The sequence below is a fragment of the Leopardus geoffroyi genome, chromosome B2, assembly GCF_018350155.1.
Source record: "Leopardus geoffroyi isolate Oge1 chromosome B2, O.geoffroyi_Oge1_pat1.0, whole genome shotgun sequence".
NCBI classification, from domain to species: domain Eukaryota; kingdom Metazoa; phylum Chordata; class Mammalia; order Carnivora; family Felidae; genus Leopardus; species Leopardus geoffroyi.
This window is the reverse complement of record NC_059332.1, coordinates 101072955-101319518: the sequence shown is the minus strand read 5'-3', so window position 1 is coordinate 101319518 and position 246564 is coordinate 101072955. Positions and strand designations below refer to the sequence as shown.

The following is a 246564-nucleotide window of genomic DNA, read 5'->3' as shown; positions in this document are numbered from 1 at the left end:
GGAAACAGGGACCTCAGTCTTAACAACCACCGAATTCTGAATTCTGAATTCTGCCAACAATCGCATGAGCTTGGAAGAGGACCCCAAGCTTCAGGTCAGCCCACCTGACACCTTATCTGGAAACTTATGCGACCCTGAGCAGAGGACCCAGACCCCTGACCCAGGAGTCTGAGATAATGAAGGTGTGTTGTTTTAAGCCACCAAGTTTCTGGTGATTTTTAATGCAGCAATAGAAAACTAATATAATATCAGCAAGGATCCCGCCCAGGGTGCAAAGGGACCCCCGACAACAGGAGTCTGTGGGGTGAGCCTCTAAAACCAGAAGCTGATTGATGGTCGGCAGTGGTCTGCCAAAGTACAAGGTCACCGTAGAGGTATCCGATGATGATGGGAGTCTCTGAGGAACTCGCAGATCGTGAGAGGAGAGGTGAACCAATCTGACAAGTCTAGAGAGCTCAAAGTCCCTGAGAGCCAGGGAGAACTCCCCATTCCCTAACCCAGTAGGGTGTTAGCAAAACAGCTACCCAGAGAGGGAAAGGCCTGATTTATAGCATTTGCCAATTTCTGTGGTGTAGAAACTCTCACCATGACCGAATTCAAGCTACCAACAGTTTAACAGCTTACTCACAATTTTCCTGATCTCTAATAATCAGCTGTTGGGAGCCAGTGTCTAACACAGCAGGTCTCCTGTATTTCCTCCACCCTGGAGGGAGAATCAGCCAGCCTGGGGGGAAGTGGGGAGAGCGGAAGCCTGACCTTCAACAATAGTCGGGAGGGGGTGAAGAGACTTAACCCTGAATGGCGAAGGAAGTGTTGATTCATACCAGTTAGACTGGCTCCAGAAGTTGAGACCCAACCTAAGGTAACGTTGAATTGCGCATTATACGAGGGTGAGTAAAGGTCATGGTCTGCCCAGATTGTCAAACACACATTCACACAGGTGCATGCACACACACGCACACACACATACACACATATTACTAACAAGATAAATTAATCTTCTCTGTAGGTTTAACTATCCAAGACAGAAATAAAAGTTGCAGAGTTACCATTTTCTTTCTTCTTCTTCTTCTTTTTAAAACAATTTCTTAACATTCCCCTCTTTTCTCGAAATGCCTTTATAAGTGAGGGGACTCTTAAATCCCGACATTAGACACATGAATGACTAAATGACTGAGGTCAATCTCCTTATGTGTTTCTCTGTTTAGAAGTGCTAGGCCATCTCAGGAAGCCCCCTGCTAAAAGGCAGCTTGTCCGGCTAAGGTGTGCACACAGGTGTACCGCTGTGAGGCATCTCAGGAGACAGAAGCCAGGGGAAAGAACCCTCAGATTTTAAAGGCAGTGAGAATTAAGCAGCTTTGCCTACCTAAATGGAACTGACAGCCAAATGGGAAGAGACAATGGGGCTAAACACGAATGCTTGCTTCAGGGTAGAAAGAGGAAAGACACTTTAACCTTGAGTGGAACCAGACCTCCGGGGTCAAGGTGAATCTGTCTGCACTGTTTCCGTGGGATTTCCACTCGTAAGTTCTCTGGTGAGTCATCTGAGAGCAGGTTGAGCAGTTGCCATGGGATACCTTCCTTTTAGATCATGTTCTAAGGGAGCGAAGCCTTGGAATTTTCATCCATGTATATCAAGTTCTGGAAGGATATCACTTTGAGTTCTACATCACACATCGAGACGTGGGCTGTCCGTGGCGACTGTTCTTTGTACACATCATTAGAGCACGTACCAAACCGAATTCTTGCCTCTGTTCATTCCATTCAGGTGAGACTCTGGCAAATCAACACGGCCTAATAGAAGGAGCTCAAAAGTAATGGGTCTCTTTGACATGTTTATATCTTCATAGAACTTTTGGACTATCCTTGCTTTCATCTCCTGACCTTAATTCTCACCTGACCGAGAGAAAAAAAAAAAAGAAGCAATTAGAAGAAAATTTCCACGGGCTTCTACCAAAATATCTACCCACTTTCTCTGCACTCCCAACTCTTCCGTGGATGACATTTCCATTCTAAGTGTCAGCCCCTGTCTACTAGATCCCATCCCTCTTGCCTAACCAAAGTTAGGTGTCAGCCCACCAATTCTGCAATTTCCTACACCATTAATTTTTCGCTGCCTGTTGAATCATGTTTTTCAGGATTCAAACTCTGCCATGATTTGTCCCATCTTAAGAAGAAAAAAAAAAGCACCTGTTTTGACCCCACTTTCCCTATCAACGCTCTTCTCTTCACTCCCCCGGCAGCAAAGTGCTTGGTTGGCTCTCTCGTTTCTTTCCTCCATTCTGTCTTGAATCCACTCAATTGGGTTTTTGCCCTCACTCCGCCACTGAGATGGTTCTTGACAAAGGTATCAGCCATTTCCATGTTATTAGACCCAATGGCCAGTTCTCACTGATCACCCCACTTGCCTGTCAGCTCAGCATGTGACAAGGTAGGTCACTCACTCCTTAACACAGTTTCTTTATCCTGGTTTCCAAGATGGTACACTCCCAGTGTACCACTGGTCACTCCTTCCTAGTCTCCTTGGTTACTTCTGCCACTTCTCCCTGAAGACTTAGTGTTGGAGAGTCCCAAGCTCAGTCCTTGGCCTCTTTCCTTCTTCATCTGTCCCTACTCCCTTAGGACCTCCCCACGTCCTGTGACTATCTTACCACTTGTACGCTGATGGTTCCCAAATGTAGATCCCCAAGGCAGACCACTCTTCCAAATTCTAGACTCCCACAGTCAACTGCCTCCTGCATATCTTCACTAGGATGTCTGACCTCTCAAATGTAACAGATCCCAAACTGAAGTCCTGCCTGACCTTCTCCCCAAACCTTCTCCACCTACAGCCTCCTCCCTATTTGGAGGTAGAAACTCCATGCTTCTATTTGTTCAGGCCAAAAACCCTGGAGTCATCCTTGACTCTACTTGCCCTGACATCCCCCATGCAACCAGTCAGAAGATCATGCTGGCTTTACCCTCAGAATATGTCAAGACTCTGATCACTTCTCTCTACCTGCACAGCTTCCAGAATAGCCCAGTCCCTGTTCTCGCTCATCTGAATCACAATAATGGCTTCCTAAACAGTCTCCTGGCTTCCATTATTGCCAATTAGAGTCCTTAGCCACATAACGGCCAGAGTAATTAGTCTGAAACATAAGCTCTGCTATTCCTCTGCTTATAGCCGTGTGGTTCTTAGCATTTTCCTGCAAGACAGTTGCTTCAGGGGAGGCCACAGGGCTGGTTCTTCAGCCTAAGGGAGACTAGCTTTCTCAATTAGAGAGGAAAAGCTCCTTTTACTGGCAAAGTAAGCAGAATTTAGAGCCCCAATTTCTTGGGGCGCCTGGGTGGCTCAGTCGGTTAAGCGTCCGACTTCAGCTCAGGTCATGATCTCACACTCCATGAGTTCAAGCCCCTCATCGGGCTCTGTGCTGACAGCTCAGAGCCTGGAGCCTGCTTCAGATTCTGTGTCTCCCCCTCTCTCTGCCGCTCCCCTGCTCATGCTCTGTCTCTCTGTGTCTCAAAAATAAATAAAAACGTTAAAAAAAATTTAGAGCCCCAATTTCTTTGGTTAGATTAGATCCACCTGCGTGCTCCCATCCCTGATTTGTCAGGGATTTTCCTCTAACTTCCCGGTCAATGCCAGAACCTCAATATAAGAGGTTGCAAGAGCATTTGAGTTCTGTTTACTATTTCTAGATAGCATATGGACTATGTCACACATGTTTCAATATACAGTGTTTTTCTTGTCATTAATTCTTCCCTAGTTTGTAATTGGGGTTGATATACTTGTTAGAGTTTTTTGAAAGGGTGCTTTTAAATTTCTAAATGCATATATACATTTTGAAAAACAGTCTTCTTGTTAATGCCTGCTTTTTTTTTTTTTGCACTGTTGTGAGATAATACGTTATGTATGGGTTTCTTCTTTCTTGAATGTATTAAGATTTAATTTGTGATCTAATGCATGAACATTGTTTATAACTGTTTCCTGTGTGTTTAAAAAGCAAATGCTTTTAAGAACTGGTAATACAGTAATTCGGCTTCGCAAATACCCTCTAGCCTTCCATATTCTGTGTTGACTTGATCTATCAACTTCTGATGAAGGTATACATGTTAAGGTTTATACTTATAAACCTGTAAAAACAAAACAAAGCAAAAGGGAGAGAAAACCCTGTAGTGGCTCCCATCTCCCACAGAGAGAAACTATGTCCTTACGTGGCTGCAAAGCCCCCACTGCCCCTTTCCCTGTCCTTCCCTTGTGTCTGGCTGTTCATGTTATTTGTGCCAGAAGCCTCCTTGTGGCTCCCCAAACATGGCCTTTGCTCTATTTTCTCTACTTTGAAAGTTCTTTTTCAGGATCCACTTGGCTAATTCCCTCACTTCCTTCGAATCTTTGCTCAGATCTCACCTCTTTGATGAGAGCTTCCCTGTCACCCTATTTTTTCTATTTTTTCTTTTTTTTTATTTTTGAGAGAGAGAAAGTCCAAGCAAGGGAGGGGCAGAGAGAGAGAGAGAGAGACAGAGACAGAGACAGAGACAGAGTATCTGAAGCCGGCTCCGTGCTGATGGTAGCCAGCCCTATGTGGGCTCGAACTCACAAACCATGAGAATGGTCAGAACCTGAGCCGAAGTCTGAACCTTACCGACTGAGCCACCCAGGCACTGCCCCCCTCCACCACCATCACCCTATTTAATGGACAATTGTGCCCCACCCCCAGTTACCAGTTTCAACTCCCCTCATCCTGCTCAATTTTTTTCCCCATCACATTTATATCACTCTCTAACATACTATGTGACTTCTTATTTTGTTTATTCTTTGATGTCTATCTTCCCTACTTGAAAATAAACCCTGGGACACCTGGGTGGCTCAGTCAGTTAAGCGTCTGACTCTTAATTTTGGCCCAGGTCATGATCTCACAGTTCATGAGATTAAGCCCTGCATCGGGCATATTCCTACAACCGTGCCTGGCACATAGTAAAGCCTTGCCAACATTTGACGAACGAACGACCTATCCTTAGACTGAGGCTTCCATTTTGATCATCCTTTCGGGGAATGTTCATTGCATTCTAAGACTTTTCTCAACTCTCTGTTGGGAAAAAGAAATATCTACATTAACAATAGCTCTTGTTATGAGATAAGATCACAGTGCATCTATTTTTTCACTATTTGATTTACAAGGGTAATTTAGTTAATATAAACGTATGCCATTATTTCTCAAAAGAATACCCCCATGGCCAGTGTCTCTTCATTATTTTTCGCTCGCTGTCCTCATTTCCTCATTGAGAATCCCCAGGAAAATGTATGTACATATATTTTCCTTCAATTTCAAAGAGTCCAAGGAACCCCCAACACTTCTTCATGAATCTCTGGGTATTCATGGACTTCAGTGAGAGGCTTCATGCGCACATACTCTCACAAAGGCACGTACATACACTTGAAATTGAATTTACATGGCCTTTCTGGATTTAATCTTGTTTCAAACCTTTTTTTTTTTTTAACGAGTATTTTGTTTTTAACTTTCCCCTACATCTTACCAAGTCAGTTTGGTTTTGTCGTTCTTGTTGTTGTTTGGTTACGATTGTTTCTGTTTATTGAAATAACTTTATTTTTTAAATTTTTTTAATGTTTATTTATTCTTGAGAGAGAGAGAGAGAGAGACCGACAGAGTGCAAGTAAGTGGGGAGAGACGGAGAGAGTGGGAGACACAGGATCCGAAGCAGGCTCCAGGCTCTGAGCTGTTAGCACAGAGCCCAACACGGGGCTCGAACTCACAAACTGCAAGATCATGACCTGAGCCGAAGTCAGAGGCTTAATCGACTGAGCCACCCAGGCGCCCCTACTGAAATAACTTTAAAGTGTTTCAGTTTCACAAAAAGCTTGTAAGTATAGGACAGCCATATGAAAATCCTGCTGGAAATCTATCATGTGTAAATTTTCACTTCAAAGTAAATGGAATGCAAAATGAAGATGTGAAAATAATTCCTGGGTCCATAAATATGTTTTAAGCTTATTTATTTATTTTGAGAGAAAGAGAGCATGGGGAAGGGGCAAAGAGAGAGAATCCTAAGCAGACCCCACACTACCAGCTGGAGGCCTGATGTGGGGCTTGAACCTATGAACCATGAGATCATGACTTAAGCTGAAGTCAGATGCTTAACCAACTGAGCCACCCAGGCACCCCCTGGGTCTGTAAATATTTAATAGGCTTTTGGGCCTATGGTTGTCAAGTGGCAAATTTATAATACACTGTATTTAAAAATAAAATACACAGATTTCATGGACTTCTCTGAGTGAAAAGTTATTCAGTTTACTAATTGTATTCCTTATACTCGTAATCGTGTATATCTTATTAATTAGTATATTCTTTTTTAGCTTTTTAAATGTTTATTCGTTTTTGAGAGAGAGATGGGGGAAGCGTGTGCGTGCAAGCAGGGAAGGGCAGAGAGAAAGGGAGAGAGAGAATCCCAAGCAGGATCCATTCTGTCATCACAGAGCCCAACACGAGGCTTGATGTCACAAACTATGAGATCCTGACCTGAGCCGAAATCCAGAGTCGGGTGCTCAACCAAGTGAAGCACCCAGGTGTCCCAGTATATTCTTAATTTTAATTATAAAAAGCAATTCTGGCTATAGCCTCTGAGCAATTGTTTACTACAAAAAATTTTAAAGTCTTCGTAGGGGCCATGTCATTGGCCACTCTGTTTGTCCTGCAAAGTGGTTTTGCAACCCCTGGAGTGTATGAGAATCTCCTGTGCCACTTTACAATTATGGAGCTTTCCTGGTTCAAGGACAGTCCTACTGAATCAGAATCCCCCAGGTGGAGCCCAAGCATGTAAGTTTCAAAAACTTCCAAGGAGAGTTTTTTAAGACAAGCCCTGCATAAGCAGTGGGAAGCCATGTTTTTTCTTTTCCTTTTTTTTTTTTTTAGGTTTTATTTTGGATTAATATTTGATCTATACAAAAGTTATTAAGTTAGTATAGAGTTCCCATATACCTCTCACCCAAGTTCCCCTAATCTTAACAGTTTCCATATCCATGGAACATTTGTCCAAACTAGGAAATTAACATCGATACATTACCATTCATTAAACTACAGACTTCGTTCCAATTTCACGCGCTTTTTTCCACTCGTGTCCTTTTTCTCTCCCAAGGCCCAATCCAGGGTGCCACGCCATGTTTAATTATTGTGTCCCCTAGTCTCCTCTAATCTGTGAAAGTTTCTTAGTCTTTCTTGTTTTTTATGACTTTGACACTTTCAAGGAGCACTGGTCAGGTATTTTGCGGAATGTACCCTCCCTCAATTTCGGCTTGCCTGATATTTTCTCACGATTTGGGGAAGAATTCTTCAGAGGTGACATTGCCCATTCATCACATCATATCAGGGGACATGATGTCAAAATTGCTTATCACTAGTGATGTGTCAAGCCTACTCACATGGTTAAGGGGCTGTCTGTCAGGGTTCTCCATGAAGCAGGGACAATTTTTCCCCTTTTCTAATAAACTGTCATGTTCCTGAAATAACTTTAGAGTGTTCCGGTTTCACAAGAAGCTGGCAAGTCATGACAATTCATTAGAAGAGAGTTGCTAAGTCTAGCCTGCACGGAAGGAGAGGTGGATTACGCTCCAGCCCCCGAGACGGAAGCAGCATCTACATATATTATCTGGAATCCTTCTTTAAGAAAGATCTGCCTCTTCTCCCTTATTTATTTACTCAATCAGTTATTTATATTAGGATGGAGCCAAGTTTTGTTTTGTTTTGTTTTTCAGGTCATATGCAATTCTAATGTTTTTTATTTCTCAAATTGTTTCACCTCTGGCCATTTCAAGCTCTTTCAAGTTGGCTCCTATGTCCTTTGGACATGCTTCATCTTTTTTTAACAAATGCATTTCCTTTCATTGTGGCACCACAAGTGCCCCAGGCTCACCTTGGATTTTCCCTGACCCAGGACTGAAATCAGACATTTCTCCGAGGAGACTTGGCTCTTTTTGTTGGAAAATGACATCTGGAATCCAAACGCTAGGTGCTGGGTATGCTTGCTGTTATATGACAGTTTTACTGCTTCAGGTCCTAAGGACAGAGCAGGGAGATATATACATGTATACACACATGCCTGTAATTATTTCTTTATCTATCGATCTGTCTAAATAGTAAATTAAATGTGAGTTTGAAACCATGTTTCCAATTCCAATCCTGCACCACAGGGCTTATTCCTGCCTTCCCCACTTGCTTATGTGTCACTTCTATCCCTGACAGTGGGAAGCCTGGATCCCATTGTCTACAATTTATTTACATGTCCACTCAGCCCTTGTGTGTTTGTGGAGTTGCAGAATCGCTAACCCATAATCCTGTGAGAAATGAATTTACCAGCCAGAGTACAGTGTTTATGTATAGTCCTTTTGTTTTTAGCCTTATAATATCTAGTAAAAATGTTATTTTCCAAAGTTACTTAAGTCAGCTCCTTTTTTACCCCATCAGTTTATTTTTCAATAATATTCTTGCCTCATGACTTAAGTCACATATGGTCAGTACAGAAAATAAGAGCAAGCAAAAAAAGAAGAAAATACAACTCATCCCGGTACCATGACTCAGCAATAACAGAGAAGCACTACTGACAATTTGATATAGTGTGTGTGCATTTGTGTGCCTTTGTGTTATTTTTACTGATATTGGGATTATTGCTCATGTTCTGCTGTATGATTTTTTTTTTCACCTAACGCTATGGATCCTTAAGGAACTATAGGTTTGTAAACAGAGGCATCTCCTGATGAGATGCATATTTGGAAAGACCATCCTGGAGCCCTAAAGAGAATGCAATGGAGGTGAAGGGAAGGAGGGAGATACCGAAATCAGAAATACTCCTGGGCAGATAGAATTATCTAGACTGACAGGGGTGCCTGGGTAGCTCAGTCGGTTAAGCGACTGACTTCATGATCTCACTGTTTGCGAGTTCAAGCCCCGCGCCAGGCTCTGTGCTGAAAGCTCAGAGCCTGGAGCCTGCTTCACATTCTGTGTCTCCCTCTCTCTCTCTCCGCCCCTTCCTTGCTTGTGTGCTCTCTCTCTCTCTCTTTCTCTCACTCAAAAATGAATAAACATTTAAAAATTAAAAAAAAGAATTACCTAGACTGAGAGGTTAATATTATTATGTGACATATTTAAAAGAATAACAAGTGGAATAGATGAGGGTAAATGAATTTGAGAGGCATTTCAAGATAGAATCGACAAGATTTTGGTGGATGCTTGGCTACTGGAGTGAGCTAGAGGAGGAGGTGAAGAACTCTGACATTTTAAGACAAGTGGATCCATCAACAGTGATGACATTAACCCACATCCATATAGAACACAAAGCAAAGGTTGGGTTTTACGGAGAAGATGATTGTCTGATTTTTGTACATGTTGAGTTTCAGGTGCCTCGTTCTTTCAGCTGGAGCAGTTCAAGGTCAATTGCATGTTTGTGTCTGGTTGTCAGATAAGAGGATCACCCAAGAGGCAGAACTTGTAGAAAAAATTGATAGACTCCCTGCCAAGAGATTGGGTAAAATCACTCCAGGAGATCTGTAAAGCTAAAGAAAGGCGCAAAAAATACAATTGGAAATTTACATACCACTTAAGATTCAGGCAGGGGAGGAACAATCAGTAAAAGGGGACAAAGAAGGGGGAAATGGGCCAAGAGCTAAGAAGAGAAGCAAAAGCATGTAGTGTCTAAAAAGTAAAAAATGGAGAAAGTTCAGAAAATGACCAAGCACATCAGTGCTCCCGTCACAGAGATGAGGAGGCTTCCGAGGACTGAAAGAGGTGAGGACATTGAGGTAACACATGTCAACTCTCTTTCCAAGAATGTGAAAGTGAAAAAAACCAGAAACAGTGTAGTCTCTTAAGGAGAAGTTAGAGTCTGTGAGAGGCATTGTTTCCTCTCTTTCTCTCCTTATTTAGAATTGGAGAGACTGACAGGCCCAGAGGTTGGAGGTGAGAGGTCTCAGATGTCTGACTGGGCAAGTTGGGTCTCCTGCCATTTCAGTTACCTTTCTAGCCCAGAGGCTTCGTGAGGAATTATTGCAAAATATGAAGAGTGGAAATTCGTAGTATGGGTTAGGTGAGGGCAGAGGATATTGTGAGCCTTCGCGTGTTACACACAGACACACAGATCATTTAAATAATCATTATCTGAAATGATGTTTGAGAGAGCTGTTTAAACATTGAAAGCAAAGTTAAAAATTCTGGCATTACATGAAGTAGACCATAATAACACAACTTTGTGCTTTTTATCCAGTATATGGTTTTTTAACTCAGTCAATCTATAATGCTCAAGTGGTTCAAGAACAATAATACAATGTGTTTCCTGAGAGTTCCAGATATCTAGTGACCTTGAGTGTGCATGAAACTCCAGTTAACTACATAATACTGTGAGAAACATCTAAGCTTCAAAAGAAAATTCTCCATTTCATTCTTCATGTAAAAGTAAATGTTTGGGGCTCTTCTAAACAAACAAGTTCAACATATATTTATGCTAGATTTTATAGAAGAATGTATTGAAAACATAAACAACACTGAACTGAAATAGGAATTGTTTATTTATCGAATGGCTCTTTTTGAAAAGTAATGATAGTGTGTGTCACAGAAGTTAACTGCTTCCTTTTGTAATATGACCTGGAATTTCTTTTGATGTGAGCAAAGATACAATTATTTACAAGTAAAATAAAAAGAATTTTTTTAATTTTTGTTAATGTTTATTTCCTTTTTAGAGAGATTACATGAGCAGGGGAGGGACGGAGAGAGAGGGAGATGGAGAATCCCAAGCAGGCTTTGACCTGTCAGCGCAGAACTCAACCTGACGTGGGGCTCAAACTCATGAACCGTGAGACCACGACCTCTCAGCCCTGGGACGCTCAATCGACTGAGCATCCAGGAGCCCCAAAAACATTTTTTTTAATTTTTGAAATTAAGATCATGGCACTGATTTAAGTCAAACTTTGAATACAGGTAGAATTCTATTCTATACTCTGTACTTACAATATGTCTACACTATATTATGCTCTATACTTATTACAATGTAAGTATATTCTGCAGAAGAGCCTTTACGATGAGGAGTGAGAAATAGACAGTGACCGACAGCACAGGCTCTGGATGCGAACTTCCCAGGCTCAAGTACAATCTTTGTTACTAACCAGCTGGAACTCTGGGGTGAGTAACTTAATATCCCCATCCTAAAAAAAAATGGGCGAATAACAGACCTTACTGCTTAGGCTTTTTGCAAGGATTGAAGAACTTAATATAAGAAAAATATTTGAAAGAGTGCCTAATACACGTAAAGACTCAAGAAATGTTAGTTGTTCATATTATTTGCACCAGCCTCTCCATATTTGACCTTCAAGGGTTTACATTTCTTAGTCAAACATGATATGGATTGAACCGCTGCTCAAGAAGTTGCCCAGCTGGGGGCAGATCTAGGTTTTAAGCGGCCTGCAAATTGTATAATTTGGGAGGCCCTCTAAGAAACAGAGCAGAGAACTATGAGGAAGGCGTGTGGAATCCAGGCATTTGAGGAGCCCGATGCTCCCCTCCTTCCCCCTCCGCCCTCCACTGTTATGTAGGTATAGGGTGCTGCTGTCGCTTGGAAACTCTCTTGGTACCCTTGCTGTAAAATACCACAAATGAAAGGAGGCTTCCACAAACCAGCCACAGCGTAGTCCTGACTCCGCTGAGAGGTTCTCGGATCCCCTAGGACCCAAGGCTGAGAGACTCACCGAATGTTTGAAGTTGGACGAGCCCAACTCGATGTTTTTATTATTAAAGCATGCTTTACGTGCAGGCGCAGAGGCCGGCCTTGTAACCACTGGGTCCTGTGATCTAACAGGAGCTGAGAGCGGTGAGGCTGCCAGAAAGCAGGGCCCCAAGCGGCTGCCTGCAGTGTGTGTGTGTGTGTGTGTGTGTGTGTGTTTAGAGCCAGAGTTCTCAGACTGTGCCCTGGGAGGTCTCACGTTACCCAACGCCTGGGTGAAGTTAGCCATTACTTATTTCAAAAGAACAGAGCTGAGGAAGGAAAAGGGAGAGGATAAGAGTAAAAGAAAGAAAGCGAAAGATGTTTCCTGTCTGTCCTCTTGAAAGGCAGTGAGGCATTTTCTCTAATGGCTTCATTCTGACAGCAATGTGGAGTCTCTTATGGACTCCAGCAGCAGGCAGTGAATGGAGAGCCAGCACGCTGGAGAGCAGGAGCATACGAAGGCATACAACCAGGGAGAGAGTTTTCTTTTTCTTTCTTCAGTTCTTCTTGCAAACCGTCCAAAACTCCTGCAGTTGTCATTATTTATTTACGCTAAGTAATCACTAATATGCTAACAGAATTTTCTTTCCCTTTGTTGGGTGGGGAGGGGCAGGAAGGGGCGGTATGGAAGAAGAAAAAGAGGAAGGTTGGAATTATCTTTATAGCTCAACTGTAAAACTCCCTGTCACGTGAAGGAGGCAGTATAGCTTAGTGGTCAACGTGGCCTGACTCCGTCACCTTTTCGCCGCATTCTGGATGATGGGTTCACCTTTCTTAAGCTTAGTTTCCCTATACGTGAAATGGGGAGGAAGATGATGTCTACCCGTGGGAATGCTGGGAAGACTAGAAGAGACAGCCAGACAAGCTCCTAGTAAGGCACCAACACCTACTAAGTACTCTAAAAGGCAGCTATTATTGGGGTTCCTGGGTGGCTCAGTCAGGTAAGCACCTGACTTCAGCTCAGGTCATGATCTCACAGTTAGTGAGTTCAAGCCTCACGTCAGGCTCTGTGTTGACAGCTCAGAACCTGGAGCCTGCGTCAGATTCTGTGTCTCCATTTGTCTCTGCCCCTCCCCTGCTCATGCTCTGTCTCTGTCTCCCTCTCTCTCTCAAAAATAAATAAATATTTAAAAAAAATTTTTTAAAGGTAGCTCTTATTATTATGATGACCACTATGCATGCCTCGACATTTTCGTAATCCAATGTGTCAGTCGCTTCACTGATCAATGGAAATATGGAAAGTAACAAGTGCTAAACTCTTTTTTTCCATTTGTCAATGATGACTTATCTCTCAAATTGTAGACTTGTTCTTTTAATTTTTCAAGTCAAAAGTCACCAACCGAAGGCCCCCAGTTTGAACATTTTGATAGAATGCTGGCTAATGCTGACATTCCTTTAAGAAATACTGCCTTAGATAAAAACACAATGTTTGGAAACTTGCCACTAACATCTCATTAAAGCAGTACTATATGTTTTAGTTTCAGCCTTCCTGAGAACTCTTCTTGGAAGGACACCCGGACCTGTTGCAAGAGCAGAAAATGTGGTCCTTGGCCCTGGGGAATTTATAATTTAACAGAGAAACTGGCTGTACACAGAATCACATAAATAAATATAACAGAAGCACATAAGCAAACATTTATACAGAGCTGAGCACAGCTGCATAGGTTTACACAGGTGCTAAAAAATATATCAGGGAAAGAAAAATTAAGAAACCAGTGGTTATTATAGTGCTTGGCAGCTAGAATACAGAGCAATGTAAGTTTTGAAATTGCACAGATCTACACAGGCATGGTCTTCATGTTTGCTAAATGGTACATTGAGCCTAAGGAAGCTCAGAGATTAGTGAAGAAAGAAATAATTCCAAATTATGGGAAGAGCAGGTAAAACAGATGAGAAACGAGTGGGGTTGAATTGTTCTTGTTGTTGGCAATTGTTTGTGACTAACATTTGAACACTTCCATTGTGCCAGGAAGGGGACTTTACGTGAATCATCTCATGTAATTCTCGCAGCCACCCCAAAATACTGTGCCACTGCTCACATTTTACAGACAAGAAAATTGAAGCTCAGAGACATTAAGGGACCTGACCAAACTGTGTGTCTAAGCATCAGCAAGTGCCTACCGTGGAATTTGAACCTGGGTCTGTAGGATTCCAAACCTGCCCTCTTCAGCTACTACTCTACTTCCTTGCTGGCACAAACTGAAAAGATAAGAGAGGTAGAGGGAATCATTTTAAAAACAGACAGTGGAATGACTGTTTAGTAAACACCTTAATGCTTCAGATGCAGATCATGATGGGACCAAACTGTGCAGAAGAGGTCAAAGAGATGTGCACAGGCTAAAGGAGCCTTGGATGAGGGGAAGCCGGTCAGCAAGGGAGGTCACCAATCGCACACATCCATCTGCCTCTGAAGCATTACTGACAAACTCTTCCTTTATGACTAAGCAAGTTGCTCTTACCTGCAAACTTCCACTCCCTGACAAACACTGCTTTATCACAATACCACACAGTAGAAAGCTGACCACCCCAAATATGCATGTAGATAGCCAGACAGAGTATTGGCTATCCACTTGGTGACTTGGCCTGTTGGTAACTAAACTGGAAAGGTGTCTACTGTCCTAATAACTTCTCTACTGGGCAACTTTCTCTCACTGAGTTCCCTGGATAGCAGAGGGAATCTTGAGGAAGGATGGACCTGGACTTAAGTCCAGGCCCAAACAACTCCTGGCTTTGTAGCCTTGGAGAAGCTTTGCGGGTACTCTGGGCATCATCTCTAACATACACATAATAATTCTATCCTAGGGTTATGGAGAATATTAGCTGAGGTGATACCTATGAAATACTTCGTACAATGCTCAAACACATTAGCTCAAACATAAAAATGCTCAAACACATTAGCTGTTGTTTTTAAAGATATTATGAGACAGGTAATGTACTCGATAAGCTCTTCAAAGCAGTCAGAGGCATCCTTTCTCTTTGGTCCTGAAATCAACAATGTTACTCTCATGTTGGAGCTAGAAAACTCTGCCATTTAGCGTCAGGGTAACATCAAGCACATTTTTGCGTGGGTGGCCCCCCTGCTTCATGCAGGATAAAGATCGAGTTAAGCACAGTACTTTGGGACCCCAGAAGTCAAGGCCTATAGCTGCAGTGGTCCGGGAGTGGGGAGGGGGCCACCACTGCTAAACGGAGCATTTCCTCTCATGCTATCTGTTTCCCTCTGGCTTCCTGTGCTGCTCACGCAGATACAACCACAAGCCGGGTTTGCAGTGCAGTTTAATGATGTTCCCATTGCATAAGGTTTTGTTTGGGTGCAGTTCGGTCAAAATGAGGTGGGGGCAGGGGGAGTGCAATCTGTTGCAGCTGTTCATCATTACCCAGATAAGCTTCAGAAGCCTCCCAATTAACCTTCGTGTGTAATAAAGCCAATCAGCACATAAAAACAAGAATTTCTCATTTACTGAAATGATATTTGGCTTGTAATTGCTGTCTGAGAATGTTGAACCAAGTAGAAAACATTAAGAAAGTTGCACTCCTCCCCACAAATTTAAGCTTAGTGATTATTAAAGAAAAAAAAAAAAGACTAAGAATGTCATTTGGTAGCATAAGCTGTTTTGTCCTGATTTCAAGGTAAGAATAGAAATCTATAGTATGCCTTTGGATGTGAGACTAAGACATACTTGCAACTTAAAACCTAAAATAAAGGATCATATAAATACTGTAATCAGTCCTTGTGGCTTAAAAATCTAAATAACAGAAATTAATATTAAGGGTGAGAAGACTAAAACATTATTTTTGTGTCCAGTAGGCCCTCAAATGTTTATTAGAATGATTTGAGTTTAACTGCATTGAATTATTATATTGACTTGAATTAGGACAATTATGACACACTGTCACTATACTTAAGTCTCCAATCTATCTAAAGAATTAAAATATAAATGCATTAAATTTTAAATAACACCACTAATGAATAACAATACGTAGCTACAATTTTTTTTTAAATAGTAGTAGACACACAGGAAGTTGCAAACATGTACATAGAGTCCCATGGACCCTTTTCCCAACTTCCATGATACCATCTTATATGCGTGTAGTACAAATATCATAACCAAGGAATTGACATTGGTACCATACTAATACCTAGACTACAGACTTTGTTCAGTTTTCATCAGTTTTTACCGGTCACCCAACTGTGTGTTTGTGTGTGCGTGTAGTTCTATGCAATTTAATCCCCTGTATAGCTTTTTGTAACCACCACCACAATCAAGATACAGAACCATCCCGCCATCACAAAGGGACCCCTTAAAGATATCCCTTTGTAATGACATCCAGTCCTATCCCTGGCCTCTGGCCCAACTCACCTGTTCTCAATTTCTCTTGTTTTCTCATTTCAAGAAAATGTTATAGAAGTAGAATCGTATAGTATGTCATCTTTTGAGATTGGCTTTTTTCACTAAGCATAACGCCCTTGCGATCCATCCAAGTCGCTGCATGTGTAAATAGTTTATTCTTTTCTATTGCTGAGTAGTAGTCCATAGTATGGACATACCAGAATGTATTTAACTATTTAATCTATTTAATTCTCCCATCAAAGGGCATTTGGATTGTTTCCAATGTGGGGCTTTTATCATTAAAATCACTATTTACATTTATATACAGGTTTTTTGTTTTTGGTTTTTTGGGGGTTTTTTTTGCTTAACCTATGTGTCCACTTCTCTGGGGTAAATGCCCAGGAGGACAAGTACTGGGCTGTATGGTAGTTGTATCATTAGCTTTGTAAGAATCATCATAAAGCCCAGCACCTGTATCATATTCCCACCAGCTCTGTATGAGACATCCAAATGCTCCCCAGAATTTAGTCTTACTACTGTTTTTTATTGCAGCCATTCTGGTAAGTGTATAGTGGTATCTCACTGTGTTTTTTTTTTTTTAATTTGCTTTTCCTCAATACACAGCTACAATTTAAGAGATGTTACAAGACAGTTGATTGCCAAATTGTATGGACAAATTTTCTCTTCCATTTTGGTAGTTCTCAGTTTTAACTTTATATTAGAATCAGTGGGGAAGCTTTAAAACCACCCAAAGCCCAGGCCACACCTCAGGCCAATTAAATTCAAATCTCTCAGGATAGACCCAGGCATTATTGCTAATTTGTTAACATTACCCAGATAATTCTAATACACAGCCAAGGTCAAGAACCAGTGTGGAATCTAATTTCTACAGATGACAAGAATCTAATCATACTAAAAGCCCTTCTCTGACTCCCTATAACCTGTACCGTAGATAGGACTCAAGTCCATTGACACATCCTCCAAATCTTGCTCCCTGCCCATTCTTCCAATCTCATCAACCTCAACTTCAGCCTCACATTTTATGCTCTAGCAGTAACGAATTCTTTGTAGCCTACCACATGTATTACATTTCATGCAAAATCCCTGAGAATGTGCTTTTTTATCAAATACTCCAAGCGATCCCGATGCACAATCACGTTGAAAAGACACTACGCTGAGGCACCCGGGTGGCTCAGTCAGTTAAGCGACATACTCTTGATTTCGGCACAGGTCATGATCTCACGGTGAGTGGGATCAAGCCCTGCATGGGGCTCCACGCTGACAGCAAGGAGCCTGCTTGAGATTCTCTCCCTCCCTCCCTCACTCAAAATAAATAAATTTTTAGAAAATAACCAAATAAAAGACACTATACTTCCACTAATTGCAAGGCACTTTATTTGTTTGTCCATTCCTCTAGCCTTCATTTATTCATTCAGCCAACCAATATTAATTGAGAACTTAGTATGTGCCAGGCACTAGAGAGAATAGCTTTTGGTGCAGAGGTGGAAGGTGCGAGCAGACGAGCTAAAGTGTGACATGTGGGTGGGTGAGCACGGGGCACCCACCCAGCTATAGAGATGCTGATAAATGCAGCTCAGGACTTGCAGGATGAGGAGGAATTAGCCAGGCAGAGAGGCAAAGGAAACGATAAGAGTTTCACTAAAAGAGAAAACAGCATGTTTAAAGACCGACATCAAATGATATGGCTTGTTCAGAAAATTTAAAAACCTTTGGTATGGCTAGCGCGGGAAGAGAAAGGAAGAAAGGTAAACATCGGATACGGTCGAATGTTTTGAGTATCTTATCTTAATGTTACAAATAAAGTAGTATCAATAAATAAGAATCAATGACTCTGAATGGGTCGAGTCATTTCTCTTAAGCAAACAGTAAATTCTAATTGCAGCCTGAAGGGCTTTTGAAGATTCGGTTGGAAAGAGCCCTCACCCCATTAAACTCTATTAACAACCTTTCTGTTCCGCTTCTGACCCTGCCCAGGAGTGGTTGACCTCAACTTCAGGGTCAAGAGATTTGCTTCTGAGACTTATTGCAGATGCTAACTTTCATGAGAACGAAGTACTCTCTCTTAATCCAAGTGTTCATCTTGGAGGGAGGAAATGCTCCCTACATGACAGTAACACTTCACTTTTCAACTACGTGTCAGCTGTGTTGCTGAGTGTCCACAGCAGATGTCATCGTGCTCCTGGAGTCAGCGGCTCCCAGAAGTTGTTCTCCCAGCAGTGTGTACGTGTGTTTGGGGGGCGGGGGGGGGGGCGTCAGGGGAAGGTGGGGATTAAAACAGGGGATCCAAACTGAAGGACGTCCTAACCTGCCATGGCACTCCACCAGAGCCAAAAGGAGGTGGATTCTGCACTTGAGCTGCTGAAAAAGTTACCAAGCGAAAGTGGAGGGGGAGAAAAATTCAGTAAAATTTCATTTTCACAGATTTAAAAAAAAAGAAAAAAAGAATAAGAAGAAGAAAGAAAAAGGCAGGTCTCATTTCACAGGGGAGCTTTTCTGTTCCAGAAGAGGTTTTAAGTTCACTTAGGGATATTTTAGTTTTATTCATGTTTTGGCAAAATGCATGAGCCACAGATCATTTCCTGAAAATAGAACAGTCACACAGTCACTGCCAACACTGGAGTCAATTTCACTTTATCAAGCAAAACGGTTTAGGCTCACAATTTTAAATACAAATTCTCCCAGATGCCATGGAGAGACTTTTCTCCTTCCTCTGGATCTCCGAGCACAATAAAACTACGGGGTCCTCTCTTGGAAGCAGCTCTTGCGAGAGGAGACCCTGGCCCGGATGTCACCGCACTCCAACCGTATGAATCAGGACTTGTCACCGCCTTCACCGCAAAGCTTTAACTAACAACTTTTCTGAACATGAGGCCATGCAGATGGGGCAGACCTTCTGAAATATTTAAGGGTATTTCAGGGGACCACACAACAGAACATCTGAAATCGGGGTTATCTTAGAAAATCTAGGGCATATATGTTCACTGTCCCTACCCTCAACCGACTTACAACCTAAACTGTGTCGATATGGATGGAGAAGAGGCCAAAGGAATAATAATCCTTAGACACATAGGAAACATGGATGAAAATTTATATCCTCAGCCTTTTTTTTTTTTTGTATTTTTTTTCTTTTTTCTTTTTTTTTTTTTATAAATTTTTTTTTTTCAACGTTTATTTATTTTTGGGACAGAGAGAGACAGAGCATGAACGGGGGAGGGGCAGAGAGAGAGGGAGACACAGAATCGGAAACAGGCTCCAGGCTCCGAGCCATCAGCCCAGAGCCCGACGCGGGGCTCGAACTCACGGACCGCGAGATCATGACCTGGCTGAAGTCGGACGCTTAACCGACTGCGCCACCCAGGCGCCCCCCCCCCTTTTTTTTTTTTTTTACCAGCAATTTGTAAATCCTTTGAAGGCTCAGAAGTCTGTAGTGAGTGGAAGGGGTTATGAAAAAGGCCCCACTGGCCAGCTTCTCAAGCTGCTCGTCTTTGCCACTTTATATAACAAAACAAAAAACAATACTCTCTTAACCAGAAGTAAGGCTAGGGAGGGTGTTTTCATGCACACACACAAATTGAGAAAGGCCAGAGCTTGACTACAACACTACAGAGCTCATATCATGCCCTTATTAAATAGCTTAAGCCAATAATCATTGCATTCATGATTGCCTTCTTTGGAGGCTAACTCTGGGAGCAGCCAGCCTTTAGAATAACAACAACTCTGGCTATTCCCTGAGGACAACTAGGGAGGAGCAGGACCTTTCCCTCCTGCCATCAGCCCATGTTCACCCAACTTTGGCCGTTTGGTTAACTGAGCATTCAATATAAAAATAAACGAAAAGGGGAGCCTGGGTGGCTCAGTCAGTTAAGCGTCCGACTCTTGGTTTCTGCTCAGGTCACGATCTCACAGGTCATGAGATCGGACCCCATGTCGGGCTCTGAGCTGACAGTGCAGAGCCTGCTTGGGGTTCTCTCTCTTCCTCTCTCTCTTTGCCCCTCCCGTACTCTCTCTCTCAAAAATAAATATATAAACTTTTTAAAATTAACAAAATAGATAAAAATATCCTTCAAACTACTGCCAGCCTTGAGGCAACTGGTCTTCCCCAAACTCTTATGTGTCTCTTCTCCACCCATCTCAACAATTAAATAGGACAGACAGAGGAGACACAAGTTTCAAACTACCTTATTCCTCCCATCCTCACTCCCCTTCCCCCAGTCCTTGAGTCTTTGTTCTTTGCCTTAAAAGCGTCTTGGTTTTTTTTCCCCTTGTTGTCTGGCAGCCAAGAATATTGAATGTGGCTTGAAGAAATAACATCATAGTATGGAAACATCCTTTTATTGAGACAGCTGACAACATATGTCACTACATGTACTCATTCCGTAGATTGCTATGCCATTTTTAGGGCAGAGAGGGTTTGGATACAGCCTTTGTGCTATTTTTCAAATTTCATGTGCTGCAGAGAAAAGACAAAGCAGGCCATTTTCCATTTTTGAAAGTTTATGAGGATCAGGGAGTATTTTCTCTATCCCATGATTTCATACGACTTCAAAAATTGGCTGTTAACTCCCAACAAGATTCTGATGTGGTAAAGCCCTAATAATCGCTAAAAAGAAACAACAAAACATAGCTAATTAACAAGGATCCCCTTCGGGAAATGACATGGTAGATTTCCAGGGTCTGGCTCAGCAGAGATGGGAACAGTGATCCTCAGGAAAGGCAGCCAGGTCAGACATTTAAGCACCATTGTCTCTCTGCGAGTGTGAGCTGTCTTTCAAGCTCACATATGAAAGCCTGGCAAGATTATAAGCTGCCTCTTCCTTCCTTGCCCTTTCCTCCCCATCTCTTTTATCACCCTAACCCTTCTCTTCCACAAGAACTAAGTGGCAGGATGGTGAGAGGAAATGATTTCATCTGGGTGGAGAAGAGAAAAGATAGAACTTTGGTCCCAAATCCTGTAAATCGAATGTGCCATACAGGAAAGGACAGCTGCCAAGCCACAGGCTGAGTCTGCTTAAGTGACAGCATCTTGCTCCAGCAGCCTCCCCAAGGGATGGAGCAGGACAGGGCGGGGACATGGAAGGACTTAACCAAGAGCTGCATCTTGGTTACATGGTCATAATTCTCTTTATCCTGTAGTCCTTTCTTTTTATTTTAGCAGGAACATTTCTCTCCCGAGGTCTAGAGGACTGCTCTGACTGTCATAACTTCCAAACATAACTCTCAAAAACTGTAGAAAGAGGTAAAAAGACAACTAATGGTCTCTACTTTGGCTTGTGCAAAATGTCTATTCCTTAGATCTTTGCATAACGTGCTCTCAACACATATCCAGAAGTATATTCAGAAAGTAAAATGCTTTTCAAACTTGGATTTAAGAGTCTGTTCCAAACCAGAAAAGCACAGATAATCCCCGGGGGGGGGGGGGCGAGGGGGGTGGATATGGTTAGGCGTGTGTTAATTAATTTTGCTGTTGCTTATCATGTCGTTCTCTATCTCTGGCATGCTTCACAGAAGAGGTTAATGTAGAATGCATTGAAATGGAATGGGTTTCAGGGTTATAATCACACCCAGAATGGACGTTGGTAGGCTTCCAATGTGCAGTAGAGAAAATGGAGTCCACCTCTGGGCCCATTGAGCCAGTCTTCTGGGGAGCACAGCTGTGGGAATAGTTGTGAACTTACTACTTTAAATACCACTTTTGTTTGTGTGTGCCTGTCAGTCTTTTTTGGATGGAGCTCTTTGAATATGTACATATATCTATGTCTTCATAAAAAGAGGACGTTTGAATTACTTTAATTTTTGATGACCTGGGTCTTTATTAAAAAATTCACCATCTGACCCACTTCCTTCCCTATGTTAGCTCATTTCCTTTCTAACTCTTTCTCAAGAATGAAGGCCCTTGTTAAACTGACACATCCAATCATAGACATTGAGTCGGTTGCCATGCACTAGGAGGCAGTCATTGTATGTTAACAGGCCACCGCTCACTTGTACCTCTTATGACCTTTCTAGAGACCTGACCAAATGTATTTGCTCTCTTTGATATCTTTTGTTCATGCACCTATTAAGAGGGTGCATTAAAATCTACTCGCTGGGCTCTCCATATTCTACCCTACTGGATTTTATCATTAAACCTTCGTGGTAAGTTACAGGTATGTGCTATTATTATTTTCATTTTACTGATGGGAAAATTTAGTCTCAAAGAATGTCAGTAGCATGCACAAGGTAAGTAGAGGGCCAGCATGTAAAAGAATGCACTCTTCCTCTAGCCCTTGCTCTTGACCTCTGAATTATACAGCATTTTATCTTAGCCCTGACTGTTTGACACTCCGCAAGACCTCTGATAATCTTGCCAAGAGTCTCATGCCCAGTGCTCCCAAAGTGAAGAGTCCTTCTACAGGCCATGGACAGATGTATTCTGAGCAGGTGCAGGAAGAAGGCCATTATCACCCACTCAGCTTTGTACTTTGTCAGGGGTGCTGAAGCAGTCATGCTCAAGTACTTGTTTTTTAAATTTCCTCATGACAATGATCATTCAGTTCTGCAATAACCATTCTCCCTAAGGTCAAGGTGCACATCTGTGAAGCCAACACAGGGACCAGTGTCTGAGAAAGGCTCCCTACCCTTCCCTTCCCACTGTCTCCATCAAGGCACACTGATCAACTCCTGGAGACCTCACCTGCGAGTTTACCAATGTCTTCCCTGACCCTCCATTGACCCTCAAGTACAAAGAATTAGATTCATTGTAGTCCTGTTTCATGACATAGTCTCATCATTCATAAATGCATGTCCTGGCTTTATTTACTGAATTATCTATTTGATTATCTTAAATAATTTAATAAGCACCTATGAAACTGCCCCCCCAAAAGCTAGAACTTTGAAAATAACCTACATGGATCCATACGGTTCCTCCTCATCCCCTTAGCCATCCCCCTTAAAGTAGCATCATCTAGAACCCAGTGTTGACCATTCCCTTGCTTTCCTTTTTAAATAGTTTTATTACATCTATACACATTCTAAAATGTATATTTTACTTTTGCTTGTTACTAACTTCAGAAAAAAGGTATCATACTATAGGTAATCTTTGAGCCTTAATGTTTTTAACTTAATATTATGTTGCTGAAATCAATCCATTCATTGACACCGTAATCTCCCTTTGTATAAACAGACCACAGATCATGCTCCCAGGCTCCCATTGGTAGGCATCTGGACTGTTTCATGTTTTCCTTGTTGTGAACAGAGCTGCTATGAACATTCTTAAGCACATGACCTGTTGCATATATGTGGGAATTTCCCCTGTGAAGAGGAGAGGAATACTTGGGAAGAAAATTCTGTAATTATGTATGGTGATGGGTGTTGACTGGACTTAATGTGGTGATCAAATCATTATGTCATACAACTGAAACTACTATAAGGTTATGTCAGTTATACCTCAATAAAAAAAAATTAAACCTTGCTGCTGACACACATACACACAAAAGAAAAAAATAAATACCTATTTTCCAGAATTCCACATATTAGATTCTGGAAATATTCTTTGATGTGAAAAAAAAAACCAATGCTATAAAAGCAGTGAATATAGGTTCTGGCCCATGTTTTCAGAGCTATACACAGGTGAGAGTAGAAATAACCAAAGTCAATTTCAGGATCTAAAGGAAAGTGTAATGTATTTGTTCATCCGAATCAGTTAGCATTTTATAAAGGCTGAATTCATCAGTTTACTTGACTAGTCTTGGAACATAGTTTTTCCACCTGGTGATACATAGAAATAATAGCTTTCAATGGAAATTAATAGATAGCATTTAAAAGATAACTCTTTGGTAAACCTAAGCAGGACCAAATGAGAGACAGAGTGAGATGACTGATGACCACTGAAAGGAATTTTTAGCCAAGGTAATACTGAGTAAGTATGGAACTGTTTTTACCTGGTTTTAAAATGCCTGTGCATATGTGATTACTTTCACATTGATTATGGAACTTGCCAGCAATAAACTGCACAAATGTTTAGTTTTGGGATCAGGGACAATGTCAGGCAAGAAGCCCATCACTCGTGCTGCATAGATCTCACCAAACTTGGCCTTTTCACATCGCTCACTTCTGAACGAATTCAGTGAAATAATATATCAAAACACTTTTATTAGAGAATGACATTTTTTTCTATGCATGCATTTAGTAAAATGTATTCCTTTACCTCTAGAGAGACTTCAAGAGGTTTCTCCTGAAAAGAAGTGTACTTTGGTCTCATAAGTGGAGAAATGCATGGGACCTGGGATTCACAATATAAGACTCAGAGACGTGTTATGTTTGTTTGTTTTTAAACCTTTGTTTAATTCCGCAACATTCTGGCTTGTGAAATGCTGCTTTAGTAGACTCTACTTACTCGGCAGTGGATGGGAAATGAGATTCAAGAAAAAAAAAACAGTAATAAAAAGTATGCTATCATTTGAGCCTGAATGACTCAAAGAATGGCAATTCTGTAAGATTTTATTTATTTATTTTTGAGAGAGAGATAGAGAGAGAGAACACATGCACATACACAGACGAGGGGGAGAGGGAGAGGGAGGGACAGAGAAGCCCAAGCTGAGAGAATCCCATGCTGAACATGGAGCCTGACATGGGGCTCGATCTCACAAACCATGAGATCATGACCTGAGCTGAAATGAGTCAGATGCTTAACTGACTGAACCACTCAGGCGCCCCAAGAATGGCAATTCTTATAGCAAGAAAGAAAGCATGCAGAAAGTTTTGTGTGGGGATGATAAATTCCATTCTGAGCATACTGAGTTTGGTACCAAGATACGTTTTGGGATATCACTGTCCATTAGTTAGAATTTCAGGACTAGAGCTTACTAGAATGGTCCTGACCAGAGATGAAGATTTCACAGGCATATGCAGAAGCAAAAATTAGGGGTGCCTGGGTGGTTCAGTCAGTTAAGTGTCTGATTCTTGGTTTCAGCTCAGGTCATGATCTCAGGGTCATGAAATCTGACAGCACAGAGACTGCTTAGGACTTTCCCTCTCTCCCTCCCCTTCCCCTGCTTGTGTGTACTCTCTCTCTCTCTCTCTCTCTCTCTCTCTCTCTCTCTTTCAAAATAAATAAATAAACTTTAAAAATATAAAAAAAAAGAAGGGGCCAGTCTGTTAAGCACCCTGCTCTTGATTTCAGCTCAAGTCATGATCTCACAGTTCTTAAGTTCAAGCCCCGCCTCATGGAGCCTGCTTGAGATTCTCTCTCTCTGCCTCTCCCCTGTGTTCTCGTGCTCTCTAAATAAATAAATAAATAAATAAATAAACGCTAAAATTTTTAAAAAAGTGAAAAAAAAAATACAAGAAGAAGAAGCAATAATTAAAGCCAGGGCAGTAGATTAGATTGGGAAGAAACTGATAAAGAAAGAAGAAAGAATGTGAAAAGTAGAATGTCTCCCTGCATTTAAGGAGCCATCAGAAAATTGAGAGAACAGGAGACAGATGTTCCTATTGAAGCCAGAAGAGGAGAGCGTCTCCACAAGGAAGAAGTGCTAGCCAAAGGTTATAAAGACAAAGACCTGAAATAAGGTCATTGAGTGTAGTGATTTGAGGTGACTGGGATCTTCCAGAGAAGACTGTCAGCATTGTGATGGGACCTAAGCCTTACGGAAAGTGTTAAGAATTGAAGGCATGCAGAGAGTGACGGCCAGGAGGACTGACTTAGTATGTCAGCGATGAAGGAGATGAGAAAGATAGGTTGATAAACTTAAGAAGCAGCAGAATAGAGGGAATCCTCACACATCTAGGACGTAGGATTGCCTGAGCTTTCTTGTAGGCAAAGGAAGTGATTACAGTTACAAATAAGAGGGGGATAGTTGATAAAGCAAATTTTCAAAGAGCCTGGTAGGACTCTGATTGCTATTGGTAGAAGGTAAGTTGATACCGCCTTTTTAGAGAGCAACGTGACAATACATCACAATATTAAATGTGTATACCTTTTGGCCCAGCAATTTCATAGTACAGTTCCATCCCAAAGACAAGCTAATGAAAGTGTACAAGGATATTCATTATAATATTTGTCGTAATAGCAAAAAAAAAAAAAAAAAAAAAAAAAAGACGAGAAAACTTACAGGCACCTGGATGGCTCAGTTGGTTAAGCGTCTGACTTTGGCTCAGGTCATGATCTCACAGTTCGTGGGATCGAGCCCCACATTGGGCTTTGTGCTGACAACTCAGAGTCTGGAGCCTGCTTTGGATTCTGTGTCTCCCTTGCTCTCTGCTCCTCCCCCCCGCCAAAAAAAAATACATTAATTTTTTAATAATAATAATGGAAAACTTAAATATTTTTCAATGAAGGAATGTTTCAATAAATCATAATAGACCTCTTCTAGAGAAAACCTTATACCTGTTAGAAATAATGAGAAAAATATGTATATACCGAAATGAAATGAAACTTAGAGTATCTTTCCACTGAACTGTAAGTTTTACTGGAGCAAGAACTATGTCTGTTTTCTCACTCTTGTATATCCACACCCTAGCATAGAGCTTGACCCACAGTAGGTGCTCAATAAATATGTGTTGAATGATATGTTAATTTTTAAAAATATATTCCAGCATAACATGCAAATTGCTTGTGAAAAGATTCACATTTGTTTTATATATACATGTGTTTATATTTATATGTACATAGAAAAAATTCTGGACAAATACTCAGCAAATTAAAGTAGTTATCTTTGGAGAATAGGATTGGATGGGAAGTAGAGGAAGAGAAGTAAGTATATTTGTATTGTAGTTAATTCTTTTTTTATTTTTTTTGACGATATTTATTTTTGAGAGAGAGAGAGAGACAGAGCATGAGCAGGGGAGGGGCAGCGAGAGAGAGGGAGACACAGAATTACACAAGAGTTCGAAGCGGGGCTCAAACTCACGGACCGTGAGACCATGACCTGAGCCAAAGTCGGACACTTAACCGACTGAGCCACCCAGGTGCCCAGTATTGTAATTAATTCTATCTTCTTAAATTTTTACTCTGATGGATTTGTTTTATAATGCCAATAATCTTTTATATATCAATAAAAGATCTAAAATCACTGGAGAAAAGGAAAGAAGAGTGCAATAACATGGTTCAGTCTTGGCATGGGTCAAGCCCCATCTTCCTGAAAGACAGTAGTGGATGATAGTGAAGTTACAGAAAGGAAGAGAAACTAGGGGACCTGTCATGTGTGTCTCAGTAAAGTAGAATCCAGTGGCATCCATGAGAGGGAAGGCCATGGTGACAGACTGACATCTGAGGGAGGTTGAGAAGGTTCAAACATGAAATCAGTTTAGAGCTGGGGAGACCTTGGAGACCATTCAATACAACCACCCAGTTTACACAAGGCCTTGCCAAAGAACGCAGAGTTTGGTGCCAGTTCACTACAAAAGCCTCTAAAAATATGCAAAAAGAATTCAAAACATATGAATAAATGGCTCGTGAGGCATTTGTGAAGGACCCTGATAGGGTAAAGAGAAAGAACTTGTGGTATAGAGCCTGCGCTATACTATGACGTTCTGTGTCACTGGCAGTCATCCTGTGCCCTGGAGCAGAGGCAGGAAGTGGGTGGAGTATGGGAGTAAGTGAGGCAGCGATGAATCCCAGGAGACCATTGCATTGACGACTGATAGATTGGCCTTTAGAACTGACTGATTGACTCAAATGAGCAATAGTCCACTCAATTGCTCCATTTTCATCCAGGGAGTCCTAGCTATGCTGGTGTGACGATTAGGTAAGTGGGTAAAGGTGTTGCCTCAATTGTAAAGGTAGCACCCACTGACTTAATAAAAAATGAAGTCACATCAGTGAATCAGAGTGTCTAGAGGTTCCCAGAAGATCTGCAGTGAATTCTGACCTACCACTTTGAGCAGGTTTAGCTAGCAGCTCAACCTTTCATTAAGGCAGTGGCTGATTAAGGCTAAGCATCCTGGCAGTTGTTTCTGGAATAGAGGATCAGCCATTTAGTCAGCCTGTTGGACATGCTATTGATATTATAACTTCTTCCTAGATGCACTGACTTCTACCAGACTGATGTCCTGCCATGATGCACAACCATGGTGCAGTAATGGAATTGCCAAGATGGAGGGTAGACCATGAGCATATGGTATGGTGTTGTCTACCATTCCAAGGAGGGGTCAGAGGCAATTGTGTAAGTTATTAAAAGGGATGGGTATGAGGAGATGGAAAGGCACAATGTTCTTCTGATCTCTCTGTGATTGCTTTGTATTTTAATGCTCCTGGCTTTTTGTTGTTTATTTTTAAATTTCTTCTCTTTTTAATGGTTTATCTTTTTATCTATGTCACACATGGACCAGAAGTGTTGAGTTTGTCTGTGTCTTACTTTGGCCATATGTGCTACTACAAGCTACTTAATGGTCTCAAATTTACTGCTGCTTTGTTGGGTTAAATAAGAACATTTTCCATGAAAGATTGAGTTCTCTTTAGTCTAAGTAGTAGACTGCTTAAAATCTGTGGTAAATAACAAATCTACACATCAAATTGCATTATACCCCATAATTCCCCATGTTCCTCAGCATCCTGCACACCAGCAGATACTCCTTTCTCTTCTATACAGTCCAACCAAGCTTGTGTCTACACTTGGCCTTGGGTGTGTGTGTGGGGGGGGGGTGCTTATGAATTTCATATATACTGTGTTCGTAGTTTACCCTTTTGCTTTTCACCAATTCTGATTACACATTTAACATCTTCACAAAGGGCAAGGATGAAATAATTCACAGCTAAGAAAAGACATGGATTAAAGGAAGGGAATGGAATTCAACTTCATTGAAACTATAACTCAATCAATGATTTTGGATCGCACTACAGGTGACCTAATGGCTGGAAGCAACCACCCTTTTCTGCCGGTAGTCACAATTTCCTGTTGCAGTATCCTGTGTGGTTTGCCTTGTCTTTTTCCATCTCCAGCACTACACGATTTGATGGCCTATTGTTCTAGAAAGTACATACCATAGGGCCAGTGAAGGGCTGTATAACAGAGGGGTGAATTGAGGACAGCAGACATATTTCTAAATTATTTTCCTTTTGTAGTCTCCAGCGGCATTATTTCTTTTCTAGCCTGTAGCTCTGAATCTGGCAGAGTTTAAGATAATAACTCATATTTCTCTTCCCTATGTTGCATTTGAGTTGTTACATTAACTGTCCACAGGCTTTCCTGAGGCACTTAAAATATAGCTTCAGGCATAGATTACCAGACCCTGGTCTTAATTATTCCAGCAGAAAAGGCCATGGGACAGTCCTCTTAGTGTTACTTTCTAAACCATCAATCTGCTCCTGCCCATGACCAGAATAGTCAATGTCTAGGTATAGGTCCCTTCCTAGAACATAAGAGCCTTGAAGCTGAGTGGGATCCCAGGTGCATCTTATCTCACTTTTCATCTTATAGAGAGAAAAAGTGGAGGCCAGGGAGCTTAGAAGTCTAGCTCAAGGCTGTGACTAGTGAGGTGCAGCCCTGGGATGGGAATACCCATAGTGTAGAGCCTTTTCTCTTCCCTGTGGTTTTTCTTTGGCCCTTCAGGAAGCTGCTGGTCATCACTCATTATAACACCAGGTTAAAAACACACTAGACTTTTCCTAAAGGCTATCCAGCTGAAATTAGCACAGAAATGTGATGGGCCCATCTTCAATAGCTAGCTGGAAGAAATAGCTATTTCAAGGTCTTTAGTACATAATCATATTCACCCAGAAGAAGAATACAAGTGTGAGCCATGGCAAACCCAGTCCTTAGGTAGTCTGTACTCACATAAAGAAAGGGAGACTTAGCCTTCAGTTTCATTCAGTCATTTAAATTTTTTTTTTCAACGTTTATTTATTTTTGGGACAGAGAGAGACAGAGCATGAACGGGGGAGGGGCAGAGAGAGAGGGAGACACAGAATCGGAAACAGGCTCCAGGCTCTGAGCCATCAGCCCAGAGCCTGACGCGGGGCTCGAACTCACGGACCGCGAGATCGTGACCTGGCTGAAGTCAGACGCTTAACCGACTGCGCCACCCAGGCGCCCCTCATTCACTCATTTAATGACGAAATGTGTCTCCTTCCAAAGATGTGCTCCCTCTCTCCTCCTACCGCATAATCCATTATTTTGTCATTGGTATTTTCATTTTTAATAAGTTTTAATTTAAAAATGATAATAAGTGATTTTCTTTTTCAAAATCTGATGGGCATAATCTTGAATGCTGCTCTTTTTATGTGCTTGCTGCTCAGCTATGACTTAATTTGGGTTGTACAAGTCAAAAATGTCAAAGACAGATGACTTGGGGAGCCAGATGGGATGGGAAGAAATTACACCCGGCTGAGGAGCTTGCAGGTCAAGCTTCTCACTGATATTTCCATCTCTGTCAGTTTCAAGTTGGATGGATGATGGTGCTTACCCCACAGGGTTGTCAGAATTGCTTCAGATGCTGTAGGTGACAGCATTCTGCATGCTCTAAATGATGGAAAGTGAAAACCAGTGTAAAAATTCCATAATTCTAAAAACCTTCAGTAATTACAGAGTCTGAATTTAAATGCCTGAGAATACCAGACAGGAAATTGTCCCCTAAATTATGGTCTAATTCTCTAGAAAAGCCTGTTCACTTCTAGTCACCTAATCCTAGGGAGTTTAACCATGTCTGAGTCTACAAATGAAAATTCAAATAGAGAACTAAGTCCACTAAGGACATGATTTATATTGAAATCACTTTGGATTAAAAGAGTCAAGTAATTGAGGATGGAGTAGTTGGAGCCATGAATTATCTGGATGGGGCTAAGGATTAAGATGGGACTAGTAATGAAGGGCTAGATGTTGTCTTAGCTCAGTAATGAGACCAGAACCATTGTTACCCTGAGTAGCAGCCTCCATGAGAAGGGTTAACAAATGTTAAGTACGACACTGATAACGAAGCATCTGTAATTAAGTTATAGCTTCCAGATATTAAAATTACTGAAAGTCAAAAATATTTATTGCATTATTCTGTAGATAACAAAGAATTCTATTCACTTTGTAATCATTAGCCTATTTCTGTCTTCTAGTTTTCTCCAGAACACATTAGTTCTATAATAACAGTAGTAATATTAGTACTATTAGTAACAATAATAGCAGCTAAAGTTTATTGAGTGCTCACTATGCGCCAAGCGCTTTTCTGGGAAATTTATGTACATTGTGTTATTTGACCCTCACAAAGACCTCATGAGACAGTTACACTTCGCACTTTACAGATGTGGCAGCTGAGGCTTTGAGAATGAAATCGTTGGCCAAGATCACACAGCGGGTTAAGTAGGAAAATAGAGGGACACAAACAGACAATCTGAATCTATAGAGAGGCTTCTTAACAACTGCATCTAATTTCTCTTTTAATAAATATCTACATACTAGAAAATTTATGGAAAAACAATATATCCATATATAAATTTTGCTTTTATGATGACTTCTTCCAGAAGACTAACATCCTTACTCTGCAAAACAGCATGTTTTACTTCTCACTGATATGGTCATCACAGTCTTTCAAAATCATATGCTTCTCGGGGCGCCTGGGTGGCTCAGTTGGTTAAGCGTCCGACTTCAGCTCAGGTCATGATCTCGCGGTCCGTGAGTTCAAGCCCCGCGACGGGCTCTGTGCTGACAGCTCAGGGCCTGGAGCCTGTTTCAGATTCTGTGTCTCCCTCTTTCTCTCTCCTCCCCTGCTCATGCTCTGTCTCTCTCTTCTCAAAAATAAATAAACATTTAAAAATTTTTTTTAAAAAATCCTATGTTTCTCAAATTCCTACTGTTCTCATATCAGAATCCTTTTGGGAGTCAGTAAGAGAAACTCTAACTCAAATTGGCAATAAAAGTATTTCTTGGCCCATGAAATTGAAAGTTCAGAGGTCAATTTGATTTCACACCTAAACAACACCTTCTAAGACCCATTTTATTCCACTTTTCAATCTGCTTTCTGTGGCTTCTTTTGTTACAAGTGGCTTCCTTTGGGACTGCCAATGACTCCAGGGGAACAAAGTCTATCTGCCACATGCAAGAGAAAAAAGCTGCCCACCTCTAGAAGCTGTCTCCAAAAGAAGCGAGAAAACCTCTTTCCAGAAGACCCTAGCAAACCTCTCCTTCCATGCGATTGGCCTGTTGGTCATATGACCATCTCTGACCCTATAATTATGCTCCACTATGGGATAGGATCCCACTGTTAATTTTAATCTGATCCAAATACGCCACACCTAGAACAATGAGACACTAACACAAGTACTGTGTGGAAGAGATGTGAATTCTCCATGGAAAACAAGAGTTGTTACCAAGAGTCTCTTAATGTCCGCTAGAGTTCCCATCATCATTTCTAGGGTCCCAGTGATGTCAGGGTAAGAACTAGTCTAAAATCCTGATAGAGAAATTTGGCTATATTTAAAGGTGATAACCTATGTTCATGGGTTATTTTATTAGTAAAGAACTACATGGACTACAGTCCCAAATATCATAACTGTTTGTTTTTATATATGTATTATATATATTTCTTTTTAATTATTAAAAAGGAAAAAAGGCCTTGAGAGCTGATTTAATAGAAAAGATTAGGGGCGCCTGGGTGGCGCAGTTGGTTAAGCCTCCGACTTCAGCCAGGTCACGATCTCGCGGTCCGTGAGTTCGAGCCCCACGTCGGGCTCTGGGCTGATGGCTCAGAGCCTGGAGCCTGTTTCCGATTCTGTGTCTCCCTCGCTCTCTGCCCCTCCCCCGTTCATGCTCTGTCTCTCTCTGTCCCAAAAATAAATAAACGTTGAAAAAAAAATTAAAAAAAAAAAGAAAAGATTATCTTTTTTTTTCTAGTTTATTTATTTATTTTAGTAAGCTCTACACCCAATGTGGGTCTCCAACTCACTACCCCGCGATCAAGAGTCCCAAGTTCTTTCAACTGAGCCAGCCAGATACCCTGGAAATACTATCTTTTTATTATTTTTAAACATATTTTCTTTTTTTAAATAATGTCTACACCCAGTGTGGGGCTCGAACTTACAATCCCAAGATCAAGAGCCGCATGCTTTACTGACTGAGCCAGCCAGGCACCTCTATCTTTTTATTAAATAAAATAAGTTACGCACCTAGCCTGAGATAAATGTAATTAAAGTCAGTGTGGAACTTTTGAGAAAAGAAGTGAGGACAAAGAAGAAGAAGGGGGGAAAAAAAGGAAAGAAAGCAAGACTGAGAGAGAAAAGAAAGGAGAAAACCATTCATGAGTTATTTGGAAGTAGTCAAAATAGTCCAAGTAGACCCGGGCCAGTAATTAATGAACTTTACTAAAGGACGAAGTATATGATGGGTAGTTCTCATAGGAATTACTGTCACTTGACATCTTCCACTGGCACAAAAGCCGATGTACTGTGGCTTCAGTGACAGTGTTGTGTTGGCTTGCAAACACGATGTCAAACATTGCTCTCTTTCCTGGCCTATCCTCTCCCTCCAGTAGGAGGGGCTGACTCCATTCAAGCTAAAATTCATCTCAGCTTCAAGGAAATATTGATTTTACAAATTGAGATGTCTGGGTTGCATGTGGATTGTCCCAGGAGTGAGGAGTTGTGTTCAGGGAACACAGTGACGGTTCGTAAGATTTATTCTGGGCATCACCTGAGGCCTATACTGTTATTGCAACAGTCTTCAGCTTGTCCCCTGGGCTCCTGTCTCTCCACTCCAGTGCACCCTCCTCATGGCTATCAAATTAACCCTTCTTAGCTCCCCTGTGATCCTATCTCTCTCTTGTAGTAGTAAGCTAGTAATCAGATCCATACCTATCTATTCTATAGTATCTCTCATTATCCACCCAAACAAACTTTGCACAGTTCTTTAGCTAATCTGCCCTCTCTCTTACCTAAATTTGCATGTGATTCCCCATTCCTATCCCTGCGTCTCTGCTGTTCCATTTGCCTGGAAGTCCCTTCTCCACACCCTTCCCCCACTCATCTTCCCATACCTAATTCTTATACTTGTGTGGAGATCCGGGTCCAATCTATAATGTTTTCTCTTCTCACTGAGCTCAGAGTATCCCTTCCTGCTTTGTTTGATCCCCAAGAGCAATAGATTTGTACCCATCTTGAACACCTACTGACTCGAATTATAGGCGCTGCTGATACCTGCATGCTGTAACCCTCCCTCGTTAGACTATTAGGTTACTATATAGTGTTATCCACAGTGCCTTGTCCTAGTAGATCCCAAAAAGAAGATAGTGTGTGCTTTGTGTAGCATGTATTATGCACTGAGTGTATGTTTTAAAAACAGTTCTTTAAGAAAAAGAATAGAGTGCTAAGAATCTGATCTAAGAGGCATCTAAAAAAAAATTTTATCCCACACCAATCTCTTCATCATCTCCATTCTTCCAAATGGTTCTTCCTTCCCATTTAATAATGACAAATCAATCATTCAAGTCTGCTCAGGCCAAAAAGATGGAGTCCTTTCTTACTTTCATTCCCCATGTCCAGAAAATTTCACTGGTTCTACATTCAAAATAAATCCAGAATTTGATGACCTCTCACCTCTCATGCTAACATTATGGACCAAGTCCCCGTTGTCCCTCACCTGAATTGTTGCAACAGCCTCTAAATGGTCTCCCTGGCTCTTCCTTCATCGTTTCCTTCTAACCTCATTCCCGTATGGCAGGCAAAATGTGTCCCGTCATGCTGTTTCAATACACAGAACCCTCCCAATACTTTCCAAAGCACTCAGGGTAGAAGCCAATGTCTTTACAACTATTTTGATGGTCCTACATAATCCATCCCACACAGCCCCTTAAATTTCTGACTTTATTTCCAGCCACTCTGCCTATACCACTTTATTCTAGCCTCTTTCTCAACAAGGCAAGCACCTTCCACCTGCTGCCACCTGCACTCTCTACCCCCCTTACCCTGCTTATTTTTCCCCATAGCACTTTCGATTTGACACACTGTATCCCATGCATCCGTGTTTCTCTTGCTTCATTGTTGATTCTCTCTCTCCTACTCTTGCCTCCATTAGAATGTAACCTTCCTGAAGGCAGAAATTTTTGCCTGATTTCTACTTTGCCCTATCCTCAGAGCCAAGAAAAGGGCCAATTGCAAAGCAGACTTTTTCAAAATATTTGTTGAATGAATGAATGATGCATAAATCTCATTTAGAGTGTTAAATCTTATTTAGAGTGTTAAATATGCAGGCCACCTAACATATGTGGTAGACAATAATTTGAGAATCTTTCTCCTAAAGGTCTAAATCTGTACATTTGAAGTTTTAGAACCGGGTCAGTTTCTCACTTGTTAGAGAAGCAACGACTGTATTTCAATCCCAAACTGTAAAGCACAGTGCAAATTTGAGACATTATTATAGTTACGCTCCAGTTCTGACATTTTTTTCCAACAACGGTTAAATTCCCAAAGTGAGCATGCCCAGCATGCATTTTCTAGAGGATAATGCAAGGGATACAGAGCTAGATTATATAGAGCTTTCAGGTTAGACTCTTACAGACCGGTTTCTGCCACCACTGAAAGCAGGTTAGAACACGTTTTAACTACCCCCACCCTGCTTATACACTCACCATGGTGACAGCCATCCTTCTCTTAAGGAAAGTTCTCTTCCCTTTGTGGTGCTTGGGTTGGGATGGGTGCAGGGACACAAAAACCCAGTTTCTTGGGTATCCTCTTTTGAATGGTGCTCAATTCTCCTTAACTGTCTCATTTCATTATCAAGTCCCAGGAGCTCCTATTTTATATTGATCTCATCACTGACCAAATGGATGTTGACACCTCTGTTCTCAGTTGATTGCGTTACCGCTGAGCAGCAATCGTTTCCCTTTCACCTAATGAAGCAATTATCCCAGTGGACCTAAGTGATGACCACAGCCACGGTGGTCGATAATCCTTGTGAGGACCGTTCTCCCTCATCCGTTGGTTTCACCTGTTTCTCCATCAGGCCGAACCACTCAGATCAGGATGTCCTCATCACTGTTATCATTCCCCAGTGTAACCTGGTCCCTCCTCTCCCCTACAGGGTCTAGGCACTTGGAACATACAGAGCCAGTGCCAGTGGTCCTACTGGTCTCTCAGTGATGCCCTCTACTCATGATCCCATGCATACCTGAGAATCTTCTCCCAGTGCAAATCTGAACACAAGAAGTTCCTCATAGTAGCATATTAAGGTTACACTGACATGGAGGAAAAGCTTAAAGACACTATGTACAGGGGCGCCTGGGCGGCTCAGTCGGTTAAGCACCCAACTTCAGCTCAGATCATGATCTTACAGTCCATGAGTTCGAGCCCTACATCGGGCTCTGTGCTGACAGCTCAGAGCCTGGAGCCTGCTTCGGATTCTGTGTCTCCCTCTCTGTCTCTGCCCCTCCCCTGCTCATGCTCTCTCTCTCTCTCTCTCTCTCTCTCTCTCTCTCAAAAATAAATAAAAGCATTAAAAAATTTTTAAAAAAATACTATGTACATTTTGATTCATTTTTGTTCTTTTAAAATAATTTTTTTAACATTTCTTCATTTTTGAGGGACAGAGACAGAGCATGAGTGGAGGAGGGGCAGAGAGTGAGGGGGACACAGAATCCAAAGTAGGCTCCAGGCTCTGAGCTGTCAGCACAGAGCCCGACACAGGGCTCAAACCCACGAACCATGAGATCATGCCCTGAGCCAAAGCCGGATGTTCAACCACGTGCCCCTTGATTCATTTTTGTATGAAAAAATGGGATATATAAAGTGGATATATAAAGTATATGTTATACACATGCAAAACATATAAAATGGAATATGTAAATATTTAAAGGCACGGAATGTATCGGTATAGATGCAACAGAAGTCGGAAGGTATTTGCATCCAAACATTTCCAGTGTTTTAAGTCATTACCCCAGAGAGGTAGGATTCCTGGTGACCACCTCTTCCTCTTTTTTTTTTTTTTCCATACCTGTAATTTCCAATTTGACTATAATTATATCCGCTACATTTTAAATTCTTTAAATGCAGCTGTGATTATGTCATTCCTGGGCTAAAGTTTCTTCACTTAAAACTTTAAAAGTGACAACAATTTTGTGATGAGGTCGGTCAGAGAAGCACATGCCAGCTATCACCTGCCATGAGGTCTCTGAGAGTGAGGTGGCAGGAAGGAAAGGTGGAGGATGAGGTCTCTTTTCTGCCAGCACCCCTCTCCTCTTGGGCTGGGCTTCCCTGTGGATGACTCAGGTGGGAGTCCAGCCACAGGAGGAGAAGCAAGGGCAAGGGAGCTGGGTGGGGGAGGGCGGGGCTTTCTAAGAGTCGTTCTTCCCTCTGTGACATTGTACCATACGGTTATTGTACGTTGAAAACCAGTTAAGAGGGTACTTCTCCTATTAAGTTCTTACCACAATGAAATGCAAACCTTTTATTACCTTATAAGAAGTTGTTCTTCCTCCCATTGGTTTCCTCAGGCTTTTGTTCAGGACACGTCCCCGCAAAGGGCTTGTTCTACTTGGTTTCTTAGCAGTTTGTCTGGACTTTCCCTTTGAATTCCTGTTAACCACTTTGCATTCCCCGTGGGGTCTACTTAAGAATGCCTCAGCAGGCTCTTAATTCCTTCAGAGTCAGGACATGTTTTTATCATTTTACCCTCAGCATCTAACCTGCCATATTGAAGTGTTTGGCAAATGCTAAATAAATGACTACAAGAATTAATGAATAACTAAATAAAGGATGGATGGATGGATGGATGGATGGATGAATAGATGGAAGGAAGGACAGATGGAAAGAATGCAGGAAGCACATGCTAAAAGTCAAGTGAGGCTGTGACAAGTGTCATAGCCCAGAGAGGAAGCATAGATAACACAGGCTGTCCACACCCTGAACAAAAGTCTAAGAAAGTGAATGGGAGGGAGAATGGCTTTTGGAAGTCCCCACCCTCACCCAGCCCTCTTGCTCTTGGTCTTCTTCACATGGCTGGACTCCCCCAGGTGACCAGGTCATCCACAGAGGACAAGTGCAGCCCCAGAGGAGAGGGGTGTCAGCAGAAAGGAGACACCACTCTTCACCTTTCCTTCCTGCCACTTGACTGTCAGAGACCTCATGGCAGGTGATAGCTCGCGCCTGCTTCTCTGACCAACCTCGTCGTAAAATCGTTGTCACTAGGACACAGTCCCACAACAATCCTGTGTAATTATGTCCAAGATTAGCGCCTAAAAATCCAAAATAGCATCTGACGTGAATTTCTATTTACAGAAGGGCATATGGGATGCATTAACAACACCCTCGCTAGATCCTTGGATGCTGTGGACAGGCCCAACAAGCAAGTGCTGAAGGGAGTGGGCAGCCCTGATATTTCTCTGCTGATAATTGCACCCACCAGGGGACTCAGAAGGGAATTCCAAAACCTTCTTTTGATAAAGCCTCCAGGCCTCCAGATCTGCTGCTGCCAGAACTAAAAATAGTTAGGTCTAGTTGGGGAAGCATTGATCTGGAAGTCGGAAGGTGTGGGGCCCTAGTTCTGCATTAACTGTGCAGTGTCCTTCCCATTTAACCTCTTCGCCTCCCTCTGTGCTCCCTTCTGTGCATCAGGGATTATAGAGCAGCAGTCCTTTGACCATTGGGCAGGTGGGAGTCCCAAGGGAGATAATGAACATGAAAGCATTTGGCAAATACCCAGCCTCAGTCTCAGGAGACAAGGAGGGAAGGTCATGGTAAGAAAGCAGCCACACTGAAGAAGTTCCCCAGTTGTCTGTCTGTCGTTGTAGCAGGAGTAAAACCCTCCCACACTTAGGCCTTTGATGGTCTGAGGGTGGCCCTTTGGTAAGGAGATGATTCCGTTTGTTCTACTGGCTCCTAACTTGCTGTGAAACAGTCAGCCATGCTCCCTTCTTGCCTGCTCTGCCCTATTACTCTGTCATCCATGACTGTCTTGTTCATGGTTAATATGGGGAAGACCCACGGAACAGCCAGAAATGCGAACAGCTATTCTCAGCAAATGGGAGGTTACCCGAGCCACAGGATAAATAAATGTGGTTATTTTTCCTCTTTAAAAATAGTTACTCTGTTCTTTTTTTAAGATTTTTTTTTTTCAACGTTTATTTATTTTTGGGACAGAGAGAGACAGAGCATGAATGGGGGAGGGGCAGAGTGAGAGGGAGACACAGAATCGGACACAGGCTCCAGGCTCTGAGCCATCAGCCCAGAGCCCGACACGGGGCTCGAACTCACGGACCGCGAGATCGTGACCTGGCTGAAGTCGGACGCTTAACCGACTGCGCCACCCAGGCGCCCCTTTTTAAGATTTTTAAATATGGTAGAGCTAAATAGTATATATTGGACACTGACTATATGCCAGGCTGTGTTAATGCTTTATTTGCATTATTTCATTTACTATTCATTCATAACTCAGTAGAAGAAGCACCCATTTTACGGGTGAAGAAACTGACATTCAGAGTCCACTATGTGTGTACCGAGCTCCCAGAATTGTAAACAGACCTACGGTTTGAACTTTATTTTGTTTCATACAGAGCCCAGGATCTTGTGTATTATGCAGTTTTGCCTCAAAAATAATATTATCTGCAAAAAATAAGATGAGGAGGAAGATTGGGAAGCACATATTTAACCAACAATAAAAATTCATGGGTCTTGAACAAATACACTCCCACCCCCACCATTCAGGCCTTTCATAGAACCTGAACATGGCCTATGTCGTATAAAAGTGTGTGATTGATTGACAGTGAAGAACAGGACATAAAACAAACAAAGGTGAACAGTTTTTGTGTACTGAAGAGGTCTGTATTTGAAGTCAGAACATGATGCATATGTTATTACTGTTATTATTTTATTATCCCTTAAGGTTTTTTAAAGGGAGATTGGGACGGGATAATTAAGCATCATCTTTTCCTCTTGGACTCTAGCCATCTTGCCTCCCAACATAAGTTTCCAAGAACCAACCAAACATATTTTTAAGTTCTTTCACTTAATTTAGCGAGTTATCCAGTTTATGTGGAAGATGATTATAGTTTAGCTTACTGGTTTGGGACAATACTACTTTTGTATCTTAAAATGAAAACATTACAAACACTTGGGGATATGTGAGAACTGTTTGCTTCTACCAGCTTTGTCCCCTGTTGTCTCTTATCACTTTATGGTCCAAAATCAATGACCTTAGCATCAGATAGTAGCACTTGTACCTCTCACCCATTACTAAATATATATAACAATTCCTGTCTCATGGGATTACAGTAGAGATGAAATTGAAGGAGATAATTTATGCAAACTTTTCAGCACAGAGGAAGTACTCAAAAAATGGGAATGCCATATCTCCTATTCTGAATGTATATCCTCTATTTTTTGAGTTTCAGGGCGGTATAGCTGTGAAAGATCATTTTGAAATCAGTGATGCCCCAGTGCAAACCTTAGCTTAGCTTTCTACCAGCTGCGTGATATTGGGCAAACGTCTTAGTCCCTCAGAACCTCCCTTTCCTTTCTTTTCTCTTTTCTTTTTTTTCTTTCTTTTTCTTTTCTTTTCTTCCCCCCCCCCCTTTTTTTTTTCTGTAAAAGGAAATAAAGTCCTATTTTCCAGGAATGCTGTGAGGCTTACTAATGCCATAATACGTAATTACTGATTACACAATATGTTATATGTAAGATATTACATATAGTTGGTGCAAAATAAATGGGTGTTTTGCTTTTGCTTAGATAAAATAGCTTTTGTCCTATAAAACAGAGCTAAGGATTAGGTTTTATGAAAATGCTTCACTCCACGATTGTGGATGATTTCAAGCATCTAGAGACCTACTTGGGTGTCGTTTTATGGTTGCTTCATCTAATCCTTTTAAAGCCATGGACATGTCTTGTGGGAATGCTTAGAGTTCCTTTCTGAAGCCAGTGTAAGCAAAGGTACCTAGCAGCTGCAGTGACCACTGACCCATCCGCAGGGCGCCTGGCACAATTTTGGCCCACTTCGCCCAAAGTCCTAGAAAGGTTACATGACTCACAGGGATGTAGCAGGCATGAGATTACAGGCCTAGAGGAAGAGGCCAGGGCTGTGGGCAGTATATTTGACAGGCTCATACACTGTAAGCCTTGTTCCAGACCCCTTACAAAGCACCTCTTGAGGATGAAAACAAGATGTTCTTTGTAAATAAAAGTTCATGCATTTGCGTAATAAAGTCATTTTCCAGCCCCGCAGTAAAAGATATTCTTCTCCCAAGCCCTCTGGGTGAGGACTGTCAGGAGGAGGATGGGTGGCCAGCAAGTCTCAATGAAGATAGCTCAAAGACTGCAGCCTTCCATCTTTAGAAAATGAGAAACCTTGCTCCAGAAAGTGGGTGCCCTCCCCCTCTGCCGTCTGACAAGCGGCACCTCTCTGGCTCCTGCCCCTACCCCTGGAATCCCTTTCCCCCCTCACTTGCCTGCAAACTCGGGGGTCACATAAAAGATCTGCATAAATACAGATAAGACACCGAGCACCTTGGCTAAATAAATAAAAGATGTGAGGAAGCGATCACAAAGGCTGAATATTCATGGGGGTCCCTTGGAGGGGCTCCAAACTGAGAGCGCGTGGGGAGGGCAGGCCAGGGAAAGGCCCGAGCTCCCTGTGTGAAATGCCGTTTGGAGTGGGAGGGCCTGGAAGTGGAAGGTAAAAAGGGAGTGGTGAGAATGGATGTGGGGAGGAAGGCAGGGCAGCGCAGCCCGCAGACCCCACCCGCCCGGGACAGGAGGTGGCCGGCGGGGCTCGCCCTAACCCCGTCCGCCTTTTGGTGCTCAGCCTTAAGCTGCCTCCATCTGGACGCCCCTCAGCCAGAGCCTCTGGGGAGAGAGAAAGCGGGAGAGAAAGTGCGAGAGCCAACCGAGAGGGAAGAAGGAAAGAGGAGAGACACTGGGGGAAGGAGGGCTCCCGCTCACCCTCTCGCTGTGCCTTTTTCACTAAGTTGCGCGTCGGGCCGCCTTGACTTCCCACATCCGGAGAAGGCGGGGGCCGAGAAGGTAATGCACGCGAGGCACCGCCGCCCCACGGGGGCACCGACGAGGACGCACAGCCGCCGAGCCCCACGCAGCGCCCTGCTGGATGGCAGCGGAGAGATGGCCGTGAGCTCAGCCTGGCGCCCCGTCCTGAGGCTCTGGCTCCTCTGGGGCGCTGCCTGCGCGGCCGCCGCGGCCGGGGACGACAGCGCTTTTCCTTTTGACATTGAAGGGAGCTCAGCGGTCGGCAGACTGGACCCGCCCGAGGCAAGCGAGCCCCGCGTGGCTCCCGGAAGGCTGCCGCCCGCTGCCGAGGTACGGTGTCCCTGCCCTTGTCACCCCGGTCCCGGGGCACCTGAGCCCCACGGACTGTGGGTGCCACGCTCCCGTCCGTCTCTCTCCCCACCGCCCCCCACCTCCTCCCCTCCCCCATCCCTCAGAGTTTCACCTGCACCGGTTGAAGAGTTTTACTTTGTCGGTGGGATTTGGGCGTCGCGAGTTGTGAGTTGAGGCTTTGGAACCCGGCACTGTTCCAACTAGCAAAAGTGCCATGTGCTCCGTGTACTGGGAGCCGGTCTGCTTGGATTCTCACCTGGAGCTGCCGTGGCGCTTCTGCGACTTTCTGCCACTCGTGTGTCCCAGGAGAGTTACTTAAAGTGTGTGCCCTGTCCCCGGCTTCCTGCTCTTCTGAGATGTTGGGACAGTGGGAACAATACTGCGGGGCCAATCTTTTTGTCACAAATCAAGCACAAGGTTCTCTCCAACAGGGGAGAGGGACTGAGCGGCTGAGGGTGATGGGATACTAAAGAATCTGTTGGGAAACTGCCGAGCAGATGCCTTAAATATAGGAGCCATTATGTTCCAGAAGCAAAAAGTTGTGATGGAAATCAAGCCCCATCCCCAAAGTTAAAATGATTGGGATGTGCTACTGGTGATATGTTTATGCAGAGAGCTGCTGTTTGAGTATCTTGCAATAGCTTTTATGTTGAAAGCATAACCAGAAAGTAGAAATTGGGTAAAGGAGGATGAATCCAGAGTAAGTGATTTAAGAGTCCCTTGAGTCAAGACGACAAGGGCATGTCCAGTGCGTGGGAGATGTTAAGTAGGAGGAAAATGAAGTCACCTAAGTTCATGGGAAAGGAAGGAGCAATTGACCTAACACCGCGCGTGCACACGCGCACACACACAGATACACACACACGTGCTACAGCTATGGTTACAGCAACTATAGAACCAAAGCATTTATATAGATTGACATCATTTCTAACAGCACCAAAGTCTGGATTATTGCAACTAATTCTACTAATTGTTAGTATAACTATAGTTATTATTACTACTAAAATAAGGTGCATGGAGATGGTCCGTCTCCAGGAGTGAGCCCCACTCACACCCCCCAAAAAAGGAGGGGGGGTGTGTGTAGGGCCAGAGCATACCAACCTCCCATTGTGGTTCAAAAAATAACCTCTATAGGAAAGAGTGGGGCACAGCTGGCTTCTGCTCAGCTTTGTGCTCCCCAGACCTGGGGAGAAGCCAGGCCAAGAGAGACACCGTGCAACAGGAAGGCATTGAGTCTCCACAGGCTTGGGATTAACCCCTGGGAAGCATTTCCACCTGTTGCTTTGAGTGTGGAAAGTCTCAGAACAAAATGCTTAGGGGCAGAGTTGCCAGATAAAATACAAGACATCGAATTAAATTTGAGTTTCAGATAGCAACAAATAAATGTTTTTGTTTATGTCTCAAATGTTGCATGGGATGTATTTACAGTAAAAATTATTTATTGTTTACCTGAAACTCAAATTTACCTAAACCTTCTGTATTTCTGTCCGCTAATTTTAAAGAGATGGGCACACATACCTTTTTGTAACTCTTACCCCACAAAAAGTAAGCAAATAATTATTTGATTTTTAGGGAACCTTAAATCTATTGCTGAGACTCTGAGCAATTTCTTGTATACTCATGTGCTCAGTGAAATAATAGGAAGACAGCACAGCAGAGTGTTTTGGGATTGCAGGCTCTGCAGTCTGATGGTCCCAAGTTCAAATTTCAACTTACCTCCTCCTTACCTTAGGCAAATTCCAGATGCCCAATTACACAGAAAGAGACTAAGGCTTAAAGAAGTTATTGATGCCTACTTCATACTTCCTAGAGTTACTGTGATGGAATTAGATAAAATATGCAGACAGCATGCTTAACACAGTACCTGATATGGTATTAATGCTGTATACATGCTAAGTCTTGTTATTAATAGTATAAAATATGCAGACGATTGAATTAAAAGAAACCCTTGTTTGGGAATATTTCTCAGAACATTATTTTTATGGCACTATTTTACTTAATATTGCTGTATCTCTGTTTGTCTGTATCTTTCCTACCAGAAAGAATATCCTATAGTGAGTTAAATGTGTAATATTGTCAGAGTCCAATAGGTTCAGAATGCCAATTCAGGCTTTTGGTTTAGGGAAACAGAAAGAAGCTATTAGTCATTCCAGAAGTGTCAAAGTATATGATGTAGAAAGTGTGGGATTGGAGTAATTACATTCCCACTGCCTAGTTTCACATAATACCTCTAGTTCATTTCTGGTCCCGTGGCAATCCCAATGCCCCACCATTCAGATTTCCCATGCTCTTTATAGCCAGTAAACCAAATACATTCTGGAAATTTAATAACATGGTGCAACCATTGTACTGACTGGTTCAGGAGATTGTATTTACATCTATAGACGGAGAGAGAAAGAGACCGTGGACATATGTGATACGTTATTTGTAGGAGGTTTGAGATGTAGATGGAGGGATATTCTAAAAATACATTCATTTTACTTCACTTGGATTTATATGAATGGTTATTCCTCAATTTTCCTTCAAGGGGCAGAAGGAAAATATACTAAGGCAAGCATACAGCAGTGGGAGGGCTTGGCTGATGGCCCTCCAAAGGCTCTCCCAAACTCTTCGATAGACAGCAAGGCTTGTGCCCTCTCCACCCCTGGGTCCTTGGCACTCAACAGAGGACTCCAGACTCTGGCACATTGGTGCCCAGTGTGAGTTAGGGGTTCAATGACATTAAATACACACTGAATAAAAGGATGAGGAGCACGGGCTGACCAAGAAAGAAAGTCCCTCCTTTCCTTCTCAAACAAGCCCAAGCTTCCCCCAGGATACAGGGTTTGAAAAGAGGAGCAACCATGGGTGCTAATTTGGTAGGATTTCCCCACCTTCTGCTTTTTCACAGGCAATTTCCCACGTTCACCACTGCTGAGTTTGTGGCAAGAGCAGTGTTTCTCGGTAGGATGGGCAAAAGGGTGATGGGCTGGTTTCAAAAAAGCATATTCAATGTTCTAATAGTTTACATTTAAGAAGAGAAAGTCTTGATTCTATCATATACACTCTAGCAAGTAAAACCAGGCAGAAGCCTTCTTAACCAATATGGATCTGCAAAAGCACTGGAAGGGGTGCAGGGATGGGGATAGGAATGGTCCCCAAGAAGAGGGTGTCACAGTGTCCTCGGCAGGAATGACAGTGTTGTCTGTCAAAAAGGAGCAGGAATTAAATAAGATCGAGAACACTAGGTTAGAGGTTGACACTGTGGGAAGAAGCCGCCGCACAGAGACTCTAAAGAGTGAAGTCTCCACTGGAAAGGCAAAATGAGAGGTTTGGAGGGCAATGGTGCTGTTACTGCCCTTGGTAGATAATTGAGAAATTAAGGGAAATAAATGACAGTGTTGAGCAAACTTCTCTCAGCAAAGAAAACAGGAATTTATCTCCTGGTAACTTGACTGGGCTTTGTTGTTGTTGTTGTTGTTGTTGTTGTTGTTGTTGTTAGCTTCCCTCCAAGAAAATCAGTGGCCCGTGAACCACATGTGCACGTGTACCCCACACTGGACAAACTTACTTGCTTTTAAAAAAGCACTATGAACTAGACTAATTCTGAGCAACTTTTCCTCTAGACTCTTTTTATCGTGGATACATGATCCTATGCTCCAACATAACTGGTGCCCTGCCACTAAAGGATCGCAGTATGTTTATTAAAAGGCAGCTTAGATCTCTTTCGCTGTCTACTTTCCTTCTCCTTATCTTGGGCCCTTACTTTGAAAGAGGCCCTGTTGAGTCACGTGAAGACCTCTAGTCACTGGCCTGGACCATCATTCTATATTGCTGTCCAACAGTGCGTGAAGGTAATGTGAACTCCCACATGCAGTCATTATTTCATTCACTTTATATCATCCAGCAAGTATGTTGGAAGCCTGACTGTATACAGAGCAATGAAGTAGGTGCCAGGAAGGACAGAAGAAGGCAGAGTCACATCCCTCCCCTCAAGGAGTAAGCAATCTAAGAAAGAAAAATGTACATAGCCACCATATAAAGCTGAATGAATTAATGTTCTGTAAAAGTGGCTGGAAGCTAAGGGCCATGGGGGTAATGTGGAAAAAGTTTTACTCCAGAGCCAGACCAGTAGGACACAATCAACCTACTCACCAAATACCAAAGAAGGTTCCTGGGAGACATTATTTTAGAAGGACTAAATATAGCGGCAGTAGTAATAATAATAGCATGGCTTATGGCTAATGCTCATTGAGTATTTACTGTGTGTCACACACTAATCTAAGCACTCTCCAAGAGCTATTTTTTTTCACCTTCAACAGCTCAATGGAACTTGTATAGTTATTCTCTTACTTTGAAAACAGGGAAACTGAGACAGAGCATTTGCCCAGGCACCTTACCTGGTAAGTGGCACAGCTAGGAAGGAATTTATGAAAGTAATTCAACTGTGCAAGAGTACCTAGGAAAAAGTTATCAGGTAAATAGAACTATCTGTAGGCATAAGTTTTAGTCAAAGTTTTAGAAATTTCTTAAAGATCTATAAAATGCCATTCAAAGACTATTTGTGCAATGCTTGCTGGATGAGTAGCATAAGTTGCATACAATGTTAGGATTATCAAAGAATCGAGATAACTTCCCTTTCCTGGCGAGTCTAATAACTACTTTTTAAACTACTCATCTAGGAAAGACAGAAATTAATACTTACTGACTTCTACTATGTCCCGTGGAACTACATGTATTATCTTTTGTAGTAGTCAATAGTGAACATTATACCCATTTTATAGATAAGCAAATTGAGGTTTGGAGATGGTAAGTATTTTGCCCAAGGTTACCAAATCCCATTCTTTTTTCCCCAGCATATCACTGGGTCCCCCGATAGATTTTTTTTTTAACTCTAGGGTCTTCTTTGCATCCCATTTTCCTTTTTTAAACATATTCTAGTATGTTTCCTCTACATGATGCTACAGTTTACATTAGAACCTCCATATTTAGGTTAATAGGTAAAGAATTCAGAACAGCACCACCTATAGGAATACATGGCCTATCTTATAGAATGTATTATAAAATTGCTAGAAAATAAAGAATTCCATTTGCTATGGTTCCAGAGTTCTCTGATTTAACCATAAATATGCATAACATAAAATTTTCCATTTGAATCATTTTTAAGTGGCATTGGGTACATTCACATTGTTCCACAACCGTTACCACCATCCATCTCCAAAATATTTTCATCTTCCCAAACTGAAACTCAATACCCATTAAACAACAACTCCCCAATACCCCCTTCCCCGGGCCCTGGCAACTGTCAGTCCACTTTCTGTTTCCATGAATATTACTCTGATAGATACTTCATATCAGTGGAAACTACAATATTTGTTCTTTTGTGTCTGGCTTATTTCATTTACCATAATGTCTTCAAGGTTCATCCATGTCGTAGTATCTGTTTAAATTTCATTCCTTTTTGAGGCTGAATAATATCCTAATGTATGTATATATCACATTTTGCTTACCCCTTTATCTATCGATGGACGTTTGAGTTGTTTCTACCTCTTAGCTTCTGTGAATAGTGTTACTGTGTCCATTGGCTTACACATATCTGTTTTGAGTCTGCTTTCAGCAATTTGGGGTAGATATCCAAAAGTGGAATTGCGGATGGTATGGTACAGAAAAAGTTTTAAAACTTGGATTCCTAGAGAGGCCAAGCAAAAACAAAAACAAAACAAACAAACAAACAAAAAAACTGGGCAGTGAAAGGAATACATCCTGTGAGTGACAGATCCAAAGTGACAGGAGAAGGGTTGCTTCTTCCAGAGGGACACCCACCTCTGTGTTGCCAGGTCTTTTGTTTTTTCAGGAGAAAACAGAGTCCGGATTCTTAATTTGCTGATTCATTTTTTTTAATACCCTGTGGGAAGTGCGTCTGATGGCCCAATTTAGCCCAAGCGCGGTTTATTTCAGTCTCTGCTCAACAACATTTGAAATTCACCTTTCACCAAAGGTACAACATGGGCGTCTAGCCAGACAGATGTGCTGTGAATTCAGCCCCACTACTTTCTAGCTGTTTGACTTTGAACAAATTAGCTCATCCTTCAGAGGCTCAGTTTGTTTGATTGTAGAATGAACAGAAAAGTATTTGCCTTGCAAGATTATTGTGAAATAATGTCTAGGAGCTGCCTAACAAAGTCTGCCTTTAGTTCCCTCTCTTCTGTACCTCCCTTCTCTCCCTTTCTCTTCCACTGTTTTTATCTACTGCAAGTTAAGACTTGTTTTACCAGTTTATTTTTTTCTAAATTTTTATTTATTCTGTAAATTTGGTCATTTCCAACTTTTCCATACAAATGTACTGACCAGGCAACATTGGAGGAGACGGAGACTGGACTTTAATATTTATAATCACTGTATCCCTAATGGTTCTTTAAACACAGCCTTTCCCCAGTTGGATGATCTGATCAGTGAAGAGAAATGAATGAATTTTTCTAAATTCCGGAAAAGTTAAACAAAAATACCAACATCTTTGATATGAAAAGGACCATAACTTTTTTTTTTCTTTCACAATTAAATTCTCAAATCTGACTTTTCATAATTTTTTGAAATATGTAACGTCAAAAACACTTCTCTCCTTTTGGGCTTTTCCTCACTCAGAGTAACCATATAACTATAATGATGGCCAGACATAATTTTGAGACATTGGATTGATTAGAAACCATTAAAACCAGATTACCAGTACATCTTTGAGTTCCATACGTTGGTATTTCCAAACAGTTATTTATTTATTTTCTAAAACCAGGAAGCCTGCTGGTTCACTGAGATGTGGTGACCACATAGAAGAATATTTAAATATCTACTCCAGTATTTGCCAAAGAGCAGCATTCTTTTTCCAACTGTTTTCTTTTTTGCTCCTAGTGTGGTAAAGTTAAATTCTGGGAAATGGTTTACTGAAGGGAAGCTTAGCCACAGATGTTTGTAATTCCAACTTAAGTTTCCCATCAAAGTCTTAATGAAATTCAGCTGCCAGCAGTTAGGGTCTGAATCTGAGTCTTTTTATCATGAGAAACTTGGGGAAAACAGCATTCCGAGGCTGAATGGTAGTGGGAAAATGGCCATATTCAAGCTCAAATCCCCTGCATAAAGAAAAAAAATACAGAAACAAGTACTGTTTAAAAAAAAAAAAAAAGAGGAGAGAGGGGTGGTCTGACATACTTTGAGCAATATGCAATATGACCTTCTTTTCACTTCCAGCACTTTCTTGGTTTGTAGTTGTGTTTTGGAAGAAGCGAGACATCTAGTGTTTACCTAAATGGAGTGAAATATCTACATTTATGACTCCATGAGAACTGATGAGTTGGAGAAATCCCATACCACCAACAGCTGCGTGCACGCACGTCTCTTGCAGACTAGACCAGTAATGCATGCTGTGCGTACTACCGCTAAAGGGACCCTTGAGCACAGTGCAGACTTTGTGCATTCATATTTATTTTGAAATCATGCCCTCCATTAGATGAAGTGGCATGATTACTTCAAAGGAAATGAGGGAGTCTGAAGATCAGAGATGTCTTCACTAAAACTCGCCTCAGAGGTGACTGTTCCGTGCAATCATGTTGTCTGTTTACAGAGTAAATTGCAACATAGGACACTGCACTACACAGCTCTATAAAGCCAAGTGTCAGCCCAAAGGAATGTATTATAATATAGACACCAGCAGAAGGCAAGAAAATGTTTAGTGGGCCTCATATGTTGGGATGCTAGGGCTGTAGAACCATCTAGTATTACAGCAAGAACCAGAGCACAAATTCGGGATCTGGGGCTTAAAATTGGGGCTGGCCTCTCCTTCCACAGGAGAGTTATTTTACAATGCCTTTCAAGTTTCACTGGCCAGGCAACGTGTGTTTCCCCCTTGAGGAACAGTGATACAATTTAACAAGCGAAGAGTGACCTAAAAGTAACCTCTCTACCTGCTGATACGCCTGTGAGTCCTGAGAGCAGGAGAGTGATTCTGTCGTCTGTGATTCTGTCAATCCCCAGGTCACAGGTGAGGTGCTAAATGCGTGTTATTTGGAGACCGAACAGTGTCTGAATGCCTGGCGATGAGCCAGTGTTTGTGGTGCATGAATAAATTGCCTCATTCTGTATTGTTCCCTTGGAATTGTTGTGTGTCATACTCACTGAAATTCCATCTATAAGGAACCAGCCCTGAAGCCCCTATTGCAGCACAGAATTCGGCGTAAAGGAGACGTGTTTGAATGCAGAGGCGGTGGGTGGTTATTATTGGATGTATGACTCTATTATATCTTGCGGTGTGAACCGTAAAATCAAAGGGATCACAGAATGTTAGATCTAGAAAGAGAGTTTAGAGATTCAGCCTTCTCATTTTGTAGATAAGGAAACTGAGCCTCGGGGTGGGAGATGGTTAAGGTGCTTCACTCAAAGACACAAAGCTCATTCATTACCAGCAGTGCCAAAAACTGTGTCTTCTGACTTCCAGCCTTATACTCTTTCAAGCTATTTCTATGGGCTATCTATCTATATAATTTTTCTCTTAAAGATATATATCTTTAAGGGAAAAGTTGCTTGCTTCTAACATACTGTTACTCACTTTGCTCTTTATTGCTTCTGTTTATTCTTGAGTTGAACAATCAGTAAGAGAGGCTCACGGAATTCAGCAGAGTGGGACAAGCGCTGGAATGTGACTTTGGAACCAACGCTTCAGGTTCTTGGCCACGCCCCTAACAACCCGATCAGCTTTACCAGTTAAAGGAACCTGGGCACGTCCCTTCACCTCCTGGGCCCTCGATTTCTACAGTTTAAAAAGAAGAAAACAAAATGAGCAAACAAAAACAAGGTTACTTCTAGCAACGGAGTTCTGTGATTGTCTAATAAATAGATAACAGTTTAAGCTACTTGAAGGGAAGCTGGCTTAAGGAAGAGAATCACTCAGCATCACAGCGGCCACCCCGGTTAGAACCCCAAGACTGAGGAGCCTAGAGCCCAAAGGAAACACACGGACTGATCTGGTGGGGTGGGGGTGGGAGGTGGGGGCGTTAATGGGCCCTTCTCCCTGCTTCTTGGTGAGGGTGGTTGCAGGACAGAGCACTGGCCCAGCCTTAGACATGAGCCTTTCCAAGGTGACCACCAAGGAGGCTTCCCACACAGCTTCAGTTGCAGACACCTAAGTGTGTCCATGAAAGTCACTCTCCCACACCTGGGCTCCAGAGTGCTGCCACCTGCCCTATCCAGACCCTTCACAGTGACTGTAAATGTGAAGCTCCACACAGAGACACGGGAGGGATGACGTTAGAGGAAGTGAGGGACACAGAGAACTACTGAGGGGAGGCTCATGTCCTTGCATCTCTTAATAGTGAAAGGCACATAACAGGCTCTAGAAAGGAGAATGTATTTACACTCAGTGCAAAAGGAAGGGAAAGCCAGTGACAGATTATTGATTCATCACAAACGTCACCTGAGGGGTGCCTAGGTGGCTCAGGTGGTTGAGCGTCCAGCTCTTGGTTTTGGCTCAGGTCATGATCTCATGATTCATGAGTTCAAGCCCCGCATTGGGTTCCCACACTAACAGTGCTGAGCATGCTTGCGATCCTCTCCTTCTCTCTCTGCCCCTCTCCCATTCAAATGCATGCGGGCTCTCTCTCTCTCTCTCTCTCTCTCTCTCTCTCTCTCTCAAAAATAAATAAATCAACCTAAAAAAAAATCAACTGAAATCACAGCATTACAGTATGTACAGTCTAGCCATCAACTGAGACTTCATGTTAAGGTAAAGAGGAAGCCTAATTTGATAACCTGCCCTAGATTGGGCAGGACACAGCACCCCCAGCCTAGAAATGGTACCCCTGGAGACTCTGTGTCCTTGAGAGTAAGGGAGGTGAGGCAGGGGAAGAATTTACTTGTGGCACTGCTTGAAAATAGGGTGTTGCTCACGCCTTTCAGGAAATAGTGGAATCGTAATGTTTCTCTTGTGAATAAGGGATGCTTTCTAATTCAGGATCATGTGTCTCCCGGGACTGAGAAGTGTGGTCTTTGTGCTAGGCTAGAATGATAACGTGAAGAGATAGGGAAGAGCTACGTCCACAAGATGAGAATTGCCGTGGCTCCTTCTCAAGCTGGTATTTCTCTAGACGGATTGAGATCTGTAGGAAAGTGCTCATGAGTCAGGGTCTGTGCCTCTCGTGCATCAGAGGGGGCATCTGCATCTTGCTGTCAGACTCTAAATCTCCTCGATGCAGCCCCAGCCCTGAGAGGGGCTATTTTAGAACAGCCTTGAACGTCAGCTATCCTCGAACCCCTTTGAGACACCTAGTTGACTGATTTCAAAGATCCTTTTAGCTTTAACTCCTAAGCATTTGATTAGCACTTGCTGTGTCCCAGGCATTGTTTTAGGCACTTTGCGTTATTAATCCATTTATTCCTCATAACATAGTGAGGAAGGCACTACCATGAATACCATTGTACAGATGGGGAAACTGAGTCACATAAAAAAGCTAAGTAACTTATCCAAGATCACAGCTTAGAATCTGGCTCCAAGCTTGTAATCTTTATCCTATAAGGATCCTTTAACATCTGTGTTTCTGAATCTCGCAGTGCCTTACGGTAGCTCAACTAACAGGGATCCCCGGTATCCTCCAGGAATGCCAGAAAGGTCATAGTAGTTGACAAGTCTATAAAGAATATTCTAATTACTGGTATGTTTATATTTTTGCTTTTTTTTTTTTAAATTTAGAGCATAAACTGACTTTATCATCTCAGTAACAATGAAAGGTTCTTCTTTGGACATAATAGGAATAAAAATTGACGTAATTTCTGAAAGTGTATATTTTCGCGTGTCTCCAGCTATGCTAAGCATTAATCATCTCAGTAGGCTCCTGAGTTTACTTTGTAGATCTATGACTTAAAAGAACTTGAAAGAAGGATAAAGAGAGAAACCAAAATGTGGTAAAAGTGGGTCCATAGGGAAAATGGTTAGAAAAGGGCTAGAAGTCCAAGATCAGGGAGACTTCAGGCTTAGTTTATGGTGCGTGCTCTCTTCCTGGCTTGTAAATAGTCATCATTTCTCTGGGTCCTCACCTGTCCTTTATTCCATGCATGTGCAGAGAGAGAAAGGACTCTCTAGTGTCTCTTCCTCTTGTATAAAGACACCGGTTCTATCAAGCTTTACCCTTATGACGTTGCTTAACTGTTATTACCTCCTTATAGGCCCTGTCTCCAAATACAGTCAGTCACATTGGGTATTAGAGCTTCAACGTAGGAATTTGTGAGACACATAGGAACCATAACACCTACCCAGTGAAGTATGTTAAGCAATAATTCATTTTTATTTTTTAATGTTTATTTATGTATTTATTTTTTCAGAGAGAGAGAGAGAGAGCATGCACAAGTGGGGAAGGGGCAGAGAGAGAGAGGGAGAGAGGGAGAAATCCCAACCAGGCTCCTCACTGTCAGCACGGAGCCCAACGCAGGGCTCAAACTCACGAACCGTGAGATCGTGACCTGAGCCGAAGTCAGATGCTTAACCAACTGAGCCACCCAGGCGCCCCTGAGTTAAATCTTTAAGACTGAGGGAAATTCAAGGTGAAGGGACAGGATAAGGAAAGACAAAAGACAGAGGGTTTCTTCTAGAAAGAGATACAGTCTCAGCTGGTGAGACTAGACAACCAGGAGTCACTGAAGATTTCAGAGAAGAGAAGAAACTCAATGAGAGTTGTACTTCCAGATCAACATTAATCTGGAAACAGGCCACTAGATGCATTGGGCAGGAAGCAGCAGAGAGCCTGGAATCAGAATCACCGATGTTGGGGCACCTGGGTGGCTCAGTCAGTTGAGTGTCCAACTCTTGATTTCACCTCAGGTCATGATCTCACAGTTTATGAGTTCGAGCCCTGCATTGAGCTCTCTTTGCTGTCAACACAGAGCCTGCTTTAGATCCTCTGTCCCCCCCGCCCTCTGCTCCTTCCCCCTTCTCTCTCTCTCTCTTTCAAAAATAAACACTGAAAAAAAAAAAAAGAATCACCTATGTCATGCATTGGTAATTATCCAGGAGAGAGTAAGAAGGGCCTGGCAGCGAATGGTGGCTCCTTTCCCTCTGGAAAGGAGGGAAAAAGATGCTGTGGTCATTGCAGAGATTCTATTAAGACAACTTGTTGTATGTTTGGAGAGCAAGGGTGAGGGGTAGATTTGTCAAAGGCGCTGCTGATGTTGATGTTTGTAGAAACATATTACATCATGGGGAAAAATCTCTTTGGAGACTTTTTAACACAAGACCTACTAAATCAGTGACTTCCAAGCTGAAGCCTTACAGAAATGCCTTGGCTATAATTTGGGGTGAGGGAGGCTGAGCAGCAGGAAGTTGGGGCTTTGCTTCCTTCAACCAGAACATCTTCTTGCTTTTTTTTTTTTTTAATCTGTTTTGTAGATGAATTCCACATGCTATTTCACTGGGGGGCGGGGGGCAGGGGCGGGGGGAAGGAGATCTCTACTCTAAAATGTTTGAGTAACATTTGAGTAAACCGTTATGCTGGGAGCTCCCAAGTTGATATTCTAAATCATGACCGGTCTCCAAAATGGTACCCCAATTGTCATCCAAATCAGTGTCTCCTAGGCGGTTTCCCAGCAGTGCACACACCTGCTGATTTGCACAGAGCCTCTGACGTTCCGAGCACCTCTGCAGCTGTGCCAAACATGAGCTAGAAACCTCTAAACAATTGGTACTCTCCTGAGAGATATTTTTATGCTTCCTCTTCCTTGTTTGATGATATTTTTGGCCCTTTCCTAGGAAATAAGGAAATTCCAGTTTTGTCTCAGTTATTACCTGGGGCTACTCAGGACACCTAACAAAGGAGTTTTGGAAAGAGGATAGGGTGGTAGCAAGCAGACCAGATAACTGGTGTCTTTGATCCTCAGAGGAACGGTCAGATGTTTGCTTGGTTTTTATTTTTTAACCCAATTATTCCGTCGCCATAAACATCATCTTATTCCAACACTTATCCAAAGCCTCATCTTGTTCTAAACTACAGCTTCTCACCCGCACTCTGAGCTAAAAAGATGGTTCTTGATCTTATTCTTCCCTCCCTCAAGGCAGCATTGTACTGGTCTGTGGTCCTTTACCCCCAAAGGCCAAAATGCTTCCACATAAATGTTACGTCTATGAAAAGGGAGAAAATAAATATTACAAACTGTAACTTATCTTTACTTTTTCACTTGAATAAGAACAGTGACACCTTAAGCATTTCACAGTGTCATCAAGGCAATTTTCACTTTGCTTTATTTTGCTTTGTGGTGTATATGCAGAACACCGAGGGAGAACCGATCTTCCAACGAATTAGGAAAACTTTCTACATCTTGAAAGATAAGCGATTGATATTAGGGGCACCTGGCTGGCCCAAAGAAGCACGTGACTCTTCATCTCGCAGTCGTGAGTTTGAGCCTCACACTGGGCATAGAAATTACTAAGAAAAATAAACATCAAAAAAAAAAAAAAAGCTATTGACATTGGACAAGCGTTATTCATAGCTGCCAGATATTGGAATCTCCAATGGCTACTAACTCAGTTGGAAAATAATGTGAATACTTACAAAGCTTCCGTGGTCTTCTAGATGTATTCCTGCCTCTTTCCACCTTTATTCCTGGCAACCACCTTATAAAACAGGCAGGCCACGGGTTATTAATCTAATGGATGGGAACATGGAGATGTCAGACGATTTTGCCACAGTCTCGTAGTATGTGGCCTTATTGCGACCGCAAGAAATTTTACAGAATTATAGACTGTTGAGATGGGAAGAGGAATCACTCTGCCACTAATGTCATTGAAAGAGAAGGAAATGAGCCAAAAGTTTAGCCACTTCCTCAAGGTTCCGCAGCAGGTTTCTAGAGCTGGGGCCAGAAACCAGGTTTCCTGGCTTTTGGAGCAGTCCCCTCGCCCCGCATCACAGCATGAATACCATCACCGGAACAAGTAAGAGGGGTGAAGAACAGCTGAAGCCCTGTGTGTCGAGACATTAAACAAGCTGCATCAGACAAAAGCACATCCATGGGACTTTCGTGTTATGTCTTATGCCACCACCTATGCCTTAGTCCTGGGTAATTTAGGTACAGAAATACTGGAAATTCTCTTAGCCTTTGCATCATTATATTTATCCCAGTTTTGAATTTAATTTATAACCACATCACTCATAACCTTTCTTTTATTTCAGAGATCTTTGCCTTGGCCCTCTATGGCTATTGACCCCTTAAATTATGCTTTCAGCACCAATACTTAGAAAGAAGACTTCCGAGTGCAATAAGATTCCAGAATTTCCGGCTACAGTTTTCTGATGGTCCTAAAAAATAAACAACACATCCTGGATCTTAAAAAGAAGACAGAAAAAAAAAAATCGATTTCAAAAGTGAACAATAATGCTTTTGTTTTAAAGCAATTTTAGAGCTAATTTGAAAAATTCCCAGGCCACATCGCGTCTGCCACTCCCCCTGCACACGAGCATCATTCAGGTTTCCACGTGACTTTAACAAATTCCCCTACCATGCAGCAAAACAACTGTAACGTGAGAAATTAATGAGGAAAATGAAATGTCGGAGAGCACCAAAGCTGTCTACTCTGGCAGACACATCCCACCGTGACCTTCCCACCCTGCTTTGTGACAGTTCCGAGTTTCAGCTCCTTTACTTTCATTAGTACCCGTGTCGCGAATAAAATCTGCCCGGTCCCAGCAGAACTACAGTTGGTGAAATCCAGGGACTGTGCCATGAGCAGCATCTGCTCAGACGTGTCCTGAATCCGATAACGACAATCTCAGGGGGTTGCTGACCTTTGTGGTCCGCAAGGTAGGAAGGTCTGTGGGAGGCAGAATAGCTCTTAACTGCTGCCCAGTCAGTGGTTTGTTTTCTAAATGGCAGGTACCGTCCTCCCTTGTCCTCCCCCCTGGTCCTCCCCCCTGGATGTGAGGAGGATCCTCAGCATGGTGACAGTAATACTGTATTTAAGGTGATACAAGTATCTTCGTAAGGTCAGAGTAATAATCTTTATGAGGGAAGTATAATGTTCTTTGTTTGGTGCTTAAAATCTCTTGGTTTTGTTAAAGGACTGGATTCTTCCTACTCTCAGAGAGGATTTGTGATTATTTTGGCAGATGCACCACATTTTTCCTGTGACCCGTGTTTCTGGACCTGCAATATATCAAAATGTTCAGTGAAAATAAGCATGGAGTTGTTTTTTGTTTCTTTCCTGTAGACCATCTCTGTCTGCTCTTCCATTTTAATTATTTTGAAAGCTAACAAGTGTGGGACCCTTTTTTAGTCTTAAGACGTATCTTCATCTCAGATTATCTAAACTGTCTTGATTTTCCTTTGATTACAATCTCTCTCCTTTTTTAATCTGCTAACATAAGCTCATATTCAACTAGAAAATGTGCTTTCTCCTCAAAGTCATGAGTCAGCATGGATTTCCTTCAAGCTTAGTTCAAATCATCTGAACTAAGAAATTTACAAACTTCAAAAAGGAAAAAAAAAACTGAAATAGTAGTTGAAGTTTTAAATGAGGACAGTTTTCTGCTCTATTTCAGCTGCTCAGAGACCAGGCTGTTGACAATAGAGTATTGGAAACCAAGTGTACCAGGTTTTTGCTATAATTCTTGGTGGGTTCTAAGTAAATTAAGTCAATCTAATAGCTACTCAGAGGGCCAGAAAACCAAGCATTTCTACCACCATTCTTTTGTTCCCCTCACTTTGGGAAAATTTCACTAGACAGCAAAATGAAAAAAAGGATAAAATAAAAAGATTCTCTTTTTATAATTGAATGACATTCTCCCCATGCATCAATTATAACTTGGAAGTTATTGCCACTCCCAAAATTCCTACATTCCTCTCCATATGAAAGTCACTCGTGGAGTTCTGAGGACCACAAAGAATTATTGAGGCTTCTAGGCATACTTAACACTTACTTCAGGGTTTAGGGGATGCCTCTAATATTATCTACAATGTTTGAACAGAGAGAGTCGTATCTCTGTGTGAGTATAGTATAAGCAAGAAGGTTACGGAAGATGTCACATGAGTTTAATGGTGATATTAAACCAATCTTTCCAAAGAAGATCCCAGAAAGTAGAAAAATAGTAGGTCCAACTTATAGATTGAAGTGGATTATTGAAGTATATTGAAGTAGATTACCAGGAATGAAGAATGCCTGCTTTGAGAAAACAAAACGAAGCAAGCAAACAAACAAAACCAGAAGGAATAAAAGTTTGAGCCTTTGTACCTTATGGGGAGTGACTAAAAATTGACCTATGCTTTCCAGCATTTCAGCTCCAGCTTTCCTCAAAAAAAAAACACAAAGAAAAAAACAAACAAAAAACAAACAAAAACCAAAAAACAAAAACAAAAACAAAAAAAAAAACCTTGACACAATAGTCACCTCCTCTGATGTCCCGCACCACCCCCCCCCCCCGCCCACTCCCAAGGTAAAAGTCATCTTTCCTGCGACGCCTGGGTGGCTCAGTCGGTTAAGAGTCCAATTATTGGTTTCAGCTCAAGTCGTGATCTCAGAGTTCCTGGGATCAAGCCCTATGTTGGGCTACTTGGGATTCTCTCTCTCTCTCTTTCTCTCTCTCTCTGTCTCAAAATAAATAAATAAACTTTTAAAAAAGTAATCTTTCCTTCTTCAGTCTCTCAGCATTTCTCTGTACCTCTCCTGTTACACTATGATCTTAGTACGTTCTACCCTACCTTTATGGCAAGTTACACATGCCCCCATTAAACACCTGGAGACCAGCAGTGTCCGTGATTCATCTTCTGATTCCCTAAATTGCCTTGCCAAGTGCCTTCAATATGAAGTGCTCAAAAAAGGTAATAATTTATGCATCTCTCACGTATCGTCAAATGCCTGCTTTGTGCTACACTCTAAACTAGGTCTCAGGTGAACGGTGGTACATAAAACAAAAAGAAAGACTAAATGCCCAAGTAAATACCAAGTACTGAAAGCCAAAGCAGTGCTGGGTTTTTTGTTTGCGGCATATGTACATTCTGACATAACTCTGTAATTCTGGTGGCCCTATCAGCATTCAACTTGACATCAATGGTGAGCCATGGCGTCCCTACACTATGCATTCCAGGCGCTCTGCACTGCGGGTGAAAATGCCTTTTAAGCTAAAAGCTTTGTCTTTCCCACTGTATATGGAAAAATTGACGATGCAGTTTCATAGAGAAGGTCTAGCTAAGAAATGTTTATATTGGAACAAGCCCCATCTCCAAATCTGGGTTTGTTGCTGAATGGTATTTTGTTTCCTTGGATCAGGGAAGGGGTCTGGAAACATCTGTAACTCAAGTATTGTTTTAAAATCAGCACAACTTTCCCCCCTCAAATGACAGATAACAGAGTTACTTTAAATCAAACACCCTCAGCCTTCCCCATCCATTTCCTTTCACAAATGTGTATTATTTTGTTGTCAGTAAAGTAGCTGTGCACAGAATAGATTTGTAGCATTCTGCACGCTGGCAGCTACTTTGTCCTCATTTTCCTTCCACGCTAGTTTATATCTTTTCACTGGTGTGAGTATGCTCTACCCCAGTAACTATCATGATTACGGTAGTTATTTGGGGGCAAATTTTAAAAGCTACAGATACCATCAGATGGTAAAGTGATTCTGAAACTATCCTCAGAATCTTTACTAAAAAGAAAGGTACAGGTTATTTGTGCCATTTATAAATGTAAACCGGAACGAAGTAAAGTTTGAAATTAAGCAGCATTTTACCAAAATGACACAATTAAATTTTTAGGGGAGGGAAGCTGGGGACAAAAAAAATCGTAGGAAATAACCCCAAATGATATGAAAAGGATGGCAATTCTGCACCAATTTTGAATATCATTCATGTTCTAAAAAGAACTGAAGTAGCTTATGGACAGTTCATGATATAGTTAAAATTTTGTTCGCATAGATTTACCATTTATTGGAAAAGTTTCTTTCTTTCTTTCTTTCTTTCTTTCTTTCTTTCTTTCTTTCTTCTTTCTTTCTTTTTCTTTCTTTCTTTCTTTTCTTAATTAGCTTCCCACATTGTAGAGCTAAATGTGCAGGATGGTAACTCTTTCCCCATAGTTTCTGAAAGCACTTGGTGTTTGATATATTTGTTTATTTACGAACTGTTTGAAAATGGCCCTGTCATCAGAGTCCCTAAACAGACTCCGATCTTGCCCTGAAAATTCATTTTTCTGAGACTTTTGGGCACTTGACACAGAGCAGAGACGTAAAATGTTTGCTTAATAAGTTCTACTGCTCACATTTTACAAATAAGAACACTTGGGGGTTGAGTCTCATTGTCGTTTGTCTCATAAAATTTGCCTCATAAGACATATCAATGGCAGGGTGCAGGGTTCAACAAACAACTCTAAATTTTGAGCCAATCACAAGCCCCTCTGTGGGATCTAGCCTCCTTCCATGTTGCTGGTTTCATGGCTCGGTCAAAATTATAGTGATGGTATTTTATTAGTACAATTTATGGGTCATAGTCTTCCTGTTAGTTGGGGCCGGACATGTCAAGCTGCCATACATTCTGCCTAACCAGACATCTGCTTCTGATTCATAAGGGGAAACACCTGCTGATGTATACGACACAGAGGGGCATCCTTTCCCAAGGCCCGTTGTCAGATCCCTCACATGGAACAAGGGAGGTGTCAGGGACACAGCCGGATGTCATACAACCAGCTTCTAGCAAGGGTTGACTTCCCTAATGAGTAATCTACGTTATTTGCTTTGCAGTCCATTTCTATCTGCACTACCCAGAAAGTGTTACACATTGAAACGCCAGCTGTAACTTATTATATTTAAATTAATAATGATTGGCATATGCCAAACCAAGTAATTACAGAGGGCTGACAGGCAATGTTTCCTCTCTTGAGTGCACGCCACACTCAAAGGCAACCTGAAAAAGGCTTAAAAGTGTTCTCTCTCATCACCTTCCCCCACTGTCCATCCCACCCCCACCCTCACGCCTTCACCCGTCCTGCCTGGGGAGTGGTGTTAAGACCTTTTGATGATGTTGGCAATTACCTGTGAAATAAGAAGATGTACTAGCAGTATAACTTTAGTAAAATTCTCGTCAAATCTGATAACCATGAGCAGAGTTGATTTTTTTCTAAATGCTTATTTATTTATTTGGGAGGGGGGGAGAAAAGGAAAGACAGAGAGAGAGAATGAGCAGGGGAGGGACAGAGAGAGGGAGAGAGAGAATCCTAAGCAGGCTCAGCACTGTTAGCATAGAGCCCAATGTGGGGCTCCATATCACGAACCATGAGATCATGACCTGAGCCGAAATCAAGAGTCTGACACTCAACTGACCTGGCCACCCAGGTGCCCAGAGCAGAGTTGATTTTTATCCCAGATATATACCTGTGGAAGGCAGAGGAGGACAGTGTGGGCCTGTCTGCAGCCCCAGAAGAAATGTGAGTTTCCACAATACCCTTGCAATTCTCAACGTCATTTTCTGCATCATCACCAAGAAGCGTGGCTTAGTGGAAAGAGTAGAAAGGGCTGCATTAACACACTCTATGTAAATGACTTCTGATAAGTCCCTTATTTCTCCAAGTCTCGGTTTTCCCACATTTAAAATGAGGGGCTGGACAAGGTAATCACTAAGATCCTCACCAGCTCTCAAGTCCTGTGATTCTGTAACACCAAGCTACATTCAGTACATATTTATTAAACGTCTGCTATGCAAGGCTCCCAGGATACAGTGATAAATCAGGCAAATCCAGTTTCCGTTCTTGGGGAGTTAAGCCTTCTGGGGAGGAAAGACGATGAACCGGTAACTTCAGGTGTCATTGCTGAGCTGTGTGCCATAAAGAAAGAGTTACACCGCCCTGCAGGGCCACCAGTTAAAACAGATGACTGTGCACAGACAGGTTGAAAAGGAAACGAGGAAACTAATAGCTATTGAACCCCTTCCATGTCCTTCTGTTGGACTTTGAAGGCACGATATTAGTTAATCCTCAGAGCCACCCTAGGAAGCAATATGGTAACCACTCCAATTTTTTTTTTTTTTCCAGAAAGGGAAACTGAGAGGCTAGCATTAAATAGCCTGGGTTGTAGAACTGGAACTGGAATCCAGGTGACCCCATGCCTTCCGCTGCTCCAAGTTGTCTCCAAAGGATGGGACTGTAGGGAATTACGGCTGCTGTAAGGAAAGGTGGTATAGTGTATCACATCAATGCACATGGGAGATATATCAATGAGGTCTAAAGCTGGGGGTGTCCTAAATGCAAGCATATTTGGAGGAGAAATTGATGCACTCACTCAACAAATACTTCCTAAATGACTGCCAGATGCAGAGTTAACAAATGGAAACTTGAACATGGATACACATGTGTGCATTTCTTAAAATACCCAAGGGTAGATTTTCATCATATTCTGACAATTTGGGGGGGGGGCAAAATCTAAAGGAAAATGACCTAAAGTTACGTATTTGTATGTAGAGAGGGAAAGAGAATGTGTAAGCTGTTAGAAGAAGAAGAAAGAAAAGGGAACACGTTGGAAGGAAACTTTCCCCCTCCCTATGAAATGCTCTTTATTTCCTGATTTCACAGTTGATTCACTGCAGTTATATTGAGAACCCCCAAACTTGATTACTTGAAAGGCATCCTATCTTTGAAAACAAATTCTTATCTATTTGGATTTCCTAGATATGTGTTCCATCAACTGAACAGGGGGGAAATGTCGCCTTTTTCAGATTGTTATAAATTATTATAGAAGGGGTCCAAATCTATGAAGTGCAATCTGTCTTTAGATAGTGCAATTTCGATCCCCAGATGGATAGAATTCAATTTGTTATCTCTTTTCAGTCTGTTACCTGCTCCTCCAAAATGCCTTGTAAGAGGTAGTTGTACCCATGCTTTTTCCTGACTACGGCCCCCTAGTGGGACCACTTAAACATCTGTTGTCACTGCCACACTAATGTTCAGAATAATTAGAGCTAAAAAGACCGTTCCCCTTCAACAACAAACAGCTCTCTCCTAAATGCTGAGCAAATTTGTATCAAATGTAAGGTTGAGCTTGGGATGTTGGAGGAGATAGTGGGGGTCATCCTCGTTTTGCCTGTTTACAGAGGCTGTGCCTGAGGAAAACTGAGGAACAGGGCCATCTGGGAAGGAGACAAACTGCCCCCCACCAACAAAGACAGTGAGGAGGGGGCCGTGAAGCAGGTGTGATTAAAAGGCACCTGGAGGGGCGCCTGGGTGGCGCAGTCGGTTAAGCGTCGGACTTCAGCCAGGTCACGATCTCGCGGTCCGTGAGTTCGAGCCCCGCGTCAGGCTCTGGGCTGATGGCTCGGAACCTGGAGCCTGTTTCCGATTCTGTGTCTCCCTCTCTCTCTGCCCCTCCCCCGTTCATGCTCTGTCTCTCTCTGTCCCAAAAATAAATAAACGTTGAAAAAAAAAATTAAAAAAAAATAAAAGGCACCTGGAAATAAATAATCCTAAACTTTCGGACTAATTTTAGCTCAGTGCACACAGCCGCAGCGATTTCTGGTATCACATTTACTAATTTTCTCACAAAAGCCAAGTTTGCTTCTGTTGCAGGGTTTTAAAACCACCCTCATTGGTGAATTAACATTATTTAATCAGCCTTCAAAGATTTGATTTAAAAAAAACAACTTGGTTATTTGAAAGAGGCGTTGGCCTAGGACCGTCTGAAAAAGAAAGTCAATCAGATGTCATTTCACACATCTGCTGGACCATTAAGCAGTCCCCAGATAAAGAGCTGGCATGACAATTATTTCCTACTGCTGCTTGAGTGTCTTCTCCTGCCACACTCTTGGGGGCGATGACGTGCTGTTTACTCTTCTGCACCTGCTCTCCTCCGCTCCCCCCAGACCCTAGCTTGGCCCTCCTGCCTTGCTCTGCCTGCAGAGGCCCACCCTTGCAGACCGAAATACTCATATTGCCTTGCTGAACCAGAAAACAGGAGGGGGTGGGGGGGGAGCTGGTGTTCTGCCTGTTCCCTCTCTGCCTTAAGCACTGCCTCCTGGGCAGAAACTGTGGCCTCGGCAAGACTGCAGAGCCCATGGTGGCCTCTGCACAGCTCTGCCCCGACCTGGGTTAGTGGAACAATGTTTCTTCACTCCTTGGGACCTAGGTGTGGTAGATTTTTGTTCCCGTTGCCTCTACATGCCTTGCTGCCTTAACTTCCCCACGCTTCATTTGAACCCTGTGAAGTGAATTCTGTTTTGTGCTGGGCCCCTGATGACCGACTGTGTCAATGGACAGGCTCTCTTGGAAATTCATGGCTTTTACCATTTCCTCTCAGGTGGGGGAACACTTTCCCAAGGCATCTGCTGCAATTAGCTGTCTTAATTCGCAAACTATTTACTTTCAGGTGAGGGAACAATGAGGAAGAGATCATACCAAAACAAATGAAGCAAAGACCATAATCTTGATTTCCACGTAACGTAAGAACATAACCTTAAAGTCCACAATTCAACTCCATTTTGGCCTGAATCATTGCTCGATCTTTCCCTAGTCCCCTTTTCATTTCCATGCCAGCTGGAGAGGCCAAACTTTAGCCCAGCTTCTGGGTCACTCTGCCATGTTCTGCCAATCTAAAGCCAGAAGTGGGTGGGACTCCCACTTATCAGATGTCTTTGTCCCTCAGGAAACAGGGCTGTCCGAATTCGGACCCCAACTCCCCTTTTAGAACAGAAAACTAGCCTGTGATTTCTCCTCCTTGAATTTTAAAATTTAGTTTCTCAGGCATTGGAAAATTGTGCACCATTTTGAGTATCTTTTACCTCTGCCTTAAATTAGTACATCCCAACTAGAATAAATGAGCCCCCTAAAAGTACTCCAGATTGCACAGATAGCCCAGGACATGTAGCTTTACTGCTGGAATGAGTTAGTTAGTGGAACTCAAGTTAAATAGTCTTTTAAACATTTGAGAAAAAACCTAAGAGCTGATGCATGCTTTAAGTAAGACAGACATACAGACACATGCCAGGCTTTCCCATGGGCTGTTGTAGCTGCTAGCTGTAAGATGAAAAACAAAGGAAGGACAAATTAAGAAAGGAATGTTCCTACGCTTATTTTTTTAACTCTGTATAACGATCATGGTACATAAAGTGAATAACAAGGAAGTTAGGGAAATTATACACAAGCATCTAAATCTATTGTTAAGACCACATTAGTCACTTCCCAGAGATGATGTTTTAGAGACCTCACCAGGTCTAGACAAGGAAATCCAAAATCCAGCCAACCTAAGTGTCATCTTTTGTTTCTTTTTCATGTTTTCGTGCTTTTACTCTTTCATGAGCATTTGTGTGCCCTGTATGGAGCTTAAAAAATAAAACATTGCCGACATATATCCTTCCTCAATCCCCTTCCCCTCCTCTACCCTTAAATGGCCTGATTTCTTAGATTCCCATTCATATCTCATACTTTTCTTTATATGTGTGTGTCCCTACACACTGTATAGTATAATATTATTTCACGTGTTTCCAAATGCAGGATAAATGTAGTGTTTCTGTTCTGCAGCTGTTTTTTTTTTTCTTCAGTATTATATTTTAAAAATTCAATCACAACTGAAGATCTTTACTTGTGAGATTTGCCAAAAGCTCTCCAAAGTTTCTACACAGTTTGCCCACACTTGGTTCCTTCGTTACAGATTCAAGCCCACTTTTTTCAACTAATGTATTTTCAAAACCTACTTGTTATTCGCTAACGACTCTGATAGTTGCTGAGGATACAAAGATGAGCATGATACTATTCCTGTTCTCCAAGGGCTCACAGTGATTCCAAAGAGGCAGAAGTGCAAATTTAAAATTGTAATAACATGTTCCATGTGTTCCGATGAGATGTGTGCAGAGAACCGTGAGAACACAGAAGAAAAGGGACCGAGTCTGAGACTAAGGAAAAGGTTCACAAGTGATGAAGGGGAGAAAGACACCACCAGCCTCTGGTGCAAAGTCACCATGGTCAAGAGAATGGTATATTTGGGGGATGGGGAAGAGTGGAAATACGTAGTTTAAGTATAGGGAGCACAGGTTGACCCTAAAGGACAAGTTAAGGTTGAATTGTGAAAGAGGAGCCTCATACATCACGCTAAAGAAGGTTATTTACTCGTTTAAGCAGTGAATAAAGAGCCACTGGGAGTTTTGAAACAGAAAAGTAGTATTGTAAGATTTCTTAAAATTAATTCTGGTAATGAAGAATGAGCTGCAAGGGAGAAAGTCTGGTGACCAAGAAAGTAGGGTGGAGACTATCATAATAATCTAGGAAAGAAACACCAAGATCCTGAACTAAACAGTGGTTTGGGGAATAAGGGGAAAACTCATGTTGGTAAACATTTCAGAGCTAAAGTATAAACTCTACGAGGTAGCAGCATCCGAAGGGTGGCAGGATGTGGGAACTGTCTAACCCAGGTGGAGGCAATGAGGGGCACACTGTGTATAGAGAATTTTAAAACAATAATAAAACTTGCTGAACCGCAGTCTGCTTTTCATTATCCCCATGTGCCAGCATTTCTAAACAATGTCAATGACAAAATTCTCCTCCCTCAAAAAAAAAAAAAAATCTTTTGTTGTCTAAGTTCTACACAGTTACTGTGGTTACCGTTGAGTTTTAATATTATAACAAATATGTAAGCTTCAAATTAGCACATTCCAGTTAGTTAATCTTTAATAAGCATTGCATTCTACACAGAAATTAATTCGGGGAACTTCCAGTCCTACAGTCCCCCTGAGACAGATGGAGGTGTTAGTTTAGAGAATAAGTTTACAACAGTTCAGAATTGTGTAAGGCCCTTTCTGACTTGGGATTCTAACCTCTGTGGCACTCCATCTGTCTCCAGTTAAGCCATGGATTTGAGATAAACAATGATAGCACAGTGGTTGTGAAGAGGAAGAGACAGAACTTGGGTACTTAACTGTTCTCATTCTGTGTGCAAACCATTTTCTGATCCTTGCCAAGTCCATTCTTTTGGAAGCATTTCCAAAAACTACATTATTGCAAAATATATTGATAAAATTTAAAACTATCAGCCCATTACTTTTTCCTTTTATGTTCTATAATCTTTATCTGAGATATAAGAAGAGACGTAGATTGGGGAGAGGATATAATAATGTTACTATGGGACACGTTCAAGTCCATGTGCCTATAGAACTACAGATGCACTTGGAAACAAGAGTGTGACATATAAGAGTGAGATCAGGGATATGTAGAGGGACCTGGGAGTCACCAGAATATAGATGGAGGATGAAACTGTGGGACAGGTTGACATCACAAGGTGTGTAGATGGAAAAGAGGGATCCGGAGGCTATTCCTGGAGAACATCAACAGTGTGGAGGCAGCAGAGGAAGCGGGACAGCACTCCCTTCCTACCGCTCCACCCCCACCCCCCTCCAAAATACTAAGATAAGCAGCAGAAAAAACCAAAGACAGGATTGTCCTGGAAACCAAGAGAAGGGATTACTTCATGGTGGGAATTTCAGCCAGGTCAAGTACTAGAAGGAGAACAAGTAAGACTGGAAAAGCAAAGCCACCAAGACATCAACCAACAGCTTTGACAGCTCTGCCCTGGCTCCTCTGACAGCTCTTTAGTGGCACAATGCAGACAGAAGTCAGACAAATAGAGGCACGGGTGGGCACAAAGAAAGCAGAGCCAGTGTGATTGAATTCTCTCTCACACATGAAGTTTGGCTGAGCGAACGCGGAGGAAAATGAAAGGGAGGTAGGGCTGAGGGAATGTGTTCTTAGAATATGAGCCACTGCTAGGAATTTACCCAAGGGATACAGGAGTAATGATGCATAGGGGCACTTGTACCCCAATGTTTATAGCAGCACTCTCAGCAATAGCCAAATTATGGGAAGAGTCTAAATGTCCATCAACTGACAAATGGATAAAGAAATTGTGGTTTATATACACAATGGAGTACTATGTGGCAATGAGAAAGAATGAAAAATGGCCCTTTGTAGCAACATGGATGGAACTGGAGAGTGTTATGCTAAGTGAAATAAGCCATACAGAGAAAGACAGATACCATATGTTTTCACTTTTATGTGGATCCTGAGAAACTTAACAGAAGACCATGGGGGAGGGGAAGAAAAAAAAAAAAAGAGGTTAGAGAGGGAGAGAGCCAAAGCATAAGAGACTCTTAAAAACTGAGAACAAACTGAGGGTTGATGGGGGGTGGGAGGGAGGGGAGGGTGGGTGATGGGTATTGAGGAGGGCACCTTTTGGGATGAGCACTGGGTGTTGTATGGAAACCAATTTGACAATAAATTTCATATTAAAAAAAAAGGCATACGAGCCACAAGGAAGAAACTCCTCATCCAACACAGAACCCAGCACCTAATGGTGCTCTGCCTCTCCTTGCCCCTGTAGGTGCAAATTGATGGATGGTGTGCGAGAGAAGGAGGCCAGATGATAGCACAGGGTCAGGTGGATGGGTCCCAGAGCACAGGGAGAGGGCTAATCTATTCTACTATGAGGAGTGCTATCTCCACTGAGATGAGCAGAGGAAATTAGAATGAGTCAAGATAAAGATGAATTTCGAGAAGAAAAATAGATAGTATGAGATTTTCTGCCCAATGACCTCTATTTTGTCATTGAAAGAGGAGGTAAGATTATCTCCTGAGAATTAATGAATACAGTAGAGGTTTGGGATATATTTCTCCTTTCCTACTAATCTGCAATAGCATTTTTTTCAGTGATGCATAAACCCATGAGGAGAAGCATAAGGAAAGAAAAACAGGACTCTATTCCCCTTCGGCTTTGCGTCTTGAGTGATCCAGGGTGAGGGTAGCACTGAAATACTAGGGGGTACCTCATGACAGAAGGGGTACATTTACTAGCAAAGGAAACTGATGGAACACCCCAACCAGTCAACTGCCCAAGGAAGCACGACTGCCTTCCCTGGGTGCACTGAGAGGAAGCCACTGCAAGTTTACAGACAATTAAGCCTCCCAACTCCTTGTGAAAAGAAAAGGCAATTTAGTCAGACATTTGCAGATGTCTGTGGGCCATTAAATGGTGATGACCAAATTGGAATGTCTATACAGAGCACTTAACTCAGTGCCTGGTGTCGGTCAATAAATATTAGCTGTTATTATTCAAAAAACCCAGTTGAGGATGACCGAAATGCCTGTCATCTCACAACATTGATTCCTGCCAAGTGGCAAAAGACTCACATAAAAATCCCCTAAATGCCTGTAACTCTGAAGTCATTTCTCTCTACTTGTTCTTATAGCCCTTGTACGCCACATCTCTTCCTTTCTTGGAAATGTGTCCACGGCATTTGCTCCAGTAAATTAAATAAAACTGAGTCAGTTTTCAGATATAAAAAAAAGTCTGGCAAAGGTTATGTTGTGTAACTGTAGCTTGGAAGGCGAGGAGTGAAAAGAACAAGCCAGTTACATGAGATGATGTGAGGAGAACCCAGAGCAGAAAGCCAGATGTTTAGCAGATTTTTTTTCAAGAAAATCAAAGGAAAAAAGGCAACACTAATGCCCCATTATGTTATATAAGTGCAATCTCTACTATAAATGAGCAACTTAAAAAGCATTTAAAGTAACTTTTCAAGGAGACAATTAAAGAAATTTTCATCAGTATTAATGAACATAATCATCCCCAAATCCAACACTTCAAAAAGAAAATCTTTAGGGCTTTAGGGCTCTAAACTTTCTTGTTTGATCCTTTTTAGTTATACAACTAAAGAGAGCCAAGTGTGATAAGTACTTCATCACAGCCTGAGTCTGTTGGTATCTACAGTCCTAACAACATTTGATCAAGTGTACAGTTTGGGAAAGTTATTTGAAATCTTTGGGTGGAGCACTGGTTTCCCTGCCCAAGAGAATGCTCACAAGGTCCATAAAAAGTGCTGAGAAATAGCCACACTAATGCGATGTAAATGCCATGCTAAATACCTCTCCACTTCACAGAATTAAAGGACCTGGCTTATCCGTGGTCAAGATGGCTCTGTGCTTTTCAGAATTCCTCAGACCCTAAATCCTTGTCTATTTCACTGGTGATTAAATGGAGAGCTGGAGTGTTTTGCAAGCCAGCCAATGCAAGGCTGATACGGGTCCTGAGCAACAGGCATGAAGGTAGCTCTAAGAGCCAACTAGGAGACGCTAGCACCATAGTTTGTGTTTAGCGATGCCCTCGCTGTATTATGCCAATCATAAGAAGAAATGCCTTTCAACTGGATAAACCTCTGAAGAATGTTGAAACCGCTTTCCCAATCAAGCTATGGTGAAATCACTGTCAAAATCTAAAAATTAACTTCACCTATTAAAATGTGGGGAATTTCAATTACGCAAACAAGAGCTTAAAGAGGCCCAAGGGAGGATACGTGGGTAATTCTGTCCACATTCGAGTAAAATCAATCAAGAAGTCAACTTCTTGCTAGCTGTAGCACATTGCATGATGCCTTTAACATATTTTGGCACTTTGATATAGTTTGGTGTATGAACAACCGGGACGTGTTAAGCCCTACCTGAAAAATCATAGAGCTAAAAGTTACCAATAGCTTACCCCAGGACTGCCTTCCATCCCAGATACTTTACCTTTTATTTTTATAGACACAGAAAAAAGGTACTGTGAGATGCCTCCCTATGTAATAAATTCACGTGTTTTCAGAAGTGGCTCCTCCCCAGCAAAGGCTAAGTCGATGTTTTTGAATAGGTGTTCCCCATTTATTTTAATCATCCCCGTTAGAAGAGCTCTAAATACAGATTCTTAAACCTGCCCAAGCTTTAAGCAGATGGAAGTCAGCATTTTGCAACATGCGTAGACTCAGAGTAAAGGCACAAAGTTTTAGCTCCTAAGTGAGCATCATATTCAATGTTAAGGTGACTTTTAATAATCGCTTTAAAAAAATGGAACTCACCAAAACTAAAACTAGAGCTAAAATTGTTGTTGCCTAGAAACAAGGAGAAAAGTGGATTCATTATATACATACAAAAACCCAAGCAGAAAGATAATTGAATGTGGGCTCTTAAATTTGAAGAATACTAATTTGGAAGGTAGCAATGACTCTGGACACAAGTGAATGAATTCAGAGAGGTTTTTGGTTTGGGGTGTTTTTTTTAAATGCTTTCTACATTGAGCCTCAGTAAATTAAAGCAAAAGCTGATGAATCAAAATTCTAAAAGTCTAATTCAGAAGACAAGATGAATCGATATTTGTAAAATGTTTGTAAATCCTTGATTGAAGACACAAAGACAATTTCTACAGTGCCCCCCTCTACCCCTGTCCATGGTTTAGCTTTCTGTGGTTTCAGTTACTTGAAGTTAACCTCCGTCCAGAGGCAGATGATCCTCCTTCTGATGTATTGTCAGGTTAATCGTAGCCTAACGCTAGGTCACAATGCTTACGTCATTCTCCTCACTTCATCTCATCATGTACGCATGTTTTCATGTCACATCATCACAAAAGAAGACAGGTGAATACAGTACAATAAAATATTTTGAGAGAGAGAGAGATCACATTCACATAACTATTATTACAGTATGTTGTTATAATTGTTTTTTATTGTTATTGTGAAATCTTACTGTACTTAATTTATAAATTAGATTTTATCACAGGTATGTATGTATCAGAAAAAACATAATGTGTACAGGGTTCATTCAGGACTATCTGTGATTTCAGGCATCCACTGAGGGTCTTGGAGTGTATCCCCCACAGATAAGGTGGAGACTACCGTATTACAGGTCAGATCTTACTAGAACAGGCACAGGGCTGTAGAGTATGCTCTTTGTAATGGAATTCTATTATAATTAATCCACGGTCATTTGTTAGAGCTGATTTCTCTCCAAGGGTGATCTCAAGATGTGTCTCACAGCAGATGACAACTTCAGACTCCTAAATTTGATCAATTTTTGTCGTTTTAATGGGTGGTTGGGGACCTCAGATTGCTAGAGAACGCTATTTGAGCATTTAAATTATTTAGTCAATCAGGGTTTTCAACAGAAATTCTGAAGGTTCTAGAGATTCAATATCTATGCGTATGTGGTGACTTTGGGCCAATTAGCTCCTCTGTGACAACATTTGGAAAACACAGTGAGATTTTTGTGAACGTTTTTAACCTAAAATGGTATTACTTAGCTTGAGTTTGCTACACCCAAGGGATACAGACTGGACAATACCTCAAAAAAGCCTGATTTCAGAATCTTAAGAAAATTCAAAAAATGTCCTGTATGATGACAATATTGTCAGTTTAAGTCATTGCTCTCAAGGGACTTGTTCATAGGAGAATAAAAATTATCAAGCAGCTATATAAGTGTTATCCTCTTTGTTAAGAAATAGTCTTACTTTGCTATAATATTAACTTATGAAATGATTAATATTATGATTGTACGATGGACCTGTGGAAATAATGCTTTCTGCAATGATATCAACATATACTGCCATTCCCAGTTCCTTTAAATATATGTGGCACGTGGTTATACTAATTTCTTCTTTTTTTTTTTTTTTTAATTTTTTTTTTCAACATTTATTTATTTTTGGGACAGAGAGAGACAGAGCATGAACGGGGGAGGGGCAGAGAGAGAGGGAGACACAGAATCGGAAACAGGCTCCAGGCTCTGAGCCATCAGCCCAGAGCCCGACGCGGGGCTCGAACTCACGGACCGCGAGATCGTGACCTGGCTGAAGTGGGACGCTTAACCGACTGCGCCACCCAGGCGCCCCTATACTAATTTCTTCTTAAAGTTCCATCCAATTTCTATAAATGTAAAATTTGTCAAATATACGTACATTGATTTTTACTCAAAGCAAGACATCATACTAATGATAACAAAGTAAGCAAATGGTAATCTTCACTATTATTCTTTGAAGACAGAGGTAAATGTTATTGATTGATCTAATCAGTATTCAAGCGAGACGAGCTGTAATAATATAGTAGCTAATAATGGAGAGCTGTAAAAAGTCTCCAAGTGATTTAGTGGAAAGTAATTTGTCAAAATGACAACTGGGCTGAAGTAAATTGCTTAAAGAGTAGATATTCCCATTCAATAGTTTTCATATATTAATAACTATATATTTTAAGCATGTATCTATTTTGTAAGATTTTTTTTCCTGGAGTTTAAAGAAAAGGTTTTGCATTTTTATCCTTTTAAACCTGCTTTGGACTGTTTGTAGCAGCAAAGTTTGGAAATAACCAAAATGTCCAACAAAAGGGGTTTGGTTAATATATATTAATGGTATACCAGATGATTAGGAGCTCAAACCCAGGAGTCAAACAAATGATCTAAATCCTAGGTCCACCATTTCTCATCTGTGTCACTTGGTCTGTATCCCAAATCCCATAAGCTACAGAGACTCATCTGTAAAATGTAGGTGACAGCTATTGCCTTCATAGGGCTATTGTGGGGTAAAATGAGAGAAGTATACAACATGATCAATGCAGTAATATTTATGTTCAATTAATTAAAGGTTCAATTCAATTTTTCTTTCTTTCTTTCTTTCTTTCTTTCTTTCTTTCTTTCTTTCTTTCTTTCATCTTTCTCTTTTGTTTTTATGAGAAGCAGCATGTTATAATAGAGAAAGAACAAGATTTGGATCAATCTGAACTCCTTATAAAGCCGTGTGACATCGGATACATTTTTCATCTTCTCTGACCCTCAGTTTGTTCATTTCTAAAATGCAGATACTTATACCTAATGCACAGAGTTGTTACAAAGAGCAAATATCATAATATGGATGAAGCTCTTATCATAATATTTGGTATATAGACCCTCAATGAATAACAGCTACACTACAATTATCTTCATTCTTATCATTATCCTTGTTATTATTATTAATTTTTTAAGGCCTTGGCACCATCCCAGGCAGTATAAATCCTCTGAATGCTCTCAGATCAGCCACCCATGTGTTCATATAGTTGTATGCTATCGGTCAGGTCTTCTCATGTGGGCAAAAGTGTTCAGTATGGCATCTAAAAATTGATTGTAAGACTTCTCTTGCCCAAACACACACATATATACATAAACACCATCTTTGTTTAATAAATTTTGGAGAACATTCCAAAAGAAATCAGACAGACATTTGTTTTCTCTGTGGGAAGACCACTCAGCTTTCAAAGGTCTCGAAATAACACAGGTCTTACAATCACTAAGCCAAGAGATTGTTAACCAGAAACCAAACTAAAAATAACTCTACTTTCATTCCTAAAATTATCTACCTTTTAATATTATAACGAAGGTCAATTTCGCCAGTTTTTACAGAATTTCAAGACAGTTAGTACAAATTAACAGAACTTTCTGGAGCCATGACAGAAAGTAGAAAAGTTCCTTTTCTACATAAAAGGAACAACATTTTACAGCTCTTCCTTGAGGACATTCAAACTTCTCTTGAACCACTTAAGAATTTACCATTCCAAGAAATCCTCTAAGATTCTACAACACAAAGGGTCCAAGGTAGCCAGTGCATGTGGTAGTGACATCAGAAGCTCCCAATGAATGCCCAGGGCTTCCATTAGCCTATATGGTGCCTTTACACAAATTTAAAATGGTGCCTCCCCTCAGGATAGACGAATTAGAACATATAATCTTTCAGGTAAACAAGGCCCTACAGGAAAGAAGCTGGCTGGGTTTCTACCCAACCCCACCCTCCCGGCAGGGGGCCAAATGACTGCCCCACGTGACCCTATCCCTGCCTCCCTTTTTCTTCCTATCTCCCACAGTTTAAGAGACTGGAGCCAAGTCAATTTCACACAAGGTCAGAGCCTTAGCCTGGGGAGTGGATAAGTGGATAATGACAGACTCTCTGGGTGAAGTCACCTCCTAAACTTGGCACAACATAAAGATTTCATTTGGCACGTCCAGTCTGGGCAGTGGCTGCCTGGACTGTGTCGAAAAAGACTGGAGACCAAATCCAGCCCTAGTTGGGAGCAGTGAGTCTATTAGCAGCATAAACCATTGGTTTCCAACAGCACATATGCTTCAGATTTCCTATCTTGGACCAAACAATTTAAGTCACAAATATTCACTGAGCAATTAACATGTACAAGGCACTATGAGGGACATTGTAGAGCAATCCTTTCAAACCTGGTCACACTTTGGAATCTTCAGGGGACTTTTTTTTTTTTTTAATTTAAATCCAAGTTGTTTAATATATAGTGCAATAATAATTTCAGGAATAGAATTTAGTGATTCATCATTTACATATAACAGCCCACGCTCATCCCAACAAGTGTCCTCCTTAATGCCCCTCACCCCTTCAGCCTTTCCCCCCACCCAACACCCCACCAGCAACCCTCAGTTTGTTCTCTGCATTTAAGAGTGTCTTATGGTTTGTCTCCCTCTCTGTTTTTATCTCATTTTTGCTCCCCTTCCCTTACGTTCATCTGTTTTGTATCTTACATTCCACATGTGAGTGAAGTCCTATGATGTTTGTCTTTCTCTGACTGACTTATTTCATTTAGCACAATACACTCTAGTCCCATCCACGTTGTTGCAAATGGCAAGATTTCATTCTTTTTGATGGCTGAGTAGTATTCCAGATAGATAGATAGATAGATAGATAGATAGATAGATAGATAGATACCACATCTTCTTTATCCATTCATCAGTTGATGGATTTTTGGACTCTTTCCATACTTTGGCTATTGTCAATAGTGCTTCTTACACTAGAACACTAATTACCAGATTCTTGTAATTTTTCAATAAATCTAAAGCTATTCTGACTTTACCAGCAGAATTTACCAAAACTGTTTATTGCTATTGTTATTTGGGTTTTTTTTTATGTTGTGTAATTTTATTTTTGTTTTTTTTGTTTTGTTTTCTTTTATTGTTTTTTTTTATTCCAGAATAATTAACATAGAGTGTTATGTTAGTTTCAGGTGTATAATACAGTGATTCAACTATTTTTGTTTTTAAAACATGAGTGTCTTGATTTAGCTAGGGCCTCAAGGACATAAGGGATTAGCTACCATATATACAAACTGATGCATTTATTCAGGGCAAATCTTAATTTTCTTTGTCTTCTTCAGGAAAAAGAGCTGCAGAAGTACCCAAAAGGCTTGAACTAATATCAGTTGAGAGCACCTTCACTGAAACTTGATGCTTTTTGGGCCAGAGGAAGGTCCTACTACAGTTGATGATACAAGTAGATCTTCTCATGTTCTGTTTCCAGGCATCACTACCAGACTCCCTACCATCACTAGCATGCTTTTCTCCTCCTAATACACCTCTAGTCTCTGCCCCACTCACTGGGACTCATACTAACTCATAAGGATCAGAATGGTGGTCACAGGGGCTGGGGAATATGGGAAATGGGGAGAGGTTGGTCAAAGGGTGCAAATTTCCAGTTACAAGATTATCAAGTTCTGGATACCTAATGTGCTGCCCAATGAGTGTAGTTAATAATACCGTATCATACGCTTGAAAGTTGCTGAGAGAGTAAATCTTAAATTTTCTCATCACAGAAAAAGAAATGATAATTATGTGGCATGATGGCCGTATTATCTAAAGCTATGGTGGTAATCGTTTTGCAATGGATACATGTATGAAATCAGATGGTCTAAATTAAACGCTTCTTGCCACAGTTTTAGCACCTTTCTCTCTCTATTGTTCCTTGTGGAATTGAGAAAAACCACAAACTCTCCATTATAAATTATAAATTGGCTCCCTCTCAGTCTTACTTTCTCTCACTTAGAAAAATGGAATTGCTTCTTTTCTTCATGGACAAATGTCATTATGCCCTATTAAACTTCCTCCCAATCGAATATATTAGATTTTAGTTTTGGGATCCCAACTGGTGGTGTTTTTATACTGTGAACAGTGTCTAGTGGTTCTTTCTTTACAGACAAAAAAGCAAGAGGAAATGGGCTTGCATAGCAGTCAGAGGGACTTCAGCCAGATATAATGAAAAATTTCCTGGTGGCCAAGATAGTCCAAACTACAATGAGTCAATGAAATGGGGTGTGGGGGGAAGGGTGATGTGAAATCTTCTACTCTGTAAGTTTGTGGAAACAACCCAGATGCTTATCTGTCTGGAATTCTTTAGAAGTAAATCTGTCTGATGGGCAGGGAGTGGACTTCCACATCTACAATGCCATTGCTGCCTTGCATCATCAAGGCATCCTGAAGAAACATAAAAGACATAGTCACAATTCCAATCACATAAATAAGGAAAAAAATCTTGCAAAGCTTCTCAACTGGGGCATGAGTGACATTGGTGGGAGGGTAATTCATCATTGTGCAGGTTGACTCGTGCAGCACAAGGTGGTTTAACGTCGCCACAACCCACTTAGCACCTCTGGGTCTAAGGATTTGGCCACTAGAATGAAGGAAAATAATGTGTTCCTCGCACAGCTGCTTGGATAAATGAAATCTCTGTCACCCACACAGGACCTGACAAGTGTAAGATCTCATTAACTTCCCTACTCCTCCCTTTAAAATTTTAGGATCTGAAGAGATAGATTTTTTTTTTTTTTAAAGAGCCCAGGCATAAAAGACACATCCCTAAGCTGTTATACTATAGCCAGTAATTTGTGATACTATAAGTCTTTATTTATAGGGAACCTAAAGCAACTTCTCACCTTGACTAATTGTCAGAGTTTTATTTTGTTTTGTTTCGTTTCGTTAGAAAACATTAGAAAATTTCTCTTTTACTGTTACCTAAAATCTCCTTATGCTTCCTTACAATATTAGGACAGTGTTAAAGGTGTTCCTATGCTTCCGAACAGTTTTTAAAAAGTGGGGGGGGGGGGGGGGGCGCCTGGGTGGCGCAGTCAGTTAAGCGTCCGACTTCAGCCAGGTCACGATCTCGTGGTCCGTGAGTTCGAGCCCCGCGTCGGGCTCTGGGCTGATGGCTCAGAGCCTGGAGCCTGTTTCCGATTCTGTGTCTCCCTCTCTCTCTGCCCCTCCCCCGTTCATGCTCTGTCTCTCTCTGTCCCAAAAATAAATAAACGTTGAAAAAAAAAAAAAAGGAGGGGGAGGGAAGATAGCAAAGAAAATTGGACATACATCACTGAATGGCAGTGTAAATAGTTTATTCTGGTACATTTTGTAAAGAAATATTTAGATAGCTGAATAATCATCTCCCCTATTCTTCACAGAAAGCATTGACCAAAATAGGTCTTTTCAATAAAGCACATGTTTTTTGTTGTGTCTGTTTCAGAAATGTGGGGCCGGATTCTTTCTCGCCCAGTCGGGAGCATGTATGCCCTGTGACTGCAACGGCAATTCCAACGAGTGCTTGGATGGCTCTGGATTCTGTATGGTAGGTCGGGGGCACCTATCACTTTTCAGACATTTCCTTGGCCTTCTGTGTCTTAAGTGGGGATAAAATATTCTTCCTGGACCTTTGAGCTACCTAGGAAAGAGCTAATCAAGCTCTCTTTTTATCCTTCACCTTTTCCTGTAAAATACTTCATAGAAACTGCTTATGATTGTAAGTGGCCATCAAGGCATATGTGTGACTGTACGTAGTCCTCCTGAAGGGTGACTGACTGACCACCCTTGGCAGCTGGTTTCTTCCCGGAGGCCAATGGTGAAGAGACTCTAAACAATACACGGCGGGGGAAACCATCCATCCAAATTCCTCTGTAATAGTATAGTTTGCCATATGTTTGGCTTCACTCCACCTAAACCAGGAGAATAAAACAGTTGTTTCATATAGCATAGTTCACAGCTTAAGATAGTCAGGTCTACAGATCAAAATTTGTTTAAAATAAAAAGGCCTGAACCAAATAGCTAATAAAAACGAAAGCTCTGGCCTTGTGGTCTTTGTAATTCTGTGTTTCAGCCCCGAGAGGACTATTTTCCCCCTTAACTGGAGTGAATCCCTGAATTCCCCAGTTAACTCTTCTTCAGTGAAGTATCATAGAGACTCATGGAGGAGACAAGACAAGCCTTCTCGCAAAAAGTGCTTGCCACATCTTTTCTATTCTCACTGAATGGACTGGCAACTTCGTGAAAATGGCTACTGAAATATTTACCAGAAATGGCTTTAGTAGAAGTCCCAGGAGGCATTTTGAAAGTCTTATGCCCCAAGATCATGTTTTCCATCAGGAGCTGTACCACACGGCCGGAAAATCAGATTCTTCAGGATCCTCTGAGGCAGAAGAGATTTTCCAAAATTGCAAGAGAATTTTTGCATAAGCTACAAGAATTCTTAATTAAGTACACCCTGTTTCCCGCAAAATTAGTATAATTATCCCTGTTAAGCAGATCATTTTGATTACAAGTGGCCTCCGAGGTATGCACATGGAGGTGTGATTTTACCCACTGTAAATGCATTACATTAAGATGCAAATTAGAACATTTCATCTACTTGGAACCTAGCAGTTGCCATTTTTCTAGAGACAGAGAGGATGTAGTGGCAAACACTGGGCACTGCCATCTCTCTGTAGTATTTGTTCAGTCCTGGTGTTTCTGTCTTCCCCTTCCCCCCATCTTTTTAATAACCGTTACATCCAGGATGTCCTCTGTAGCCGTGTAGGCACACGCAGCTGCCAAAACCTGCCCCTTTCTAATGCTTCCATCTCCGGTTTCCTGTTATTTTAATCCCAGTGACATTTGAAAAGAAAATCCCATGGATGCACTTGAACCAATGATGTACATCTCTGATGATTTGACCAAGTAGAGGCTCTTTGCCATCTGGCTTATTAAAATAGAAGGCGATAGGGATGGGTAGGCCCCGTCAGCTGCTGTCAGGCAGCCAGTAAGATGGAACACTGAAGTAAAAGGACAAAAAAGACCATCCTGCTAGTGCCTGCGAAGAGCTATGACAAAGCCACTCTTCCTGACGATGACGTTGTCAGAAAAGGCACTGTCATGGTTTCATCTCTGACCTCGACGTGAGCCTCTGAAAGGGACAGTCATCACGTGACTCCTTCACGGCTTCTGGGCGTCCGAAGTTCCAATAAAAGTTTGGGAATGGGATAGGGGGTAAGTTTTTATACGCCTGCTCAAGGAAGCTGCCAATCTTCCCTCAGTTACTTTGCTCCAAGACAGAACATTTGAAAAAGAAACAAAGAAATAGCCGTCCTACCCCACCCGGAAGGAAATAGCTTTCTTCCCTGAAGTAACATGTGCTGGATGTAACAAACAAACAAAACAACAACAATACAGACCTGGACTACATGAAATTCAAAGTGAAAATCACCCACAACCTCACCCCCCAGAGCTAAATGTATATATGTATATCTATACACATACATATTCTTATAAATTTCATTTGGAAAGACAGAAAAAAAAAAGAAAGTAACTCGTATTTAATTAAACGTAAGTAGTGAGCAGAGAGGCTTGCCCATATAGTAACAATATGTTGTCATTTAGATGGCAAATATATTGTCAATGGTGTCCCACTGGAATCAAACTCAGATTTTTCTGTTTCCCTTGGCAGCCCCTTCTGGCCTCCTGGCCGAGCAGTGCCAGATTTTAGGCTCCTTCCCTGTAGCTCCTTCAGTTCACCCAGTTGTCAGGGCACCAGACAAGAAGCAGTGGCCTGGAGAAACACTTCCTCGCAGCTGACTGTGGGCCCGAGTTTCAATCAGTTCTCACTGCTTAACAGCCTCACTCATTTCTCCCATCTTCCATACACAGCCAAAAATAAACGGCCTTCTTTTATTTCATCTTGTTTCATTTTGTTCTTAGTTCGAAGGCTTGTAATGCCTCTGCCTTGCCCTCCCCTCCGTTGTTTCTGATTCTTCCCCCATTCCAACGTCCATTTTTAATTTGACCTCATCTTTTACAGACCAATCTTAAGGAACTAAGCCATTTGACAATAGAATGTAGAGTAGACAAAGTTACGCTACCATTTTAGATATAGCAAAGGAGCTTGGAGATGTCTCCACAAGAGGGATGCTAACGCTTCAAATGCAGGAAAGTGGCTAAGTGAAAAGTGAAAAGTGAATGAAATCCAACATGTGTTGGATGTTTCCAAAAAGCCACCTTGCATCTTATCAGAACTAGAATGCATTGGGAAGGGTTCTCAGCTGAGTCAGCCAGGCGAGGCCCCAAAGGCCAGGCAACTCCAGTGAACATGGCAGACTCTCTAGGAAAGCTCCAGAAGGAAGCATGAGAAAGGAATTAAGGAAAAGAAACATGTGGAAGCAGACAGATGGCTGGTGGTAGGAATGCTCAGTTTCTAATAACCCATATTTTATCCCAAGTCTATAAACTAGGCCCAGAGAACTAAGAAGAAACCATGGCTGAGGCCAGTTCCCATCCAAAACGTTGTCTCATCATTAGAGAAAGCCAGGCGCCCACTGACCAGAACTAGACGGAAGAAAATCTGACTTGAAGTTCACCACTGACACAGCACTCCTTAGGTTCCTTTTGATTAAGGATCGGTTCATCTATTGATTTCATCTATCCATTTAACAAAAAAAGCGTTTTACTTGAGCACCACCTATGTGTAGACACTGGGTTGGGTTGAACGACTGTCCAGACAGACGCACCCACTCGAAAATGCTGGTGGACATGACGAATATAATAAAGCTCAAGGTATGAGGACCATGGGAGCTTTAGAAACACACGCAGAAACCCCGATCTGTTCAGTGGCAAACAAATAAAAAATTAAAAATAATACAGGGTCTGTGCCAGCATTGCAAGAAAAACATTTTTTGTAAATCTGAATGAAAATATTCAGATTTCAAACCAGAGAACTGCACAAATATAATTGAAATCTAAAGAGACACCATCAAGCTGTTAAGTATTTATATCTGGCTAGTGGAGACATGGATGGATTTTTATTTTCTTCTTTTCACTTTATAATATGCCTCCCGAAATTTTCTGCAACTGCCTATAGTAATTTTATAGTTAAAAAGATTGATATTCAAATGGACTTCTACCCCACCCTAAGCATAATGGAGAAAGAGAAGTAATCCAATATATTGAAGGTTAATGAATTTTTTATTACTCTCAAAGCCTAATTAAAACTTCATTCAGGAAAGCAAAGATATTGCATCTCTAATTTCTGCAGATACTAGCATTTTTCTCATGCTTTTCAAACCCTCCTTTATTATGTGTGTAAGACAGAAATCAACCAATGTAAGTTCCTGTAAGACTAAATATGTGTGGTTAATAAACCGGCACATTCATTAGATGTCCCAGAGCAAGAAAAAATTCAGTTATAGAGACTTCTTTTTCCTGTCTTATTTCCAACTACAAAGTTGGTATCTAGATCGAGTGCATAATTCTTACAACAAAATTTTGACAATTTTCCAATATGTTACAAACTTGGAAAACCCCCAAATTTTGCAATAGTGATGGATTTGGTACTATGCTAACTGAAGCTTAGCAGAGTCTACAGAATCTGAAAGAAAGTCAGAAAATTGCATGTCCAAAGAATTCAGAGTTCTCTGTTGCTTTGCGGCCAGTCATGTAAGAATATAATGGGAACTGACTGCAAATAAGTTCTCCATATATTGTTCGAGTTTCTTCTTCCAACCCTGAATGTGTTCCTCTTCTGATATTCCCCTTCTCAATTAACTACCGTATCATTCTGCCAGACCCTCATGCTAAGATGTCCCAGATGCTTCCTCGGCTTCCTTTTCCACTTCCCCAACATTCAACCTGGAAGAAAGCCTCTCCTCTTCTCTGCCATCCCACTGCCTTAATTCACGTCCACAGCATCGCTCCCTGACCGCTGCCATGGCTCCCCAACTACTCATCATGCCTTGCTCCAGACTTACCTTCCCCTAACCAGCGACGGAGACATCTTTCCACCTAGTCAAGGCATTCTCCTTTCTAAAATCTTTCAGGAATTTTTACTCCAGCCCCACTGAGCTTCTCACTACCACCAAAACTAACTCTGTACGAGCACCCCCTGAGTCTGAACTTGTGTTCCCCTGCTCTCTACCTGGGATTCCTTGCTTATCCTTCGAGGCCTAGTTCAAGTGTCGTCACCTCCATTAGGTTTTCTCCAATTTTCTCGAGATGAGCTAGACCCTTTCCCTCTTTGTCCCACAGTAGGTACGTACTTCACACATACCTCAGTCATAGGACCTAGCACTCTATATTATTGTTTGTTTACCTCTCTCTGAGTAGTTTGCCTCACAAGTGTGAGTTACTCAACTGCAAGAACCGGGTCTTTTTCATAAAATGACACATAAGGACAAAATGACACATAAATGAACCTGGTCTTCATTTTAGTAGCAGTCACAGTTCCTTGTTGTGATAGCAGCTTAATCCAGCCTTGTTAAGTGAATGAATGAATGAATGAGTTAGTAAAATAAGAAACCAGCAAATGTAAAAATCTTTAATTTTATGTCATATGAGCCACTTGGGTCACTCTTCATTGCAGTAAAATGTACTGTCCTTTTATGCTAGATACTCAGGCTCAGGCCCAATGTTGAGCAGCTAGCAAACAGTGTTACCTATAGTAGGTGTTTCTATTTAGACCCTTCCTTCTCAAAGTATAGGCTAGACCGTAGCACTAGCAATAATTGGGAGCTTATTGGAAATGCAGACACTCAGGCATCCTGACACCCTAGACATCCTGAATCAGAATCTGCATGTTCACAAGATCCCCAGGGCATTGGTATGCACAGTGAAGTTTAAGAAGCACTGATCTAGGGGAGCCTGAGTGGCTCAGTTCGTTAAGCATCTGACTTTTGATTTTGGCTCAGGTGATGATCTCATGGTCTTGGGATTTAGCTCAGGCTCCATGCTCTGAGCTTGGAGCCCACTTGGAATTCTCTTTCCCTCTCTCTTTGCCACTCCCCCACTTGAGTGCCCATAGTTGCTCGCTCTCGCTCTCTCTCAAAATAAATGAATAAACTTAAAAAAAAAAAAGAGAGAAGAAGAAGCACTGATCTAGATAGAGCAGAAGTTCTCAAACTTTTTGGTCTCATGAGCTCTCTGCATTCATAAGAATTGTTCAAGTAACTAAAGGTCTTTTGTTTATGCAGATTGTATCTGTCCATAGTTACTGCATTTGACATTTAAAACTGAAAACTTTTCTCATATTTTCTTGTTAATTTATTTGAAAATTACAGTAATGAACCCATTGCAGGTCAACATAACTAATATGCTTTTATAGAATATAAACATATTTTACAAATTAAAAATACGGTTCATGTTTTGCTTAAGAGAAGGCAGCTGGATCTCATATCCGTGGTGATATCTCCATGTCATGTAGCCCCAGGAAAATTCTACCTTACAGCATGAGAAAATGAGAGTCCAAAAGATAAATAAAATCTTAATATTATTATGAGGATAGATTCGACCTCCGTGGACGTACTTTGAGAACCACAGATCTATATAGACTATAATCTTGCATAATGCTTGTGACAAACCACATGAAGGCCAACCTGATCCCCTTAGGCTTCTTCCAACATTATGTTCATTCTGCGGCCAAGTTATTGAGACAGCATTTCTCATGTGAAGAGTCACAGCTGGTGCCCAAATGCCATTCCTAACACTTATCCACTTATCTGCAATCAACTGTCTACATGCAACTTTCTTAACAACTGGCCAAAGATTCAGAATGTTTTTTTCATTTTTAAGTGGGGTCAATTTTATTTAAAAAAATAAATTCCACCCCCCCCACCCTCCACAACATATTTATTGTTGCCAGTTTTTCTTTTTGTTTTTTAAATGGCAGAGCTATGAGGGTTAAAGGCATATTTGCAATCCCAGAGTAAAAGGCTGCAGAGCTAGAAGAAACTTTACAGGCCATCTCATCTGGATTCTCATTTTACAGATAGGGAATACAGACACCAAAAGGTCAAGTGACTCGTTCAAAGTCCACCAGCTAGAACATGGAAGCAGTAGAAATCTTTGTCCTTGCTCCCAGCATCATTTCCACCAGTCTTCCAGAGTGTACATTAATGCCTTTCAGGGAATTCCCTGACAAACCCGTTAAAAGAAGGCAGATGAGGAAAATCCGTGTTTGCACTCTGAGCATGTAAAGGTCAGAGAGATTTGGCGAGTTAGCCCTTGAGGATAATTGCTCCTTGTGGCTGCCATGGCAGAATTAGAGCCCTGACAAGAAGTCCAAAGCATCCATCAAGCCATAAGGGGACAGAAGGGAATCAGCTCATTTTTGCAGCTTAATAGGCATTTCAGGCAGGAAGAATGACCTAACATTTTACAACAAGCCTGTTTTCTTCTGCACGGATGGGCTTCATCTGTCCAACAAGGACTCAGACAAAGTTGACCTCAGCCTATGAACAGACATGCCAGATTGCTTGTGCCTTAGATTCCTGGTAGTCGGGCAAGGCTCATTGGTGTTCCCTGGGATGTGAGTTTGCCAATTTTGAGCTCATTTGGGTACACGTTAATTTCTTTTATGTGCTCCAGACACTAATTCATTAATTCATGCTTTCCCACTTTTTCCTTCATTTTTTCCCCACAAATATTTACTAAAGGCTGACATAGTTCTGGAAACAGAATTAAGAAGTGGAGGACAAATATGTTAACAGCAGTTGTCTTCACATCTTACTTTATTTTCCAGTTTCTCATTAATCTGTCAGGCAGTCTTAACTGGCCTCTAAATTCTGTTCTTCTAACATAATTCTAATCAGGAGCCAAAGATTGCCCATTCCTAATGGCTGATCAAATGCCCAAAGAGTGTTCAACCGTGATAACCTGTTGCCTAAACTGGAACTCTGCCTTTTTGATTCAAAGTCCAAACTCTTAGTAAAATTCTATGATACCTACATAAAATGTAGTCATTTTATGACTCTTTTGGGAAAGGAGACTTTTGTCTAACATATTGGAGAAGTAGTATAATATGGGAATTAACAGCCTGGCCTCTGGAGCCAGATTGCCTGTGTCTGAATCTCACTTTTGCCTCCTTCTGTGTGACAATTTATTGGGCCATTTATTTCACCTCTCTGTGCCTCCCATCTCTTCGTATGTAAAATGGGGAAAACATAGTAACTTACTTACTTTAGAATTATTGTAAGAATTAAATTCATTAATCCATATGAAATGTTTAGAGCAGGACTTCACTATTATTAGTCCATTTTGAACTTCAACATAGAACACAATGACAAAAATAAAGAGCTTAGAGTTCACCTTACTACCGCTACTCCATCCTGCCTCCCTAAGGTTCTTCCATTGAGCATTATTTGAAAAAAGCTTTGTCTGTTGAAGATCTTGTGTACAGATGTTACCAAGGGAATGGACCAAACAGGAGGGTGCCTCTTTGATGACATTCTAATTCTAACAGCATAATTTTTCACTGAAAACGCTATTCGACTTTTATACACTCTGGGGGATATAAAGCTGAAAATATCACAGTGCTAATGCCATTGCCTTGTACAACCCAGTTCAGTCCTGTTGGAGAAATCTATGAGACTAGCATCACTGACTCTTTAGAGTACTAGACAGCAATTAATCCATGAACTTGTCACTGCTGAGCTGACTCCAGTCTACTGAGTACGTCCTTCATTTGAGTTAGTAGCAGTACGGTACTGAGAGGCACAACGTGGGGGAAGGGCTGCTGAGGTTGGGAGCAAAGAGTAACAGTACAGTGTGGGTAGTAGAAGGAGGGGAGGACCCAGGAGGGGACATCAGAAGGAATTCCTGGAGGTTTCAAGGCCATGTACAGATCTTGAAAGATGAACAGGCATTATAAGCAGAAAAATCAGCCCATTTGGTGCTTTTCCTTCCATTCTCCTCACCACAAATGGAAAAATCATACAAATAAGCCGGCATAGTATTTCTTGTATGTCACTATCCAAGTCACCAACCCATTAGCAGGGCATTCTTTACCTACCTTCTATTCCATCTATGCTTCCTTCTGACATATTTTGCCCATAAATCCTTAAATTGTTCCCATTGTTATGGGTAAACATCAGAGGGATTTTTTTTTTCATTTCATATTCAATCCAAGTCAATAAACTGATGTTTCTCGCAGAGTTTGATCCTTCTGATTATCATTTTGAACTGAAATGAGAAGCTGATGAGTTTCCCCTCTGCACACAAAGTCTAAACTCCTCAGGCTGCTAGTGCACCCACAGAAGTTCAGGGTGAAGTCACCTGCCACTGTTCACGCTTTCTAGCATTGACTGGAGCCAACGTGCTTCCTTTGTCCTGACCATTTATTCAATCAGCCTGACATCCTCTTTGCTTTGAGTATTGTTTGGTTCCCACATATATTGTGTATAAAATTTCTTTTGTTGTTTTTTTTTTTTTTGTCAATTTTCCTATCTTTTGCCTCACAGCACTGCCAGCGGAACACAACAGGAGAGCACTGTGAGAAATGTCTAGATGGTTATATCGGAGATTCCATCAGGGGAGCACCCCGGTTCTGCCAGCCATGTCCCTGTCCTTTGCCCCACATGGCCAGGTAAGTTCTGAGAGAAGATGTTCCCTTCTGCTGCTTATCCCCTTAATTATTTCTTTTTTATTTTTGCTCTATCCAAATTTCTCAGGTTTTCCTGAGATCAACCATTTCTCTGATTCTCTGAAGCCAAGTGGGTGTCCTACAATCAGTTCACTTCTGACACTAACTACCGAGAGCTAATTAGCCCATAGATTAGGTCCCACTTCAGAAGCCAGCCACAAATAGGGTCCCTAGGCTACTTACATACCTACTCAGCTAACTATAAATTTAGGGGTTGCCTCAACACCCCCTCAGGCTCAATAATTCTCTACAATGACTCACAGAACTCAGGGAAGTGCTGTACTTACGATTACAATTTTATTCCTAAAGGATATAACTGAAGCCAAATTGAAGAAATCCTTAGGACAAGGTGTGGAGGGGGAGATGGGAGGGAGCAGAGCTTCTGTGCATTTGCTGTCCAGGTACATCACCCTCCCAGAAAATCAATGTGTTCACCCAACCCAGGAGCTCCACAAACCTCATTTTTTGAAGAGCTTTATCAATGTTTCATTACATCGTCATGATTGATTAAATCATCAGTAATTAAAACTCAATCTTTATCCCCTCTCCCCTTCCCTGAGGTTGGGGGAAGTATGGGATTGAAAGTTCCAACCCTCTAATTAGTAGTTTTCTCTTCTGGTCAGATGCCCCCAGCCCCATCCTGAATCTACTTAGGGGCCCATCAAGTGTCACCTCGTTAGCGTAAACTCAGGTAGGACTGAAAGGGGCTCATTCTGAATAACAAACAATAGTCTTATCACTCAGGAAATTCCACAGAGCTTTAGGAGCTCTGTGCCAAGAACAAGACAAAAACCAAATACATATTTTTTTCTTATACCACAAGTGGAAAGAGTAATGAACCTAGGTTCATATCCCTCCTTTGGCACAAAATAGCTGTGGGATCTCAGGCAAGGTACTTTCTCCCTCTGTCTCACATTCCATGGGATTTAGGGTCAAAGAGACTAGATTCAGATCATGGCTCCATTCATTGATTCCTTTTATCTGCTCTGATGTCATTTATTTTTTCCTCGGTTGGTGTAAGGATCTGCCTCATAGAGTTGGACAAGGATAACACGTGTGGAGCATTTGAGTTGGTGTTTTACATACAGAAAGCTGTATGTTAGCTGTTGGCTTTATTGAACACATACTTTGTACTTTTTTTTAACACTAACATTTTGCTCACTCTGTGCCAGGCAATGTTCTAATAGTTAGCTGATAGTTAGCTGATAGATGTTGTAAAGATTAAATTAAACAATGCATATAAAGGGACGTTAGCTGATAGATAATAGTTAGCTGATATAATAGTTAGCTGATAGATGTTGTAAAGATTAAATTAAACAATGCATATAAAATGACTCTTAAAAAGGCCTGAATGTCTCACACACACTCACTCACACACACACACACACACACACACACATACACACACACACACGCACACACTTTCTTTTAAAGAGAAAAAAGATGACAACATTTTTTTCTTAATTTTTTCTTTTTTTTTTTTTAATTTTTTTTTTCAACGTTTATTTTATTTTTGGGACAGAGAGAGACAGAGCATGAACGGGGGAGGGGCAGAGAGAGAGGGAGACACAGAATCGGAAACAGGCTCCAGGCTCTGAGCCATCAGCCCAGAGCCCGACGCTGGGCTCGAACTCACGGACCGTGAGATCGTGACCTGGCTGAAGTCGGACGCTTAACTGACTGCGCCACCCAGGCGCCCCTTAATTTTTTTCTTAATTGAACACCAACACCAACTAACATTTCACCTAAAAGCTTGTGATTTGTTCAAATCCTCTGATGAGTCTGACAGTCAGTGAAGAGGTCAGATGTTTTACAGCCCCACTTTTCCTTAGAAACCACTAACCTACTTCAAGCCTTACTTTGTGATTTTTCATGTCCCATGGTATCACTAATGTGTGCAGAATGGATAGTATTGAGAGGGAGAGTAGAAACCTCAAACATTAAATGTTCTGTTATTTTCACCCAAGTGTGTCCTGATTTATGAGCTCCCTTTGTCTCATATTCCTTAATTGTTCATTAATATTCTGCTCCCAAACATTAGTCTTAACCATATCTGATGAGCTGTTTCAGCATCCTGCTCTCTTGCCAAGCTGTAGTTATTTCGTTAAACACACCGATCTCCAACTTTGCAATAACAGATTCCCCTCATTGTTCCATGTAAACAAAGATCTATGTAGCCTCACCTGCTGAAAACAGGTCTGTAAGCCCTGAGCTGCAGTTTCCTTAGAAACTAAAAGATTAATTAGAAAGGCAATCCCAAGTGGTTCCTCTAAATTTTATTATCTGACTTTTGCACTCTTTGTCCTATTCACATGACGAGACTTTCTTATCTAAATTATGACATTAATGTCTTGAGATAAGAGACTTTTGGAACTTCATTCCAAATGACTGATGGACTGAGAAGTTTGTCTATATCCAATCAACAAATATTTATCACACACTTATTTATTACATGCCACTCATGTACTACTAGCCGCTGGTCACAGCGGTACACAAAACAGTCAAAAAGTCCTGCCATCATTAAAATAGGTCAAAATACAGCAGCGTTTTGGGGCGCCTGGGTGGCTCAGTTGGTTGAGCGTCCAACTCTTGATTTCAGTTCCCATCATAATCTCACGATTGTGATCTCATGGGCAGGAGATAGAGCCCCGGGTCAGGGATCCTTGCTGAGCAGGGATCCTTGCTGAGCTGGGGCACTTTCTCCCTCTCTCTCTGCCCCTACCCCTCTCCTTCTCGTGCCCACTCTCTCTCTCTCTCTCTCTCTCAAAATACATATTTAAAAAAAGATACAGCAACATTTTGAAGCTCCTGAAGCAAATGACCATTTACCATTTGAGCCAGTTTATCTGTATTTCAGCTGATCAGGAAGCTATCCCAAAGGCTCTTTCAAATAAATAAAGCAGAACGTGCCAATTGGGTGATGAGCTTCCTGTCTTGGAGGAGGAAACAGTTGCTATCGAATCACCATTTTCATACATGTTCTTTGGATGTGTGAGCAGAGCCCGGTTCAAAGAGCAATTGACTACCTTAGGGAATGTACCCAGCAGTTAGGTACACATTCACAGATATGAAAACTGAGACCTCTAAAGCACACCGTTGAAGTTGAAAAGCCTGCTGAAAATCAGCCCAAAAGCAAAATTATATCCTCCCCCACCCACATATAAGACATTGTGTGAAGGTGTGGGGAAATTGTGGGAGACTTGCTTTCTCTGAGGTGGCAACAATTCAACTTCCTGGATCCCTTGTGCAGGGAAAACTGACTACAAACAGGGAGGTGGGGATTGAGGGCTGGAGGGGGGGTAATCTGTGGTCACAGGACAGGACAAATTTGCCTGGATCCTATATGGTTCTAGCCTTTGATATGGTCTTATTAGAGATTTAGTTAACTAATCTCAGATACTAATCAAACATCTCATCAAAAATTAAATATCCACTGCCCCTTTCAGCTTTTTAAAAAAAATTCCTATTGCTACTTTCTATAAAAATTAAAGTGCCAGAACTTTTATTTGAGCTCAAAAAGTCACCTAATAGAATCCAAATTACACTTTGCAAGATCTTCTGATTGAGCCTCCAGACCAGGATTTGGATTTCCAGTTACAATAGCCACATCAGAAAGCAAAGAAATTATGCTCAGGGGAGGTAAGTAAGCAAATAGTGCTGAATCTATTTTTCTTTAGGGTTTCATAAAGGTTTCCAAGGACAAAGGCTCCCTTCCACTTGGAGAGGGCGCCATGGTTGTTAATGTGGGCTGAGAACGGCTCAGTGTTTTCATTTCCGTAGCCAGAAACAGACTTTACCCTAAGAAAAATATAAACAATTAATGCTGATAAAAAACAACAAAAAAGGAACTTAGTGGCTGGTGACTGCCTCTGAGTCTCCCTCCACTGAGACCAATGGTCACGCAGCTATTCCCAGGGACCATTTGCACAGAGTTCATTTATTTATTTTGGAGTTGACCAGACATTCCCCCCCCCCCCCACCCCTGCCGTCTACCAGTAGCCACGGTAATGGCTCCAATTAAGGAAAATGTCATCTGTTTGAAACAGCAGGACATTAGCTAAAGGCAGACGACTCCAGACACGGGCAGATGCTTCAGTCCCTCAAGCCATGGGCAAGCTGCTGGAGGCGGGGGGGGGGGGGGGGGGGGGGGGGGGGGGGGGGAAGGGTGATATCTTCAAAGAAACATGCATGAGGGTTTGTCCATGCTCTGGACTCTTGACTGACAGTGTTTTTTTGAAGTAGGCTGAAAAATAAGAACAAGCAAAATGAAGAATAAAAGCCAAAGAAATGTAATTTTGTTGAAATGTTTTTAGCCAAACTGACAGAAAAAATAAATTGTGGATGTTGCCTTTCACTGACAAGTGTATATTGTTTTCTGACTGATTTTATAAATGTCTTCAAACAAAGCAAACACACCCATTTGCTTTCCTCCAAAGACCATTAGGGTAAAATTGTTGATGCATGCAGGAATGTGAAAACAGCAGGTCACACGCCATGGATAGCACAGTACCTAAGCCAAAATTAATTTAGAAGTCTTTAAAATTTTTCACACCCCCCCTCAGATGGATGGATTCATGTGTCAATGTAAAATTTTCCAAACACGTGGTGAGTTATATTCTATTTCCCCTGCCTTAAGAGTTGAGCAATATTTTTATTGCTTTTCTGTCCTGTGTCCTAATTTGTATTATCTAAAAAACAAATAAACAAACAAGCAAACAAAAATAGTAATCAAGAGAAGGATTTCTATGGACACGAATCCTTTTCCTGTGGGTCCTATTTATTACTTGTATACTGGTTTTGTGACTTTGATCAGAAGAACCGGTCCCTGCCCCCTTAATTCCCAATCTTTAAGGTATGCAATGAAGAAATGAAGGTTCAGTGGAGATTATAGAGTATAGTTTAGAAGTGGTTCATGACCTTGAAGAACGGAAGAGATCTAGTGCAGAAAAAAGGGAACAACTTTCAAATGTATACACAGAAAATGCTGAGAATAACAAGAAATTCTCGTAAATATCATAAAATAACTTGATTATTTTATTTTTGGCTTTAGAATATGTGTTTTAGACTTGCATTATATATATATATATACATATATATATTTATATATTATATATTTATATATTATATTTGTATATATTTATATAATATATTATATATTATTATATATTATATATTTATATAAATATTTATATATATAAATATAAATATTTATATATATAAATATAAATATTTATATATATATTCTGGAAATTCCCACTGCTTCAAGTAAAAATAATTAAGTGCTTCTATGGCAAAATAAGTAAGTGGATCTGGGAAATGGTCTCACCAATGGATGGGCATCTTGGCATTTTTCTGTCTGGACTGCTGGTCTAAATTTTCCTGAAAGGAAGATTTGACTTAAATAAAACAAATGATCACACCCATTAGAATTTGACTGGACCAAAGTAGAGATGACCTAATTAATAAAGTTAAGACAATCTTTTCAGTGATGTATGGAATCGACTTTTAATATTCTCTTGTATTTCTAGTTTTGCAGAATCCTGCTATAGAAAAAATGGAGCCGTTAGGTGTATTTGTAAAGAAAACTATGCTGGACCTAACTGTGAAAGGTAGGCTAATAAAATTCACTGTTTTCTGTGTGGGTCAAAGGAAACTTTCTGTTTTTGGCACTCATCGGCTCTGCCAGAGCGTCTTAAGAGGAGGGAGTGAGGGATCGCATTTCAGAACCCCTGGGGGATGCCCCAGATAGAGCTACAATAATATGCTCCCTAGGAGAGCCTGGGGGGCTCAGTCAGTTAAGTGTCTGACTCTTGATTTCGGCTCAGGTCATGATCTCACAGTTTGTGGATATGAGCCTGCGTCTGGCTCTGTGCTGACAGTGTGGAGCCTCCTTGGGATTCTTCCTTTCTCCCTCTCTCTCTGCCCCTCCCACGCTCGTGCTCTCTCTGTCACCCTCAAAATAAAGAAACTTAAAAAAAAATGCTCCCTAAGGGTCCAGGTCAGGACCACATCTCAGGATAAATGGTCAGGTGGAGAGGAAAATTAGTATCTATATTTTGAAAAGATTCTTTAGATGGTTTTGGTAACACTCCTCTCTCTTCATCATTGAGAATCAGCAGTGTTAATAGAGAGGCTTCCTCAGTAGGAAAAAAAAAAGTGAATCCTCTGTCAGTAAAGCAATACACTGAAAAAGCATGAACTTATTACTTAGTCTATTCTTTACGCCATCTCCTTCCCTGAAAAGTAAACAAATTTCGTGAGAGTTCGGATTTTCTGAATCCCTGTTGGTATTGACATCTAACACTCTTTTTTTTAAGTTGCTCTTGGCTTTGCTTAAATAAGAAGGACTTTGGTGACTAAAGTTGTGAGGCGTCCCACTGCATGGTTTCCTGGCAAGACATTTCCCCTTCTCCCCACCTGGAGGCTACTCAGTTTTCTCAAATAAAATGATTTTTGCTAAAAGAACGTTACAGAGAGGACTTCTTATTTTTAAGAGAAATGCCAGGGGTGTCTGGGTGGTTCAGTCTGTTGAGCGTCCAACTCTTGATTTCGGCTCAGGTCATGATCCCAGGGTCGTGGGATTGAACCCTGAGTCAGGCTCTGCACTGAGCATGAAGCCTGCTTAAGATTCTCTCTCTCTGTCTCTCTCTCTCTCTGTCTCTCTCTCTCTCTCTCTCCCTTTCTCTCTCTCTCTGCCCCTCTCCTGCTCTCTCTCAAATACAAAAAAAAAAAAAGAAAGAAATGTTATTAATGTCAGCCTCCCCATTGTCTTTAGGCAGCAAGATGATGTGGGAGGGAAAGACAGGGTACCTCTCAAACCTCTGGTCCAACATCCGCACATGCTCACCTCCCAGCAGCGTGCTCCCACTGCCCTGAGTACAGTTCACAAACCAGCCCAAGACTCAAAATGTAAACCTTAAATGATAAACCATCTCACTTCCTAAGAAATCACCTTCTACATCTCAAAGAGTAGTTCCGGAATTCTTTTTAAAAAGCCACAGTGTCTACAGTGCAGAGAAAATCTCTATACTTGGAGGGCATTACTATTATGATTGTTAAATGTACAAATCATAGCTAATCCTCTTACTGAAGACTTTTTAAAGGTATTTTTTTCTCTTTTTTGCTACTAGGGAAGAGGGAAGGTCAAAGCTGATGGCGCCTGTGGATTTTATACCTCGGGAGGAACAAATAGACATTTGGTTAATTAATGTTTGTGACACACTCACTCCGTATTTTCTTACTTAGGGGTTCGGGAATTTGAGGCACCTGGTTTGCTCACTTTCTGGCTCAGAGAGGACTGTTAATCAGCCAGGGATGGAGTTTTTTCCCCCTCAGTGTCTGAGGTAAAACTCTGTTTAGTCTGACAGAGATCGAGCAGTATTACCAGCTAATGGGTGTTCGCTGGCCCCTGGGATGGCCTTAAATAGAGCCATGCTGACCAAATGCAAGCCCTCCCAGAAGTGAAGAAATCTCTGTGCCTCAGGGCTCGGTCCTGCAAAGTTGCACAGAGGTGCAGATAGAGGTTCTGTCAGCCAGGGTAAGGGGCCTGCATGGACAGGACAGCATGCCCTCCTCAGAAGTAGGATTGTAGATGATAAGTCTCCTGATGCACATTGGAGGCTCCTGGACCTGTAAGTCTTGGTTAGATCCGGTGCCTCTCCTGGATCTGGAATGGTTGGATCAAGGAGAGAGCACTAGTTGTCAAATATTGAGGAGATGTAGCTTTGGCCTGGCTGAGTTTGTCTCTCAGCGTGAGCCCTTTGGGATCCTCCTGAGGGAGTTATTTGAACTCTAAGTGTCCATTTCCACATCTCCAGAATGGAGAAAATGAAAATGTCCACCTCCTAGGACTGTTGTGAGGTGATACTGTGACGTTATTGGTATGGGACATGGCACTTAAGAGATGCTCAATAAAAATTACCTGGTGACTGTAGGAGTCATGGTGGCCATTGTCCAGTTTCCCCCACCAGCATAATGTGAGCCTGGGAACAAGCTGGCTCATTCTCCTGAATCTCAGTTTCCTTAGCCAGAAATGATAGATTTGAACTAGGTAGTGCCCTTTGTTGATTGTCCACTGTGTCCTTGCTTTACATTCTTCATCTCTTAGCCTCACAACCACCCTGAGAGCAGGTGCTATTTTGTCATTCTGCAGATGAGGAAACGGAGGCTAAGGGAGGTGATGGGCCCAGTCTAAAGTCACAACACTGCTAAGTGGGGGCACCAGGACCTGCACAGTTTGGCTTACAAATCTGGATTCTTTCTCTATGCCAATACTGTTTTTCCCAATTGTCTTTGTAAGGTCTTCCACTTTATTTTATTTTTTTAGTTTATTTATTTATTTACTTATTTTCAGAGAGACACTGAAAGCACATGTGAGAGGGGTAGGGGCAGAGAGAGAGAGAATCCCAAGCAGGCTGCAGAGCCCAACACAGAGCTCAATCGATCTCACAAATCATGAGATCATGACCAGAGCTGAAATAAAGAGTCAAACGCTTAACCAACTGAGCCACACAGGTGCCCCAAAGGTCTCCTACATTAAACTTTGACAATTAATGAATTAGATGAGTCTCTCATATTCAGGAGAAGCACAGTTAACCTGCTTCCCTTTGACAGGAGGCTGCAGCAACAAATGTGCTGGAAATAAGTGCCCCCTCAAAGGCCTTTCATCTGCATTGGGGGACAATCACTCTGAGCAACTTTCTCTGTTTTGTCTCCTCTCTCCTGTCCACCTTTCCTTACACCCTGCTGTTTTAAGGAGAGTGAATGCAGGCCTTTTGCACCAAAATTGACTTTTTACACCAAAAATCCAGGGGACTTTTCCTCAAAATGGAAGCAACCACACAGCAGATTGGTGGATGGGACAAGGACGTGATAACAAGCAAGACACGGTCTCTTGTCCTCAGTGAAAATCAAGGCTAGAGCAGGAGACAAACCCAAACACCATTCATCACAAGGCAGAAGAAAGGAAATACCAAATAGAAGGACAAGCAAAGGCTCCTCAAGAGTGCAGTGGAAGGAGTGATCTCGTTCCCACAGAGAGGGCTGGGTCATCGGGAAGGGAGAAGTCTTCACAGCTTTGGCTTTGTGTTTGACCCTGGGACTGAGGGGGGTGTTTTGTTTTGAGTTTAACAGTCAAGTTGTTAAATTGTCCCAGTTTAGCTTCATCTAATCTATATTTTCAATGTATTTATGAACTTGGACCTAACCACGAGGCGTTTTCAAAATATGCTGCTGACTTCTATGGATGTCTGTCTATTGCAAACACTAGGTGTTTCCGTACTTAGAGATCATTTAATCAAGGGATGGTTTTCACATGTGACTGTATATAAGATCCCCTGGAAACCTTGGATTCCATCCCCAAATCCCATCCATGCCCCACAGAAAAAGAACCTGTATGGGTGAGGCCTGGATACCTATTTTTTGACTCTCCTGGGTTCTCATGCCAATCCTCTCACTGCCTGCAAACTACTGCCCCACCTCTTGTATCACACCTGCATGATATAAAACACTGTTTCTCAAACTATAGCTCAAGAACCCCTGGTGTCCTCAGAAATATTTGTGGGGCTCATGAGGACTCAGTGAATATTTTCTTAATTCGCTGTTTAATTTCCATGATAATCTCGAGGAAAAAGTTACTCAAAACATGTTCTGGACTTTCTGTAGAACCACTTTGTAATAAAGGGAAATAAATCTGCCTCAGAGCTGAGGAGAAAATAACAGCCGGGGGTGTGTCAGTGACACATGAAAGACAATTGGAGGCCAAATGGCATGACATCAAAACGAACTGAGCCGTCACATAACACATGGCAGGGCATAGATGTTGAGCTCACACAATCCTCTGTCACGCCATGTTGCAAGTAGCCATTCAGCTGCAACAAGACAACACCATCCACCATCTTGGCTAATTGGTTTCATAGTTTGTGTTTTATCGTAAAATTTATTTTGGTTTTTAAGATGTATAAGAGCCATAGTTATAAGGAGTTTCTCTACCTTGTATTATGTTTGAACTATTTAAAGATTGAAACGTAACTTAAATGAACACTAGCAGAGGTATTCTGGGAAAATCTTTTGCCTTCCACAGGGACCCACACTGCATTTAAGTTTGAGAAACATTGGTCCAAAGCATAAAACACGAACCTCTTACTGTACCATGTGACACAGCTCTAATACACTTGTTTTTACAATGAGGTCCATGTTTTAAGCCTGCCCTGGCCCCGGGCTGGCTCTTTGCCAACGTCTTCCTCCCACCTCACACTTTAACTTCCACCTGTGGGAGCCCGCTGCTCCCCAAATCCGCCAGACCAACTGTAGAGCTCACCACATTGTGTTGCATTTAGATGACGACTGTGACGATAAAAATAATACATTTATTGAATGCTTACTGTGTGCCAGAAAGTGTTGTAAGCACTTTGCATACAATGACACACTTAAACCTAAAAAAAATCCTAGAAGATACCGTTTTCATCCTTATTTATAGAGGAAGAAAGTAAGACACAGAGAAGATAAGCCTCATGCTCAAAATCACACATTTGGGTTTTCTTTTTCAGTCTCTACTATTAAACTATGAGCTTCTCAGCAGAAGTGGCATCTCATTCATTTCTCTACGACTCTTCCCCATCACAGTATCTGGAACATTGTAGGCACTCAGTTATATTTGTTTAAGTAATACCTTTTTTTTTTTTTTAATGAAAAAAAACAATAACGGTACTTCTAATGTTCCTTTAAAAAGGCACCTGTAGTGATGAGAGTGAGTCATTTCATGGCCTGTTTGATCTCCTACTCTTCCTCGTGCCGGGAAAATGGAAGAGGGTAACACAGAATTGAGTGAGTTAAGACACTGTCCTCTGGCTGAAGAGAGGTTGCAAATGGAAGTTACCATGTGATGCAAATGAGTATAAAATGTACAAGCCTTGGGGCGCCTGGGTGGCGCAGTCGGTTAAGCGTCCGACTTCAGCCAGGTCACGATCTCGCGGTCCGTGAGTTCGAGCCCCGCATCGGGCTCTGGGCTGATGGCTCAGAGCCTGGAGCCTGTTTCGGATTCTGTGTCTCCCTCTCTCTCTGCCCCTCCCCCATTCATGCTCTGTCTCTCTCTGTCTCAAAAATAAATAAACGTTAAAAAAAAATTAAAAAAAAAAAATGTACAAGCCTCATAGCCAGCAATTTTGCAATTCTCATTTTCATCCCAGTGTGACTTTCCCTCTGCTCTATGTAGTACATTTGAAAAGATGAGAAGCCTGAGACACAGAGCCTTGAGACCTAGTCCGAGGTCACACAATTGGTTAGTGGTAAACCCAAAACAAAACCCAAGAGCCTTGATGTTCAATCCCAAGTTTTCAGTTATGGGCCACCTGGGTGGCTCACGTGATTAAGCGTCTGACTCTGGATTTTGGCTCAGGTTATGTGTGGTTCTCGAGATCAAACCCCAAGTCAGGTTTTGCACTAAAACCTGCTCAGGATTCCCTTTCTCCCTCTCTCTCTCTGCCCCTCCCCTGCTCATGCACTTTCTGTCTCTAAAAATCAATTAATAAACTTAAAAAAATGTAGATGATCTCAATACCTCAGTATTCCGCATTGTCCCCCATGGCAACTTTAATTGTATTCCTTCATCCATTCAATTTTGCAGTGGAGTGAGAGACATACTAAGATAGTATGAGGACTTATCATGTGGATCTTATTGCTTAAGGATCAAGAGAGAAGAATGGACCGAATTCAAGCAAATCCAAGGGGACCCTAAAGCCCTAAGAGGAGAGGCTGAATATAGTATCAACAGATATAATAATGATGACAGTGATGATGCTGATAATGGCCTTGATGATAAAAAGGAAGAATAAGGGTGCCCGGATAGCTCATTCAATTAAGTGCCTGACTCTCGATCTCTGCTAAAGTCATGATCTCACTGTTCATGAGATTGAGTCTGGCACAGAGCCTGTCAGCATAGAGCCTGCTTGGGATTCTCTCTCTCCCTCTCTCCCCCTGCCCCCCAAAATAAATCAACTTATTTTTAAGTTGATTTATTTTGGAGAGAGAGAGACAGACAGATAAAGCATGACTAGGGGAGGGGCAGAGAGACAGGGAGACACAGAATCTGAAGCAGGCTCCAAGCTCTGAGCTGTCAGCACAGCGCCTGACACAGGGCTCAAACTCACGAACCTCGAGATCATGACCTGAGCCAAAGTCGGACACTTAACCGATTGAGCCACCCAGGTGCCCCAATAAATAAACTTTAAAAAAAAAAGAGAGAAGAAGAATAAAGAAGAGGAGAAAGAAAAGAAAGCCAACATTTATTGAGTTTGGGATTCCAGGGTTTAGTCTTATTCTTTCTGCAGGCACTATGTTTTTTCAAACTCACCCTCTGTTGTCTACATAGAATTCTTCTATGACTCCCTCCTCTCTACCTTGCTCCACTTCTGGATTCTTATCCTGTGACCTTGAGTGGGTTACTTACATTTTCCTAGCCTTGTTTATCAGTGTTTCTAGAGAAGTAGAAAGCGTTTATATGGCATCTACTATGTAACGGGCTCTTTTTTTTTTTTTCAGCATTTAATTTAATGCCAATGACAGCTATAGAATGGCATCCCTCCCAGAAAGACTACTGTGCCACCTGGGAGTTTGGCACCCTTGGTAAAGGTATTCAGTGACAGTTGTATGGCCCTAGTAAGAGAAGCAAAGGAGAAAGAGGAGAGGAGAGAAAAAGAGCTCCAAAAATTCCCAACACAATAGGTCTTGGTCAAAGTCTTTTTTTTTTTTTCTCCTAAAACATATTTCTTTGTTTTCTATTTTGCCTAAATACTGTGATCACTAACTGAAATGACAATGTTCATATGCCACTGTTCTCTCATTTACACTGTAAATGTATCAGCCCATTTTCCATGAGTGATTCAAGTCATTAATAAAGCTAGAAATGAGATTATGGGAGAAAAAAAAATAGAACCAGACTACGGGGTACAAGGCTCCAGTGCTGACTCTAATTCCAACTGCTGGTCCTTTTGAACCTTTGTTATTTGTTATTTGAGGGCAGGAATTGGATGCATTGATAGCATTTGATTATTCAATTATTATAATTGCTAATCAATTAGCTAATTCATTTAATATCAGACTTGTGGAGAGAAAGGGTATTACGCTTGGAGTCCCACCATAGGGTTGAGCCCTGCAGTAATGAACAAATTATTTAGCTTCTCCACACTCTAGTTTCCTTGTCTATGAAAGTAAGGGGTTGTAGAGTGCTATAGGAAGAAACCTTTGCATGTCTATTCTGTAAAATCTGTAGGGTTAAAGTTTGGACTATGACTTCAGAATTGCATCTGAACCTACCACCAAAAGATGTTCTTGAAACTCAAAGTAGGTTTCCACTGTGATTGAGCTTCTGACTTACAGAAGAGAGAATTCGGTTTTTCTCTCGTGGAAGACCAAGAGACAACCTATGGAGATCAAATACAATGGAATTCAACAGAGAAAAGAAAGTCAGTGTCATCTGACTTCTGTGAGCTTGGGCAAGGTCCCACGCCCAGAGCTCAGGATTCCCTACAGTACATTGAGGTGCCAGGTCTGAGTCCCATTTCAATGGGACCAAGAGTCTAATACTCTCTGGTGAACTGCAGCAAAGGATAGAAATTCAATCCAGCCATGTGTTCCAAAGAGGGATGATTTGTGCTGGCTTGGGAACCAGAGAACCTGTAAATCAAAGGTGCAAAGACATGAGTATGAATAACAAAACTCACTGAACATTTCCTCTTAGGGGGGTGTCGCTCTGTGGGTTGTATGGCACTTGCATTCATTCTTATCTTTTTCGTAGACCTTGATTTCTAGAGTTTATGATTTTATGCATAATTATGCTCGATTTGTTTCCTGTTCTTTCAGGGCACGGGCTGTGTGTTTTTCCTCTTCCTGTCTCTCCACGCCTTACATAAAATAGACATGAATTGTCCCTCTGTTGGGTGAATTCATTCATCCACTTATAGCAGCAGCAGTGTGGTCCAGGGTGGAGTGAAGGAAAGAACATCAGGGTCAGAAGGTCTGGGTCTTGTGCTGTGAATTCCTTGCTATATGAGCCTGGAAAACCAAAGTAGCCTCTCAGCCTCAGAATGCCAGGCCTGTGTGGCCTACCTCCCGGGTGTGTGCGGTAACTAAACTCACCTCGGTGAAACCATGAGGTACGGTGCAAGTAAAGGGCATAAAGATTGAACGTACGCCATCATTACAACTACACCAAAAAACTGAGACATAAAACTTGGAAGAATATGTGCAAAATATTGGACAGTGATTTTGTTAGGATCGTAGGATTACAGGTGATTTTTTTTTTCCTTTCTCTGTTTTTCAAATGTTTTGAATCATGAAAGCCTTTTAAAAATGTAGTGTCTTGTTATTATTGGCCAGGTGTTCCTGATTTCCTTGGAAAGTCCTCCCCCGCTCTCCTCTCCAAGGCCAACGCCCAGCCCAGGCTCTCCACACCCCAGCCCGGTCTCCCCATTCCAGCCCGCAATCCACCCTGCATCTGGAGCCAACACCGGCTTCCCCCACCTCTGCTTTCATCACAGAAACCTCCATCTGCTCCTTTCTTTTTCTCGCTCACATCAGAACCCACTCCTGCACCTGACCTTCAGCTCCATGAAGGGGTGACCACACATTCTTTCCAGCCACTCCCAAAGCATCTTCAGCCCCAGTTAGCCAGTCTTGACACTAGTTTAGGGTCACAGCAAAGAGGAGCCTATGGCCAGCCAGAAAACGTGTAGTTTGGCTCATACGGTATTCTTACAAAGTTTGAGCCAAACTTTCAAAATTGTTAAGTTCACATAAAAATCCACACTTCAGCTTTTCTCTCTAAAGATAGAAAGATCTAGCAACACAGTTCCCTCAAGGCTACAATCTAGAAACAGCTGACAGGAGCTGAGTAGCAGCTACCCCTTGGATCGGGCCTGCAGTCCCACTACTCACAAGCAGGGCCTCCTCTGCTGGCCCATGAGGCACCTTTGGGAAAAGTAGGGAAAGCATTTCTTCTTCTGAGTAGAAGCAGCTCCACCCAGAGGGCACAGCTTGGCAAGGCCAGCAAAGGCTGGATGGATTTTGGTCTCTACTCTCCAACTGAGCTGGGGTCTGTCCTTAAGGGCCCCGCTGGCATGACCATAGGCACTAGCTCTGCCCTCACAACGAATGCAGTTAGGTGCCTGGTCTCTATAGGCTTACATACCTAAAATGCCCACAAAAATGGCCATCTGGGCTCCAATTTCATTTATGTGTGGTACTCTCAGCCCTGCTCTCTGCTTTATCTTCACACTGCCTTCCTGCCATCACAAGATGGCTGCCAGCTGAGTGCTACCTGCCTCTATGTTCACCTGTGGATAGAGAGAATGCCTTCCCACAACCCTCAGCTAAAAAAGCCCTGAGCTATAATACTCCGACTAGATCCCTCCTGAGCCAACTTGTCTTGGCCAGGACAACGCCAGGCACTAACTGGCTCAGGTTTAGGTTATCCGAACAATTCGTTATGGCAAGGCAGATGGTGATTTATACCAGCGTTTCTCAATAAGGGTATTATTAACATTTCGGCCAGGATAATTCTTAGCTGTGCCCCGGTGGTACATCTCTTGCAGTACATTTAGCATATCTTGTACCATTCGGTCATATACCAGCCATGCACCCCAATCATTAGGGTGATGAAAAATGCCCACACACTGATCATATCTGGACACTCCTGCATCTGGGGGTCTGATCATACTAAATGGGCTTCAATCCAATAGGGAAGAGAAGAATGGTTCCTTAAAAACAAAGTCTGGTCCTATTAAGAAGCTGCGATAAAGGGAATCAATTCCAGGCGAGCAATCCACATATATTCACTACACTGTCTTCTAGGTAGGAAAGAAGATAAAAGACAAGAAAAACTATGCTAAATTTTTAACCTGTGATTTCTCCTCCAGATGTGCCCCGGGTTACTATGGAAACCCCTTGCTGATTGGAAGCACCTGTAAGAAATGTGACTGCAGTGGAAATTCAGATCCCAACCTGATCTTTGAAGATTGTGACGAGGTCACCGGCCAGTGTAGGAATTGCCTACGCAACACCACGGGATTCAAGTGTGAACGCTGTGCCCCTGGCTACTATGGGGATGCCAGGGTCGCCAAGAACTGCGCAGGTACAGCACATACACTGAATTCAGATGGATCGATGCTGGGAAAATATTGCAAGTGTCCCACTGTCACTTTTCCAGGACACTGTGCACTCTTAGGAATGTGCATCCCATACTCACCAGGGTAGATATTATCAAGGCTACTGGTGTACCTTAGCTCATGGGTAGATTAAACCATGAGACACTCACACAAGTGAACTTTTGCCTTATATTCTTCCAATTTTTATCAAAGGAGTAAGCCAGACTTTCATGGATTACCTATCACTGACCAGAATTCTGAATGCAAACTTACAAGATTTACATCAGTTTTCTTATTCCGGAAGCTGGACATAGCTTTAAGAAGTAAAACTGACTTCTAAGTGAAACAGATTAGCAAGCCAAGGGTACAGTTTAGTCATCCCCCAAGTTCCTCAAATTGTCAGAGTAATTATTGCAGATATAGTATAAGAAATCTTCCTGTTTAAACTGCAGTTAGACTGAAATGCACAAATTTCGTTCATGATTTCTCTAATCAATTTGCTGCATAGAGTGAAACTCTTCAGAAATAAAAGTGAATTGACTTCCTTTAGGAACAAAGGAAGGTTGGAGTGAGTATTTCTTACTCTGTGACTTTGAGAGGAAAGAGGGCGAGGCAGAGGCCTTGTGCTCTTGTGGCATGCTTCTTCTGGAATCCCCTTACCGAAACAGATTCCCACCTGCAAAGATTTCAAGAAGAGTCTAAAGTTGAGAAGAAGACACATATGATCTACAGCACTCACAGTAAAAGTAAACGTGTCTATAAGAAAGCGAGGTGCACAGAGGCATGAAACCAGAAATGACAGAAGCAAGAGAGGAGTTCTGTGTCCGGTCAGACTAAAGAGAGAAAGGAGGCATCAGAAAGGATGTTGGCAAAATCCAAGCCTTAGACATTGATGTTCTGATTCTCAAAAGATTTTTTTAAACTCCTGTTAAACTACATAGATGCAGATCACTCTTAGAAAAGATAGTGATGTTAGAAGCAACAAAGCATGATCTTGCTGAATTGTTTAACAAATCTACATTTTGTGGAACATTAAACAGCTGAAATGTAATAAATGCATGTTCCCCCTTGAAGCTAATTTTTTATGATTATTCTGTAAAGACAGTTAAGAGGTGGGGGATAATTTACAACACTATTCCAGCTTATTGCCAGCATAGATAGCTTAGGAAATCCTTTTTAAATATTACAAATTGATTCCTACTGAGCAACTCAGTGGAAAATGAACAGCCTGATGAGATTGGGGTTTTGCTTTTGTTTTTTTCCAAAAGGCGTTTTTGAAAATCATCAGTAGATTCATAGTGGGCTCTCAGGTCTTCTAAATTCATGTAAATATGCTCCTAATTCTTTCCACGACATTACTCCTAGCCATCCCACTGATGGAGGTTTGGAGTCAGACTTGCCAAGGGTCAAGCACTGTGGGAGCCAAGAATCGCTCTTGAGCCTCCTCCCTCCCTCCCTCTGGGCTGCTCCTCCCTCACACCTGGCAATGATCAACCCTGGAGTTGGATTAAACTGGAGAATCAGTCTGCGATGAAAGGAGGGCTCTCAGATTCCAGCTGAATGATGGGTTCCAGGATCGTTTTGTACTTTGTGAAATTTACCAGGATCTTTTTGGACTGAAGCAATTGCACAGTCATGTCAGCATCCCAGAAAGTGGGGAAAAGAGTCCTAGAAAATTCAGATTTACTTTTGCCCCAGGGCCACCTTTGAAAATCTCACCAGGCTGGGCTTTACTGGGTGGGGGGAATAATCTCTAGTTCATGGATTCTACATGGTGGTAAGGAAGAATATAATTACTTCCCTTTGGAAGAACTGTGTACTGATAGCCAGTATTTCTAGAAACCAGGAAAACGTTGCCATATTTTAAGCATTTTAAGAAACGAAGCCCTAACCTCTTGTTTTTGTTTCCCACAGTGTGCAATTGTGGGGGAGGCCCATGTGACAGCGTAACCGGAGAGTGCTTGGAAGAAGGTTTTGAACCCCCTACAGGCATGGACTGCCCAACCATAAGTAAAAATAACAGTACATGATTGACTAACCCCACTCTCTCTAATGTGCTGCAGGTGTAGGATTAGGAAAAGCTATGCAATAGCCTCTCTAGAAACTGCCTAAGCCCCACTCCTGGCTTTAACCCTGTCTGTGCCTCCACCAAATAAACCCTGAGCGAAAGATATTCAACGCTCTGCTTGATTCCAATTGGCAAATGGGTGACTTACATTTAAGCAGCTCTGTTCTAGAAAACTTATTTTATGAAGCCCTTAAATTCAGTATCTTACCCAGTGGGTCAAGGCAGACTCAGAAACACAATTCCCAGTGACCGAGTTCATTTTGGCTCCTTTTTCTATATTATCTCTTCAAGTCCTCAGATAGTGAGGTAGACAATGCTTTACAACACTAGGGAAACCAAGACACTAAGAGATTCGAGTGGCTTTTCCCAAATCACTCCAAAACTGAAGTGGCACCAGAAATAAACTATTCCCACCTTATAGCATGGAACTGTCATCTTACTTTCCTGGACTTCTCTGTCATTACTTTCATTCAAATCAGCAGTCCTCATGGTGCAGGAACCTGCTGAAACATTTCGAAACAAATGCCCAGAGATGGTCTTAATGACTTCTCAACCATCCTTCAAGCGCTTAGTCTAGAAAAACTGATTCTTAGAATGATTTAAAGAAGCTTTGCCTTAGAAAGCCTTTTATCAAAATGGCTGCCCAGCTGCCTCATGGCTGGCTGGGGAGTTATTCCTGTAAGATAGCCTATCAGAAAGATCATGTTAAACTTCAAATAACAAATTAACACATTAACAACTATTAACCCTTTAGTCTTCATTTATTGGTTCCTTAGAAAAGGGGACAATCTGGGGGAAAGATAATTGGGAACAGAAAAGTTTCAAAATGAGGTCAAGACAGGTTTCCAAGCATGGTCGGCTGTCCTTCGAGTGTGCCACAAGGGGGCGCTGGGCCTCCGGGGGTGACGACGCAGTCGGAGGAACTCCAATTCCAACTGCAAGGAGCAGAAACTGCGGCGTCTTCACCGGTGGGCACCAAGCAGAAGCCCAAAGCCTGATAGGAAGAGAGCCATCTCAGAGGGCTGTCCCACCACTAAGCAAAAGTGGAGGGAGTGCTTCTCCTTACCCACCCATCTTGCAAATGTCTTGCCCTGTTAAGCTTCCTTTCTTTCAGTTCAGCGATTAGACAGTCCAGATCAGCCTCCTTCCCTGTCGCATGTGTTGTTTTGTTGTTTTAAGTGGGGATCGTGCCTGATGCACAGTTTGAGTCATCTTAGACTCTCGTCTGCTTTGAGTGTAAGGACTGGTTCTGTGACCCGGAACAGCTCCTCGGGACACAAAGATAAAAATAATATCTATTTATTTGTTTGTTTATATTTTGAGACAGAGAGAGAGCACAAGCGGGGGAGGGGCACAGAGAGAGGGAGACACAGAATCCAAAGCAGGCTCCAGGCTCCGAGCTGTCAGCACAGAGCCTGACGCGGGGCTTGAACCCACAGACCGTTGAGATCATGGCCTGAGCCAAAGTCGGACGCCCAACCGACTGAGCCACCCAGGCACCCCTAAGATAAAAATAATATTGGGTGTTGTATGGAAACCAATTTGACAATAAATTTCAGATTAAAATAATAATAATATTAACAGAGGAAGTACACATAATGATCTACTAGCGCACATGCTTCCTGGCTGACTTTCAGTTTTAAAGAAATAACACGTCCATTTTATCTCCAGGCTGTGATAAGTGCATCTGGGATCTGATCGATGACCTTCGGTTAGCGGCACTCTCTATTGAAGAAAGCAAATCGGGTCTGTTGAGCGTATCATCCGGAGCCGCTGCTCATAGGCACGTGAATGAACTCAACTCCACCATCTACCTCCTCAAAGTATGCAGCCATGTTGTACCTTCAGCTGTATCTCATGCTGGCTTTGCACGATCTGTCCTAGAATTCCTGTCTCCTCTATCATCTGAGTCCCATGGCTGTTATTACAGATGGATTGTTAGATTAGGAAATTATGAAACGTTGATTATAACCATGAACTTCAACCTAAACCAAAGACTGCCATCTATAAAAGAAGTTAAGGTGTTAAATAAAATAACTAAAACAAGGAGTATCTATCTACCAAACTATTGAGGGAAGGAAAACACTCTTACTTCTTTGGTAAGCTGTACATTGATCGTTCAGGTCCTTCCCACAAACTTACTGTTACCTTAGCCTCAATTTGCGTGTTTTGGGGAGTTTCTCTAGAAACCTCTCTCCTGCTCTCTCCCTCCCACCCTTTCCTTTCCTTCTTACAGACACACAGTCTCTCTCATTTTCCCACACTCACACACACACTGGAGCACACAGACATACACGCCCTGGGTCTCCTCATAGGTCCAGTGGTTAATATGTGATAAACAGTTAAAGGCTGACAACAGTCAAAAACAGTAGATTATATGGGGCGCCTGGGTGGCGCAGTCGGTTAAGCGGCCGACTTCAGCCAGGTCACGATCTCGCGGTCCGTGAGTTCGAGCCCCGCGTCAGGCTCTGGGCTGAATCAGCTCAGAGCCTGGAGCCTGTTTCCGATTCTGTGTCTCCCTCTCTCTCTGCCCCTCCCCCGTTCATGCTCTGTCTCTCTCTGTCCCAAAAATAAATAAACGTTGAAAAAAAAATTAAAAAAAAAAAAAACAGTAGATTATAACAGTGCTTATACAGCTAAACTTTAAGAGGTATTTTTCCCTTCGAAATCATCGGCTTCTATCACAACCAACAGACATTTTTTGAAACAATGATAATTAACTGAAAGAAGAATAGAATTAATGCCAGCACACATTTTTACTGTTTGTCAACTTAGCATAATGATTAAGAGCATAAACTTTGAAACCAGATCGGTTGCATTCAAATCCCAGCTCTCACCCTTACTAGTTACGTGACCTTGGGCAAGTTATTTTAACCTCTTAGTTCTCCAGTTTTCTCAACTGAGGATAATTATCACGCCCATCTTATGGGTTGTTGTGAGAATTCAGCAAGCGATATATGTAGAGCTGTAGAAAGTGCTCATCACTCTACTTTTTAGAGGTGCAAATAGATGGCATCCACAGCAATTGGCCAAATATGCAAACTGTAAAGCAAACCAAAAATCACAAAATTGTAGAGCTGGATGGACTCTTAGTGAGCATCCTATTCCAAACTTAGCAATCATTCCTGTCCAAACTCATCTGTTTGGACACATGCAGGCAGTACTTCTCCGAGGAGTCACCCAGACGCAGGCCTCATGATACCGCCTGAACTCTCTTTCCTCAACAGCACATCAAGATAGGCACGATGATAACGGACAGGACAGGACGCCTGTGCCAGGATCGAAAGGGTTTCTCCAAAGTAGTCCAAGGAAAGCTACATTGGGACCAAACTCCGCAAAAATGGGAGAGAAAGGGAAAATGGTCCAAAATAAAGAGAATCACTCTCCTTGCACTAAAAAGAAGAAAGAGAATTTCCAAACTCCATTTTACATTACATTGATCCTTATGGCTTGATCATTTCCTCCAAGGTCTGCCAAAATGGAAATTTTAAGGATCACACACGCTGGGCCTCCACCAGTCTATACGGTACTTTTGTGAAATTAGAAAAAGATGCCCTTTCTTCATGGCCGGCACAGCCTGGTTCAGGGTCTCCGGCCCAGTGAGCAGAGCTCGTAGAACTTCAGCTCTGAAGACCATGGGAACCCTTGTGCAGACCCCAACCTTCATACGAGGTGGCAGCAGCCTTCAGACCCCACGATTTTGGTAACAGAAGCTCACATTCTACTCTGAGTCCCCTTACACTGAAAGCGTTGTATGTATATGTTTAAAAGCCTGGTATGCACATCTACTGATTTTTTTTTCAAAACATTTTTCTTTTCCACAGACAAAATTGTCAGAAAGAGAAAACCAGTATGTCCTAAGAAAGATACAAATCAACAATGCTGAGAACACAATGAAAAGCCTTCTGTCTGATGTGGAGGAATTAGCGGAAAGGGTAGGTATTCAGTGTCTGGGAGTGCCTTCAGAGAAAGGATTTAGCCGGCATGAGCCTGGCTAGTCACAAACGACTGAAGCTTACCACAATGAAGGAAAAATGCAGTGACCCATGTGCCTTAAAATAAATCAAGGCAAGATCTGTGGAGAAAGTTAATATACTTGGTCTCTACAGTCTCTTCTCGTTTTGATGACTTTCCTTGAAAAGCTATGTTTATGGGGAACTTTCATTGTACTTGTTGCTGGTTACTATGGTTGATAGATGTTTCAATTAGGATGGTTGGTCAGCTGTTTGCCTTAACATTTTATGGCTAAGAGCTGTAGAGAGCCCAGAAATAAACTTTATTATATAGAATATGAAATTTAAATGTTTGCTAAAGGATCCATTAAATAATAAAAGGAAAGAAGAACCATGCTGAGAAAGCAATTTTGCAGTTAGACAGGAAAAATAATCACCTTCAACTTTCACTTTATAACATGTACTAAAATAAATTCCAGACAGATTAAGAGTTGAGTTTAAATCTCAAATCCATAAGAAAGCAAAATGAAATCATTGTTAAACCTTGAAAGGAAATAACAGTACATTTAAAGATAGCATGAAGAATTATAATTTAAAAAAGGTAATAGAGTTGACAAGATAAAATTTCAAATACCCAGTGAAGCAATAAATAAACTAAGACTTCAACCAGACTAAGAAAAATATTGAGGGAAATATGACTTGTAAAAGCTCTCACAAATTAACAAGAAAAACATGAAAACAGGAAGAACAGAGTTAACATGAAAGACTATTAAATACACTCCCCAGGAGCCTAATGGAAAAATATCCATCATCTGTACTAATAAGGAAAAATATAACTAAGCCACCAGGTGCCATATTTTACGTATTAAAATGTTTGACACATTTTTCCCCTGATTATGCTCTACCAAGGCTGTCCAGTGTACTCGGATTTCAACTTTTAGACATGGGTGTTTGACATTGAAGATCTCTTTGAAAAATAATTCTTATTTTCTACAAAAATAAAGGTTAAAATTAACTCTGGCCATCTCTTTTGATGTTGGACCTCATAAACTTTTACGAGATTAGGCTTCTAAAAACATGAGTTGTTCTAATTGGATCTTTGGAAGATACAGCTACTTCGCAATGTATATGAAACTTGGGTCCCTCATTCCCATGCATTGTGCATATTAAAATCCAAGCATGAGCATATGTAGGAAGCAGTGAGATCTCTTAAGTTTCAAAGGAAATACTAGGAAAGAAATCTTTGTGAAAAACTCACTGCTTTTTCATTTCTGGTGTCATGGTTGGAATTTGCCCAGTGTCTCAATTCTTGAGAAAATATTTTCCCCAAGATTAGTTCCTCTCACAGCTCAGACATGGACTGACTGATCCTTTTGTTGTACAAATTTTCCACTTCCAATATAACCTAAATGCAGACATTCATGGGGAGAAAACAGCACGAGCTTTCAAGTGATACCACACTAGTGGGGCGCCTGGGTGGCTCAGTTGGTTAAGTGTCTGACTTCAGCACAGGTCATGATCTCACAGTTCGTGAGTTCAAGCCCCACATCGGGCTCTGTGCTGACAGCTCAGAGCCTGGAGCCTGCTTTGAATTCTGTGTCTCCCTCTCTCTCTGCTCTTCCCCCACTCATGCTCTATCTCTCTCTCCTTCAAAAATAGATAAAAACATTTAAAAAAAATTTTTTTAAGTGATATCACAGTAGAAAAGGCTCCTGGGCACCAAGAAGAGACCACCAAAGCAAAAGGTTGATGAAAAAACTACTGAAACTTTCAGGTATTTCCAAGAACTCTTATTGAAAATAAGGTCCTTCTAACTATGACAACAGTCCTGGTGGTGTAAGAGACTGCTGAAAGATTTCAAAACGAATGCCCAGAGCTGGTCTTAATGACTTCTCAAGCATCCTTCAATCCTTTAGTCCAGAAAAGCCCATGATTGATTCTTAGAAGGATTTAAGAAAAGGTTGCCTTAGAAAGACTTCTACCAAATAAGTAACTAATATTTACCTTTCAAGAGAGCAAAGGATAGGGACGCCTGGGTGGCTCAGTCAGGTAAGCATTCGACTCTTGATTTCAGCTCAGGTGATGATCTCACTCACTCTTCATGGGTTTGAGCTTTGCATCAGACTCCGCAGCTTGAGGCACAGAGCCTGCTTGGGATTCTTTCTCTGTCTCTGTCTGCCCCTCCCCTGTTCACGCTGTCTCTGCCTCTCTCAAAATAAATAAATAAACTTTAAAATAAAATTAATTAATTAATTAATTAATTGAAGGATTTCACTGTGGGTTCATTCCCACAATGATTTTTTTTTAATCACAGTAATGTTGCCTCTTGAACTTGAAAATACCTCTGTTTGCAAATTGTCACGTAAACCTCATGAGCCCCAAATCCCACAGTTTACATTAACCTAAGTTAACTGGTTTCGTCCTAGCCCTCTTTTGAAAAAGTCTACAGCCCTTTCCTACTCCCTTACTTCTGGGAATCCCCTAAAGGATGCCCAGGCATTTTGTATTCTCAAATAGTCGGTGCTCGAAACGACCTCCCTTCTACCACTGGCTTGTCATGTCTGTAAGGAAGTGCCAAAGACAAGTCAAGATTCTACTTTCCCACGTTCCCCAGGCACCATGCTCGAAGTCTGAGTGGTGCTAGGCTACACGCAGAAGAAGAGGCGGGGGCCCTCTCTCAGTTTCAGTGCTGCCCCCTGACAACGGGGCCTTGAAGTTGCAATGCAGAGCCCCAAGTCGCAGAGCCCAGTCTCCAAGGGCTGGCTCAGGAAGGTGCTGCACCACCCCTCTACTTCCCCATCCCCTCCATATCCTCCCTACTCCTTTGGCCACAACAAAAGCTCCCTCGCTTATCAAGTCATCGAAGAGATCTTTAGGACTGGAAGGAAAGTAGGCCACCACCTCTATACATCTAAAGCACCTGGGCTCATCTCTGATCCTGACAAAACGGTAGGGCAAACAATAAGAATATGTTTCAATTCCAAAAGCATTACCTAACACCTGGTGTATAAGCTATTGTGCTAGTGCTATGGATACTGAAATGAACATGATAATGTAACATAAACCCTGCTCTCCAGGAGCTCACAGCCAGCAGGGAAAACGGGTATGTAAAACAAAGTAATTATAACATAGCGTTCAATAAGAGAGGCATGGTACAGGCTAAAGAGATAACTCTAAGGAAGAAATAATTAACTTGTTCACTAGTCATACGCTAGGGAACACTTCTTAGAGAAGATGAGTATTGACCTATGTGATTACTGGGAGTTTATCAAGTACTTCCTAAGCAGGAGAAAAGTACCAGGAAAGCAGGGAGATGTGAAACAACATAGTGTGTTCTACAACTAGAAAAACTTTGGCCTTGGCCTACTGAAAGGTTAGCTGTAAGGCAAAGCGCAGGAGACACTGCTGATGAAGTTCTCAGAGGCCAGGTCATGAGGAACCTTGCCCACCATGCTCAAGAACATGTAGACTTCATCCTGTGGGCTTTGGAGAACAATTGAAGTATTTACGTAGGACAATGAACTGAACAGATTTGAAATTTCAGAAACATTCTTCTGTAGTAGGGATGATAGATTGGCGAGTGAAGACGCTGAAGATATGGGCACCAGGAATCTGGAAAATTGCCACAGAGGTCTAGACTAGAGTGGTTGGCGGGGCACCTGAGTGGCTCAGTCGGTTAAGCGTCAGACTCTTGATTTCAGCTCAGGTCATGATCTCATAGTCATGAGATCAAGCCCCCATGTCAGGCTCTGCACTGGACTGGGCATGAAGCCTGCTTAAAATTCTCTCTCTCTCCCTCTTCCTCTGTCTTTCCACCCCCACCCCTCTTTCTCTTTCTTTGTCTCTCAAAAAAAAAGAGTGGTTGATTGCTACCTTGCCTTTATTTGAACAGAATTTGCAGTGAACAGGTATCAACCGAGACTGTGGTAGTATGGAACAGGAGGAGAGGCCAGATTGGCAAGCGGAATAAGAATGATTTGGTGACCAATTGGACATGAGGGAAGTTCTGGCTTGGAGAAATGACTATTCTAAAATTACAGAAGGGGGGCACCTGGCTGACTTAGTAGGTAAAGCATGCATGCAACTCTTGCTCACTACCCCCAAGATTACATAAAAATATGTAGAGATCTTGGGGCGCCTGGGTGGCGCAGTCGGTTAAGCGTCCGACTTCAGCTCAGGTCACGATCTCACGGTCCGTGAGTTCGAGCCCCGCGTCGGGCTCTCGGCTGATGGCCCAGAGCCTGGAGCCTGCTTCCGATTCTGTGTCTCCCTCTCTCTCTGCTCCTCCCCCATTCATGCTCTGTCTCTCTCTGTCCCAAAAATAAATAAACTTTAAAAAAAAAAATTAAAAAAAAAAATATGTAGAGATCTTTATGTAAAAATCAATCAATCCATCAAAAAATTAAATTACAGAATGGATTACTCAGGACATTTCTCTGTGGATGCCCAGAGGGCAGTTAGAGAAAGATTTGAGTTTGTAGCTCGGAGGAACTCAAGTCTGGGAAGGTTTTTAGAAGCCGTTAATGTTCAGGAGGTAGGGAAACCCACAGAAGTAGATATCACTGTACAGGTTCTGAAATGGAGCATCATTTCAGAACCATTTTATTCCCACTACTGTTTTGTCCAGCACTGTCCTTATTTATGCTTGTCTCCCAGAGTGATTCCTGGAAGTTCCGCTTTCACTTTCAAAAGTGTCACAGTTTAAACAATGAAGTCTATTCTCACCCTAGATATTATCATCCTCACTTAGTCTGGTTGATTTTTAAAATATCAGTCATCTAGGTACACTACCCTTCATATGCACTGTATTATCAAAAAGATCTTGTCACTTAAAAAAATTTTTTTAATGTTTATTTATTTTTGAGAGAGAGAGCCCAAGCAGGGGAGGGGTAAAGAGAGGGAGACAGAGGATCTGAAGTGGGCTCTGTGCTGATGGCACACAGCCCAAGGCAGGGTTTGAAGTTACGAACTGTGAGATGATGACCTGAGCCAAAGTCAGACGCTTCACCAACTAAGCCATCCAGGTGCCCCTTTGCCACTTTTTATACCTAATATGTACAGGGAGAATTTGCTGTTGGGGTAGGTAAATGATTAATCTATTTGTAATGTAAACCATCAACTAGTTTATAGTTGTGAGTTAATTTTTTAATTTTGGCTTTTCTTAAAGCAAGGTACGCTGGTTTTACCATGTGCCCATACCGTTATTTTTATTTTTCATCCGTAAGCAAAGTTACAGAAAAACATAAATCTTTCCAATAAGGCATGACTTCTATTATAGCCAGTAAGTTTGCTGTGTAAAGTCACAGACATTGCTTAACCACTTATTTTCTTATATAGTGTTACTAAGCGCCCTCTAGTGTTTGTCAGAAAGAAATTTTCTTAGCAGTATTCACACCCTCCCCCCCAGCTGCCTTTCATTGTTTCACTTCAAAGTTTCCATATCAAGAAATAAGTTAAATGAACACAGTAATTACAATAGGCCTTTTTCTTTGAAGGATGAAACCAAAGTAAAAGATATGTGTTGTGTTTTGCAAATATAATTTGAACTGTATCAAAAATCAGCTAGATTTTTAAAAAATTTCTAGATGTTTTCAAGGTTTGTGTCCATACTTTTTAAAAGCAGGAAGCGTGACATCAAGAATAAGATTGGGGCACCTGGGTGGCGCAGTCGGTTAAGCGTCCGACTTCAGCCAGGTCACGATCTCGTGGTCCGTGAGTTCGAGCCCCGCGTCAGGCTCTGGGCTGATGGCTCAGAGCCTGGAGCCTGTTTCCGATTCTGTGTCTCCCTCTCTCTCTGCCCCTCCCCCGTTCATGCTCTGTCTCTCTCTGTCCCAAAAATAAATAAACGTTGAAAAAAAAATTTAAGAATAAGATTGATTTTATTTTCTGCATCATATAATTTTTTAATGTTTATTTATGTTTGAGAGAGACAGAGAGACAGAGTGCGAGTGGGGGAGGGCAGAGAGAGAGGGAGACACAGAATCCGAAACAGGCTCCATGCTCTGAACTGTTAGCACAGAGCCCCAAGCAGGGCTTGAACCCATGATCTGTGAGATCATGGCCTGAGCTAAAGTCGGGCGCTCAACCAGCTAAGCCCCCCAGGTGTCCCTGCATCATATGATTTTTAAATGACCACAGATGTTGTGTTTCTGGAAAGCATTAGAATGAGGCAAGAAGAAGACAGGCATTGGAGGAAGGAATGCAATGACTCAGAATGCAGTGTCCGTTCAGAAAGCCCACTGTTTCGGGAAGGGTCTGATGGTTGCACTACTGCTCTATAGGGGGCTTTATGTGGAAGGGATTCCAGACTTGCTTGAAAAAAAACCTCCAGGGCACGTGTTTGCTATGACACCACTTCTGCATTTCTCTTCCTTGACTAAGGGCCACTTATGTGGGTTGGTTATGCCTAGAAAGCCAAAGCATTTCAGGTCAAATCATGGCACAACCCTCTGGCTAGAACACTGGGTGAGAGAAAAAAAGTTTGAAACGGGCCCTTCCCTGTCCCGGGGAACCTGTGCAGTGGGACAGACCACGCAGTCCACTCAGACACGACGGCACTTTGTAATAGAACTGAGCCAAAAGACCACCAGATGAGGCCAACAGGCATCTGCCAAGTGTGATCAGAGAACTCCTTCCCCCCTTAAATATAACCCGTGAGTCAGTCCTTCTAATGCCAAAGGGATATACACAGTACACATCCCCAATGCTGTGCATACAGGCCAGTGTCCTGCCCTTAAACCATTTCTTAGATCAGCTTCTGTCCTGACACACACAGAAACATGCACATACACTTACACACCCACGTGCGCTTTCAGAAGCCACATTTGAGTTCGAATTTCATTTGGACAACTACTACATGGGAGCTCTGAAACAGAAGCTCCCTGGTGGAGAGAGTGGAGTCTGCTTCTCGGGGAAGAATCTAATTTACTCTGAGCCAGATCTGCCTGAGTGGTTATTTGTACCCAAGTGGCATCAGTGTTGATGGGAATTTGGAATGCAGCACTGAAAACAGCATTGAGCCCAGTCAGCATAATCCTTTAAATCTCTGCGGTAAATCAGTGTCAGCTCTGGTGGGACCACCCAGGAGCCCCTAGACGCACGAAGCATTTCAAGGTCTGCCTACTTTCTCAACGATTTCCCCTTTGAAACTTTAAGCTCTTCCATCAGCACAATGTCAAATTGATCAGCAGACACGGGTAATTTCCTAGTCTGGGACCCTGAGATACAGTAAAAATTCAAAGAGTAAATTACATATGAAAGGTGATTGGTTTGGACCCAACTGTGACTGATGGCTTAGGAATACGGCTGATTTTATAGCATTCTGCAGTTCTAAAGCTGGTCATCACATCACATTCATGCATGATTTCTGGGACCATTTTATATGTTATAGAAGCTCCACATGCCAAGGAAATTTATGTTTATGGAATGCATTATGCCCACCCACTGCTATGCGCACATACACAACATTCCCTTCTCATAAATTTAAGCTGGTGTTTATATGGATTATTTGTAGGAAAGTCAAGCCTCAAGAAGGGGCGAACTGGCTCAGAAGGAAAGCATGGATACCATCAACCATGCCACGCAGCTTGTGGAGCAAGCTCATGATATGAGGGATAAAATTAAAGGTAAATATATTCTCTTCTGGTGCAGCTTAATGTCGAGGAATCATTCGTGTTGTTAAACTACAACAAAAACAATGGCTACTGATAGTGCTTACTATGTGCCAGTAACTTGTTAGAGAGCTCTATATAAGGAAATATGTATGGATTTATAGTGTATGCATATGGTATTCATACTATAGTATATAGTATATTTATAGTGTGTGTGTGTGTGTATATATATATATATATGGATGTGTGTGTGTATATATATATATATATATATGGTATTCATGCTATAGTATATAGTATATATATATATATATATAGTATATAGTATATATATATATATATAGTATACAGTATATATATATATATATGGTATTCATACTATAGTATATAGTATATTTATAGTGTGTGTGTGTGTGTATATATATATATATATATATATAGTGTGTGTGTGTGTATATATATATATATATATATATGGATGACTATATATGTGGGGGTGTGTGTGTGTGTGTGTATATATATATATATATATACACACACACACACACACACCCACATATATAGTCATCCAGTTTGTATATATATATATAGTCATCCAGTTTGTATATATACATCCATATATAGTCATCCAGTTTGTGTGTATATATATATATATATATATATGTATATATATATATATATATATATATATATATATATACACACACACACCCACATATATAGTCATCCAGTTTGTTCGCTAGGATTTCTGAGTACTATCCCTACTTACTATCTGTTAGCTGTCAAGAATAAATGTATAGAATCATTCCCTTTCCAGGCATTTCACTAAAGTGGAATGCCAGAATACCTTTCCAGCACAAGAAACGGAATGCTGTGGAGTCTTGAGTAGGAGTCATGGTTTTCTCAACTATCTGCAGCAAAAAACATCACCTTTAGAGTGGCAGGAAATTGCACTAATCCAAACTGTCCTAAACTGTCTCGATGATCCCATTTCCCAAGGACCAGGGAGGCAACATGCTCTGATCCCCAGTTCAGAAGAGAAGTCTGGAGGGGACGTGTGACATTTCTTCGGCCTAAAACGCAGTGGCAGATTTTACCTTCCCTCTTAGAGGATTACTTATTTGTGCTAACTTCTGATAAGTGCGGGCAGTATTTTGAAAACCATCTTAACAGCCCATTGAAAGCCAGCCTTCAATTTATCAACAGAAAACAGGCACTCTCACTTGTTCTAAAATAAAGAGACTTTCCTTGGGTTACAGTCTGCTAAGATACAGCATTTGTGTGCCTCCATATCTTTTATCCTATGTATTAAGAGCTATATGACAACACCAAGCGCAGTGGCAGAAAAGGAACCCACAGTGAGAGGGTCATATCTTTACCCTGAGGTATAGGGCACATACTCCAGGCAAAGGGATGAATGGAGCCAAGATTAGACATTTGCTGTATTTCCTACAATACATAATAAAAATGAATGGCACGCATCTCAAACAGCCCTCACTCCCATCCTCACTGACTCATGCTTTTGCACCTACCAATAAAATATTTTTTTCCTATAACATTTTAGAGCTACTATTGATTTTTGTCAAAAAGTCGGATTGAGCCTGGATTAGCTGACCTCATCTAATTAAGAAATAAATGCCCCTCTAGGCAGCAAGTAAAGCCAGCATTCTAGTAAGCCATTCAGAGAAAATAATTCACATTTGCTGTTATAAAATTTTTATTCTAACGTGTTTCATTTGGAAGGAATCTAAGCCCTCTATTTGACCCAGTGAGCATAAGAAAAGATGAAAAAAATACAAAAGTGTAAATGGGAAACAATAACTGCCATCAGTTTACCTTTTAAAAATAATGTATGAAGGGGCACCTGGGTGGCTCAGTCGGTTGAGCATCCAGCTTTGGCTCAGGTCATGATCTCACGGTCTGTGAGTTCGAGCCCCACATCGGGCTCTGTGCTGACAGCTCAGAGCCTGGAGCCTGCTTCAGATTCTGTGTCTCCCTCTCTCTCTGCCCTTCCCTGTTCATGCTCTCTCTCTCTCTCAAAAATAAACATTAAAAATTTTTTAAAATAATGTATGAATAGTCTCCAAAGACCAAGGCAAAAAATGTCATTGCCTGCATTTCCTTTTTCTAATCTATTCCAGACGTGGCTAAAATAAAACAGGCCAGAATTGTAAATGTAATATTTGGATCAAAATGCCAAACGAGTCAGCCCTGGAAGTGTTAGATCTGAGGGAGGGGAAAAAAAAAATCTATGTTTAGTGTATTTCCAGAGTTAATATTATAGATTTCACTTGAAAAGTAAATGTTTAATCCCTTCATAAGTTTCGTTTCTAGCATATCTTGGTTTTCCCTGTAACTTTCTCAGTAATATTTATAGTGTTAAAAAACCCCTTACCCCATTTATCTCCTTTCCTTTGGAATTCAGGAATGCGACACAGTATCAATAGCGTGTCATTCCTTATTCCCAACCGTCTGTAAAAACATTACTGGTGACCTTCAAGCTATTATCCATATAAAATAGAAGCCCGTATCTGGTATGATTTATGTGACACCAGTGTTTGTTTACCCGTCTTGTCTGGCCAGCCGCATACATCACAGTAAACCACAGGCACACAATTTCACTTATGCCAGGAAGATAAAATGCTTCCTCCCAGACCTGTCATGCGGACAAGGTGGCAATTACATAACTTTCATCTGATCATATGTAGTAGGAAGAGAAAATCAGAGAACAACTCAGCACTGCTGGGATTTAGACAACTTATCTAATCTCTCTGAGCGTCAGCAGTCTCTTCGGTTCTAAAATTCTCCATCCGACATCTTACTTATGTATGGAAGTGGAGTGAAAATGACACGGGATCAAAAGGGCCCAATCTCGAAAAACAGTCCTACTACAGAAGGCAAACAGCTATTGCAAAAATAGATAGATAGATGGATGATAGATAGATTAATTATTAATATATATTAATAAACGAAAACTCACATCACACTAAAACAAACCTCTACTTTATATCTGGTCTGTAGAATAATCTGAAAGACCCATTTGAACAACTATCAATATGCTTTTATTTTGATTTAGAGCTTTGGTCAGATCTTTGGCTGAAATATAATTAATACCTCTAACACATCCTACATATGACAGGAGACACCTCAGATAATTTTCTCCAAGTTATATATTTGATTCAAAAGGTTGATCAAAGACCCCAGGTTTGTGTGCCTTACATAGTAACGTTCAGGAATTACCATGGAAACCAGACACAGCTGCAGTCAGGAAAGGCTTTGTATTCATCCCATTCCCATCCTGAAGACACCAAATGGGGGGAGGCAGAATCGTTTCCTCAAGTTTTACTTCTCCTTGGAATATATGGCGAATTCCAATGCTGCCAACAGTGTTTGCAGCATGAACATCAGAACAGTCTTTGAATGATACCCTCTTTCCATTTGGGGATCAGCCCTGCCCTTTGCCCTCCCTCCATGTTTTCAGTGGCATCACTGTAAAATGCTCAGACACACCCCCCCCCCCCCGCTTTCTTTTCTCACTGTGTCCTTCCTTTCAGAGATCAACAACAAGATGCTCTATTATGGGGAGGAACAGGAACTTAGCTCTGAGGAAATCTCTGAGAAGATGGTGTTGGCCCAGAAGATGCTTGAGGAGATCAGACGCCGTCAACCATTCCTCATGCAGCGGGAGCTAGTGGACGAGGAGGCAGATGAAGCCCAGGAACGTAGGTGTATTCAACTCCTGGCACACAGCACATGTTTGCTTCCTTTGTGGGTCCAAGAGAGGACATTGAGCCGCAAGGGAACATTTGGTCAAAGCAAGCAATTCCCAATATTTGGAGCTATTTAGAACTTGTACATGGCCTCAGGGAATCATTTAGGGCAACTTAACTAAATGACCAAGAGTTTTAGACTCAAGCCCAACCTCGAGGTTTTGAAAAACAGTTGAGATCTCACACAGAATCTATAGACCTTTAACTCCTGAGGAGAAGAAATAGGGACTTAACAGTTGGTGGAAACACATAAAACAGGGGAAGAAAAGCTAAGGGGAACCAGTTTTCAGAACAACAATAAAAGGAATCTTACTGAGAAGGCAGTAAAGCTACAAGCCCAGCAACACTCACATTCTGAAGTCTGGTGAATGACTTTTAGGCTTTCAGCCTCCGAGTTTTCACATTTCCTTTAATGATGAATGTAGGCAACACACAACAGTAGTATTAGTGAACCTATGACTTGGTTACTCTATCAGTTATCAATGACTACCAACTCATCCCAAACATATTCTTTTAAAACAATAACGATTTATTTGTTCATGACTTCATAGGCTTCCAATATGGGCTTAATTCAACCTAGACAGCTCATCTCTGCTCCATGTAGCAGGAGCTGGGCTCACTCATATGTCCTGGCCCTTAGGGGTGGGTGGCTGAGCCTCCCCCTCTTATAGTGTCTTACCTTCAAGGAGACTAGCCCAGCCTCATTCATTTAGCAGGAGCCTTCCAGGAAGGCAAGAGTGGAACTCAAAGATGTCATATCTATCCTACTGGCCCAGACCAGCCCAGACTTAGGGTGTGAGGAAATAGACTCCACTCTCGATGGGGAGAGTTGCAAAGAATTTGTGTCCATTTTAATCTACACAATCAACAAGAGAAGCCGTGGATTTGGGTATCAGATACTAGCTGTTGTTCTTATCTGACAACATTAAGTTTAGCGGTAATTCAAAATAGAAGAGGCATATGTGTTCTTATAGTACCAATTTGTTTTTTAATACATCGGTCTTCTTTTTAAGTCTATGTATTTTACTTTATTCATTTTTAAATACATTATAAGAGGGGGTCTGAAGCTTTCACTAGATTGCAAAGAGTCCCATGGCACAAAAAAAGGGTTAAGAACACCTGCGCTGCACTGGGTTATTTTCCTATGATCATTACTAGCAACTTCTGCTGCAAATTATTACGAATATTTGAGAAGAGGAACATTCTTCACGTAAAGGCATATTACCATAGCAAATGTATTAAGTCTTAAACAGTAAGAAGTCAAGACGAACCTCGAGCCCCATTTCTGAGTCAGGATGAAGGCAGCACTCAGGAAGGCTGGAAATCTAATGTCATAGACGGATGCTTCCACATTTCTTGCCTGTTTGGGAATTTTAACGAGTCTGCCCTGGGGAAATGAAACCAACCACATCCCCCACTTAGCCACCTTCCAACCTGGTGGATGCGTTTTTAACCACTCTCTTTACTCAGCTATGAACTTGCATCTTGTGCTCACACAGATGAAAAGAAAATACAAGACCTCCAAGAGACAGACTGATACTCCCTGGAGGGAAAATAGCATTAAGGCACATAGTCAATGCATACTACCTTGATCAGAGAATTAAGACATATACAGAATTTAAGAATATATCCTTGTCATTCAGCCTTCATACCACAAAGTCAACGGTAACTCTTCATTACCAAAGTAATGGTTTAGGTTTGACCTAAAGAAGCTAACTAAAAGCACTTGCCTGGAGAGAATACAGAAAATGAGCGGCTGTGAACATCACTTGTCGGTAACAGACAAGATAATTTGGGTTATTTTTAATAGTAAAACTATGGTACATTCAAACCCTTTTATATGGTAAAATTACTAATAACCTGGGTAATAATAAACACAGTATAATAACAACACAGTTTCCACATAAATCATCATCTCGATGGGAAAACGAACCAAACTCTTTTTTTTTTTTTTTTTTTGGCTGACTGCCATCCAGGGGCTCTCAATCCTACAAAATAGGATTTCTTTCTTCCAGTATAGGACACGGAGCTAGTTTTGCAAACAAGAGCTTCAGTCTCTATTGCTAAGGAAGGCATGGCCTGACAAGTTTGCGTCTTTGCTGAATGCTGGATGGAATGAGAGGAGACAGGAGAAGCCCAGACTGAGTTTCTGTGTCCATGTCTTGCCAGTGCTGAACCAAGCTGAGAACTGGCAGCGGCTGTACAATGATACTCGCTCCCTGTTTCCCGTTGTGCTGGAGCAGCTGGATGACCACAATGCTAAGTTGTCAGACCTCCAGGAATCACTTGACCGGGCTCTTGACCGCGTCAGGGACGCCGAAGACATGAACAGAGCCACAGCAGCCAGGCAGCGGGACCTCGAGGTACGGTGGACGTCCCACCCGTAAATGCATTTCAGACACATATGACACAAAGTTACAACAAGGAGGGACAGTTGGCTCGCGATTTTTGTAAAATATTGGTACATTCAGATATTCATAGCTTTAAAAGATTTGTCCATGTTTTGCCGCTTTAACTTGCTAATAATGTAAGCGTGTGCACCTAGAATCAAGTTGAAATCATTCTAATTGTTTCGCTTTCGCACCAGTAAGAATGCAGTTGTTCTTGGTGCCTGTGTCAATGTGTATGGCTACGTTGTTCTTGCAAGTGAGTAACCAATGTGCTAGTCCTATGCTTGCCTGTTTTTCCTTTTTTAAACTGAGAGCACTAGAACATCAAAGCAACTCAGAAACATGTGCCTAGGAGGGTATGTATAATTTCTGGAAAGGCGAGATAAGCAAATTGCACAGCCTGGCTGGTCGGTATGCACACAGATACGGAATCTAATTCAAGCCAAAGGTCATGCAGATACAAAGAGGTGAGAGAAATTCCCAGACGTAGCCACAGCTTGCAAAGGCCAGGATCCCTATGGGGGGCAGGATTTGTGCATGCCCACCTTAGGGGGCTTAGATCTGGTGGTGGTCACGGCTGTTGCAAGCAATGCAGGCACTCACAGCCACCACGATCGAGAGGGGCCATCCTCTGATAGGGAGATGTGTGTATCTTCGGACAGACTTATACAGATGAGAGTAAAATAACAATGTCAAAAAATAGGAAGCAACTATGAGCAAATTCATTAATTCAGTTGTGTTTATTTTTATTGTCTTCGAAACCAACTTAACTGAGGCTCTCCGCCCTGATTTTCAGTCATCACCATCTCTCAGTAAGTCACTGAACATTTTCCTAAAAAAAAGTGAATTTCCCTTGGGGCATCTCTGGCTGGCTCAGTCAGAAGAGCATGTGACTCTTGATCTTGGGGTCATGAGTCCGAGCCCCACATTGGGCGTAGAGATTACTTAAGAAATAAAAACTGAAAAAAAACAAGTTAATTACACTTATCACCACCATTTTCTAATAGGAGGAATCCCTGAGTCAATATCTTTTAGAACAATAATGGTCAAGATAGCAACCAAAATAGCCTCTCCCTTTCTCCCTTCCATTCTTTCTCCCTTCCCACCCACCCTCCCCACCCATACTGATCAGCCACCTCCATTACAGTCCTGGGGATCACCATTGCTCTTGTTAAAACCCTTCATTTTCTCCTCCTGACCCATAGCAGTGCCTTTGATGCTTCAGCTTGTAAACCACTGAGTGATCCTAAAATGAGTTTGGAGGGTTGTAACCAGCTCTTTTTAAAAAGTTGAAGTATAGTTGAATAACAACTATAACAAACAACAACAAGCATTTTTAAAAAGACAAAAAAAAAAAAAAAAGGAGAATGGATGGAATAGAATAGAATAGAATAGAATAGGATAGAATGGAATGGAATAGAATGGAATGGAAAGAACAGAATAGAAAATATCAAAGCACCTCATGTATAGGAAAGTCTGGTTTCATCACATTTCTGCTTTAGTGTTGCAACAAAACATTCACTTTTTACTGTGGGTTATGGTTAAGAACATTTGAGACACTGTCCTATAGGACAGTCTATGGTCCTTCACATGCCATGAGGAACCATCTCTGATCGACCCTTGCCAGCCTCCTTGGCCTTGCCTTTTGTTGTGTCCCTGCCTGACGTGTTCAGTGCAGGCAATATCACACTCCCAGTAATCCCATCTGCCTGGAATGGATTTCTTTTTCCTTTCTCTTTTGCCTGGATAGCCCCAGGCACCTCCTCCAGGAGGCCTACTCCCTATCCCCAAGTTAACAGGTGCTTTCTTCAGCAATCCCATAACAAACCTTGTGACATTCCCGTTTCTGTACTATGATCAGCCGTTAACGGGATCTGTCTTCCCTACTATACTTAAGTATTGCAATTTCACATTTCACATTTCACTGTCACATTTCACTGTCAGACCTACAGCACATCTTAGAAAAGAATCACACCAAATTTCTGATCTTTTTACAAAACCAAAAATAACCACACACTTTAATCGTTTTGATATGTGCAAACAGTAGCCACACAACTAGGAATAATAAAAATCTTCATCAGATGAATGTAAGATTCTATATTTTGAAAAGCACAATTAACTTAACCAAAGCTCTGCCCCCCCCCCAGAACTCTTTCTATCATTTTTTAAGAATCAGGATTTTTTTTTTATTCTTTGCATATGTGAAATGGATATTGAGCATGCCTAATAGTGCTAATTGTGTATCATTTTCATAATTATTAGTTTTCAAAACTCTCTTTTGTTCAAATTGACCTTCTTTCTGTGGGAGCATCTTTGTTTCAAAGCTAAGTTTATTCATTTCTGTCTAAGGCTGTATACGATGAGTACAGTATATGATAAGTGATAAACCCCTTAACTTGAAACATCATTTTCCAACTACTGCAAATGAACCTATCACTCAGTGCTGTTACCACAAGGCTTTAAAGTTTGGCTCTGACTTTGGGGTGTTACCTGCGTTCCCTTAAGGGGACCAGATACAAGATCTTACGACAGGGGTCATGTCTCAGAAGGAAAACCTCTCTGAACGAGCTAAATAATACCAACCTTTTCCACCTCCTTTCCTTACCTACCTTAATACCCTTATTTTATTTTTTTCTTTTTCTTTTTTTTTTTTTGCATTAATCAATTTTTTTAATTTAATTATCAAATTGGCTTCCATACAACACCCAGCGCTCATCCCAACAAGTGCCCTCCTCAATGCCCATCACACATTTCCCCTCTCCCCCAAGCCCCTCCCCATCCACCTTCAGTTTGTTCTCTGTGTTTAAAAGTCTCTTGTGTCTCGCCTCCCTCCCTCTCTGTTTGTATTTTCCCCCTCCCTTCCCCCATGGTCTTCTGTTAAGTCTCTCAAGATCCACATATGAGTGAAAACATATGTTATCTGTCCTTCTCTGACTGACTTATTTCACTCAGCATATTTCATTTCCAGTTCCATCCACGTTGCTGCAAATGGCATGATTTCATTGCCAAGTAGATAATACTCTTATGTTAAGATACTGCTTTTGTATAGAGCTGTGTGACCCCCGCTGCTTGTGGAGACAAGAATAATTAACCCCAGATAGTCACACTGTATTAAGCTTGGTGGATTTCGAGGGGAAATTGATTTTGGAAGGTTCTTGCATTAAGATGTTCAAATGGGGTTCTTTTCTGTCCTTGGACCTATATCTCCCCCTGTTGCAACGTGTTTGGAGAAGATGCTTCCATCTTCCTTCCCTAAATTAGAAAAGACTGCAGGGAACACGAAAGACACTGAGATGAATTTAGGAAGTGTGTCCTTCTATATCTGGGCTTCTGTAATTATTCCCATGATATCTTAGATTATACCATAAGTCCTATATTTCAACCTCCATTCAAATTACCACTTCTAAAGTAACTTTGACTCATTTTTTACTCAGATTGTAAAATGAGTCTTTTACTTTTCCCTCTTAAAGTATCATTCTGTGTTGCTTTCAGACTCCAGACTCATTTGAGGCTATCTAATATTTCTTCAAAATCACAACATGCCTGTTTCTAGAACCCAACAGCGAAGGTAGAAATGAAAGCATTCATCAAAAAATAGATGAACACTTGGGCTATTTTCCCTCCTCAAAAAGTCTGAGCATCTAACATTACGAGCTCAGAGTGCCAGGAAGCAAGATCACAATTTCATGCTTTCATAGTAGGGCCATTTAAAAAAATCTTTTTAAGGACTTTAAGATTGTTTTGTATATGCTTTATTACTATCCAAATGAGCTATCCGTGCCTGACCCAAAGTCAGCACACGAAATGCCTTTCTGAATTAATTCATTTTTCCACTTAGTGCGAATATAGAGCTTCTGTGCACTCCCGCATCCAGTGTCCCACTTTTTACATTTGTGGAGAAAAAGTCAAAGGCTCTCTCTGAAGTGGTCATCCCCTTGAGATGATGGTGTTTTGAGCAATAATCATACCTAAGTGCTTCAGAGCTCCCAAAGTGCTTACATTTGTTACCTCCATATTATAAATGAAAAAACGGAGCACGACATGAGTAGAATTCCCCAAAGTTATACAGCAATTAAGTCTTGGGGCCGTGAGAGGAACCTAGATTTGTCTGAGCACAAAGACAGGAGGTGACATTGACCATTCTACCTGATGCTTTCTCTATAGTGACTTTCTCTTCTGCTGTATCTTACGCTTCCTTCCCACAGAAACAACACGAGAGAGTGAGGGAACAGATGGAAGGGGTGAATGCTTCTCTGAAGACGTCTTTGGATTCTCTGACAACACCCCGTCTGACCCTTTCAGAACTTGATGATATAATAAAGGTAGGGATGCATGTGGCCTGTACGTTTGTATTTATAACAGATCGGAGCAGCGTCTCATTGTCACAGAACAACAGTGGAATCCAATTCAAATCTGTCAAGTTAACTGGAGTTACAGAAGTAGTATCAGGAGACTGAAGTTTTCAGTTGCCCTCATTGCATGGCGGCACTACCCACATATGACTGTTTAAATTTAAACGACTAAAAATGAAAGAAATTAAAATGGAATTCCTCCATTGAATTCGCCATATTTCAAGTGCTCAATAGTGCCACGCGTGGCTCCTAGCTAGTGAAAGGAGATCATTTTAAAGTCATCTGATCACCATCTCATTCTTCTTCGACTGTTTCAGCGCCAAGCTCCCTGTCTTCCTCTCCATCCCTACTCCCATCACTATCCTTGGTGACACCAAAATCGAGATGGATGAGCCCACCAGCTCTCAGACCTCTGGCCCCCATAACTTCTCCTGCCCAACAAGCTTTTCCTCCAACCCACCCTGCTTATCCCTCCTATAGCCTAATGCTACATCACAATACCTACCTCGTTCACCTCAATTCATCTCATCACATAGACGTTTTATCATCTCACATCATCACAAGAAGACATTTTTAGAGAGAGACCACATTCTCACAATTTTTATTAGAGTATATTGTTATAATTGTTCTATTTTATTATTACTCATTATTATTACACTCTTACTGAGCCTAACTGATAAACTAAACTTTATCATAGGCTTATACACATAGGAAAAACATAGTATATACAGGGTTTGGTATCATTCACAGATTTAGGTACCCACTGAGGATCTTGGAATATATTCTCTGTAGAGAAGGGGGGGACTACTGTATAATCATTATTTGCAAACAGCCTTAACTTCTTTATCCACCTCTTCCCTTATTGTACGTACATGAGAATTCTATCCCCATAGCCCAGTAAACCCAAGTATCCCCAGCATCATGGCCATACCAGAGAAGCCAACATAGTGAAAAATTCACCTTCCCTTCTATCAGTCTGGCTGGTGAATTTGCTTCATGCTTCACTGAAAAACAGGAACAAAGAGAAGAGAATTTCCCTCATCTTTCTCCCCAGTTCTACCAGCCCACCTGCATTTCTATGCACACATCTACCTTCCTTCTTACTATAATTAGTGAAGTATCCCTTCTCTTGTTGAAGTCTCATCTCCTCACCTGTGCTCTGAATCCCATCCTTCCCCACCTCAAGAACAGGGCCGCAGGTTTCCCCCTGAAAGTATGCCCTCTCTCTTCTCTTTGATCCCATTCTTACTCTCTACTGAACCATTGCTGCCAACATGTAAACATGTGTAAGTATCTCCTATCCTTTAAAAGAAGAAAGCCCTTGCCTACATGCCTCTAATCTCTGTCCCATTCATTACTCTACACTGCTCAACTTCACAGCAAAACACCTCGAGAGTCATTTATAGCTGGCATATCCACCTTCCAGCCATCTGCTGCCTTCGGTACACAACCCACTCCAAATGGGATTTCACGCCCCTCCACCGAGACTGTTCTTGTCCACGTCATCAGTGAACTCAACATAACCAAAACCACAGTTACTTCTCCCTCCTCAGCATTCTTAGCCTCCTTGCTGACTAACCTTTTCTCCTTATTTAAACACTCAGAGTTTTCATCCTGGCTCCTCCAGTACCCTCCCCCCTCACCTGGTCCTCCTCCCACCTCATTGGAGACTTTTTTCCAGCCTCCTCTGCTAGCTTCACCTCTGCACATCCTCTGTGTAGTACCTATTTTAGGCTCTGCAGGCCACGTATAACCACACTCCCTTTTTTTCTTGTGGTTTTTTTTGTTTGTTTGTTTGTTTTTATTTTTTTTACAACTCTTCAAAAATTTAGATAATGTCCTTAGCTAGGAGCTGTGTAGAAACAAGCCTCGAGCTGTACGTGGCCCTGAGCTGTTGGTCCATCCCTGCTCTTGATAATGAATGGCTCCATTCTCAGTCCTGGGCCCTCTTTGGTACTTACCCTTTCTCCCTAGCTGATTGCATTGAATCCCATGGCTTTAAAGAACAATTATATGCATGACCCCACAATTTATACTTCCAGCTTTCATACTTCCACTGAGTTCCAGACTCATATCCAAATGCTTACTTAAAGTTTTCTAGTAAGAACTCAGGGATTTTATCTACCACTTAGATGTGTAATAGTCATATCAAACTTAACACATTCTGAATAAAACCTGCTTCTTCCCCACCTCAGTAACCGGCACAACCCCATTTGCTCAAATCAAAACTCCAGAGTCATTGTTGATTTCTCCTCTCTCCTCCTTCCCGTTTCGATAAGACCCATTGACCCTATCTCCAAAAGGAGTCCTGGTTTCTGACCACTCCCTTCGCTGCTTCTACTCTGCAGTCCAGGCTACCTCCTCTCCAGCATGAACTGCCAAAGGAGCCTCCTACCCATTCATTTACCTCCACTCTTGCCCCTCAAGACTCAGTCTCCATTCAGTAGCAGAACAATCCCTTAAAAATATTATTTCTCCCACACAAAAACCTCGAATGAAACTTAGAGTAAGAAACAAGGTCATTTTACCATGGTTCCTAAGTGACCTGACTCTGACCCATCAGTCTACCTCAATCCACATATCTCTTCCCCACTCACTACCTTCCAGTCCACTCCTCTCTGTCACCCTCCAACTCTGCTCTATTTTTCAAACACACCACACTTTTCCTCACCTCAGGACCTTTGCACCTGCTGTCTCCAGATCTTCAAATGGCTAGCGTCCTTGTGACATTCAATGCAAATGGTGTTTTTACCTTCAGTCACTCTCCAACCCATCCCACTCATACTATTTTATTCAAAATACTTTTTACTCTCTGAAATTAATTTGTTCAATTATTTGACCATTTATCTATAATCTATATATTCCCACTAGGTTGTAAATTCCCTGAAAGCAGAGACTATATTCATAGTTATGCATTCTATCTCCTAAAAGAGTGTCTGGCACACAGTGGGCATATGCTGAATATTTATTTAATTAATTAATAAGTAAAGGTGGAATTTCCATGGTATTGTTTCTGCTTATACAACTAAATATAATTTTCTTCCAAGTTGTTCCCCAGATGATCTACCAAATAGCTAGAGACTTAATACTGTCTCCACAGAAATAAACCCTTTGTGCTAAGAACTATGCTACATTCTGAGAATACAAAAATAAATTAGACACAAATCTTGCCTTCCACAATTATGTAGTCTGGTGGGTGGAATAATCATGCAAAATTATTATAGTAGTGTGATACATGAACAGTAGAAATATATAACAACACTGAACTCATCCTGGAGAAATTAAGGATAGCTTCATAAAGGAAGTGATATTAAGGCTGAAACTGGAAGGATTCATAAAACTTTTCCAGGTGGGTCAGACAAAAAAGAAAGCAAAGTTATCCTGGATAGAGAAAATATTATGTGAAAAGGTAGAGCGGCCAGAAAAAAATCAGGGAGCGTTAAAGCATCGGTTACTCAAGGTTTGACCATGGTACATAATGGGGTGGGGACGGGTGAGAAATGATGAGATTGGAAAGAGGAGGGATCGGTTGATGAAGCCACCTGAGTAATCAAATGTGTTCCTGCAGAGCAATTGGCTGATTTTGAGAGGGAAAATAACATGAGCAGATTTGCTTAATAGAAAGATGGCCATTCCTGGAGGATGGTGCAGAGTGGGTTAGAAGACTTGAAAGACTAGGTTGGCAGAGCTAAGTTAGATTATTCATAGAGGAAAGGTCTGAGTCAAGCCTGAGCAACACCAGCTTTTGAAGTCTCCTTCCTGGACAGTGAAAAAGGAGACCCAAGAGAGAACAGTGTCACAGAAGCTAAGGAAAGAGAGTTTTGGGGGAACGACAGTGACTAACACCGTCACAAACCAGAAATAAATCCAGTACGTAAAGCAGGAAAGTGTCGAATGGATCTGGCAATAGGGTGTCTGACACTGGGGACCTTGGCAAGAACCATTTCTGTGGAATGCACTCGATCAACAAAGAAAAGAAGCTGGAGGGGAAGCTAGAGTCAAGGAATAGGTTTTGTTTGTTTGTTTTTAATGGGAGAGGTTAACTGGGCATATTTATACATGAGAGGAGCCACTAGTTAGGGAGCAAGAAGAAGAGAAAACAGGGCAGCATGCCTTATACAGAAAAGGAACACTTTTCCTCTTAAAATATGAGAAAGATGTACATAAAAATGTAGCTATAATAGGGTTTTCTTTGAGGGGAAGGGACTGAAGGATGGTGGCAAAGAGTTGTTTGTGATTCTTCTTTGTTGGTATTGGAGTCTCTGAGGAGACTAGTACCCTCTATCAGCTCCCAAGTTCTAAACGAGTTGAAAAATAAATAAAATTGTAAATACGAGACCCAAGAACATCACCTTCGTTTCTGATGCAGCTAAGATGAGGACATGGCTTTAGGTCTCTTAGCCAAGTGGGGTGGCTAATACTCAATCCCAGAATTAGGCAGAACTGCCCGCTCAGACAGGCAACATTGCAGGAAGGTTCACGTGGGGGTTCTGCCCAGAACAACTTTCATTATGGACAAACACAGGAAAACTCAGGCTTGCTACCAAGAGGCAGAGCGTAGAGTTGAACAGAGACTGCACAGTTATTCCCCCCAAAATTTACCAATCAAATAAACCAGTCCCTTTCTTAGGAGCAGAATTAGGAAAGGGGTGGAGAGGTCTGAGGTTTCAGTGACTGAGCTCCCTTCATAGGGAGGAAACATCAGGAGTACAGAAAAAAAAAACTCCCTGCTACAGTTAGTTGATGTCTTCTAAATAAAAAAGAAAATAAAGTAATCTGCTTAGAATCAGTTGGAGATGGAAAAAGGAAAAGTTCATGGCTTAAGAATGGTGACAATGTCGAGAATCAGTATTTGAGTGACTGGGAAAAATGAATGATGCTCATTAGATTTAGTAACATAGATATCATTAGTTTAATTTCTGTTTTTTTGGAGCAGTGAAGTAAAAACCAGACTGGAGTGGGTTAGAGTGAGTTAAAAAGTGATAAAATAGAGACAGCTAACATAAACACTTTTTTGACGATATTTTACTATACGGTGAATAGAAAAGTAAGGTAATAACATTGGGGAGATATATGGGTAATGGAGGGGTTTTTTGGTTTATCTTCATTTTGTTTTGTTTTCAGGTGGGAGAAGGCAGAGCATGTCTGAAAGTGGGGGAAGCAATCCATAGAGAAAGAGTTAAAGATGCAAGAGAAAAAGATAAAAGTCTGCTTAAAGTATTTTAGACTCGTATAGACCCAGCCTGAAATTTACTAAACCTCATGATAAGGAGGAATAGAGATTATCTTTTGGTACTCCAAGGGAAAAAGATTTTAAGTCCTTCTATGTTCAACAATTCACTTTTTAAAACATTTTCTTTAGAATGCATCAGGGATTTATGCGGAAATAGACGGAGCCAAAAATGAACTACAAGGAAAGCTATCCAACCTAAGTAACCTTAGTCATGATTTAGTCCAAGAAGCCGTCGACCATGCCCAGAACCTTCAACAAGAGGCTGATGAATTGAGCAGGTAATATCCTGGTTTTAGAAATGCAAATAACTACATAGGGTGAGTAACTCATTTTTATTCAATTCCACATGTCAGAATTATTGGGATACAGATTAGCAAATTGGGCTTGGGGTTGTGTTTGTTTGTTCATTTGAAGGTTTGTTAGTTGGTCGGTCTAAGAGCCAGCTGTTTATTGCAATTGCTTTAGGGAGAGTTTTTTATTAAAAAAAAAAAAATCTGTTGGATTAGAGGTCTGTGTTGTGAGGGGTGGTTCTGCTCCACAGTTATTAATAGGGGAACTAAGGCATTTTTATTGGGACATAACTGCTGCACAAAATATTATCAAGTCCCTTCACAAGGTCCCAATTAGATCCCTCTACAAGGTCTAATTCTGCCACCATCACATATTTATTTCACAGACAGCATTAGCTTTCACACCCAAGGGTCTTAAGTAAAGCTGGTTAGAAGTTGGCAATACAGCTGACTTCTGATATATACTCTGGACATTCTACAGTGCCCAGCAGGAACTGTTTGATTTCAACACCTGATTAAGAGAAAATCAATTGCCAATTTTCCTCACAGCATCTAGAAGAGAGTCCCACACCCTTTGGGCACTCAATTAGTGTTAATTGAAATGTACTGAAAGTCTGGAATTGAATTCATGACCTTGAAATGATAGGTAAATAATGAGATAATTATAGAGAAAGACTACAAATCTGGCAATTAGAAATAAGGATCAGTAAAGGTCATGGATAAAATAAGAACCAATTTAACTCTTGTTCAAAACTTAAACTACCTTTTTATTCCTGATTGTCAAAATTTTCAAATAACCCTCCAAATCTTCTGAGAATTGAAGGAAAGAGAGGAGAGAGAGAGAGAGAGAGAGAGAGAAATAGATGTTATGTAAAATCTTCATGTACAAAATGGCATTTTTATCCACCTTAGCATCATGCTTCCAGTAAATGTGATTTTGATCAAGCCAATAAAATGGAGCTTGGATAAAATATTATTTGGATAATGTGCTGTATTGGAATAACATTGTTTTTGATATTCCCTCCTATGGCTGTCTTCATTTTTCTTTTTTCTTTTTTTTAATTTTTAATGTTTATTTTTGAGAGAGAGAGAGAGCACAAGCAGGGAAGGGGCAGAGAGAGAGGGAGACACAGAATACAAAGCAGACTCCAGGCTCTGAGCTGTCAGCACAGAGCCCAATGCAGGGCTTGAACTCACAAACTGTGAGATCATGTCCTGAGCCGAAGTCAGACGCTTAACGACTGAGCCACCCAGTGCTTCTGTCTTCATTTTTCTTTTACCCTTTATCTCAATGACTATGTCCTATTCATAGGGTTCCAACACATACTTTCACTAAATGCCACCCTGAAACAGTGTTCTAGGATGATTCTAAGTAAGTTACCCATGCTTTACATGAAAACCTGATCAGAAATATCAATCACCCTGAAATCACTTTTGCATTTAAGATATTTCAGACTGAATATATTCAGTGAAACATCCAAATTTCTAGATGTCCTCCCCTCAAAATGTGAATATTCTTCGTCATCTATCTGGTGACCCAATAATTTGCTTCTTGTGCCTCAAACAGAAATAAACATAATTCATCAAGAAATTTCCATTTCAAAAGCACATTTTTATTTTGTGTATTGATGTAGTACCTGTTTTGTGCCTAGTAATGAAAACAGAGTATTAAAGACTTTGTTTCTTTTTTTTTTAAGTTTATTTATTTATTTTGAAAGAGAGACAGAGAGAGCAAGCGGGGGAGGGGCAGAGAGAGAGAGAGGGAGAGAGAGAATCCCAAGCTGTGCTGACAGCACAGAGCCCAATGCAGGGCTTGAGCCCATGAATCATAAGATCATGACCTGAGCAGAAATCAAGAGTCAGACACTTGGGGCGCCTGGGTGGCTCAGTTGGTTAAGCGTCCAACTTCGGCTCAGGTCACGATCTCACAGTTTGTGAGTTCAAATCCCATATCAGGCTCTGTGCTGACAGCTCAGAGCCTGGAGCCTGCTTCAGATTCTGTGTCTGTCCATCTCTTGGCCCCACCCCTGCTCATGCTCTGTGTCTCTCTGTCTCTCAATAACAAATAAACGTTAAAAAAAAATTAAAAAAAAAAAAAAGAGTCAGACACTTAACCGACTGAGCCACCCGCGCACCTCTAAAGGCTTTGTTTCAAGCTCTTTCTTATATCTTAATATTCTAGCCAGCACAATTTAAAAATATTAATGAATACTTGTAACATTTTATTCTTTCTATCCCTTTTTTTAAAAACTTGCTGATTTTACTCTCTGTGCCATTTCTAAGAACAAGGGCTTATGGGTAGGGAAAAGTGCCAAGTATTTGGATTAGAACTACCTCCGCAGAGCAGAGTTGCATTATGACTTTCATGGGCCCTGGGTACTTTTGCCTCTGTGGGCCCCTTCCTCCATAAAAATATTTAAAATTATATGTCATGATAACATTGTTATAAAAACTAATGTAATCATTTTAGTATCCTCATTGTTCTTCTGATTTAAAAAAAATTAAAATGAACATATCTTTGTGGGGCTCTATTATGCCTAATGGATAAGTCAGCCCTCCTGGAGAGGAAAGAATGATGATGACCTTGGACAAAAGAAAGTAGCCAAAGCAATACAGAAAAAGTCACTCGGAGCCCAATACAGAACCCAGCTTAATAGGTCAGGACAGTTGGAAGTGGTGAGCCAGTGTGGGATCTGCAATGTCACATACTGGGTCACAGAGAATCTTCCGGAAGTTACTGATGAATAAAATGATACTAGCCATGAACTAAGCCATGAACTGAGAAAATGTGGCACTGGTGGATTTAAAACTGAATAAAATTGAGGGGCGCCTGGGTGGCTCAAATCAGTTAAGCATCCAACTCTTCATTTCAGTTCAAGCCAGGATCTCAGTTTCATGAGTTCAAGCCCCACATCAGGGTCTGCACTGTCAGCACAGAGCTCGCTTGGGATTCTCTCTCTCTCCTTCTCTCTCTGCCCCTCCTCCACTCGTGCTTTCTCTCTCTCTCTCTCTCTCTCAAATAAACAAAATCAAAAACTTAAAGTTCTTTTTAAAAATAAATAAATAAAACGGAATAAACTAGAGACAAAGGATTCAGGATGAGCTGCAGAAGTAAAGCGGTGCTTATATTATGGAGGAAAAAGTGTCAATAAAGTGAACTATTCTATGAATATATTCAGAATTTGAAATTCCAGTTCAAGAAATAGTTCCGGCATAATAATAAACCCTGATGTTTGTTGGATGACAGGCATGGTAGCAAGCATTTCACATATTTTGTCCCTGTTGTACCTCACATCAATCCTCTGCGACATGAAGCGTTATCAGCCACTATGTGAGAGCGCCCACTGCATGATGGGTACCCAAGAAATATTAGATGAACCTTAAGGAGTCCAGAAAGGGGTAAAGGCAGAAAACATGGTGTATGGGGCGAGGGAGGAAATGGGCATGAGAAGGGCTTTGCACTTCAGAGAAGCAGCTGGGCCGTAGGAGTGAGACAAGTCATAACAACCTGTATCCTGGTTCCTTCCATAAAAAGGAAATAACAATGTCTATTTCATGGGTGTGATAAGAATTAAAGACGTACTATGTAGAACAAGTCCAGCCCAGTATCTGCATATAGATGCTCAGTATGTGTCATTCCCCTTCTTAAAGGGAAAATATGATGTTTTATAAAGTGAACAAAAGGTTGAGTAAATAGAGTGCAACTAAGACCTAACACCACGCTGTGGCTATGCACCCTCTCTGAGAGCCTTGGTTTCTTCTATGGGTAGAAAGTAACAACGCTGATTTGGGTAAGTAGGTGAGGGAGGACTGTGGGTTCATTCCTCTGCCTGACTGCCACAACATAAAGAAGCTTGAAGCTTGAAGAGGTGCAGAGGGCTGATTTAAATCATCCTTCTTTTTTCCTGTGGCCACTGCCAGGCAAACAGCTTCCATGAAGCCAAAATGAGGTAAAGTCTTAGGAGCACCAAAGGCAGAGGAAAGCAAAGAAGATGGGCTCCTAGGAAAGGCAGCTCGGGAAAACCTTTCCAAGCCAAGTGACTTTAAATAACAGGAAGGAGGTCCCTGTGGTCCTGGAAGTATTCCAATCAAGCCATAACAATGGTCCCATTTCCCAAAAAAATAAGAAAGAGAAAAAGGACGAGTTTCTTCTTTTACAGGAATTTGCACAGTTCAGATATGAACGGGCTGGTACAGAAGGCTTTGGATGCTTCAAATGTCTATGAAAATATTGCCAATTATGTTAGCGAAGCCAATGACACAGCAGAATTGGCTTTGAACATCACTGACCGAATTTATGATGTGAGTGTTCCCTTATTTTTTTAAGATTTTGTTTTGAAGTAATCTCTACACCCAACATGGGGCTAGAACTCACAACTCCAAGACAGAGTCACACACTCCACCAACAGAGCCATCCAGGTGTACACACACACACACACACACACACCGAGTATTCCCTTATTTTAAAGTTCATTTACATGCTGCCGTTTCCCAGCTTATGAGTTTTCTGTTTTCTAATGTCATCTCTTGAGCTTCCAGTGTAATACAAATGGCAGAAAGGGCAAGAAAACTAAGAAAACAGCATTTTATTTGTGTTATGAAGGTTTCAGTAGTTCAAGATGTGCCATACTCCTGTCAGCAAATGCCAGTGTCTTTTTGACAGCATTTTTAAACCACAGTCCCTGAATAAACCATATTTAAGACTACCCCATGCTGATAGAGAAGTTGCTTTATGCATACATTCACATTTTTTCAACTCAAAAACTATTTATTGAGTGGCTTCTATTTGACAAGTACTTCAGAGGGGACTTGACCAGGCACTGTTCTAGATTCACTGAATTTTCCTTGAAAAATGTTTACCGTGAAAATGTCATGCACTTTATCTTTTCCTGTTCACATTTGACTTTGATTTTGAGCTATGGAAATGAAGTTGTACGAGTCTTGCTTGGTGTTTAGCAGAGAAACGGTGTCATTTAAATCTTCAATCCATGAGAAGTGGATTTCTTCTGCTGTCATTCTTATTCTTTCCATACAATTCCTTTGTAGGCTGTGAGTGGGATTGATACTCAAATTATTTACCATAAGGATGAGAGCGAGAACCTCCTCAATCAAGCCAGAGAACTGCAAGCAAAGACAGACCCTAGTAAATATGTTTTCTACCTTCCTTCTGATTTATAGCTGCTTCTCTCCTTTCATACAGTGCTTCTGCATGTGGATAAAGATTTCAAAATCCTAGGATTAAAAAACAAATGATCTTTTTTTACATTATTTTCCCCATTTTATTTTTATTTTTTTAATTAATTTATTTATTGTTTAATTTACATCCAGGTTAGTTAGCATATAGTGCAACAGTGATTTCAGGAGTAGATTCCTTAATGCCCCTTACCCATTTAGCCCATTCCCCCTCCAGCAACCTTCTGTTCTCTATATTTAAGTTTCTAAAAACAAATCATCTTTCAACTGAATAGCACATTAGTAGTTCCTGCTGAAATTCAAGGTATAAAAGAAACAAAGATGGGATATTTTAAAATAAATTGTGGTTTAAAAAAAAAAAACCTTCCATGTAGTGAAACATGTGATAGATACTTTTGCTAATAAAGTAGGCTAATTAATAGAAATTTACCATAAATACCAATTTTCATGGAGATGATGCCATTAAATACACTTAACACTAAAACTATATTGGACATAAGTCAATCTTCCTGGACTTATTCAGGAGATATTATTCAGGAGACTTATTCAGAAGATCCTTTAAATTTTTACAGGAATTAATGAATAAGCATTGGGAGAGTTAGGAAGATAGGACACCACACGGCCATCTGGTTATTCGCTCTTTCCTGTATTTGTGTTCTACAAGTTTATGATATTTGGGACAAGCCTAATGGCCATATGGGAAGAAGCATTTCTAAAGGCTAGTGTTTGCGTGTGTGAAAGCAAGCCCATCCAAAATGGGAGAGGGAAGAAAAAATAAAAGTGAAATCATTTTTGTCAATTCTGAATCTTGGGAGCTACTCTTAAAAACAATTGCAGTGATTAAGAATTTCACTAAACATTAATCATCTCTGAGCCAATGACCTCATACCTAAGGATGGTGGCTCACTGACTAATGAGGATGGAAATCCATTATCCAGCTAACTTCTAACCACCACCTGAAAAAAAAACCAAGTTTGCAACAAAAAACGTCACATAATTTTATCAAAGCAATCAATCTCAATTCTAACCGTATGTTTTCTTTTTTTTTTTTTTTTTTTTTACAAAGAGCACTACCTAGAGAAAAAAATGCATTTGTTTTTTTATATGCTAAATATTTAAACAGCTATGATAAAGCAACTACTGTTTTATGCTTGCTGGGTAAAGAAAGGCAATAAAAATGTTCTAATTAAGTATATAAGTCTGATCTTGAACTTACTTTTTAGAAAAGAATTAGAATATTACCTGCAAAAATTGAGAATATTAAAAGTAAAATATATTTTTTACTGAAGTAGGATTAACATACAGTGTCATATCAGTTTCGTGTGTACAATACAATGATTCAACAACTCTGTACATTGCTCTGTGCTCATCACGTTAAGTGTGCTCTTAAAAAGGAAAATATTTTTAGGTAAATGTTGCCATGTCTATATACTGCTTTGTTTCTTGTGATGTGAAGACCAGAATATGTGGATCTTCATGACAGTGACTTAAATATTTTATCCTCCTTGATAATTTGCAATTTTCTTAATCTTGTCATTATTGAGTTATTGAACCTCATGAAAACAATTTTTCTTTTCTGGTAATGGTCTCTCTTCAAAGCTCTATATTTTAAGTACAGAGAAAATCTCTCCGTATAGGTCTCTGAATATTTCGCAGCTCTGGTCACGTATTTCATGATCTTGTTTGCTTAAATTTCTTCACATATTTATTTGCAAAAGGGACACCAATGGGGAGTTAGGACTGCGTGGACCAGAACTTTGCCTCCCTTTAGATAACACACATTTGTGATATAAATTCAGATTTTCAGATTAAACTATATTCATCTACTGAGTTTCATTACAATTTCAAATTACTGTTAATTCATTTCCAAATGACTTTCAACAATTAGTAATCTTTATATCCCAGACTTCCTTTTCTTCATTATCTCTATGAAATAGTTAGCAACCTATAATAAACTCAGGAAGCTGCTATTTAAAGGAGACTTCTACTGAATTCATTTGTAAAATGAAAAATGTTTATGTAAAACAATAAGTTTCAAATAGGACAGACTTTTTGTGAAACATTTTTTTCTTATCAACTTCCAGCCCAAAGTAGAATTTTTTTCACCTATTTTTATCAAGGGCTCCAAATATAGAGTTGAATATATTCTTTCTTGGTGTATCAGCCAGTGTTTTTTGCAGCTATAAGACCCAAAAGGAAGAGCTGAAAAGATTGTTTGTATTAAAAATATTTAAAAAACAAAACTAAAAGAGGGAGAGGGGATATAATTCAAGTACAAAGTATGTTTAAGTCCCTCCTTAAATTCTGGAAAATTTTTGGCATTACCCAGAGGAAATGAGAAAGACGTGCTTGTACTTTGTTTACATTGTACTTGGTGACAGAATCAATTCAGCATCATTCATTGTATACCCACTATACACAAAGGGGGAAGATAACCAACACCCAAAGACCGTATAATAGAAAGAGAAAGTACACCATGGGAGACAGTATATTTACAAGCCTATAGGAGAGAAAAAGAGTATAATAGGAGGTGAAGAAATTATTTCTCTGTCTGTCAAAAAGCATAAATTTCCTGATGCTTTGGAAATAAACAAAGCATGAACCAAGAATTCTTGGGAAAGTTCATCCTTCAGTTCAGACAAGATACTACATCATGACTTGCTTGGATTTGCTCCAAAATAACCCATTATGATTCTATGCTATAAGCGCACTTTCAAGAATAGTTTTCTAAGAAAAAGACTAAGAAAATCTGATAGGCCTATATGTAAATAATATGTATACATTTAATCAGTCATTAAACCCTTCCCACAAAGAAATCTCAAGGCTCAGATGGCTTTCCCCGTGAATTCTTCCAAACATTTAAGTAACACCACTTGTGTATAAATTCTTCCAGGAAACAGAAAAAGAGGAAATATTCTCTAACTTGTTGTATTAAGTCAACAAAACTAAGATACAAAACCTGATAAGAACATTATAAAGAAGGAAAATTATAAGCCAGATTCTCTCACGGAGATGTGAAAATTCTAATCGAAATATTAGCAGATCAAATCTAACACACATAGAAGTGATAATACATGATCAAGTTAAGTTTATTCCAAGATTTCAGGGATAGTTTAACATTTAAAACATCAATAGTAATTCACCACATTTTAGGAATATGGGAGAAAATTCATATGATCATGTCACCACATGCAGGAAGATCATTTACCAAAACTCAATACCCATTCATGTTTTTAAAAAACTTGTAGCGGGGCGCCTGGGTGGCGCAGTCGGTTAAGCGTCCGACTTCAGCCAGGTCACGATCTCCCGGTCCGGGAGTTCGAGCCCCGCGTCAGGCTCTGGGCTGATGGCTCAGAGCCTGGAGCCTGTTTCCGATTCTGTGTCTCCCTCTCTCTCTGCCCCTCCCCTGTTCATGCTCTGTCTCTCTCTGTCCCAAAAATAAATAAACGTCGAAAAAAAAAATTTTTTTTTTTAAAATAAATAAAATAAAAAAATAAAATAAAAAAACTTGTAGCAAACTAAGAATACAAGGAAACCTCTGTAATCTAAGAAATAATAATAAAATAATGGTCATCAAGCGTATTAATACTGAAGTATTTAAAGTTTGCCCACTAAGACTGGAAACAAGACAAAGATACCCCCCACATTACCAATTCAGTGTGTAAAAAATCTGGTTTAATTCTATGTACAACAAAATTAGAAATTAACTTTATAAAATAACACCATTTACAATATCATAAAATACCTAGGAATAAAGCTGATGAAATATAAGATCTCTAATCTTATTAAAGATGATCTAAATAAATGGAGATCAAAATGAGAATTTAGATCTAAATAAAAATAAATAAAAACTGTATTTATTAACTAGAAGACTTAAATTTGTAAAAATGACAATTCTGCCAAATTTATCTGTAGAGTCAATATAATACCATCTGAAGTACCAGAACTGTATGCATATATAGAGGATGACTCTAGAATTTCTTTGGAAATGAGGGTGGGAGGAGCTAAGAAGCCAGCACAATCCTTGAAGAATAAAACAAAGCTGGAAGACTTAAACTACCAGATATTAAGACTTCTAACTCTACAGAAATTAAGACAGAGATACAAAAGATGTAGAAAATTACAATACTGTATCATTTCTTTTGAATAAAGCTTAAGAACAGACACAACTAACAGAGATAGCGTTCAGAATAGTGGTCATCCTTGGGTAATCACAGAGATCCCAGGAAACTAGGAGGACCAATAATGTTCTTTCTTGACTTGATACTGCTTATATGCTGTGCTCAGTTTGTGAACATTCATCAAGCTGTGCATTTATAATGTGCCCCCTTTTCTAGATGTATGTTGTACATCAATTAAAATTTTATTAAAACCATAAAAAAGAATTCTTCTTATATAACAGTCATCACCATAAATAGAGGTAGGTCTTTTCTTTTCAGCTCTTTATCAACCATGCTGCTAGGAGTTATTAGTCACAGCAGTGCTATATTTTTCAAAGAAGTTAGCCATTATCTCTAGACCTTTCACGAGTCACTTTATGGCATCCTAAATCATTCCCAAGCAGTGTTACTACTTTTCTATAATCCTGTACCTCTTAACTGAGATGCCACTTTCCAGAACTGGTGTTCTATGTTCATATCATATTGAGAATTTTACAGATGATTCCGTGATATAGATCAGAATTTTCCTTGAAATTTCCTTGAAATCTTGAAATGGAGATTTTTTTTCCCCCTAGCATCTTGGCTTTACTGGTACCTTTTTTTGGCTTCTTCTCCATAGGTAATGATGAGGCAGTAGCTGATACCAACAGGCGTGTGGGTGGAGCTCTAGCAAGGAAGAGTGCTCTTAAAAACAGATTGAATGATGCCATTAAGCGACTACAAGCCACGGAGAGAGGTAAGGATCACAGACAAGAACTTAAGCTTCATCTGTTTATTCACTGGGATTAAAATAAAGCTTTGAAGAAGGAATACATGATTCCTTATCAGTCCTTTTATAAATAAATATTGTTTTCTGATGACAAAAGAAACTATGTTCATCACACACACACACACACACTGAGAATTATAAAAACTATAATCATACCATCTAGGGGTGACCATTAAATTTGAGAGCATTTTCCTCCTATCTTGTGTGTGGGTGCACACACGTGCATGTGTGTTTTAATGGGATCATGCTGCTTATACTGTTTGGTAACCTACTTTCTTGTGGACATCATTCTTCATTAATAAGCATGCCCTAATTTGATTACTGGGTTTCTCTGGCCCTAATTGTTATATGCCGTGTCATTCTTATGGTACAAGTCGGGAGACCAACAAGCCAAATAGAGACACAAGAGCACTCATTTTGCCCAGTCTGGGACTACAGTGGCATCTTAAGAAGATGGGCTTGGAACCACATGTGCCTTCCCTGGTATAGTGAAAGTTAACAGATACTGCTGGATGAGAGTATTTTACTACATGGAGCAAATCCAACTACTGTACCAGAGTGCACCAAAACCCCAGCCAGGGGGGTATCTTCCATCGAGAATCCCTGTCATCAGCACCATTAGAGCTATGACATACTAGCCACTGGGCTGTGTTTTATGTACATTCTGTCATGTGGGAAAATATCACCATTGCCTTCAGATGAATGTGAACCCTGAGGCTTGTCAAGGTTTGGGAACTTGCTCCAAAAGGCACAACTCCCAAAAGAAGCAGACCCAGGATTCAAAGCTACATCCGTCAGAGTTCAGATCATGTGAGGTCGAATTAAATATTTCTCCACTTAAACAAAAAGAAAGCCTCAACTTCACCTGAGTGATTTTGATTACAAAAGTAATACATGATTTATAGAAAAATGAGAAAATACAGATAAGAAAAAAAAGCACAAAAGAAGAAAAACCTTTTATAATCTCATTACCTAGGAAAAAACACTTTGCTGTAACCTTACATTATTTTTATTTTTATTTTGAATATATAACTTTAATGAAAATAGAATGCCACTCTATATACTATTTGGAAACTTGCTTTTATTATTTAAAAATCAGTTTCCTTACTAATTTACTTCTGCACTAGAGCATCATTTTTATGGTAAAAGGTGCTCCACACAGAAGAAAGTGATATTTACAATGCATTTCAGACATAAACATATTATGACTTAAAATCTCATATGTGTTTTCTGTGGCTTTCTCGCAATGCCTCTAACCTGAAGAGATACTAATTACTTTTTTTAATCTACTTCTAATTTGAAAATGTTTTCAGTGAGCTACATGATTTTAATAAGACTCTAGAGTCTTTCAAGCTCATTTTTTAATGCTACTTAACAATTTTCTTCTGCATCTAACTTACACTATAATTAACATACATTTACAGGTCTTTGTGCAGCTTAAAAACCCAAAAGCTCAGGTCTGTTTTATCCCAGTGATTAAATGGATGGTAATGTTCCCAACCAATGTCCTGCTTCTCTGCAAAGTGAATGTCCCTGTGCTCTGTGTGAAGGTGATGCTCAGCAGCGCCTGGGTCAGTCAAGGCTGATCACGGAGGAAGCTAACAAGACCACAGTGGAAGTCCAGCAGGCAGCCGCCCCGATGGCTCACAATCTGACCAGCTGGTCGCAAAATCTGCAGAATTTTGACTCTTCTGCTTACAACACTGCAGTGGCCTCTGCCAGAGATGCAGGTATCATGGTTTGCATCCAGTTGAGGAACTGACCATTAAGTGCAACACATCCGTTCGTTAAGAAGGCAGTTTGCTTCATTTGGGTTTTCGATTGGAATATTGTAGAAGTTAGCTTAGGAAAAAAGAAAAACTTTTGCTCAGTTCATCTATCAATATATGTATGTGTGTGTGCATAGGAGATATATATATTTCACACAAATAGACACTAGATAGATGGGTTAAGAATCATTGTTTTTCCGAATGAAGTAATGGCAGCACTGATATTTATCAATGTAAGTTTGATCCTTTGGGGAAGAACGTCAATCACAAAATATTGGTTTGCATTTTAGAAAAATATTTACTAAACTGCCTTGCTTTTTCCTTACCTGAGTAAAGCAGGTTATTACCAACAAGTACTGACTATGGCGAAACATAACGGAAGGTTCCCATTAAGAAGAACCGTTTGGGGGCGCCTGGGTAGCTCAGTGGGTTGAGTGTCTCAGATTTCAGCTCAGGTCAACAGTTCTTGAGTTTGGGCCCTGAGGCGGGCTCTGTGCTGACAGCTCAGAGCCTGGAGCCTGCTTCGGATTCTGTGTCTCTCTCTGTCTGCCCCTTCCCCAGTGCGCGCTCTCTCTCTCTGTCTCTCCCTCTCTCTCAAAAATAAACATAGGGGCGCCTGGGTGGGTCAGTCGGTTGAGCATCTGACTCCGGCTCAGGTCATGATCTCGCAGTTCGTGAGTTCGAGCCCTGCATTGGGCTCTGTGCTGACAGCTCAGAGCCTGGAGCCTGCTTCAGATTCTGTGTCTCCCTCTCTCTGCCCCTTCCCCACTCATGCACTGTCTCTGTCTCTCAAAAATGAATAAACGTTAAAAAAAATTTTTTTAATAAATAAACATTAAGAAGAACCATCTGTTAGCCAGCTTGAATACAGATTTATAGCAATGATAATGAAATGTTCTGATATCTCCCTAATTTGTTTAGTTACACATAGATTAAAATCACATATTACTACATTTATTCTATCTCTTCTGCCTCTTAAATATCAATGTCTTTGTCATGACTAGAACTTTCGGTTCCCTACCATGGCTTTGCAGAACATAATACCTTCACTTCCATCTGAGTTAAGAAACAACTTTACTAATCCACATATGAGCCGCCTGTCACTAGAAATTTTATTCCGGGTCACAAATATCCATTCCCATAACAGGAAGATAACTCTTTTATGTTCATCTTTTAAGTATATATCTTTTAAGTACATGGAGTAATTTCTCCATGTAACCACTCACTTAATTACTTTTAGAACTTGATCGCTAAAAGATTTGCCTACATGACATCCAACATTTGCATTTATAAAGATAGGGCCAAAGGAATATTTACTAAATCTGTGTTAAGTTTTTTTCCTCCTTCTTCAGTCCAATCCATGATTCCAGTAATCCAGAACTAGCATTAACTGAAATTGTTTCAGGCCTCCGTGTTTTCCTCAAACAGCATCTTGTGGTTCAAAGCAAAGTAAATAAAAGAGCATACCACAGTATAAGAGACCTTATAAAGACTCAAATAAAAAGTGACTCCCTTTCTCTGACAAAATTGAGGACAGGGAAACCCTGTTTTACATACATTCCCATACTCAAAATTTAATGTACTACAATAAATATACTTTATTACCTGTAATTTTTAAAGACTATTATACCATAAAATGGCTACTGTAGTCAGTAATCCAAACAACAAATATTTACCTCTGTATTAATCAATACGATAACATAAGTAAATTGCTATTATTTTACTTAATATGATAAAGATATTAATTGATATCATATTAATTATTATCATATTAATAATTAATTAATTATTATCATACTGATAATATGATATATTATTTACTTAATATGATAGAGAAGCACCTTACTTCCCAAATAGAGAAAAGAAACATCCTTGGTCCTCACTGACATATTCTCCTGAATCTGAATTTAGTTTGGTTCTAGTAAGAAGCTTACTCTTTTCCAGCTCTTAATGCTCAATGACCATGGCCCTGCTCTTAGCTGGCAAACACCCAAAAAATGTTCATTCTCTAGTACAGTGGTTCTCAAACCTTCATATGCTTCAGAATCACCTGGTCCTCACTCCCAGGGTTTCTAATTCAGCAGGTTTGCGTTGGAGCCCAAGAATTTGCATTTCTAACAGGTTCCTTGATGATGCCGATGCTGCTGGTCTGGGGAGCACACACTGAGAACCACTGGTCGAGTTCATGAAACCTTAGGGAAAGTTGTGTTTTAGGCTTCTCTCATCAAGCTGTATGCATATAATTTGTTCTCTTTTCGATGTGTATGTCATTCCTTAAAAAATAAATAAATAAATAAATAACCTACACAGTTAGTGTGATGTCCTTGTACCATCCCTTTTCTGGGCCCATAGACTCAGAAGACTCAATTTATCATTATTATTATTATTATTGATAATTAATTATTTTAACCGCTGTTTTAGTGAAATCACTATATAGAATAATCTTGCCCACCCTCACCTTGGCACGACTGCCACTTTTCTGGGTGCTACCTTGTTCCTTCCATCTAGCTCCACTTCCTCTTGGACCAGTGCAGCGGCAGTGTGATGTGTGAACAGGCATCCTGGGGGATAGCCTCTTCCACCTCCTTGTGCCCAGCATTCCTTGCAACCTGTTGTATCAGTTCAATTAGAAATGCAAGCAGAGGGGCGCCTGGGTGGCTCAGTCAGTTAAGTGTCCGACTCTTGATCTCATAGTTCATGGGTCCAACCCCTGCGCTGGGCTCGGGCTGGTAGCGCAGAACCTGCTTGGGATTCTCTTTCTCCCTCTCTCTCTGCCCCTCCCCTGCTCAGGTGCACACACACTCTCTCTCTCTCAAATAAATAAGTGAACTTAAAAAAAGAAAAAGAAATACAAGCAGAACCTGTGCTGTATAGCGTGCTGTATAGTGAAAGGAACACCTGTATATTTGTCATGGATCCTGCCCTTTAGAAATGTACGTTATAGGGGCGCCCGGGTGGCTCAGTCGGTTAAGCGTCTGACTTCGGCTCAGGTCATGATCTCGCAGTTTGTGAGTTCGAGCCTCGCATCGGGCTCTGTGCTGACAGCTTGCTCACAGCCTGGAGCCTGCTTCAGATTCTGTCTCCCTTTCTCTCTGTCCCTCCCCCACTCACACTCTGTCTGTCTCTCCCAAAACTAAATAAGCATTAAAAAAAAAAAATTAGATATGTAAGTTATAAGTCAGCTTACTTTCCATATAATTTTTAGACCGATATATGTTATAAATGCCACGAAGTAGTAATCGCTTATGCGTTGGGCTTAACTATTCGTTTTGCAGGATTGCAAATAATTTCTTATAGTTCTAACAGAAGTAACCATGTGTTTGTTGTCTCTTCACCTGATACCTTAAATATAGTTAATATTGGTTGATATAGTTGAGCTATTTCCTCAAGTGGTTAATTTTTATTAACTGCAGTAAGAAATTTGACAGAGGTTGTCCCTCAGCTCCTGGATCAGCTTCGCACCGTAGAACAGAAGCGGCCTGCGAGCAACGTTTCTGCCAGCATCCAGAGGATCCGGGAGCTTATTGCTCAGACCAGAAGCGTCGCCAGCAAGGTAACAGTGAAAGGCTTCTTTGTCAGTCAGTCGGGGATAGTGAAACCATGAAACCGAACTGCCAGTCTCGAGGCAGCTTCCAGAGCCCGGAACCTTCCTACTGTATTGCCCAGCTCAGTCGTTCTAAGCTCCATCTGGATCTGTTCATTTGAATTGCATGAGGAGCTTTAAAAACTAAACCAATTCCTGGTCCCAACCTCAGAGCAACGCATCAGGCTCTCTAGAGGATGGGCTCAGCACCTGTATTTTTCAAAAACTTCCCAGTGATTCTTATGTGTAGCCAAGATTAAGGGCCACAGAATTAACTAGTCAACAAAGCTCATAGAGCAAAAGAAATCGAGTGAAACCAACCCCAATAGAAGACTCAATGTATTATTGGTACTATTATTAATTATTTTAACAGCTGTCTTAGTGCAATCACTGTATAGAAAAATCTTGCCCATCTACCTCTTCAAGGAATTCTCAGGTACAACACTGATGATATGAAGCGTTTACTGACCTCCCCCCACAGGCTTCCCTGGGGAATCACAGACCACATAAACTGGACAATCGCAACGAAGACCCTTCCCCGAGATGCTTGCACAGAGGCAAAGAGGCAGCATCCTAATTAGAGCTGGTAGTGGAAGGCACATGCCCTGACACGGCCGTCAGCATTTTCAGTGTGGCAAGCGGGGCTTTTTTTTTGGCCCTCTTTCTCATTTGTGTTTTATTAATGTATAGACCAGCATCATTTTTACAGCCAAATTATATGGTTTTATTTTCTCAATTTTCTCAATTGCGAATTGGCCTGATCAGACCATTGGCCCCTAAGTGCTGACAGAAAGGAGTACTGGAAATCAATTATTTTGTAATAGAGGAGATTAGTATTGGTCAATATATCCAACTTTTGAATGATATATGATAATTGGTCCCACCCCACAAATCGCCTTTTTTAGGTTCCTTGGAGAACCTTTGAAGAAAAGGTGATGGTGAAGAAATGGCATTTCCAAAGCTAGGTTTCTGTGATGGCTTTCTGGTAATTTTGTTTAAATGGGGAAGAAGTTGGGGGCCTTAATCACCTAAAACCATTTTCTAAAGAGGCTTGGCAATGCCTTGGGGAACCCAGTTGGCTCTTCAAAGTGAGACAATTTCTGTGCAGACGTATTTCCTTCTCAGACTCAATTTTTACAAAAAAAATTTTAATCCCATAAACTGTTTATCAAGATGATTAATTTGTATTCAACTAGCACATAGCTACAGTATTAACCAAATCAATATTAAATATCAGTATTAACCAAATCAATATTAAATAATGAATATAAATACATCTAATTATTCAGAAATATTTGTATGACATGGTTATAAAAAGTCCATCCACTTCTGAATACTCAGAAAATCACCCTGAACCAGTTCAGCTTTTCCTATTGGGCCTCTCCGTAGATTTCATCTACTGAATTATGCTTTGTTGTGATGCCTTTCTGAGGATCGTTATAAGAAATATCTTAACGAACTCATCATTACAGGAATGATAATGATAGAGCCAGGAGCTCAAAGCACTTTGGAGATATTATCTTATTTCATTCAGCAAAATTTTTGTCCTCACTTCACAGTTGAAGAGACTGCAGGTTAAGTGACTTGCTCGTGATTACATAGCTAGTAAGTGGCAGAGCCAGGTTTCAAGATCCCATTTAAGACTTCAAATCTGGGGGCACCTGGGTGGCTCAGTCGGTTAAGTGTCCGACTTCGGCTCAGGTCACAATCTCTCGATCCGTGAGTTTGAGCCCTGCGTCGGGCTCTGTGCTGACTGCTCAGAGCCTGGAGCCTGTTTCAGATTCTGTGTCTCCCTCTCTCTCTGACCCTCCCCCGTTCATGCTCTCTCTCTGTCTCAAAAATAAATAAACGTTAAAAAAAAAAAAAAAAAAGAGAGAGACTTCAAATCTGGGTATAGACCCCTCCCAACTGTCCAGATGTGATCAAGTATGTTCCTCTTATGAAGCCCCTGAGGAGAAAGTCTTAGCCATGTTGGTACCCAAGATTAATTATACTTCTCCTGATCAATTAATTGTTAATTTTATAGGCCTTGCGAACAGCATAACTGACCAGGTATCCCATCAAGCTCTTTAGTTCACCCCAACCAAGTACGTAGTTCATTGTGGAAGTCGTATTTATTCTCGCCTTGGATCTGCTTTGTCACTTTCTTCGGCTCCCTTCCCTTCACCCCACTTTAAATTTAAACAACTATATTATAATCTGCCTCAACTCCTTTCTCCCACAAGGTGAGGACATAGGGAACAAGGGCCGGGAGGGGAGTAGGGCTCAGAGAGCCCATAGGAGCTGAGGGAAGCCTGTTGGGAACCATGAGAGAGAGCTATGCCTATTTCTGCGGGGTATTTTTAACAGAATAATTGTGTAACTCCAGATCCAAGTCTCCATGATGTTCGATGGCCAGTCAGCAGTGGAGGTACACCCCAAAACCAGTATGGATGACTTAAAGACCTTCACGTCCCTGAGCCTGTACATGAAGCCTCCTCCCGTGAAGCAGCCAGAACTGGCGGGGGCTGCAGACCGGTTTATCCTGTACCTCGGAAGCAAACACGTAAGAGCACGACGTCTTAAAAGAGAGAACACAGTTAAAAGGAAAGATAGGTGCTCTTCTCTTGCCTTCAAACCAAAACTACCTATGCAAACAATTTGAATTCCCATTCTGGTGATTCACAAAGTAGAGATCACTCTAATGCCAAGACTCGAGTAGTGATTTAAAGACAAGGAATTCCTTCCCTCTGTGGGATATTTCGGGGGCTGCTTCATTACCAGCTCCACACTGCTGACTGAACGTAGCATTTCAAAGACTTTCCCAACACAGAGGCCTGCCGTGTTTGATGCTGCACCTGCTCGAAGATGCACAGCAATAGGTATTGGCAGGCTGCGTTTTGTCCCTGGGTTAACCAGACACGATTAGCACACTCCCGGAAGGCATCAAATGTCCACAGGCCTGCAGTTGCCTGCTTGCCTGTCCAGGATGCCCTCGGACAAACACAGGGGGGCAGCAGACTCATGTAGCCACAGGAGGCTGGAAAGGAAGAGGCACCGGCCAACCTAGCAGCAACCTTGTAATAACTCAGGCCAGACATGCCTTGTATACGGCCAAGCATTTGAACTGCTGACTGTCCTTTAAAGAAATGAAAACAAAATATGATATTCCTTCATATGAATTTTACTTACGTGACTTCTTGATGTTGCAGGCCAAAAAAGAATACATGGGTCTTGCAATCAAAAATGATAACCTGGTGTACATTTACAATTTGGGAACTAAGGATGTGGAGATTCCCCTGGACTCCAAACCCGTCAGTTCCTGGCCTGCTTACTTCAGCATTGTCAAGATTGAAAGGTAAAGTGAAGCCACAGCCCAGGGCTTACGTGTAAATTTCATTAAGAAATCTGGGGCGCCTGGGTGGCGCAGTCGGTTAAGCGTCCGACTTCAGCCAGGTCACGATCTCGCGGTCCGTGAGTTCGAGCCCCGCGTCAGGCTCTGGGCTGATGGCTCAGAGCCTGGAGCCTGTTTCCGATTCTGTGTCTCCCTCTCTCTCTGCCCCTCACCCGTTCATGCTCTGTCTCTCTCTGTCTCAAAAATGAATAAAACATTAAAAAAAAAAAATTAAAAAAAAAAAAAAAGAAATCTATCGAACGTGCACGAACACAACGTGTGTGGAAAACAAAAGATTAGGGAAAAAATAGTCATTGTTTCTAAATAGCAATCAATATTAGAAGTTTTTGTCTTTTTTCCTCTTTCTATTGGTTTTTGACATTCTGTAAATGCATATGCATGTGACAAAATCAAATCACCAATTCTGCCATGAGGGAACATTAGCATTTTGATATTCAAAACAACATATTTTCTACAAACGATCTGGCTAATAAAATGTGAAATTCTTTTACAGGGTAGGAAAACACGGAAAGGTGTTTTTAACAGTCCCAAGTCTAAGTAGCACTGCAGAGGAAAAGTTTATTAAAAAGGGAGAATTTGCAGGAGATGACTCCTTGCTGGATCTGGACCCCGAGGACACCGTGTTTTATGTTGGTGGAGTGCCTCCAAACTTCAAGGTAAGCTATCCAGCTATATTTGGAGTTATTAACAATCTATAATGATTGTTTTTAAAAATTCATAAAGTGGGGGTAGGCTGTAAATCTTGATACTTTTTTTTTTTTTGATGTTTCAAGTTTTTCTTTAAATTCTAGTTAACATATAGTGTAATATTAGTCTCAGGAGTAGAAGTCAGTGATTCATCCCTTACGTATAACACCCAGTGCTCCTCCCAGCAAGTGCCCTCCTTAATACCCATCATCCGTCTAGCCCACCCCCCTGACCTAGAAGTCTTGATATTTTAAGAAAGAACTTAGCTCAATGGGTGGTAAAATTCTGATCTAGAAATTTGTTATATAAATCTGGTCTCTACTACCCATATTTTCATAGCGTCAAATCCTTTCAAACTATAGATAGCTAACATTCATTTCATTCTGATAACAGGCGTATATGATTAATATTACCCCCACCCACTACTACAGAGTGTGTGTACCTTGTGGATTTGTACCTAGCCTTCAGGTTCACAGATCACAGGTTCAACTCAGTTATCTCAACAAATATAGACATGAAATAAAATGCTTGAGATGAGGGAAGGGATGGAACTAGGGGGGCGGGAGATATGAGATCTGGTGAAGGGAAGAAAAATCAAAGGCCCAGCCAGATAGGGAGTTGATGTAGGATTTCAATTCCAGGGCTACGATATACTAGTTATAGACACATTACCGAACATCTCTAAGAATTACTTTCCTTCTGTTTGTATCAGAACGGGAATATCTACCTCACAGAGCTGCTGTAAGAATTGATTTTGGTCATGAATTTACTGCTCAGTGTGTGACTGATAGGTAGTATATACCCAGCAAATCCCATCGTCTCTGTTAAGATATGCACAGCTGAGGGGTGCCTGGGTGGCTCAGTCGGTTGAGCGTCCAACTTCAGTTTAGGTCGTGATCTCACGGTTCGTGGGTTCGAACCCCGTGTCAGGCTCTGTGCTGACAGCTCAGAGCCTGGAGCCTGCTTCAGATTCCGTGTCTCCCTCTCTCTCTGTCCCTCCCCTGCTCACTCTCTGTCTCTCTCTGTCTCTCAAAAATGAATAAACATTAAAAAAATTAAAATGAAAAAAATAAAAAAGATATGCACAACTGAAAAATCACTGTTTATCTAAATTATTGGCACAGAGTAGACACGGGTACGGGAAGATATTTTATCAGTGGGTTGGTCCCCTTGACCTGCTGTTTCATTACCTGTTCTGTATCGTCTGCGTGACGTATGATCACAGGGTAGTTGATTTGCTTTGTCTTGCACAGCTCCCTGCAAGCTTAAACCTGCCTGGCTTCGTCGGCTGCCTGGAATTGGCCACTTTGAATAATGATGTGATCAGCTTGTACAACTTCAAGCGCATCTATAACATGGATCCCTCCAAGTCAGTGCCCTGTGCCAGGTAAGAAAGTGTTAAGTGTACTAAAGCCTTTGATGGCCACGTGAGGGCAGCAAGTGAGACAAACATGGAACAATATCCAGGTTCTCAATGTTTTCTTTGGGGAAACTAGTTTTGAAACTGCGTAATAGTCATGCCCGCAAAAATCATTTCAGTTCTTCCCTACCACCGAGGAGCATGCGCAATTATGAAAAGTCTTAAACAATTTGTTTGCAGCTTTGATTTAGGATTCCAGAGACTGGAGTTTCACTAGAAACTTCTGTTGTCTTAGCACATAGGGTGGAAAAGAAATCCATTGAAAACAATTCATGTAGGATAAAGATGTGATATGTATTCCTCTATAGATGTGTATATAATGGAATATGATCCAGCCATAAAAAAGAATGAGATCTTAACATTTGCCACAAAGTGAATGGAGCTAGAGTATATTAGACTAAGCAAAATGAGGAGCACCTGGGTGGCTCAGTGGATTAAACATCCAACTCTTGATTTAGGCTCAGGTCATGATCGCAGGGTTCATGAGACTGAGCCCTGCATCAGGCTCTGCACTGATAGACTCTCTTCCTCTCTCTGCCCCTCCCCCACTCACACACTCTCTTTCTCTCTCTCTCTCTCTCTCTCTCAAAATAAATAAACTTAAAAAAGAAAGAAAGAAAACAGGTGAGCATAGGGGAATGGAAAGAAAAATAAAATAAGCTAAAAACGGAAAGGGAGGCAAACCAGAAAACAGACTCTTAACTATAGAGAACAAATTGAGGGTTGCTGGAGGATAGTGGGTGGGGGGATGGGCTAAATGGGTGTTGGGCATTAAGGAGGGTACTTGTGATGAGCACTGGGTGTTACGTGTAAGTGATGAATCACTAAATTCTACTCCTGAAGCTAAAAATATTAAAAAAAAAAAATAAAATGATTCATTTAACTTACCTGTAAATACTTCTCTATGTCTCCCATGCAAACTTCGGGACTTCATTTATTTTTTTCAAGTTTTTTACTTAAATTCCAGTTAGTTAACATACAGTGTAATATCAGTCTCAGGTGTAGAATTTAGTGATTCATCACTTACATACAACATCGAGCACTCATCACAGTAAGTGCCCTCCTTAATCCCTATCATGCCCCATTTAACCCATCCCTCTGCCCACCTCCCCTCCAGCAATGCTCAGTTTGTTCTCTATAGTTTTTTTTTTTAATTTTTTTTAACGTTTATTTATTTTTGAGACAGAGAGAGACAGAGCATGAACGGGGGAGGAGCAGAGAGAGAGGGAGACACAGAATCTGAAGCAGGCTCCAGGCTCTGAGCAGTCAGCACAGAGCCCGACGCGGGGCTCGAGCTTCACGGACCTCGAGATCATGACCTGAGCCAAAGTCGGCCGCTTAACCGACTGAGCCACCCAGGCGCCCCTGTTCTCTATAGTTAAGAGTCTCTTTTCTGGCTTGCCTCTCTCTTTCTCCCCTGCCCTCCTCCCCCCGCCCATGTTCATCTGTTTTATGTCTTAAATTCCACATTTTTAAATACTGTAAGGTCCATGGAAGATGTCATGGCAATGGGTTCAAAGGGCCACACCTGAAAAGCGTAATACAAATGGTCGTGTTCCTCTGATCCTTGCGTTTTTATTTCAGAGACAAACTGGCCTTCACTCAGAGTCGGGCTGCCAGCTATTTCTTCGATGGCTCCAGTTATGCCGTGGTGAGGGATATCACAAGGAGAGGGAAGTTCGGTCAGGTGACTCGCTTTGACATAGAAGTTCGAACGCCAGCTGACAACGGCCTCGTGCTCCTGATGGTCAATGGGGTGAGAAAAATAAAAGTCCTTTATCTTCTCCTTTATTGCCTTTACTTTCTGCTTTGTATATTCCTAGGAGCCTGCCCAGGTTGAGTGTGTCATGCCTCCAAGCTGAAGGTTTAGTTTAGAAAGCAAAATTGGATTTCTTTTTCTTTAGGGAAGTGATGCCAGAAGTCAGTAAAAGCAGCCCTGAGATGCATTTCCGTGCACTACATTTTGGGTTGCATATTAAATATAGCCCCCTTTAATAAACTGGGGGATTTTGCAGAAAATCAGCACCAAGATCTGCAGAAGTTTAGCACTCACTTTACATTATATGCCTTAATCAATAAAAGTAAATAAATAAAATTGCATGCTTACTATAAATATATGGCATTTCTTTATTAACGATATACATGAAAGTATGTAATGATGTACGTTATTAATGACTATTATTAATAATAATCCATATTATTGTGGATATGTATTCAAAATGAGGAATAAAGACAATTTATCTAAAGATAAAATAGTGAATGAAAATAAACACAATTTTAAAATAAAGATGAAATAAAATAAAATTGTGTTCTGTTTGTTAACGATACAAATATTATTGTTAATGGCAGTGTTAATAAAAACAATATAATTAGATATGCTTATGTATTTTTGAAAGTCTCATTAAATCTTTGAGGTAGAGTGACTCAAAAGTCTTGTCCTAAGTCCAGTTTTTTTCAATACTAAGTTTAATTGGATGTCAAAACTGAACAAGATACCTCAAAAATAAAAATATAAGATGTGTGTCATTGGCTATGCTTACTAAATCATGATACCATTTTTCAATCTCCTTCACTAATTGGCAAAAGCTGTCTTTGAATTTGGCTGGTACATTTCCATCCTTCCTGATGCCAATTCTTGCTAGCTAATCAGATATTGCATCATTTTGTAAACTCAAACCAAAGAGTTTAAGACTATTAAAATCTTTAATTGAAAGATTTGTAAACAAGTTAGAAATTTCTTTCTAAAACTATTTCAATAGTGCAGATATGAGAGTTTTTATAGGTAGTACACATATTGTTTTCATCAACAAATTCACTTAACAACAGAAAACTTGGGGGGCACCTGGATGGTTCAATCAATTAAGCGTCCAGTTCTTGATTTTGGCTCAGTCATGATCTCACAGTTTATGAGATCGAGCTCCTCATCAGGCTCCGAGCTGACAGCATGGAGCCTACTTGATATTCTCTCTTGCTCTCTCTTTCTCTCTCTCTCTCTCTGCCCCTTCCTCACTCGCACTCTCTCACTCTCTCTCAAAATACACACATAAACTCAAAAAAATAGAAAAATTTCCAAATACGTTTTTTAAAAATCATCTCTCCGGAGTGCAACTTTCTTCAAAAATGTTACTTTCTCTTCAGAAATCTGTTGCATTCCTAGACACTAACAATGAAGCAGCAGAAAGAGAAATTAAGAAAACAATCTCATTTACAATTGAATCAAAAATAATAAAATATCTAGGAATAAACTTGACCAAAGAGGTGAACAACCTGTGCTCTAAAAACTGTAAAACATTTATGAAAGAAATTGAAGACAACATAATGAAATGGGAAGACATTCCATGCTCCTGGATAGGAAGAACAAATATTGTTAAACTGTCTATACTGCTCAAAGCAATCTACATATTTAATGTAATCCCTAGCAAAATACCAACAGCATTTTTCACAGAACTAGAACAAACAATCCTAATATTTGTATGGAACCAGAAAATACCCTGAATAGCCAAAGCAATCTTGAAAGGGCAAAGCGAACCTGGAGGCATCACAATTCCAGACTTCAAGTTATATTACAAAGCTGCATTGATCAAGATAGTATCCCACGATTATATGGTCGATCAATCTCAACAAAGGAGAAATGAATATACAATGGGAATAAGACAGTCTCTCCAACAAATGATGTTGGGAAAACTGGACAGCTACATGCAAAAGAATGAAACTGGACCACTTTCTTTCACCATACACAAAAATAAACTCAAATTGGATTAATGACCTAAATGTGAGACCTGAAACCATAAAAATTCGAGAAGATAGCAAAAGTGGTAATGTCTCTGACATCCTCCATAGCAACATTTTTCTAGATGTGTTTCCTGAGGCAAGGGAAATAAAAGCAAAAATAAACATTGGGACTACATTAACATAAAAAGCTTCTGCACAACAAAGGAAAAAATCAATAAAACTAAAAGGCAACCTATGGAATGGGAGAAGATATTTACAAACGACAGATCTTATAAAGGGTTAGTATCCAAAATATGTAAAGAACTGATACAACTCAACACCTGAAAAACAAGTAATCTAATTAAAAAACAGGCAGAAGACACGAATAGACATTTCTCCAAAGATGACATCCAGATGGCCAAAAAACACATGAAAAGATGCTCAATGTCACTCATCATCAGAGAAGTGCAAACCAAAACTACAGTGAGAAAAAAAAAAAAAAAACCTACAAAATATCACCTCCCACCCATCAGAATGACTAAAATTAAAAACACAAGAAACAATAAGTGTTGGCAAAGATGTGGAGAAAAAGGAATCCTATTGGGGGGAATGCAAGCTGGTGCAGCCACTGTGGAAAACAGTATGGAGGTTCCTCAAAAAAATTAAAAATAGAACTACCCTATGATCCAGTAATCACACTACTGGGTATTTACCCAAAAAATACAAAAACATGAATTCACAGGGATATATGCACCCCTATGTTTATAGTAGCATTATTTACAATAGCCAGATTATGGAAGTGGCCCAAGTGTCCATCGAGAGGTGCATGGATAAAGATGTGGTTTATATATACAATGGGATAAAATTCAACCTTAAAGAATGAAGGCTTGTCATTTGCAGCGACATGGATGGAGCTAGAGAGTATAATGCTAAGCAAAATAAGTTAGAGAAAGACAGATACCATATGATCTCATTCTTATGTGGAATTCAAGAAATAAAACAAATGAGCAAAGGAAAAAAGAGAGAGACAGAGAGAGAGAGAGAGAAACCAGGAAACAGACTCTTAACTATAAAGAACAAACTGAGAGAGGAGGTGGGTGGCAGGATGGGTGATGAGGACTAAGGAGTGCGCTTGTGATGAGCACCGAGTGATGTACAGAATTGTTGAATCACTATATTGTATGCCTGAAACAATATAATACTGTTTGTTAACTACCCTGGAATTAAAATAAAAACTTCATAAATAACAAACATTTCCAAAAGCCACATTCTCATGCATTGTTATAATATTCCTCCCTTGAAATTACAGATAAAGTATTTTTTAAGTAACTAGTAAATTTCATACCACTGAAAGACATTTGTCATCAGAAATGAAGGTCAACACATTTAGAATAATTCATTTTATAAAGAAAACGTGTAACCCTCTTTAAACGTGACAGCATTCTTAGTAATTTGCAAGAAGTAATCTGCAAACATCTGTGTCTCAAAAATATTTTCACATCACTGCATCCCCATAAAAAACCATTGTGAATATTCTATTATTTAAGTCTTCTCACATGTAAATCCATGTACCAAGGCACACATAACCTGCAATAAACTGCAATAGGCTAAAAGCAAAGAAATGGGTGAGGGGCCACCGCCAGGCTTCAAGTGTAAATCTCTACTCTCAAAGCCTCACATACCATGTGAAGTCCGTGAAAATCTGTCCAAAGGACAAAATGAAGGTCCAGATCGATCCATGTATTAAATACTAAAAGTTAATTTTTTCCCTCTATTTTAGAGTTTAAAATGAGCATAAACGGAATTTGAAATATTTTCTTTCTTTCCCCCAATGGATTGTTTTCCACATCCCAGAAGTATACAAACCCCACTCAGGAAATCACTTTCTGACAAATAGACACTTTACCATAATACTTTACTTTTCAAATCCATTCAATTCTTCTGTATATAAGCTTCCAAAACAAGAAAACCTGACCAGTAAATTATATGAGTGATACAGAATTATTTTTAGGGCCCAAGTGCGTAATAATTTCATATTTGTTTACATAAATCCAATGTTTCCAAATAATACAGAAATGTCCTTCTTTTTCTTATATCTGTATTTGCTGACAATGTTTTAAGATTTTTTACAGCAAACCTTGGGATTATTTTTCAGTATTACCAATTTTTCTCTTAAAATGAAATGCAATTACATTTGCTGGCCTGTTACAATTGCTGAAAGTTTCCAAGATTTTTAAAAAGTCAATAAGGTAAACTTAAATTTGCATTAATCTGTAAAGCGAGTAAGAAACAGGATATGGTTGTTTCAAATTATGTATAATATTAACTCTTTAGCATATTAACATGAGACATTACTGCTGATATGGATGGAGTTGTGATTTTAATTTCATGGTACGAATGTCATTAGACTTCCTTAGTTTTCAGTTTCAATGATAAATATTAGTGTTACTTCTCAAATTCAGCTAAATCTACACTTTTATAACAGCAGATGCCCACGTCTTATTAACTTCTTTCTCTCCACAGAGTATGTTCTTCAGCTTGGAAATGCGCAACGGTTACCTACATGTGTTCTATGACTTTGGATTTAGCAACGGCCCTGTGCATCTTGAGGACACGTTGAAGAAAGCTCAAATTAATGATGCCAAATACCATGAGGTACAATCTTTGCAATCTGTGTTGTTTATTTTGTTTTGTTTTGTTTGTACTTAGACCTATTGATCTAATCAGATGATCAAATGACATAGGTGGGAAAGTAACTGAACCGAGCACCTTCACATCTAAAGTTGTTTCGTCGAAGGGCCCCAACCACACAACTCCAGGATGACATTTGCTTTAAAAGAGTGAATGTTTTTGTCATATCGATGTTTCTAATAAGAGTCACTGAAAGATTCATTTTAATTGCTTCATTGACCAAAAGGCTCTTCTTAACGTTCAGTGTCTTGATCACAATGGCACCCCCATAGAATTCTTTTATACCTTTGTCGAAAATGCCAGAGTGTGGATGCAAAGGCCGCTTTTAAATTTATCCTTTGAGCACTACTAAATGTAAAAAGAGTAGATAGTAAGCAAATAGAGAAGTTCCTTGTAAACCATTTATCCAGAACTTAGAAAACACTAACACGGATTTCCTTATAAAGAGAGCCCACAAGGAATACTTACTCCTTAATCTTGAAACAGTTATACAGTATACTGATAATATACTTCATCTATTTTCATTAGCAACTACTCTGAATCTACAATTGAGTAAAATGTACAAAGACATATCTTTTAAGTTGAACCAAAATGCAGAGAGTAGGAGGTGGTTTTTCTCTTTTCAGTTCAAAGTCCATGGCTTTCATGAGGATGGTTTACGATAGAGGAATATTTAAACTATTTCTCTGGCTAGCATTTTTGCAGATTCATTAAATCTTTTCACGATGTCACAAAAAAAAAAAAAAAAAAAAAAGGTAGCCGGTAACATACACTTTAGGGTCCAAAAGGTAGCTGTTAATAGTTTTTTCCTGCATCCCCTCAAAGGGGCAAAAGACAACACCTGGTCTCATGACAAAAGTATTTTTTGATCTAGCTTCTTCTTCATATGGAAATCTTTCTCCAGAAAATGTGAATTTCTGGTTATTTAAGTAAGACTTCCATATCTGTAAGAAAGAAAAATCTATTCCCCATTTTGTGAACAAACAAGCATGAGAACATGGAGTCCCAGCTGTTATAATCAGAATAACTAAAACATAGTAGTCTTCCAAAAGTTGATTATTTTTTAATGTTTATTTATTTGTTTACTTAGAGAGAGCACACACATGAGCAGGGGGAGGGATGGAGAGAGGAGAGAGAGAGAATCCTAAGCAGGCCCCATGCCATCAGTGTGGAGCCCCAGTACAATCCCATGAACCATGAGATCACGACCTGACCGAAACCAAGAGTCAGACACTTGACCTACTGAGCCACCCAGGCACCCCCAAAAAGTTCATTATTAAATAATGATCAGGACCTACTATATATTATTCCTCCTAGATCTCAATCATTTACCACAATGATAAGAAAATGATTTTGGTGGTTGACAGACGACATGTCAAGAGCATGGACAATGAAAAGATGAAAATACCTTTTACAGACATATACATTGGAGGGGCTCCCCCAGAAATTTTACAATCCAGGTAAGGTGGGGGTTTTTTGTTAAGTAGTTATTGTTTCTAACAATGTACTGGGCTGAGTATTCAACATCCAGAAGAGGTCTAGTAAAACTTTTAAAGCACTCCCACTTGCTACTTCTATACACATGCACAGGCACATGCACACACATTCATGCACCCTCATGACCTTCTTAAATTAACATCTTCTAGATGTGATCTACAGGTTTCTTTAATTATTGTATTACTCTTACAACATAGTCTAAAGCAATATGTCTCATCTGCAGGAAGAAAGGCAGAGCATCTGTCCCTTTACTTTTGTTTTAGTCTTAAACCTCTTTGAACTCCCAAATAGCATCTGAGGATATGGAAATTTTTAAGCTTATGAATCATGTATCATTACAATTTTATTCTCATGTATTTAAAAATTTAACTATCTCTTATTACAACCAAGTCATAGCATCAGACGCCCTTGAGACTGAGAGGCAACTTTAGAATATTCCAGTCCAATCATTCTCAATGCTGGTTCTCATTAGAATAACCTGGAGAACTTTTATGAACACTCTAGCTTGTGACCACTCTCCAGAAATTCTAATTGGTGTGGGATAAGGCCCCAACCTCAAGCTTCCTTTACAAATTAGATACCCTCTTAGCCCCTTCAGCCATGCCACATGGGACTTTTAACCATTGTGGTTGCCATTATATATCCACTAATCTGTTAGTTAGTATGGTCCTCTATTTGTGATCTTGATGGAGCAAAATGTGTTAGGGCTATTACTCCTTAGTTTGGCCAGTGTTCATCTAAAATACATTGAAGCCATTGTAATTTGGTTAAAACTAGCTTCATAGTCATTCAATATTTAATAATATGTTAGGTATTAGGATTACAGTGTTGATCAAAATGCTATCCCTGATCTCAACGATGAAGGATTTCTTACTAGCCTATTAATCCAAAGCCTAACATTCACTAAGACATTTCTCTAGCCTTAGCTGATTGCATTGCAAAATAGCCAAGAAGATGAGTTCATGACCCAAGTGGATTAATGGAAGACTGAATACCTGGGTTCAAATCCTAACTTACTTCTTGTGACATTAAAAAACAAAAACAAAAACAAAAATAAAACTTGATGTTTCTTAGTTTCATTTAATAGGTTAAGCCATGTGAAGTTGCCAAGAGTTGACCATTTTTTACCTAAAATATGTCCATTTTTTATGGTTCAACCTATTAATCATCTACAAAAGGGAAATAATAGCATTTCCTTCTATCTCAATGAATTTTTATAAATATGGAATGAGCTAAGGTAAGTTAAAGAATCTTGAAAATTATAAAAAGGTAAACAAATTGGCTTGATGAAGAATAAAGCCATTCTATAAACAAAGATTAGATATTACTATGTGCTTATGGAAGAAACCATGAGAATATGAACAATTAGAAAGCTATTAAAGTGAGTATAAATAAAATCAAATTTCATATCCCACATGTGCAAGGTAACATCACCATCATCATCATCATCATCATCATCATCATCATATCAGTGAAGACTAATTTTCTTTTTCAGGACCCTCAAAGCACACCTTCCCCTAGATATCAACTTCAGAGGATGCATGAAGGGTTTCCAGTTCCAAAAGAAAGATTTCAATTTATTAGAGCAGACGGAAACCCTGGGAGTTGGTTATGGATGCCCAGAAGACTCTCTCGTAAGTACCAAGCAAAAGCTTTTTATTAAATAGACACACACACACACACACACACACACACACACACACATCTTTTTTAATAATAAAAAATGAACAGACACAAAACTTATTCTCAAAAGCTGGAAAAGCTCTTTTCAGCTTCTCTGTGATTGTAGGTACATCTTGGGCTCCTTTCTGCCACCAGCAAAAAGAAGAATCATTAAGCTAGAAAGGCTTGTGGGAATTCCTCTATGACTTGTCCATTTGCTTCAGTTTTCAATGGGCTTCCAAAGCCCAGAGAGGCTGTGTAGGCATCTTTTCTCACTCAGGGTGGAGGATGTGCAGAAGCTGAAACCCCATCACACAGAAGGATGGTTGACATGCCTAAATTCCAGTATAACCCAGAAGTTAAAACATAAAATATTAATACTTCTATGTTCTTTGATTGACTACAGAACACTTGAGCTCACCTTCTAAAGTTATTTCAAAAATAAAATAAGCAGAGGTTTAGTGACCCCAAGACCCAAGTGATTTATCTCTGAAAAGGTCATCACCAACATATACACTAATGGGCATGGACTTTGGTGTGTGGGAAATTGACATTTTAAGCACTTGATAATTATCTCAAACCCTATATTCACTTTTTTTTGGCCACACAGATATCTCGCAGGGCATATTTCAGTGGACAGAGTTTCATTGCTTCCATTCAGAAAATATCTTTCTTCGATGGCTTTGAAGGAGGTTTCAATTTCCGAACGTTACAGCCAAATGGGTTACTATTTTATTATGCTTCAGGGGTAAGTATTTGTTTTTCCCTACAGGAACTTCCTTCTGATGCTTGTTTTGTCTGTTAACGGTACTATTTATGCATGTTAAAAGTGAATTGCAATTCAAATTAATTTTGACTGACATGAACACGCATAGAGTGCTGCATTTCAGACACTTTATAATTATATACAGTGCATATCAGAAGTTCTGAACCTAAGATTTATAGAGCCACCCCTCAGGAGCTTATGGAGAAAGTTCAGTGCGTCTATCGACCTAGGTCAGAAAAACTTAAGATTTTTTAAAAATTTTATTTTCTCAAACTAAAATTTAGCATTTTCTTCAATTACAAATGTTGGCAACAAACCACAGTAGTATTTGCAGAACGTGTTACTTTATCATGAATAGAAATAACAGGTATTTTTCATTTCACATTATAGTTCTCACAGATATCTCAAAATGTCATTTTTGGCCATTGCTACTTTTAAATTACGGTAGTTATTAGATCTGCTGATAGATTTTATAATTTAATGCTTTAATAAAGAAGTGCATGTATTACTATATCACGGATTTATTGTTTTAATATTTTGAAACTGTATCTCAATGTAATTGGTTTCCTTTGTATTCCTAGATGTTTTGTTTGGTGCATTTTAAAATGTTATTTTTGAAGGGGCCTGTGTGTATCACCAAGCTGTCAAAAGAGTCCATAGCACAAAAAAATGTTAAAAAAAAAAAAACCCTTTGTGTATATATACAATTATGCATGTGATTTAATTTATAAAATTAAATTCTTAGACTGGCTATAGAACACTTGAGCTCACATTCTCAAGTTATTTCAAAAATAAGATAAGCAGAGGTTTAGTGGCCTCACGACCCAAGTGATTTATCTCTGAAAAGATCATCACCAACATATACACTGATGGAGCAGGTCACAATATAATTTATAAAAGCAGCTTTTACTTTTCATACTTATTTTTTTATATTGAATTGAATTTAAATCCCAAAGCACTTTGTAGGACCTCCCCCACACAACCTGCTTCACATTACCATGGCTAGTTAAATAACACTTTCTGTCCGCAAAAAGTAGTTATGTTGAAGGCCGTCCCTTCAACTGTAGAGGCCGTCCCTTCAATGCCCATATAAGGGAAGAGAAGCAAGAGTATCAATTTGCCAATATTTTAAACAATCAATAAGCCCATTCAGAAAAAGAAATGGTAACTTCTGCTCTTTTTTATTTCTCTTCTGCCTCTATAGAGGAAAAGTAAAACATTTAAAAAGCCAAACTGGCAAATTACCCCTTGCCTGGTCGTCTAGCTACATCCCCAGGGAGACTCAAGTATTGCTTTTCCCAGAGGGAGACTGAAGACAGAATAGCAATGTCTGAGTTAGGGAGTTAACGAACACTGGGACAACTCTCAGCATGACAAAACACCAGAAATCTTCCATTCAGGATACAGGAGGCTCCTTTCTCCATTGAAATGTGCCTGATTTTATAGACGACACCGATATAAGCAACAGAGTGTTCTGTTGTTTTCATAGAAATTATTTGACAAACTTCCCACTCGTCGTGTGTTCCTTTAAGCAATACCACGAAGTAGAAGTTGAAAACGTGTCCATCATCTGGATCTCTGGCCTCCCTACTTAAAAACCTGTGCTTGAATTTCAGTCAGATGTGTTCTCCATTTCGTTGGACAACGGCACTGTGGTCATGGATGTAAAGGGGATCAAGGTGCAGTCGGCAGATAAGCAGTACCATGACGGGCTGTCCCACTTCGTCATTACCTCTGTCTCACCCACGAGGTACAGCCCCTCACTTTGTACTCTTCCCACCAGACGGTTTTATTTATTTTATTTGCATGATTCTCTTGAATGACCACTATGAATAATAGCCTATTTTATTGCTTTTCTAGAAGAAAAATGGTAGAAGGAACAACATAATGTTCTTTTAAAAGGAAGTTGCTGTTAATTTTCAAGAGATGCCAAATAAACCACTATATAATTACTTCACAAGAATATAAGGGTTTTTTTTCCACTGAAACCACAGGCTACAGACGTTCTTGGGGGAAGTACCTACACATAGTACTTCCTGAATGGATTTCAGTGTTTTGCACATAGAAGGAGATCAGAAAACATTGATTTCATTTGGATTTTAATTAAACAATTGAGGGGAGCCTGGGTGGCTCAGTCGGGGAAGCGTCAGACTCTTGATTTCAGCTCAGGTCACAATCTCATGGTTCATGAGTTCAGGCTCCACTTTGGGCTCCACGCTGACAGTGCAGAGCCTGCTTGCGACTATCTCTGCCTCTCTCTGTCCATGCCTCTCTCTATCTCAATAATAAATAAATAAACATTAAAAAATAATAGAAGCAAGAAAGCAAGAAAGGGAAAGAGAAAGAAAGAACTTTACATTTATGGCCATATTTTGAAAGCTCTAACTTTAGTTTTTAAATGTGTAATACTGAATTTCTTTTTTATAAGAAGAAAGCTTTCTAGAATAAGAAATAAATTTCTTGTCGTAGCAGCTGCGATTCTGTATCTATTTCCGTGGAGCCCGCCCATTACAAAAAAAAAAAAAATCATTAATAAGCCTTTCTAGAGTCCATTTCCAATCACAATCAAAACCATTCAATGTGCTTTTCAATGAAAACGGTCTCCCCAGATGTGATTAAATAATCACCATGAGTTATGTTTCTCTTTTCCACCTCCCACCCCCCCACACACACAAAATGCTCATGACTAGTCATCTGAACTTCTTGTTTTTAGAGGTCTAGAGAGACTTTTCTGCATATCAAAATATTCATCTATTTTATCCTGGGCCTCATGACGAGTCTGGCAAATTGCTATCTTTTCACTGGCCAGAATGTTCTATTTCAATTTCACAAGAAAACCTGTAACCTGGAATGGAACTCAAGGTAAAATGGTAGCCAGGTAGTGTCTAAAGAAGCTTTTTCCTTTGCAGATATGAACTAATAGTAGATCAAAGCAGACTTGGGAGCAAGAACGCTCCCAAAGAGAAGGTGGAACAGACGCAAGCAAGTGAAAAGAAGTTTTACTTCGGTGGCTCACCCATCAGTCCCCAGTTTGCTAATTTCACTGGCTGTATAAGTAATGCCTACTTTACCAGGTATAACATTTTTATTATTCATTAATTCTGCATGATTGATTAAAAAGAGGTCAGGTCAATAATGAAAGTATTTACACTGTTAAAACTGAGAGCTATGAGGGCGCCTGGGTGGCTCAGTCAGTTAAGCGACCGACTTCGGCTCAGGTCATGATCTCACGGTTCATGGGTTCAAGCCCCATGTTGGGCTCTGTGCTGGCAGCTCAGAGCCTGGAGCCTGCTTCCGATTCTGTGTCTCCCGCTCTCTCAGTTCCTCCCCTGCTCATGCTCTGTCTCTCTCTGCCTCTCAAAAAATAAATAAATGTTAAAAAAAAAAAAAAAGACTGAGAGTTATGAAATTTAGGAGAAGCAGTAGAGGGTAGTCATTACAAGCTCTCATGTGCTCGGGCAACTGACATGCTTGTTTGTGTGTAGGTTTCTTGCCTTTAAATTTCTGTATGACCTTGGCGGAGTCAGCCTTTGTTTCTTCTCCACCTAAATGCAGATAATAATAACGCCTGCCTCCTTGTTATGACAATTAAATGAGATAGTGTGCAGAAAGCACCTGGCATACAGCAAGCTGTAAATATTAGATGCAATTAATGAGAAAGAATGAAATCTGGCCGTTGAGGCATCCTGGATGGAACTGGAGAGTATTGTGCTGAGTGAAATAAGTCAGGCAGAGAAAGACAGATGCCATATGTTTTCACTCATATGTGGATCCTGAGAAACTTAACAGAAGACCGTGGGGGAGGGGAAGGGAGCAAAAAAAAGGTTACAGAGAGGGAAGGAGGCAAACCATAAGAGACTCTTAAATACTGAGAACAAACTGAGGGTTGTTGGGGGGTGGGGGAGAGAGGAAAGTAGGTGATGGGCATAGAGGAGGGCACCTGCTGGGATGAGCATAATATATATATATATATATATATATATATATATATATACACACACACACACATATACATAATATATATATATACATATACATATACATATACATATACATATACATATATATATATGCTGCAATTATGTCCATACTTATTATTAACGGTGTAGTACAGAGCAACATACCCAAATCCTTGTTAGAAGTTTCAGAAAGTCTCCTTAACTTTAAACAAAGACATTAATCTGGGTCCTTAACAAAGACAATAAGGGCTCCCTGACTACAAGAACAGGCAAGGGAGAAACTTAATACAGATCTAGTAACACAGAGGCAGTACCAATCACCCAGTGTGATGAGAGAAAAGATGTTCATCTGTCAGAATGTGCTAGTGGCAGGCACAATCATCCATTCCTTGTTACACGATTGGGTAAAGGTTTCTGAGGAAGACTGTGGTTGATAAAGAAGGACCCATCACACACACACACACACACACACACACACACACACGCACACATTTTAATTGCCAAAGGACTTTCACTTCCATAATTTCCATCGCGTAATTCGGAACAGTATTTTAAGGTTTTTTTTCCATCTGTTGTGTAGGTTGGATAGAGATGTGGAGGTAGAAGATTTTCAGCGGTACTCTGAAAAGGTCCACACTTCTCTGTATGCGTGTCCTATTGAGTCTTCGCCATTGTTCCTCCTTTACAAAAAAGGCAAAAATTCCTCAAAGCCCAAACCAAGTCAGAATAAAAAGGTAAAAGACAATGCCGTGCCAAATCCTCAGCTGCCCTCGTATTCCATGCACACAATGCTAGACACTGATGCTTTATAAAATTTCCTCCAGTTTGCAACTGTGCGCCTATGAAAGGTAGGATTCTTCTAGCACCCCGTATTATTGTTTACCAGCTTTGGTGTCTCAATCTTTGCTCCCAAAGAAACATTTTGAATCGGCTTTTACTGTGTACTTCCAACTGCTTCTCATTGCTGGGGTTAAAATTGCTCGTTACTTAATACTGTAATTCTCCTTACCATTTGCTTTGGTGTAGCAATCTTGGGCTTCTGCCACAGTCTTGGATCTCATTAAAGTTTCTGATCTTATCCTGTTTTCCTCCTTCCTTGACCTTCACTTCAACCACCCACAGGCACGGTTGATCTGTGCCATCGCCTGATCCTGCTGCATCATCGAAATCTTTTGAGTTCTTAAACTGCATCCCCTGACTACTGTTCTTTCTCGTTCATTTACTTCCAGCACGTACATTAGGTGCCTTCATTGCAGATGAAACTCCTAAGTCCTTCCCATTCTTTCAAGCTAATCCTCCCCACCCATCTTCCTGGCCCAGTTTTAACAATGCACTCGGGTGCCACTCCTCCCCCACCCCAACCCGGTCCAAGCCACCATCGTCTCCCATTTGAGCCATAGGCTCCCAACAGCCCTCTCTGCTTCCATCCACTTCTCTGATGCTCTATCCTCGGCACAACAGCCGCATGCTTATAAATATGTCATATAGTGTCACTCTCCTGCTCAAAGTCCCCCCCACCCCCAACTGCACTCAGAGCAAAAGCTCCAGGCCCTATGATGTCTGAAGAGGCTCTATACCATCCAGGCCCCTTTCCCTCACTCACTCTCCTGCCCGCACTAGAACGAGCCATGCGCACTGCTGCAGGAAAGTCTTTCCGCCTGGACACTCTTCCCCGAAATAGCTGCACGAACAACTCCCTCCAGGATTGCCCACTTTTCATTTGTTCAGGGAGGCCTGCCTTAACCCCCTATTTCATACCAGCTGCCTTTTGCCTTCCACTGGTACTACCTACCTCCTTTGCCTCTCCTAGTTGTCCTTTTTTCCATAGCACTTTTGTCATTTTAATTTATTTAGTGACTGTATTATGTTTACTATTTACTCTCTGCTTCCTCTGCTAGACTGCAAGCTTCCTTTTTTGTTGTTGTTCACTGATGTGTCTTAAGAGCCTAGAACAATTCACATAATAGGTGTTCAAGAAATATTTAGCGATCTACATCATAGGGTTGTTACAAAGATTAAATGAGTTGGTCCATGAAAAGCCCTGGCACAATGCCTGGCATAGAGCAAACATTCAGTGAATATTAGCTGTTATATCTCTACAGAGCCTTGAGAATGTGTCTGGAGGACCAGTTCCTAAAAGTGGGATTGGTTGGCTTAAGGGAATGTGCGTTCTCAATAATGAGATTATTTTACTCCCACAAACAGCACTCGAAAGAACCTATTGTCTTTCACAATAACTAACACTGGATGTGATCAAATTTTTATAATTTTGCCAATCTAACGGACAGATATGGCATCTCATTGTGGTTTTAATCTGCATTTCCTTGAATGCTAGTGAGGCTGAGCATCTTTTAGAGGAAGAACTGATTTCTCTCCAAGACTGGCTTCCGAGCCATCAGCAAGAGGAAAGCATCGCCCCACCCTCCAGCTTCTCGCTTCTGATGGTTTTGCACTGGCCGTTATACCTTGAGCACTTCCCTGTAGATTTCAGCTGGCATGGACCACTTTTCAGAACCCCCATGCAACTTCTCCTTGGTTCACACATGATTTATCAATGTAAATAGAATAATTTCATTTATGTATAATCCAAAGTTAGTATTTTTTCAGGATCCTTTCCTGAATTTCGCACAGAAGACTTTTTTAAGTGATTCAGGAAGAGAAATAATTTCATTGACTTTTATGAAGGCTTTTACTAGAAGATAATATAAAGGAGTCTTCAGAGGAGACTATGAGGCTCCGATGAAATACTTCTGTCACCTTGTCACAGTGATGCTAAAATGTTTATCCTGAAATTGTTCAGCTGGGACTTGAGCACGGGTCAGTGGATCCTATGCAATAGGTTAATACAGGCTGATGAGGAAAACCAACCTTCTATGGCATACACCCAACCCCTTTAAATGAATACAGTTTTCTATTTGAAGCTGTCCATCAAATGTAGTTTCCTAACAAATACTCATAGTCTCAAGGGTATAATAAACAGACCTTGGAACTATTGACACAAACTTCAATAGTATAGGAAACCTCTTAGCCTTTCTTGTAAAAAGTCTTAGAAATTCAGCTTCAGAATAACAGATACAGAAGCACTTTAGATTCCACTTATATTAGAATGCCAAATGTTTGCTAATCTTCTCTCATATTTACCCTTGTATCAATAGCTTCTTAAATACCTACCAAGAAAAGCTTGTGGCCTTCGGTTTAATTTTTTATCAAGGCCAACTCATAGCAATTTGGGCTTCTAACAACTTATTTTCACAGTAACTTCCTAATAGTCCATTTTATGAATATGTTATAATTTATTTAACCATTAATAGACTTCAGTACTTTCTAGTTGTCTTCATTTATGGGTGAATATCATGGTACATTAATCTTTGATTTTATTGCTGAATAAACTTCTATGAAATATTCTTAGAGGTAGACTTATTGGGTCAAGTCAAACTAGTTTCCAAAACAGGAACAGCGATTTATACTCCCCCATGGGTACATAAGAATACCTGTCTTACTGCCTATGTTCTATCCTGAAAATTTTTCATAATCTTTATGTTTTTAAATTTAATTGGGAACATAGTTTCTCAGGTGGTGTTTAGTGTGATAATGAAGATTTTATATATCAGACATCAATTCTGGAGTATTGGCCAACATTCCAGAGAATTGATCCCTACACACAGGGCAACCCAGTATATTAAGTATGTGACCTCATCTACCTGGATGTAGGTGTTTGGACCAGGGTAGATTATGTGAACTAAGCTGGGCTGTCAGATTCCTTTCCTTAGAAACTTAGAACCCGGAGACACCTGTCTAGGCTGGTCATTGAATAGAAAACATGGAATAACTCTATATTAATCATGCACAAGAAAGAAAGCTGCTTTATAGAAAGAGGAAAGGCAGAAAACTGTCCTGCAGAGAAAGAAAAATGAAAGCAGTCTGAGAAAAACAAAGCTGAGATACCAGAAACATTTGGAAAAGAAGTGCCTTGATTCTGCCTGGTTTTCCAATTCCTGGTTCTTGCCTGTGGTAGGACCCTGCTATACTGTACTATCTTCTCTGGGATTGTGTTAAGATACTTCTATATCCCTATAACACATTACCGTCCTTTTTCTTAAGTAGCTCGAATACTTTGGCTGTTATCTGAAACAAAAGAAACTTAGTGAATTGAAATAGACCCTCAGAGAAAAAAATTACAGTAGTGTAGTCAAAGTCTAGCGGGTTCAGGTTCCCCACACATACAGCTATTTTAAGATAGTAAACTGAGACTCTGTATTATATGGTAATGAAGTAATTAAGTTATACTTGTCTTCTTTATTGCTTATTATTATTATTATTCAGAGCATATATCTACAGAGGATTTAGAGTATTTGGTTGCCAGATTAATAACCAGAGTTTATTAATTTTTGCAGCTGACAAGAGACAGAGCCTAGTCTATGTGTTCCCACACTGAAGCAGAAAAAGGCAGGGCTGGTAACTTGAGACCGTCATAGTCCGATAGTCCATTGCTTTGCTGACCCCTGTAGTTGATTCACAGTTGTTCTCTTCCCATAGCTAAGTGGATGCACAGACTGAGATAGCGAGATCCTCTCCATAGGAATGGAAAGAAGGAGGAACCAGAGTGGAGGGTCCCCAAACCCCCACCGACCACTCACCCCCACGCTCCCGAAAAACAAAACCCCATCCTCCAGCCAGTCATCTAAAGTCCTTTCCATCTGGCAACAGCCTGTCTTCCACTTTGCTATCTAAGTGTCTGCTTTTTCAAATCAATTTTCAGTTCCTTAAAAAAAAAAAAAGGAGCCATTTCCCACTCACCTTTCTCTTCCACACCACACACTGCCCGCGGAGGGCATGCAGAATCACTCATTTCCTTCCAGGTCATTTCTACCTATTAGGTCTTCAATAAACATTGCTGGAGTAAATGAATAAATGTCTGATCAGATTTATTTTCATTTACTTTAATTTTGCTTCAGAAACTAAGACTAGACAACCATTCCATATTAGCCTGTAGTCTCAAAGCTCTAAATTTTAAAATCAACAGCGCAATTTAAGAGCACAAAGTAATTTTTAAGTATTGCTCTATACCTTGTCGCATAAACATTTACTACGTATCTCATCACCAAAAATGCTCTTAGATATGTTGGTGTTACTGAGTATGTTAACTTTTTGCACAGCGTGCATAAATAATAATCTGTGTGTTAAAGAAATATCGTTGTCTATGATTTGAGGCCTTTATTGATCGATTCTCTCAGCATTCTTTTATTGTCAATATTTCCCTTTTCCACCATTCGTTAAGATGTGCATTTAATTTAAATGCTACAGCCAGTTACCTCTGTAGCTTCAGGTTAGCTCTACTTTACCATCACAGACTAGAATTTTGGATTTGTTAATATGCTGCGTTGTGGTGTTGGTTGTTTTTAATGCCACAGCTACTGCTATCATTTGCTTAAGGAAAGAGAGGGGCCTACTATTTGATGAATGGAAGATCCACAAATAGTACACATTTTCCTTCCTATTTTGTTATGATGATGATGATGATGATGATTAACAATAAAGAAATCACAAATGAACTTTTGCTGCTAGTATGTCACTTTTAGTCCTTAATATGATTTATTTCCTATTCTTATAGGGAGAAAAAAGTAAAGATGCGCCTTCAGGGGATCCTGCCAGCCTGAAGTTCCCAGAGCGGAATGCTCCAAGAGATTCCTACTGCCACCTTTCCAACAGTCCTAGAGCAATAGAGCACGCCTATCAGTATGGAGGGACCGCCAACAGCCGCCAAGAGTTTGAACACTTAAAAGGAGATTTTGGTGAAAAGTAAAGTAACACACTGTCCCTTCCAGAAACTTAATGCTATGGCTGGACTTCATCCTTGTTTGCCATAGCCATCTTTTTCTTACGATCTTTCCTTTCTGTGCCACCTTAATCCTATTGTTTTATCATCAAAATAATGCCACATAGTACATGATTCATGCTGCCCAATAAATTACATTCTATGTGACTTTCTTCCCAAAAGTAAGATGCAAACGGCAGCATTCTCCTAGGAGTTGGCTGCATTGTATCAAAAAAGAAAGATAAGGGGCGCCTGGGTGGCGCAGTCGGTTAAGCGTCCGACTTCGGCCAGGTCACGATCTCGCGGTCCGTGAGTTCGAGTCCCGCGTCGGGCTCTGGGCTGATGGCTCGGAGCCTGGAGCCTGTTTCCGATTCTGTGTCTCCCTCTCTCTCTGCGCCTCCCCCATTCGTGCTCTGTCTCTCTCTGTCCCAAAAATAAATAAACGTTGAAAATAAATAAATAAATAAATAAATAAATAAAAAAGAAAGATAATCAGAGAAAGAAACATGGGGCAAATTTCAAATGACTCATCTTCTAACCTTGATATTACCTTCCTTCCCCCATAGAAATCGCTTTCAGATTGAAAGTGGGGGTGTCTCTGAACTACTGGAAGGTTAATAAGGAAAGACACTGAAGACACAAAACCACTGTATCTCCACTAACCCTCATGCTATCTGAAAAGCCCAGCATCTCTTCCCAGTATTCTGCAAATCTCCAGGTTACTGAGTACTTTTAAAGACTTCTTTAGGGGCGCCTGGGTGGCTCAGTCAGTTAAGCGTCCGACTTCAGCTCAGGTCACGATCTCGCGGTCCGTGAGTTCGAGCCCCGCGTCGGGCTCTGGGCTGATGGCTCAGAGCCTGGAGCCTGTTTCCGATTCTGTGTCTCCCTCTCTCTCTCTGCCCCTCCCCTGTTCATGCTCTGTCTCTCTCTGTCTCAAAAATAAATAAAATGTTAAAAAATAAATAAATAAATAAAATAAATAAAGACTTCTTTAGTGTTAGTACCCAAATATCCTTATATAGGTCTTATATCCCTTTCAAACCTTCATAGAAGCAATGCATTCAAAAAGAAACCTCTGCTGCCTTCTAACTTGCTGTCTCCCTAATAGGCAGTATCAGTATTTTATGTTCATTGGGAAGAATTTAGAGTTAAATCAAACTAGAAATTAGCCTAATAAATGTATCTTATCTATCTGGCCTGGAGACAAATGTCTAGAAAGTTTTGTTTAATTCCTACACATTCTGGTGACTGTTTTTAACAGGTGATATCTATTGATTCATTTTTACTGGGAAATAGAAAATGAATCTGTATTTTAGATATTACACAAATGATATTGTTTCTGTGCAAATTTTTATATGCACATTAATTCCTGACTAGCATTTTTTGTCCATGTGAATGAACTCGATGCAACCACATTTTCAAAGTAAGACACATTCTGATCCATAAGTGAAACAATGCTTCCTTAAATGTAGAATGTAGCCCTGCCGTATAAAGAAACAGGGAAAGATTTACATTTTTTGAGTTAATCACGCTTTCCCAATATCCATTAATTAGTACTAAGGTATAATTAGAAGTAATGATGCTTAGGATTTGATAGAATGGCTACTCATTCTTCCTTACACTCTGTTTCTGTGGGGAAACTAGAGATCACCGTCAGTCTCATTTTACAGATAGTAAGCTTTTTCTTTTCCTTTACCAGATCTCAGTTTTCCATTCGTCTGAAAACTCGTTCCTCCCATGGGATGATTTTCTATGTCTCAGATCAAGAAGAGAATGACTTCATGACTCTATTCTTAGCCCATGGCCGCTTGGTTTTCATGTTTAATGTTGGCCACAAGAAACTGAAGATTAGAAGCCAAGAGAAATACAATGATGGAGTGTGGCATGATGTGAGTTGAAGGCTGAGAATATTATGAGCAAATATTCACCATTGTCAAATGGACTGACATTAAAGCCCTAGTGGTCTCTCTAGAAATACCCATTTTAAAATTCTATTGCCATGTGCTCAGAGTTCAATTTTGAAAACTTTTTAAAATTCCTTATAAAAATCTTGAAGCATATTATTAAAATGAGTGTAATTTTTTAGTGTAATTATTTTCACCAAAGGACCAATGGCAAACATAAACTGAAGTTTAATTTCTAATGAATTTTCACTTGTTTCTTTCCCACTGCCTGTAAGTTTCTCAATTTTAACAGCAATTGCTGAGTGTCTTTTATAGGCTAAGCTGTGGAAGATACAAAGCGAAGAGTAAATCGCTTAGTTAGGAAGATAGAATAACCACTGGGAGACTATCTAAATATTGGAGCAAATCAATGTTATGTAATGGAAAGAGTAAGAAATGTAAGATGCATGACAATTAATTGCAATAAGTTTAGGAGAGGGAGAAAGCAAGTGGGCTGGTCAGCGGGGAAGAGCTTCGTCGAGAACTCTACTAAATATGTATAAGCTGTATTCAGAAATTCAGCCTGTCGCTTTAAATCAAGCTTTAAAGGAAAAAACTAAACCCTCAACCTTCAGAGAAAGGACCAGTATTTTATTTTTTTTCTCAATGGTATCATTTTTTTTAATATGAACTTTATCGTCAAATTGGGTTCCATACAACACCCAGGGCTCATCCCAACAGGTGCCCTCCTCACTATTTTAAAGAACCTCTGCAGATTTCCCACAGTGCTGTAACACCAAAGGTAGAAGAGGCAACCCAGCCTTCCCCCCCAATCTTGGGATATACTTGAGATGTGGTCTTTTCTTTCTCTCCATCAGGTGATATTTATTCGGGAAAAGAGCAGTGGCCGACTGATAATTGATGGCCTCCGAGTCCTAGAAGAGAGTCTTCCTCCTACTGGAGCTGCCTGGAAAATAAAGGGTCCTATTTATTTAGGAGGTGTGGCTCCTGGAAGGGCTGTGAAAAATGTCCAGGTAAGCTAGGCATGACCAGGTAGAGCCACTGACCTATAGAGCTGGAAGATTATTTAATCTAGGCCCTCGTTTTACAATCAGCCAACTGGCAAGAGTGAAACTGGAGTTTCACTGGATATAGGCTATCAAAGTGAGGACTGTCCCAGGGGGTGTCTGTCTTGCCTCTGGCATTACAAAGTCAGGAGTGATCTTTTGATTCTATGGTAGAGGGGAGATGAAAAAGTTTCAGAGGTATATAAGCTGTCATGAAAAGTTATGCCTCACGGAGACGGTTGGTTGTTCAGCAAGTACCCATGCTTTTAGGAAGAAAGAAAGAAAGAAAGAAAGAAAGAAAGAAAGAAAGAAAGGGAAAAGGAGAAAGAAAGGGAGAGAGAGAGAATGGGAGGGAGGAAGGAAGGTCATTCCATTATATATTATTGAGTGACAAAAAACTTTTGGGCCATTGGGCCATTATGTAAACTACGATTTCATTTTTGTTTCCTACACACACACATACACACAGACACACATGCACACGCAATTTGTAAATGTGGAAGGAAGTGTGGTTACTCCTGCAGAAAAGCAGGGGTATAGTAAAAAACATGTTATTTTTATATTTTAAAAGTTAAAATTGCACCTGTACAAAAATATTTAGCAATAAAGGGGATGTATCAAAAGGCTAATTTTTTTCTTAACAAATACAGATTTGACTTTTGCACAAAAGATTAATGCATTTCTAAGATTCCTTAATATATGTGGATAAAGCAAAACAAGGGGGGAGCTTGTGTTATAATTAGATTTTAGGCAACTAGCCCCAATTTCATGACAATCCCTTTAAAAGTAAGGTTTCCAAAGCAATATAAAATCAGCTGCCCAAAGTGGCCCAAGTTTCAGGTCCTGAGGTGTGATAAATGCTCAACCACAAGATCAGGTAATGAAGCCAGAAATGCAAGCTTTCTGCAGCTTATTTAACCATGGTAGACTTAACAGTTTAAGAACTTTGTTAGCTGTGGGGCACCTGGGTGGCACAGGTGGTTAAGCATCTGACTTTGGCCCAGGTTATGAACTCATGATTTGTGGGTTCAAGCCCCACTTTGGGCTCCACGCTGACAGTTTGGAGCCTGCTTGGGATTCTCGCTCTCCCCCTGCCCCACCCCCCCCCCCAACTCATTCTCTCTCTCTCTCTCTCTCTCTCTCTCTCAAAATAAATAAACTTAAAAAAAAAAAAGAATTTTGCTTGCCCTCATCAGCATCAGGTGATCTTGGGCCAGCTGTCATCCTTGAAGGAAAACAAACTAGGATCCTTCTAATATTTAACTTGAAAGCCAAAGCCGCAATTTATTTTGTCATAGCGTATGTAAAAATTTTCATAGCTAATTACTGCAGGCTGACAGTCTCAAATACAAAATCCCGGCTTCAAAGAACCAGTTGAGAAGCTACTCCCTGGAAAACAACTGATCCTTCAGATAGCTAAGATAACACGACGAGGAACTGCTTCATTTCTCTCGGGACTCGAGTCCCTTCCTTTTGTTTCCCTTTGGTGCACCTGTGAGTGTTGAGAAACTAGATTTTAAGGAATGTCTTCTTCTCTCAGATAAACTCAGTCTACAGTTTCAGCGGCTGCCTCAGCAATCTTCAGCTCAACGGGGCCTCGATCACCTCTGCATCTCAGACATTTAGCGTGACTCCTTGTTTTGAAGGTCCGATGGAAATGGGAACGTACTTTTCAACAGAAGGAGGATACGTGGTTCTAGGTAACAGCGACTTCCGCGCAGAACATGAATCATGAAACCCTTCTCTCCTGGAGGTGGCTGACAGGGATCTTGGGCTCAGAGTTAAAACTTCAGAATGCCAAACTCACTCAGCCCTAGGAAATGGCTTCTTTTCACAAGAATCGCCTTTCTCGCCTCCTGCCATGCCAGACCGGTCCTGTACGTCCGTCCCTGTTTGCTTCCCCTGACCAGAGCTTCTCCACAGCTGCCACAACTCTGATGTAGACCATCTGGGCTCTTTTAGAATTTCCTGTGCTGCTCTGTGGTCTAACCTGGGTCAACTCTTAGCCACCCTGCTCTCGTCCTTCTCTGCTGCCTCTTAGCATGACCCGTTGTCCCTACCAAAGGAAGTTCCACTTCCTCCCTTTGCCCTGCATCCCCACCCTTCAGAAATTTTATGTCTGGATTTTTAGTCTCCTCACCTATTACTCTGTCATTCACTGAACCAAGTTTTTATTGTATACCTCCAGTATGTCGGTACCTGTGCCGAGGGATGGAACGTGATAGTTCTGAAAATAAATACATAAAGCCCTAACAGACTACATGCAATCACCATCCAAGCCACCCCAACAAATATTCCATAGAGCAAACATTAGGCATGGCAGTGCAGCCAAGTGCAGGTCTTGGAGTGAGCTCGGACGTTCTCAAAAAGAGTTCATTTTCTTGCATCGCTGCAACAGCAGCTCCTAACTCCTTCTACTGCTCTCACGTTTCCTTTCCTCTGAAGTGCTCTGCAGTCCTGGTAGCAGTTACCTTTATTAAAACTTATTTTAAAATACAGACCTGATCAAGTCCACTCCCCTGAGCAAAATAAAGGCAACCTTCCCTGCGTGAGTTCTAGCGCCCTTCCCCCCCCCCCCCAGGGCTCCCCACTCGCCAGGCCTCCCTCTACCCTTGCAGGGGACAGCCCAGCCACCCTGGCCTCCACAGGGCTCCCCAAATGTCCCAGGCTCTGTACTCGTGTCCAGACCGCTTCCTCTGCCCAGGTTGCTCTTTTCTCCTCCTCACTTGGAAGCGTTAAGTGGTCCCGCTGGCCGGAATCAGTTTCTCCTCCACTGAGTTCCCACAGCCATGGTGCCTTTTCCACATGCTGCCCCCAGCCCACACCCCACGCCAAACAGCAGGAGTGGGGTGCTAGTTATCTCGGACCCCATGGGGCTTGCCACCGTGTGTCTGACATGGGAGATACCACTTTCTGCTTTACCGATTGAAAAATCTGCCAAACTTTCAAAAACAGGTATAAAAATACATAATTACAAAATCACACCATGGTTGCAAAATTTAGGTGGCTGCTTTTGAGAGCTAACGTTTCTCTCCACAGATGAGTCTTTCAATATTGGACTGAAGTTTGAGATTGCATTTGAAGTCCGTCCCAGAAGCAGTTCCGGAACCCTCGTTCATGGCCACAGTGTCAGCGGAGAGTACCTAAATGTTCACATGAAAAAGGGGCAGGTAGTGTGGGAAACGTTGTTTTAATAGACCATCTCCTTTGACCTTGGATTCTAGATCTGAAGCAGATTTATGTCACAGAATTAGTTCATCAATCTTTCCTAAGTGGAAAAAAAGAAAACCCAATAGGGAAGCTATACGTGGAATTTAAATGCAGGCAGTACTTAGATTCAGACTCATAGTTGGGAACTGATTTGATTAGAGCAAAGAGCCATGAAAATGTGACAAAGCTAAAAAAAAAAAAAATCATCAACAAAATGGAATTAAAAGATTATAATAAAAGAAAGCATTTTTACAACAAACGAGAGCAGCAAACATACCCAGCTGTCAAAATGAACTCTAAAGCATCTTTCTCTCTACAATATATGTGCATAACCAGATGTGTATATGTGCATATATGTACATAAACATATATATTCTTTTCAATTGCCAGAAATCAAAAAATTGTTATAGTTAAGCACCACTTTCATCCTTAAAAAGTATGACTAAAGAACATTCATGAAAGTGTTTGAATAAATATTAAAGAAAAAGCAGCATATTTTCATTTATGTCCCTAACTTAACAGAACTGATTTTTTTTTTAATTCTGGTACTGGTAAACCATATGATGATAAAATCCTTATATGGCACTTACTGTGTGTCAGGAACTGTTCTAAATGTTTCATATGGACTAACTCATTCACCCACCCCCCCCCCCCCCCCCCCCGCCCAGTGGCTCTGTGAGGTAGGTTTTACAAATGAGGAAACAGAGGCACAGAGTGAGGTGACTGGGGCACCGGGTACGAACCCAGGCAGTCTGGCTCCACCAATACCATAACCTGCTTTGCAGAACGCATTCCGTCTTTTGAAATTAAAGGAATTTATGCTATTATCTCCTTGTCCCTCTCCCCCAGCTTCTCTCCTGTGTCATGATTTTGTCCTCTCCTAGGAGCAGTTTACTCTCTATAGCCTACCAGAGAGTGACCCCTTGTGTTCACAGTGCAAAGCTAATCGTTTGCATGTGGTGAATTTAAGAAATCTAGTTTTATCAGGAGAAGGAGAGATGAAATTATATAATAACGTTCCCTGTCTTTTGCAGGTCATAGTGAAAGTCAACAATGGCATCCGAGACTTTTCCACCTCAGTAACACCCAAGCAGAGTCTCTGTGATGGCAGATGGCACAGAATTACAGGTGAGGAAAACGGAGTGTCCTGGGCTTCCTTTGTAAAGAGAGCCTACACTCCCATGTGTGGAGTGATGGCTTGGGAGAACTTAGACTACAACTCATATGATAAGATAGGGAATGGATGACAGTCTAAACGTGGCCAAGAAAAAAAAAATCACATGTTACCGTATATATTGAATCCACACGTGATTTGAACATTTGAAAACTGCCAAAACGGTCTTAAGGGGTTGTTTAAATAATGCACAATTTATGGAGCAAAAGAAAAGTAGGAGAAAAAGTATCCTAAATATTCTCCCTTTCAAAAAAATAAATAAATAAATAAATAAAAAAATAAAAAATAAAATAAAATAAAAAATTTAAAAAAAAAAAAAAGAAAAAAAAAGGGGCGCCTGGGTGGCGCAGTCGGTTAAGCGTCCGACTTCAGCCAGGTCACGATCTCGCGGTCCGTGAGTTCGAGCCCCGCGTCGGGCTCTGGGCTGATGGCTCGGAGCCTGGAGCCTGTTTCCGATTCTGTGTCTCCCTCTCTCTCTGCACCTCCCCCATTCATGCTCTGTCTCTCTCTGTCCCAAAAATAAATAAACGTTGAAAAAAAAATTAAAAAAAAAAAATATTCTCCCTTTCACAGGAAAATGTTACAGTGATTGCTCCGTTAGACGTTGAAGTTTACAATGATATAGAAGAAAGTGTGAGGTTTATTCTGGAACAAATATAAGCCATTGCTGTTATAAATGAGTCCCCTTCGTGTGAAGATTAATCATTCCAGTGTCGTTTTTGACCAGTCTTTTCCCTGTATTTCAGTTATTAGAGATTCAAATGTGGTTCAGTTGGATGTAGACTCCGAAGTCAACCACGTGGTTGGACCCCTGAATCCAAAACCAGTTGATCACAGGGAGCCTGTATTTGTTGGAGGTGTTCCAGGTAAGAGTTATTTAAAAGGGACAAGTTTCCAAATCCAAAAAACAGTACGTTCTCATTATTATTATAGTATTAATTATTGAGCCATATGTTTTCCTAATTCACCTCCAAGGATTTTATATACAATGTCCTTTCATAGGAACAAGTATAGAACTACGCTCCAGACTCCTACCTTGTAGATATTACTCTCCCTTTGCTATATATGCTATTTTTTTTCTCTTTTCCGTTTCTCCGATCCACATAGTGAAACACACACCCTACTTTTTTCTCTAACACAAAGAAAACCCATTTACGAATACTGCTCTAAGATCTGAGAATCTTGGGGGACTAAAAGTTTCCTGGTAATTACTTCCCTTCCTTACTAAGAAGTTCTTTCTTACTGAGAAATACACAGTTCTCCTTGTCCAAGATTAGTCTGAATTGTGAAAACAGCTGCAGACCATAAGTTCTTTTGTCCCTATGTAGTGACAGTCCCAAAGAGAGGTTCCCAGCTGCCATCCTGCAAACATCATCAGTAACATTGCTGCTGGTACAATCCAGGATGGTCACAGAAGGACTCTCATGGACCCCCCACAATTGTTTTAAACCTCCGGAGCAGGGACCATGACCTATTGAAAGTGTTTGTTTCACACATTTAACTAACTTGGAAAAAAAATGAATGTTAAAGCTAAAGAGAGAGAGAGAGAGAGATAAGGAGAAACCCCAGCTTTTACATCTGGAATTTGGTAGAGATTTTCAGGAAAAACTTAACATGGTTTTTCCTTGTGTCCTATCTAGATTATTTTAGACTGACCCATGTAAAGGCAAGTAATACTTTAATGCAGAGAGTGAGAGGGAAAAAAAAAAGAGAGAGAAAACACAGATAAAATTAAGCACCTGACACTGGGTAGTCACAAAATCATACCATCAAAGCACTCCTCTGCTTTGTAACACGAATTTTTCAAATACTAGTATTGACAATAACAGTAACTCACTGATGAAAGAGTTGAGACCTTCCTCTTCTTTACGTCCACTCTCCGCGCCCATCTCCATTCCCCAGCCCTCTCCTCTGGCTCCGGGCCGCGGTTCTCAAAGGGATTCTGGCAAAGGCCACCACTGAACTTCCTGCAGGCAGTACATAAGAAGTGTCGATTCTTCTGTTTCTGTACATTGCCTTCTTCCTGGAAACCACAACGTGGTTTAAAATATTTCACACGTTCCCAAGAGCATGCGACACCAAATTTAGCAAGGCCCTTGATCCTCTGGCCCCTCCTTACCCCTGCCTCTGGGGTCTCTCCACACCTTCTGAGACTTACAGTTTTCTGAATGCTCAGCGATGCTCTCCTTGCTCCGGGCCTTTAATAGCACACAGGGAAATGTTCTTGCTTCCCTCCCCCCCATACAGTTTGGAGGAACAACTTCTCCCACTCTTTTCCCAATTTAACCCCTTATTGACCTTTAGGACTCAGCTCAGACCTCTACTTACACACACATGCCCTGCTCTTCCTAGAATGTGCTACATTTACATATCCCTTTTGTAACACTTAACCACAGACTATTGTTGAACTTCAATAGTATACTCCTTGCTGCTAGGGACCGTGACTTCATCCAACACAAAACAAACATTTACGGTCTACTAAGCACTGTGCTGGGCTCCCAGAGAAGGACAAAACAAGCACGGCCCTCCTTCATGGAACTGACAGTATTTGCTCTTTCCTTTGCACCAAAGTGCTTTACTCTGTCATTCAAACAAGTATTTCTCCTTGATTTTTGTCTGTTTTCAGAGTGTGATCCCAGCATTACACACTGCCATCATCTCCCACTACAAGAGCTGCTAAGCTCCATAGGCTGGGTGGGAAAGGTGGACCTGAAGCCAGACTCAGCCTGCCTGAGGCATATAATGAACAACAAATTTCAGCTAAGGAGCCCGCACACAGGAACTAGTGGGCCAGGGGGAGCTAACCACCAGCCCACTGCACCATTATAGCTTTTAATTCCATCTAGGAAACGTGCCAGCAAGGCTAGAACGAAAGCAATTATAATTTAAGCTGAATGTCATTAATTACATCACACTGAGCTGTTCAACATTAATTCCACTAAAATCACATCAGAAACCAAGGCATGAAAAAGAATAACTAAAGGAAATTAAGGCATAAATAAACCTCTTATTTGGAATCCTATTGGAATTCCAACCAGTTCTCTTCTATCATGCAGAACCCTGATAACACTATTTCTATCAATAAAAAGTTAATGCATTTAATGAACTATATTCCCCAAAGTCAATTTTATTGTATAATTTAAAACTCAAAATTAGAAATTAAAAAAAATTATGGGAATGGAAGCTGCTACAGACACTCTGGAAAACAGTACGGAGATTCCTCAAAAAACTAAAAATAGAACTACCCTACGACCCAGCAATTGCACTACTAGGCATTTATCCATGGGATACAGGTGTGCTGTTTTGAAGGGACATATGCACTCCCATGTTTATAGCAGCACTATCAACAATAGCCAAAGTATGGAAAGAACCCACATGTCCATCGATGGATGAATGGATAAAGAAGATGTGGTATGTATATACAATGGAGTATTACTCGGCAATCAAAAAGAATGAAATCTTGCCATTTGCAACTACATGGATGGAACTAGAGGGTATTATGCTAAGTGAAATTAGTCAGTCAGAGAAAGACAAAAATCGTATGACTTCACTCATATGAGGACTTTAAGAGACAAAACAGATGAACATAAGGGAAAGGAAAGAAAAATAATTTAAAAACAGGGAGGGGGACAAAACAGAAGAGACTCACAAATATGGAGAACAAATTGAGGGTTACGGGAGGGGTTGTTGGGAGGGGGAATGGCTAAATAGGTAAAGGGCATTAAGGAATCTACTCCTGAAATCATTGTTGCACTATATGCTAATTTGGATTAAATTTTAAAAAATAAAAAATGAAATTAAAAAAAATTTTTAATTAAAATAATGTAATCCACACATACACACAGATTTGACTGTTCCTCTACTGAAAAGCCTGCATTATTCTATCACAGTCAGGCTTTTAACCCAAGGAATGTTCTTAATACCGTGTTGATTTTATTAATCAGTTACTTAGGGTACTGGGGCACTTTATTGTCACTACCTACCATAAATTGTGTGAATTATGCAGACCATAATTTCTATATGAATTATTTTCTCTAGATGATGTTCCCCATAAACCAAGGGTGGTAAGCTTGAGCAGAATGAAAAGGCATGTTCTAAAACTAGTTTCCAAAATGGGTAGAAGAAATAGATGTTTCTGCCCCTTACAGTCTTTCCTGTTCACTCATTTTTATTCTGGTGATGAAGTACGCTGAGCAGCCTTGAAGAATATATATAGTCATACTAATCTAGAGACAAAGGGAATTGATCTCAGCCCCCTTCCAAATCTAAAACTTGATAATTATTCTAAATATGAAATGCTATTTCCAGGATTTATTTTCAGTACAAAGCTTCTGCACAGTCTTAATCTACACTGCTTAGAAAACTTATTACAGCTGCTTGATGGTATTTAATTTGCTGTCCTGTTTTATGTTCCTTCCTGAGTTAGTGATTTCGAAGTGTTTTCCGTCTCTTATCTGCTACTGCTCACATAGCTGTTTGTTCATAATAATAAGCTTTGACTAAATGGATTTTAATTCCATGAAATTTCTAAGTCCTCTCAATTGCTTTAAATTATATTGCTTCTATCATCCAACACATTTAATTTTATCTGTACAATTAATAAGCATAAGGCTTCTTCTAGATCTCTAATTAAGATAAGGGGAGAAGGTTCCCCTGGCATTCTACCGGGCACCTGTGCCCATACAAAGACTAGTCTAATTATCATTATCCCATTTATAGTTCTCAAACCCTGAGCTCAGAAATTAAAATTTAGTTTATATGAATTCATTATTTTCTCATTGTATTTTATGAACTTGGCAAAAATGTGGAGGCTTAAAGGCAAAGGGTGATGATACAAATTAAGCAGAAACATGAACCAAGTCTAAAAACAGTGTGGAAGCTAAAATTCCTTTCCCTTTTCTCATTAAATCACACAAAAATAAGTATAGATCCTGAAAATTCACTACTGAAGCTTTATATATAAGTGGTAGATTTCAGCCCTGGAAGACAATGAAATCTACTCAGAAATTTGATCAGGGAAAACATGGCAAAACTTTAAAATTACCACATGTTCATATTTCTTCAAAGGCAGATAAAGTTCCTGAGAAAAGGAGTCAATTATAACTACATTCCATTTTTGACATGGAAATCATCTTGGTGATGTGAGCAGTTACTATGTATATTTCTGCCCAAGTAATATTTGGACTTGGAATGCCTCACTTGCAATCTTGGTTTTCATTTCTTTCTTTTTTTCAGAGTCTCTGCTGACCCCGCGCTTGGCCCCCAGCAGACCCTTCACAGGCTGCATCCGTCACTTTGTGATTGACGGGCGGCCCGTGAGCTTCAGTAAAGCAGCCCTGGTCAGCGGCGCCGTGAGCATCAACTCTTGTCCAGCAGCCTGACGCAGCAGAGCAAAACTGCCCCTACGAAGTTCTTGAGAGCACTGAAAGAAACACAAAGCCAGCTGGGAGGAATAGCGACTTTTCCTCCCGGTGGGAGCCTTCATCTAGTTGAGCAGGACTTACATGAATCGTCAGGGACTGGGTGTTTATTAATAATTTCTTACTTGGATTCTGACCTTGGATCCAAAAGGTCTCCAATGAACAACAATCAAAGGAGAGTTACACTTACTTGTATTATTTCCTGCTGGTGAAATTACTGTTCCTGTCTCTAATAAAATAGAAGGGATCCTAAATAAACACTGGCACACATTTTTTTTAAGTATGCCTAGATTCTCAGATTCATCTTTCTTTCAGGGATGATACTTTGAATTGGATTACACCAGAATATCTGAAGTATACTTTTCTTTATCCTGAAAACATTTACGAATTTATATAAAATCTAAAATTAGAGGACAAGTTTGCTTTTAGCATTTTCATTTGATCAGTATAACAAGGATATTTGGGGTTTATAGCAGTTACAATGTTTAAGAAAATAAATTTCTTTTTTTTTTATTTTTTTAACATATATTTATTTTTAAGAGACAAAGACCGAGAACAAGTAGGGGAGGGGCAGAGAGAGGAGGAGACAGAATCTGAAGCAGGCTCCAGGCTCCAAGCTGTCAGCACAGAACCCAACACAGGGCTTGAACCCACGAACTGTGAGATCATGACCTGGGCCGAAGTCAAATGCTTAACTGACTGAGCCACCCAGGCACCCCAAGTAAAGTAAATTTCTAACAAATTTTTAGAAAAATGGAAGTATAATTTTTTCTAGATAAGAAAAAAAGAGTTAAACCACTTTTCCCCCTTATTTCTGTATTTTTTAATATTTATTTTGAGAGAGAGAGAGAGAGAGAGAACACATGCACATGAGCAGGGGAGGGGCAGAGAGGGGAGGAGAGAGAATCCCAAGCAGGCTCCATGATATCAGTGCGAGCCTGACACAGGGCTCTATCTCATGAACTCTGAGATCGTGACCTGGGCCGAGATCAAGAGTTGGACGCTTAACTGACTGAGCCACCCAGGCACTCCCCCCCCTTATTTCTTTAAAATAAAAATAAAATAGCATGAGGGGAAGCTTCTGTAAGATATTATTACTGGGTGTTCTATAAGAATCATGAAGGATATTACAGCAAAGAAAGTATGACACAATCATAAAATTCTATTTACAAGTATAGAAGTCCTTTTATTAAAAGTGTTTCCCCACATAACTACAACACAATTAGTATTATTTCTAAAATTTTATAATTTTTTAGGTGTCTATACTCATAAAGTCTAGAAAAAATGGGCATGAACAGCTGGTATAACATTAAAATGCAGAAACTAAAATAATTATACATGAAAAGATAGTCACCATTGAAGACTGAATGAGAAAAAATAGGCCCTTGTATCAATAGGATTAAAGATAGGTAAAAGGAATAACTTTGGGGGTGGGGGGGAGAAGGCATAAAATATTTTGAGGAATTACTCTGGGAATAAAATAATCTCTGACCTTGGGGAAAATATATATGTGAATTATTATGTAAGATAGGTATCTACACATATTCCCCTGCTACCCTCCTGTCTCACATACATTAGTAATAACATCGAGAATATCAATTAAAGTAGCTAACATCAACTCACAGAAGGATTACTGCATGCCAACCTCCATGATAAGCTAAAGTTTATTTCATTCGATCATTACATTAATCCTATGAAATGGCATTCACAGATAAGAAACCTGAGACTTAGAAAGGTTAGATATATAAATTGTTGTTGGCTGTCACTCAGCTAGACCAAGGAGCCAAGGTTCAAAACAAGAGACAGCATAATTATCCCCTTGCTTCCTACCTCCAGAGGACTGTGCTATCATCTGTTCTCTAAAACTGTGGTCACAAACCCAAATGCCTATACAGCCAGAGAGTTACCAAAAAGGAGTAAAGCTTATGGGGTCTGACTAACAAAATCAAGGGGGCACTTGCCAGGTTCATCTAGAAAGACAGCAGGTGCTCAATTCAGCTATCACCATGAAAGAACACAAGTATTGAAGGACCAGAATTTCCAACAGAAGCTGGAAATGTAAAATTTGGGGAGTTTTGGAATGGCCTGATTTTTCAGTTGGTAACTAATTAAATTACAGCAACAGCAACCACAATATCAGCCAACCAAACAAAACCTTCTGAGAGCCATATGTTATATGTAGGCTAAAAACTCTGAATCCAAGAGTCTAGAACCTTAACAAGTACAGATTGAACCAGAGCTCAAAACACACTGTACCCTCATATGCCCCCCATCAGACCCAAGCAGGAAGAAGTGTTTCTGAAACACCCCACCATTTTCTTTTCCAAAACGTTCTCCTGAGGCATCCTAGAGGGTCACCTCTTTCCTCATCCTCAGAAGAAGCACAAAGTAGACAAAACCAGCCAAGCTGCAGACACTGTCTGGACCTTCAGGAGCTCCAGTGGGCATGCACAGGGACTCACATATAGACACTAAAACCACAGAAATCCTACCTTCTCCACAATTTACAAGGCCACTTTGCAGCATTAGTATTTCACCTTCTGATGCTTGGCAAATGAGAATCTACTGAATATACTGACCCATATACCTCTTAACAAACCACACAGTAACCTGAAGTTTTGAATTTACTATTTGTAACAGCAGGACTCCCATCTTCTCTCAGCTTATGTCTAGGGAGAAAAAAAATCATATATACTTTTTCCTTTTAGTTAAGCAGAGTATATCAGGACTTCATATAGAGAAATATGGGTTGGATGCTCATAATAATGTTGACCAATTGTTGTTTTGGTCCCTGACAGTTCGCCCTTTCAAATTGCTCCAGTTTGAAGGAGCAGCCCTATTTAGGCTTATGTCCTACCTTCTCCTCTCATGACTACAGCTGATTGGACAAGAGTACCAAACTCTATAGCTTCCCAATGAAGCAACATCCCATTATCTGGTGGTGTGAAAGATTAATTCAAACAGATATTTTCTTTCAAAATTCTGAATTGGGAGGGGCGCCTAGGTGGTTCAATTGGTTGAGCGTCTAACTCTTGATTTCGGCTCAGGTCATGATCCCAGGGTCATGGGATCAAGCCCTGCATGGGGCTCCTCACTGAGTGGGGAGCCTGCTTGGGATTCTTTTTATCTCTCTCTCTCTCTCTCTGAAAATAGACATTTAAAAAAGTAAAATGAAGGATGCCTGCATGGCTCAGTCATTTAGCGTCCAACTTCGGCTCAGGTCATGATGTCACGGTTCATGGGTTCAAAACCCGCACTGGGCTCTGTGCTGACAGCTCAGAGCCTGGAGCCTGCTTCAGATTCTGTGTCTCCCTCTGCCTCTGCCCTTTCCCCACTCACACTCTGTGTGTGTGTGTGTGTGTGTGTGTGTGTGTGTGTCTCAAAATAAATAAACATTTTAAAAGATGAAATGAAAAATAAAATTCTGAATGGGGAAGTTTGAAAAGAATCAAGCATTTGGCAGAAGTTGAGGCCAAAATAAAACTATCTGAAATTATGGTTTTAAGTGTTTACCACACACATTTATAAACACACACTTTAAAAAAGAAAAAAAAAGAAAAAAAAAGAATTTAGCATTTCCCATGCTACAGATGTAGGATAATACATCTATCTGCCCGTACAAACCACCTCAGGTCTCAGCCTGGAGTTTGTAGCGGGTAGTGTATATCCTAAGTTACTAGGATGTATTTGTTCTCTGGGCCCCCATATCCTTGTATGCAACATGATAGTATAGGGTGTCAAATAGAATGTTTTCTGTTTCCCTAAATTTGTGACCACAGTCTATAGCTGGGCCCATAAAACAGGAAATACATCACATTTGAAGTGTGGAGTCAATCTCTTCTCCTTTAGAACTGACTCGGAGAAGCCGTTTCAGCATAACCAGCAATGTAACACCACACTCCCCCAATATCACACACACACACAAAGTCTATATAAAGAGGCTAGAAAGGCAACAAAATGAAACACTATCCAGAATGGAAGCTCCATGATATTGTGTCTGTGTTATTCACTCATGTGTTGTAAGAGCAATGGAATAGCACCTGACACATAGGTTTATGCTCAGTAAATATTTATTGAATGAATTTCAGGAAGGCAGAATTTCCATAAAAGTTATCCCTCACCTCACCTCTCAACACAATCACTAGTAATTTTCATGGAAGTCTGAGGGGGAAAAACAACTGGTATTGACTTCTCCACTTGGGATCCCCTGAGCCCCAGGGATCTCTGATTGCCTGAGATGTAGGGAGTAGATGAGGGAAAAAATGGTACAGCCCACCAGAGAGACAAGAAGCATTCCCTCAGGTCACTGGTAATCTTTCCGGAAGAAGGATGGCTACATGGGTGGATAAGGCCATTCAGTTTTTTACACTTCGCAACACCAGAAGACATCATTCCCAGAGGACACTGCTAGGGGGGCAGGATGGGGCAGGTGGAGGGTAGATGAGATTGAGGAATGAAAGCCTGTTCTCATGTGCCAAAGCATGGGACAGCAAAGCACACACATCAGAGGAGGTTAGCATGTGACCAGCCAGAAGAAGCAATGGAATCCCTCAAGGAGCTCCTGAAGTACAGTAATGGTGGCACCTCACCAGCCTAGCCAGACCATAGTGCAGGGAGCTAAGTCAGCCACCTCAACAAACGCTTTCAGGTGACCACACCTAAGACGAAGGATTAATGAGCTGATGTTAACCTGAAAGAAGGTTGTGAAAGCCTGATGCCACATGGTTGCCCTAAGACCTATTTATATTCCCTTACAGAAAGCCCATATCTAGCGATGTGAGCTATGTAGGAAGGCATTTACTCAAGGCAGAGGCTATAGAGGACTAAAGAATTCATACTGGTTGAAAACTTATTGGTTCATCTTTTTAATATGAATTAAGTCTTTATGATCTACAGTAATGTCTCCACTTTAATTCCTGATAACAGCAGTTTGTATTTCCTTTTTTCCCTGGTAATTCTGTTTAGAGGTTTATCAATTTTATTGATCTTTTCAAAATGCCAGCTTTTTTGGCTTCATTGATTTTTCTCCGTTATTTATTTTTATTTTATTGATGTCTGATCTTCATTGTTTCTTTCTTACTGCTTATTTTTGGTTTAGTTTGCTCGTCTTTGCTGCTTTCTTAAGGTGAAAGCTTAGATCATTCGCTGACGATGTTTCCTCTTTTCTAATGAAGGAACTTACATTTTTTAAGTACTATTCATCTGTGACCCATCCATTTTGATATGTTCTGCTTCCGTTTTCATTCAATTCAAAATACTCTTCTAATTTCTCCTGTCATTTCTTCTTTATTCATGGGCTATTTGAAAATCTGTCACTTAGTAGCCTACTATTTGGGGTTCTCCAGATATTTTTCCGTTGATTTCTAACTTAATCCTGCTGTGGAATATGCTTGCAAATTCTGCATATTTTGCCTACATCTCAATGCATTGAGACTTGTTTTGTTGCCTACGATGTGATATATTCTTGGTGAGTTTTCCATGTGTACGTGAAAAAAATGTACAGTTTCTGCCACACTGTCATTCTACTATCAGATGGTGAAGTCTCCAATTATGAATGAATGCAGTTGTTTCTTTTCCATTTCATCAGTTTTTGATTGGTGTACTTTGAAGTTCTGCATAAACACTAAAATTATTAAGACTTTTATAAAATTATGAAATGTCTCCCTTTATTCCTTGTGGTACTCTTTGCTCTAAAACTGTCTTATCTATTATTAACGTAAGCTATTCCAACTTCATTTTTATTGATGTTTACATGGTATATCTAGTTTTATATTTTATATTTTTAATTTATGTGTCTCTTAGTATTTAAATTGGGCTCAGATAATCTCCTTTTCTAGCCAACCTGAGATTCTCCACCTTTTCATTGAAGTATTTAGACCTTTTGTGATTCATGTAAATATCAACATAGTTTGGCTTAAATCATTCTTTGTTCCTTTTTCCCCTTTTTCCTGCCTTCTTTGGGAATGAGTGATATTTATTCCATTTTATCTCCACTATTGGGTATTAGCTCTGTCACCATTTGTTTTTAGAGATAACGCTAAAGTTTACAATTATATATTTACTTAACACAGTCTATCTTCAAATACCATTATGCCATTTCATAAATAGTCTACAACATAAGAGTAAACTTCCTGTCTTTTGGCTATTTTTATTATACATTATACTTTTATATAATCATTTTTATGATTCCTGGGGTTCCTGGGTGGCTCAATCGGTTAAGCATCCTGGGGTTCCTGGAGTGGCTCAATCGGTTAAGCATCCAACTTCAGCTCAGGTCATGATCTCACGGCTTGTGAGTTTGAGCCCTGCATCAGGCTCTGTGCTGACAGCTCAGAGCCTGAAGCCTGCTTCAGAGTCTATGTTTCCCTCTCTCTCTGCCCCTCCCCTGCTCATGCTTTATCTCCCTCTCTGTCTCTCAAAAATAAACATTAAAAATTTTTTTTAAATCATTGTTATTATTTTTCTTTAAACTGTTACCTGTTAAATGTTTAAAAATGAGAAAAAGGCTGTTATATTTATCTGCATAGTCTCCATTTCTGGTGCTCTTTATTTCTTTTGCAGATCCAAATTTCTATCTGATGTCATTTTCTTTCTGCCTAAAAAAACTTCCTTTAACATACCCTATAATACAGGTCTGCTGGAGTTTAATTCTCTCAGCACTTTGTTTCTGGCTGAAAAGTCTTTTATTCACGGCTTTTGAAGGATGCTTTAAAAAAAAACTGTTCTATTGCCTTCCTGCCTGCATGATTTCTGATGACAAGTGTTCTCTAATTCTTATTTTTGTTCCTCTGAATGAATTTCCTCTCACATTTTAAAATTGTCTCTTTATGCTTGGTTTTCAGATAATTTGATTATATTAAATTTCTCTAAATTTCTTTCATTCGTTTCAGTTTCTTCATGTTTCTTCTTCTTGGGGTTGGTTAAACTACTTGGATCTGTGAGTTTATAGCTTTCATTAAATATGGAAAAAAATTTGGCCATTATTTCTTCTAATATTTTTCTGTCCCACCCCCCCCCCTTATGGGAAGTCACTTGCATATATGTTAGACTGCTTGATATTGAAACACAAATTTTATTTTTTCAGTCCTTTTTTCTTTGTATTTCATTTTGGATAATTTGTATGTCTTCAAGTTCATTAATCTTTTCTTCTACAGTGTCTAATCTGTTCTTAATATCATTCCATGTATACTTTTATTTCAGAAACTGCATTTTTAGTCTCTAAAAGTTCAGTTTAGGTCCTTTTATACCTTCCATTTCTCTCATCATGATTATGCTTTCATCAACTACTTGTTTATAGTAACTTGTCCTCTAATGCTATCATCTGTCATTCTGATTCTGTTTCCATTGACATTTAATAATTCTCTTGACTATGGATTGTATATTCCTTTCTTGCATACCTGGTAATTTTTTATTGGATGGTGATCATTGTGAATTTTACATTTTTGGTGCTGAATTTTATTGTTGTTCTTTACATCTTTTTCTTTTTTTATTTTTTTTTTTAAGATTTTATCTTTAAAGGTCACCTGGGTGGCTCAGTCAGTTAAGCCAGGTCATGATCTCACAGTTCATGGGTTGGAGCTCTGAGTTAGGCTCTGTGCTGACAGCTCAGAGCCTAGAGCCTGCTTTGGATTCTGTGTCTCCTTCTCTCTCTGCCCCTCCCCTGTGGGCTCTGTCTCTTGTCTCTGTCTCTCTGTCTCTCAAAAACAAATACATGTTAAAAAAAAGATTTTGTTTTTAATTAATCTCTACACCCAACATGGGGCTCAAATTTAGAATCCGGCCATCAAGAGGTGCATGCTGTACTGACTGAGCCAGGCAGGCACCCCTGTAGTTCTTTAAAGCTTATGGTTTCTTTCCCTCCTTGAATGTAGTTCAGTTACTTGGAATCAGTTTGATCCTTTCAAATCTTGCTCTTAAGCTTTCTCAGGGAAGGCCCAGGACAACTTGTAGTCTCAAATTATTCCTAACTCCCACCCCAAAGCCAACCCCACTAAGGCAATATCTTGCTGATGACTCTATTAAATGTTCCAATGCTCCATGTATTAAAAGATCTTTCCAGTATAATTTAAACACAAATTATTTCCAGCCTTGTATGGACTCTGAGGAAGTCATCACTCCTTTCTCCTTTTCTACTGTTCTTCCCCACCTTGGACAATTTCCTTCCTGGATTTTGTTATTTTATTTTAAGAAGTATTAAATTTTTATTTGTCAGGTAGTTAAGTTACTTAAGAATCACTTTGACTCTCTCAAATCTTATTTTTAAGCTTTGTTAAAGGTGGTATGCATTAGCTTTCAATCTACTGTTAATTTAGACCTCCTACTAAGGTGTGACCTTTCTGGGGTCTCCCTTCAATGCTCCATGTTTAACAAGGTCTTTCCACTCTGTCTGGTTGGAATTCAAACACCTCTGGGCACTGTGTGAATTTTTCCAGTTTATATTATATGCTATGTATTAATATATATTGTTATATATTACATTATAAAACTCAGTATTTTTCCATTTATAAATCCCTAGAAATTTTTCTTTTTCACTTCATGTAGTACACATGTACATATATCCATGTAATTATAAGCTAATAAATCTTTCCTTTAAAAAGGCCTATATGTATATCTACAGGTGCAGCAAGGGAGACAAGAAACTAAGGGAACTGTACTTGACCCTAGAGTTAGTCTTTTGGAGAAGACAATGTCATAGGATGGATGGTGGATGGTAACCATGAAAAGGAAAATAAAGCAGGATAAATTTCTTGGGAGTAGTGCAAGGGAAAAAAAAAATAGCAGCTGGCCTAGACCTAGACCTCAAAACTTATTTGTAGGTCTGATCAAACAAAAAGATCTACCTGAGGCTTCTCAATACCAATTGTAAACAATCTCAAGATGACTGGTTGGGACCTAAGGGACAGTGTAATGATGGGACATAATTTTTTCATGGAAAATAGGGGATAGAGACATGGCCCTCACCCTCATTTACAACAAATTTAACCAATAACCTCAGCTCCCATATACAAACAGTTTATATGATTTGCAGATGAACCATGACTAAGAACTTTCTTTGGTCTCGGTATTCTTCCCCAAATGCACAATCTACTGGGCTCCATTTCTTACCCAATATAATTATTCCTAAGCAAAACATTATCAAAAGATATCAAGCCAGGTATTAAGGTATTCAAGTAAAAGGATTCAGGTAAGAGGCAACCCAAATATAAACAAAGGAAACCAGCCTAAAACACATTAAGTACTTAGAACAGGCCCTTCATGACTGATAATCAAGGTGAATTAACCTTCATCTTGAAACATTGATATTAATGATCCACTGTGAACAAGATGATCTCTAAAGGACCTTCTAATTGTGAAATATTATTCTGTCTTATCCATCAAACATAACTGATGGCTTAATACTACACATTTTGCAGATGACATTGTCTTTTCTTACTTAAAGGAAATATTTCAACTGTTGTCATCGTCCAAAGGTGCCACTGCTTTTATTTGTTTAGCACATCATAAGATGATACTTGTCCATTACCCTTGACCTAGTCAAACCTCTACAAAAGACTTAATGATGCTATTTAGGATGCATTTCCTTGCTGCTTTGTGCAGGTGGCTTTCGCATTGTTGCATAGACAGTGATGGGAACGTCAGTTATTGTCAGGCAATGACTTCCAGGGCACCTTCGGAGTTGCCTGAATGAAAGAGCAAAGCACACGTGGTTAGATACTAAAAAGGAAATTTTTTCAAAGCAGCGAAGTTTGAGTGCATATCAACTGCTTTAAATCATTGTGAAATCTTTGAATGTCACAATATAACACAGTGACATTGATGAGCCAGACATTTTAGACTTATGTTGCAAAGAAATTATGATTATTGCCATACACTTAATCACAGGAAATTCATAAATAATCCTCTAAATGACCATCTTGAAAGGTATACAGTGATTGCTAAATGGCAAAAAAAAAAAAAAAAAAAAAAAAGCGCATGGGGAGTGCATAGTTGAAAACATAGTGGTACTACTATGGCAATTTATATATATATATATATATATATATACATATATATATACATGTATATATATATATATATATATATATATATATATATGCACCTTAAAATCACGTCAATTGAGTGACTTAAAAACTAGAATATGTTGGGGGCGCCTGGGTGACTCAGTCGGTTGGGCGTCCAACTTCGGCTCAGGTCACCATCTCACAGTTTGTGAGTTCGAGCCCCACGTCAAGCTCTGTGCTGACAGCTCAGAGCCTGGAGCCTGCTTCGGATTCTGTGTCTCCCTCTCTCTCTGCCCCTTTCCCGCTCACATTCTGTCTCTCCCTGTCTCAAAAATAAATAAATGTTAAGAAAAACTTTTAAAAAACTAGAATATGTGGAAAAATATAAAACCGAACATACTATTCCATGTACTATTCAAATGTTGATTGAATCCTTAAATGACATCTACTCCAAAACTACATCTAGTACTTGAATTTCTATTCCATCATTCCCACCAGATAATCACCCAACCTCAAACATTTCTAAAGACAAGTGCTAGTGCTTCCCAAAATAGCCCACTGCATCCTTAAATAACTCTGATTTTTAAAGTACCTACCTTATTAGGCTTAAATCTGTGTTCTAAAAGCTTCCAAGCCATGAGAAATCTAAGAGTGTAGTAATTAATGGTAAACCGCAGAAAAGTGGAACACATCCTATTTATTATAGTTTTCTTCAATTTTGCAAAAAATGATTTTGTTTTATAGAACATTCATACTCTATATCACTATCTTTCTGCTAAAGGTCAAATCAAAGCCAAAGTGACACTAAATCTGAGATAATAGTCTTCATATTTGCAGTCTTGTGCCTAGCATGTAAAAAGCACTAAAGATTTGCTTATTTAAATGAATGTTTTCTTTCTTGTAACTATCAACAACAACAATCTAGCTAAAGATTTACCAGAAAATAATAACAATAAAATAAGAATTAGTCTATCATTGAGACTTACAGAGGTACCAAAAACAAACTGTGCTAAGAAAACCTGGAATCTGTTAATACTAATTTCATAACAGCAAAGTTTGTTAATACTAATTTAATGGTCCCAGGCTTTTTTCTTGCTAATACTGAACATCAACTAAAGCTTATATTGATGATAGCTATTACACATTTCCTCAGCCATCAGGATGAGAAGACCATACCTGGTTGGTGACATCTCTTTCCCATTACAGGCAGCACTGGAGCTCAGCCCAGATTCCAGCCCAACTGAAGAATCTCCTCCTTCCACTGGAAACTTCCTTGGCTGGGTCCCAAACCGAAAAGGCATAATTCACAGAACACCTAGATTAGAAAGTTAAAATAATGGAGTGGGGGTGAGTCGTCTTCAAAAAGTTCTTTGGAGTCTTTAGTGTTATTATTTTGTCACAGTTATATAGAAACATGCTGAAAATGACGTTTTAACATATCTTTAAAAGTATATAAATGCCATATTACACAACTCCTCCTTACTATAATTTTAAGTCTAGCAACAAATATAAAAAAGCCATTAGCTGGCAGAAGTGAACTGTGCCCTATGGTTAAATTACGGAAGTCTATTTCTACTGTGTGGAAGGAAAAAAAAAAAAGTTTGCTTGAAATGGCTGTTACAGTCAACAAGGTTGAGTCCCTACCACCACTCTCCACTGCCTCTCTGTCTGCCTAAGCCCTTCTCTTCCTTTGAAGTATAGCCAAGCCTCCCATCCTCCATGACACCTTCCATCAACCCTCTTCCTGATGATCATTCTTTCCCCTGCCTCTCTACATTTATAGCACCTTAGGTGAGAAAGTGCCTTGGAAGAGTTAGACTGACTATGTAACCCTAAGCAAGGGACTTGATCAAGTATGTTTCTCAAGGATAAATTGGGGATAATACTATCTACTTCCAGGGTAATCATGTGAATTAAATAAGGCAAAATGTAATTAAATGTAAAATGTAATTAAATTAGGCAAAATGTAAACCACATGTAAAATACAGTGCCTAACACAGTCAGTGTTCAATAAATGTTAACTATTATTACCCAGCAGATGCTACTGAGCATTAGTAAATATTGTACACACACACACACACACACACACACACACACACACACTCAATTTAACATAATGTATATGTGAGATATATGATAAATATGATACACGTACACACACACACATATACACACACCCTGTTCCCACTCCTTACTTGCTAGGACCAACTCATTCGTTAAGTCTGAATTTGCATTTCACTTTCTCAGGGAAGCCTTCCATAACCACTACATTATATAAGTTTTCACAGCACTCTGTAATTTTGCTTTGTAATAGGTATCACTCTAATTCAGGATTTCTCAACCATGACACTATGGACATTTGAGGCCAGATAGTTTTTTTGTTGGGGAGGGAAGGAATTGGCCTGTGCTTTGTAGGATATTTTTGCAGCATCCAAGGCCTCCACCCACTACATGCCAACATCACCTTTCCCCAAAAGTTGTGACAATCAAAAATGTCTCCAGACATTACCAAATGTCCCCTGGTGGAGAAGGGGAAGAAATCACCCCATGTTGAGAACCAATGTCCTAATTTTTTGTCAATGTTTTTGCTTAATCATTGTCCACTGCCCCCCCCATCCCTATTTCATGTCTGTCTTTGCCACCACTGACTGAATCCTTACTACCTAGAACAGTGGCTTGCACACAGTAGTTAGTAACTAACATAAATTTACATATGTTCAACAAAAGACAGAATAAATGAAATATGTCTTATTATGGTTTCTTATGCCTAGAACAGTATTCTATGCCTAATAAGTATTTGTTATGGTAATAATAAAATTAAAGTTTAATAATTTGAATATTATGTGTAATGGTTTTTATAGACTCTGTGTTTCCTTTATCAAGGAAAAAAGTGGTATGCTCAATGACTAGTAAAACCACAGTAAAATCTATGGGTTAGTATATCTATCTAACTAACGTAGGTATGAAGTTTTAGCTAACATGATCAAGAATACATAGACTTACCAAAATAGTCTGAGTCTGATTCCTGCAGAGGTGAATAAATCAACTGTGTCTACTGACCTTCCATAGAAGACTGGAATTGCCAAAGGAATGATGATCAAATGTTCCAGTGACACCCAGAAATTATTACATCAGAAGATTCTTTCACATAGTTTCCTATCTGCTAAAGAATAGAAGGTCACAATTCATAGCTCCAGCAGCAAGCCGAAGCTTAGCTAAAGGTTGTCTCTAAAGTTTGACAGTCTTGTTCTTGTCACTGCCTTATTCTCCAACACTATGAAATATTTTAATCTGTGAATGAGTTTATGTATATTCTAAACCTACAGTCTAATCTGTACAAAATCATGAGATTCTTCTCACTTTATATCCCTTTTCCTCATTATCTTTATCTTCCAGTTTTTTCCTTAACTATTAACACAAACTAATCCAACCTATGTCCTCATCCCACACAAGAGGCCTCAAACTGCACCTTTACACATTTCTCTTTGGCTCTTCCTGTGTGGGATTCTTTACATCCTCTCTCTCCCTAATGCCTAGACTACCTCTTCTTTTCTATTTCCTCAAAAGCCTTGAAACTCCCAGATGACAGAAATAATGGCTCAATTTTCTCCCAACTGAGAAAATAAGAATACATCCTGTACTGTCCTGTTTTGTTCTCTGGACACTGAGGCTCTGTCCTCTGTTCATATCATCTTTGCCAAAGAAATGATGATCAAATGTCCCAGTGACACTCAGAAATTATGACAGAATTTTTTCACGTAGGTTCCTATCTGCTAAAGACTAAAATGTCTCAATTCATAGCCTCAGCAACAAGATGCAAGTCATCTTCTGGACTACCCTCCCTCTCCCAATTTCTGTATCAGCAGCTTACCTCACTGAGTATAATACTCAAGTATAACTCTTAAGCCAGAACATTTCTCTTCAGCTAATCTTTTTTGTTTTTCAGCGTTCATAGTTGATGGCAAACTACTAAATGACATTTAGCATTTAAATTTTCTTTCCTACCTACATTTTAGACTATTTCCCACTGCTCTGTTTTCATATGATTTGTGTTACAGAAATTGGCATTTTACATAACTAAGTTGATGTTAGACAAAATCTTACGTCTACTTCTTTTTCTTACCAGGGTGCTATCTGTGAATAGCTGATCACAATTTTCGCTTAGAGAAACCATTCAACTGACTGTGTCTTAGTCAGACAAACTGAAATAATTGCTGGCAATTGTTAGCCAATGTATCATAAGGAACTAAATATTGGATCCTTAGGATGGCAAAATTGTTTAATAGTTTACATTTTCTAGTAGAGGTGGCAGTAGAAAACCGATGGGTTTTGACATGATAATTAGGTTTGTATTTTAATACTATGTTAGCTCTGAGACTGTGAGCAAATCACTAAAAGTTTGCCTTAAAAAAATGGTATTACTTTCTACATCATGGAATTATTTTGAGGAATAAAAAAAAAATCCAACATGTAATAAAGTCGATGTCTGGGATACAAAATTCCATCAGCACATAACGTCTTGGTGCATAATTCTTGAAATCAGAGTGTTGAAACATTGATTTCACGTTTCAGCCATTGATATATTTTTAAGCTACAAAGTATCTGCATGTGAAATAATCAAAAATCCTTTAATTTACCACTATTTTTAGCTATTTGGCACAAGTTGTACCAAGTTTCTTTTTTTAGTATGGGTGATACAATGAAACAAAAAAACAGTGGTCTTAATGATGAAACTTTCTAGCACTAGAGTAATATTCATCAGAAGACAAAATGAACTTGACTTTCCAGCAGATCTTCATAGAGAAATGGATGAATATGTGAAGTACCAGGGGGTGGGGGGGGGGGGTGGGAGATGGTGAAATCTCTACATACTCCTATTCCTCATAAGCCCAAGAGTAATAATAATCTTCCAGTCCTCAGAATATTGATTCAAGAGATGCAGGAAAGGAGTAATGCTTGCACTTAGCATATCCTAAGAAAATAGATCCACTACTAGAAATAATTCATTCATACAACAAATATTTGCTGCGAATCCACCACGAGCCAGGCATGTGCTAAGTGCTGAAGATAAAATATTGAGTCAAACAAACACAGTGCCTATCCTAGTAAAGTTTACAGGTTAGGGTAGTCGAGTTTACAGGTTAGGGTAGGGTATGTCCTAGACGAGGCTATCAAACAGAAATCTAAAGGATGAGAAGGCATTAACTAGCTGAAAATACAGTTGGAAATAAAGACATTGAGACAGTTGGGGTGGGGGCAAACAGAGGAAATAGCATGTACAAAAGTCATGGGCCAGTCGAGCGGACAACTGAAAATACGAAAGGCCAGCATAACCACAGCAGAGAAAATAAAAAAGAAATCATGTCAGAGAAATACGTAGAGGCTAAACCAACCAAGAACATGAACCCACTTAAAGATTTTAGACTTTAACTTATGAGCAAGGGAGCTCACAAAAGAATTTTAATCTCTCGGGAAACATACTAGGTTTCACTTATTTTTCTGTTAATTTCTGGTTTCTATTTATCTGATTTCTTCTACAATCTATAGCATTTCCTTTTTTCTGTTTACTTTGGGCTTAATTTGGTTTTCGTTTTCTAGTTGTTGTTTTTTTTTAATTTTTTTTTAACGTTTATTTATTTTTGAGACAGAGACAGAGCATGAACAGGGGAGGTGCAGAGAGAGAGGGAGACACAGAATCTGAAACAGGCTCCAGGCTCTGAGCTGTCAGCACAGAGCCCGACGCGGGGCTCAAACTCACAGACCGTGAGATCATGACCTGAGCTGAAGTGGGACGCTTAACCGACCAAGCCACCCAGGCGCCCCTCGTTTTCTAGTTTCTTAAGATGGAATCTCGGGCCATTGATTTGAGACCTACCTTCTCAATATAAGCATTTAATTCTATAAATTTCCATCAAAGCACTACTTTAGATTCTTTCCAAAAATTTTGAAATTTAGTATTTTCATTACCTTCTGTTAAAAATTTTCCTTTTGCTTTTTTCTTCGATCTGTAGGTTATTTAGAACTGTATTCTTTGTTTTCAAATATTTGGAAATATTCTAGCTAGTTTTCTCTTACTGATTTCTTACATTCCATTGTTGGCAGAGCACATTCTTCATATAATTGTAATTCTTTTAAATTTATAGAGACTTGCTTATGCTCAGAATTTGGACTATCATGGTAAATGTTCCAGCAGAATATGTTGTCATTGGGTGAGGTGTTCTATCCATGTAATTAGTTGGCTGACAGAGTTATTCAAGCCTTCTGTATTCTTACTGATTTTCTGTATTCTTCATCAATTAATGAAATAGGATGTTGAAATCTCCAACTATAATTATGAATGTATCGGTTTCTCTTTTCTATTCTTCCAGTTTTTGCATCATATATTTTGAAGCTCTGATATTAGTTGCATAAATATTTAGTAGTGTTATGTCCTCTTGATAAACAGACAACTTTACTATCAAAAACTATCCTTCTTTATTTCTAGTAATAGTCTATGCTCTGAAATCCACTGTCTGAAATTTATATAGCTACTTTGTATTCATTAGTGTTAGTATAATTTATCTCTTCCTGTCTTTTTACTTTTAACCTATCTGGTCTTCTTTATAGTCAAAGTGGCTTTCTTATAAAGAGTATACAGTTGAGTCTTGCTTTTTCTTATCTAGTTTAATGATCTCTGACTTTTATTTAAGGCGTTTCGATTATCGACATTTAGTGTGATAGATATCATTGAATTTTCTTGCCCTCTTGCTATTTGTGTTTTTTATGCTGTTCTTTGTTCCTTTTCTCTTAGTCTGTTCTTTTGAAATAACTTAGTATATTTTGTGTATCTATTCTATCTCCATTATTGGCTTGTTGCTTTACAACCCTTGGCTTTGATTTTGGTTACTTTAGAGTTCATAGTATACATTTTTAACTTTTAAGTTTGCCTTAAATAACATTATACCACTTCACATACACTAAAAGAAACTTACACTAAAAGACACTCACACTGGGATGCCTGGATGCCTCAGCCAGTTAAGTGTTTGACTTTGGCTCAGGTCATTATCTCACACTTCATGAGTTCAAGCCCCACATTGGGCTCTCTGCTGAGCCTGCTTCAGATCCTCTGTCCCTTCTCTCTCTGTCCCTCCCCTGCTCTCTCTCTCAAAATAAAATAAACTTTAAAAATTCTTTTTAAAAACAAACTCACATTGAAAGAATCATTTCCCCTTTCCTACGCTGTATTATTTTGTCATATTCTACTTGTATATTCTATATTATATATTATAAACCCTATAACACATATATTTATAAGTTTCTTTTTAAGCAACTATTTTTAAAGAAATTTTTAAAAACAAGAGAAGTCTTTTATACTCACCCACATTTTCAGTGTTTTTATTCCCTTGAGTAGGTCCGGATTTCCATCCAACATGATTACCCTTTTATCTGAATGAATGTTTTCATTTAACAGTTCTAGTCTACTAGTGATCAATTCATTCCATTTTTGTATGTTTTTACTTCATCTCCATTTTTTTAAGTTTATTTATTTATTTTGAGAGAGAGAGAGAGAGAGAGAGAGAGAGAGAGAGAGAGAGAGAGAATGAGCAAATGGGGAAGGGTCAGAGAGAGAGGGAAAGAGAGAAATCCCAAGGAGGCTCCACACGGTCTGAGCAAAGCCTGACACGGGGCTCGAACTCATAAACTGTGAGATCATGACCTGAGCCAAAGTCAGATACTTAACTGACTAAGCCACACAGGCACCCCAATTCATCTCCATTTTTTAAAAAAAATTTTAACATTTATTTATTGTTGAAAGACAGAGAGAGACAGAGCATGAGCATAGGAGGGGCAGAGAGAGAGGGAGACACAGAATCTGAAGCAGGCTCCAGGCTCCAGCCGCCAGCACAGAGACTGACGTGGGGTTCAAACCTGCAAACCGCGAGATCATGACCTGAGTGGAAGTCAGACGCTTAACGGACTGAGCCACCCAGGTGCCCCTCATCTCCATTTTTGAACAGTATTTCATTCTCCATTTTGAACAGCTGAGTATAAAATCCTAAGTCAACAGTTTTGTTTTGTGACGCTTTTTATTTTTTTAAGTAGCTAAAGATTTTTACTCAAGTTTTCTGACTTGCATTGTTTCCAAGAGTCTGCTTTTATTCTTAACTTTGTTCCTCTTTATGTAGTGTGTCTTTTTTCCTCTGAGTGCTTTTAATATTTTTCTTAGCCACTGATATTAATTTGATTATAATGTGCTTGGTGTGGCTTTATCTAAAGTTTCATTGAGCTTCTTGGGTTTGTGGGTGCATAATTTTTATCACATGTGAAAAACTTTTCAGACATTATCTCTTCAAGTATGTTTTTGTTTCCTCCTTCTGGAACTCCAGTTACACAGCTCATATAAAGCTGTTTGAAATTGTCCCACAGTTCACCGATCCTTTTTTATTATCTTTTGATTCTGTTTCATTTTGGATAATTTCTACTGTTACATCTTTAAGTTCACTTAAATCTTTAAGTTTACTACTCTTTTCATTTGCAATGTCTAATCTGCTCTTAATTCCATCCAGTATATTTTTTTTCATTTTAGACACTGCATTTTTTAACTCTAGAAGTCTGACTTGGGTCTTTTATATTTGTGCCTTCTTAGTCTTTTCATGCTTCCCTCTGCCTTTTTGAACATATGGAGGACATTTATGTTAAAGTCCTTGTCTACTAATTCCTTCATTTGTGCCATTTCTTGGTTTGTTTTTACTGATTCCTTTACATCATCTGGAGTGTGGTTTTCTACATCTTTGCAGATCTTGCAATTTTTCATTTGATGCAGACATTGTGAATTTTATGTTGTTGGATGCTGGGTTTTATTTTTAGTCTTCTAAGCACTTTCAGGTTTTGATCTGGGACAATTATTTGGAAATAGCTTGGTCCTTTGAAGGCTTGATTTTGTGTCTTCCCGGGCTAAATCAGGACAGCCTTTCATCTATGGCTAATTTGTCTCTACTGCTGAGGCAGTTCCTTTACTGTACTCAGTTCAATACCGCCGGATATTACAGGGTTCTTCCACTCAAGATGTTGGGAATGTAAACTAGTTCCACCCTTGTGTGTACTCCCAAAAATGTTCTGCCTGCTTCTTCCAGTGGTTCATTCCTCAGTATGGGTAGTTTCCCCACATGCACATACTGATCAGCACTCAGTTTAAGGCTCAGAGAAATTCCCTGAAGGTCTCCAGAGCTTTCTCTATACTCTCACTGCTCTCTTGCACTTTGCTCTGAAAATTCTAGCTGCCTTTGTCCCCCAGAATTTTCAATTCTGTCTCCCCAACTCAGGATGGCTGCTGGGCTGTGTGTGGGCTCTATTCATTAGAAAGAAGTCACTAGGTCCAGTCCAGACTCAAGCAGAGGGGATTACACAAAAACAGAGGGCAGAGATCACTAGGTACCATCTTAGAGGTCGCCTACCACAGAAGCTGTATTCTGTCATGTCTGAGAACGCTTGTAATGTACTTACGAATGTTGTTTATCAAATATTTCTAGCTTTCTGTCTTCTGGAAATTGCAATTCCTGGTCCCCTCATGATTACTCAGAGCCCATGTGACTAGTTTTGGTGGGTTAACAATAGCCATTAACTGCAGTGTAAGATCCTCTTTCTCTCTGCCACTAAAGCCAAGAATGTACGAAATCGTGGTAGCTCAGCAACCTGCCTGAGGCGAGGAAAACATAAAGCATAATCACAGATACCTCCCAAAAGACATGGATCATGTGCCAAAAAAACAAACCTTTATTGTTTTACACGGCTGAGATTTAGGGATTAGTTGTTACCATAACTTAGCAAAATGTATCATGACTTCTACAGACTTAGGTCCAGACTTAAGAACTGCCATAACAAAAATCTGAAATATGTCAGTAGGATAGTGGTCAGGCAGCAGGTGACAAGGAAACTGTTACTGGAAGCTGAAAGGACAGTTATTTATGTTATTGGTGACAAATGTATTGGGGAAAAAAATCTTTGCAAAATTCCTGTGATAACCTAGAAGACAGATGATTTACTGATGAATTTGAATTCTAGGGGAAGAGGTGAGAACACAATGCTGGTAACACGTTGGTTGCTATGCTTATGCTTGACAAGTTATATGAAAGAGAGATGGGCTCAGAAATGCAGTGTGCCAACAGGACTAAAAATGAATAGAGCCTCACAAATTCTAACTTTATTTAAGTCGCAACTGGGAAAATTAAGAGTCTAATTTTCTTGGAACACGTTGTATGCCCCCTCAGAACTCTGTAATAGATGTTCAAAGTCGTCCAGTACTAAATATACTCTACAGGAATCCAACAAATCCTGTTTTTTCTCCACCACTACCTACTTCTTTCTCTTGACTGGGTACCCAAAGAATTCTTTCATCCTGAAAACTGAGTGGCTTAACTAGGCTCTATCCTCGTGTTGACTGTCCGAGAGAAATTTTTCCATGGATTGTGGTATATCCTCTTTTTACCGAAGTATAATTAACATACCCTATTATATTAGTTTTAGATATTTCTATACATTACTCAGTATTCATCATTATCAGTGTATTCTATTTTTCTTATAAACCTTAATCCTGGTTTCTTTAAATCTACAGATTTTCTTTCCTTTATTATGTTTTATATCAGTAAGGACATTTCTTCTTCCAGTTGCTGTGTTCTCTATTCAGGGGCACTTATTAATCTTATGTTGAGCTATCTTTGTCTCTTTCATAGATATTACCTTCTAAGAGCTCTAATACCTTCGTCCTTGCCTCAGCATTCTCGTGATTCTCTCAGACTTCTCATCTACATCAGTAATTTGATTTTCAGCTCTCTAGTCTGCTCCCTCGTGCTTCTAATTCTTCTTTTCTAAAACTAGTTTTTCCACTTACAGCTAGAATTTGAAAGGTAACTCATATTTTTTTTTCACTGTGTTTGTATCAGAGGAGGTATACTAGAACTCCGCTAGAGCTGTGTACAGCTCTCTACAGCCAACCCACAGGACGGCCTGGGTTCTGCTCGCTCTATCTATTGAACTTGAATAGCTTAAATGAGGTCTCAATCCAACTAACGAGGAATGTATTCAACTCCAGGATACGCTCAAATATATGACTTCGGTGTGGACTCCTGGAAACTATAAATCCTAGAAAGTTCTTCTGCTTATACATATGGTTGGTATATAAGGTTCTACCTTGATTCTTAAGCAGAATCACCTGTTAGTCGGATGCTTTCCAGACTGAAGTTATAAATGAGACTTATTCGGACTGTTGCTGTTGTTGTTGTTGTTGTTGTTGTTAGGACTTTCTTAATTTAACTTGTTCTCATGTATGACCTCTGGGGAATAATGACTTAGACCTAACCACAGTATGAGAGATAGGGCTCTGAGAGGCCAGAATACCAGATGAGCTGGCACCATAACTCACTGGCATAGACCTACTTCCATCACTGCCAACAAACTGGACCAAACTTTGCAAATTCTGAAAGCCCCAGACTTTGGGAATTCAGCACCAAGACGTGAAGTGACGTGTTGGATGTTCTAGACTGCACCTCCACCCCTGACTCCATGCTCACCAATAAGCAGTTAAGAGTAAAATTCAGCAACTGCAAAACATTCTCGAGTAAAGCATTTGTAGACAATATGAATTTCAGTAAAGAAATGCTGGGGTTCTTCATTGAAATCTGGTCTAAATTGATCAATCAGAGTTCAGAGTATTGTTCAGTGTTTGACAATTTTCAGTACTTGGTAATTTTCAGGAATGCCTGATTTTTTTTAGTCTTCTTCCATCTAGTTTACATAAATCAAATGCCTAGTTTTAATTTCATCTCTTCCACCAGACTTCTATTGACTGATCTACATCCTCATTCACTGAATCCTTACAGTCAGCAACACACAGTATTTTTTTGTTAGTATTTCACGTGTGTCTTAAGATTATACGCTTCTTGGAGCTGGATCTATGCCTTGATTTCTTCTGAATATCCTAGAGGGGCTAGAAGTTAATGTTGGGGGGCGCCTGGGTGGCTCAGTCGGTTGGGCGTCCGACTTCGGCTCAGGTCATGATCTCGCGGTCCGTGAGTTCGAGCCCCGCATCGGACTCTGGGCTGATGGCTCAGAGCCTGGAGCCTGTTTCAGATTCTGTGTCTCCCTCTCTCTCTGACCTTCCCCCATTCATGCTCTGTCTCTCTCTGTCTCAAAAAAAGGAATAAACGTTAATTTAAAAAAAAATTTTTTTTTAAAGAGAAGTTAATGCTGAAAGCATACAGCTTCAACGAACAGTGACTGGGTCTCTGAAGCGTTTTGTCAAAGTGTATAAACAGCCTAGTTTCGGGTGTACCCTGACACGCCTATTTGGGGTTTCTTTGTGCTCATCTACACCGTTTTCTGTTAGAAAAAAAGAGCTTGTTGGATAGACGCATTAAAGCAGCGTCCCAAGGTGTTGAGACTGAACAAAAACTAGACCTCTGATAACCCATAAACAGTTTTAAAGACATACATTTTTAAATCCCACTCCAAAGCCTAGTTACCCGCCAGTTACCCGGCCTCTGGAGCTGCCGAAGCTCAAAGATGTTGGCAAGCAGTTAGGATCTACGGTCCGGAGGCCCAGTCGCTATGGTAACGGTGGGACGCAAGTGCACTTGCAAGGCCTTCTGACGGAAAAACTTAGCTTGAACCTAGAGAAGAGCGTAGCGACAGCAGCGACTTGCGGCAGCAGCTTGACTTACGGCTGCCCGGGCCCTCAGGGAGCTCAGCTTGGGAGCCGGGCGGAGAGTACGAACGCGGCCGCTGGCTCCCGGGTGCTCTAGTCCGGACGCGCAGCAGCATGACCCAGTCGGTGGTCGTACAGGGTAAGCTGCGCGGGAGGGTGGGCACCTTGTCGCCGCGCAGCCAACCGGCCTTGTTTTTCCTCGTAATGGCTACTCTCTTTCCCTCCTTTCGCTGATCGCAGTCGGCCAGTGCGGAAACCAGATCGGCTGCTGCTTTTGGGATCTGGCGCTAAGGGAGCACGCCGCGGTCAACCAGGTACCGACCCACCCTCCCGGAGACTACCCGCCTGTTACCGATGCTCGCGCAACAAATAAGCAAGAATAAGCAGCAAATAAGAATCAGTCCATTTGACCTTTTATCTTACTGATAGATACTGATAGAGGTTGTATAGGGTCTTCTCAGGAAAACACAAACCGGTTTTTAAGCGTTTGGTGGCGTTAGACCCAGAACAAACGCTAGCCAAATACCTTAAGTCTTAAGTCTCCCTCCCTGATTCTTAGGGTCTCATTTTTATCGGGATTCTTTTGAAGAGCAATGCGATAGTATATGGGGAAGTACTTTGTAAAATAGGTAACGTGTGTGGTATTATATTCCTGAATTTAGTCAACTTTAAAATGATCACCAGGAATCCAGAGAAAGCCCTCTTTTGATGCACCTGTTCTGCAATCCTATGGGGCTCCTTTCTTTAGCGCCCTCAGCTAAACTTTATCCATAGATCCTACGGCATTTACCTTTTAGGGAGGGAGAAGTCTGAGCATTTTTTGATAACTTGCAATTTTGTTGTTGTTATCATAGCCAAATACCAGCCATTACAATATTGTGAGAATATTAAATCGAAAGGATTTCATTTGGGAAAGAAGCAAAACTTAATCAAATGCTATAAATATATTTTTTTTCTTTTTAGAAAGGAATTTATGACGAGGCAATAAGCAGCTTCTTTAGAAATGTGGATACCAGGTAAGATGGGATTAAAGTCTGTCACATAGCATAATGATTCTTTTCATGTCATCAGATTGGGAGAGAATTCTTCAAAGGATAATAAAATAGTTGATAACTATAAAGAAGTTGTCTGGGTTGTTTGTTAGTTTGTTTTTCTCAGTATTGAAAGCGTTTTTTCCCATTATTATTCCCATATCATTAATATTTCTCATATTATTCTGCAGAGCAAGACAGCAGGTTTCCTTTTAAGACCATGTTAAGGAACAAAAGAACCTTTAGTGGGCCTTCTTTTAACATGACCTTGAAATAAAGTTTTACTGAAGGACTGCTGAAAATTTCCCTCAGTGTATCTTGTTAATGCATTCAGGAATGGCCAACTTTTGAAAGAAAAATGTATTTTTTTTTTTTTTTTTACATTTCTGTGATATTTGTAGTCAAGAATATTTGCTCTATAAGTAGAATGTGCTAAAAGGAAGGAAAGCAACTGTCAAATTACTTTTGTTGATTTTAATAAAGAATCTATATAACTATCTTTTATCTGAGAGAGTAATTTTGACATTCAAGGTGTGTCCGTAATGTTTAACGTTTAATCGTTAAGTGTGTGTGTTTTACTTAAACTGTGGTGGACTTGAACTGAAAGGTCTATAGTGAATATCCATCTTTATCGTAATTCAATAAAAATTCTAGTTCTAGTTTGAATTAGTTTGTTGGGTATTTGAGGTAGTTATCTCCTAGAGAAAGCTAATGAATCCCCACTTCCCTGGTGAATTCCAGAGTCTGACCCTCAAGCTTGTAAACTTAGAAAACTTGTTGACATCTTGAGAATAAGTCCATTGCTCTCCAGCACAGGTCGGTAAACCAAACTCAAAGAGAATGGGAGATTAAAAAGCAGAAAGTCAATGTAGTAATTGACAGTAGGGACGGTAACTCCAGAGCACTAGATTTTCCTTTACTTTCAAAAGTGCATTCTCTTCTGTAGGAAATCTACCTGAAAAGGTAAATAGTAGAAAGTTGTTTGGTGACCATGGAATCAGGCCAAGGGAAGTTAGGTGTAGTACCTTAATGGCTGGTGTCATTTATTTTTATTATGTGGAAATATCTGCCATCTAGATTCCCTGGAACCTAAAACTAGATTCTAGAGCATCCTTTCCCCCTAAATACTGTTAAGAGACTAAAATTTGCCTTTGTAATACTTCCTTTTACATGCTTCTAACTAAATTTCCACTCTCATCCCCTCTACTCGAGATGGCCAATCCTTTCACTAAGTATTACTTAGTTGAGGGGTGCCTGGGTGGCTCGGTTGAGCATCTGACTTTGGCTCAGGTTGTGATCTCACGGTTCATGAGTTCGAGCTCTGCATCGAGCTCACTGCTGTCAGCCTGTCGGCGCAGAGCAGGCTTCGGATCCTCTGTCCCTCTCTCTCTCTGCCTCTCCCCTGCTGGCACCCTTTCTCTCAAAAATAAATTTAAAAAAAAAATTTTTTTTCAACCATTACTTAGTTGAGACTCAGTCTGGCAGCTGTTTGTTCTTAATAATTGACTACATAACTGTACTCTTATCTACTCTGTTTTGTAATTTAAACCTGAAAACATTCTTATTTCCCCAATCTCGAGTTTCTCCAAAAAGGGGAGCTGAGTCTTGGTATCTTAGTATTCTGTGTACTATCAACACCTGGGAGCCTCCACATTAATACAAACAAATCTTTCAAAACCAAGACCACATATTTGTATACACTTCCATATCTATTTGACAAGATGACCATACCTTTTTAATAGCATACTAGGAATTTACCTATACTAGGGGTTAACAGGCCGTTTCTGTAAAGGACCAGATGGTAAATATTTTAGGTTTTGCAGACCATAAGTTCTGTCATATTTGTTTGACTCTGCTGTTGTAGCGGGAATGCAGGTATAGCTTACTAGTGCATAAGCAAGCAAATGGGAAAGACTGTGTTTGAATAAAATTTTATGTAGGAAAATAAGCAGCTGGTCAGAGTTGGACCAAGGACCATAGTTTACCAGCTCGACCTAGAGCATCATCTGTGCTCAATTCAACTTCCTTTCATATATTCTGTCTTCTTATCTACTGTATTGACTTATATAAACATATCTATGTTTGGTCATAGATGTAGTTATTTTAGTAACTTTTGTTCAACATGAAATTCTAGGAACAACCTGAGATATACAGTGATATGTAACTGGTGGCTTAAGCAGTAAAAGTATCCAGATACCTCATACAAAGAAATCTGGAAATCACATGATCTAGGCTTGGAGAAGTGCCTTAAAGACTGAGGCACTGTCACTTCATTATTCATGTGGTGTCGGCTTCTTGTCCTCATATTTATTATTTCATAACTGTAAAGTGCACTCCATGCATCTATATTCACTCCATGCATCTATATTCATGTTTATATGCCAAGCACCAACAGCATCTGGTCCTCTTTATCAGAAACACTTCCCAGCATACCTGCTTTTTATCTCAGAACTACATTACATGGCCGGCCCTAACTACAAAGAAAGCCAGGGAAAAAAGTACGTCACTTTTTCAGCCTAATAGGAGGATAGGGAAGGGAGAGGAATGGCATTTCGCTGTTGCCTTTTGTGCCTGCCCCTCTAGGCCTATAAGTAGCTTTATTGTATAAGTGGAGTTAACTTTATTATCTAATAGCACTATTAGCCTTGGAAGATCTTATGACCTTTTCTCATTTTTTATCTTTCAGAGTGGTTGGTGATGGTGGCAATATTTCCAAGGGGAAAATTTGTTCTTTGAAAGCACGAGTAAGATCATATATATGCTTAGATTCTTTTATCACGTGTGTTTTTAAAATAATTATACTTTAGGGGCGCCTGGGTGGCGCAGTCGGTTAAGCGTCCGACTTCAGCCAGGTCACGATCTCGCGGTCCGGGAGTTCAAGCCCCGCATCAGGCTCTGGGCTGATGGCTCAGAGCCTGGAGCCTGTTTCCGATTCTGTGTCTCCCTCTCTCGCTGCCCCTCCCCCGTTCATGCTCTGTCTCTCTCTGTCCCCAAAAATAAAAATAAACGTTGAAAAAAATAAATAAATAAAAAATAAATAAAATAATTATACTTTGGTAACTATCATGAGAATAAAATTTTAATTTGACTTCTCAAATTAAGAAAAGTTTTTACTGGAGCGCCTAGGTGGCTCACTCAGTTGAGCAACTGACCTCGGCTCAGGTCATAATCTTGTTGTGGTCTGTGAGTTTGAGCCCCGCATGTGTTGGGCTCTGTGCCGACAGCTTGGAGCCTGGAGCCTTCTTTGGATCCTGTGTGTCACTCTTTGTCTGCCCCTCCCCTGCTCACACTCTGTCTCTCTGTCTCTCAAAAATGAAGAAACATGAAAAAAAAATTTTTTTTTTAAAGTACTAAGTCACATTTTAATATAAATAAGCAGACATTTATGTCTACCTGAAACGTTAGGGGAAAAGTTTTGTGCTTTAAATAAAAACACTGCATATTTAGCATTTTTTGTGTGTGAATGTTTCAGGGAAGAGCTATGTCTAGATAGATGATAACAAAAGGAATTTCCTTAACTCTAAGCCTGAAACATATATTAATGCAGGTTAATTTTTCATTTGAAGATAGTGGAAGATTTCTTTGCATCAGAATTACTATTCCCAATACAAAGCATGGATCCAGCCACGTTATAGTGAATACCACAACCATGTAAGACCTCTTGAACAAAAATGCTTCGAGTCAGTAGCCCATATTTAGTGTTAATCTCATTCCAGCAACACTTCTCTTCCGTGATTGTCTACAACAAACTGCTTTTTCCAGTTGGTAATAAGTTATTTTTATAACAAGAAAGGCAGTTTAGATGCTATGGGAGGAATTGTGACGCTTCTATCAAAACTGACTTCCAGAGGTGCTTGAATGTCACTTTGTATTTTGCATGTTGCTTCCTTTGTTAGAATGCAAGGTAATTTAGGTAATCTCCCACAAATTATCTTAAGTCTGTTTTGGAACACTGCCATTATAAGCTAATTTTTTTCTCTTTGTAATCTTACACAACTTGTAGTACACTACAGTTTGCCCAGACAGTGAAGTGTCTCTTATGTGGTTGATAAGATGTTAAAGTCAACATTTAAGGTAAAAATTGCATATCATCGTAAAATATCCTAGAAAACCCCTAAATTACCAGTAAATAGCCCTATATAGTCCAGTATACATAAAGTGTATGCATATTGCTTGCTCTGTACAAAAGATTGCATTTGCAGTACATAATTATTGTGTAGTCTTTCTGATATACTACTGTGATATACTATTAAACAATTAGAAATATAATATTTCTGATATACTGTGTAAGATAATTTTTTAAATTGCTTGCTTATAGTAGCATCGTTAATTACACAGTTTAATTCACAGAATTTAGATGGGCATAAATTACAACTTCACAACAGTTAGTATTCCATAAATACTGAACTTGACTGGCTCCTCTCAATGAGATAGTAGAGCATAGAGTTTGGTGGTTAAGAGTGAAGATTCTGCAGGTTTGAATCTTAGCTCTGTCACTTACTAGCTGGGCTAAAGTTATTTAACTTTCCTAGGCCTCAGTTTTTTTCATGTGTTAAGTGAGGGTAACTATAGTACCTACGCATAAGGTGAGGATCAAATGCAGAGTACTTAGAACAGTGCCATGTCATAAGCGCTTAACATTACGGGGTCACAAGCACTGAAGAAGCCCATAAACCAAGCACTTTCTCTGTGACACTGAATCAAAGCTAATAGCTTCATAGTGTGCCCTAAGGTTATTTCATATTTTTTTTAGCTTTTTAATTTATTTATTTCCCTTTTCACTCATCTTCCTCAGCGTAGAAGATGTGGGAAGTACAAATATAATTCTGCCATCCCTGCTTACATTTTGCTGTATTTTCCTCCAGTCTTTTCTATTTTTCTTTCCATAGTTAATTTTATATTTTATATTTTCATTTTCCTCTGAGGAATAAAGGTTATCTCCCATGTCAGTAATGTTTGTGGTAATGAATTAGGTTTTCTTGGGCGTAGGGACCCTATTGTCATCTTTAACGTTGATCCAGTGCCTTGGTTCGCACATAATAATAAGTTTACTGATTTGAATTGGACAGTTTGGGGCTGTGATTCATGAAGAGCAGCATGGTTGCTCTAGTGAGTAAATATGCATTAATGTACCCTACATTTATTGAGAATTTTTTTCTAGTTAGGCACCTTTTAAATTTCTGAGACCTTGTTCTCAAAACATTTACAGTCACGTAAGCACATGAATAAAAGAATTGTTAGAAAATCAGTTGAGGGGATTATTCAGTTCCTTTTTTCCCCCCACATGGTATTTTGGAGTAGGATAAGAGTGTAGAATCCATCTTTTAATTGTATTCCACCTCCTGAGGAGAGTGAAATTACTTTTTCATTCTTGTAACAGATTCTACATAAAGATTCAAATAAAGATTTGATTAAGCTTAAACTGTAAAAAGAACAATGCAACTTTTAGTTCATAAATTAATTTACAGAATAACTAGCTCTAAAGAAAAATATGCTAATTAAATTTTATTTCTCTTTCTCAGGCTGTCTTGATTGACATGGAGGAAGGGGTAGTAAATGAAATTCTGCAGGGACCGTTGAGAGATGTGTTTGATAGCAAGCAGCTCATCACTGATATTTCTGGCTCAGGGAATAATTGGTGAGAATGTGCTGTATGTAAAAATTGAATGTCCTCTGGAAAAAAAAAGGAACAATCTTTCCTTCATTCTAATAGGTCCTGCTAACATGAAAGCAAGATCTAACCTGCTATACCTACCTCTAGGCTTTTCAGCCCATCATCTTTTCCTTGATAAATGATGGTGTTTCTCAGTGCTGAAAAGCCACTTGTATCATAGTTCTTTCTCATTTTTTTTTTAAGAAAAAAATCATGAATAATTGATTTACCAAAGTCCTTGTTGTAAATTGATTCTTAAATAGTACTAGGGGCGCCTGGGTGGCTCAGCTGTTTAAGCATCTGACTTTGGCCTGGGTCATGATCTCGCGGTTTGTGAGTTCGAGCCCCACATCAGGCTCTGTGCTGACAGCTCAGAGCCTGGAGCCTATTTCAGATTCTGTGTCTCCCTTTCTCTCTCTGCCTCTCACCTACTCATGCTCGCTCACTCTCTCTCTCTCTCTCTCTCTCTCTCTCTCAAAAATAAACTCTAAAAAAAAAAAATAATACTAAATAGTAACAAAAGTTTAAGTATTCTTATAAACTCTTCTCTTACCCGTGTTATTTGACTCTATCAAGTTCTCAGTTGGTCAGATTTAGGCTGGTGTCCCAGCATTTAGGCTCAGCCCAAGGCTGTTTAGCTCTTAAATATCTAATGGTCTGATCTCCTTAATGGGGTAAAAAGCTTCAACAATGATCATTTAATAGTTTCCATTGAAACTGTTTTTGCTGTTTTTTAAAAATTAAGTAGCTCCTTGTTATTTGCACACCTAGTATTTGTTATTTTATCTATTTACAGGCAATCCCTCAAGTTCCTAATGTGTAGTGATGTGTAATCACGGGGCACCTGGCTGGCTCTTTCAGAAGAGTGTGCAGTTCTTGATTGATGGGTCCTAAGGTTGAGCCCCATGTTGGGTGTAGAGATTACTTAAATAAATAAAAATTTAAAGCATGAATTTACATTTTGCATTGTTAGAGACTCATCTGGGGAGAACCAGTCACTAAATGAATCCATATGCCTACTTAACTGGCTTTCCACTAATTATTGTGTAATCTTTCTGTAATTTTTGAGTTATACAACCTGACTATATGTTGTGGGAAAATCATTCATTCATTTTTTAAATCATTTAATCATTTTTAATGCATCAAAGTGCTACTTGCAAATCTGATTAACCAAAAAAGTTTGCAGAGTCTTAGAAGTATCAGTGTTCTTTTGTGTGCCAGTTTATCTAATAACACAACATAACTTATGTTTTCTCACATATTAAACCAATATGTCAAAAGTCTTTATTTTTATTGTCATTCTAGTTGACTGTGTTCTGCTTTTTAATATGTAAAATTTACTGCAATCAGAAATTATTTTAAATGGAGATGAGAAACAGCTATGTAAATAAATTCTTATAATTATGCCTAAAGAAAAAAAAGAGAAGATAAATTTAGAAAACCATAGTTTAATAGCCATTGATAATGCTCTATTTTGTCATGATATTTGAGGATTATAGATATATATATATTTGTTACATTTTCTACCTAGTGTCTTTGAAATATCATCATATGATTTATTGATACGAAACCAGAAGAATGTACTTAATACAGTAAAAATACTTTTTCAGGTTTTTCTATAATCTTTTCATGTGGATCAGAAATAATAAAATCTTGAAATAATAAATGCCAGGGTGATTTTGTGATTTATGTCTTTTTTTTCAGGGCTGTGGGTCACAAAGTTTTTGGCAGGCTTTATCAAGAACAGATTTTAGAGAAACTCAGAAAGTCGGCAGAGCACTGTGATTGTTTACAGTGTTTTTTTATAATACATTCCATGGGAGGAGGTAAAGTTATTCACTCATTTCCCTATAATAATGTGAAAGTGTAAATCGGAACTCATTTTGCAAACTGAAGGATGTTTTCAGACCAATGCTTAATAAAGGTAGAACTTTTAACACTGTGTTTATGAGCATGTACATAACTGCTTTTTATTTTAGATTTTTGTCAGATTTTGTTCCTATTGTCATTTTTTTTTTAATTTAAGCGCTTTTAAGAGATAGTAGAACTGAATCTGAATTTTTTTTCTTCTACCTTTAGTTTCTTTTATAAAATTTCTGACTATATTTCAGTATATATGAGCTTTCTGGGAATGCTGACTTTCTCCTAAGGGTTTGTTTGTGCAATCTCATATCCTAACTAGAGCTAAGCATTTCTGGCTTAAAAATGTCCGTATTCTTCAGCTACCTTTAGACCTTTCTTGTGTCCAATAAGAGACATAAATAAAAGAAATCCTTTTAGTCAGCTCCTTTAAATCTTTCCTTACATGGTAATTACCTTGACCTATAATAAATGATCTGCATTGCTTTCTTTTCCCTGGAAAGCCTGTACCTTGCAAATGAAGTACTTTTCTCCTCTGTTCTATGAACTAGAAACATATTGTATTTTGCTAATTTCAAATAGGATTAGCGAGTTTTAAAAGAAAAATTTGCCATGCTATTTTTCTTCAAGCTGATATTAAGATTTTATATTCAACAGGTTATGTAAATTAATTTTTTCTACATATCTATTATGCAGTATGATAGCATTTTAAAATTAAAGTTATAATTGCTACGTAAACCATGCCTTTAGAGGACCATTATAATCACTGAATTAAGAAACAAATTTCTCTTCGTACTAGTATAATTAACCAACAAGTTTGGATCCGTTTTAAAAAAAAGAAACAATTTGATTTATATTTCATTATGGTGCCTTTTTAAATCCATCTATTCAAAATCTCAGATTATACTTTATTCATAATTTACTGGCAAAAGTAAATAATAGTGAAGGTTAAAAATGGTCTCCTCTCTCACATCTAATTCCTAGTCTCCTCACAGGTAATCGAGTTTGCCAATGTCTGTCCTTCCAGATATTTTCTATGCCTGTTACGTATGTGTGTATATTTTTACATAAACAAGATCATGAGATGCTTATTACTCTGTAATTTTTTCACTTTGTCTTTCCCAAATGTTTTTGTTTTTTTTTTAATTTTTTTTTTAATGTTTTTATTTATTTTTGAGACAGAGAGAAACAGAGCATGAGCAGGGGAGGGGCAGAGAGAGAGGGAGACACAGAATCTGAAACAGGCTCCAGGCTCTGAGCTGTCAGCACAGAGTCCGACGCGGGGCTCGAACTCATGGACTGTAAGATCATGACCTGAGCTGAAGTCGGAAGCCCAACCGACTGAGCCACCCAGGCGCCCCCCAAATGTCTTTTAATATCATCTCTGTCTCATGGAATTCAATTGTGTTAATATAATAATTTTTAAAGTCTGTTTCTCGTTAGTAGATGTTAAGTTTATGGTGTTCAGTTATTAAACACAGTCCTCAGTTGAATATCTGATACGTACATTTCTGCTCATTTGTGCCTCTATAGCTGTAGGTAATATTCCCAAAAGGAAAGTGGGACCAAAGAATATGTACATTTTAAATTTTGATGCATGTTAATAAATACCTTGCCACATTATTTCACCAATCCATATTATTACCAACAATTTATACAAGTTTATTTCCCCACCCTGTCACCAACACTATTAGAAGACCTGAATCTAACATATTCAAAATTGGATTGTTTTAATTTGGATGGCTTTGATTAGAAGAAAGGTTAAGCACGTTCATATCTATTCACCAATTGATTTATTATGAGTTACATATTTACATACTTTCCCCATTTTTCTATTCATGGTTTTTTGGTTATTGATTTGTGAGACCTCTTTATGAAAGAAATTTAATCCTTCATATGCATTGGAGATTTTTTTCTTAGTTTGCCTTTTTAATTTTGTTTATGGGTTCTATATGTATATGTTTATATGGCTTTTAAAATATTTTAATGGAATTAAAACTGTCTTCTCTATAATGGCTCTGGTTTTTAACGTATGTTTCTACAAAAAAAAAAAAAAACAACCATAAAATTCCAGGTTCCTCACAATTTTATTCTAAATCATTTGTGCTGAGTTTTGTTTTCTTTCTTTGCAATTTTAATCCTCAGGAACAGGATCTGGACTTGGCACGTTTCTCTTAAAGGTGCTTGAGGACGAATTCCCAGAAGTATACAGATTTGTGACTTCAATTTATCCTTCTGGTGAGGATGATGTCATAACCTCACCTTATAATAGCATCTTGGCAATGAAGGAACTTAATGAGCATGCAGATTGTGTGTTGCCCATTGACAACCAAGTAAGAAATGACATTGTAATTTATGGATATATCATGTATACATTCAGTCCTATGTTATGCATGTGTGTGCATATGAAACATTGTCTTCACCTTTCAGCTTTCCCACCTAAGAGGAAAAATAAGTTTAAATTGTTTTTCTTTCTCTTCCTTTCTTCCTGGTAGAATGTCATCTGTGTCCGCTCTTAATAGCTTCTCTCCCAATATTTTTCCTTTAAAAGTCTTTATTTGACATCATTAGCAAAATTGACCTCATGGTGAATTCTGGAAAGTTGGGTACAACTATAAAGCCAAAGAGTCTGGTTACTTCAAGTGCTGGGGCTTTGAAAAAGCAGCACCAGAAGCCCTTTGATGCGATGAACAACATTGTGGCAAATTTGCTGCTGAACCTAACCAGGTAATCGTATTGATGGTATACCTAAGGACAGTTTACAGACTTCACTTTGCTTCTGATGATGCTTGCAGTAGCATTTTTGTAGAGGAACTTTTTAGTTGTTCTAGGTCATAAGAGCTTCTTTTTATTTTATTTTGTCTAGTATTTTGAGATCTTGGAGTGACAGACCAGAATTGTAATTTCTACGGCTCCAAAGCAACATTTCCTCAGATACATTCTGTAGAATATTAATGGGTATCAAATGAAAAAAAATTGTCACAAAGACAGTTGAGAACTTGGTTAGATAAAAGTAAGCATGGTTGATTGGTTTGTTTGTTTGGCTGTAGAATGTCTTCCATCTTTTAAACCAGCTAATGTTTACCTCCTCATTCATTAGCTGTCCAAAATTTCTCCTTGACTTCGATCTAGAAGATTGCTTTGGCCTTATTATATTCCAAATTATAGAGCACACTAAGCAGACTCTTAACGAATTTAGTAAAATTTATAGGGTAATTAAATAATTATTGCCCTGTATGTGTTTAACTCCACCTCAAGTCCATTTTAAGTAAGATATTTTTGTGTATGTAACGTGCAGCATAACAGTGTGTTGGTTACACCTCATATAATCCACAAATAAGAATTGCTATAGATGTTGTATGTTATATTTTAATGATCTTTATACATGATGTTCATGATACTAAATTTCACTAATACAGAAAAAAAAGAGCATATATTTCCTAACTGAAGAACAATGTACAAAAGGATTTAAAAGTGCCTGCTGAATAAATCAAGCTACATTCAAAGTATAAAGTTTTTAAGTTAATTTTTTTTTCTCTTGCTTTAATGTTAATTTTTTAGCTCTGCAAGGTTTGAAGGGTCCCTTAATATGGATCTTAATGAAATCAGCATGAATTTAGTTCCTTTTCCTCAACTGCATTATCTTGTGTCAAGCCTAACACCTCTGTATACACTGGCAGATGTTAATATTCCTACCCGAAGGTAAAGTGTAGCAATTTTATTCCAGTTACTTGATAATTTGAATTACTTTTTTTTAAAAAATTGTTTTTCAGTTTGTAATAACTCTGGGTACTTCTTTATTTCATTTATAATTGATGACAACCATTTTTTCATGACTTGAATTCTTTATTTACAGGTCATTGTTTAAAAAGTCAATATTAAGGGGCACCCGGGTGATTCAGTTGGTTACGCCTTGGGCTCTTGACTTCAGCTCAGGTTACAGTTCGTGGGTTTGAGCCCCATATCTAGCTCTGTGCTGACAATGCAGATCCTGCTTGGGATTCTCTCTCTCTCCTTCTCTGCCCCTCCCCACTCATGTTCTCTGTCTCTCTCTCTCAAGATAAACTTTAAAAAGTCAATATTAAGCTATTTGGAATTAAATCTAAATTTTTAAGCTAACTAAATGAAGATACGGTTTTTATTGAAAAGGATTTAAGGGCTTTGAAGTCTGACATACTAAGTCTAAATGCTAATTATGTCACTAGCTACAGGACCTTGGGCATGTGACAAACTTTCTTTCCATTTTTCTCATCTGTAAGTACGAGAATCAATGCACCTATCTCTTTTCCTTGTTGGCTATATTAAATAAGAGTATCTTTTAAAGCTATCACGGTGTAGCACCATAGAACTAGGCTTTCCAATATTATTGTTTATGGTAGCTGTTACCTAAAATTTCCAGAACACCTTGTTTTGTAAGTGTGTGTCATTTATAAGCATAAAACTTAAGAGGCAACAAAAAAAATTAGTTGAAAAAAACTGTTAGCATATATAGTGATAATGAGCTTGAAAAGGTCCAACTGGCATCCACAGTTGAGAGTAAAGGTCCTGTCACACTCTGTAGGAGGATAGTATGTAAATTATAAAGTAAAAACTGGATTAAAGTTTTTATAGTTTTAAGTTTTGGCAAAATAACAATTCTACACTGTGGGAATGTCACAGTGATATTGATTAACTTTTATTTAAGCTGGTAACAACCAGTTGTGCCAACTAATAGATAGGACTCTTTCTGCATAGGATACTGATGACCTTAAGTTAAGCAGCTTGCATAGTGTATAGAACATGGTGATCATTCATTAAATATTCACTGTTTTTATCAGCCCAATGTATTAAAAATTAATGTATTTAAATAAAATGTGCATCATTAATGTGGACACATACAATGTAAATTCATACTAAACTATTTATTATACATTAGTGATAATCCAGACATTTTTTACATTTAATTAAGTACAGCTATAAAGGAGAAAATGTTTGACTTGGTCCTTCAACCTGAATGTTTCAAAGCCAATTAAATTTCTTTCTAATCCTGCTTTTTGGCATATTTTGATAAAAAGAACACTACTTCAACAGTGTTTATTCATATAATCATAATTTGTTACAAAGCATTATTTTTAATTAAAATGTGTTTGTGAAAATGTATAAGGGACTTTAAAGATTTTAGACTTTTAAAGAGCTTGTCACATGTTCTTTCTATCTCTTGTGTTCTTTTTTTCTGCTGTACTGTATATATTTCATAGGCTGCCATATCAGCATATGAACACATTTATCCTTGAGTAAAGTAATAAAATGTTTTAAAATTGTACTATTAAAAGTCATAGTTTTAAAATTCTTTAATTTCTTATTAATAGTTTCTAAACAAATGAGAATGGTTTTTGTTGTACCTTTTATTAATAAATGTCATTTCTGTGCCTAGTCCCATTTTTATCACATGAAAATAATGAGCACATCTGAGAAGTATGTGCATGTTTCTTGAAATCCTGTATTTCTAATGTAAATAAAGATAAGTGTCCCAAACTTACAAAAAGCTCCTTACTAGTTCTTACATTTTGTGTCAGAAAATAAATCACGAGTAAGTGTGCTCGTTTTCTGTATGGTGGTTCTTAACCTTTTCTGGGTTTCCTTAACTCCATAAAAATGCCCAGAAGCACATAACACACCAAAATTTTGAACACAGTAGCAAAAGATTTATGAATCCCCCGTAGCACTCACCATTCCTTAAAGGAGTCTTCTGTTCTTGCTGTCACATAACCAAGACAGAATGTAAGCTCTATTAGAGTAGGAAGTTTTTGTTGTTGTTCCCTGCTGGGTCTCTTGCACGTTAAATAGTGCCTGGCACGTAATAGGCATTCGCTAAATAACTGCTGAATGAGTAGGTAGCACAGTGCGATTTTTGCAGCACCCCCCAGACATTCTGCAGTTTCCGCATACAGAATCTTGGCTAGAGTTATCTAAGGAACCTAATCATATTTGTATTGAGGCAAGTGGGATTTGAGAACCAGACTGGGGCTATATTAAGGAAGGGCATAGGATGCTGTGAATTGTTAGATATAAACTTGTTAGCACCTTTTTCTTCCTCTCTTTAAATGAAGGATAAAAGATGTCCTCTTTTTTCGTATTTTTCATCAAGATTGCTTTGAGAAAATGATAGCTGAAATTTAGAATGTATTTGTGTATGTATTTACCTGTAGATGATGATCCCTGCATTTTGTATGTATAAACATAGAAGTAATATTTAGTATAAACAGTGATTCTTTCATTGTTCCAGGTTGGATCAGATGTTTTCAGATGCCTTTAGTAAAGATCACCAGCTAATTCGGGCTGACCCCAAACATAGCCTCTACCTCGCCTGTGCCCTTATGGTTAGAGGAAATGTACAGGTTTCAGATCTTCGCAGAAATATTGAAAGGTTTGATTTTATATTTTCCTGATAATTTATGTGTACCACTTGTGACAACATAGCATGGTAGTTCAGATGGCCTGTCTTCCAATTCTAGCATTTGCCACTTAACTAAAGCGTGACCTCGAGCAAACTACTTAGCCCCTCTTGGCCTTACTTTTTTCAAATGTAAAACAAGAATAATAGTACAAAATTGTTATTTGTGAATAGTGAATGATACAGGAGATGTTTTATTTTCTTTTTTTATTTTCAATTTTTTTTAACGTTTATTTATTTTTGAGAGAGAGCGCACGCACACGCAAGCAGGGGAGGGGCAGAGAGAGGGGTAGACACAGAATGCGAAGTAGGCTCCAGGCTCTGAGCTGTCAGCAGAGCCCAATGCGGGGCTCCAGCTCACAAATTGTGAGATCATGACCTCGGCCAAAGTTGGACGCTTAACTGACTGAGTCACCCAGGTGCTCTAAGAGGTCTTATTTTCTGAAAATGTTCAGAAAATTTAACTATTGTTGTTTTATTACCACCACCACCACTTCGCTGCTTCTAAGTTTATGTTGTACTATTTTTTGACCGTCTGTTTTTTAGGAAAACTACTCGATTGAATTACAAAGTAAAGAAAATTACAATATTTTCATTTCTTTTTCTTCCCCAGATTTTATGTCCTCCTAACTAAATGTCCCTTAGTTCACTGTCAGACTGTACCATGATACTGTTAATAGTAAAAAGTAGATAACTTTACCTTATATATTAAGCAATTAGAATGGTAATTACCATTAGTAATCCCCATTGCCATATATGGCAGATGTTTTCATTACCTTCATTCTCACCTTTGAGTTTTTGTATCTCAGATTAAAACCTTCTCTACAGTTTATCTCCTGGAATCAAGAAGGCTGGAAAACCAGCCTGTGTTCAGTACCTCCCGTGGGGCATTCCCATTCATTATTAGCTCTAGCAAATAACACGTGCGTGAAGCCTACCTTCATGGAACTCAGAGAGCGATTCATGAGGCTCTACAAGAAAAAGGTAATTATCAGTACACTTTTGTAACTATGTGTTTTTATTTGGGCTATTTAAGATGTATTCTTGTGAGTTATACTGTTACAAATCAGGGGCACTCCTGACTACTGTATTCGTTGTACTCAGACTACCTAAATGAGAAATCTCCTGAGTTTATAGGATTTGAGTTCTCATTTCTCTCGTAAAATTGAGTGAACTATTATTTTAATAAAGTATATGTGTGTTTCGGGGCACCTGGGTGGCCTAGTCAGTTAAGTGTCCGACTTTGGCTCAGGTCATGATCTCACAGTTCATGGGTTTGAGCCCCACATTGGGCTCAGTGTTGACAGCTCAGAGCCTGGAGCGTGCTTTGGATTCTGTGTCTCCCTCTCTCTCTGCCCCTCCCTGCTTATGCTATCTCTCTCTCTCTCTCTCTCTCTCTCTCTCAAAAATAAACATAAAAAAAAAAAAGAATATGTCTTAGGATAGTTACATTTGTATCAAGTTTCCTGAAAATGGTCATCATTATCCTTTGTTTGTAGGCTCATCTTCATCACTATCTACAAATTGAAGGGATGGAGGAAAGCTGTTTCATGGAAGCCGTGTCATCTTTATCCGCGCTCATAGAGGAATATAACCAACTGGACGCCACACGAAGCATGCCTGTGGAAGATTTACCTAGACTAAGCGTAGCTGTGTAAAACAGAACCCCAAAAGTACTTTTACTATTCTGAATTTCACATTTTTTGGTCACTTTATCTTTCTGTTTTCAGAACTTTTGTGATTCAGAAAGTCTAGTTTGCACTTTTCATATTAGAAAGCATTTTTGCCTTAAAAAAAAGAGTGGTTTTCCTTTTATTACAATTCGTGGGCGATACCAGTGTGTGACATTACTGAAAGTCCTAGTACCTTTAACTTCAAACATTTATCTTCAGAAAGTTCCCCTTTTCTGAAATTGAGAAAACAGAGTTCAACATTTTACTTTATTTAGAGTTTCATATTCAGGCATTCATACAATGGTAATCATGTCTTCAATAAAAATCTTACACAGATTTTCATATATTTATTTATAATTTATTTTGTCAGCCCTGGAATTTGCCCTGGAATTATTTGGTATAACTAGAGCTGTTAAATAAATTTATAATTTATTTGGTTGAATTCTCCTGATTCTTTAAAAGTGAGTACGAGGAGTAATAGAAGAACACAATATAAATATTTCTGTGTAATACCCACTAACTTTTCAGGGATAGGTTTTATTACAGCTATTAGGGAGGTTTTGTTTCTTGTTTGGGTAACCACCTGTTTGCACTGAAAAGAATTTTTACATTTATTTTAACATGTATTTGTATTAAATCATCTTTAAATATAATGCTTTTTATTAAACCAGTTGATTTTATAATAATAAATGTCCATATTTTTAAACAGTATTATTATTGGTTTTGCTTGTCACCATTTATATAAGCAAACAGAATGTTACTTAGCCTGATACCTTCTTCTGAACTTTGCAGCAAATGGCTGTAATAGTCTAGTGAAAGTGTTCTCGTTACTATAATCTCCAGCTCTAGGTTTTAACATTAATTTATCTTTAAATAAAATAATTTATATTTTAAGTCCATAGATAGATTTGTCATTTAAGGAAGTAATTTTTAGGGACAATTTTCAAGCCAGAATAATCCATTGTGTGCTTTTCTTTAGTGTTATATTCTTAAGTTTCTTTCCTTTTCAAAGTAAGGATACTGCTTTTGATCTTTATCTTGGAAATTTAATTTTTTACATTATTTGGTATATAAACTTTTAGATTACAGTTGTCTACAGTTGTTAACAATGGCCAACGAAGTTCTACTTTCTCCTTCCAAAAGAAACCTTAATAAACTCATATTCAGGATAGGGCAATGGAAGCTATAAATATATTTACAGTTTAATCTTATTCCTTTTTAAGAATTAACCTAGAATCTTGCTCACCATGTAATGATTATCATCTGACTGGATCCTAGGCTACATAGTCAAAGTACACAAAGTTTTAAAGGCTAGTTTTAAGAGTTTTAAACTTTTTACACATCTTCAACAAAGTATTCCAGATTACTTTATAGAATGAAATGTTTTCTTGTAAATTGTATAATTTTCCATTATGTATGGAATATGTAGATGGAACCAGGTATCTGTGTATTTCATAATTATACGTTTTAAAGTAAGAGTTCACTTTTAAGGTTTTTAAGTTTTACATATAATTTTTTAACAAACCTTTTTAAAAGCTTCTATTGCCTTAAATACAGTCATTTGAGAATAAGTAGGCATTCTTACTGTTTTAAATCAATAAGGTAGATTTGCCACCCTTTAAAACCATTCTAATTTTATGATGTAATGACATGATTACCTAAACTTAACTTTTCCCATATAAAGTTGGTTTTATAGGATCTTGAGCTCAGAAAATATATCTCCTGGATCTCTGCAGTTTCTTTGACATACACAAGATGTAATCCACAGCATCTTCCATTTAAATGACCCTTCATTTGGGCAATCAAATTGAATGGTAATCATTTTAGACTTGTTAGGGACACAGCATCTCTTATCCAAGCATACTCCACAGAAAGTGGGTTTGTAACTCTGAGTGCTTGAGCATCCAGAAAAGATGAATTTTTCAGCTTTGAGAAGTTGGAAAGTGGGTTGGCACGTTTTTCCTTTAGGGATCTGAAAAGATACATAACATTAAGAAGTCATTAGAAAAGTGATACTATATACCAGAACATTTTTATAGCACAAACACACAGGTATAATTATTTCCAGGGCATTAATATTTCTTAGTGAATCAGCACTCTCTTTTCTACCTTTGAATTCCACCCCCCACCCCCCCACCCAGAGGTCTGCCCTCCCTGTTCTTGTTCCATCATAGGACCCACTCCCTGTTTTTGTTGCTCTCCACCCTTCATTTCCACAATTTCCACAATGAAAATTTGTCTTATTTAATATCAAGGGCCACGTCTTATTAGATGTTTGTTTACCTAAGGCTTAGCAAATTCCCTAACAAAACTCAGTTTTGAGTGGATGAATAAATATCTTAATCCCTTTAAAACTGAGTTGTCAACTTCTTAATATGGTAGGGAATAACTTGGGGATGAGAAAGGTTTTGTAGCATTTCCAAAACTTACTCCTGAGACAGTCATCTTGCCTTGTTCTAGAAGTAGGACCAGCTCTAGTTATACCAAACAATTCCGGGGTAAATACTTTATCATAGTCCTTTGGCAAGTTTACTGTCTAATAAGCACAGAGCATTTTGGAAATGGTGGTTTCTCCCTCCAAGTTGGTGATCTATAACCAAGATCAGAACTCTGATGTTCATAATGTCAGTTCTTATAATTATGATACAGCAACCAAAATCTTTTATCCACTGCTTTGATTCCACTACATAAAATTAACATAGTTTTTAAAAGTTAGACTCTGAAAAGGATTTGCTTTTTAAAAGCATGCACAGTGGGTGCACCACAACAAATCAGGCTGATCAAGACCCACACTGTTAAGCTACTAGAGTATCTAGAATCAGCAGGCTAACAGTACCTCCCTGCTTGGTAAGATTTCCCCCCATGAAATGCAATTAGATTAATACTTGCTTTCCTCCCAAATAGTTTGACTTTAAGAGTTCCAATGAGGTGATTTTATTTTTACAAGAATCGCATACTGTCTATCCCTCTAAAACACGTACTTTTCAGGAGTCTCTTAATATTGAATTAAAATGAAACTAAATCTGATTAAATTTTACCTTTATTCTCTTTGATATGTTACTGTCACAGGGTTGAATATAACACAGTCTTTTCTCTTTTCTCATTTCACAGTTGCTATTTTCATTGGTCACCCTATCAGATATTCCCATCCCACAGGTTCTGGAGCAAGGGGTCCACTTTGTTGCTTGCACAAGACATTTTCTTTTCCAAATAAGTGGGAGATTCCTATAAGCTAAAATAAAGGGGGAAAAGTACATGTGTATACATAATTATGTACTCACACAGATAGACAACTTTTAATAATTATTTTTAAGCTAATAGTAAATAGATCAGAACTTTTCCTTTTATGCAGTGTAACTCAGAATAAAATAAACTTGCAGTCTAATTCATCATGCTCTCTCTCTCCTACTTTCAAATTACCTTTTTTTTTTTTTTTTAATGTTTATTTATTTTCGATAGAGAAAGAGAATGTGAGCCAGGAGGGTCAGAGAGAGAGGGAGATACAGAATCCGAAGCAGGCTCCAGGTTCTGAGCTGTTAGCACAGAGCCTGATGCGGGGCTTGAACTCACAAACTGTGAGATCATGACCTGAGCTGAAGTTGGACCCCCAACCGACTGAGCCACCCAGGTGTCCCCAAATTACCTTTTAGCCAAATGTTACAGTACAGTTTCTTAGGAAGAATAAAGATAATTTATCTTTGAAAATCTGAGTAAATGTATCCATTTGCTTCTGCTTACTAGCTCATTCTCTTAGTACTAAACTACTTGCCTCTTGCTAGATATTATTTTCAAAAATGAAATAGACATTAGTAGGATTAAGAAATTCAAGGTATTAGTCAGAATGATGTCTTAATGTTAACTTTCATGGCATGCTAAAATCTAAAATACAAAAGTTATGTTTGAGAATAAACTATTAAGGCCAGTTATTTTTCCTCTACTTGTTTTAATCTGGTCTTTTAGAAAATTCTCTACATTACGTTGAACTAATCAGAATAACCATATACTAAGTCATAGTGAGTGTGTAATCTATTCTGTTCATTCAGCTTAATTGCTACATTCCCTATGGTATCAGGCCCATGGTATTCTTTCCGTTGGCCAGCCATTTCAAATCACTTATAGAAAGAAATGGCAAAGGAAAAAGATAGATCTATGGGCGGGTGGGTAATTTGCTGGACAGATGGAGCCCCTCCACTGATTGATGCTTAGCAGAAGGGAGGGGAAGGGGGGTGAATAATGAGAATATAATGAGTGCATAATAATTCCTCCATCTTATAAATCCACTGGGAGCTTCTTGTTCTGCTCATGAATGAGTCAGGCCATTGGTTCATTTTAAACACTACATTTTAGTTGTCTCAAAGCATTTCCTTAAGGTTAATATGCATCCTAAAACGGATACTTGGAATAAGGTTGTGATTTGAGTCTGCAGTTGAATATAGCAAAATTCTGGCTATGTTACTTCAAAATGGAAATTTAAAACTCTGAAAAGATGCCCCCCTCCCCGCAACTACCTTCTTGATAGGAAATACCAGTCACTTTGAAGTGTGTGCCGTCTTCGAATAAATGATACTTTACTGCTTTCAGTGTTATTAACGGTAGGATGTTGCAATTGCACAAGGAACTGAGGGAGAGGAAGCAGAAACATGAAGATACCTGGAAGGTAGACAACAGTTTAAAGACCTCAACGCAGGAAGCAGATTTAAAAGCCTGGCACGCATCTGCAATAAATAAAGGTAGGTTAGATTATCACATTACCAATAACCCCCTTAAAAAGTTAAGCCAAGAGCTGCAGTTCAGGGAGTTAACATTAAGAAGCAAGAAGACTAGAAGAGCTTTTAAAGTAAGAGTTTAGTATTTGGTGAGCAGTGAGAAAAGCATGGGGGCATTATGTCACTGCATATGCTTCATCGTGAGCGAGCAAAAGCTAGAATCCAACCGTAGGCCATCTGGAGTAAAGTATGCCCAAATACACCTTAACGTGTATAGTGGTCACTGTTTGCTTTTCAAACCCAAACTGCTCTTTGGGCCCCTAACCACAGTTTCACAGGTAAGCAGAGGAGAGACGTTAGACTGAACATACACTAACATATCTAGACCTGTGGTCTCAATTACCAGAGAGCACAGTGGCAGAATTTCTCACTTTTTGTAGCAAAGCACGAGCCACTGAGACTGACCATGTAAGACCCCCTCCAGCCAGGTTCCAATGATCCTCTGCAACTACTCTCCTTCCGCAAATGAGACCGACTGAACTTGATCCAAAAGGATGCGCTAGTGGAAACTTGCTGCCCTAGGGCATTTTCTCACCGGCAAGGTTCATGCGTGAGGCCCAAGAACTTAGACGGAGCCCCTCAGATCCAGTTCAGAAAATCAGCTGTTCCGGGACATTTTGCAAAAAAGAACAGCTTGGCTTATAATTTTAGAGGTTTTAGAGCATTAGTGGCGTCGTGCTGTTAGCTAAATAACCAAGTATGGTAAATGCAAATTCACTACAACCTGTTCAATTATTTTCAAATTAATTGGCATGATGGAAGTCTCTGAGAATGTTCCTTTCATAGAGTTAGTTTTTTAAATCTCTAAAATTCATTGCTTGATTATAGTTGCTTTTGTTAAATATCCACATAATGTAACTGAATTTAGAAGTTTTTAGCATCTGTAAATATTCCTCCTGTATTTCCATGGCACCTTTCATTTACTAAGCTCCAGATTTCAATAAAAAGGCATTCTTGATTTCTGGGTAAAAACACAGAGCTGTGAATAATAACCAGGCATGAATACTGACCCTTTTGAGTCCTTCCTCATCTGTGCTTCATTTGTGGGTGTTTTTGAAACTCCTGTCCCCAAAATGCCCTGGCATTTAAACAAGATGTTAACTTAAAGCAGACCAGTATACAGTATTTATGAATATACGGACACTAACTGTAAATGGCCAAGTGCTCACGATGAGTGAGAAAGAGTCTCATTACGGGTTTCTGACTACATACATAGCTGGGGACCCTACTTTAAAATACCTGTATGTGTGTTTATCTAGAGAGAGGTTGGTCACTGTAGAGCTGCATTTTCAGACCGAATGAAAGAATAATCGTATGTCAGCAGTTTCCTATGTTTAGAAACAATATTTACAAATTCAAAACATATTCTCAAATGTTTTTAATAAGCAGGCTTCCATTTCTGCTTTTGTCATACACAGGAGTTGCCTTTGAAAATTTTTGGAACTGGATGGGTCACACGTCTTGCCCGTAATATAACACTACAAGTAAAAGTTTCTCTCAGGGTGCATGTGAACAATATTTGGTCAGTTTTCCTTAGAAGAGGTTGAGTGGAATGAGCCAGAGGCATAGAAGAGTTTTTCTGACCCGAGCAGAGCTTTTAAAAACTGGAATATTTTACTGGAAAAATCTAAAACATTATAAAGTTTCCTTTAGGGATACTTAGAAAACTACCTATCTGAGGCACAGACTAAGATAGCACACCCAACCTAACTCTCAGACTGACCACTAAGCCATAAGTACGTACTGAGTACCTGTGGTACATAACAGAAACATGAAAGAAGATCACAGGAAGCCATACATGAGAACTAAATATGCCTTTAAGCACCTGGCATTGTTTTGTAGCTTGTTGAAAGCTCTTGTTGGAACGGTCCCAGGCCACAGTTTGATTGATCAGACTTCTTTCTACCTTTAGCCCCAGAGCAGTGACCGTCAGCCGGCTTTGGTATGAACAGAGGTGTGCATCCAACGGCCCCACTCACACAGAGACAGCTGAACAGGGGATTGGGTTGAAAGACTTGGCCGTTATGATAATGTACCCTGTTGAACTCACATCCCACAGCTATAAGATCTGAAAAGACAGAAGAGCAGAATCACCAAAGAAGCCATAACTGATAATCCAGACCTCCCATTATGAATCACAGGGGTAATAGCTATCTCCTTTATGAAGTAGTGTTCTCAGCTTCTTAGGCCCCATCTGGGACTTTCTCAGAACATGTGTAAAAGCTGGAAATGAGACATTTCCATTATATTGTAGGCGATCTGCTCCAGTCAGTCACTTTCAGAATCAAGACCAAGTACAGGCCCTATTCAGGATCAGTAGGAGTATCGCACTGAGACACTGATTGTAAGTCTGAGAGATGGATTGGTGGCTGGGAAGACTGAGGTTTCCCAGATGTCCAACAATAGGCAAGGATGTGTTTGTCGGAAATGAGGATACATGAATGGCTGAAGAAACCATAATTTGTTTAACTACAGTACTGCACAGCAACTAATTTTGTTGTTAAGAGAATTGGAGGAAACTTTCACTCCTCTGAGAGGTATTCTTGACCTGGATCAACGGTTCTCAAAAGTGTGACCCCTTGCGCCTCTTGGCGGTACCTGAGGCCCTTTCAGAGAATCCGCAAGGTCAGAACCCTTTCAGGACACTGAGATGTGCCTGACTTTTTTCACCGTGTTGGTATTTGCACTGAGGGTGTAAGAGCAATGGCGGCTGACACTGCTGCTGGAGCCTTAGCGTGAATCAAACAGTACAGGCTAGTACTGTGTTTTTCCCTGCCAATGCACTTGTACATAAATGTGCTTTCGGAAAAAAAAAAGAAAATCTAGTTTTACTCAATAATGTCCTAATAACAGTAGAAATTACCAACTTTACTAAATCTTAATCACCAAATATATGTCATTTTAATATCCTGTGTGACAGAGTAGGAAGTGTTACAGAGAGCATTTCTGTAGATATTGTATCGTCTTGAGAAGCACCTATTCTATTGTTTGAGTTTGGGGCTGAACGAAACCACTTTTTTAGTGAGGATTTCACCTAAAGAGATGACTGACAGATAAACCATGATTACTCAGGTATTTGGCAGACATTTTCTTGAAAATCAACGGTGAGCGTGTCACTTCAAGGGAAACACTTTTCTGGCCAATGACAGAATTCAGGCTTTCAAGCAAAAATTAGAAGTTTGGAAAATCTATATCCACCACCAAGATCTCTATAGCTACCCAATATGCAGACTTTTATGATTAGATTGGTATTGGTTAATGTGTTTTTTTAATCTTGTATAAAGTGTATCAATATTTGGAACATCTACATCACCTTTTCCCAAACTAGTATTTTCCAAATAACCAATGCATGGTGTTACAAAATTATACACAAGTAAAAGACCCATTCCAACTAGGTCTTGGATAGACTAATGCATTTTGATGTCACAGACTCTGACAAGTTCATTGATAGGGTTTCAGATTCCATGATACAGCTAATTTTCAAGAAAGTACCACTTCTAGGGGCGCCTAGGCAGCTCAGTCGGTTGAGCAACCAACTTCGGTTCAGGTCATGGTCTCACAGTCCGTGAGTTCGAGCCCCGCGTCGGGCTCTGTGCTGACAGCTCAGAGCCTGGAGCCTGCTTCGGATTCTGTGTCTCCCTCTCTCTCTCTCTCTGCCCCTCCCCTGCTCATGCTCTGTCTGCTCTCTGTCTCAGAAACAAATAAACATTAAAAAAAATTTTTTTTTAATAAAAAAGTACCACTTCTCAAGTTTTAATATCAAAAAGAATATTCACAATTATCTGAAAATCCTGTTAAAGTATTCCTGTCTTTTCCAATGACCTACCTATGTAAGACTGGATTTCCTTCATATATTTCAACAAAAATAACATACAGCAATAGATTGAAAACAGAAGCAGATGGGGAAATCTAGCTATCTTCTGTTCAGCTGGACATTAGAGAGGTACAGAAATGTAAAACAGCTCCATTCTTCTAATTTTTTCTTTGTTTTAGAAAATAAAATATTTTCATAAATATATTATTCCTATCAAGTTGCAATGGGGTTTCTATTTTTAAATGGATCAGTAATATTTTTAAGTTTCTAATCCATCTAAATACCAATAGAGATAACTCACATAAACGAAAGCTCTTTGGATATTCATTCCTTTCTGAGACTAAAGGGGTCCTCAGAGCAAAGTTTAAAAATCATTGTTCTGTATCATGGATCGGCAAATGTCCTGTAAATATCTTAGCATTTATAGACCATTGGTTTTTGTCACAACTACTGGGCTCCGCTATCATAAAGCAGCCACAGACTACGGACCTGAATAGTATGGCTGTGTTCCAATAAAATGTGACTTACAAAAACAGGCTCTGGGCCAGATTTGGCCCCTGGGCCATAGTTTGTGACCTATTTCAGGTCATCTCCACCCCCACCCTCATGGCTGTGCTCTGTTAAAATACTCATCACATTCTATGTGAAATCACTTGTGGAAAGCTCTGTCTGACACAGTAAGGTTTGACTCTGTGAGGGCAGGGCCTCTATCTTTTCTTGTTTTCTTTGGGCACAGTGCCTGGCTCATTAGTGGTGGTTCGCTAAGTGCTTTTTAGGGTAATGAGATAATTTGCCCAGCACCATTTGGGAGAAAGGAGGATCCTGATGCCAGAGTCTGATAGGTCTGTTGACCTGTTGAATTTCCACAAATAATAGCTAACATGTCTAAGAGTCTGCTGCCTGCCAGATATTCTGCTAGGTGCTTTGGGTTTTGTGTCATTATTTCATGTGTTCCTCCTAGCACTTCTGTAAGAGGAAGTATATATGACGTAACTGAGGCACAGAGAGGTTAAGCAACGTGACCTCAAGGTCGCTCAGCATATAAAGTCCAGAATTTGAACCCAGTGCCTGCATTCTTAACCAATATAGTTTAGTGCTGACAGGGGCATCAGGCCATCAAACTTGAATGGCTCTACACACTCAGTCATACTCCAAAGATGTGCTCGTATTCCCGGCTCGCAACAAAACCCGATAGTAATTTGCCTGCCCACACAGTCTTTTCTGTAGACTGACTAAAATGTGAAGCTAACATGGGTATCTCTCTTCCCTTAGAAATCTTAGGTTTTTTTGTTTTTTATTTTTTTAATTTTTTAATGTTTATTCATTTTTGAGAGACAGAGCATGAGCGGGAGAAGGGCAGAGAGAAAGAGAAACACAGAATCCAAAGCAGGCTCCATGTTCTGAGCTGTCAACACAGAGACTGATGTGGGGCTCAAACCCACGGACCATGAGATCATGACCTGAGCTGAAGTCAGATGCTTAACCAACCGAGCCCCCCAGGTGCCCTAGAAATCTTAGTTTTTAATCCTAGCTAAATCAGGATCCTGAGTTATTGTCAAGGTGTAGGTTTAGATGGTCTCCATCAGTCTCCAGAGTTAAAATCCATAAATCTGAGGGTCAGGTTGTGATTTGGGGTCCCGCTACCTTCCTTTTTACAAATCTGCTTCCATTTAAAAGTACAGTAACTTGATGATCATTTGGAAAGGCTAAGATTAAAGCAGGATATACATCCTTACATTTTAAGCAAGATTATTTTTAAGTTGCGGAAAAGGGTGAATCCAGACTGAGCTTCTGACCACAGTGACAAAAGCTGTCACTTCGTGGCACTTTAAGAAGTCAGGCTCTATTTACCTAATTTCCCCTATTTTTATCACTAAAGGCAATTACCTGAGAATCACTACACGATCACGTCAGTGCAATTAACAAGAACAGGTTTCTGAACACATGGTGTCCAATATGACAAAGCCAGTCCCACCGGGGTGTGAAAACCAAACCCACCTCAAACTTAGCCAAACTAAGCTGATTATTCCAATCAACAATTACAGGGAGCGGGGAATGCTGTCTGGGCTCCACCTCTCCCGGCAGGTCCCGAAGAAGACACTTACGCGCACACACTCCAGTCTCGTACCTAGGCCCGTCTGCCGAGTAGTCACAGTACAGCCCTTTGTGCGGGTCGCAGAGGTCGGCCTCGTTGCACATGTCCCCTGCTTGTCTGGCACAGACTTTACAGCATCCGCAGCCGTCCCTCAGCAGGCTCACTCCGGGAGGGCAGCTGGGCTTCTGGCGAGGGCATTGACAGGGCCAGTGACAGAACTGTTTACGCTGGTGCACCTCCGACGCTTCTCCAGGCCTCCCTTCAGGCGGCGTGTCTGACGGCCCGCCGCCCTGCGCCCTGCAGCAGAACTTCATTGGATGACACAGGTGTTAGAAAGCATGCCTCAAACTCATTTCAGAGATTTCTAGAAACCGAAGACTTCCCCTGAATTGGGAGATTGCAGCGGGGAGCGTCGCAATATCCATCGGGAACTGTCACCATCCCTCTTTCCGTAAACCTTTCTTCACTCAGCTGCCCACACATCACTCGTTCTTCTTCCTCCTCCCTCCTCGCTGCTCCTTCTCACTCTCGAAGTCTCTTATTTGGAGCCCCCTGCGGTGAACACCTCTGAAGGCTCCTCCCTCTCTCTATCGCCTGTCTCCCACCAGCCCTGTCTTCAGAACTCAGATGCGAACTGCCGGGTCTCCACTTGGATATCTGACAGGCACAGCCAGCTCAGTGTGACCAGAACAAACTCCCAATTTCCCTTCCAAGATACCCTTCCGGGCACATCCCTGCTGAACACAGGCCAATTTCACTTTTCCAGAATACCTTGGGGTCGGGTCATTCTTGACTCTTCTCTCCCATTTTCTATCCAATCCTATCAGTAAATCCTGTTGGTTATGCCTTTAAAACGTACCCAACTCTAATCAGAAATGATTACATAGCACCACCACCCCCCATCACCAAGCTACCATTATTTCTCACTTTAGATGATTGTAACAGTCTCCTAAAGGATCTCCTTGCTTCCCCCTTCGTCTTCCAGATTCTTCACTCAGCACAATGGTTAAAATGAAATAAGCTACAGTGCCTATAGCTAACAGTTACCGCATTATACATATACTTAAAATTTGCTAAGAGACTAGATCCTATGTTAAATGTTCTTACTGCACACACACACAAACAATAATAGAAGGGGCAGGAGAAATCTCTGGGAGGTGATGGATAGGTTTAGGGCTTTGGTAGTGGTTTTGGTTTAATGAGTATATACTTATCCTGGAGCTCATCAAATGGTATACATTAAATATGTGTATCTTTTTACAATCATACTTTAATTCATGTCACTCCTTGCTCATAAGAGGTGGCTTCCTCACGGCTTCACATTTCGGTGTAAAAGCCAAATGACCCTCGAAGGCCCTGCAACCTCAGGTCCACCTGGCCTCCCCATTCTTTGAATACTCCAAGCATGTTCCTCCCGCAGGTATCTTCGAGGCTCACTCTTTCAGTTGCTTAGGTCTGTGCTCAAATTTATCAGTGAGGCCCTTCTTGTCCACCCTTTGTGAAACAGACCCTGCTCCAGCCTTTTAGCCCACAGACCTTCTTACCACCTGTCTTATGCCTGTATATTCTATTTATCTTCTGAGTCGCGCATCAAGAATGTGAGCTTCTTGAAAGGGCAAGCTTTTTTGCAGTCTTATTCCCTGTAATAAAATGTATGGAATGAAACAACATGGCACCACCTCTGTGCCAAGCGCCTTACCTAATATCATTTAGCCTTCATTAGAAGAGTATGGAGCAGTTGTTAGCCACATGTGGTAGGCATAATAAGTGTTCCTTCAAAGATGCCTGTGTTCTAATCCCCAGAACTTGTTAATATACTACCTTACACAGCAAAGGGGATTTTGCAGATGCAGGTAAAGGTCTTGAGATGAGAGTATCCTGGATTAACCAGGTGGGCCCAATGTAACCACAAGTATCCTTCAATGGGAAAGAGGCAGGAATGTCCGAGAAGATGGGATGGAAGCAGAGGCAGGCGTGATGTCACAGCTGAAAGGCGGTCATGAGCCACGAGTGCGGGAGCCTTTAAAAGCTGCAGAAAGCGGGGGTGCCCGGGTGGCTCAGTTGGTGGGGCCGACATTCAGCTCAGGTCATGCTCTCACGGCTCGTGAGCTCAAGCCTTTGCGACGGGCTCTGTGCTGACAGCTCAGAGCCTGGAGCTTGCTTCAGACTCTCTGTCTTCCTCCATCTTTCTGCCCCTCTCCCGCCCGCTTGCTCTCTCTCTCTCTCTCAAAAATAAAAACATTAAAAAGGAAAAAGAAGCTGCAGAAAGCAGGGGCACCTGGGTGGCTCAGTTGGTTAAGTGTCTGACTTCAGCTCAGGTCATGACCTCAAAAGCTTGTGGATTTGAGCCCTGTAAGGGACTCTGCACTGATGGCTCGGGGCCTGCTTGGGATTCTGTCTCTGTCTCCTGCCCTCTCTCCCTTTCTCTCTCTCAAAATAATTAATTAAACTTTTTTAAAAAGCTGCCAAGGGCAAAGAACAGACTCTCTCCTAGACCCTCCAGAAGGAAGAGCCCTGCCGACCCTTGATTTTAGCCCTCTAATACCCATTTTCACACTACAGATGTCCAGAAGTGTAAAATAATAAATTTGTGTTGTTTTAAGCCGCTAAATCGGTGGTAACGGGTTACAGGAGCAGGAGGAAACCATACACCCCATTTTATAAATGAAGCCACTGAAGCTCAGATTGTTTAACCTGTCCTAAGTCCTACATCAAGCAGTAGAAGAGGGATTTAAACTAGACAGGCAGATTTCAGAGCCCGAGCTCTCAACCCTGACCTTCGCTCCTTCCCTCGTCCGGGTCCTGCCACAAGCCAGCTTTGATACTAAACAAACCCCCTAATCTTCATCTGTCTCTCCTCTCCAGCTAAGGCCTCTCCCCCTAAGCTTACAACTCATTAATTTCCCCTGGGTATATCCACTTTGCTGTCCCACGAGGATCTCCCTTTCTCCTTCCCCACAACAGACTGCTCCTCACCTAGTTCCCTTTTTAGCGAATGGCGGGGCCAACCACTGAGCTCCCCAAGCCAGGAAGCTGAAAATGGACCTCACCTGCTCCTCTCCTTCATCCCTCACACCCGAAAGTGACTGACTTGGGAAAGTCCAAGCTCCTAAGCACAGCATTCAGGGCCCTCCTCAATCTCCCGCATTCCTAGCATCCGTTAGGTTCTGGCAAGTTCAAGTGTCGGCTGTTCCCTGAATAGCTGATGCTGTTCCATCCGGCTGTAACCTTCTTCACTGGCCCTCACTCTTCATCCAGCTCTGTTTAGCTATGGCCTTTTCCAGAAAACTTCTTACGATCTCTCCCCACCCCCCCCACCCCCCTCTCTTTTACATGCCCTTGAATTGAAACCATTTGTGTAAGTGTCTGTCTTTTCCACTCGCTTAAAGCTACCCATCCTCAGGGACTTTGTGGTTCATTGTAATTAATACTGGCACCTAGCACAGTGCCTGGCAAGTAATTTCTATAATTAACCCTCAATTTATTTGATAGCCTGAAGGCACTTGCACTGATCCAGAAATCTAAACCTCTTTCCAACCCAAAACATCCTACATTTAAGAGTATGAGTTTGAAATTCCACCCTTACAACCTCAGCCCTTTTGCTTATCACTGGTAACACGAATTCCCCAGAGCAACCCTCTCAGCTACAATTCAAGCTGAAGAGACCACGTGAGGATAGATTTTGAGGATAAACTGTGCTGGGATTCTGGAGGAGGTGGTGGTGGGGACTGGAAATACAAAAGTGGAGAAGGGAGTAGAAACTGTCTTCTTCTCAACATTTATTTATTTTTGGGACAGAGAGAGACAGAGCATGAACGGGGGAGGGGCAGAGAGAGAGGGAGACACAGAATCGGAAACAGGCTCCAGGCTCTGAGCCATCAGCCCAGAGCCCGACACGGGGCTCGAACTCACGGACCGCGAGATCGTGACCTGGCTGAAGTCGGACGCTTAACCGACTGCACCACCCAGGCGCCCCGAAACAGTGTCTTCTCAATTTTGCCTTGGTTCAGCCATGGTTGCCGGGGCCTTCCTGCCAGATTCACTGGCCTCCCAGCTGGGCTCATGTTCATGGAATCTCTCTGTTTTCCTCTTGCCCCCTCTCTAAGGTGTTTGACTTTTTTTTTTTTTTTTTTCTTTATGCTTCATTTATTTTGGAGAGAGAGAGAGCATGAGGGCAGTCAGTGTAGAGCCAGATGTGGAGCTCGATCCCACGAACTGGGAGATCGTGACCTGAGCCGAAATCGAAAGTTGGAAGAATGCTTAACCAACTGAACCACCCAGGTGCCCCCTGTTTGACTCTTAATCCTCTCCTCTCCCCTGGCTTTCATGACGCCAGACCCTCCCAGGTCTACCCCTACCTCTCAATCTACTTTCTCACTCTCCTCTGCAGACTCCTATTACCCCAAATCTGACTTACACTTAAACTAACAGGTGTTCTGTGACCTTGCTGTCTTTTCTCACTCTACACAGTCTCTTGGCAATCTCCTCTACCCCCTTGCCTTCCATTTCCACCCTGTGCAAGCTTCGAAACTAAATTTCCACCCAGGAGTTCTCCACCAAGCTCTACAGCCATACAGCTGACTACCTACGAGACAGTGCCACTAGAATGTCCCATGGGAAAAATTCATTCCCCAAACTCATCGTCCCTGCCCTCCCCCCCACCCCTTCTGGATAGCTTCTCCAACGTTTGGAGTCAGGATGCCGGGAATCCTCCTGGTCGTCGTCTCCCACACTTCCCATAGCCGTTCAGTGCCTAATGCGAATTGTCCTCCTATTCCTACAAGTAGCCACTCTACCCCCTTCTGCGTGGCTACTGAATACTATTGCAATAACTTCCTAACTGGTCTTCCTCCCTCAATAATGACTCCTCAAATGAATCTGCCATATTTCTGCTGGAGGGATCTGTTTAGAAAACCTGTCTGATTCTACTACCCCTCCTTGTACAGGGCACCAGTGGTTCCCTACTGCTACAGCATAGAGTGCAAAATTCTGAGCATGCTATCTGAAGCCTGTGCGGGTTCATGCCTTCCTCTCCAGCCTTCGCTTTCAATGCACTCTCCTCCTCCACCTTACTGCTTACGAGCCTCACCAGGTCCCTTTCCTCCTCCATGCTTTTCCTCATGTTGCTTCCTTTCAAGGAAATGCCTACTCTCCAAACTGCCCACCTGGGGACACCTGTATCTCTTTCCCATCTTGGAGCATTTCTATACAATCTCTGAGGCCACAAGGTAACTGTTGAAAACCAAGGATAAAGAGAAAATCTTGAAAGTGTACTCGGAAAAGAGAAGCATTACATTACATACAAGAGAATAACAACAAGAGAGAGATCTGACTTCCCATCAAAAGGAGACCAAGATACTCTTCAGTAGGTGCCTTGGATAAACTGTGATCCGGACAATGGATTATTCAGTACTAAAAAGAAATGAGCTATCAACCCATGAAAAGACACCCATATTATTAAGTGAAAGAAGCCAATCTGAAAAGTCTACTTACTGTATGATCCCAACTATAGGATATTCTGGAAAAGGGCAAAACTACGGAGACCGTAAAAAGATCACTAGCTGCCAGGGATTGGGGGACGGGGTGGAGCACAGAGGATTTTTAAGGCAGCAAAAATACTCCATGATCCTGTGATGCCGGATACATGTCATCGTACATTTGTCCAAACTCCTGGGATGGGCACTACCAAACGTGAACCCCAAGGTAAACTATGGGCTTTAGGTAATACTGATCTATCAATGCAGGTTCATCAGTTGTAACAAAGGTACCATTCTAGTGGAGGATGTTAATAAGCGGGGAGGCCGTGCAAGTGGTAGTCAGGAAATCTCTTTACCTTCCTCTCAAATTTGCTGTGACCTTAAAGCTTCTCTGGGAAAAAAAAAAAAACAATAATAATAATAAGCCTTTAAAAAAAAAAAAGGAAGGTGGGGGGAGGCGGAGAATAAGACCCAATGCTGAAAGGAAAAACAAAAAGAAACAACTGTCAACCTGGCATTCTATCTCCAGTGAAACCATCTTTCAAGACTCGGTGCGACAGAGAAGAAATGGAACAGAACTCTTTTGGGACACCAAAATAGGCTCTTCTGTTGCACCAGAAACAAAGGGTTTTTACACCAGCGCTGAGATTTGGTACAGCTCTGTGATCTCAGGTGACTATCATTTACTTGATCTTTAAGCCTCAATCCTCCTCTGTAAAATGGGATTAATAATAATAATAATCCACGTCGTAAGGTTATTTTGAGGATTAAGATAATGACTAAAGTACCTGGCACGGTGCTTGGCACGTAGCAGACATTCAACAAGGAGTAGGTATTATTCCTTAAAAGTTCATAATGACAAAATTAAGCAAAATAATACTTTCTTGTTGCCGTGTCTTAACACCTCTTTGTGTTTGTTTTTGTTTTTTATCTTGGATACCTCTCTGTCTGTCGGGATAGGTGCTGTTCAATCCACAACAACAACAATGGGCCTTTTCTCAAGAAGGGTGGAGCGGGAGACAGCTCCGTCTCCCCTCCCCTGGAGAAATGTGCCCCTCCATATAGCAGTGGAGACAAACCACACCAGTGGCATTCTTGTTAGGGTTCTTCTACAATCTGAAATCTCCATATCCTATATAACAAATTTCAATCTCCTGCTTCCTAAAACACAATTGAGCGCTCTACTCGGCTACTAACTCCCAGACACGTCCACGTTTCCCCAACCACTGGAAGGTTTCGAAAGCTCTGTCCTCTGTGCAAGCAGTAACCTCCTCCATGTAAATAAATCCACATACACAAGTCACCCTGTTTTCATCTTCTTATTAAAAAATCCCAAGGCAACGACTTGCTCCTCTCAAATTAAATTTCCCTTTGGTCTGTTGCTTGAAACTATTCCCAAGTCTTCACGGACCGCTTCCTTTTCATGAAAAGGGAGAAATGCATGAGTTGAGAAGAGACAAAGTAACAGAACGTTTTAAAAATATAAACGTTTAGCCCAAGTGCTCCTTTCAAACAAGGACAGGCTTAGCTGAAGGAAGTCGTCAGAATCATTTTTTCCAGTGGCTCTCTGCACCTTTCGCACACAGCCACGGAAAGTTGAGCCCCAGCCTGGAGCCCAGATGAAGGGGCTCCTTCACCCCGGCGGCCGCCTCCGGACCACGCGGTGTGTGTCGTACCCCCCCCCCCCAAAATATACACTATTCAAGTCTGGGAGCTGTTCAAACCTATCGAAAGTGGATTCGGTGCCATTACCTGAACGGAAGAAATGTTTTCCACTTCTTTCCCGAAGCTTCTAAACTAAACACAACTTTTATTTGGAGAGGAAAATGGCTCCCCGTTTGGCATGAAGTATTCCCACAAGGTATTTACCCCCCCCCCCCCGCCCCCATCGTCTTCCTTTTTAATTTCTGACCTGGAGAAATCTGAAACTCCTGAGGGGAAGCGGTGAGGAGGGGGGGAGCTTACCTGTGCCAGAGCAGCGCCCAGGAGCATGGAAAGCAGGAGCCCCCCCATGTTCCCCAGGAACCAGCAGCAGGGAGATAGGAGGCGGCTGGGGCCCCACACAAAGCTGCCCTCTGTCTCCTCAGCGGGACACCGACCTCGTGCTCACACTCTCAGCTGGGCTTTAGCTCTCACGGAGCTGCTTTAATACCCTGTTTTCTTTCGCAGACTCTCCTCCTATTTACCTTCGTGAGGGAGGGTGGGCGTGGAGTGTCAGGAGGGTGTGAGCGCTCTCCTCCGGGACTAAGAAGGGTAGGTCAGGTGGTAACTTTTCTTTGAGTAGCTGTTCCACCAGTTCCCAGAGATCAGAGTCTCCCCTTGGGCTAAATGGTACAGCTGGACACATTCACCTTCGTCACCCTCAGCCTCTCCATCCTAGGCTTGCCCTGCCCCAGGCCCTTTCTCTCCCAGGCCCTAGAGCACAGAGCGCTGGCCTGGTCTCTGCTCCCCCAGCCCCAACCACAGCCTGTTCTGGAGTTCTCCCTTCACAACGAAAACGGGGTGCCAAAGGCCTTCCCTGAACACCCCCACCCCACCCCCAACGGCTCCTGATTTTCCCTCAGACGCCCCCACGGTGCCCTACACTTAACTTCATCCCGGCGCGTTCCTCACACCAGTTGGCTCAGGACTGGAAAAACTGGAGATGGAACATGGGGGGGGGGGGGCACCTAGAGTATCCGGCCTGAGAGAAGGCCCTCTCTGGGGCCACGGCCCCATGACAGACGAATTCAAGTTAACCCCCATCTTTTTGGGCTAAGATAAAACAATTACGCTGTTAGCAATCACTGAACAAATTAAGATTGAAGAAAAAAAACTTATGACAGGTCTGTGCCCCTCCTCCTCCTAAATCTCACCTCTGTGGTGTGTGCGGCCACCAGCCCATCTCCTCCTGTGTTCAGTTGTGTGTGACCTTTGTTCATCCCACCTTCTCAGCCTTGGTCTTGGCTTATGCATCTTGATGTGCCTCTGCATTGGGGCTTTGTCCTCTCGTGGACCCCATGTCTGGCCCACCATCCTGCCCCATCCCAAGGCCTATCCCTGTTCTCTTTGACCCTTTACACGTCCTATCTTTTCTGTTACCTGACCTCTGCTAGGTGTTCTGCTCACCTTTGTTTCGTTCAAGCAGTCACAGCTATACAAAGACTGTTGGGGTGGCTGAGTGGCTCAGTTGGTTGAACATCAGACTTCAGCTCAGGTCATGATCTCATGGTTCGTGGGTTCGAGCCCCTTGTCAGGCTCTGTGCTGACAGCTCAGAACCTGGAGCCTGCTTCAGATTCTGTGTCTCCCTTTCTACTCCTCCCCCTCTCCCCCTCTCCCCCTCTCCCCCTCTCCCAAATCAAAAACATTAAGAAAAACAAAGACACAGTAAGTAAAGCCTAGTGCCAAGGGGCTGGGTAAAATCTGGGCCCTCTGCCAACAACAGGGAATCTGGGGGCTTCAGAGAGCCAGGAACTCCATAAGGTGCAAACAAACTCCACACAGATTACTAAGTAGTCAATTAAACCATAATTATAATCGCACCAAACAGCAAGGAATACCCAGTGTGGTTGTGATGTCAATTCCTTAGCTTTCCTCCCCTAAGAAATAGGATTAAACCTGAGAAAGACCTAGTGAAGGAAAATGTGCCTGTTTTGGTCCAATCCAATCTATTTCTTCTATCTTTCTGGCGTAAGACTGTTTGATCTTTGAGTTCCCAGCCTCAGTGATTCATGTCCCACACTGGCCATCGGAATGGATTTTTTCTCATCTCCTAGCTGGTCCATCCAAAGCAAAGGAGCCCCAGCTGAGGACCAGCCTACTGGTCAACTCCATCCCTCCTGCCCCAGCACCCACGGTTCTGAATGTGACACTGCCCCTATCTGTGCATGCTCCTCTG

General features: G+C 40.3%; 4 protein-coding genes and 1 long non-coding RNA gene across 13 annotated transcripts; 2 read left to right on the top strand and 3 right to left on the bottom strand.

The window, feature by feature from the left end:
- Positions 1-41527: 41527 nt before the first annotated feature.
- LAMA4 (laminin subunit alpha 4) lies at positions 41528-187487 on the top strand. 3 transcript variants are annotated; one of them, XM_045499326.1, is made up of 39 exons: positions 41528-41653; positions 41946-42291; positions 78384-78485; positions 87388-87512; positions 93098-93178; positions 103481-103695; positions 105623-105718; positions 107448-107599; positions 109601-109711; positions 117243-117354; positions 120894-121061; positions 123279-123472; positions 127705-127821; positions 133214-133362; positions 137535-137676; positions 138421-138517; positions 143347-143463; positions 145047-145226; positions 148679-148818; positions 151217-151393; positions 152040-152185; positions 152736-152898; positions 154183-154316; positions 155934-156105; positions 160584-160715; positions 162069-162211; positions 163744-163882; positions 164521-164658; positions 166293-166426; positions 167586-167750; positions 169216-169369; positions 174247-174434; positions 176150-176339; positions 177212-177367; positions 178941-179100; positions 180440-180570; positions 181645-181738; positions 182531-182650; positions 187020-187487. In XM_045499326.1, the coding sequence occupies exons 1-39, from the start codon at positions 41538-41540 to the stop codon at positions 187163-187165; spliced, it is 5742 nt and encodes a 1913-aa protein (XP_045355282.1). In that variant the 5' UTR covers positions 41528-41537; the 3' UTR covers positions 187166-187487. The 3 variants fall into 3 exon arrangements, with proteins under 3 accessions (XP_045355282.1, XP_045355280.1, XP_045355281.1); XM_045499324.1 differs by having other exon boundaries at positions 41626-42291; XM_045499325.1 differs by lacking the exon at positions 41528-41653 and having other exon boundaries at positions 41673-42291; positions 105623-105697.
- Positions 62318-64239, bottom strand: LOC123608878. Its single transcript, XR_006717488.1, has 2 exons — positions 63729-64239; positions 62318-63489 (listed from the first exon to the last, which is right to left on the bottom strand). It is a non-coding gene; the product is annotated as an uncharacterized LOC123608878 (long non-coding RNA).
- Positions 187488-196661: 9174 nt separating the features above from the next.
- FAM229B (family with sequence similarity 229 member B) lies at positions 196662-209823 on the bottom strand. Of its 3 annotated transcripts, none has more exons than XM_045499322.1 (4): positions 209714-209820; positions 200209-200365; positions 198382-198520; positions 196662-196884 (listed from the first exon to the last, which is right to left on the bottom strand). In XM_045499322.1, exons 3-4 carry the CDS (start codon positions 198504-198506, stop codon positions 196767-196769), a joined length of 243 nt encoding a protein of 80 aa, XP_045355278.1. In that variant the 5' UTR covers positions 198507-198520; positions 200209-200365; positions 209714-209820; the 3' UTR covers positions 196662-196766. The 3 variants fall into 3 exon arrangements, with proteins under 3 accessions (XP_045355278.1, XP_045355277.1, XP_045355279.1); XM_045499321.1 differs by having other exon boundaries at positions 200209-200368; positions 209714-209813; XM_045499323.1 differs by lacking the exon at positions 200209-200365 and having other exon boundaries at positions 209714-209823.
- A 70-nt stretch (positions 209824-209893) lies between these two features.
- TUBE1 (tubulin epsilon 1) lies at positions 209894-227245 on the top strand. Of its 5 annotated transcripts, none has more exons than XM_045499315.1 (12): positions 209894-210023; positions 210125-210198; positions 210848-210900; positions 213602-213659; positions 216438-216553; positions 218273-218394; positions 220574-220761; positions 220980-221155; positions 221990-222130; positions 224694-224834; positions 225671-225845; positions 226361-227245. In XM_045499315.1, the coding sequence occupies exons 1-12, from the start codon at positions 209999-210001 to the stop codon at positions 226517-226519; spliced, it is 1428 nt and encodes a 475-aa protein (XP_045355271.1). In that variant the 5' UTR covers positions 209894-209998; the 3' UTR covers positions 226520-227245. The 5 variants fall into 5 exon arrangements, 4 of the variants coding, with proteins under 4 accessions (XP_045355271.1, XP_045355274.1, XP_045355272.1 ...); XR_006717486.1 differs by having other exon boundaries at positions 209895-210023; positions 225690-225845; positions 226361-226472; XM_045499316.1 differs by having other exon boundaries at positions 209896-210023; positions 213602-213653.
- A 979-nt stretch (positions 227246-228224) lies between these two features.
- Positions 228225-245093, bottom strand: CCN6 (cellular communication network factor 6). Its single transcript, XM_045499319.1, has 5 exons — positions 244652-245093; positions 237220-237517; positions 233126-233368; positions 229573-229766; positions 228225-228506 (listed from the first exon to the last, which is right to left on the bottom strand). Exons 1-5 carry the CDS (start codon positions 244697-244699, stop codon positions 228225-228227), a joined length of 1065 nt encoding a protein of 354 aa, XP_045355275.1. The 5' UTR covers positions 244700-245093.
- Between the last annotated feature and the right edge of the window lie 1471 nt (positions 245094-246564).

Excerpts from the sequence above, each read along its gene's own strand:
- CCN6 (XM_045499319.1), bottom strand. The coding sequence starts at position 244,699 with ATGGGGGGGCTCCTGCTTTCCATGCTCCTGGGCGCTGCTCTGGCACAG. Across the intron at positions 233,369-237,219 it reads CGAGACTGGAGTGTGTGCGC|ATCTTATAGCTGTGGGATGT; the intron begins GTAAGTGTCTTC and ends CTGTCTTTTCAG. Across the intron at positions 229,767-233,125 it reads AAGCTACAAAACAATGCCAG|CTTATAGGAATCTCCCACTT; the intron begins GTGCTTAAAGGC and ends CCTTTATTTTAG.
- TUBE1 (XM_045499315.1), top strand. The coding sequence starts at position 209,999 with ATGACCCAGTCGGTGGTCGTACAGG. Across the intron at positions 218,395-220,573 it reads AATACATTCCATGGGAGGAG|GAACAGGATCTGGACTTGGC; the intron begins GTAAAGTTATTC and ends TTTAATCCTCAG. Across the intron at positions 221,156-221,989 it reads TTGCTGCTGAACCTAACCAG|CTCTGCAAGGTTTGAAGGGT; the intron begins GTAATCGTATTG and ends TTAATTTTTTAG.
- FAM229B (XM_045499323.1), bottom strand. The coding sequence starts at position 198,506 with ATGCCTTTTCGGTTTGGGACCCAGCCAAGGAAGTTTCCAGTGGAAGGA. Across the intron at positions 196,885-198,381 it reads AAAGAGATGTCACCAACCAG|GCAACTCCGAAGGTGCCCTG; the intron begins GTATGGTCTTCT and ends TCTTTCATTCAG.
- LAMA4 (XM_045499324.1), top strand. The coding sequence starts at position 41,674 with ATGGATGTGGGGAGGAAGGCAGGGCAGCGCAGCCCGCAGACCCCACCC. Across the intron at positions 117,355-120,893 it reads TATGAGGGATAAAATTAAAG|AGATCAACAACAAGATGCTC; the intron begins GTAAATATATTC and ends CCTTCCTTTCAG. Across the intron at positions 163,883-164,520 it reads GATGCCCAGAAGACTCTCTC|ATATCTCGCAGGGCATATTT; the intron begins GTAAGTACCAAG and ends TTGGCCACACAG.